General features: G+C 35.4%; 2 long non-coding RNA genes across 2 annotated transcripts; one reads left to right on the forward strand and one right to left on the reverse strand.

The window, feature by feature from the left end:
- Positions 1 to 41,334: 41,334 nt before the first annotated feature.
- Positions 41,335 to 44,245, reverse strand: LOC141400959 (uncharacterized). The gene is made up of 4 exons (XR_012412246.1): positions 44,153 to 44,245; positions 43,985 to 44,087; positions 43,854 to 43,932; positions 41,335 to 43,785 (listed from the first exon to the last, which is right to left on the reverse strand). It is a non-coding gene; the product is annotated as an uncharacterized lncRNA (long non-coding RNA).
- A 7,696-nt stretch (positions 44,246 to 51,941) lies between these two features.
- On the forward strand, positions 51,942 to 215,526 carry LOC141400803 (uncharacterized). The gene is made up of 3 exons (XR_012412199.1): positions 51,942 to 52,112; positions 82,631 to 82,766; positions 215,478 to 215,526. It is a non-coding gene; the product is annotated as an uncharacterized lncRNA (long non-coding RNA).
- Positions 215,527 to 288,358: the final 72,832 nt, after the last annotated feature.

A 288,358-nucleotide genomic window follows, 5' to 3' on the forward strand; every position in this document is an offset into this window, starting at 1 on the left:
AATTTCCACATTTTGTAGGCTTACGACCTCTTCCGACAGGGGCAAAACCGATAGTAAAACGCGACATAATACCATTTTCTTTACATCATACAACGTGTTTTGACTTGTACTATCATTCTGTAACAAAAACGCGATTACCCAAAATAGTGGACATACGAACTTCTCATGAGTAGCAGACGAATTGCTTCTAAGCACATTTTAATACTTCAGGTTTCAGACTATCGGATAGCAAAAAGAACCATTAATAAATTCTAATAACTCGTGACAATATGGTCCACAAAAAATCAACGATTTTCCTTTCCGTTTTTTTTTAATAATTTTTTAACGAAAAAATATACTTCAAAGATAACGGAACAACGGTTGTTTTCTATCACTTCATGCAACATTTTTAGGAAGTTTTGAAAACGAAAAAATTAGCATCGAGCTAACATGACATAAGGAGTTTTGTATGTTAGCTCGATTCAAAATCATCGTCCTAATAACACAATAACAAGTAAACAATTTAACATTTTTGTCAAAAAATATTGAATTTGCACCCACTGTGCCGTGGTAGCTGTAACGTGACCATTACATTTATTTATTTTCCTCAATAATATTTTAGTTTGCGGTCTACCCACCCCAATATATGCCCGACCTTAATGTACATCTTTCTATAAATACCGCTACTTATGAATTTACCTTCAGTCAATACATACCCGGACATCTTTATAAAATACTACCAGTTCATAACACTTACCTTAAAGCAATTATTTTACTTCAATGCCTATAAATTATACTTATTTCTTAAATGTGGGGAAGTAATTCTCATTCACTTCGCTTTGCCCCCCGAATAAGAACTCCAGGTTTTGACACCAGAAGTCGTGAAGTATCGGAGTTAACCGAAGATACACGAAGTTGACGTGTGGCAGTGTCCGCAGTCACCTGGTACCCAACATAAACGAAGCTTCCTGCGATTCGTTCGCTTCCGCGACTCGTTCGCTTCTCTTGTATACACTGCGATTCGTTCGCTTCCGCGATTTGTTCGCTTCCGCGACTCGTTCGCTTCTTTTTAATTCACTGCGATTCGTTCGCTTCCGCGACTCGTTCGCTTCCGCGATTCGTTCGCTTCCGCGTTTCGTTCGCTTCCGCGACTCGTTCGCTTCCCTCTAAATACGATCGTCTTCTCGTTCCAGGCATCAACCCGATGACATCAGCCCGAGTCCCTTCAACCCAACTACCACAGCCGAATCCAAAGCCGAGTATCATCAACTCGAAGACGTACCCTAAGCCGAGTATCATCAACCCGAAGACATCAGCCCGAGTCGCTTCCACACGACTACACTAAGCCGAGTATTATCAACCCGAGTCGCTTCAACACGACTACACCAAGCCGAATACCATCAACCCGGGTCGATTCAACACGACTACACCAAGCCGAGTAACATCAGCCCGAGTCGCTTCAACACGACTACACCAAGCCGAGTAACATCAACCCGAGTCGCTCCAACACGACTACACCAAGCCGAGTAACATCAACCCGAGTCGCTTCAACACGACTACACCAAGCCGAATACCATCAACCCGAGTCGATTCAACACGACCACATCAACCTAGAAGCCAAACAAGCCGAGTTATTGGGTGCGAGTACTACAGCCGAGCATCTACGAAACGACCGCTACTGCTGGGTACGATCAAGTAAACACCGGTCACCAGCGCTACAACTACAACTTTACCAACAACACTCTTTCTCGTGTCGCCCGAAGACGATTGACGAGCCCACAATAAGGTTCCACCCAGCTGAGACGAATAACCACCATACATAATTGCATATTTCACATAAGTATCCACATGTTAATCATTGATTAAGCACCAAAGGGTGATAATAAAGAATTGAATTATCATCACTCGTGTTTTCACTTAAGGTTTCGTGGGTCCTTGAGTTGACCCTGGCTGCGACTAAGCTCACCTCAGCCTTAGACAAAACCCTCGTTATAAATGGCGCCCGAGCAGGGACCCGACAAAGACACGAAAAGCGGAAAACCAAAACCTGCCGCCAGCCAAGATTTGTCGAGTCCAATGAAAAGCATGTTTGGAGAATCGGATGCGAATGACTCGTTGAGTCCCGAGTCGCTCAGCTGGGTATACTTACTGAAGCGCGAACAGCTAATACAACACTGTCAAAACGCAGGGATTGCGACCGAAGGCTATAAAGTGGAACATCTTCGGAAACAACTCTGCAAATATTTGAGGGAAAAGCGAACGCGTGCCTCGGCAGAGAATCTTCTTCGTGAGCTGGAGAAGGAGGTCATGTCTTCTGGAATAGAATTGCACTCAAGCACCTCAATCGAAGTCCCTAACCCACATAAACACACGGGCATGACCGACTTGGAAATCATGAATATTATCCATCGTTGGTCACTCAAGTTTTCAGGCGAACACGATCTCGTGGAGTTTCTCGAAAGATTTGAGGAGTTAGCCGATTGCCACAGTATACACTTTGATCGTCTCCTCCCTTCCCTACTCACCATCTTGGAAGGAAATGCTCTAAAATGGTACCGAGTCAAAAGAGCCGGCATCAAAACCTGGTCGCAGTTTCGAGAGGAAGCTGAGAGATTTTTCCTATCGAAGAGATATTTATCACAAATCGAGCATTCTTTTTACAACCGTCGCCAGCAAGCTAGGGAGAGAGCAAAAGACTACATTTTGGCGATGTTGACAACTTCCAGGCGACACCCGCAGTTACGGAAAACAAACAAAATAAAGGAATTGCCAAATATATATGTATGTTGGTGTGAACTGCAATGCATTATTCCATATTTAATATTTTGAGGTAAACTCTTCCACTGATCCGAAAAGTTCAGTTCAAAACATTGATCTCAATGTTTTAAAAGCTTTGAAAAAATGTGTTATTCAAATACATAAAAATGTATGATCATTGGGCTCGGGATTATGACGGACTGCTTTAATTAAGATATGCGACAAAATAAATTAATAAATAAATAAATTGGATTTTTTATGAATTTTGCAAAATGCGTGGTATTTGAACACATACATACATCATCACAATTAACATCAATGAATAGGCCAGATTTCCACTTTTCATAATCAATGCGCTAATAAAGCAAAATAGCTGTCAAGTATAAATTTTCTTTGCAAAATAAATGATTACATTTTAAAATAGAAATTATCAAATTTTTATGCAAAAGTTCGGTTCTTTTGCTCCGCCCAATATCATTCGATTATCGTCCAAAGTTTTAGGCTGCTTCTTTGCAATGTACCCCAACCGTAGATGACGTTTATCATTATATCTGAACTACATTAGCTGCAGTATTCATTCAAAATATAACTTTTCCTGTGGACTTACGACCTTTTCGTAATCAAATTTCCACATTTTGTAGGCTTACGACCTCTTCCGACAGGGGCAAAACCGATAGTAAAACGCGACATAATACCATTTTCTTTACATCATACAACGTGTTTTGACTTGTACTATCATTCTGTAACAAAAACGCGATTACCCAAAATAGTGGACATACGAACTTCTCATGAGTAGCAGACGAATTGCTTCTAAGCACATTTTAATACTTCAGGTTTCAGACTATCGGATAGCAAAAAGAACCATTAATAAATTCTAATAACTCGTGACAATATGGTCCACAAAAAATCAACGATTTTCCTTTCCGTTTTTTTTAATAAATTTTTAACGAAAAAATATACTTCAAAGATAACGGAACAACGGTTGTTTTCTATCACTTCATGCAACATTTTTAGGAAGTTTTGAAAACGAAAAAATTAGCATCGAGCTAACATGACATAAGGAGTTTTGTATGTTAGCTCGATTCAAAATCATCGTCCTAATAACACAATAACAAGTAAACAATTTAACATTTTTGTCAAAAAATATTGAATTTGCACCCACTGTGCCGTGGTAGCTGTAACGTGACCATTACATTTATTTATTTTCCTCAATAATATTTTAGTTTGCGGTCTACCCACCCCAATATATGCCCGACCTTAATGTACATCTTTCTATAAATACCGCTACTTATGAATTTACCTTCAGTCAATACATACCCGGACATCTTTATAAAATACTACCAGTTCATAACACTTACCTTAAAGCAATTATTTTACTTCAATGCCTATAAATTATACTTATTTCTTAAATGTGGGGAAGTAATTCTCATTCACTTCGCTTTGCCCCCCGAATAAGAACTCCAGGTTTTGACACCAGAAGTCGTGAAGTGTCGGAGTTAACCGAAGATACACGAAGTTGACGTGTGGCAGTGTCCGCAGTCACCTGGTACCCAACATAAACGAAGCTTCCTGCGATTCGTTCGCTTCCGCGACTCGTTCGCTTCTCTTGTATACACTGCGATTCGTTCGCTTCCGCGATTTGTTCGCTTCCGCGACTCGTTCGCTTCTTTTTAATTCACTGCGATTCGTTCGCTTCCGCGACTCGTTCGCTTCCGCGATTCGTTCGCTTCCGCGTTTCGTTCGCTTCCGCGACTCGTTCGCTTCCCTCTAAATACGATCGTCTTCTCGTTCCAGGCATCAACCCGATGACATCAGCCCGAGTCCCTTCAACCCAACTACCACAGCCGAATCCAAAGCCGAGTATCATCAACTCGAAGACGTACCCTAAGCCGAGTATCATCAACCCGAAGACATCAGCCCGAGTCGCTTCCACACGACTACACTAAGCCGAGTATTATCAACCCGAGTCGCTTCAACACGACTACACCAAGCCGAATACCATCAACCCGTTCAGTTCAAAACATTGATCTCAATGTTTTAAAAGCTTTGAAAAAATGTGTTATTCAAATACATAAAAATGTATGATCATTGGGCTCGGGATTATGACGGACTGCTTTAATTAAGATATGCGACAAAATAAATTAATAAATAAATAAATTGGATTTTTTATGAATTTTGCAAAATGCGTGGTATTTGAACACATACATACATCATCACAATTAACATCAATGAATAGGCCAGATTTCCACTTTTCATAATCAATGCGCTAATAAAGCAAAATAGCTGTCAAGTATAAATTTTCTTTGCAAAATAAATGATTACATTTTAAAATAGAAATTATCAAATTTTTATGCAAAAGTTCGGTTCTTTTGCTCCGCCCAATATCATTCGATTATCGTCCAAAGTTTTAGGCTGCTTCTTTGCAATGTACCCCAACCGTAGATGACGTTTATCATTATATCTGAACTACATTAGCTGCAGTATTCATTCAAAATATAACTTTTCCTGTGGACTTACGACCTTTTCGTAATCAAATTTCCACATTTTGTAGGCTTACGACCTCTTCCGACAGGGGCAAAACCGATAGTAAAACGCGACATAATACCATTTTCTTTACATCATACAACGTGTTTTGACTTGTACTATCATTCTGTAACAAAAACGCGATTACCCAAAATAGTGGACATACGAACTTCTCATGAGTAGCAGACGAATTGCTTCTAAGCACATTTTAATACTTCAGGTTTCAGACTATCGGATAGCAAAAAGAACCATTAATAAATTCTAATAACTCGTGACAATATGGTCCACAAAAAATCAACGATTTTCCTTTCCGTTTTTTTTAATAAATTTTTAACGAAAAAATATACTTCAAAGATAACGGAACAACGGTTGTTTTCTATCACTTCATGCAACATTTTTAGGAAGTTTTGAAAACGAAAAAATTAGCATCGAGCTAACATGACATAAGGAGTTTTGTATGTTAGCTCGATTCAAAATCATCGTCCTAATAACACAATAACAAGTAAACAATTTAACATTTTTGTCAAAAAATATTGAATTTGCACCCACTGTGCCGTGGTAGCTGTAACGTGACCATTACATTTATTTATTTTCCTCAATAATATTTTAGTTTGCGGTCTACCCACCCCAATATATGCCCGACCTTAATGTACATCTTTCTATAAATACCGCTACTTATGAATTTACCTTCAGTCAATACATACCCGGACATCTTTATAAAATACTACCAGTTCATAACACTTACCTTAAAGCAATTATTTTACTTCAATGCCTATAAATTATACTTATTTCTTAAATGTGGGGAAGTAATTCTCATTCACTTCGTTTTGCCCCCCGAATAAGAACTCCAGGTTTTGACACCAGAAGTCGTGAAGTGTCGGAGTTAACCGAAGATACACGAAGTTGACGTGTGGCAGTGTCCGCAGTCACCTGGTACCCAACATAAACGAAGCTTCCTGCGATTCGTTCGCTTCTCTTGTATACACTGCGATTCGTTCGCTTCCGCGATTTGTTCGCTTCCGCGACTCGTTCGCTTCTTTTTAATTCACTGCGATTCGTTCGCTTCCGCGACTCGTTCGCTTCCGCGATTCGTTCGCTTCCGCGTTTCGTTCGCTTCCGCGACTCGTTCGCTTCCCTCTAAATACGATCGTCTTCTCGTTCCAGGCATCAACCCGATGACATCAGCCCGAGTCCCTTCAACCCAACTACCACAGCCGAATCCAAAGCCGAGTATCATCAACTCGAAGACGTACCCTAAGCCGAGTATCATCAACCCGAAGACATCAGCCCGAGTCGCTTCCACACGACTACACTAAGCCGAGTATTATCAACCCGAGTCGCTTCAACACGACTACACCAAGCCGAATACCATCAACCCGGGTCGATTCAACACGACTACACCAAGCCGAGTAACATCAGCCCGAGTCGCTTCAACACGACTACACCAAGCCGAGTAACATCAACCCGAGTCGCTCCAACACGACTACACCAAGCCGAGTAACATCAACCCGAGTCGCTTCAACACGACTACACCAAGCCGAATACCATCAACCCGAGTCGATTCAACACGACCACATCAACCCAGAAGCCAAACAAGCCGAGTTATTGGGTGCGAGTACTACAGCCGAGCATCTACGAAACGACCGCTACTGCTGGGTACGATCAAGTAAACACCGGTCACCAGCGCTACAACTACAACTTTACCAACAACACTCTTTCTCGTGTCGCCCGAAGACGATTGACGAGCCCACAATAAGGTTCCACCCAGCTGAGACGAATAACCACCATACATAATTGCATATTTCACATAAGTATCCACATGTTAATCATTGATTAAGCACCAAAGGGTGATAATAAAGAATTGAATTATCATCACTCGTGTTTTCACTTAAGGTTTCGTGGGTCCTTGAGTTGACCCTGGCTGCGACTAAGCTCACCTCAGCCTTAGACAAAACCCTCGTTATAAATGGCGCCCGAGCAGGGACCCGACAAAGACACGAAAAGCGGAAAACCAAAACCTGCCGCCAGCCAAGATTTGTCGAGTCCAATGAAAAGCATGTTTGGAGAATCGGATGCGAATGACTCGTTGAGTCCCGAGTCGCTCAGCTGGGTATACTTACTGAAGCGCGAACAGCTAATACAACACTGTCAAAACGCAGGGATTGCGACCGAAGGCTATAAAGTGGAACATCTTCGGAAACAACTCTGCAAATATTTGAGGGAAAAGCGAACGCGTGCCTCGGCAGAGAATCTTCTTCGTGAGCTGGAGAAGGAGGTCATGTCTTCTGGAATAGAATTGCACTCAAGCACCTCAATCGAAGTCCCTAACCCACATAAACACACGGGCATGACCGACTTGGAAATCATGAATATTATCCATCGTTGGTCACTCAAGTTTTCAGGCGAACACGATCTCGTGGAGTTTCTCGAAAGATTTGAGGAGTTAGCCGATTGCCACAGTATACACTTTGATCGTCTCCTCCCTTCCCTACTCACCATCTTGGAAGGAAATGCTCTAAAATGGTACCGAGTCAAAAGAGCCGGCATCAAAACCTGGTCGCAGTTTCGAGAGGAAGCTGAGAGATTTTTCCTATCGAAGAGATATTTATCACAAATCGAGCATTCTTTTTACAACCGTCGCCAGCAAGCTAGGGAGAGAGCAAAAGACTACATTTTGGCGATGTTGACAACTTCCAGGCGACACCCGCAGTTACGGAAAACATGCCATCTAGATCGAATCTACGACGGCCTACGGCCCGAGTATAGGCATTATGTGCGGCGTCACGATTTTGCCACCCTAGATGAACTAATAGAACTAAGAGACGATTTTGAATTATTAAAACGAGATGAGGCTCGTTTGGAAAGACCTCACACTTCACACATGCTCCACGCCGCTGGTATGCCTTATTCTCGGGATACCCACTGTTGGCGGTGCAAACAGCCCGGTCATTTCCGATGGCAATGTAGAAGAAGGCCGCTATTATTCTGCTCACGCTGTGGGAAGGACGAAGTGCTCTCAAGGGAATGTGGCTGTAATAACGCAGAGTCATCGACAGTCAAGGCAGCAACCGATGGACGAATTTGTCGTTATTTCATCTCCGTGCTAGTCGAAGGTATCCGAGTTAACGCTCTCATCGATACAGGAGCGTCCATAAGCTACATTGATGCTGCCATGAGGAAGTCGCTACAGGCAAGGGGGGTACAACCCGGCACGGCTACGAGGATGATCCAGATGGCCGATCGAAGGATGACGAACTGCGAGGCGGATTTACGCTTAGGGGTAGAGTATCGGGGTATAACGACTTATCTCTCAGTGACGGTGGTACCGACGTTAGCCGAACCCCTCATCCTCGGTATGGATTTTCTAACAGCGCGGAATTGTCGTTTGATGTTGGATGGCGAGACCATACCCCGAGTAATCTGCGGGCCGTTCGTGGATGTCGTGCATACCATAACCTCCAGTGCATGTATGAACGAAGAGCAGAAGGCTGAGTTAGAAGCTTTACTCAATTACCACAAAGAAAAGTTTGCCAAAAGTCCCGGACTGTGTTCGGTAGCCACACATACCATCCGATTGAAACATCAAAATCCCATAAAACAGCGATACATGCCTCGTAACCCCGCCATGATGGCGATAGTCAACGAAGAGGTCGACAAGCTAATTCTGCAGGACAAGATAGAGCCGTCGCATAGTCCATACAGTTCACCAATCGTATTAGCACGGAAAAAGCAAGGAGGTTGGCGAATGTGTATCGACTACCGACAATTAAACGAAGCCAGTCTACTCGACGCGTACCCCCTACCCCATATTAATGCGCTACTAGATCAACTGAGAGAGGCGAAGTTCATATCCACGTTGGATCTAAAAAACGGCTACTGGCAAATCCCACTGGATGAGGCCTCCCGACCATGTACGGCGTTTACTGTTCCAGGCCGAGGTTTATTCCAGTGGAAGGTTATGCCCTTTGGATTGCATGCCGCCCCCGCCACTTTTCAGCGAACCCTAGATGGGATAATTGGAGCCGACCTTTATCCGTTGGTCTTCGTATATCTGGACGATATAATCGTTCTCGGAAGGGATTTTACCGAACACTTGAAAGCATTGGAAACCGTCTTCGTGAGGTTACAGGCAGCTGGAATGCAGTTGAATATCGAGAAATGTCAGTTCGTCCGAAAATCGATTAAGTACCTGGGTCACGTCGTAACAGCAGAGGGTATTAGAACCGACCCCGAGAAGGTGGAGGCAGTGCAGAACCTTCCCCCTCCTACGAATTTGACGGAATTGCGAAGGATTTTGGGCATGGCGTCTTGGTATAGACGATTTATTCCGAACTTCTCGAAGATCGTCCATCCTCTTAACCGACTCTTGAAGAAAACTGTACAGTGGGAATGGGGCCCGGTCGAAACAGAATCATTCGAACGATTGAAGCGAATACTTACCGAAGCTCCTGTCCTGAGATGTCCCGACTTCACTCGTCCTTTTTTCTTACAGACAGATGCCAGTTGCGAAGGGCTGGGGGTGGTTCTATTCCAACGACATTCGGAGCATGAATCGGTAATCGCATACGCTAGTCGGTCTCTATCAAACCCGGAAAAGAATTACACGACCACAGAGCAAGAATGCCTAGCAATCGTATGGGGAATAAGAAAGATGCGGCAATACCTAGAGGGGTATCATTTCACAGTCATAACTGACCATCACTCATTAAAATGGCTGCATACTTTGAAGAATCCATCGGGTCGATTAGCGAGATGGGCGTTGGAACTCCAACAATACGACTTTGAAATAGAGTACAGAAAAGGTAGTTTGAATGTCGTCGCCGATGCGCTCTCCCGGGCTCCTTTACCGAACATAGACGAGTGTTTCGCACTAACCACCGCCTCCAACGATTGGTACGAAAGAATGCTGAAAAGGGTTGCCCTCAAACCACAACGTTATCCCGATCTGCAAATCCTCGAGAACCGACTTTACAGGCATTTCCCCCGGAAGAATGCTTTCGATCCACGATCAGAGTGGAAACAATGCGTACCTGTGGAAATGCGCCCGGGAATTATACGTGACCACCACGACTCCATCCACGCTGGTCACCTCGGCATGTTCAAAACTCTAAGAAGACTTCAGGAGAATTACTACTGGCCTGGTATGTCCAGAGATGTACGTAGGTACATCCAATTGTGCGATACCTGTGCTAGGTATAAGGTGGAGCAGAAAGCTCCGTGTGGCTTGATGCACACAATGCAGTGCAGTGCACCCTGGGAAATCGTTTGCGCCGACTTTGTCGGACCGCTGCCAAGGTCAAAACTGGGAAACACCTCGTTATTGGTGATAATCGACAAATTCACCCGATGGGTGGAGCTGATACCAACGCGACGGGCCACTGCTCAGGATGTCGTGAAGGCTCTCAAAGAGAGAATCATTTATCGATTTGGCTGCCCGAAAGTATTCTTAACCGACAACGGGGTTCAGTTCACAAGTCGTATACTAACTAGCTTCCTCAACGAACACCACATTGAACATCGGAAAACTGCCTTCTATGCTCCACACGAGAACCCCACCGAGCGCACCAATCGAGTCGTGAAGACCATGATAGCACAAAATACTGGAGCGGACCACCGGCATTGGGATGTGCATCTACCTGAAATTTCCTTCGCCATTAACACTGCTGTGAACGAATCCACTAAGTACTCCCCTGCTGAAGTCATCTTTGGACATAACCCAGTCACTCCGAACACTTTGATGCTGCCCTCTGTTGACAAGCCAAAGAACAATGCAATGTACAAAGAGCTTTGGAAGGATGTCAAAGAGAACAACAAGAATGCGAGTCACAAACAACAACATTATTACAATCTACGGCGCAGAAACTGGACACCGAAAGTGGGGAGCACAGTGTGGGTGAGAGAGCGACAGTTATCTTCAGCCCTAGATAAATTCAATCAGAAACTCGCCCCCAAATTCTCTGGGCCGTACGAAGTCTCTTCTGTCATACACAACAATATCTTGGAAGTAAGGGACGAGAGAGGGAGAGTAAAAAGAGTAAATGTACAGGACTTAAAACCGTATAACTCCAGTAAACAAAACTAAAACAAATAAACAACTCAACCGAACTCAACACACGCGCACACCCACATGCTCATATGAGGACAAGTAAAAGAGTTTGCGTGGCTCACTACTGATTCTCAACTCGCTCATAAATAATCACTCAACTAGAAGAGTTTGCGTGGCTCACTACTATTCTCAACTCTCTCATAAACAATCACTCAATAAAAAAGAACCGTTACAAGTTTTCTTGAAGGATGAGCCGGATGGGAAAAGTTCATTCATCTTGTGACAGCTTTGTAAAAAGGATGGAACGTAAGGCTACCAGACCGCGAATCGTGACACCACCACAAGCTCCGGGACCATACAGGCCACCGATGGAAGCCCGGCCTCGGATTATTTCAGACCAGCTTCTGCCGCCGAGACAGGTGAGTTTCCGCCCAACTACTAATATGGGCCCGCCTCCGTTGGCACATTACCCTCGGCGGAACTCGTTGCATAACGTTCGGGCTGCAGCGCCACCGACTGCCCAGCCAAAGGATATGCCAATAATAGACGAGGCAGTCCAGGATCAGCCAGGCCATGACCACCCGAATACATCCACGACGGCAACCATCCCTGTCGCCAAGAGGCAACCGATCCAGGCTCCACCAAACCAGCCGACACAGAAACGCACTCGCACATGCCGAGTCCAAACGTCGACCTCAACAACAGCAGCTACCTCAGTCGGCAATCCCCAATCGGCTCCGGCGTCGGCACAGCAACAATCGTCGACAACTGCAGCGAGTACGAGCCGAAACCAACCAGTACGGGTGGTCTACGCCATAAATGAACAAGTTCCAAATGACGTAAGTGTCAACCAACCTGGAACTTCGGCAACAGCTCCTAACCCGGGCCCAAGGCAGCAGCAATCGTCGACAAATGCACAGCGTACGAGCCAAAACGAAGCAGTACAGGTGGTTTACGCCATAAACGAGCAGGTACAGGGTGGCGTAAGTATCAACCAACCCGGACTTTCGGCAGCACCATCCAGTGCCATCGCATTCGTGCAACCTGCGTCGGTTCCGTCAAATCGTCCCCAACCGGCTCAGCAGCAACACGCTGCGGCCTCATACAACGACCGTGGTCAACCAGAGCAGCTGCCTTACATACAATATTCTCATGCAGATCGCGAGCTACTGCGGTGGATGCAGTCGCTACACATCCAAAGCCCACGTGGTCGTCGACACCAAACGGTATTATATTATGCCAACAGACCAGCGGTGAAAGTCACCTTTTTAAATGCCGAGAGCGCTCGCCTGGTATGCCGAAACGTGGTCTGCACCGTCAATTTGATACCCCGTTCAACTCGCCCTCCCACTCGATATAATAATAAATCATAAGAATTTGAATTGCCATAACCTCAAGGCTGTAGGACAGCCAATGTTTCATTTGTTATTCCCTTTGTGCTGTATGACAGCCAATATTAGGTTTAAGATAATGCTGTAGGACAGCACTGGTTTTGCAAAAAAAAAAAAAAAAAAAAAAAAAAGTGTAGAAATAAGATTAAAAGCTGTAGGACAGCTAATGGTTAATGAATTAACGATATGTTTTGTAATCCTAATAATAAAAATAAATAAAAAAAATAAAAAAACACATGTTGACATGAGCTCTCCCTCCAGAGAGTAAAATAACACCTACACTTAGGTGGTGCGGGCCAAAGGCCAAAACTCCGTCAACAAATAAAGACACGTAGGGAAAAAAGGACACAGGAACCAAGCCAATTTTTTTTTTCGCGAAGTAAGGGGGGAATGTAACGTGACCATTACATTTATTTATTTTCCTCAATAATATTTTAGTTTGCGGTCTACCCACCCCAATATATGCCCCACCTTAATGTACATCTTTCTATAAATACCGCTACTTATGAATTTACCTTCAGTCAATACATACCCGGACATCTTTATAAAATACTACCAGTTCATAACACTTACCTTAATGCAATTATTTTACTTCAATGCCTATAAATTATACTTATTTCTTAAATGTGGGGAAGTAATTCTCATTCACTTCGCTTTGCCCCCCGAATAAGAACTCCAGGTTTTGACACAAGAAGTCGTGAAGTGTCGGAGTTAACCGAAGATACACGAAGTTGACGTGTGGCAGTGTCCGCAGTCACCTGGTACCCAACATAAACGAAGCTTCCTGCGATTCGTTCGCTTCCGCGACTCGTTCGCTTCTCTTGTATACACTGCGATTCGTTCGCTTCCGCGATTTGTTCGCTTCCGCGATTTGTTCGCTTCCGCGACTCCTTCGCTTCTTTTGTATTCACTGCGATTCGTTCGCTTCCGCGACTAGTTCGCTTCCGCGATTCGTTCGCTTCCGCGTTTCGTTCGCTTCCGCGACTCCTTCGCTTCCCTCTAAATACGATCGTCTTCTCGTTCCAGGCATCAACCCGATGACATCAGCCCGAGTCCCTTCAACCCGACTACCACAGCCGAATCCAAAGCCGAGTATCATCAACTCGAAGACGTACCCTAAGCCGAGTATCATCAACCCGAAGACATCAGCCCGAGTCGCTTCCACACGACTACACTAAGCCGAGTATTATCAACCCGAGTCGCTTCAACACGACTACACCAAGCCGAATACCATCAACCCGGGTCGATTCAACACGACTACACCAAGCCGAGTAACATCAGCCCGAGTCGCTTCAACACGACTACACCAAGCCGAGTAACATCAACCCGAGTCGCTCCAACACGACTACACCAAGCCGAGTAACATCAACCCGAGTCGCTTCAACACGATTACACCAAGCCGAATACCATCAACCCGAGTCGATTCAACACGACCACATCAACCCAGAAGCCAAACAAGCCGAGTTATTGGGTGCGAGTACTACAGCCGAGCATCTACGAAACGACCGCTACTGCTGGGTACGATCAAGTAAACACCGGTCACCAGCGCTACAACTACAACTTTACCAACAACACTCTTTCTCGTGTCGCCCGAAGACGATTGACGAGCCCACAATAAGGTTCCACCCAGCTGAGACGAATAACCACCATACATAATTGCATATTTCACATAAGTATCCACATGTTAATCATTGATTAAGCACCAAAGGGTGATAATAAAGAATTGAATTGTCATCACTCGTGTTTTCACTTAAGGTTTCGTGGGTCCTTGAGTTGACCCTGGCTGCGACTAAGCTCACCTCAGCCTTAGACAAAACCCTCGTTATATAGCATCGTAGTCAATTCTATGATTGCTTGATTTTAAGTTTTTATCGTCCTAAATATGATGTAATATGGCACAGTTTTTGCTTGTTTAATGTATGTAATGTAACCATACTTGTGCCACAGCTCGTAGTTTAATTCAATACGGAAACAATTTTTTTAAGTCAAGGCAAATGTGTAACTTTTAGATGATAATCGGATAGTATTCATTGACCATAACTTTTCTGTAAAAATATTTAAATTTAAGGATCCATATTGTAAATACTGGGGGACATTTTCCGTCAAATTTGCATATTTTTATGTATGTATGCATTTACACTAGGGTTATATCCAGGGCTGAAGAATCCAGCCATTTTTCCTTAGACTCCGACTCCGACTCCAGGCCATTTTTTTCACTACTCCGACTCCGGAGTCGACTCCGAGTGTAATTTCATATACCACTGAAAAATAATGTTATTTTCCCTAATACATGTTCCATATTGATTCTGCTGTATCTTACATCCAAAAGTAGCAAAAGGAACAGGTTGGAAAGTTTTAGTCGTTTTTGCCGAAATATATGTAAAGGTATATAAGCTCAGATTCTCATTATACCCTACACTACAATGTGGAAAGGGTATTATAAGTTTGTTTTGGTAAAAATTCATGTAACACCGCGAAATATTCGTCGGAGACCCAAAATGTGGTATACCAATCTTCATATCTCGACGAGATAAAGCGATTTTGAGATGTGTGTCCGTCCGTCCGTCTGTCCATTATAAATTGTAAACATGCTCCAGGCCGCAATTATGGACCGTTCGTCACGAAATTTTGTATGGAGGTCGGGTTCAGGCCAGAATAGATCCCTATTCTTATTGGTGATGATCGAGAAATATTTAGCGGGCGAAATGGACCAAAAACATAATTTTTATCTAATTTTGTAGCGGCTCTGTAGGTCGCAATAATAGTCCGATCAGCGCGAAATTTTAAACAAGGTAAGGGTATATGACGAAGAAAAAGCTTGCAATTTGAGATAATGCTCAGATAATATTTAGAGGGTTAAATGGACCACAACTTTTGTGTGAAAATTGTGAACATTTTTAACATACAGCTTATATCTTTATTCTTGGAAGACATATTCCGGGTAAGTAAGCTGTGCTTGGAAAATAAACTTTTGACCTTTCTATTGATGCCAATTGTGTTGGTGTACATGATAAGATAACAGAGTTGCAGCCTTATATATCCAATTATTTGTTTGTAGTGTAATAATAAACACGCTAGAGGTCGCAGTTATAACTCAATAGTCACGAAATTTTGCACGAGTTAAGACTTTAGGTCGAAGAAGATGCCTACTATTTTGGATGATGATCTGATATTATTTAGCGGGTCAAATGGACCATTACTTTTGTACGAAAAATAAAAACATTTTATATTTGGTTCATATTTTACTTTCTGGAGGGCATATACCGCCAAAGTAGCCTACATATGAAAAGATAACGACTGACCTTTCCACTGATACAAATTGCAATAATGGGTTTGGTAGATAACGGGTCTACTGCCTAATATAAAATGGGTTTTCTGTAGAGAACCAAATTTTACTGCCATGCTATAATTACCTCTATCATGACAGAGAAATTCCCAGTTTGTGCATTATTGCGAATTACGTGGATCCCAGGCGTATTAATTGTCCAATTGGATTTATTTATACATATCGCACCTGTTCAACAGAAAGGTAGTAACTAAAAATTTTAACATCTTTTTTAAGAAAATTAATTACCCTACCCTGCAAAAATCTGTCATTTCTTTCGTCAAAAATACCGGTATTTCACTTTTCATACTACTACTTATGTACCAACAGCTTTTGTCTCTACTGAAAAATAGTAAAGTTTGAGTTATTACCTTTTTGTTGAACATGTGCGATATATTGCAGCATGTGGTCGCTTCGCCACGTTTTTTTAATGTACTCGGTGTCGCTTCCGTTAAAGTTTTTTTGAAATATTAATTTTGGTGAAGGTGAAGGCACCCACTGACCTCCTCCTGGCGTATAATTTTGGGATTTATACATACAAAAATTTACCGCCAAGCCCGAACGGCGTGCCCTAACACACCACTTGTAGAGAAGTTTTTCATGGCTGAAATACTCAAGAAATGTCGTTAACATTAATATGAGGTATTTTGCCACCGTTGATCGATACCCCGGCCAGGTAACTTCAAATGGTGGGAAAATACCCCTCAGTAATGTTGGCGACATTTTCTGAGTATTTCAGTCATGTAAAACTTCTCTACAAGTGGTGGTTTAGGGCACTCCGTTCGGACTCGGCGATAAACTGTAGGTCCCCATATCAGGAATTATGAATCGGAGTGTACTCATTGATATGAGAGAAGTCTCCTTTGTCCATTGTAGGGTGTTTGTGGAACAATTATTATATTATTATTTAAGCTTGATGTGATAAGGTGGCAGAATCCACAAAGTTATTTCTTACAATAAATTTATTTGTTCCATAAATGAATTTTGATTTGCTGAAAGCTAATTTCCAGGGGTAGTGGTGTAGGGTATCACATGGTCGGCCCCGTCCGACTATAATCTTTGCTTACTTGTTTTAAAATTCGGTTGGATAAAACTTATGTGTTAAAAATAAATAACCTACCTTAAAGCTCTATATTGATTTCACAGATTGATGGTGGACGGCTAATGAAGGCAATGCCGATAATTTAACATGCAAGGAGAGGTCACTATGATGTAATTGAATTTCTCAGCATACATATACCATCAAAATTTTAACGCTTGTATAAGAGGTTCTGAAGTAGAAAAACTTTGTTCAAGAATGTGGAATATGACAACAAAATCTTCTTTGGATAGTTTAATGCAAATGACAAAACTTGTGAATTTATGCAAGTGCAATCTGGAACATAAGTAGCACATAAGCCCACACATTTTAAAAAATATGTGGAATTGTACCCGAAGGAGTGGAATGAAAAGTGTTTTCAAAATATTCCAGATTTATCGAGAACACCAGCCAACACATAGGCAGACCAGTAGGTCTTTTCATAGGAATTATGCTAATCTCTTCCTTGAAGTCTAGTATGTTTCCTCATAGAAGATCTTAGGACTTATGTAGAAAACATGTTGGACTTCATGTTGATGATCAGTAGGATTTCTCATAGAAGACCACAAGGTCTTTCATAGTAGGTCCTCTCATAGAAGATAAGACGAGAAGACCAGTGGACTTCTAACAGAAGACTTGCAGGACTTTTCTAAAAAACAAATAAGTCAAAACAAGTGAAGTGAAGGGGATGATCGTGTGATATCCAACACCGCTACTCCTGGACACTAACTTTAAACGAAATGTTTTGAATTTAAATTACATTAAGAAGTATATTTTCTTAAAGTTGCAATCCATATCCTGAAAAATCTGTAATTTCCCTTTCATATAAAAAATGTTTTCCTGTTAAAAATCACAATTATAATATTTAGACGTTATTCCAGAAGCGGAGTACAAATTTGGCGCTTAGTTTTCGGCTGCATCTCTGAGTTTTTCAGTTCCTTCAAAATATAATAAAGTTTTGGTCAATATAAGTTAAATTCGCAATTAAAAACCACATACAACATATACATTTTAGAAGGTTTTTGACATTACGACAATGTCTGGATCGTCGTCTACGAACGATTTGCAGCATTTCCTACAGTCAGGATATGTATATGTAACAAAATTACTACCAAATCCGTCTTATATAGTTGACTTTATCTATTAGGAATGTTCATTCATGTGGCTAAAATATTATGTAAAGTTTTCAAGCACTTAACTTTAGTAAAGATCCAAGAATTAGGCCGATAGTGTTTTTTTTTTCAATAAAATCCTTTAACAACTATAGCAAGAACATTGGCACCCTGTCATTTCTAATATGAAACTATCGTAATCTATTAAAATCGATGTCAAATGAATACTACTCAAGTTTTCTAACCAAAAGTCATCCTATGAAATGTTGTTGGAATTGGTATAATAAGAGATGGATTTTGGCCAAAACAAATTTTTAATACACTTTCCACATTATAGTGATATTGTAAAAAAGTGGGATGTAAAACCAATGTTTCAAAGTGTATGTAAGTTTTGCCATAAATGTGGCGGTATGTTAAGAAATCTATTCAGTTTGAACACTTAGGCAAAAGCTGCAATTATAATTATATTTTCATGGAACTTTAAAACTGTTTGCAAATATTATGTGGATCAATCGGATCAATTGGACCAAAAAATAATTATAATAAAGCCTTTGCTTTCTCAGAGTTTTCCTATGTAATTAATAAACGATTACCCAAATTTGTTAATGTTCATCTCTCTTTCATATAAAAATAAAATAAATTTTTTTTATAAATAAAAAAAAACAGAATTTCGCAGTCGAGCTTTTTTTCACGACTCCGACGCCGACTCCAGCAAAATTTGCTAGACTCCGACTCCGAAACCCTGGTTACAACTTTTTTGCATTTTTTGAAATATCAAAAAAACACCACATAGCCGAATAGAGCATGGACAAATATTAAGAAATGCATTATCACTTTTCCCCCACCGTCAAAAAAGTTTCCGCACCGATTGCATACAAAATTTTTATTGTAGTTTTTATACTCTCCACTGTAATATGGAGGGTATAATTAAATTTGTCATTCCGTTTGTAATGGATTGAAATATTGGTCGGAGACCATATTAGGTATATATATTCTTGATCAGCATAAAATTCTAAGTTGATATAACGATGTCCGTCTGTACATCCTTCTGTTGAAATCAATATACAGCTCGCAATTTTTAAGATAGTGCTTTGTAATTGGTATAGAAGTTTCTGTTACTACTAGGATGTTTGGTACTGAAAATGGTCTATATCGGTCCACGTTTTGATACAGGCCACTTAGAACGGTACCTTCCGCTTTTCGATATTTTGAAGGTTGTGGCCTCAATATGCTTTCGGTGTCACATTGAGCTGAAGTTTGGTATTAAGTTATTTTAAGGGTTTAACCTCATTGACAAACCGAAGTAGCTGACATTTGGTACTTAGTCTTCGTTGGAGGTGTAAAACTTTCCACCTAAAATCTGTCGGTATTAGGTTCAAGTTTTCATATAGACCCCATAGAACAGTGCTTCCGGATTTTCGGTATTTTAATTTGTCAGTATATGTCCTCATCTTCATATTGCCCCAGTAGAACTATACCTCCCGATTTTCGAAATGTATTTAAAAGATTTTGGCCTCAACATCCCACCGAAACGGCAGAAATTTGGTATTTAGTTTCGTTGGGGGTATGAAACTTTCCAAATTGAATTTTTCGGTATTGCTTCTCGTCTCCATAGAACTGCCCCTCCGATTTTCGGTGTTTTTAAAGTTTTAGCTACATTATTCAAACGGAATATCTGAAGTTTGGTATTTAGTCTTCGGTAATGGTACAAGAATTTTATACAGATACCAAACATTCTTTGCAAAAAATCAGACAGTATAGGTTCACGGTTTGGTGAAGCGTAGCCACCATTTAAGGTTTTTTGAAGATTTTAGTCACATTTTTCAACCGAATTTGTCGTTAATTAGATTTTGGTGTTACCAGAAGATAGAAAACTTACTCACAAACAAACTGTGTATTTACATATTTCCAGGTTTATGTCTAGCCGGTATTGCCCAATTCTGTGTATTTCGAAGGCTTTGTTTTCAAATTTTCGAACCGAGATCGCAATAATTTAATATTGTGTGTTGCCAAAGGATACAAAAGCCCAAATCGGAAAATTGTAAATATTGGTCCATGTTTTGAAAAGAGCAACAACGACGTCACATGACGACTCTTTTAAAGGGAGTATTTATTATCAGTTATAATACTCTGCTCCTTTCCATTCGTAAACGAGAGGAAACTAATTATGCCTTTTTTCATTTGTTATAGCCCTAATATGTGTGTATACTTATGTAGTATATATTTAAAAACAAGTAAGAACGACTTTAAGTTCGGAACTGTATTCAAGTAAATAGGCACAACTAATTTCCTTCCGTTTATGAAAATACTTAGCGCTTCCTCCACGTTCTAACTGATGAAGATCACTTTATGTTGATAATTTTGAGGTTTCCTACCCATTGATATTCCAAAATTCCAAGTTACATCAATTTCAGAAGTAAAATAAAACACAAGCAAAAAAAGTATCAGTCGGTTTTGCTGACAGTGATATACCCCTTTTTTGGACGTATGAACTTGCTGCTAAAAATATGGATTTGAATTAAAGCTTAAAAGTTTTACGGGGAGGTACCTTAAGGAATGGACCGACATAGTCCATTTTGGAAGTGGGTCTTATTTTGAGAGTCATTTCTCTCAAAAGATATCGCGCGCACCAGACTTTTCAGTTGGACCCCATATAATTTAGAGTTTTTGGACCTTATATCAGGAAATATGGATTTGTCCGAACATAAGCTAAGTTTGGCCAAAATTTTCGAGATCCAAAGTTTGGAGATATCGCGCGTATCATTTTAGCGAAAATTTTCGAACTTTTGTGTGGGAGGTACCGGAAGGAGTGGACCTACAAGCACTATCTTCGAATTTTATCTAATATTCAAAGTAATACTACGATATGCAAAGTTGTCGTGCGCATCAGCCACTACACATGTTGGCCGTAAGAGTTTTTTACAGCTTTCGGGTAATTTCTCAAGAAGTATTGACTACCACTCAAAATGCGTGTACCATCGTAATAGGGGCCTTGAGGTCCACTTGTTTCAAGAACAATCAAAACGATTCGAGAGGAGGTCCTAAACAGCACTTTCCGAAATTTTGTGTGGGAGGTACCCGAAGAAGTTGACATATATAGTCCATATTATATTCAGATTTATGTCTCGTAGAAATATTACGATGTGCAAAGTGTGGACCAAATCGGTCATTGCCTTTGAGAGTTATCGTGCGCACCATTGTAGCGAAAAGTATTACACTTTTGTGGTGGAGGTACCCAAAGGAGTGGACCGATATGATTTAGATTTAAATTTGGGCAAAATATTATAACCGCCAAATTGTGGACAGATTCGGTTTATACGTTCGAGCACTACATCCACTACACATGGTTTTTAAGCTTTCGGGCCATTTTCTCTGGAAGTTTGGACTTGCCCCTAAAAAGCTTGTACTGCCGTAAGAGGAGTAACAAGTTGTTACCACAAAAATCAAAACGATTCAAGAAGAGGTTTTAAACCGCACTTTTCCGGAATGTTGTGTTGGAGGTATCAGAAGGAGTGGACCGATAGAGTCCACATAATTTTTCCGAAAAAATTGAATATTTTTTCCGAAAATTTTAACGTTTGTGCGGGAGATACCCGTGGGAGTGGACCGATATAGCCCATCTTCGAACTTTAACTAAGTTTGTGCAAAATATTACGAAAGACAAATTTTGGACTAAATCGGTTAATCTGTTCGAAAGTTATCGTGCGCTCCAGCCAGCCAGACGGACGGACATAGCTAAATCAACTCCAAATTGTCTGAAACTGATTTCGTCCAAATATAATTTGGGTCCAAAACCATTATTTCGTGTATATATGTATATTTTGGGAATATCTCCGCTTCAATTGGGGGTATTCGAAAGGAAAGCCTGGCAATTAATGAGAAAATGGAGATGTCACAAATGTCGTTAACCCATTTTTTTAATTTTTTGAATTTTAATATCTAGGTTTGTTTGGGCGAGTATCTTTTATTTTTTATTTTTAGGGGTTATCACCAGTTGTAAAGCCCAATTAAAGCAATTTTTCATGATTTCTTCCAAGAAAACTATGAAACTTTTTCTAGTAGATGTTTTTTTCATATGATAGAGCGTATTTTAATCTACTTTCTGATTACGCAGTTTTGTGGCAATTGACCGTCTACCAAACCCTGTTTTTATTAAACCGTTTTGCGGTGCCAACTCTAGCTCGAAAAACTAATGAATCGATCGTCATATATTTTTGTATGCTTATTTAGAACATAAAGATCTAGTCCTTCATCGATCGATTTTTTTAAAAACATTATGTTTTACGGATATGGTGAGTCAAAAACTCAATATTTAAATTTTTGGCTTAGAAACTGACATTTTCTGGTCATAAAACGGACAATTTTTTTTAAATAAAATCGATCGATGAATGGCTAGTTTTTGATGTCGTCCATAAGCTCACAAAATTATATGGCAATCGGTTCATTAGCTTTTGAGCTAGATTTTGCACCGTTTTCAAAATGTCATTTCGAGAAAAACACGTTTCAAGTATCTATGCTACATACAAATCACAATGATTTTTTCCCTTCCAACACTACAATTTTGGAGTGTGTTCTATCTAGAAATAAATGTGCCAAATCATATCAAAATCGGTTCAGGTTCGGATATAGCTCCCAAATATATGTTCGGCATATTTGATGTATGTGATCCCCAAAACACGCTATATCTGTCCAATTTTGATGATATTTGGAATGTGTGACTGAATTTGGTCTAGAAATAAATGTGACAAATTATGTCGAAATCTTTTCAGATTTGGATATAGGTCCCACATATACTTTCGGTCGATTCAAGGTATTTGATGTACCAAACACGCTATATCTGTCCAATTATGATGAATTTTGGAATTTGGTCTAGAAATAAATGTACCCAAATAAAGGGTGATACATTTAGAGGTTTCTACTTTCTTTAAAGAAAAAAAAAAAAAACACATAAAAATCAAATTGAATGGGGAATGTTCATTATCATTTGAAAGAACATTCGACATTTATTTTTCGACATTTATTTTTTGCAGCTTATGTCTTACAAATATTGGCCGAGGCTACAACTCAGACGGTCCATCCGTTGAGTCCAATTTTCGATGACTCGTTCGAGCATTTCGAGTGGTAACTGGCGAATGGCACGTCTAATGTTTTCCCCCAAGACCGGAATCGAAGCGACATTATCCGCATAATATTTTGACTTTACATAACGGTGTAAAGTCTAACTGAGTGATATGAGACGATCTTAGTGGCCAATCGACTGGTCCAAAACGTGCTCACCGAAGTGTTCTTTCAATAAATCCATTGATTGATGTGATGTGTGGGAAGTGGCGACGTTTTGTTGAAACCAAATTTCGCCGAGATTACAAGCTTCCAGACATCAAAATTAGGCTCAAAACATACTCCCCACATAACGCGAATTTTCGTAATAAAGTCCAATTTTTAACGTTGTAGAGGCGCAAGCCTTTCCATGATAAAATTTCAAACAGTACTAAAAAAATAACATGAACTCGTGACACGACTCACGCGTGATCTGTGATTTTGTTAGATCAATCGTTACTTTGAAATCTGTCTAGATTTGAGTATAGCTCCCATATAAATTTTACATATTCACAGTGGTGTAATGTATCATATAGTCGGCCACGCCCGACTTTGGTTTTATACTTTAGTGTTTTGTATATAATATGTTTACATTTGAACATTCAAAATTATATTCTAAGCATCCGATGCCTAGGCATTAGGATACTCGATACTGTTGCGGCTATGAAAAGTTGATTTCCTAAATCTTCGTATTTGCAGAAAAAACCCTTTGAATAACAAAGTGATACAAAACAATGTGGACTAATACAAAATGAATTGTACGAATAATGTTTCCAATAAGAAGCCACAAGAGCTACTTGACGCGATACACACCACTTCCTTTGTCCAAAAAGTTAAATGGAATCACTAATAACACTTCATTTCCTAATTTTGCCCTTTGATTGCTTGCAGTCACTGGCAGAAATAGGATTACAGTGAAATTGCATGCATGAATGTAAGAAAGAAATCATGTATCCAGTTTGTGGGTCTATATCGCGATATACTTCCATACATACATATGTATGTACGTATGTGTATGCGTGCGTACCTTTGTGTTCATAAATGAGTGCATGAGTATGGGTAATGGTAATTTCCTATTTTGAAAATTGTTTTCAGCAATTCTCTCGTCTCTTCGTTTTCGTTTTTTTTTTCTTTGAACGGACGACGAACAAGCACAAAGTAATCAATTTTCAATCATAGTCAAGTTAAATATGAATAGACGAGAAAGAAGTGGAATCCAATTAAATGCACGTAAAGGCAACTACAAAAGTGCTCCACCAATAACACACACCATACCTCAACGTTCACAGTCATCATCATCGTCGTCGTCAACATATCGCAACACTGTTAACAACGAGCCTGGCTCGAACAGACATACGGCAATCTCATTAAAAGTGTTCTACTTTCTTGATGTTCTTTCTGGTTGTTATTGCTACTGTTGCTGCTACTTTGTTGAAATTATCCCCGAAAAAAGGCAATACAATATAACAGAAGGATATGGATGTGCATGTGAGTGGTTGAGCGGGTAATGTGGTGCGTGCATATTCTCACTTCCATTCTACAGTTTTTTTTTTCGTTTCGCTTTTTCAATGGTATAATATCATGCGTGCGTGTGTGTATGTGAGTGCATGTGAATAAAGCTGATATTTGTGTTGCTGTTGTTGTTCATATTCGTGATTACTTTTAAATTAGCTGATAACTCATACTTGAAGTGGCAATTTCGTTATGTTTTAACAAACTGCTTTTGCATATATTTCGGAATTACTTATTCTTCCACTGGATCCAGCCGACTACGTGCAAATTGCTCTCATATTACAACCACTTAAATGTTGTACGTGCCTTATATGTGGCAGCAAAAGCAACAACAAACTCTGTAATATAGCTACAGTGCATGAAATAAACGTAGGTTCATTATCCATCGCAGGTATGGGCTAATAAAAATTTTCAATTTTCTTCGTTTAAAATTGCCTAAGTGGTTCACATATTAAAAGGTTTTAAAATTATGATTTCTAATTTGTACAAAATTAAATTGTTTATTATATAAAAGTCAATACAATGAGAGAGCTTTAAAAGAAAACAATGAAAAACAAAAACCCAGAAAACCAATATTCTATCACATCAAACAAAATGTTTTTCCATTCCATTGAAAATGACAAAAGACGACAAAACCCCATAATATTGATGATGACCAAAAAAAAAAATTGCCTTACAACGATCTATAAATTTACTAGAGCACAGCGATTCGGAATTGCTTTTATCAGCCACAATTCTGTAACTTTTTAACGGATAGACATATTTTAATATTTTGTCATAATTCGACAAGTGGATCTCAAGCTTTTCTTTGACTACAAATTCCAAGAAAATGGAACATGTAGCAGAAGAATTTTATTGTTTTATTTTTTATATTTAAAAAAAAAAAATTTTTGTCTATTAGACTCTTTTTTATTTGAGATTAGATAAAATCTTACATATAAGAAAAAAAAACTCAGGAAAAAATGATTTTTCAGAATGTTTGCCATACAAAAACGCTACAGTAGCGATTTTCGCTGTTTAAGGTAGTGATTGTAGCGATTTTTACGCAACATTGATTTTTGTTATCACTTTTCAAGCAAGCGATAAATAGTATATTGTGCAGCGAGTGAAATATTCATACACAGTCTTACATAAGTATACGTACGCCCCATAAATGTACATAGTGTTCAAAAATACAGAAAAACAGGGGAATTGGGATGTTCTATTCAGGAAATGGATAAAAACATATATCTGCGATTTTTTAAATTTCTCTCTTTCTGTGTAACAGTTAATAATTTCTGCCGTTTTTACACATTTTCGTAGTGTTTTTGGTCTTAATAAGTAGAGATTTTTAACACAACTTTTCTGTAGCGATTTTTACCTCGAAACAGTTTGCATCCCTGGTCGTATAGTTCTTACATAATTTGTTGCCATAAACATAATATTAATATATTGCAATACATTTCTTACCTAACTCTATGTAATCCGTCAAAATATACAATCAGTTAGGTAAGACCAAAGTTGTAGAAAATTGCATATTAATTGTTCGTTTAAGACAACAAATTATGTAAGAACAATAAGGGTTTTTGCTCAAATCTCTTGCTATTCGTCTTCAAAATAATAATCCGTCATAATATTCATAGTTTATTTTCGATTTATAACAAATAAAAACTAAAATAAAAATTACCTACTACACAGAAAATATTTTGAGAATGTTTTGCATATTTTCGTTCGTGATGTAGTTTTTTCATACTATACAGGTACTTCACATAAGTCACATGTGCAGTTTCTTATATCCATCCGTATGCCACTATTTTTTCAAAAATATGTAAGATTTTCATGAGATGTAAAATCACATTCCTATTTTTTCTTAAACACCCATTATTTGCACTTACATTTCCTCCCTTGTTTGGCAAATGCTCTCAACTTTGATCTCTTTTTCTTTTGAATGGTCGCATCGTCTCACCATCACATTGACACTGTATCAACAATTGTTGGTTTAAACCACAACACAACAACCTGACTGAAATACAGCTAAACTCGGTTTTTCCTCCCCATGGGGATGGTGCACCATCCCTGCAAACATTTTCGATCGCCTACAAATAATTCGCGATTCTCCTGGGCGATTAATTTGTCGCAGGCGATATCGCCTAAAAATCTTCCGCGTATCACCAACCTAAAGTAAGTGTTTATGGAATGCGAATCGCGACCAAGATTCGCTGACGAATCATATGGAAAATCTTAAGATGAAGAAAATATAAAGAAAAAATTAAAGGAAATTTATTTTTCTTTCTTCTTTGTGTTTTTTTTTCATTTGTTGTCTTTGATTTTTACCCCTTTTGTTTTGTTTTATTTTCTGATTTGTTATAATTTTTATTATTCCTTATGTTGTGTGGTTGTACACTGAAAGAAAAAGCTACGTAATATGAATTAAATCCAACGTTGTATCAATGAAATTTGTCATTGATTTTGAGCCAACGCACAGTGTCCGATTTTCCAAAAATCTGGCCAAAAATCGGAAAAAAATTATCAATTTACACTAAAAAGGGTCAGATATTGTTTATAGGATCCCAGTGCGTGTAGTTATGAAAAAATATATACATTTCTTGTTTAATAAGTGGGTATAAAAGCAGGTCGAAGTGACCCTATTTGGAATTTAATTTTTTTTAATATTTAAGTTGTTTATAAATCTATGATAATATGCAAAATAAACAACGGTTTTTAAATATTTTCGTTTTGTAATTGTAATGAAAGGTATGTGAAACGTATTTGAGATGTTCAGTGTCGCCAATGAATTGTGCGTTCTTTAATAATTGATGTCCGTACTTGTTAATTTTTTTCAAGATCAATTTTCACAATAAATTATGAAAATAGTTGTGAGTAAGATCGAGTTGAGCCGCGTAATTTATCATTTCATAAAAAAGGAAGGGTTTTTATTTCAATTTCCATCGAAACATCCTGCACATATTTGCACTTTTCGTTTTTATGTGATATTTTGTCTTGCAGGTATATACAGATTTTCTTTCATTCAGAATGTCAGAATATAGTATAGGGTCACTTCTTGGCGTTTGGGTATAATTTAGGACCTATAGTAAAATTGTATGGCGAACAAGTTTCTACAATATTTTGATCTGATACATTCATATTTTATAGGAGATTTTAAAGATTTGTGGAAAAAGGGACCAAAAGGACCCCTTTTATGACTCGGACGAGGGTTAATTTTTTTAAGACAAATATTTCTTGAATTCTTGTCAGTAAAGTTGCCAAAGACATTATACACCTAAAGTGCAAGGATTCCAAGTGATCTTAACTCAAATATTTCCAAAACTGTAGAAATTGTGGAAGCTTGCACCCTATTTTAGTTTCTTGGTTTTTTGGCAAAATTGATACCGATAATTCCTTGGTATGTAATGCAAATAGAGATTTCATTTCTTTGGTGACTTATAGTGAAATTTAGCTGAGAAAATTTTTGTCTTTGACGCCATTCTTCTAAAATGACGCTTTGTATGAAAATTTTGCCAAAACTTTGATGAAGTACGACATTAACCCTAAAATGTTTTTCTAATTTCCATATTTCTGGAGTTAGGGTAAGATATAGAGTTTTGGTGTATTCTAGGACCTAGAGTAAAAATTGATGGCGAAAACATTTGTAGAATATTTTGATCCGATAAGATCACATTTTATATGAGGAGGTACCAAAAAGTCCCCTTAAATGAAGGCCTGAGGGTTAAATAATATCAAAAACGTAATCAGCGGCCCGAAAAACATAAGAACCAAAGGTTAGGTCAAAATCCATTCATTTTTAGAGTTTTGGCCAGGTTTTTCGGAAAATCGGACACTGTGCAACGTAGAGCTTCATTGAATAAATGAAAAAAGTTTCATTGAGTTTCATTGAAGTAAAATTAACGAAATTGTTCATTTATGCAGTGAAACTTTTTCATTAGTGCAATGAAACTCCTTCATTGGTGCAATGAAACTTCTTCATTGATGCAATGATACTTTTCCGTTAATGCAATGAAACTTTTTCATTAATGCAATGAAACTCCTTCATTGATGCAATGAAACTTTTTCATTAATGCAATGAAATACTTTCATTGTTGTATTGACACTTCTTCATTTATGCAATAAAGCCTTACGTTGGTTCAAAATCAATGACAAATTTCATTGATACAACGTAGGATTTCCTTCATGTTATGAAGTCATTTCATACTCACGTAATGAACAAAAATGAGGTCAATGCTAAATATGTTTATTTCATTTTATTGCAATTAGTTTTGACCATTAAAAAAGTTCAGTTTAAATTTAAGTTTTGCAACATAAATGACACTTAAAAGATAAATTTTGCGTAGATATTCAAGATAAACAAACTTCTAAATGCGATATTAAGAAAAAAGTCATAAAAATTGATGGACAGAATAATAAGTACATTTTGGAAATCATTAATTAATATTAGTATATTCAATTGTTTTAGGATAGATTGTAATTTAGGATGTTCATATTATTAATATTTGTTGCTTCCACCTTAATTTTGTATTCTTTTTGGAATATTGCTTAGAAGTTTGCTGTAATTTTCAAAAGTTATTTAATACCACATTTTTTGAATAAAATTCCAAATTTGATGTTTATTTTCGAACGATTGTGTACCAATGCGCTATTTTAAGTGTTCGCAAACGTTTACTATTGCATTCATGTCCGTTACTGCATAGGCGAGTCAAGTAACTTTATTATATTGTCCTGGAACCCATCCTTAACATATAGGGATGCATGTTTTGGACCGTAGTTCTGTTGAAAAATCCATATAAAAAGCAAATTTTCTTCTGTTTGTAGCAACAATGTGTTGACAAATATTTTTTTGTATTGGAAATGGGTCCCAGCATCTGTAATGCGATATATTGGATAAAGACCATACCAGGAAAAATAATCAGCCTCACACCATTAGGTGGCTACCTCCGTGTTTAATTGGATTTTTGTAACTACTGTATGAAATTCCTCTCCCTTGAGATTGAAATTAATCTTGCCGTAATTATTACCGAATAAATTTATTTTATTCATTTTTATTTCATTGCTCTAGAGGAATTTTCGCCAATTTTGTCCATGTACGTTTTTCCGGACCAACCCATATGATTGTTAGCTAAGGAAGACCTCGTGAACAAAATTGTTCCCCGAAACATTTGAACGCCTTTTGTTAATTATTCTGGTAATTTGGTGGCCCATAGTATTCTCCGAGCTATTCGGGTGAATATAACATTACCTACACGCAGAGAAAAAAATAAGATTGATCCAACAATATTCGAAGAGCAAAATATGTATTGTAAAGATATTGTTAAATTCCAAATGTAGTATTGTGATTCCAACAATTGGGCTTTGTTAAATCCAAAAATAGTTTTTGTCAACTGGATAATAGTTCTCTCTTTTCTTCGAAAATTTTTTCTCTTCTCTCGCTATTCGATGCCGTGTTGAAATATTTTTGTTCCAACAAAACCGAAAAATATTTTTTCTCTGTGTGTATGCCCAAGATGAGTTAAATAGGTCTTTAAAGCGAGAGCAACAATGGGTCTATCGATTGTTTATTGCTGCCTTGTTAGGCCTACACCGTGTTTCTTCACTTTCATTTTGGTTTCAATGTGTTTTAGAAAAAACCCACCGGCTTTTCCAGGGATTTGGCTATTATTGACAATTTTTTCCCTCAATTCTTAATTTTGACGCCAAACTCCTCTCTCCAGTGTAATACTGCTCATTTCGTCCCATCCATCAATTAATTTTTATTTTATTTTTGTCTAATATTATTAGCACAGTTAAATTACTAACCGACCTTTATTAAAATTTACTCGATTATTGGTAAATAACAAAAAATCCAAAATGTAGTTATTTTTTTGGCCAACCAAATTTTGAACTTTTAGAAAAAAGTGGCACAGAAACAAAATATTACCAATTTTTTGCGTTTTTATGCTTGTTGCATCATTGATTACGAATAGAAGTTTCAAAATGTAAAGCAGTTCACATCTTTTTTGAGAAAAAACTGATTGTGGAGCAAAAAACAAAAATAAACTACGATGTACTTATTATTTTGGCCATATGTGTATGTATATTTTTTAGTTCTTTTTCGAAATTCTCACTTTGACTGCAACTTAAACCGCGATAATGGCGCTATTTTGAAAAATATCATTTATATAAATAAATTTTGACATGTTCTTTTTTCAATGCCAACTAAAATATTATTATAATTAAAAGTTGCAAAATCGACTTTTTGCCTCAAAAACTGGGCAAATTACCTATAGTGGAATGGACCGACCATGTTCGAACCTGATCTAAGTCTCATAGAAATATTACGATGAGCAAAGTGTGGACCAAATCCGTTACTGCTCTCAGGAGGTATCGCGCGCACTAATTTTAAAGGAATGGACCGATATGTCTCATCTTCGACATTAAACTAAGTGGTATGGGGGACAGCGAATACAATTTGTTACAACATCATAATCTAAGTCTGATAGAATTTCACGGAAAGTATGAACCAAATCGATTAATCCCTTCAAGAGTTATAGTGCGCCCAAATTTTCCGAACATTTTCGAACTTTTGTGGTGGAGGTACCGGAAGGAGTGGACCTATATAACCCATCTTCGAACTAAAACTAAGTTTGGACAAAATATTACGAAAGCCAAATTTTGGATCGAATCGGTTGATCCTTTCGAAAGTTATCGTGCGCTCCAGCCACACTCAAGTTTTCAGCCATTTTGGCATCCATCTGTTCAGAATCCATTGAAAAGACAATTTAGTATACGAACTATGCCACCATGGCAAATATAATGTGGGGCACACACTTCTTTTGTGCAAAATTTGGGAGGATTAGAGAGTGCAATATAAAAAATCTAAGAAGGCAACCATTTAATAATTTGTTAAAGAAATGCTGGAGTCATCCCATAATGGACAAGGGAGACTTCTCTCATATCAATGAGTGCACCCCGATTCATATTAGCTCAATGATATGGGACCTACTGTTTATCGCCGAGTCCGAACGGCTTGTCTAAGACACCACTTTTGTAGAGAAGTTTTTCATGGCTGAAATACTCAGGAAATGTCGCCAACATTACTGAGGGGTATTTTGCCACCGTTGAAAAGTGTTTTGATGTTGCCTGGCCGGGGAGTCGAAACCACGATCTTATGTGTGCAAGGCGGATGTGCATACCATTGCACCACGGTGGCACCCTTTTTTATTTTTATTTGTTTATTCCTTAGTAACTTACAGAAAAATATCGTTTATTACCGAAATTATAAGCATTTTAATTTTACCGATGTGGCAGTCCTGGGGCTGGTTTCATGTTCTATGAAAATTTGAAATGAAAAATATTACCTTTATAAGGCCATGTTTATATTATAGCCTTTACAGCAATTTGAAACCCAGTGGGTTTGTTAAATCCGGTTATATATAAACGTACTATAATTTTTCATTTTACAGTTTTTTTCCTTTATGAATGTTTTCATTTCACATTTGCATAGAAACAGAATTGAGCGCATGCTCAGAACGTTGAAATGTTGCACCATAAATTCTCTATCGATTTTTGTTGAAACAGAAATAAGTGAATATTTTTGTAGACTTTTGGTTTAAATTGTGAATTGTTTAATCAGGCGCATTGTTTTTGAGGATATTCAAGTGCAAAAATAGATGAAAGGTCGAAAGAAACTTCCAAAAATAGTTCAGTCCCAATTTCTGTTAAATGGTGTTTTATTCTCTTTCGTGTGAAAAAACACCGTTTTGAATATGGAGATAATTATTAGTCGAGCAAAGAGAATTTAAATATAATATAAATATGAAAAGAACTCGGTATGATGAGTCAACTACAGCAGCACCGGGCACCATCACAATTAAAGGTTTAGTATTGTGTGCTCAACAGAACGAACCGAGCAAACCAAATGTCGGATGTCCGACACATCTGAACAATTTCGGAAGCAAAATCGTTCATATTTCATTCCGATTTCTATACGATCTTTCTTATGGGAAATTCGTTCAGATTCCGTTGCGATTTCGGAGAGTATGTCGGAAGTAAATTTTTCTTCCGATTTCGGTACGAATTCGGAGCGAAATGTCTGAAACAAATTCCCTTCGCACAACAACCACCTTTTGTATGTATCTAACGACAAGGGAATGGTTTCATTTTAGTTAGTTGTCGAAAAACAAAGTGGTTGGTTATAAAATTCGCATATACAATTTTTAAATATTTTAAATATAAATGCAATATATAATAATTCCAGCTAGTGCTGAAAGACTTAATATATTCGTTCACAAAGTTTATATTGTTCTACTATAACCACAAAATAATAACAACAGTCAAAATCATTAGAAACGTTTGAACTTAAAAACTTCCAATAAAAAAAAACATAACAAAAAAAAATTGATCAATAAAAAAGTCGTCAGAGAAAAATTTTTTTCCTTCGGTATTCATATGACATTATTCCGAAATCGTTCGGAAATCTTTACGAAGATTCCGAGGTTGCCTATGACTTTCCTACGACATTATTCCGAAATCGTTTAGAAATCTGTACGACAATTCGGAAAAAATTTTGCTTTCCGAATTTCCCAAGGATTTTCTTTCGATTTCGTTCAGAAATCTGACTGTTCGTTGCTCATGGTCATGAAAGGCCCTCTCAACCCAGCAAACCAAATGTCCGACACGTCTGAACAATTTCGGAAGCAAAATGGTTCAGATTTCGTTCCGATTTCTAAACGATTTTTCATAGAGGAACTAGTTCAGATTTTATACCGATTTTGTTCCGATATCGGTGCGAATGTCGGAAATAAGTTTCCTTCTGAATTTCTTAAGGATTTTCTTCAGATTTCGTTCGCAAAGCGGGACGAAATCTTTCCGATTTCGCTCCGACATTTCGTTCCGAAATTATGTCAACCACTTCATACAACTTTCGTTAAGATATCGTTACCATTTCGGATCCGACATCGGACGTAGCTTCCGAATTTTTTTCCAATTTCGTTACGATGTCGGTACGATTGGTTTGCTGGGAATTTACACTGATCTTTTAACAAATGTATTATGTTTATCTTATCTTCAGCCATGTAAAACTTCTCTATAATGTGGTGTCGTAAGACACGCCGTTCGGATTCGGCTATAAACAGTAGGTCCCATATCATTGAGCTAATATGAATCGGGGTGCACTCATTGATATGAGAGAAGTCTCCCCTGTCTCGTCTGGGATATTTGTGGAACAATTATTATTATTATTATTATGTTTATCTTATAACAAATCCGGCTCTAATACAATTATATTTTATAATGTTATTACCGCCACTGATAACCATTTTCCAATAAGGAGTTCATTAGTCGAACTCCGTTTTGTCAACAGATTTTGATTTACACAGATTTAATCCCAAATTCAATCATCTTTTAAAATAACGCTAACTACCTTTCTGTGACCTAGGATGTATGTATGTATAAATAAACAATCATTAGATGTATTTTTTTATTATTATACCCTCCACCATAGTATGGAGGGTATATTAAGTTTGTTTTTCCGTTTGTAACGCATTGAAATACTCATTTGCGACCCTATAAAGTATATATATTCTTTATCAGGGTAAAATTCTGAGTCGATCTGTGCACGTCCGTCCGTCCGTCCGTCCGTCCGTCTGTGGTAATCACTCTATCATCCACAAAAATGGAGATAGGACGCTGAAATTTTGGGAAAATGCGTCTTTTGTTTGCAGGCAGGTCAAGTTCGATGATGGGCTATATCGGTCCACGTTTTGGTATAGCCCCCATATAACGGTACCCCCCGATTTACGGTATTTTGACGTTTTTAGCTATATTTTCAGACCGATTTAGTTATAATTTCACATTTAGGGTGCTTAAGTGCCAATAAACTTATATAACAAAAGTTGTGGACATAGGTCCACGTTTTGGTATAGCCCCCATATAACGGTACCCCCCGATTTACGGTATTTTGACGCTTTTAGCTATATTTTCAGACCGATGTAGCTATAATGTGACATTTAGGGTTCTTAAGTGTCAATAAACTTATATAACAATAGTTGTGGACATAGGTCCACGTTTTGGTATAGCCCCCATATAACGGTACCCACCGATTTACGGTATTTAGACGTTTTTAGCTACATTTTCAGACCGATTTAGTTCTAATTTGACATTTAGGGCTCTTAAGCGTCACTAAACTTATATAACAAAACTTGTGGACATAGGTCCACGTTTTGCTATAGCCCCCATATAACGGTACCACCGATTTACGGTATTTTGACGTTTTTAGCTACATTTTCAGACCGATTTATCTATAATGTGACATTTAGGGTTATTAAGTGCCAATAAACTTATATAACAAAAGTTGTGGACATAGGTCCACGTTTTGGTATAGCCCCCATATAACGGTACCCCCCGATTTACGGTATTTTGACGTTTTTAGCTACATTTTCAGACCAATGTAGCTATAATTTGACATTTAGGGTTCTTAAGTGTCAATAAACTTATATAACAAAAGTTGTGGACATAGGTCCACGTTTTGGTATAGCCCCCATTTAACGGTACCCCCCGATTTACGGTATTTTGACGCTTTTAGCTATATTTTCAGACCGATGTAGCTATAATTTGACATTTAGGGTTCTTAAGTGTAAATAAACTTATATAACAAAAGTTGTGGACATAGGTCCACGTTTTGGTATAGCCCCCATATAACGGTACCCCTGATTTATGGCATTTCGACGTTTTTAGTTACATTTACAGACCGATTTAGCTATAAATTGACATTTAGGGTTCTTAAATGTCAATAAACTTATATAACTAGTGGGCATAGGTCCTTGTTTTAGAATAGTCCCCATATAACGTTACCGCCCGATTTCATGTATTTTGACGTTTAAATTCACATTTCTAGACCGAATTAGCTATAATTTGATATTTAGGGTTCCTAGTGACCAAAAAACTTGTATTCGAAATAATTATTAACGTAGGTCCATGTTTTGGTATAGCCCCATATAACGGTACCTCGGTAAAACGGATTTTCGGTATTTTGAGAATTTTACCTACAATTTTTAACCGAATTATCTGTAATTTGAACATTTGACATTTGAAATTCTTAGTGGTCACCACACCTCTCGACCAAAAATTGTCAAGAAAGGTCGATGTATTGATAAAGCTCCCAAATAAAAGTACCTCCCGATTTTCAGTAATTTGATGATTTTAACTACAATATTAAACCGAGCTAGCAGTAATTTGACATTTGAAGTTCTTAGTGGTCACAACACCTCTCCATAAAAGATTGTCAACATAGGTTCATGTTCGGATATAGCTCCCATATAACGGTTTCTCCCAATTTTCAGTAATTGGCAATTTTAGCTAAAATTTTTAACCGAACTGACTGTAATTTGACATTTGAAGGTTGTAGTGGTCACCACACATCTGCATCAACAATTTTCAACATAGCCCCAATAAAATGATACTTCTCGATTTTCGGTACTTTGGGGATTTTACTTAAAATGTTTAACCGAACGTAGGTCCATGTTTTGAGCCCCAAAACAAACCTCCCGATTTACCGTACCTTAGCTTTATATTTTGGACGAACTTTCTGTAATTTGAAATTTAAAAGAAAACAAAAATTGTTCATTTAAGTTCATATTTTCGTATAGCCCACATACCTCCGAACTAGCTGTTAATGACATTTGAAGTTCCCACGTTATGTACCGATTTTCGGTATTTTGAGGATTCTAGCTACAATTTTTAACCGAATTAGGAGTTATTTGACTTTAAAGGCTCCCATCAAAAACTGTCAACATAGGTCCATGTTTTATTATAACCCCTATATAACGGTACCTCCCAATTTCTAGCCCACCAAAAATTGTCAACATACATAGGGCCTACCATAAAAAAGGCCTACCGAATGAAGCATTTTATGTACATTATTTGACATTTTAACGTACCCACTTAAAGTTGAGGACAGGAATGAAAACTAATTATTCCATTTTAGTTCAGAATATTTTATGGTGGAGGGTATGAAAAGTTCGGCCCGGCCGAACTTAACGCTTTTTTACTTGTTATTTTTAATACTTCAGGATTTAACGGTCTTATTTTATTCATGCAGGCTGTAATTTGTATGTGTCCTCTGTATTTTAGAAGGTGTCACTTGCTGAAAAATGTATAGCAGTCACAAAAACACACGATTTGGAGACAATGACACAGGCAAGACAGCAAACAAACAAACAACAACAACAACTGGTACGGTAGTGCAGGCTTTTTTGTTTGGTCGAATTTAGATGCAATAAGTGGATTAACTGCTGCCACAGCACGCACAGAGTGCACAGAGTAGCTAAAAGTGGTATGGTCGCATCGTTAAGTGTGCAATGGCTGTAACGTTGTGCCTCTCTACCATTCGGTCGTCTTTATGTTTTTATTGCATTTGAAACGGTGTATTTTTGTGGATTGGATTTTTTTTCTGTGCAATTTACAGAGACAAGTCAACCACAATTCTACTGAAAATAGGGGATTTCGTGAATGCAATAAAAAAGTTTAAAAAGTCTACAGTTTTTTCAGACGATAAAGTCCCAAAAACCAGTGCCATTATAATCTTTTTTTTCGAAATTAAGGGTTTTTATGGGTTGGATTTGCTGGTAAACTGTGAGATAAAGTAAATGATGGCGTAAATCTTTGTTGAGCCTTATTAAAAGTTACTCAAATTTAACTGGTGTTACAGTAAGGTATGTCTTCCAAACGAAACTTATTTCAACTTGATTTAGAAAGGCGATAATGTGTCAGTCGTGGGTGTAAATGGATTTTGTTAAATACATATCAGCCTTATTGTAGTAAATTAACATATGTTGAAACTGTTGTATGAAGTATTGTAACTCGAAAAATTGTACTATACCATAACTTCCGAATGCATTCAAAATCAACTGTTTTAGTACGATTCGCCGAGGGATTTTTTTAAAACAATGATGCGCAAGGCAGCTTTGGCCATATAATTGTTAAAATAAGTAAAAATGGTTCGCCGTACCGAATTTTTATACCCTCCACCATAAAATATTCTGAATTAAAGTGGAATAATTAATTTTCTCCCCTGTCCATAATTTAAGGTCTATATATTTTATGACCATGGACCTATTTTGACAATTTTTGATGGAGAAGTTGTGCGACCACAATTGTATCTAACCTCTTCAAAACACTTAAAATCGGGAAACATGTTCCTATGTTGGCAATTTTTGGTGAAGAAGTTTTTTTGCCCAATGGGAACTGCTGTCAAATTACAGATATTTCGGTCAACAAATATAGCTAATATCTTAAAAACACGAAAAATTGGTAGGCGCCGTTATACGAGTATGGCGGCTATACCAATACATTGACCTATTTTGTCAATTTTTTGTGGATAGCTTTTGTGATAGAAAACATTATTTTTTCCGTAGACCGGCCATGTCACGGGTCACGTTTTGATATAGGCCCCATAGAACAGTACCTCCCGATTAATGGTATGTTCTAGGCTTTAGCCACATTATACCACAGAAATGGGTAAAATTGGGTAGATAGTCTTCGTTAGGGATATACAACATTCCTTCAGAGAATTGTTGGTATAGATCCACGTTTTAATATATCCCCTATAAAACGGTACCTCCTGTTTTTCGGTATTTTGTAGCATTTGACCACTATATTCTACCAAAATAACTGAAATGTTGGTATTTAGTATTTAATATGGGCATTAAATATCTAATAAGCCATAGCACGTCCAATTCCATCAATAATATCGGCTGATATTATTACGAGGGAAACTAGTGAAGTTTCTGGCCTAATAATGAAAACGCGATTCTTTATCATCAAATATGGTTTTATTATTTTTCAAAGTATTCTCTAGCATGATTTATACACTTTTTCATGCGCTCAAACCAATTATTGAAGCACTTTTTCCTCTCCGATTGAGACACCTCCAAAACGTTGTTTTTGAACGCTTCAACCGCATCTTATGGCGACGAAAATAGTTGGCCATACCTTTTTTTTGATGTACCGGAATCAAATGAAGTCGTTGGTTTCCAAGTCAGGGCTGCACGGCGGATGACCCATCAACTCCACGTTTTGTCCGGTCAAAAAGGCGCTGGTTTGAAGCGATGAGTGAAAGCTCACATTGTCATGGTGCTCACATTGTCATGTTCGTTTTTCGAAATTCTCAGGAAACTTTAGGCAAACAAATTGTAGTGTACCACTCAGAATTAAACGTCCTACGTTCTTCAAGCCGTATAGTAACCACATGGTCAGTTTTGCCGAAGAAACAGGCGAACATTTGATTCTATTGCTTCTTCTACGAACAATCTTCGTTGGATTGGCTCGCCTTCAAAGACTCCCACGATCGATTGCGGTTTTGTTTCGGGCTCAAGCGCTCCAAGATTCGTCGTCTGTGACGAACTTATAAACGTCGTTTGAAGCACCGCAATCGTATTTTTCACAATTTCTTTGCACAAATCGACAAGAGCCTTTTTTGAGCTATTGTCAAATTGTGCTGGGTCTAACGAGGAAACCCCTTTTTGGTTTGAAGCGATGAGTGAAAGCTCACTTTGTCATGGTGCTCGCATTGTCATGTTCGTTTTTCGAAATTCTCAGGAAACTTCAGGCAAACAAATTGTAGTGTACCACTCAGAATTAAACGTCCTACGTTCTTCAAGCTGTATAGTAGCCACATGGTCAGTTTTGCCGAAGAAACAGGCGAACATTTCATTCTATTGCTTCTTCTACGAACAATCTTCGTTGGATTGGCTCGCCTTCAAAGACTCCCACGTTCGATTGCGGTTTTGTTTCGGGCTCAAGCGCTCCAAGATTCGTCGTCTGTGACGAACTTATAAACGTCGTTTGAAGTACCGCAATCGTATTTTTCACAATTTCTTTGCACAAATCGACAAAAGCCTTTTTTGAGCGATTGTCAAATTGTGCTGGGTCTAACGAGGAAACCACTTTTTTGCGTCCAGGTGTTTATTAAAAATTCATTAAACCAGTTTTTCATAGTGCTGTAGGACAAACAAAGATTTAATTTGATTGATGCACTCTTGTCGCGATTATCCACGTCCGAAGTTGTAAAAAATGATCGGACGAAAATGTTAACAAGTAAATTCCATTTTTTGCAAAGTGATTTTTTCAAGTCACTGTAAACATCACAACACATGATCGTATGTGAAACTATCCTGAATTTGTTTAGGCTAAAAATTGTCGAGCTTCTAAACAAATGTCAAATGGCACTATGTGTTGCATGGTCCAGAAACTTGCCGTAAACATTTACTTAAATTTGTTACGATTTTTAGCTATTGCTTTGACTTCAGACCAACTAAGGTTCTCGTTAACAGATTTTATTTCCTTATTTATATTGCTACGCCAAGCCTCTGGGCGCCGTCTTCTACATCGAGCCACATGTGGGTTCCAGTCTAAGGCCTGTCTAGGTATGTTGTTTGGGAATTTCCGCAGTGTGTGTCCAACCCATCTCCATTTTTTGATAGCCAGATACACCATGTTTACGGGGTGTCATGGAATACCTCTCTTTGCTGGGCCGCCTATACTCTACCGGAGTAGTAATGGGATAGAATCCAAACCTGACGAACACCGGCCACGTCATCTATTGGTTTCGATAACGTGTAATTATAAGGAATAGTCAGTGTATTGCACCCTTAATATATTTACAATTTTGTTGGGTACAATCTTTCGGTGAAGAGCTTTGTGATTTAAGCAGTCGACGAAGACCAAATGTTGGGGTTGTTTGAATTCGACATTTGTTCAATAAGTAGTCGGAACGACGCAATATGGTTAACACAAGAAAATTGTGGTCTAAATACGGCTTGTGGCTTGCGAAGTGTGGGCTCGACTTTACCCGAAGTTCGGTCGAGTACGATCTGGCAGACAACTTTGATGGAATAACTTTCACCGAAGTGGTAGCGGTTTCATCTTCTTGGACAATTGATTAGAACCTCTGCATTTATTTAGTTTACAACCATTAAACACTGTTATCAATTAAGGTGTATGTTTGCATGGGTTCTACGAATGTAGCTCCGCGTTTTGGCATTGTTGACTCTCCTGCTCACGCTGCTCTTGAACCAAATTTAAATGGATGGTGCTTACACCTAGGAAGTTTTTGCGAATTCTGAAACTACAATGTTCATAGATGAGAAAAATCAAAATACAAAACAAAATCGCCGGAGCGCTTTTGAAAAAAAAATCGCGATTCAAATTGACATTTTTAAGGGTTTTTTAGGTTTTCACGATTTTGCTTGGAAACCGCAAGTCCTATGGAAATGGGACTAAGGAAAATGTTGTACACTGAAAGAAAAAGCTTCATAATATAAACGAAATCTAATGGTCCATCAATGAAATTTGTCATTGATTTTGAACCAACGTAGAGAAAACCTCTTCATTAATGCAATGAAACCTCTTCATTAATGCAATGAAATTCTTTCATTAATATAGTGAAATACTCTCATTAATACAATGAAATACTTTCCTTAATGCAATGAAATATTTTCATCATAGTAATGAAATACTTTCATTAATGCAATGAGGCCTTATGTATAAGTTAGATACTTTGTCCCACAACTTCCCCTGCTCGATCAATCACGGATGCTGATTGGCGCACTGGCATCTCCTCTACAATTCCCTCTGCGGATACCGTAGTGTGCGGATCGCCGCTGGGCATCGGTTGTTGTCGGTTTGCTCGCCTTGTTACACTTTGCTCTCACTGGAATAATTGTAATTGTATTAGTATATGACATGAGATCCTCTGCGATCACTAAGAACCTCTGCGTTCACTTGTCATTAGTCATTTGTCGAAGAATAACGTCTACGCGTTATAACAAAAAGGCCTCTGTCGCCACTATCACTGATTACAAAAGGTAATCTACTTTGTTGTACGAAAAGAATCATAAATAAACTTCCAGCATACCTATTATAATATTTAAATTGATACTGCTTGTGTTTTTATTTCTTTGGTTCTTTTCTCCCTCCACTGCTCAACATTCGGTAACCTGAGCTATCGTTGAACTATCGAAGAAACCTATGGATCACCCCTCCCTCACCTCAACATTTGTTGTTGCCCAACTAAACACCTTACGTTGGTCCAAGATCAATGATACATTCCATTGATGTAACGTACGATTTAATTTATGTTATGAAGTCACTTCATACTCACGCAATGAATAAAAATTAAGTCAATGCTAAATATGTTTAATTCATTTAATAATAATCAGTTTTACCATGGAGACAACACGTCACTATTAATTTCTCAGGTTTTAACTATATACAGTCTGTCGCAAAAATTAGTATACACTGTTGAAACCAAAATGTATTAGGGATAAATATCACTATAACTGATTGAAAACAACAAACAATTAGTTTTATTTGATAGACAAGAAAGTTGTCTTCCGTAATAACAATTAAAAGTGCGCAATATTTGCATACATTAGCAAATGTACGGTTCGAATCCCAAAAAGACCAAAATTTATGTCGCAAAAGTTAGTATACAACGGAGAATCCTCGTGGAACTGTGTAAAAAATTCTTGATATTTTTGAACAAAATGAAACTAAATCAGTACTTAAGATAATAAAGAGTATATTAATTGGTTTTAATGGCAGTTATAGTACTTATAGTGACAAGTCCAACGTACACTGGATCTTAAAATCCACAAAAATTGGTCATCTACAAATACAACAACTGTAGCGGCAAAATTCCGAGTGTTATGTCCTGTTTATGAATTCTAAAGCCATGAAATGCTCAGAAAAGCTCTAAAGTTTCAATTTGGGGTGATCTTGATCGAGTTTCGACTTGTCCTGTTTGAAAAAACGGACATTTCTTGAAGGAAATCCATTCTTTTGAGACTATTGCCCTTTTGAAACATGTAATAATCCTTAATCCTTACACATAAGGACTTTGCTTTTGAGTCCATTTTCTCACAAATGTTGCCCCTTTTCATATTCCCACCAAAAGTAAATAGTAGGAGAACCTCAAGGTCCGTTGTAAGCCCTACAGTTATACTGTCCTACCGGCCTTTCAGCAGTATCGGACATGCTTCTCGTATCCCTAGTGTATAATTTACTACTAATGTCTAATTAACTACTTCTAACTGATCCATTTAGTTGTATTTTGGTCCTAAGTGAAGCGAACACAGCTTTTCAGAACGTTTTTGCACAATCCATGCGTTATAACAGCAGAGAAAGCTCTGTATTAAAATTTTAAATTAGCTATCATATCCTTCTGTGGTGGTGGAGTAACACTGTAGAGCTTACACCAGAACTTGGGGTTCTCCTACTATTTATTTTTGGTGGGAATGTGGAAAGGGACATAATTTGTGAGAAAATTACCTCAAAAGGAAAGTCCTTTTGAGTAAGGATTAAGGATTATTACATGTTTCAAAAGGACAACGGCCTCAAACGTATGGGTTTCCTTCAAGAAATTCCCGTTTCTTCAAAAGGGACAAGTCGAAACTCGATCAAGATCACCCCATGTTGAAACTTTAGAGCCTTTCTGAGCATTTCATGGCTTTAAAATTCATAAACAAGACATAACATCCGGAATTTTGTCGCTACAGTTGTTATATTTGTAGATGACCAATTTTTGTGGATTTTACGATCCAGTGTACGTTGGACTTGTTACTATAAGTACTATAACTGCCATTAAAACCAATTAATATGCTCTTTATGATCTTAGGTACAGATTTAGTTTCATTTTGTTCAAAAATATCAAGAATTTTTTACACAGTTCCAGGAGGATTCTCCGTTGTATACTAACTTTTGCGACATAAATGTTGGTCTTTTTGGGATTCGAACCGTACATTTCCTAATGTATGCAAATATTGCGCACTTTTAATTGTTATTACGGAAGACAACCTTCTTGTCTATCAAATAAAACTAATTGTTGGTTGTTTTCAATAAGTTATAGTGATATTTATCCCTAATACAATTTGGTTTCAACGGTGTATACTAACTTTTGCGACAGACTGTACATTAATGATAGCATTGGTCGTTGACATCTGTAAGTAAAATTGAAAGAATAAACAATTTGTTAACAAAATAACTGGTTTTCTACACAGTGACTTACCTTTATATTTTCCCACTGAGTTATCCCCTGTGTACGTCCATGAGGTTGGGATACAACATACAAAATTCACATAAAACAACTGTACACATAAAAACTACATGAAAGAGTTTTCTTAAACACTTTATACCTACTTTCAACGAAGTTTTTGATCCTATTTTTCTTTCGTCGCTGGACACCAAACTCTGGCATTTTCTCCGTCATTCCACTCTTCTTTAGATTATCTATTGCTTGCATCTATTACAAAGAAAAAAAATAAATGAAAATTCGCTTAAATAAACAAATTAACACATAAAACTGACCAGAAATTGTTTGCACAATATTTACATACTTATTTTTCTAAGTTAAAAACACGAATCGTAAAATTTTTATTCATGCGCACTTGGCGGTGTTATAATGTCAACTAAAACAATGTTGTTGAAAAATTTGCGGATCAACTTAAGCCAGGGATTATTGTTGTGACAGAGAAGGGTTGTTTTGCCTAATCGTGTTTTCTGCTTGTTAAACGCACACACGAACATTCACACCACACAGTTGGAATTTATTTCATAGCAACAGTGAAATAAATAACAAAGAACAACTGAGAATAACATACAGAGGAATAAGTCATGATATACGATTAGAAAATATCAGCCAAACATATTTTATTGAGAATGAATATATTTATATCAAAGTCAATCGCTGGCAGTAAAGAATTTTTGTACAGTTACGCTGTTAGTGAAGCTGGTCCGCTAGGTTTTGTAAATATTCATGCATACATACATATGTATGTATGTATGTATATGATTCCATACACATATGTACGTATGTGGCAAATTTATAAATACCCAGCAAACTCAAATCGGAAGAAACATCAGAGTTCGGACCGAATTCGGTCCGAAAGTCGGATGAAACGTCCGAGTTCGGATCCGAAATCGGTCCGAACTCTGTCCGAAAGTCATATGGCGTGGTTGACGTGTTCTCTGACCGAAATTTGGATGAAAATCGGATGTTTTAGCCGACTTTCGGTCCTAATTCGGAAGTAAAATTTTATGAAATTCGAAAGTGTTTGTCGACTTTCGGACCGAATTTGGTCCGAAGTCAGATGAACTATCGTATGAACTTCTGATTTATTTACCAATATTCGTCCAGAATTTGTTTCTATTATTAAGAGATGTTGAAAATACACAGTTAATTCATGAAACATCCAAATCCTGTAAAAGTTTATCTATTATAAACATATTAAAGGTTTTAATATCATCTTATGCTGTGTTAAACTTGGTGGAAAAACAAACTGTGGAGAACAACAAATTCGTCAACACGATCTGTGAAATATGTAAAACAATTGTTATTAATATATGAAAAAATACATGTCTTCACATGCAAAAAAATTTGATACACATAAAAGTGTTCAGAAACTTAAATTTGGTCATATACAAATATAAAACATATGACTTTCCACGGAATAGTGTTGAAGTTTGACGAAGAAAATTTTTACTTTCATTACCTTAATAAAAATAAAGAAATATGCATGCAACCGATCACTATGAATAACATTTAAACACTATTATTCATCAACACGCATAACAAAAATAAACCAAATTTGTTCTCCGATACAGAAATTAAAACCCGAGTACGCAATTTTTCGTTCGAACTGCATCAACAATTACACTTTCTTTTCTCTCTGCTTATTTACACTTAATTTTGCCAAAGCAGCACAAGAGAAAATAGAAAAATTCCCTTCAGGGAGGGAGAGAGAGGACGGGAAAAGTTCGTCAGACTAGTCTGACAGAGTTCGGACCGAAGTCGGTCAGACGCGTCGGAAAAAACTTCCGACTTTGAGCAGACGCGTCGGACGTCCGACATTGTGTTTGCTGGGTACATATGTTTGTTCTGCTTATGATTGTGGAAAATTTAAAACATTTGTTTAATAAAAAAAAAAAATAATTAGAAGAAAATTGATAATGTAAGGGTGATAATATAGACAAGACTTCATTATAGCATTCCACAAAATAGTATTAGGGACTTCAAAAATGTTTCATTTATTTAATGGAACTGTTTCATTTATTTAATGAAACTATTTCATTAATTTTTGGAGCCAAACAAAAACATCAAATATATAAATTTTCCGCCATTTTCTTAAAAGATGTTTGTTTACTAGTTGTTTTAAGCACATACTTTTTAGCATAATTTCAATAATCACATATTTTTTTTAAAATTAAAGAAATAAAAAGTTTCACTACATCAATGAAATCCGTTTCGTTTATGCAATGAAACCAAAAATCATTAAATTTTAGTTTCTTATTGAGTCTTGTGTCCCACAAAGAAAATATCCTATTGAGTTTGGTGATGGTCGGATAATATTCAGGGGACGGAATAAGCAAACAACTTATGCGAATATCTCCGCTTCTAGTAGGAGTATTCCAAAAGAAAGCCATTCGTCATTCGTAGTCCGATTGAACCATGTTTTGCAAAGTGTTTTACTAAATGTTTATTTTACTTAATGATCAAAAAGTCATACTTCATTCCTCTAGAATTTTGTATAGGATAAAAGAGGAAGTATTCGACACTGGGACACTTATGTCAATACGATGATGGATGATGATAATTTTTCAGCTGCCAACGTTTGGTAAAAATATTATCGATAAATGCACAATTAACCTATTATTACTGTTTAAAAAAAAGGTTATAATTTACATGATAAAAAGTATTAGAGATTCTTCCCCAGTGAAGAATGCTCCACCTTCCGACCTACTCCTGTTATAAAATTTTTTCTGTCTGCCCGTTATTCGGAGATATACAGGTTTCGGTTTCGGCTATGGCCATTTTTTATTGAAAATCATCTTAAGACTATACAGCATGACTTACTGCTAATTAAATATATGTAGACATGTGACAATCGCCACCTTCTCCAGTACAAAATTAAGCTGCAGCTTAACTGCGAGCTGAAATCCGTCAATTTTAAAAGTAATATTTTTATAATTAATTATGTATGTAAGCCCCAAAATGTAAATTAAAAAAATGGGCATCGGAAATATACACACTTTTTAACTGTTTTTATACCCTCCACCATATTCTGTTGTAATCACTCTAGCGTCCGCAATAACTGAGATAGAACGCTATTTTTTGGCACCCAAATGTCTTATTTCCATAAGCAGATTGGCTATATCGACCCACTTTTTGGTATAACGGCACCTCCCGATATTCGATATTTTAATGGCTTTTTGACCGAACTACCTGTAATATAACATTTGAGGTTCCCAGTGATCACAAAACATCTCCATTAAATATTGTTAACTTAGTTCTATGTTCGGTATAGCACCCATATAATGGTACCTCCCGATTTTCGGTATTTTAAGAGTTTTAGCAACGTTTTTTACCGAACTACCTGTAATTTAACATTTGAGGTTCCCAGTGGTCACAAATATATCTCCACCAAAAATGGCTAACATAGGTCCATGTTTCGGTATAGCCCCCATATAACGGTACCTTCCGATTTTCGGTATTTTGAGGGTTTTAGCAACGTTTTTACCGAACTACCTGTAATTTAACATTTGAGGTTCCCAGTGGTCACAAAACATTTTCACCAAAAATTGTCAACAGAGTCCATGTTTTGGTATAGCCCCCATATAACGATACCTCCCGATTTTCATTGTTTTTCTGGATTTTAACTAAAATTTTTAAGTGAACTGGCTGTAATTTGTCTTTTGCGTTTTCCAGTGATCACAAGAATTAACCAACAAAAATAGGTCCATGTTTTGGTATAGCCTCCATATAACGGTACCCCCTCTATTATAGGTATTTTGAGAATTTAACCTATTTTAACTACTGCCGCACTACCTTTATTTGACATTTGAGCTTCCTAGCGTTCACAAATCTCCTCCACCAAAAATTGTCAACATGGATCCATGTTTTGGTATTACGGTACCGCACGATTTTCGTTATTTTGAGTATTTTAGATACAATATCTAACCAAATTTGCCGTAATTTGCCGTTTGAGGTTCATATCTGTCATAACACCTCTTCACTAAAATTTGTTGGTATAGCCCCCATATACCAATACGTCCCGATTTTAGGTGTTTAGAGAATTCTATCTATTTTTTGACCGAACTACCTGTTATTTTACATTTGACGTTCAACGTGGTCACAAAACTTCTCCAACAAAAATTGCCAATTGTCAGGAAGTTTACATGTGTTGACCCAACTATCTGTAATCTGACATTTGAGTTTCCAGTGGTCAAAATTTCTCCACCAAAAAATGTCAACACTTTGACATAGACCCCCATATAAAGGTGGCGCACGTTTGAAGAAGTTTTTTTATACATCTTCGGACCTTATATAGGCATTTGGGTTTCCGTGGTCACAAAATATCTCTATTTAAAATTGTGGACAGGAAAGAAAATTAAGTAATATAAATATTTGGTGGAGGGTATTAAAAATAGGACCCGGCTGAACTTAACGCTTTTTCACTTGTTAATGTCTGAATTAGTCTCAAAATGTCGGAAAAAGTGCATCAATTACGACAAAAACACCATTTTGACAGGTATTAATTCGAATTATCTATTTTGTAATTTGAGAATTCTAATGAAATTCGAATTATTTCATTTAGTTTTTGAATTTGTTTCTTTTGTAATTTCAATTATTTTATTCGTATTTCCAATTTTTTCCACTTTTAATTAGAATCTTTCTATATGGATTTTGAATGTTTTAAATTGAATTATTACATTTGATATACGAATTATTACCTTAGAAATTTTAATTATTCAATTTTTAATTCGAAACACTTTATTTGTAATTAGAAAAACCATATATAAAACCAATGCAACCAAACATTTTGTTTTTTGTTCCATTGAATTTCAAATGGAATAATTCAAATTACAAATGTGATAATTCGAATTTCAAATGAAAAAAATCAAATTACAAATGGAAAATTTCAAATTGTAAATGTAAAATTAAAATGAAAAATTCGAATTATAGATAAAATGAAATAGGAATTCTAAAATGAATTTCAAATGAAATAATCAAATTGCAACTGAAATTCTTCGAATTACATGCCAAAATGGTGTAGTCTTTCCTTTCCTTCACGAAAGATCCAGTCCTCCTTTAATAACGACTTTTGGGCTGTAACATTTTTTTGTTTTGCCTTAATTAATTCTCTTTCGAGGTGAGCTGTTATGACCTAAGAGGTACATTGAAAAATTAGGAACCCTCCGTAGCCCCCCAGACATTCAACCATTATGCTACGTCTCGCGGGTGGTTAGACAGATCATCAGGCATATTGGAATGTTATTTTAGTGGATGGACGAAACTAGCATTTATACCACAAACCTTTCGAAAATTGTATATTCGAATTATTAATTTATTTTAATTTTGGTCTGATAAAATTTTTTGAGCTACTTTAACAAATTAATACGTGTTTTCTCTAAAACAATTTTTATTTTTGGGAATTTCAAATGAAAACTAATATTCAAAAATATCAAGAATTTTTTTACACAGTTCCACAAGGGTTCTGCGGTGCATACTATCTTTTGCGATATAAATTTTGGATTTTTTGGGATTCGAACCTTACATTTTCTAATGAATGCAAATTTTGCGCACTTTTCATTGTCATCACCGAAGACTACATCGGTGTAGTCATCACCTAAGACTACATCAAAGAGACATCAAATAAAACTAATTGTTTGTTGTTTTCAATAAGTTATAGTGCTTTTTATCCCCAATACATTCTGATTTCAATGTTGCATACTAACTTTTGCGACAGACTGTATTTCAAGTAACAAGATTGTCCATATGGGAAAATATCTTCGGATACCTCCCCCGCAAAATATCAACATAAGTGCAGTTTAAGGGCTGTTCGAGGATCCATTTGACATTTTGACCAATGGTAACCTTTGCGGTATTGTTTACAGCGATATTCTATTTGTTTTCATACTTACTGACATAATGGTCCAAAAGCTTTAAATCTTATGGTGACCAACTAAAATGAGGTCCACTTCCAAAATGGACTATATCGGTCCATTCTTTCAGATATCTTCTCCACAAAAGTACAAAACTTTTATCGAAGTCGAATTTATGAGCACAGCATAAGCATCTATTCGAAACGCCCATAATCGTGATGTTGTATACCCATAATGCTTCTATATTTTTTTCGGAAAGATTATACGTCCAACAAAGGCCACAGTAATTCTGAAACTCTTTGATTGTACAATCTTTAGGTTATGTAGCCCGTATTCGACATGTCAACAGATAAAAATCTCAACTCATACAGGCTGAGGGTATAACTCTGTCGGCAAACCCGACTGATATTTTTTTACTTGTTTTCCAAACAAAAGTTATGAATTTTCATAAGTTGCCTCAGGTGTGCCAAAAGAAGTGATTAATCTTTGAGAATAGTCTTTGAAATGTTTTTAATGTTATCGGGTCCATAAACATCTACTTGTACAATTAAGGTAGAAATAAGTCGAACCATATTTTTGCAAAGCCCAAATATGTTTTTCTTAGTCTCGAACAGTGGCGAGTAGGATCCGGAGTCTATTAGTCGTAGGTTGTATCGCCCGACTTCTGATAAAAAGTAAAGTTTTGGTGTTTTTAGGACTTAAAATAATATTATTTTCTAACAATAGCTGGATATACAACCAATTTTGAAAAAAAGGAGCTGTAGACAATTTTTGATTGGAAATATTCGATACAATTTTAATCTGCACTCGCGGATTTGAATTATTTTTCTTTTTTGGGGTATTTATATCAATTAATTAATTATTGGTATACAAACTACATTAATTCCTGTTTTCACCTCACCAAACCATATAAAGATAGGTCCATTCCGTTGGCACCTACTTCAAAAGTGTCATTTCGAGAAACACGCGTTTGAAGTTTCCACGCTACATACAAATCACAATACATTGTTCCTTTCCAATGCTCATATCTCAGGCAATTTTGTTCCGACCGAAATTTTTTACGGCATACTCTATACTACCTGTACTTCAAAATTAGCCAATAATATTTTTTCGCTTTTTTGAAAGTGACAAGTAGAGGTAACCCCTTAATTGCAAACCGATTTGGCTGGTAACCTTATTTTTCAAGGCATTATTAAAAATTCTAAGACTGCTTTTTTCCACCTTTATTTGTATTTGTCCTTTTTTGTTGCACATTTGTATACAAATAAGGCCACTGTGATATGAAAGAAACCTATAAAATTAGGTGAAACTTTGTATGCCTGTTGTTTTCAAGGTCTACCACAATTTAATGATTATTTTATTGTTTTTGTCTGTCATAATATATGGTTTGTTCTTGCATTAAGCATTATTTGGAAAACAACAACAACATGCTTTAACACAGGTTGCTTCAAATACTTTAACCCTTATTTGGCAAAAATAAATACAAGTGGGACAGTGTGTGTAACATTAGTTAGCAATAGAAACAAACAATACCTGCAATAGGCCACCTAACTACCACTATGCGACTCTTTTAAAGATGAGCTAATAGCTAATTATGAATATTGGCTACTGTGTCTTATTTAACAGAAGTAACCGAAACTCATATTCGAACACACCATAAAATTTCTGTTCCTGAATCTACAAATTTTTCCTACGATAACAATTCTTCCTTTATGATACGATAGTAGCAATTAGGAAAATTTGTGTAAAAAAGCTTAGAATTCATCAAAACAGAAATACTGTTTCTACGTTGATAATATTTTTCGCTGGGATCAGAATCGTGTTTTTGATTCAATTCAAAGTTTAAAAATTTCAATCACGAATGTATGTATATAGGCTCCTAATGCGAACAAAAGGTTAAATATTATATACATTAGTTTCACAACAATAAAACATATTTTGTTGCCATTCTGGTCCATTTTCGTTTTCTTGATACTGTGAATGTTTTGTTAATTTTTTTGTTTACGGGCTGATTCGGGATCATTTGAGAAGACATGTATCTTATGTCATTAGGTAGAAGAATTATCGGGAAGCACAAAAAACAAAGAACACGATAGAACACAAAACAAAACGTAAAAACATTACGTAAGACACAGGTTGCATGTATCGGCATAATTATACCATTCAGGGAATGTTGAATGTAGGGTTTCATTAGTTTTGCAGTCTGGCTGGAGACATAGGCGGAGACAGTAAGCGATAGCAGAGGCTGAGACCTTGAGATGTCTAAAATGTCTGTCACGACATATCACTCTTGACATTGATGTTGTTTTCAACTTTTTTCAAACTGTTAATACATTGTTTTTTTTTCGAAGATTCCTTCAATAAACAAAGGAATATGCATCCGTAGGTAAGTTTTTATATGCGCATACATATACGCATACGTGTGTATGTTTATACATTACCCTGTAGGAAATGTCAATAGTGAATCTATACTGACTTACTACTGACATTGTCAACAGTACTACTGACAAGCTCATGTAATTTCCTATAGACATTTTGTATGAACGTGTCATTCGAAAGTCAGTAGTGACATTGGAACTATGTAGTATATCAGTAGTAAGTCAGTAGTTGCTGAGGGACAATGTGTTGACATTGGAGATAGTAAGTCAGTATAGACATTGGATGTAGTGAGTCAGTAGAGACATTGGAAGTAGTGAGTCTATAGAGACATTGGAGGTAGTGAGTCAATAGTTCCAGATTTTCACTACTAATTTTTTTGGCATATTTGGAACTTTTCATAGATTAAAAAGTTATATAGTACGTTTAATAAGGCGATGAACTTACACTTTTTAATTGTATATTTTATTAAAGAAAAAACATATAATGTTAGGTGTGTTCGTTTACTCAACAATTTGTACAAGTTCAGTAACTTCTTGCAATCGGCTAAGGTCTTTTGCATTGTACTGTAGAGTAAACGAACAACAGTAACAATTTGTACAAATTTTGAGTAAACGGACACACATATCGAAAATGCTCAATAAGTACAAATTGCGTATTATAGTATTTTTATCTTTATAAATGGTTAAGCCAAAGATTCAACATAAGCACAAAATTAGTAACTAAAGCCAACGTTTTCAAGGCTGGCTCAACATTTTAACACTTAAATAATAAAAAACGTTTCCAATTTATTTTCTTGGCCATAAGACTTGGAGCGACTTGTCTGCACAAAATATTTGTTCTTCTGTTGCACTTAACGTTTTATAATGCGATTCGCTGAATGTTGATATAACATCTGGGAATTGAAAATAATAAACATGTATAAATAAACATAAATAAGCTAAATTTCCTTAAATTTGCTTACCTATTACAGCTGTATAAACATTGGAAAAATCTCACAATCGATTTTTGCCAAATAATCCTTCAACATTGTAACTCATTATTATGTCGTGTTCAAATATCAGATATAAGTTGCGTTCAGCATTTCTAGCGAGACGGGCTCCACAATCTTCTCTAAAGGTTCCACAAAATGTTTTATTGTCGAAGTTTCACCACTAAAGTCAGCCACCTCAGAATTCGTATTTCGTTTGCTCATACTTGTTATTAAAATTATATACCTAAGTTTAATCACTCGTTAAATTCACAATATTTAATTGATTTTTTAAAAAAACACTTTTTTCACGAACCGCAAAATTATTTTACACCAAACAATTAAGAAAATGGAAAAATTCTAGAAGATGCTTCGTCACATGACCCCATGCTTCCTACAGGGTAGTTTCTCCAATTTGAGAGGGACCTGTTCAATAAAATAACTAATAAGAAAAGATGTTCATCATTATTTATTGCGTCATTATAAGAATTCTGTTTTCCACCACTTGCCAATGGTTGCAAAATGCGTAGGACAATATTAATGTTGGTGATTGCACAATGTTCATTTTTATACCCTCCACCATAGGATGGGGGTATATTAAGTTTGTCACTACGTTTGTAACTACTCGAAATAATCATTGTAGACCCCACAAAGTATATATATTCTTGATCAGCGTGCAATTCTACATCGATATAGCCATGTCCGTCCGTCTGTCCGTCTGTCTGTCTGTCCGTCTGTCCGTCTGTGGAAATCACTCTAGCGTCCGAACGGATTGACGTAGGTTGATGAAATTTTGGGAAAATATGTTATATTTACGTAGGACTTTTGGTATTGAAAGCGGGCTATGTAGGTCCACGCTTTCGTATAGCCCCCATACAAAATGACGCGTGACGCGTCGTCGTTTTAAGGAATTTTTAAGATATTTGGCCCATTTTACCACCGAATTGGTTGTAATTTGGTACTTTGTGTATCCAGAGGCCAAACAATATTCCTACCAAAGTTGGGTTATATAGGTCCACGTTTTGATATAGCCCCCATATAAGGCCCCATATAAAGTACGCGTCGTTTTAAGGAATATTTAAGATATTTGGCCCATTTTACCACCGAATTGGTTGTAATTTGGTACTTTGTGTCTCCAGAGGCCAGAAAATATTTCTACCAAAGTTGGGTTACATAGGTCCACGTTTTGGTATAGCCCCCATATAAGGCCCCATATAAAGTACGCGTCATTTTAACATATTTTGAATGTATTAGACCCATTTGACCACAGAATTGGTTGTAATTTGGTATTTTGTGTCTTCAGAGGCCAGAAAACATTCTTACCAAAGTTGGGTTATATAGGTCCACGTTTTGGTATAGTCCCCACATAAGACCCCTTATAAAGTACGCGTCATTTTAATATATTTTGAATGTATTAGACCCATTTGACCAAAGAATCGGTTGCAACTTTGTATTTTGTATTTCCAGAGGCTAAGAAACATTTCTACCATAAAATGTTTATATAGGTCCACGTGTTGATATAGCCCCCATAATACAAATTTCCCGATTTTCGATATTTTGAACGTTTTAGCCTCATTATCACACCGATATGGCTGAAATTTGGTATTTAGTCTTCTTTAGGCGTATAAAACTTTACCCCAGAAATTTGTAGGTATAGGTCCTTGCCATCATATAGCCCCCATAGAACGGTACCTTCCGAATTTCGGTATTTTGAAGGTAGTGGCCACATTAATCCACCGAAACGGCTGAAATTTGTGGTGGAGGGTATAAAAAGTTCGGCCCGACCGAACTTAACGCTTTTCTTACTTGTTTTATCTTCTTACAGATTTTCGAAGATGGATGATGAAATGCGAGGAATCCCATTTCTAAATTTTGGAAACCAATAGTGCATTTTTATATAACCGGAATTAATAAACCCACTGGGTTTCAAACGCCAATTCATTTGTGTATACGTCAAATAAATCCTCATTAAGAATGTTTACCCTGGAGAAGGCTATGATATAAACATGACCTAAGAAAGAGAAAATATTAGATAAAAATTTCGGTCGCCTTTGCCGACCCTCAGCCTCTTTGCCAGGCAACGTTTTAAACATTCATCTATGGATAGATCGAATACCGGCTACACAACCGAAATCTTATCGCTAAAAGATAGGTATTTAGAGGAATTTATTGACTTTTTTAGCATGCATTTGCCGACAGAAATATAGGGCTTTTTGTGGTCTCTATCATGACAATAGTGGACACTACGAATAAACCCATATGTTTTGCTAATAAATTTAATTTGAATTAACGGGAAATATTTTGAATAAATAAATAAATAAATAAATAAATAAATAAATAAATAAATAAATAAATAAATAAATAAATAAATAAATAAATAAATAAATAAATAAATAAATAAATAAATAAATAAATAAATAAATAAATAAATAAATAAATAAATAAATAAATAAATAAATAAATAAATAAATAAATAAATAAATAAATAAATAAATAAATAAATAAATAAATAAATAAATAAATAAATAAATAAATAAATAAATAAATAAATAAATAAATAAATAAATAAATAAATAAATAAATAAATAAATAAATAAATAAATAAATAAATAAATAAATAAATAAATAAATAAATAAATAAATAAATAAATAAATAAATAAATAAATAAATAAATAAATAAATAAATAAATAAATAAATAAATAAATAAATAAATAAATAAATAAATAAATAAATAAATAAATAAATAAATAAATAAATAAATAAATAAATAAATAAATAAATAAATAAATAAATAAATAAATAAATAAATAAATAAATAAAAATCAAATGTCGTTCGTTGGTTATGGCATCCGTTGAGAACGTCTGGACCGATTTGGATAATTCTTTCTGTAAAATATGCGCCATAACCCAACTTAGGTTTTTATGCAAAGAAAATTTGACCACCCGAACTTTTTTCAATTTTCAATTTTAATCTTTTCTACAAAAAATTCTGAACTGATTTTCCTGAAATTGTGATGGAATGTTCAGGGATGACCCCCGGTTAAAATAGGCTACAAATTTTGTTCAATTTCGGAGGACGATCGGTTCTCTCCTATTTCTTTGAAAATGCTATATTTTCAATAATTTCGAATGTATCGGTTTGGATATTTATTTAAGAGGCAATTGTGGTTGTGTCTCCGACCTTACCTAATTTTTTGGGACCCAACGGCTTGATCAAGCCCAGCCCGCGCACCTCATCGGACCTGTCATAACCACACCGTTAAACATGACAGATGTTCGATCATCTTTCTTGTCAGGGTTCCCTTTAACTGATTTTCACAATTTACTGCTAACGGCTCCAATGTTGCAGCACTTCATATGTTCTAGCCACTTTTTCCGCTTGTGTTCACCGAGTTACCTTAACTTCCATTGTCAATTCTCTGATTTTTGGGTCGCCAGGGTTTGTGCGCGAAGCACATCCCGCTCATTCGCTAATCCCGTAGCCTCTGTTATGAAATTGGGTCTTATTTAAGGTATTCGGCCAGCAGGAATATGACAAGCGGTTGCAGCAATGATGATGTCTCAGGAATTCCTCTCTGCTACCCAAACATCAGACGGATTAAGCAGTTCTCTGAAGCGTTGCAACGCGTTGGTTTGTGAATTCTCTGAATTCTTACCAATTGGCTTTCCCATGGTTAGGGAATGAACGGCGTTCAGAGGTTATGAAGTCGGGAGGTGATGATAGGCAGATGGTCCGACACAAGGTATATGACAGGTTGCCAAGTCACGTCATTCGTCAGACCAGGTGAGCTATCTATTTGCTCTATCTGCTATCTATTTCGCTTGGGTGCCACCGTGGTGCAATGGTATGCACACCCGCCTTGCATGCAGAAGGTCGTGGGTTCGATTCCCTGGCCAGGCAACATCAAAATTTTCAACGGTGGCAAAATATCCCTCAGTAATGTTGGCGACATTTCCTGAGTATTTCAGCCATGTAAAACTTCTCTATAAAGTGGAATCGGAAGACACGCCGTTCGGACTCGGCCATAAACAGTAGGTCCCATATCATTGAGCTAATATGAATCGGGGTGCACTCATTGATATGAGAGAAGTCTCCCCTGTCCCGTCTGGGATGTTTGTGGAACAATTATTATTAGTAGTATCTATTTGCTCAACCAGTGGCGCTTTGCTTCTCTGGTCACTCCCTACTAGAGGTGGGCGCGTATCTTGCCGTGAGTAGAGCGTGATCGTGCCTTCTCGAAAAACGTCGTGTTTGTGTGTGTCGTGCCAGAATATTTTGTTTTTTTTTTTTTTTGTTCGACACGATTATGCACGATTTGCACTAAGTGTCACGATCGTGCTAAATTTTCGGCTTTAAAAATTCTGCTTTAAAAGTCGTGTAAAGAGATCGTACTAAATACGAAAATTGAACACAAATGTCAAAAAGAATATAAAACCGACCAAGAAATACCCAAACTGAAGTCTTCGTATAATTATTTTCTTCGTTTTTGTAGCCTGATACTTTGGCCCCTTTAAAACATGACCAGATGGTCATCATGATCTAAAATGGTTAAAACAATTAACTAGGAAAGTTTTGGCCATAACCGAGCAACGAGTGAGAGATTTTTCTCCACATCTCAACTCAACAAAAGACGTACGAGGGGAACTAGAAAAGTTGCTGGCCAAGACATACGATCATGCGTTGTGCTGTCTACAGTGACTTGAAAAATGCGCTTTCCAAAAACAAAAAAAAATGGAATGGAAATTTCGACGTGAATAATTACGGCAAGAGTGCATCGGATCAGTATAAATCTTTGTATGTCGTTAAAGAACCATCTTATAGCACTATGACAAACTGGCTTAATGAGCTCATTAGTGGCCTACACTCGCCAAAAAAAGAAGGTAGTAAGGGTGGTCCAAAAACGACAGTTGTGCCAGAAAAAAATTAAGTCGTGCCTGAACGGATAATGTTATATACCGTGATATAGAGGCATCCATGGTCATTTATTCCACCAACTAACATTTGATATTGCATGAACCCTTGGCGGCAAAAAGGAGGTTTTCTCGTTGGATCCAGTGTTGATTGGTGCAAGAAATTGTGAAAAAATACGATCGGGGTGCTTCAAAAAACATTTATAAGATGGATCCAGGTGACGAATCATGAAACTATGCGTACGAGCCCGAAAAGCGTTCAAAAACCATGTTTTGGGGGGTATCTCCATCGGAGTGGAAAAAGTGCATCAACAATTGGTTTGAGCGCATGAAACAGTGTATAAATCATGCTGGAGACTACTTTAGAAAACAATTAAACTATTTTGACGGTAAATATTTGCGTTTTCATTGTTAGGCCATAAACTTTTCTAGTTCCCTTCGTACCAGAATTTTAAGTTCTAACTTGGACAAAATAATATTTTTAAATAAGAATATGAAAATATGTACTAGCTTATAGGTAATGTTTTGTAATATGTATGTATATTGTGGAAGTACGTATATATATTGTTTGAATAAATAAATGTAAAAATATACCAATATTTCTTTTTTTTATAAAAAGATTTCGTGCGCGAGTGCGCGTGATCGTGCCTTCTAGAAAAACGCCGTGATTGTGCTTAAACGTGCATAAAATTTTTGGCCCGTGTTTGTGCATGTTCGTGCCCAACTTTTTAAGCACGAGCCCACCTACACTCCTTACGGCTGAATGTCATAACTTATGATGCGCATTGAAATCTCCTAGGACCAGCCGGTTATCACTTTCCGTCAGTGGTCTAATGTCAGGAGAATAACGCGGATGTATGGATGTAGCTATTTTTTCTTTTTCCGAGAAGAGCCGACACCGATTCATCTTAGAGCCGTCTGGGTATACCTTGATGTTGTGACCCGTCAGTGGTGATCCGTTATTTCTTTCTTTCCCGATTGGAAATTTGACTTAAAAAGGGTGAGTCAATAGATCATATTGTATCAGACCGTATACCTGAAACAAGTGAATTGGCTTTGTGTGAAGTCTTAATACCGGACAGAGACTTGTGGATCGATGGAACCCTGGCGGAGATGCCAGCTGGAAGCTGTGGCTTTACAGATGGGGCTGTGCTAGGGGGAAGGACCAGGAAACGAGAATCTCCCTTCGACTGCCTGATCACAACACGATCCTACAGGCCGAAATCCGAGCTGTTTAAGAGTGTCTGAACTGGTTTAAGGCTAATACAAGGCCAACCACCGTAAACATCCTAACGGATAGTAAAGCAGCAATTAAAGCTATAACAAACAAGATAGTTAAATAAAAAACTGTCTTGCAATGTAAAAAGTCAATTAACTACTACTCTCAGCACGGTTGAGTTAACATTATATGGGTATCAGCACATGAGGGGATTAGGGGTAACGAGATAGCTAACTCCTTAGCAAAATATGCAAGGGAGCAAACTACAATAAATTTAGATAACGCTATGCCTTTTAAAGCTGCGCGTCTAGAGTTAAAGGTATGGACAAAGAATGCTCATATATCCCTCTGGGGGAACCCAGACGAAGACAAAACAAAGGAACTACTCTTGATTAGTAAAAAAGACATTAGTAGACTGACGGACATCCTTACGGCACACCTAGGGCTGCAAACGCATCTGCACAAAATAGGCTGTGCGGAAAGCAGCGAATGCAGAGCATGCGGAGAAGACGACGAGGCGTTGGAACGCTATATCTGTCATTGCCCAGTTTTCGCGACGCTGAGGAACCAATTTCTTGGTGACGATACTATACAAGAACTCAACCAAATTAGGGCAAGCGAGTTCAAAAACTTAAGAGATAATCCAAATCAATAATCTCTTCCAGGTTTCAAAATTTGAGCGCACAACAGGCCAAACCTGGCTTAAGTGTATGTCCATACGGACATGTGGCGATTTTTATATCGCCCCTCTTTTCAACTTAACATAACTTCAAAAGGCTGATCAAAGGTCATTGCAGGAGTGCAGTAATCAGCTATTATTGCTATTTCTCTCTGTGGTTTGTGAATGACGAAGGCATGCCTGTATGCTCTGCATCTGCACATTCATCTTTCTTTTCCACTGTTGGCCACCATAGTAGCACTCCATATGTGCGTATTGCTCCAATTATACTGGTGTACATTCATAATATTATCATAAAGGAACAATTTTTATCGTAGTAAAAATTTTTACATTTTTGCAGGTTCTGGGACAGTCATATTATTATAGGTTTAAGTACAAAGTTTCGAGACATTTTTGCGACAACGTTTGCTTTGTTCCAGGTTACGTTTCGATGACAAGGATAACGCCTAAACATTTGGAGTGATCTGGTATGTGTAGTTCTTGAACTCGTAATCGTATCGAGTGGGGTTGGCATATTTGGTTTTTGTAGTGAATAGGACAAATCGAAATATACAGGAGTCAGAATGACGTCCGAAAGTTCTACCAAACAGAGAAACATCAAACTGATGGCTTTGGTACAGGCAATCCTCCTGCAGAGATCAGCAAGGTAATTTGGTAACAGATACCCGACGATTGGAACCTGACCATCCTGATCCCTGTCCACAAGAAATGAGATAAGACTGTATGCCTACAAGATAGTGTCAGGGATACTGTGCGAACTATTAATGCCTATGGTCAACGAAATAATTGGGACATACCAATGCGGCTTTAGACCTGGCAAATCCACCATTGACCAGATATTTACCCTGCGGCACATCCTGGAGAAGACCGAAGAGATGCAGATCGAAACCTACCACATTTTTGTTGATTATAAAGCAGCCTTCGTCAGCCTCCTACGTTCAAAGGAATTCCAAGCCATGTCTGAATTTGGTATCCCTGCAAAGCTCATTCGACTTTGTAGAATGACATTAACTGATACTCGGTCTTCAGTTAAAATAGGAAAGAACGTTTCCGAAAAGTTTAGTAACATAAGAGGTTTCAGACAAGGAGACGCCTCTCGTGTGACTTTTTCAAAATTTTGTTGGAAAAGGTTATACGAGATGCGAAGGTCAAAAGAATTGGTACAATACACACAAACAGCCATATGTTACTTACCTATGCCGATGACATTGACATTATGGGTCGATCGATTAAGGAAGTAACTGATACCTTTGCAAAAGTCGAAAGGGAATCTGCTAAAGTGGGTCTAGTGGTAAACGCGGGAAGACCAAGTTGATGGTGTCGACGCGCCGTCCATAGAGATCGGACCAACTGTTGACGTTGGTTCCTATAATTTTGAGGTAGTAAAGGACTTCGTCTACCTCGGCACCGCCGTAAACACAACAAACAGCATCAGTTGTTAATTAAAAAGAAGAATTATATTGGCCAACAGATGCTACTTTGGCTTATGTAAGCAGTTTAAGGACAAAGCCACATCTCGTCAAACAAAACTAACGCATTACAAAACACTGATACTATCCGTGCTGATGTACGGTACTGAAGCCTGGGTACTTGCGCAAGCAGACAAGGCAGTGCCTGGTGTGTTTGCCAAAGATGGTAAAAATTTTTTGTCACTTTGTTCCATGTGATTTACAAAATTTTGCATCTGTGTCATAAGTGTGTGGAACAACTCAACAAAAAATCTATTTTTAAAACATTCCTACAACTTTTATATTTCAACAGATATTCCTCGAACTTTTGTCAAAGATGTTCTATTTACAATTACCAATATATCTAGTCAAAAATATAAATAATTTCTTCAGTCAGATCCAAACAGTTGTGGCGTAAACATTAAAATGCGATTATCTCAAAACGGGAAAATGGCGCATGGAACACTTAAGCATGACACCCACGATATGTGATTTGACAGTATGCTATTTCCCAGTGTAGCATTAATGACTCTACTCTGCAGTAAGGTGGACGGACATCCAACTATTGATGAAGTTATCTAGAGTTTGTTCTCTTACTCAAGCCCAGGTTAATTTTTCACTCACTTGGCCTTAGAAAATTATGCCAAGCATCTGAATATGTTTCGATATCGAGATGTATTCAGAGTAACTTCTGTTTGAAGTTATATGATAAGTGCATCACACTTTAGTTTATATAAATTTCTTTAATTTCCGCAGACAATACATTTCGTACCTATCATCGAAGAATATCTGTTTACTTTATATTGTCGAAATGATATTACCTATTCTTTAAGGAACACATGGTAAGATTGTTCCAAACCTTGAAATTGTCGAGGTAATAGTACATATTCATATTTAGGTTACACAAAATTGTCCACATTGAAAAAAAAAACACAATCGTTCTACCAGGTCTGACAAAATCACAATATCTTTACAACACACATAATTTGCACTTCAAATGTTGCGGTGGATGGATGAGCTTGTTAGCACCATTTGACAAATGGAACGCACATTCAACGGTGTAATTTTAGATACAGTCGAAATCGCTTATAACGTCGGTCAAGGGATTGTCCAGAAATGGACGCTATAAGCGACAGTCGTTATAAACGATATAATAGGTTAAATTATATTATGTATAGTGACTTTTGGGTATAAATACGTTGTTTTATTAAGTAAATAAAAAATTCAATTCAATTTTTTTACTTTTTATACCCTCCACCATAAGATGGGGGGTATATTAAGTTTGTCATTCCGTTTGAAACTACTCGAAATAATCATTATAGACCCCACAAACTATATATATTGTTGATCAGCGTGCAGTTCTACATCGATATAGACATGTCCGTCCGTCGGTGGAAATCACTCTAGCGTCCGAACGGTTTGAAGTAGGTGGATGAAATTTTGGTAGAATCTATTATATGTGATGCGTGACGCGTCGTCGTTTTAAGGAATTTTTAAGATATTTGTCCCATTTTACTAATGAATTGGTTGTAATTTTGCGTTTTGTGTCTCCAGAGGCTAAAAAACATTTCTACCAAAGTCTGTTTATATATGTCCACTTTTTGATATAGCCCCCATAGGACGATATCTCCCGATTTTCGGTATTTTAAATGTTTTAGCCTCATTATCACACCGAAATGGCTAAAATTTGGTATTTAGTCTTTGTTGGGGATATAAAACTTTCCCCCAGAAATTTGTAGATATAGGTCTACGCCTTCATATAGCCCCAATAGAACGGTTCCTCCCGATTTTCGGTGTTTTGAAGGTTGTGGCCTCAATATTCCTCAGAAATGGCTGATATCACTGTGCAACATTTTTAAGGTGATCTTGTGCAAACAATTCGAACTGAGGATTTTTTGAAAGTACAGTCTCAAACGACAAGAAACCCTTTTTGGGTTTTGTTGTGTCAGATACAGCTCGGATTTTATGGTCCCATCTAAACATGGTTAAATATTGAGTTTTTAAAGAAATTCGGGGCTATATCTCTGAAACTAATGCGAATCTTCTTCTGACCTCTGAAGCAAATTTGTAGATAAGGACAAGAATAAAATATTTGGGGAAATAATGAACTCGAAAAACTACATTTATTGGCTTCAATTAGAAAATATATGCAAAAATTCCAAAATTTTTATAAATTTCGCACTGTATCTCCAAAACCGTTAATTTTTTCTACATATTTTCTTTTGGAAAAATATTCCCTGGAATGTAATACACAACTCTTCAGAACATGTCATTGTTGTAAAATGCCTCTATGCCGTTGTTTTCTCTACATTTTTCAACGACGATTTAATAAAAATGTCAATAATGTAGTGAAATCCAAAATGCGAGAATAAACTGTTGGTGTGAACTGTGTTTGAAATACGTGCTGTAAAAGATATGATGCAAAATACCGCTGAAACAACATGAAGTAAGCATTTTAGAGTTTCAGATTGTTCTAAAGAATTGTTAAGAACTTTATTTGGAAGATTTTTGCAAAAGGTTACTTGGTTAAACTCCCAATAGTTTAGCCGATACTGACCAGAATTTCAGCAATTATGAAAAATTTTCAATATTTTATAGATTTTAATGCCCTAGATGGAATTTTTCTTATGTGGTTTTTCAAAAGATAAAGTTGAGGGCTACAATATTGCTAAAGACAGCAAGGCTAAATTCCTATTCGTTTCTGAGATAAAGGCCTGATAAATGCAAAAAAGTGTAGATTTAGCCCGGTTTAGATGAGGCCATAAAATCCGAACTGGATCTGACAGGACAAAACCCTACTAGGGTTTTTGTAGTCTAAATATGTACTTTCAAAAAATGCATACTAGAAGTTGTTTGCATTTTCAGTGTTGCATAGTGTATTTGGTATTTAGTCTCCGTTGGGGATATAAAACTTTCCCCCAGAAACTTGTCGGTACAGGTCCACGCCTTAGTATAGCCCCCATAGAACAGTAATTCCCTATATTTTGGTATTTTGAAGGTTATGACCTCAATATTCCACCGAAATGGCTTAAATTTGGTATCTAGTCTTCGTTGCGAGTATATAACTTCCCAGTGGAAATTTGTCGGTATAGGTACCGCCCAATTTTCGGTATTTTGAAGGTTTTAGCCTCATTATTCCATCGAAGTGGCTGAAATTTGGTACTTAGTGTTTTTCTGGGCTACAAAAATTTCCCTCAGAAATTTGTCGGTATACGTTCACGTTTTGATGTACCCCCATAGAACGGTGTATCCGAATTTTCGGTATATTGAAGATATTAGCCTTATTATAACACCGAAATGGCTGCAAGCTGGTACTTTGTCTTCGTTGAGGGTATAAAACTTTCCGCCTGAAATTTTTCGGTATTGGTCCATGTCTTCATATAACCCCCATAGAACGGTACCTCCCGATTTTCAGTATTTTGAAGGTTGCTGCTAAATATCACATCGAAATGACTGATATTTGGTAGTTAGTCTTCGTTCCCCACCGAAATAGCTGATATTTGGTATTAAGTTTTTGATTGGGGTATGAAACATTCCACCCGAAATGTGCCGGTATATGTCGACGTCCTCAAATAGCCCCCATAGGACCGTACCTCCCGATTTAAGGTATTTTGAAAGTTGTGGCCTCAATATACCACCGATATGACTGAAATTTAGTATTTAAACTGACATGAGTATATAAAATATTGTAGAAGAGAATTATCAGTAGAAGCCCTTTTCTTCAAATAACCCCCACAGAAGCGTAGCTCCCGATTTTCGGTATTTTGAAGGTTGTGTCATCAATATACCATCGAAACAGATGATATTTAATAGTCCGTTGGTGGTATAAAACTTCCCACCTCAAATTTTCCCGTATTGTCCCATGTTTCATATAGCCTCCATAAAAAGGTCCCTCCCAATTTTCGGTATTTTGAAAGTTTTAGCCACATAAATCAACGGGAATAACTGATATTTGATATTAAGTCTTCACTGGAGTTACGAAACTTTCCTCCAGAAATTTATCGTACAGGTCAACGTTTTATACAGCCTCCATAGAACGGCGCTCCCGATGTCCCAGAATATCCAGGCTTAGGTCTTGTCGGTATTGCCCAATTTATGTATTTCGCTCAATTCGGAAAATTGTAAATATTGGTCCATGTTTTGGAAAGAACAAAAATGTCGCCCCATATGAGCTGTTTTGGAGGGAGTATTACCAGTTGAGATATATGTACTACTCCTGTAATAAAACGAAATTAAACTAATTGTTCCTATTCACTTCAATACAGTTCGTGGTGGAGGGTATAAAAAGTTCGGCCTGGCCGGAACTTTACGCTTTTCATACTTGTTCATTCTATATACATACGTAGAATTGTCTTAAAAACAAAAGAATAAAAAATAACGACATTAAATTCATTCTTCAGCAGATATATTACGTTAATATATGATATGGTTCTATTTAAAATAGTCTGTTATTTTATTTTGGGCTTTTGAACTGCAAATTGTAACATCTTCTGAGTAAATAATTTTCTAACACTAACGGTAATTGAAATTCTGTTTCTGTATCGATCGATGGCAACTAATTCATCAATATCTTCTACGTGTTTAAGAAGATGAAGATAAATGTCTACAGAATCGTTCAAAGGACCATTAACGATCCCACACGATAAAAACAGTTAGCAATGACAGAAGACGTTACATTTTTCCAACAAGTGAGTCGTAATTCAGTTGTCCAACCCCGTCTTCGAACATGTTGTACATATGTTTGGTATTTTGTTGTTGTTTGAGTTTGAAAAAAATATACATTCAACAAAATATTGAGAGAAAATTTGAATTTTCGTATGGTTCGACGTTATAACCGATAGCAAAATTCTAATATTTCACAAAAAACCGACGTTACAACCGATATGACGTTATAATCGATATTTATTTGTGTGTAATATGAAGGGCAGAAATTCGGGACTTTTGGATTTCGTTGTTATAAGCGAAATGACATTATAAGCGATTTCGACTGTATTTCGTTATAGCTGTATCCATATTTTTACGTACCTACTTCTTCGATAAAAGGCGAACCCTTTTGCAGTCTCAAACTGCACGTCCACGAATTGTTCGTAAAAATGTTTTGTCATTTAGTGGTGATCAATCAAGCATTTTAATAAATTGATAATGTACTCGACATGAAAATGTTCGAGTAATACGAATCTACGTCTGTTGTCGACAAGGCACCATTATGCTTTCAACAAATTCTAAAATGTACTAACAACCCTTTTTGTTGATGCCCTAATAAATGTAAGAACATACTGTGAAAACATAGAAAAGGTATGAACGCCGCATGCCTGTAATGGTTCATGTGATGATTTTTTAAAATGATGAAAAGGACAAATTAAAAACCAAAATAACCATATCAAATTTGGTAACAATTCGTCTGGCCATGACTGGCTGCATCTCGTTCACTTACTATTCTAATTGATGATGTTTAAATGAAATGATATGACACATCATTTTATATTTGTGTGTAGGTACATATGTATGTTGGTCTCTGTAAGCCTTGGATCTGCCTATAAAATTTGTATTGTATTTTGTGGTTAGAAACAAATTATATTAGCCCTATGCAAAGGGGTTTAGTTGTAAATTTGCTCCGTGTATGCCTTTTAAGGATAGGGTTGGTTAGCAATATTTGTTACAAAAGGGTCTTACTTCTCTTCTTTTGGCAAGTAGACTGGAAAAAGAAATAAATCAAAATAATATGCTAGAATGCGTAACTGATGATATAAAATTAATGAAACATGGAACCATAAAAAAATTCTTTAAACATTAAAAGGATTCTCCAGTTACATGAAGAAATTAATAAATGCTGACTAATAATGATTTTTCAAATGTACAAATGGTCAGCTGATATTAGCAGACTGTTTTGCAAAGGAAATTTCATGGTCGAATGACGTGAATGATTTTGTACAGATGATTAGTTATCACCGATTGCAGACATTTGATTAACATTGGTGTTGTTACAAATTATGACAATTATGTTTCCATTTTCTACCTTCATTTTTATACCCTCCACCATAGTATGGAGGGTATATTAAGTTTGTCATTCCGTTTGTAACACATCGAACTAATCATTTGCGACCCTATAAAGTATATATATTCTTGATCAGGATAAAATTCTAAGACGATCTAGCCATGTCCATCTGTCCGTCTGGATATGGGCATAGGTCCATGTTTTGGTATAGTCCTCATATAACGGTACCTCCCGATTTTCGGTATTTTGAGAATTTTAGCCACAATTTTTAACCAAACTATCTGCAATTTGACATTTGAGGTTCTCAGTGGTCATAAAACATCTCCACGAAACATCGTCAACATAGGTCCATGTTTTGGTATAGCCCCCATATATCGGTAACTCCCGATTTTCGGTAGTTTGAGAATTTTAGCTACAAATTTTAACCGAACTAGCTGTAATTTGCCATTTAAGGTTCTCAGTGGTCATAAAACATCTCCACCAAACATCGTCAACATAGGTCCATGTTTTGGTATAGCCCCCATATAACGGTATCTCCCGATTTTCAGTATTTTGAGAATTTTAGCTGCAATTTTTAACCGAACTAGCTGTAATGATCCAAATCATAATGGCTTACAGGGTATCTTGCAAAAAAAAAAACGGCGCATCTGTCCTTCGGGGTTTTTAATATACACACACCAAGGGCTTTCATCTTCAAAAGGAATTATCTCTGCCCCAACATTTGTGTTCACAGTGTAGTTTAAGCAATAGTGGTAGGCAGTAGGAGTCTATCCATTGTCGAAAAGTTGTTCCACCTAAAATTGTAAAAGGACCCTAATTATTCCATTTTAATTAAGACTATTTTATGGTCCGGCCGAACTTAACGACTTTTTACTTGTTAAAGGTCGTATAGTACCTAACGATAGTTTGGAAATAAAATGAAATTATTTGTACGTTTTACGCTCCGAATTTGAGTTAAAAGATTGCTCGATATAGCTCAGCTCATTTGACTGTACTAGTTCGGCAACCTAGTTCATAATTCGCTATCTCCTTCAATTGGTTAGATGAAAATTGGTCACATGCTCGGAAGAGTTCAATAACATTTTCTTTCTTTTTTATGAAAACACGTGCAGACACACACCAATAAGGAACAAGTAAAATAAGTAAATAGTTAAGCTAGTAAATTTAGATGTTCTGGCTCAGGAAAATTTAAATTTTTTTTAGAATACAGTAAATGAACAAAGTCCAAACTGTCAGCATGTTTATATATGTCGATAAGAAAATGAATACGTATGAAATAATACCAACCACGGGTTTGTTTTTCAAATTTGTGTTTTTTTTTTTGGTTTTGACGCAAAAGCTAAGGAAATAATATTTCGGAAACTAAAGTTTGAATTTGTTTTATTCACATACATTTTCGTTTCGACATGCATAAGCAGATTGTGTGTTTAAGTTCGAACACGGATAATGTCGGTCCATACCTTCGGTGATCCTCTCCACAAAAGTTCCAAAAAGTTTCGTATTTTTATCCGAATTAGCTGTAATTTGACATTTTCAAAACTTCTGTCAACATACTCGTACATCCACGTTTGGTATGGCCCCCTTTTAACGGTACCTCCCCAATTTATGTATTTTGAAGATTTTTGTAAATTCGAACGGACCAAACTTTTTGTAGCCTCCACCACGAGTTGTATTGAAGTATAATGGAACATAATTTTTTTTTTCGTGCATCTATACCCACAACTATCTGTAGGCATGTTTTGCACCAGGCCAGCTCACAACGGTAAAATGTTTCACCATCAATTCTCTTTCGGTTTTTGTTGAAACAGAAACAAGTGTATATTTTTGTAAATTTTTTGTTTAACTTGTTAATTGTTTATGTACAAAAATGGATGAAACGTCGAAAGTTTAAAAAAACGTTATTTCATAATTTAACTGAAATTGTGTATTTTTATACCCTCCACCATAATATGGAGGGTATAATTAAATTTGTCATTCCGTTTGTAGCTCATCGAAATATTCGTCGGAGATCCTATAAAGTATGTATAATCTTGATCAGCATAAAATTCTAAAAGTCCTTATAACCATGGCCGCCTGTATGTCCGTACATCCTTCCCTCTGTTAAAATCAAGATACAGTTCGCAATTGTTAAGATAAAGGTTTGTAATTTGATATAGAAGTTTCTATTACTTCTAGAATATTTGGTATTGAAAATGGGTCATATCGGTCCACGCTTTGATCTAGCTCCATAGAAAGGAACCTCCATTATAAGACCGAAATTAGGTATTTAGTCTTCGTAGGTGGTATACAACTTTCCAACTGAAATTTGTCGGTATAGCTCCACGTCTTAAAATAGATAGAACGGTACCTGCCGATTGTTGATATTTTGAAGGTTGCGTCCTCAATATCCTACCAAAATGGCTGAAATTTGGTGGGGTGCAAACCTTTCCGCCTGAAATTTGTCGGTATAGGTCCACATCTATATGACCCCCATAGAACAGTACCCTCCGATTTTCGGTGTTTTGAAATTTTTAGCCACATTATTCAACCGGAATAACTGAAAGTTGGTATTTAGTCTTCGCCAAAGGTACAAGACATTATGCATGTACAAAACATCCCTTGCAAAAATCTGACGGTATAGGTTCACCTTTTGGTATAGTCCTCATATAAGCAAGCCACCATTTAAGGTGTTTTGAAGATTTTAGCCACATCTTACTACCGAATCGGTCGTTAATTGGATTATTGTGTTCTCAGAAGATAGAAAACTTACCCGCAAACAAACAGTCCATTTATATCCAAGTTTATGTCTAGCCAATATTGTCCAATTTTATGAATTTTGAAGAGTGTTTGTTCGAACCTAGATTGCTGTAATTTAATATTTTATGTTTCCAGGAGTTCAAAAGCTCAATTCGGAAAATTATAAATACTGATCCATGTTTTGGAAAGAAATATAATGACGCCCATTTGAGCTCTTTTGAAGGGGAAGAGGTTAGTACTTTCATAAACGAAAGGAAACAAATTGTTCTTATTCACTTCAATACAGTTCGTGATGGAGGGTATAAAAAGTTCGGCCCTGCCGTACTTAACGCCGTTATTTCTTGTTCTCTTTCGTGTGAAAAAACACTGTTTTGAGCAGCCAAGTTTTACACCCACTTCTAATACTAAATACCACTTAGAAATATCAACTTAGGATTTTATGCTGATCATACATACATATATTTTATAGATTCTCCTACAAATATGTTGATGTGTTGCAAACGGAATAACACACCGTTGCATACTACATATGACGTAATCCTGCAATAATATTATGGAAGTACACCAATATAATTACACCAGTACTCACATATGAAGTACTAGTATGGTGGTCAACAGTGGAAAAGAAAACTACACTGTATTCAAAGATCCGCAGAGGCAATCCAGACTTGTAGGACTGAAGCCATCAACATATTTATGTATGTATATTCTGCCAATAGATATACACATCAAATCAAGTGCGGCTTGTAATTCTGCAAGGCTACGAGCTCTGGGAATGTGGAGAGATAGAGCATACGGACACACCTGCGTTTTTCACAAACTATCCACAGAAATAGCATTTAATGTTGATTACTGCACTCCTACAATGACCTTTGATCAGCCATTATATTTCCAATGGTGGAGTCAGCTAGGGTGTCCTTTCAGAAGAAACAAACATAACTACCTCCACGAAGCTTCTGATGACTGAAGTGTTTTTCAGACGGAATTACGAGTACTGTAATGGACTTCTTCAGCATCATATATGAAGCTCAATTGGAATTTCTGTCGACAGTGAAGCGGCGTTCTCAGTTTAAAATCAACCACTGCCACATCAACGGTAGTCAAAGAATGTAAAACAAGTAGAAATCAGAGGGTTCGTGTGTTCAACTTGCACAACGAGGGAAATAAAATAAAGTAAAATAAATATAAAAGAAGTGTGATGAAATTAAAAAAAATCTCTACATCAACTGTTCTAAAAATAGAATTTTTTTCAACTTACTTTTTAACTTCTAGTGGCCACAGAATAACTAGTTATTTTAGTGGTCATAAAATAACTACAAACTGAGTGCGACATGCCCTTGTAAAAATAATGGGGAAGAAAGGGGGTTTGCGAGTAGTTACGGCTGCCAAAAATCCCTTACAAAACCCATGATTTTGGGAGGACTTTTTTTGCTGGGTGGTTAAATATTGAATTTTTAAAGAAATTCGGGGCTATATATCTGAAACCAATGCGAATCTTCTTCTAACCTCTGAAATAATGAACTCGAAAAACTATATTTATTGCCTGAAATTTCAAAATATATGCAGAAATTCGAGTCCGAACGGCGTGTCTAAAGACACCACTTGTAGAGAAGTATTATGTGGCTGAAATACTTAGGAAATGTCGCCAACATTACTGAGGGGTATTTTGCCACCGTTGAAAAGTGTTTGATATTGCCTGGCCGAGGAATCGAACCCACGACCTTCAGCGTGCAAGGCGGGTGTGCATACCATTGCACCACGGATGGAGACCTTTGGAGTACATATAGTTTTATTGGTGCAAAAATGGGTCATGTCGGTCAATTTTTTGGTATAGCTCTCTTGTAAGGATAAATCCCGATTTCCAGTTTTTTTACTAATATTGGTATTTTTAGTTCTAAGTGAATAGAAACCATCTATGACAAAAGTCATCAATATAGGTCCACGTTTTGGCATAGCCCTCTTATATAGCATTTCCAGATTAAATGAAACCTTTTCCAAATTAAATGAAACCTTTTCCAAATTAAACGAAACCTTTTCCAAATTAAATGAAACCTTTTTCAACGGAAATGAAACCTTTTCCAGATGAAATGAAACCTTTTCCAATTGAAATGAAACCTTTTCCATTTGAAATGAAACTTTTTCCAAATCAAATCAAACCTTTATATTTTATTATAAGAACTTGAAACTAATATTGATTTTTATTGTTTTAAATTAAAATGCTAACATAAATTGATGTAATTAAAACAAATTTAGTTATATATGTATGTTTTTCGTTAATAAACCTTACAGTAGTGTGATTTTGTAACTCATTTTTACCTTTACCGACAAAAATCGGTAAAATTAAATCGCAAAATTATTCATCGTTAACTTGCCGAAAAAAAAATTGTTAATTACCGAAATTATGGGCAATTTAATTTTAACGACTTTTGTCGGTAAGGACAACAATGTGTTACAGAATCTCACTACAGGTATCATTGTTTTTTTTTTCGACTCTTTTTGAGCTCTTATTTCATAATCTTAACTTTATTTTTATCAATAAACGAAAAACAAAAACTGAAATTCTTTATGGTTTTGTTAAAATCGATCTGGAAATGAGAAATATATCAATTGACTATGTTAACATAATAATTTTCTTACGTAGTCAGTCCCTTCAGTTTTCTGCTCGGGAAGCTTTCAATACAATGACCAATCTTCCTGATTTTTCTGTTGAATGCTGCGCTCTATCGCCTCAGTGAAGGATCGCAAAGTTCAGTTGTAGCGCAGCATTTTATTTTGAAAATAAATCCGTTGAACTTTGGGAATATGGCTGCAGGAATTTAAGTTGATATCTGTTTAATTCTAATAAAGTTCATATGTCATTCCTCTTACGAATTTACTGATTATCAATTATAAGAAACGAGTTTTCTAATTCTAAGTCTGGTGTAATCTTCCCCAAAATACCTTTTATAAATTGTTTGAATTTGTCTGCATTCACACTTAAACTTGAAATTATATTACGGTACACAAAACCCCCGATTTTATTTACTGCCATTAGAGTTACATATCGATCTTATAAAGTAGGCAGCACAATCTGAAGATTAAATCCACTATCTTCTATAAATATTAAATGTTCCCTTTGTTGAAGTATCCATTTTGGAAAATACCGAGCCTGTTTTTTTAACTCCGACGTTTTAGGCTCGTTCTATTTCGACTGAGGCTGTTTTTAAAATAATTTTCAAACAATAAAAATCAATATCAGTTTATTGTTCATTATAATAAAAAATAAAGGTTTCATTTAATTTGGAAAAAGTTTCATTTCAAATGGAAAAGGTTTCATTTCAATTGGAAAAGGTTTCATTTCAATTGGAAAGGGTTTCATTTCCGTTGGAAAAGGTTTCATTTAATTTGGAAAAGGTTTCGTTTAATTTGGAAAAGGTTTCATTTAATTTGGAAAAGGTTTCATTTAATCTGGAAATGCTATATATGTATCCCCTGAATCAGGGACGTACGCAGGGGGGGGGGGCACGGGGGGCCCGTGCCCCCCCCGAAATGGTTTGGTCGACTACAATTTTTTGAGCTACTTATCAAATTATTACCATTTATTCTATAAAATAATTTTTGTTTTTAAAATTTCAAATGATAACTGATATTGTTCTGAAGGTCCTGTACTGAAAATGTACTTTGTCATCAAGATGTCCAAGAAATATTAAAAATTTTTTTGTTTGAATACTCTTTTTAGTGTTTCGGAGTTCTGTAATAAATATAAAGGTCTTGAGGCTTTAAACTCATTTTGTATTCAAAATATTTACAAATTCAGTATTGTGCGGATTAAAAGTACATAAAATGAAATGTCTATTGGACAATATATACGACATATCAAGGGTTTTCCGTGGAGTATATCTCGAAAAGCATTTAGAAAATTGTTTTACTACCTTAATAAAAATGTTGTATTCCTATTTTATATCAACTTGTTGCTAAACAGTGTATTGTTGTGCATAATAAAGTGATAATATCTGCTATAAATAGCGTGACCATCTGAATTTTTTCCTATCAGTAACAAATTTGTAGCTGAAAACTACCGTAAATGAAATTAATGCTCAAACTTTCGTTATATGGTATTGTATTAAAATATGCTGTTATTTGTATTGTATATTACGGTGCTCTTGAACCAACTTTAAATGAAAGAAGAAAATCAAAAAACAAAAAATTGCATTTTTAGGGTTTGACGGTTTTGCTGGGAAACCACAAGCCCTATCAAAATGAAACTAAAGAAAATGTTATAGCAGTGAAAATTCTCTACAATATTGTTCTTATATGATATTTTCGTAGGTTTTACCATTTCTGAGATATAGAAGTTCATATTTAAACAATTCACTGACTGTATCGTCTCCTTATGAAACAATGTCAGGACTACAATTTCCCAACTTAAGCTTATATATCTGAAAAATGGTACAGCCGAGTAAAAAAGTTACGAATCCCCATCTTGTTAAGAATTTTCACAGCTATACGATTTTCTGTAGTCCCATTTCGACAAGACTTACTGTTTTGAAGCAAATCGTGAAAACCTAACAAAAAACCCTAAAAATGTGACCTGAACTTCTATATCTCAAAAATGGTGAATCCTATGAACAAATCAAACAAATTTTCAAAGTTACCACCTTTTTCTTTAGCCCCATTTCGATAGGAGTTGTGGTTTCCCAGCAAAATCGCGAAAACCTAAAATAAACCTAAAAATGCGAACTTATTTAGAATTACCTCCAGCGATTTTTTCTTGTTTTGGAATTTTTCTCATCTATGAACATTGCTGTTTCAGAATCCACAAAAACTTCCCAGTTGTAAGGTCCATTCAATTAACGTTGGTTCAAGAGCACCGTGATATTGAACCTGCAACCATTAGGCTTACGATAAAAATGTACCTCATCGAAATAATGTTCTTAGACTAATCATATGTTTGGACGAAACACGCGTCAAACAATTTGGAGTCGATTTATCCCAGTTTGTCCGTCTGTCTGGCTCGTGCCCATTATAACTCTCGAACAGATCAACAGATTTGGTCCAAATTTTGGATCTCGCAATATTTTGTCCAACCTTCCTTTGGACACCAGACTTCAAAATGTTTCCCTAAAATCTTGAGCAAAGTCCAATCCGATTTTCTCGAGACCTAGAGTAGGTTCGAATGTGGATTATATCGATTCACTCCTTCAGATACCTCCAACACAAAATTTCAATTTTCCGATTTGACCGAAACATCCTAAAATAACGTACATATTAAATTCTGAAACTTCTTCTCTATACAATTCATAGAAAAAAATTGGCTATCTCGCCCGTATTCGATCTGTCTATATATAAAACTCGCAACTCACACAGGCTGAGGGTATATCTCTGTAGGCAAACCCGATTGTTACTTTTTACTTGTTTTACAGAAAACAAAAGTTATGAATTTTTATAAGTTTGTCTCCGCTGTACCGACAGAAGTGATTGGTCGTTGGAAAGTTTTTAAGGTCATCGAGTCCATAAACATCTAGTCGTACAATTAAGATAGAAATGGAGAAATAGATGGAGTTTTTCGTCTTAAGCTATTTTTTCAGGATTTAGCTAAAATGTTGCCGATCTTTTTTGAGAGATATTTTTTCGACCATGTGTTTGCGTAGTCTCAAACAGTACTGCGAGTGGAATTCGGAGTCTATGAGTCGTAGATTGCAGAGCCCGGCTCCTGATATTTTTTTCTTTTATTAATGTAATTTTCTGAATTATTAGTTGGCTTTCACGGACTCTATCACTTCTGGTAAAATAGTAAAGTTTTGGTGTTTTTATGCACTTAAAGAATATTATTTTCTTACAATAATACAAAACTCGAATATAGAAAATGTTTCGAAAGCTATTCGCTGCGGGATTTAGAACCCAAAATGTCAAATAAGAGCTAATGTGGTTGAAAATTCTGGGATACACCGAAACGTACATATATATGGGTAATATTAATTTGAAAGATTTTTTAGTTATTGCTTCAGTTCTGTTGGAGAATTTGGTTAAAAACTTTTGTAAGGAAACTATGACGAACGTGGTCTGATATGGTTCATCCAAGGACTAATATATTATAATCAGTTCCAAATTTCAATCTTGTATCTAAAATATTGTGATCTCTCTTTTGAATGTATATACTTTGTGGCAATATTGAATATACATAAAATCAACTAAAACCCCTTTAAAATAGCTTTACGTAACGACACACAACATTTTTAATTTTCATGATTTTTGGTCAAGTTGGGCCCCCCCCGAAATGAAATCCTGCGTACGTCCCTGCCCTGAATTTAGATATTTCGAGGGTCTTGGTCATATTTTCCATTTGATTAGGCTCTAATTTGGCATATTTGTTTCCCAAGGAAGAAGAACACCCTTTGCAGAGAATTTTCAAAGTAGGTCCATGTTTCGGAGAAGCGTCCGTATAAAGGTACCTCCAGATTTTACCTATTGCGAGAGTTTTGACCACATTTTCCAACTTTGTTATTTTTGGCTCGACTCCGACTCCAGACGAGTTTTTTTCACGACTCCGGCTCCGACTCCGGGTCGACTCCGAGAGTGAATTCCTACGAGGGCGGTTCGGAAACTTCTTAGCCTATCAATGAAAGAGAATAGTTAGTTTTTCAAAAATATTTTTATTTTTCAATATAATTTCCTGAAACTTCAATACACTTAGTCCAACGCTTTTCTAGCAATTCTATCCCTTGATTAAAATAGTTTTCCTCAAGGTCTTCAAAATAGTGGTTTACAACTGTAATTGCATCTTCATTTGAGGTAAAACGCTTGCCAGCAAGGGATTTTTTTAGATTTGGGAACAAGTAAAAGTCACTGGGAGCTAAATCAGGAGAATAAGGTGGGTGGTCAAGCAACTCGTACTTTAATTCGTTGATTTTAGCCATTGTTAAAACACTCTTGTGCGCTGGTGCGTTGTCTTGATGAACAATTATTTTTTTGTGTTGTAAGCCAGGACGTTTTTCTCGAATTTGTACATTTAATTGATCCAAAAGGTTGCAATGGTACTGTGAATTTATTGTTTTACCCTAACTCAGAAGCGTAACCATCCGAATTTCATATATAGTTAATAAATTATGTGAAATTTACCAAACACAAACTGATAAAGGACAATGAAAATGTGACAATATCGATTTCTTGGATATGGGAAACCTACATATAATCGTCGGTAAAATTTTTTTTAAAAATTTCATATTGTTCTACTTTGAGTTCAAGAACAAAAAGGGCATTAAGAAACTGAGCTAGAAGGGCAGCATATTCGACAGAAAGGTTCCTCAATCTATTTAACAGAGAACATGTCATCTAAAAATGATGAAACAATACGAGTATCTCCAAACCGAGATTTCTATTTGCTCCATGACTGATGGGGGTCAATCAAAAACTTCATTATGTCATAACTCAGAAATTTCAGCTACGGGATCCTTTGGGGTTCTCAATTGGGGCTTTCGTTCCGAAAAGGAATTTTTCCACACCCAGATCTTGACTTCCATTTTGTCTCACAGGGTATTCAGTAAGATTTTCCATAGAGACCACAATGCCTTTAACAAAAGACAAGTATGACTTCTCATAAAAACAAGATGAGAATACCAAAAGGCCTTTGTGAGAAGACCAGTAAGACTTCTGACGAAAGAGGTTAAAGGTCCAATGTTAGTTCGATTGTCATAGAACTTTACTTTCGTTTGCAATAGGGTCGTTTAACTTAGTATAATATACCGTTTGCATATATGATTTCTTATACCTTTCTTTTAAAATAAATAATGATTATAAAAAATCTTGTTCCAAATTTAATGTTATATTTCTATAACGTGGAAAAAATTTTGCCCGGAGTCGGAGTCGAGTTATTTTTTTCGACTCAGACTCCGACTCCGACTCCAGCAAAATTGCTCGACTCCAACTCGTAGACTCCGACTCCGAAACCCTGGGTACAACACCAATTGTTTAGGAGTCGTACTTGTATGATATACAGGAAATGTAAGACAACATAATGACGAGAGTTTTAACAACTTTGTCGTGATTTCGAGTTTCCGACAACATCAAGCCTATTGTAAATAATAAACCTAGTATAGCTTTAAGCATAAAAGAAAATAAAAAGGTGTGTAAATAAAAACACAAACATCATCTTTATTGGATCGATGGAATGGGTTCAACTGCTGATGAAAACATTCGATCTTTCACTGCTTCTTTTGCATGGGTTCAAATGCTAATGAAAAGATCGGATCTTGCACGTCTTTGTTTGAACCAATGCAAAAGATGACATGAAATCACGTCGCATAGAACCCCTTCCTTCAAATTTTGCTGGGAAGCCAATGGGTGTTGCAAAACTAAAGAGAAGGCCTCGGATTTTGATAGAGACCTTTGAATTAAATATAGAATCATGGGTACAAAAATGGATCATATCGGTCCACTTTTTGGTATAGCCCCCATATAAGGGTATACCCACATAACACAACAACCCACGTACCTGACGGCCCATTAACATCTTTGTTTTCAATGGACGATAGCCGTAGATATCCCACGCATTTTGACAAACAATGATGACGGAATTCTGATGTAACACCGCTAAATATGTTTCGCAGACCCCCAATGTGGTATACCAAAATTCCCAGCAAAAAGCTTCCCTCCAGAGAGGCAGTTAAATCATATGAACAAGTGATTTGGGAGTGCATCAAATTATGCATTTTCACTCATTCTTTTTACAAGAGCATGACCCCGGAAAGAGGCACTCCATTAGCACTGCATTTTATTAACCCTTTGGCACTGCATTTTAACCGACCCTTTGGTACTGCATGCAGCAAGCATGTGTTTGATACAGGTATTCTATATTATTACATTAACACAAATTATGAAAATTGTCCTTTGAATTCAATCGCAACCATGCGTGTTTCCTCCGCTCTCCATTTAATCAAAGCTGAACTGTTTTTGTTTCATCTGCTAACTGAGTTCGTATATTGTCTTCGAATCACCAGTTAATATTTCTACATGTTCTCCAAAAGTACTCCATTACTCCACAAAAATTTTGCAAATAATATATTTTCCAAATTTTTGGAAATTTTTAAATGCTTTACTGTTTAATAGGGATCATCTAAACGAATTGCTTGTAGAGACCTCTAAGCAAGTGCCATTAAAATGTAACGAAGGAGTGCCTTTTTCACGACTCCGTTTGAACTGCATCCGGATGCTGTTAAAATGTGACAAATGTATGTGATTCTTTGGACTGCATCCAAATGCGGTTATAATGTGAGGAATTGGAGTGCTTTTTATTTACAACTCCATTTTAACTGCATCAAAACATGCCGTGGAAGAACTAGTGCACATTGCACTACTTCCAAGTTATTTTGCTGAGTTCATATCTCGACGACTACAGCCCACAATTCGGACCAGAATAGACCCCTATAGTTATTAGTGATGATCGCAAAATATTTAGGAGGTGAAATGGAACAAAACCAAATTTTTTACCCGATTTTTGTAGCGGTACTGAAGGTCGCAATTATAGTCCGGTTTACTATTTGAGATTATGACAAAGAAGAAGGTTGCAATTAAACATGATGATCAGATAATTTTAGCCGGTTAAATGGACCAAATCTTTTGTGTGAAAATTGGTAAAATTGTCAATATGTATCATATTTTTATTTTTACTTTTCCATTGATGTCAATTATATTGATGAACGTGATCAGACAACAGAGTTACAGCCTAGAATATACAAGGAAGCCAAAGTTTTTATCGTGTTTAGTGTCACCATAATCACGCAAATGGCTGGTTAATACTTCTGCTCCGAAATCCACTGGATTTCACGAAATCCTGAAATAGACCCCATTGTTTACACTTATTTTTTGTTGATTTCAAACATATCACAATAATAAAGGTAGATGCACACGTGCAGCTGATCAAATATAAATTTTCAAAACAAGTTTTCGCAAATTTAATTTGTCGGTAAAAATATACGAAAATATGTTATCGTTCAAGCATCGTAATTAGAAATTTTGATTGATTCCAGAACTGCAAGGATCAACAAATGTTTACTATTTTTTTAGATAACATAAAAGAACTATTGTTATAGTAGTAAAAAATTTTATATTCTTGCGGGTTCTGGAACATACATAAAGTTGTGTTCCAGAACACTACTTGCACTATTTTTCCACCGTTTTGTGCAAGAAATGCGTTGCCGTACTAAACTTGCACTTCTCTTTAAACTAAAATGGAGCAGAATAAAATGTTCTGCTATACAAATTTGGCCGAGTAGAAATTAGCAGCTTGTTTGCTGGCATCTGATTGGCTGATACGTTGATTTTGACATTTCTTCTAGAGTTTTTGCAATTTCTGCCATTTTTCAGTTCCCGCACTGTTTGCACATGTTTGTATAGGAAATTATTTTTTGATATTTCGCTCATTTGCTAATTTCACCATGAAAAAGGTACAGGAACACTATGAAAAATTAACATTGTAACAAAGTAATTTAATTTTTTTTACTTTGTTTACAAATTTTGAAAGAAAAAATTTTTTGTTGCAGCAATTCGTCATCTACCTTGTTTATTGTGATACGTGAAAAGTGCTGCAACTTTTGGTACTTTTTTAGGCTAAAACAGGGTTGTATATCATTAGTACTGTGATTTCGATGTTGATTTCGCTGAAATAACGAAATGAGATGATTTCATTTTTGTACGCAAAATCATGATAAATTTTGCTTGATATCGCGCGAAATCACGAAACGCCTACGAAATCACGAAACGAAGCCCAATGTAAACCAAGCATAAGGGTCGCAGGTATAGTTCAATACTGACAAAATTTGGCAAGAGGTAAGAATTTTGGTCAAGGAAAATGACAGTATTTATGGATAATGATCGTGTATATTTGTATGGGAAAAATATGCAAAATTTAATAATTTGGTCTGCATTTTACTTTCTGTGGCATATTCCGACAAATTACGGAAACAAAACTTGAAAACCAACTATTTACCTCTCATTTGCGCAAATAACGTCAATGTAGCGGTTAGAATACGAAATTGCAGTGTAACATATAAGTGGGTTGCTTTGACGTTTTGTTTGTAAAGAACTACATTTCTTCCATGCTACATGATAAGTAATTCCAGGTATTTTTTAAGTTGATGCAAATTACAACGCCGTACGGGGTCTTGAAGTTTTTGTGCTATCTTTGGTAAGAAGTAATGTAATACCTCGAAATATTGGCCTTTATTCATTGGTCGATAAAAATGTCTTTCGATATATTTTTTTTTTTTTTGCTTTTTAATACACAAAGGTCCGTCTGTCCATCATAAAATGTGGAAAATTACACCTAACTTGGATAGCAAAAATAATAAGAAATTCTATTAAATAGATTCCGTGGAAAACTGGTGATGCCCAAGGGTAGTGGGGTAGGGTATCAAATGATCGGCCCCGTCCTATTATAGCCCTTTCTTACTTGTTTGCATGTTCCATACAAATGCATGAATGTATGTTACACAGATGACAAAGGATAACGAAAATCTGGATTAAAATCGTAAAAAGAAGAGCTACCAGGTAGAAACAGCTTCTGGATTTGGAAAATAACTCGTTAATTTGAGTTATAAGCTGCAAAAATTCTAATACAGAAATAGTGTTGACTGTTTAACTAATCATGGATATTTTCACGTTCAATTTTAGTTTTGTACCCATTTCACTTTAGTTTGTTGAGACCTTAAGACTCTTTTGTTATTAAATTTTTTCCTACATCTGCTTTAGTAATCAACTGTTTCATCATCATTAGCGTATTGTTATCTTTTCATCATCAAAGTCATTAACTTTGCCACCGAAAACAAAAGGAGAAAAAACGCTAAAATAGCAAGTGATTCAAGCAAACTTAAAATACTTTTTCTCCTTATACCGTTGCCAACACAGTCAGTAGAGGGCATACCCCCAAAGAGACCATAACAAAACGCCTTGGATGCATCAGCAGCTGTTTCTTCAGTTTGTTATCGTCACTGGTGAAACAATCGCCATCGTCTTCATCCAAGTAGCTGTGCAAAAAGTTGGCGTTGATTTCTATTATTACTTTTTTGTTTCTGCATTTTGGACTTTTATTGTTGGTTGCTAGGTGCTTCGGGGTATTTTTTTATTTTCTTAGTGAGTTGTTTTGTTTCTCAAGTAGTCATAAAAAGAATGATAAGGTATTTGCCTTTTTGGTACACACTTTGTTGAATAAAAATGGAAGCAAGCGTATTTGATGTTGCAAACAAAATATGCGAACAACAAGTAACAATTTAATTCAGGAGAGCTAAGAGCTAGTCAGGTGCATCTATGTTAGAGCAGAAAGAAGAACCCCTTTGCTGAGGTTCCTAAGTTGGTCGAAGTTTACCTCACAAGGCTGGGATATCAATGTATCGTATCACTCATTCTTTCTTTCTCAAAAGGTGTTAAATTATTCTCGACTTTTTAATTAATGCACAGTCACTCAGAATATCTTTCGGACATTTTACACTTCGAAAACTTTTAACGCTTCCTATACCATTTTCTTTACACACTACAGGTACGGTCTATGAAGAAACAAGTTGACCAAGAGAATTTAATTTATCTATCGCATTCATAGATGGTCCGCATGTTTCCAACTGTCTCTTGCCGATACTTGTAGGGATATTAGATAATCAAAGTAACGACCCGTATTCCCCTGGACCAAAGATTGCCAACCCAGCGAGACCTGTATGGATCGGAAGTTTATACCGCAGGTGAGCAAAATTTGCCGGCAACTTTGTTCGCCACCCTCCTAAATCCTCCTAACCGATCCATCCTCTGGATTTGTTAAGTCTGCAATATACGTATTGCGGCCATTCCATCTCAGTTAGATGCTACGTTTGTAATAACTGGTGCCACCAGTGTCCCTGTAGGGGCTATTCGAAAGCATAGACATTCACAATTTAGTAGATACGTTTTTTCGACCACTTTCGAACCTTATGTTTTTAATTCGGTCTTAAAACGTATGTACAAACGATAAAATATCTGAAATCGGTACCATTATATGAGAGCTATACCAATATGTGAGCCTTGAACCTTAGTTGGCAAATAACATTCAGTATATATCCAACATCGATCAAAGCGTCAAAATATCTGAAGTCGTACGGTACAGTTATATGGGGGCTTTGATGTAGAAATTGTTTTGACCACTTATTTATTTAATTTATTTATTAGTCAATGGAATCCAATATCCTTACAGACTAAGATAACAATTCAAATAGCAAATATTTAAATAATAAGTTTTAAGTATATAAAATAGAATAAATGTGGTACATATAACTTTTAAAAACTTCCTTTGATGTGCTAAAGTCAATGATCGGTTTTGACTCCCTTTGGAGCTGATTGTTGATGAAATTCAAACTCAAAAATGTACGCGTTAATGGACCATTTCGGGCGTAATTAGTGCGGTGTAAAGGAACTTCAAAAATCTTCACAACACGGAGATTTCTAGGAGGAACAAATATTGGTATCATAGACAATAAATCTGGCGAATCGATGTTATTATTAAGCAGATCTAAAATAAAACATGCAGACTGTAACTTTCTACGGCATTCTAAACTTTGTAATCCCAACAATAAATATCTGGATCTATATGGCGGCAGTTCGATAGGAAACATTTTTTCAGGGCAAAATTTGGTAAATTTGTTTTGAATTCTTTCTATGCGTGAAATGTGAACATTGCATTGAGTATCCCAGACAATCGAAGCATACTCTAGTTTGGACCTAACAAATGAAGTATAAATTAATTTTGCGGTAATTGGATCAGAAAAATCTGCGCAATTTCTTCTAATAAACGCTAGAACTTTATAAGCCTCTGGAATGATATGGTCCATATGTGGAATGAAGGACAAGGTAGTATCAAAAATAATTCCAAGATCACGGATAGAACTTAGTTTTGTAAGAATGAAATTACCAATATTAAAAGATGTTTGGATGGGATTGAGCAGTCTATAATAAGACATGTGAAAACATTTTGTTAAATTCAAATGAAGCTTATTTGATTGACACCAAAGGTCCAAATAATTCAAATCAGTTTGTAGATTATAAACATCTTGCAATGAGTGTACTTTGCAGAAAAACTTTATATCATCTGCATATAACAGAAATTTGGAATTGATGAAACAGGATGCAATATCATTTATAAATAGATTAAAAAGTAGGGGACCAAGGATACTACACTGAGGCACACCCGAAGTTTGTAAGTAAGGTCTAGATACATAGCCTTCAATCTTCACCTTACAAACTCTGTCGCTAAGATAAGACGATATCCAATAGAGAAAATTTGAATGGAAGCCCAAGTTCGCAAGTTTTGCAAGTAATATACTATGTGATACTTTATCAAACGCTTTGCTTAGGTCTGTGTAAATGACTTCAACTTGACAACCAGATTCGAGAGCTGACAAACAAAAACTAGTAAAGTATGTTAAGTTAGTCGTTGTAGATCTCCCCGCAAAAATCCATGTTGTTGAGGGCATATTATGGTTTTGCATATAAAAATAGTTTTTTAAAGATGACATGTTCAAATACTTTGGAAACACGAGAAAGCTTTGAAATAGGCCTATAACAAGTAACGTCATCCTTTTTCCCACTTTTGTATACAGGGGTAATCGATGCTACCTTCCATTTGTCAACAAAAACACCTTCAGTTAGGGACAAACGGAATATATGAGTTAACGCAGATTTCAAACGAATATGTCGACAAATATATTAAATCTTCAAATCGGACGGTATCGGCTTATGAGGACTATTTCAAAACATGGGCCTAAGTCCACTTTTTTGTGGAGAAGTTTTCTGGCCACTAGGAACACTAAATCATATCCAATTTGGACAGAAATGTCGATCAAAACTTTAACATCTTTTTGGCAATTTTTTGATATTTTGAACTATAAATACCAAATTATAGACAAACTTCAAAGTATCTGAAATCGGATGGTATCGGTAAATGGGAACTAATTCAAAACCGTGTACCAATTTCCAAATTTTGTTGTTGAAATTACATCAAATTTGTCGACAACAACTTTGAAATCCACGAAATCGGGATGTACTGATATAAGGTTTCTATTCCAAATGTCTACCAATGTCCACAATTTTTGGTGGAGATTTCTGAACACTAGGAACGCAAAATACCAAATTACATCAAATTTGAGATGAAAATGTAGCTAAAAAGTCAAAGAATACTCTTAAAATCGTACCGTGTTGTTACGTGGACCTATATCTACAATTTTTAGTGGAGCAGTTTTTTGGCCACTTTGAACCCTCAGCATCAAACTACATCCAATTTGGCCCGAAAATGTCGATTAAATCTTCAAAATACCCGAAATCCGACGGTAACGTTATATGAGGACTATTCCAAAACGTGATCCGATATAGCATATCTTCGAATTTGAACCTACAAACAAAAAATCAATATATGCAAGCGCCATTTCTTAATTTGTTTGGATGCTAGAGCGTTTAACACATACGGTCAAATGGTCGGACATGCAATTATTGTGGCACAACTGATTTTTTTGTCTCTTTTATTAATACTTTTCATTGCCCTTCGATTTTCTGTAGTGCGATTTTTAACTCATTTTTTAAGTTACCGGAAAAAATCGGTAACACTAAAATGCAAAATTATGAGTGAAATGTTCAACTAACAAGTAAAAATATCAGTCGGCTTTGCAGACAGAGATATACCCTCAGTCTATGTAAATTGAAACTTTCATCTACGGACAGACAGAATGTTGTTAGGGTCTTTTCAGAATATTGTGGCCCTTTTTAGACATTTGAACTTACGGAGGAGGTCATCCAAGTACCACCTCAGTAACAATTTAGAACAGACAAAGTCCATCATAGAAGTAGATCTTATTTTAGGGAGTCTAATCTTTTCGATAGATATCGCGCACACTAGTCATTTCAGTTGGTCATCGTATAACTTTTGGACCAGTATGCCAGGAAGTATGGACATTTGACAAAATATGACGAAGGCCAAATTTTGGACCAAATCTGTTGATCAACTCGAGAGTTCTTGTGCTCTCCAGCCACTACATATGGTGCCATAGGAGTTTTTACACCTTTTCTCAAGAAGTATGGACTTTCCCCTGAAAAATGTTTATGCAGCGAAGTTGCTTCAACGAAAATCAAAGTTATTCGAGAGCAGGCTTTAAAGTGAACTTATCCGAAATTTTGTGTGGGTGCTACACGAAGGAGTGGACAAATATTCGAACCTGATATATATCTGGTATATATTAGGATGTGTAAAGTATGGACCAAATCGGTCACTCCCTTCAAGAGTTATCGTGCGCACAATTTTTTCGAACATTTTTGGATTTTTGTGTGAAGGAACCAGAAAGAATCTTATCTTGTGCTCCAACCACTACACACGGTGTCACAGGAGTTTTTAACACCCCCGCCGTACGGGGGCACAACAAAAATCAAAGCTATTCGAGAGCAGGTCCTAAACTGAACATTTCCGAAATTTTGTGTGGGAGATACCCATAGGAATCGACCGATTGAACCAATATTGGAACCTCATCCAAGCCTGGTAGAAATTTCATGATGTGCAAATGGACCAAATCGTATACCCGCTTCAACAGTTATCGTGCGAAAACCATTAATTCGATTAGGCACATTTTGCCCATATGAAAGTGTATATACCCTCGTTAGCATAAATGCTGAGGGTATAAAAACTGACATCATTGTTGCTATCGGTAGAACTTTACGACAACTGTTTGTTGGTCGCTATCTTGCTGATTAATATCGTTAGTTTACGAGTAATATTAATTAAATTAATTATAAGCAATTCCACTGATTTTTTTCGGTAACTCAAAAACTGAGTTACAGAATTGCGCTACTGATTGGTATACCAAAAAAGTTTAAATTTTAAATCTCTTTCTGTTTTCTCGCTCTCTGATGACATGTGTTATCAGATCCATCGCATGTGTTATCAGATCCATCGCTTTCTCATTTTTGTGACAATTAAGTTCTTGCCACAAGAGTTTCCAGAAAAGACCCGCTCCGTCGGCATTTAAAATCTGTTGAACTAAATGCCCTTCTTTTTCATTCAATAATGTCTTTGAGCTCAAACTTAAATTTTCTAAAGCTACTGAAACTGCACTGGCTGACACTACTCTTAGGAGGATAGGAGCGAGCTGGGCCGCCACCACCAACATCAGCCCAAAACCGAGGAGGTTGATAAAGAAGTTACCCTGGAATTTAACGGCCAATGTTTGTGCAAGATAATGGGAATGTTTGTGGTGTAGAACAATTTGATGGGATAGTTGATGTATTGAATGCAATAGCGGTCAGATTTGATAGACAAATCAACACGGAAACCTTGGAAGTAGATGACAACGACTAAGACGAGAATGGTGGAAAACAAATTCATCAAGTTGGACAATTTTTGACGGTAAAAGGCTTCACGCAATGCACGAACCTTATCGTTACTGGTGGCCATCAAGGGGAACAGGACAAAAACGGCACCTTCGAATTCAGTACCACGTCCAGTTGTAACGGTAATAGGTAATTTGCCCTGTTTTTGAGGCAAAAAGTCGATTTTGCAACTTTTAATAATAATAATTTTTTAGTTGGCATTGTAAAAAGAACATGTCAAAATTTATTAACATGAATGACATTTTTCAAAATAGCGCCATTATCGCGGTTTAAATTGCAGTCAAAGTGAGAATTTCGAAGAAGAACTAAAAAAATATATATTGTAAGGCATATTTCAATGTACTTAAAACCGCGGAAAAATAAACCAAATATAAATATATTTAAAATGGAATAGATTGGCAATTGCGAGAGGAATTTATTTCATATATAATATAGCTTAAAAATTTTGGGTAGCGACCAAAAAACACAAAATGTCAGAAATAAATATTTTATTTTTCTTAAACTCACTTCATATAGGCTTACACCAAATTGGCCGTGTTTGGCCGTTATTTTGCCACCTAGAACACATTACTGAAAGTCTTCTGCATTGGTATTACTAGGTTTCAAAACCCGATTTTGTCCGTTTTTTGATATTTATGAGATTTTCTTAGGTTACTTCTCAATAAAAAGTCTTAACATTGTGGAAGTTTGGTTTAAGGAAATAAATAATAAATATGAAAAATATAGTTGTTTATAATTTCGTTGCAAGTAAAATAAGTAATGGCGACAAATTGTTCGGTATATCCGTGGTTTTCTATAAACGGTGCGGCAGTAGTAAGCTTTATTTTATCTCTCTATCACATATTAATCATTGATACGTTTTAAAGGGATACTAAACTCGTCTTTATTAACGTACTAGCTGAACCCGGTGCGCTTCGCTACCCCTTTAGATTGATATGCATTTGAAATTTTACGGATTTTTTGAAATCAGAAAGAAATCAAATTATTTATTGTAATGCTTTAGGATATACAATGTTTTTTGTTTTTCCTTCAGGAGCGTAAACAAACAAATCGGCCGGTCTACCAACACGTGAAAATGCAACGTAGAGCTGACCATGAGAAAAGCAAGAACATGCTAAATTTAGGCCCCATACACGAAGAGTCTGTCCTTGGGATTTATTTATAGTCATTGCAAATGCTAAACGTACATGAAACTGCAATCTTTTAAAATTGGAGGGCGTTTCTGTTGCTATTAGAGGGATTCGAGGTAGCAGTACATCTGAACCTATATACTTCCCAGTAATAATCGTTGCCTCAATTAAATAGTTATGTAGTTTTTTTTTTTTTTCTGTTAACCTTGTACCATTGCAAAGGCGAGGTGGGTCTATGTTTCTTTATAAAATGATAGGAACACCAACTTTTAGCACTAAATTATGTGGTGGAAAGCCTGGAAGATCCAACGAATTTAGTAATTCAACTGGATAGTTAACCGTGTCGTCTTCAGTTGCCACAGTATCAATGGATTTGTACGTTCGTGCATTTCCTGAAATTCTATTGACTGAAATTCTTTCAATATAATTTACCAATTTGTTTTGTAGACCAATTTTCGCAACATATTCCAAATTTCATTGAAATTGGGCTTACATAGCGTGTTTGCATCATCAAATACATGAAATCGACCGAAAATATATGTGGGTGCTATATGTAAATCTGAACCGATTTTAATATAATTTGACAAATTTTTTTGTAGATTTCAATTGAAGTTGGACATACATAAGGTATATATTGCATAAAATACATGAAATCGGCCAAATCTGATCCGATTTCAATATAATTTGGCAAACTAATTTCTAGGATCAATTCCGTCAAAGATTCCAAATTTCGTCAAAATTAAACGGCGTGTTTGGTGTAGAAAATACATGAAATCGGCAAAAAATATATATGTTAGCTTTATCCCAATCTGAACCGATTTCAAAATAGTTTGGACCATTTATTTCTGCAATAAATTCCGTCACACATTCAAAATTTCATTGGAATTGGGCATACAAAACGTGTTTTATGCATCAAATGCATTAAATCTGCCGAAAATATATATCCAAATCTGATCCGATTTCAAATTACCTTGGCAAATTTATTTTTAGACTAAATTCCGTCACACATTCCAAATCTGAAGAATGTATCGATAATCGTTCGTTAGATATCAGCATACAAAGTCTACATTTTTTGGTGGTACCTCCGATCCTGAGGCTATACCTCCAGATCGAGGCGGAATTTTTAAGATTTATATAGCCTGTGAGACTTTCAGGCCATGTGGTAATATACTCTGAAAGTTTCAGGAAGATCGGTTCAGCGGTTTTTGAGTCCATAAACTTCACACAAACAAACAAACGTACAAACATTTTCCCCGTTTATAGATATAGAATACCGCACAAATTTCATTGAAATAAATATGGGAGCTATAGCCAAATCAACACCGATTTCAATACTTATTTCTACACCAAATTTAGATACACATTGGACATACATAGCGTGTTTGGGGCATCAAATACATGAAATCGGCCGAAAATATATATAGGAGCTATATCCAAATATGAACCGATTTCAATATAATTTGGCATACTCATTTCTACAACAAATTTAGTCACACATTCCAAATTTCATTGAAATTGGACATACATAGTGGGTTGGGTGCATCAAATACATGAAATCGGCCGAAAATATATATAGGAGCTATATCCAAATATGAACCGATTTCAATATAATTTGGCATACTCATTTCTACAACAAATTTAGTCACACATTCCAAATTTCATTGAAATTGGACATACATAGTGGGTTGGGTGCATCAAATACATGAAATCGGCCGAAAATATATATAGGAGCTATATCCAAATCTGAAACGATTTCAATATAATTCTGCATACTCATTTCTACAACAAATTTAGTCACACATTCCAAATTTCATTGAAATTGGACATACATAGTGGGTTGGGTGCATCAAATACATGAAATCGGCCGAAAATATAAATAGGAGCTATATCCAAATCTGAACCGATTTCAACATAATTTGGCATACTCATTTCTACAACAAATTTAGTCACACATTCCAAATTTCATTGAAATTGGACATACATAGTGGGTTGGGTGCATCAAATACATGAAATCGGCCGAAAATATATATAGGAACTATATCCAAATCTGAACCGATTTCAACATAATTTGGCATACTCATTTCTACAACAAATTTAGTCACACATTCCAAATTTCATTGAAATTGGACATACATAGTGGGTTGGGTGCATCAAATACATGAAATCGGCCGAAAATATATATAGGAGCTATATCCAAATCTGAAACGATTTCAATATAATTCTGCATACTCATTTCTACAACAAATTTAGTCACACATTCCAAGTTTCATTGAAATTGGACATATGTAGCGTGTTTGGTATATCAAATACTTGAAATAGGCCGAAAATATATATAGGAGCTATATCCAAATCTGAACCGATTTCAATATAATTTGGCATACTCATTTCTACAACAAATTTAGTCACACATTCCAAATTTCATTGAAATTGGACATACATAGTGGGTTGGGTGCATCAAATACATGAAATCGGCCGAAAATATATATAGGAGCTATATCCAAATCTGAACCGATTTCAACATAATTTGGCATACTCATTTCTACAACAAATTTAGTCACACATTCCAAATTTCATTGAAATTGGACATATGTAGCGTGTTTGGTATATCAAATACTTGAAATAGGCCGAAAATATATATAGGAGCTATATCCAAATCTGAACCGATTTCAATATAATTTGGCATACTAATTTCTACTACAAATTTAGTCGCACATTCCAAATTTCATTGAAATCGGACATATGTAGCGTGTTTGGTATATCAAATACTTGAAATCGGACGAAAATATATATGGGATCTATATCCAAATCTGAACCGATTTCGATATAGTTTGGTACATTTTGTTATAAGCCACGTTCCGTCACGCATTCCAAATTTCATGGAAATCGGACATATATAGCGTGTTTGGTACATCAAATACTTGAAATCGGACGAAAATATATATGGGAGCTATATCCAAATCTGGACCGATTTCGATATATTTTGGCACATTTATTTTTAGGCAAAAATCCATCACACGTTTCAAATTTGGAGTCTGTATCTGTAACCGTTCTATAGATACTTGCATACAAAGTTTAAATTTTTTTTTGGAGGTACCTCCGATTCTGATGCTATATCTCCGGATCAGAGCGGAATTTCGAAACTTTTTATAGCCTATGTTACTTTCAGGCGATGTAGTAATATACCCTGAAAATTTCAGCAAGATCGGTTCAGCGGTTTTTGAGTCTATAAATTTCAAACAAACAAACACACAAACAAACAAACATACAAACATTTTTCTATTTTATATATATAGATATTCAAAAAATATACAAAACTGTAGTAACAATTCGTTGGAAAATCTACTTGCGGGGACAAAATTTGTGTTACTTACTACCGTGATCGTTTTCATCAGTTTGTTGTGTATAAGAAAACTAATGAAAATGGCATTGGAAAAAATAGCTTTGTTCGTTATATACGTAGTTGCTTATAACCGTTGTTCCTTATATCCGAATTTATCTGTAAAAATCTTCGTTTTATCTCACTTTTACACATAAATAATTTAAAAAGTTAAAAAATCCTTTAATTCCGCTGTTATTAATTTTTGTCTCAAAAACAGGGCAAATTACCTATAGTGCGGTGGTGGGTGAAAAGGCCTCCCATTCAAATGTTGCTCAAATGTTGGTGGCGATGAAGAGAGAGATACCGGAACCCAAGCCATAACCAATTTTCAACAAAAGCAACACAATCAAACCGGCGGCAAATAATTGGTGGATGATCAACAAGCAAACACCAACACCATATTTTAAAACGGAAATATCGAAAAAATCGAATGGGGCCGATATCGATTGTTTGCCAGCTCTATAACAAGTGTCAAACTGAATTTAGGTATTTCAATATTGCAATACGTTGGTGGTAATACAAAACAAGTAAAAAAGCGTTAAGTTCGGCCGGGCCGAACTTTTCATACCCTCCACCATAAAATATTCTGAACTAACATGAAATAATTAGTTTTCATTCCTGTCCCCAACTTTAAGTGGGTACGTTAAAATGTCAGATAATTAACATAAAATGCTTCAATCGGGATGCCCTTTTTATGGTGCCTATGTATGTTGACAATTTTTGATGGAGAGGTGCTGTGACCACTAAGAACTTCAAATGTCAAATTACTTCTAGTTCGGTTTAATATTGTAGCTAAAATCATCAAATTACTGAAAATCGGGAGGTACCGTTATATGGGGGCTATATCAATACATCGACCTTTCTTGACAATTTTTGGTGGAGAGGTGTGGTGACCACTAGGAATTTCAAATGTCAAATGTTTAAAATACAGATAATTTGGTTAAAACTTGTAGGTAAAATTCTCAAAATATCAAAGATCGGGAGATACCGTTATATGGGGCTATACCAAAACATGTACCTATGTTCATAATTTTTTCGAATATAAGTTTTTTGGTCACTAAGAACCCTAAATATCAAATTATAGCTAATTCGGTCTAGAAATGTGACTTAAAACGTCAAAATACCTGAAATCATATTCTAAAAAGTGGACATATGTCCACTAGTTATATAAGTTTATTGACATTTAAAAACCCTAAATGTCAAATTATAGCTAAATCGGTCTGAAAATTTAGCTACAAACGTCAAAATACCGTAAATCGAAAGGTGCCGTTATATGGGGGCTATACCAAAACGTGGACCTATGTCCACAAGTTTTGATATATATGTTTATTGACATTTAAGAACCCTAAAGGTGGAGAGGTGTGGTGACCACTAAGAACTTCAAATATCAAATGTTCAAATTACAGCTAATTCGGTTAAAACTTGTAGGTAAAATTCTGAAAATACCGAAAATCGGGAGATACCGTTATATGGGGCTATACCAAAACATGGACCTATGTTCATAATTTTTTCGAATATAAGTTTTTTGGTCACTAAGAACCCTAAATATCAAATTATAGCTAATTCGGTCTAGAAATGTGACTTAAAACGTCAAAATACCTGAAATCAGGCGGTAACGTTATATGTTGGCTATTCCAAAACATGGACCTCTGTCCATGAACCGTAAATGTCAATTTATAGCTAAATCGGTCTGAAAATTTAGCTAAAAACGTCAAAATGCCGTAAATCGGGGGTACCATTATATGGGAGCTATACCAAAACGTGGACCCATATAGCCCATCATCGAACTTGACCTGCCTGCAAACAAAAGACGCATTTTCCCAAAATTTCAGGGAATTTTGGTGGAGAGGTGTGGTGACCACTAAGAACTTCAAATGTCAAATGTTCAAATTACAGCTAATTCGGTTAAAACTTGTAGGTAAAAAATTCAAAATACCGAAAATCGGGAGGTACCGTTATATGGGGCTATACCAAAACATGTACCTATGTTCATAATTTTTTCGAATATATGTTTTTTGGTCACTAAGAACCCTAAATATCAAATTATAGCTATTTCGGTATAGAAATGTGACTTAAAACGTCAAAATACCTGAAATCAGGCGGTAACGGAGAGGTGTGGTGACCACTAAGAACTTCAAATGTCAAATGTTCAAATTACAGCTAATTCGGTTAAAACTTGTAGGTAAAAAATTTAAAATACCGAAAATCGGGAGGTACCGTTATATGGGGCTATACCAAAACATGTATCTACTTGTATGTTCATAATTTTTCGAATATAAGTTTTTTGGTCACTAAGAACCCTAAATATCAAATTATAGCTAATTCGGTCTAGAAATGTGACTTAAAATGTCAAAATACCTCAAATCGGGCAGTAACGTTATATGGGAGCTATTCCAAAACATGGACCTATGTCCACTAGTTATATAAGTTTATTGACACTCAAGAACCCTAAATGTCAAATTATACCTACTTCGGTCTGAAAATGTAGCTAAAAACGTCAAAATACCATAAATCGGGGGGTACCGTTATATGGAGGCTATACCAAAACGTGGACCTATGTCCACAAGTTTTCTTATATAAGTTTATTGGCACTTAAGAACCCTAAATGTCAAATTATAGCTAAATCGGTCTGAAAAACGTCAAAATACCGTAAATCGGGGGTACCGTTATATGGGGGCTATACCAAAACGTGGACCGATATAGCCCATCATCGAACTTGACCTGCCTGCAAACAAAAGACGCACTTTCCCAAATTTTCAGCGTCATATCTCCATTTTTGTGGATCCTAGAGTGATTACCACAGACGGACGGACGGACGTGCACAGATCGACTCAGAATTTTACCCTGATCAAGAATATATATACTTTATAGGGTCGCAAATGAGTATTTCAATGCGTAACAAACGGAAAAACAAACTTAATATACCCTCCATACTATGGTGGAGGGTATAAAAATGGATAAAAATGTGTTGAAGTAAACAATTTTTTTTGTGTTCTTTCTTGATTTCTGGCCAAACCACTCCACATTCAGACCTGTGCTCAAAAAAAGAATTAAAGAATACCCTTTGGGCAACATTGTGCTAACCTATGATTTTTCGATATAAACACTACATCCCACAAAAATCAATGCTGACTTATTGAAGTTTTGATTTTGTCGTTTTTTTCTTGAATTGTTGCTATAATTAGAAGGCGCAACATAAACAATTTATACGATAGTGAATCTCGTAATTCCACGTTGTCGTATATAAAAAATGGAACAATACCGGAAAATTTCAGGTGGAAAGTTGTATACCACCAACGGACTATTAAATATCATCCGTTTCGATAGGATATTGATGACACAACCTTCAAAATACCGAAAATCGGGAAGTACGCTTCTATGGGAGTTATTTGAAGAAAATGGCGTATACTAATAATTCTCTTCTGCAATATTTTATATACCCATGGCAGTTTAAATACTAAATTTCAGTCAGACTAAATACAATTTCAGCCATTTTGGTGTGATAATGAGGCTGAAACCTTTAAAATACCGAAAATCGGGATTTATCGTCCTATGGGGGCTATATAAAAACGTGGACTTATATAAATATTTTATGGTAGAAATGTTTCTTAGCCTCTGGAAACACAAAATACAAAGTTACAACCGATTCTGTGGTCGAATGAGACTAATACATTCAAAAATTCTTAAAGTGAGGCGTACTATATATGGGGGCGATACCAAACCGTGGACCTATATAAATAAATTTTGGTAGAAATGTTTTTAGCCTCTGGAGACACAAAATACCAAATTACAACCAATTCCGTGGTAAAATGGAACAAATATCTTAAAAATTCCTTAAAACGACGACGCGTCACTTTGTATAGGCGCTATTCGAAAACGTGGACCTACATAGCCCGCTTTCATACATATAATAGATTTTACCAAAATTTCATCAACCTACTTCAATCGGACGTTAGAGTGATTTCCACAGACGGACGGACATGGCTATATCGATGTAGAATTGCACGCTGATTAAGAATATATAGTTTGTGGGGTCTACAATGATTATTTCGAGTAGTTACAAACGGAATGACAAACTTAATATACCCCCATCTTATGGAAACATCGCACATACGGGTAATATAGGCCAAAAGTTGATCAAAACTCAACATATAAAAATCGCGTTTTTAAAAACAAACTATTGGTAAACAGTCACTGACCCTTTTCCCCATTCGCTATGACCATCCGCAACTATCTGCGGTTAACCAATATAAAGGAGCAGCCGATTCAACTCAGCTATAATGAAAGCAAAAAAGTACAAGTTCAAATATTATAAAATGAAGTGAACATTGAAATAAAAATATTTTCGCGAAAATTTATAATTTTCAAGGTTTTTTGTTTTTGTACATTCTCCGTACAATATAAGCTTATAAAAGTTCAAAATTGTTTTTGCAGCTTCACTTTTTAATAATGGTGGTACGTCTCTTCCTTCATGCATATTTTTATGATAATTTTTAAGATAACTCAAATTTTAAAAGTGAAAAAGTGCATGATGCGAACGTTTGCGGACTATAATTACTTTTGGTGATTTATGCACTGAAGTCTCCATCATTAGATCCAATCATAATATATTGCGCATATTTGCGCCATTCTGAAAAAATCTCATTTTTATCGACTAAAACCATTGAAATATTTAAATATGGAAGTATTTATGAAAAATATTTACAAAATAGAAATATATGTTGGTTGCAGCGTTCGCCAAATCTACTTATTTTATTTGTACTCATGTGTATTAGAGCTTATAAAAATCGCCAAAGATAATTGTTTTTGCATCTTCACTATAAGTTTATTGTGATACATCCCGTCATTCATAGATATCATTTATGATAACTCAAATTTCAATGGTGAAATACTACATGATGCGAACGTTTGGGGACCAAAGTTACTTTTGATGTTTTATGCAAGATTCTGCAGATTATGCTGATTCAAAGATTATACGCCACGCATAGTTGCGCCATTCTGAAATAGTCATATTTTTCTCCACTGCAATCATGAAAACCTTTAAATTTGTTTCTGCAGTTAAATTGGAATAATTCATGTAAAACAATTTTAAAAAAATTACGAAAATATGTTGACAACGTTTGCCAACACTAATTTTTGATCTGTCTTATAGCCGGGGCTCTTATTTATCAGACTAAATCAAAACTTTTAATAAATGTTTGCGCCATTCGGAAAAATCACTGGTTTTTCTGAAGTAAAATTTAAATAATTTATGTAAAACAATTTTAAAAAAATTAAAGAAATATTTTGGCATCGTTTGCCAACACTTATTTTTGATCTGTCTTATAGCCGGGGCGGTTATTTAGTAATCGCAGTCGGTGCGGAAACTTTTTTCACCGAATCGATCTTAGAAACGCGTTTTCGTTATCAGTAGTTTTGTAGGTTTGTACCAATTTTCAGCTTGATTAGACCTATACTACGCTTTTAGTGCATTATTAACCTCATATCCGATGCTAATATATATGGGAGCTATATCCAAATCTGGACCGATTTTCATTATTTTCTACAAAAATAGTCCTTGGACCAAATATATGGTTTGTGCAAAATATTATATCAATCGGATTATAAATGAGGTTTTTAAGAGTTTTAATCAACTTTTAACATACATTACTTCTATGTGCATCGTTGAACGCTTCTCGTTAGTTGTGAAATAAAACACATACTCCTCAAAATTGAAATCACCAACGGGATATCGGCAGCTGGAATCAAACGATTATATAATGTAATAAATAGGTACATCCATATTTTAAATATATTCATGTATATGATATGAAATAGCCAAACATTACGTTACCTAGAGATTCCATGTATTTTGAAGTAAGCTCGTGATACAAAATCGATGCGTTTGCTTCTTTTTTGTCTGCATAGCTGACTGATACTTTCTTACTTGTTTATAGTGAAATTAATTATTAATTAACACTAACTTCAACATTAAAGATCTTAAAAATTACATTATGGATTTAAATGTTCTCATCGACTTGAACATTCTCGATAAAAAACCAGTAAGGAAAGGATCATATTCGGGCGGGGCCGACTATATGATACCCTAAACCACTGTGATATGAAAAATTTATTAGATATATATATCAATTTGAACGGATTTCTATATAATATGGTACACTTATTACTAGACAAAATTCCGTCACACATTCCAAATTTCATCACAATTGAACAGATATATGGGAAAATATATATGGGAGCTATATCTAAATCTGAACCGATTTCGATATAATTTGGCACACTTATTTCTTTCAAAATCGGACGTATATAGCGTGTTTGGTACAGCAAATACGTCAAATCGGCCGAAAATATGTATGGAAGCTATACCCAAATCTGAAGCGATTTCGATGTAATTTGCCACATTAATTTTTAGACCGAATTCAATCACACATTCCAAAATTCATCAAAATCAGACGTATATAGTGTGTTTGGTGCAGCAAATACGTCAAATCGGCCGAATATACATAGATATGGGAGCTATATCCAAATCTGAACCGATTTCGCTGTAATTTGGCGCATTTATTTATATACCGAATTCAGTCACACATTCCAAATTTCATCAAAATCGGACGTATGTAGCGTGTTTGGTGCAGCAAATACGTCAAATCGGCCGAAAATATATATGGGACCTATATCCAAATCTGAGCCGATTTTCACCACAAGCAATAGCGTTCTTCCTATGGACAGACAGACGGACGGACATGCATAGATCGACTAAGAAAGGGTCTATTTAGTTTCCTTTTGTATGTTACATACAAATGCACAGACATAATACCCCTTACCACAGTGTGGTGTAGGGTATAATTATATGAAAACACTTTCTATTTACTACGAAACCTAAAGATTAGATGGTTGCTGGTTATTGAATATGGCGAAAATAAAAGTTTTTAACTATGTTTGTAATATATTTAGTTCGCTAACATTTAATCGCATAAAATATTGTAAAATACATACATATATTTTTTTTCTGCATTATTTCTTCGGTGTTGTTTTTTTTTTTTCTCTGCAAGCAAAAAATTTCTTTACAAGTCATAAAAAGAACATTACAAGTAGTTAATTGCTGCAATGCGATACATTTCACATATTCATGGTCTTTCATGATATTTAATACAAGACAATGCCAGCCAGTCCAATTCCATGGAATACAATTTGTTCTGTCAGTTCATGTTGATGTTCGTTCATGCCAGCGCAAATGTTTCTTATTTCCTTAACTCCTCTTATTTGTTCGGAAGAGAGACCAGCCAGCCAGCAACCAACATCAGCTATTGACAGCATGCCAGGGCTAGGAATCGAGTAAGGGAGCTAGAGGCGGACTACTGTGGTTGTTTGTCTTGGCTGACTGAACATATCATTTCATTTATTGCTGTCAATAGGAAAGAACGACGAAATTGAGAGAAATAAATTGTCAATTAATTTAATTAATAGCGAAATGAGTTTACAATTAAATTTCATACGACAAGGGGGAAAAAAGCAGAAAAATAATAAAAAATGGAATTACAATTCATGTGAATGACAGAAACAGTAATGTTGTCAGAGCAAAATACCGGGTCTATTCGAAATAGTAGAGAAAAATGATATGTATATTTATATTGAAACATTTAAAGCAATTTGTAATTATGATTATATATTATAATTTTAATTCAACTCATCTAACCAAAAACGTTCTCATATTGTATGTCATGTGCCATTTTAATCGCCCCATCACCACTGTTCAATACAGCAATCGCTTATTTATCCGCAAGGAAAGAATATTTTATGACAACGGATTTCTCGTGAAGAAGTAATAAAGATTAATCACTCACAGTAGGAAAAACATGTCTATCATTGTCATTTTTAACATTAATTCCAGGGGTTATTAAAATGAAAAGTAATTAAAACATTAACTTGTTTCTGTTTTTTATGGGCACTTATTTGATGGAAACCCCTTGTTAAAGGGTATAAAGGCAAAAGCTGTTATTAAAGCAATAAATTTCCAAAAAACAATACCATGTGTACTTTTTTACTGATAAATTGTTCTTTGAACATAATATTGCTACAATTCGAAAAATAATATATGTATGTAAATAATGTCGTATTTTATAAAAATAACCTCAAATTACAAACTTTAATGTTGCTACCATGCGCGTCCGCCTGAGGTACTCTTGTGTTTAAGGTTCAACACAAAGAGAGGGTTGGCCTTTTTATTTTGCGCGTCCGCCTGAGGTACTCTTGTGTTTAAGGTTCAACACAAAGAGAGGGTTGGCCTTTTTATTTTAGATGGCGACTCCCATGCGTCAAGTTAGTTCATAAGTATTTACGATTTGGTGCTAAATACTAACGAAAACGAAACAATACCACAGATCCAATCCCTGAAGATGGTATTGAATGTATACCACCCGGCCAAGATGAGGTATATTTACACTGCAGCAAATCCTGGAGAAGACCCAAGGGATGAAGATAGACACCTACCACATTTTTGTCGATTATAAAGCACCCTTCGACTGTCCACTACGTTCAAAGGTCTTCGAAAAACATGGACCTATGTCCACAATTTTTAGTAGATAAAGTTTTTGCACCACATCGAACCTTAAATGCCAATTTAAAGTTAATACACTCTAAAAAAGTAGCTAAACCCGTCGAAATACCTGAAATCGGGGGTATCGTTTTTTTATACCTAAACGTGTACCTAAGTCCATAAGTGTTGGTGGAGACTTTCTTGATCTCTTGGGCCCTAAATGCCACATTATAGCTAATTCGGTTAGAAAATGTAATTAAAAACGTCTTCCAAAACGTGGACCTATGTCCATAATTTTTGGTGGAGAAGTTTCTTGATTACTGCGAACACAAAAATCCAAATTATAGATAATTCGGCGAAAAATTATAGATAATTCGGTCTTCTTCAAGCCATTAGCCTAAAGCTCATTGATACTATGGTAGGGAGGGTATACATATGTATGTTTGTTTTCCCACTGAAGACAAGGACGAACTGACCAAAGATATATTTTATGAGCGCTTAGAAGAAACATATGACCGTTGTCCTGCCCATGACATTAAAATTATTCTAGGCGATTTTAATGCCAAAATTGGAAAGGAAAATATCATTGGCTCAACAGTCGGAAAATTCAGTCTCCACAGTGAAACATCTTGCAATGGTATGAGGCTGATAGACTTCGCAGCGGCAAAAACATGGTAGTTAGCAGCACCAGATTTCAATATCTCGACATCCATAAGGCCACCTGGACGTCTCCAGATTAGAAATCAAGAAATCAAACTGATCACGTTGTGATAGATGGAAGACAATCATCGAGCGTGTTGGATGTGCGTTCGCTCCGAGGAGCAAACATAGACTCGGACCACAACCTTGTTGCAGCAAAGGTACGCACCCGGTTAAACGTAGCAAACAAAGTACGAACAGACACAACACGAAAGTTAGACATCGGTAAGCTGCAATCACAACAGATAGCCACAGCATATTCCACTCAACTAGCCCAATTGCTTAATCAAAGCACTCCTCATCCCGATAACATATCAGCGCAATGGCAAAGTATTGCCCACTCCATACAAACAGCCGCAAAATCCATACTTGGATACCAGGGAGCTCCACCAAGGAATCCATGGTATGATAAGGAGTGTCGTGCTGCTACCGAAGAGAAAAATTCGGCATATAGGGCTACTTTACAATCCGTAACAACGCGTAGCGCACGAGAGAGATATCGGGAGAAAAGGAGAGAGGAGAAACGTCCTTTCCGCAGGAAAAAGAGAGAGACGGAAAAGCAGGACAGTGAAAAAATCGAGATGTACAGGAACCAGAATAAAGTCCTGTAGAGACAAGCAGGGTAATTTGGTAACTGATACAGATGGTGGAAAGAACATTTTCACGCTGATGGCGTATATTCAGCAGCTAGTTAGCACCATCTGGCAAGAAGAACGAGTACCCGACGATTGGAACCTGAGTATCCTATTCCCCGTCCACAAGAGTCTACTCCCCATTGCCATAAGTCTACTCCCTATTGCCTACAAGATCGTGTCAGGGATATTGTGCGACTAAAGCATATGGTCAACGAGATAATTGGGCCATACCAATGCGGCTTTAGACCTGGCAAGTCCGCCATTGACCAGATATTTACCCTGCGGCAAATCCTGGAGAAGACCAAAGAGATGCAGATCAACACAGCAGCCTTCGACAGCCCGCTGAGTTCAAAGGTACTTCAAGCAATGTCTGAATTTGGTATCCCCGAAAAGTTCATTCGGCTTTGTAAAATTTCTTTAACTGAGACGAGATCCTCAGTTAAAATAGGAAAGAACCTCTCCGAAGAATTTTGTACCAAAAGAGGTTTCAGACAAGGAGACAGCCTTTCGTGTGATCTCTTCACCATCCTGCTGGAAAAGGTTATACGAGAGGCAAACGTCAAAAGAAGTGGAACAATCTACACCAATAGCCACATGTTACTTGCTTATGCTGATGATATAGACATCATGGGACGATCAGTAAAAGAAGTAACTGATACCTTTATAAAGGTCGAAGGAGAATCTGCTAAAGTGGGTCTTGCGGTGAACGGTGAGAAGACCAAGTTGATGACGTCGACGCGCAATTCGTTCATTGAGCTCGGACCAACTGTTGAAGCTGGTTCCTATAATTTTGAGGTAGTAAAAGACTTCGTATACCTCGGCACCGCCGTAAACACAACAAACGACATCAGTTGCGAAATAAAAAGAAAAATTGTATTGGCCAACAGATGCTACTTCGGTTTAAGTAAGCAGTTTAAAAACGAAACCACGTCTCGTCAAACAAAAATAACGCTCGAAAAAACACTAATACTACCCGTGCTGATGTATGGCTCCGAAGCCTGGGTACATGCGCAAACAGACATGGCAGTGTTTGGTGTGTTTGAGAGAAAAATTCTTTGAAAGATCTACGGACCAATCTGCGTTGACGGTGAATATCGACGTCGCATGAACCACGAGCTGTATCTGCTATACAACGACATGAATATAATTAAACGTATCGAGATGCAACGATTGCGTGGGCTAGGCCATATCATAAGAATGAGCGATGATGAACCCGCTAAACGGGCGTATAAATACGGACCGCTTGGCGGTGCACGCAGAATTGGCAGGCCAAGGAATAGATGGCGCAAACAAGTGGATGATGAGATGAAAAGGCGCGGTATTCCAGAGTGCGAAGCAACAAATAGAGAGGAATGGAGATCTTGTCTTAGTTCGGCCTATGGAACAAATGTTCTGTTATGGGCCAGCTAAGTAAGTAAGTAGACCTTCGGATTAGGTAATGCCGCACAATACTTTCGTTTCGTTTTGTTCAATAAAGATGCCAATAATTTGGGATAATGATTGTATCATTTTTAGCGGGAGAAATTGAACACAACTTTTGGTAGTTGTGTGATAGATGATAGCGGACGCACGCGGTTTTTGTATTATCAGGGTTTTAGGAAAAATAATTATGGTAGATATGTTTTGTGATATCTTCTTTACCTTTTGTCATATCAAAAACATATTTTACACCGTTAGAAGACAACCACTGAAGAATAGAAATCCCAATAATTTGCATGAGAAAAGTGATTACAAATGTCAATATATTCATATTATGAAGTATGTAAGGGATGGGGCGCCTACGCCATGATAGGAGTATAGTGGGTTAATGTCAGAATTTGTCATGTTTAATTAAAATTATTTATGCCATAAACATGCCACACTATACCGTGAAGTTAAAATCGGTTATTATGCTAAACGTATCTTATTTTAAAAATTAAATGCTAGAATTTGTTTCGTTTTGTGAATTTTGGAATCATTTTTGATTATTCAATAGAAAACATGTTCCTTTTTTGCATAATGTTGATATTTAAAGGAGAAGTATTGTAAATTACAGTTTTAGAATGAGTTGGTGAATATCCCATGTCGATGGCGAAGTTGCCCCATAGGTGGACTAAAATATGTCGCAATCATATGAAAACAATTTCGTTGAAAACTAGTGCCCAGGGGTAGGTGTAGGGTATCATATGGTTTCCTCGTCCGACTATATCCCTCTCTTGCTTGTTTTTTGTATATGTATGTGCATATTTTTACATATTTGCATAAAATGAATTCCAGAAGGTCTATAATTTGCCCCCATCGGATCGAATGGAGCATAATTATAGAACACATTTGCATAAATCGGGAATATGCAAGTTTGAACATGCAATATGAATTTTGCATATACAAACAAAATTTTGTGTGGGTTTTGCATATTTTAGCATACCCCATATATTTATACCCTCAGCCTTTAGGCTAAGGAGGGTATATACACTTTGATACGATGAAAATGTGCCTCATCGAAATAATGGTTTTAGACCCCAAGTATGTTTGGACGAAATGTGTTTCAGACAATTTGGAGTCGATCTAGCCATGTCCGTCCGTCTGTCTGTCTGTCTGTCCTGCTGGCTGGAGCGCACGATAACTCTCGAACGGATAAACCGATTCGGTTCAAATTTTGGCTTTCGTAATATTTTGCCCAAACTTAGTTTAAGTTCGAAGATGAGCTACATCGGTCCACCCCTTCCGGTACCTCCCCCACAAAAGTTCGAAAATGTTCGGAAAGTTTGTGCGCACGATAACTCTTGAAGGGAGTGACCGATTTGGTCCATACTTTGTACAGTGTAAACTTTCTACCAGAGTAATATGAGGTTCTAATATGGTCTCAATAGGTCCACTCCTTCGGGTACCTCCCACACAAAATTTCGGAAAAATTTAGTTTAGGGCCATCTCTCGAATCGCTTTGATTTTTGTTTTAGCAACTTGTATTCACTGCCCTCCATACGACGGTACAAGTTTCATCAGGGGCAAGTCCATACTTCCTGAAAAAATAGCATGAAAGTTGCAAAAAACCCCTATGACACCGTGTAAGGTGGTTGGAGCGCACGATAACTTTCGAACGGATCTGCCGATTCGGTCCAAAATATGGTCTTAGTAATATTTTGTCCAAACATAGTTTAAGTTTGAAGATAAGCCATATCGACCCAATTCTTCAGGTACCTCCCCCACAAAAGTTCAAAAATGTTCGGAAAAATTGTTCGTACGGTAACTCTTGAAGGGAGTGGTCGAATTGGTCTATACTTTACACATCCTAATATATCTACCAGATATAAATCAGGTTCAAATATGGACTATATTTGTCCACTCTATCCGGTACCTCCCACACAAAATTTCGGATAAGTTCACTTTATGACCTCATATCTAATCACTTTGATTTTTGTTGAAGCAACTTGCATTCGCTGCCTCATTTACGATGTTAAAAGTTTTTTTAGGGGCAAGTCCATACTTCTTGAGCAAACAGCCCGAAGAGTGTAAAAACCCCTTGTGGCACGATATGTTACCGCTGGAGATCCACTTCCATAACGGTCAATGTCGATCCATTCCTTTTAGTATCTCCTCCGCAAAACTTTTGATATTTAATCCTAATCAACATTTTTGTCTGATCAAACGCCCAAAATTTTTAAAAACCCCTAAATACATACGTATTTTAGGAAAAAATTGTTTCAATATACACATGCTGAGGGTATATCTCTGTCGGCAAAGCCGACTGATACTTTTTTACTTCTTTTATTGCATTTTAATTAGAATCAAAACAAGTAAGAACGGTGTTTAGTTCGGACAGTGCGAACTTGTTATATCCTCTACCACGAGTTGTTTTGAAGTAAAATTAAACAATTAAGGTAAGGTCACATTAGGCAAATATTTGCTCCAGCGACCGGCAGTGTGCGCTTACTGAGAGCAAGTGAGTGTAATTATTGCATTGGAATTTATGCTCACTTGCTCTCAGAAAGCGCTCACTGCCGTTCGGTGGAGCAAATATTTGTCTAATGTGACCTTACCTTTAGTTTCTTTCGTTTATGAAGAAGACTTATGGCCTGTTTCACTAAAACGATTCGAATACATATTCGTTCGAACAACTACCAAACTTGTGTTTTTTGAAAAATATTTGAGTGGTTGTTATTTTCAATTAAACAAACATTCTCTACAACAACAGGAAATTCGAACGAATTTGAATTCGAATCGTCTTAGAGAAACAGGCCATAAATACCAAATTTCATATATCAAAACGACTCAAAGAAGACTAAATACCAAATTTCCAAAATTTCGGTAAAACCTACAAAATACCGAAAATTTAGAGGTACGCTTCTATGGGGGATAGAAGAACCCGCGGACGTATACTGCTAATTCTCTTCTGGAATATTATATAACCCCATGGAAGACTAAATAACAAATTTCAGTCTTTCGGTGGGATATTGACGTCAAAACCTTCAGAATTACGATAATTGGGAGACAATTTTCTGGGAGAGGATTTTGTTCCCCCAACGAAGACCAAATACCAAATTTCAGCTTATTCCGGTGCGAGACTAAAACCTTCAAAATACCGAAAATCGGGAGGTACCGTTCTATGGGGGCTATATGAAGGCGTGAACCTTAACGGACAAATATTCTGGGGGAATGGTTATATCGACTTATTTTTACCCTGATCAATATATATATGTATCACCAATATTTTTGAAAATTTAACATAGCTGAGGCCAAGGTTTACCCTTTTAGAATACGCGACTTGTGATTCTATATTATACAAATTAAATATTTTTGGATAAAATGAAATGTTTTTTTTTTTCATTTGGGTGGAAGCTGTGGCTATATTTATGTTAAAAAATGGGTTGAAGCCACCATGTCTTTTTTTTTTTGTTTTCTCTCGATTTGTGAGTAAACCACACTTCTCTCGGTTTTCCTGTCAAAGTAAAAGTAGAAGCAAACTAAATAAGGATCATCTCACTAATGTATTACTTTTCAAAAATTGAACTGCTTCTACCATTAAATGATGCTGACATTTTGAAGCCATATTTACAGTGTTTTTTGACATTTTCTTCTAATTTCATTCCGCAAACAGGTTTTTCAAAAAATTATATATAGGATTGTAGTACTTGCGATTCCGAGTTATTTGATACGACTAATGTGAATGTCTGCACAGCTTCATAGAAATCTACATCCAAATGCGAAAATTTTGTGGGAACATTTTTGTAAAAAACATATTTTTCGGGCCTAATTTTTACACTTGTCATTCGATTTCCTCGTACTTGATTGCACATTTTAGTTTTTTACGTTCCGGATCTAATAAACCATTCCCCGTAAAAATCCATCTACTAAAACGCGAGTTACAAGAAAGTCCAAAGTAGAAAAATCACCTAAAATTGTTTTTGGAAATATCGCGTATTTTATCGCGTTTTCTGCGGTTCGTTTCCACTGTGATAAAACAACTAATACAGCATCTTCGTTTTAGCGGAAACAGAGATTTGAAAACTTCACTGATAAGGGAGCTACATTCATTTTATCCCAAAAAATAGTGTGTGGTGCTACATCCACGGTTCTTAATTGATCGCCTTCATGGTGGACATTGAAATCGGATGCGGACAAAAATTCTATGCACTTTGCGCAAATTAGCGATATTTTATAGGTATTTTGATGCTAAGATGCAGGTGATGCTACATCTTAGCCACCAAATTAAATTTCGAAAACTATATATTTAAATTAAAAGATACAGTATTGCTGTATATGAAAATCACATGCGGACAAACTGATTTTGATAATTATGCGATTTACACGTATTTTAAAATGCAAATAAATAAGAATGGGTTATTTGATCTCTATTTCCATTTCAGAAGCTTTGATATATATCCCCATCAACCCAATTAGCTTCCCTAATGGGAAAGCTTTAATATGAATGTCAATAAAGCAAAATCCGTCTATTTTGTTGGGAGATTTCAGCAAAATGAAGGAAGTATCCTATAAATTTTTACAATATTTTCTACTACATAATGCATGTGAACAATTATTTTTATACCCTATACCACAATGTGGAAAAGGGTATAATAAGTTTGTTTTCCCAAAAATTCATGTAACGCCGCGAAATATTCGTCGTAGACCCCTCATGTGGTATACCAAACTTCATATCTCGACGAGATAAAGCGATTTGGCGATGTGTGTCCGTCCGTCCGTCCGTCTGTCCGTCCATTAAAAATTGTAATCAAGCTAGAGGCCGCAATTATGGACCGATTGTCACGAAATTTAGTATGGAGGTCGGGTTTGGACCAGAATAGAACTGATTAGTTTTTGGCGATGATCGTGAAATGTTAAAGGGATGAAATGGACCAAAAACAAAATTTTTGCTCGATTTTGTAGCCGCTCTGTAGGTCGCAATAATAGTCCGATCGGCGCGAAATTTTAAACGTAGTTTTGGTTTGAGATGAAGAAGTAGCGTGCAAGTCAACGGTATGATCGGATAATATTTAGCGGGTTAAATTGATCAAAACTTTTGTGTGAAAATTGGTAAAATTTCTAATGCACATCTTATAACAGCTAGCCCGGAAAGCTAGTGCACAGGGATAGTGGTATAGGGTATCACATGGTCGGCCTCGTCCGACTATAGTCTGTTCTTACTTGTTTAAACAAAAAATTATTTTTATACCCTACACTACTATGTAGAAAGGGTATTATAAGTTTGTTTTGGGAAAAATTCATGTAACACCGCGAAATATTCGTCGGAGACCCCCAATGTGGTATACCAATCTTCATGTCTCGGCGAGATAAAGCGATTTTGAGTTGTGTGTCCGTCCGTCCGTGTGTCCGTCTGTCCATTATAAATTGTAATCAAACTCCAGGCCGCAATTATGGACCGATCGTCACGAAATTTGGTATGGAGGTCGGTTTCACATCAGAATAGATCGCTATTTTAATTGGTGATGATCGTGAAATATTTAGCGGGTGAAATGGACCAAAAACATAATTGTTATCCGATTTTGTAGTTGCTCTGTAGGTCGCAATAATAGTCCGATAGCCTCGAAATTTTAAATAAGATAAGAGTATATGACAAAGAAGAAGCTTGCGATTTGAGATGGCGATCAGATGATATTTAGAGGGTTAAATGGACCACAACTTTTGTGTGAAAATTGTGATTTTTTTTTTATAAACAGCTTTTATCTTTATTCCTGAAAGACACATTCCCCACTTGTGAGTTACATTTGGAAGACGATCTCTTGACCTTTCAGTTGATGTCAATTATGTTGATGTACGTGATCAGATAACATAGTTACAGCCTAATATATCCACTTTTTTGTTTGTATAGTTATCATAAACCCGCTAGAGGTCGCAATTATAGTTCAATAGTCACGAAATTTTGCACGTGGTAAGAGTTTAGGTAGAAGAAAATGCCTATAATTTTGAATGATGATCTGATATTATTTAGCGGGTGACATTGATCATTAATTTTGTATGAAAAATATTCAAATTTTTTTTGGGTCCATGTTTTAATTTCTGGAAGGCATATACCGGCAAAGTAGCCTACATATGGAATAATAACTACTGACCTTTCCCCTGATGCAAATTGCAATAATGTGTCTGCCAGATAACGGGAATACTGCCTAATATGTAATGGGGTTTCTGTAGAGAACCATAATTTCCTCACATGCTACCAATTGTCTTATATCATGACAGAGACATTTTCAGTTCCGTTCATCTGTCTCTCTTACTGTCTAGCTGGCTGGTGCGCACGATAACTCCCGAACAGATCTACCGATTGGAACCAAATTTTGCACTTCGTAATTTTTGCCCAAACTTAGTTTAATTTCGAATATGGGCAACATCGGTTCACTCCTTCAACATCTCTCCCACAAAAGTTCAAAATTTGTCTGAAAAATTGTGTGAACGATAATTGTCGAAGTGCGAACTCAATTTGGTCCAAACTTTCCATATATTAGTATTCCTTCCAGGTATAGATCCGGTAAGACTATATCATTCCACAACTTCAAGTATCTCCCACGCAATTTGGAAGGGTGAAATTTAAGAGTCCTATCGAATCGTTTTGATTTTCTTTAGCAGATTGTCCTTGCGGTCCCCTTTGCGATGGTACAATTGCAGTGGCAAGTCCATACCTCCAGAGATTATGGCCGAAAAGGTCCAAGAAACCCTGAAAAACAAGCAAGAAACCTAACTAAAATGGCAAATCCGTAAGATAATTCTCAAGGGGATTTTCTGATGGGTCCCAACTTTGCACATCCTATTATTTCATCCAGTCATGTATCAGGTTGGAATATGGACTATATCGATCCCGTTCTTCGAGTATCTCCTACACAAAATTTGGGAAAAGTGCAATTTAAGGACCAGTTTCGGATCTATTTGAATTTTTTGAAGAAGGTTCCTTTCACGGTACCTATTGCAGCGGTACAATTTTTCCGGAGTAAGTCCATAATTCCTGAGATAATGGTCCAAAATTTCCAAAAAATAATTCTCAAACTTTTTCAAAAATCAGAAGTTAGATTTGGTAAAGCCTTACATTACGATACCTACAAAATATATATTTTTTATACGGCATAATTATTGTGTTTGCTTCTTTTTTGGTCAGATGCTGAGGGTATATCACCGTTAGCGGAGCTGACTTATAAGTACTATCTTACTTAGTGTGTAATTGAATATGAATAATTTTGGGATTTGAATTTCTATTCATTATTATTTGTTATTTCTATCGGTATAAAATATGTATATAACCACAATGAACTATTTTCGAAATGCCCTGAAAATCACCATTACCAAGCATATGTGAGGACGATAGATCTTCAATAAACCCACAATCAATGTGAATTTTCCAATTTGTTTAGAAATGTATAATTTAAAAAATTGTTCCACAAAATCCCAGTAGGGACAAGGGAGGGAATGAATTCATGTTATGTCATTGATATGTGACGTATTTTTATCGCCGAATCCGAAAGGCGTGTACAAGATGCCACTTGTAGAGAAGTTTTTCATGGCTGAAATAATCAGGAAATATCGGCAGCATTACAAAGGGGTACTATGCCACCGTTGATAATTTGATGTGGCCAGGCCTGGGAATCATACCCGGACATTCAGCGTGCAATGCGGTTGCACATAGCTAATTCCTACAGGTTGTGGTGTAGGGTATCACATGGTCGGCTCCGTCCGACTATAGCCTTTGCTTACTTGTTTCAAACAAAAAATAATTTTTTTGACCAAAATATGTGCTTATTTTGGCTGTAACATCGAAACTATAACACCAATCTGTATGATTGTAGTCTCATTTGATTCGCCGTGAAGTTTTGATCCACAACAAATGTTTATGTAATTTTATGACCACAAAATGGGACTTAATTTTGAAAAAATTGACTAATATTCAATAATTTATCAATTTTATGTACATTCCGCGAATTCTGTGTAACATTTTGCAGGTATTATGCAATCTACTCGCTTAAGTCACTTCGAGAGAATTTTTTTGTAACAATTGTGCTCATTAAAATAATTAGCGTTTTCATAATATTTTCTTTCTTAAAAAACGAAATAAAAGCGCCATATCTTTTGTCCGCAACAACCAAACATTGGCTCGCGACCAGATTCATACTGGGAATTTTTTTCTTAACCTACATATCAAAAATCCTTGATGTAGCGCGAAAAAAATTTATCATTTTTTTCTGAAATGGAATATGAAATAATAGACAATATTCGTGATATATAAAATTGAAATTTGTTTGTGCCTTATAGACTCGAAAACCGCTGAACAGATCTTACTGAATTTTTTTGGGTACATTGCTACTTGGCCTGGAATGAAAATAGGCTATATCATTTTTTGAAATTTCGCGTTGATCTGGAGATATAGCATCAAAACCGAAGGTACCTCCAAAAAATTTAGATTTTGTATGCAAATATCTTTAGAACTATTACAGATACAATCTCAAAATTTTGTATGTATGACGGAATTTGATGTAGAAATAAATTTACCAAATTATATTCAAATCGGTTCAGAATTGGATATACATAGCTACCAGATACATATATTTTCGGCCGATTTCCTTATTTTTTGTACCAAACATGCTATTTATGTCCAATTCCAATGAAATTTGGAATGTGTGACGGAACGTGGTCTGGAAATAAACGTGCCAAATTATATCAATATCGGTTCAGATTTGGATGTAGCTCCCATATATATTTTCGCCCGATTTTCCGCATTTGATGCACCAAATACGCTATATATGTCCAAATTCGCTGAAAGTTGGTATGTGTGACGGAACTTGGTCTGGAAATAAACGTGCCAAATTATATCAAAATCGGCTCGGATTTGGATATAGCTCCCATACACATATATTTTCGGCCGACTTCCTTATTTTATGTCCCAAACACGCTATATATGTCCAATTTCGCTGAAATTTAGAATGTGTGATGGATATTGGCCTAGAAATATGTGTACCAAATTATATTGAAATCGGTTCAGATTTAGATATAGCTCCCATATATATATATATATATATATATATATATATATATATATACATATATATATATATATATATATATATATATATATATATATATATATATATATATATATATATATATTCGGCCGATTTTCCGCATTTGATGCACCAAACACGATATATATGTCCAAATTCGCTGAAACTTGGAACGTGTTACAGAACTTGGTCTAGAAACGAATGTGCCAAATTATATCGAAATCGGTTCAGATTTGGATATAGCTCCCATATATATTTTCGGCCGATTTTCCGCATTTGATGCACCACACACGCTATATATGTCCTAATTCGCTGAAATTTGGAACGTGTTACAGAACTGGTCTAGAAAAAATGTGCCAAATTATATCGAAATCGGTTCAGATTTGGATATAGCTCCCATATATATTTTCGGTCGATTTTCCGCATTTGATGCACCAAACAAGCCATATATGTATGTCTAATTTCGCTGAAATTTGGAATGTGTTACTGAACTTGGTCTAGAAATAAATGTGCCAAATTATATCGAAATCGGTTCAGATTTGGATATATGTAGCTCCAATATATATTTTCGGCCGATTTCCTGTATTTTATGCACCAAACTCGCTATATATGTCCAATTTTGCTGAAATTTGGAATGCGTAACGGGATTTGGTCTAGACATGAATGTGCCAAATTATATCGAAATCGGTTCAGATTTAGATATTGCTCCTATATATATTTTCGGCAGATTTTCTGTATTTGATGCATCAAACACGCTATATGTGTCCAATGTAGCTGAAATTTGGGATGTCTGACGGAATTTGTTCCAAAAATAAATGTGCCAATTTATATCGAGACCGGTTCAGATTTGGACACACTATATATGCCCAATTTCACTGAAATTTGGAAAGCGTGACGGAATTCGTTCTAGAAATAAATGGGGCAAGTTATATCGAAATCTGGAATGTGAGACGGGATTTGGTCTAAAAATAAATTTGACGAATTATATCGAGATCGGTTCATATAGGAATATAGCTCCCATATATATTTTCGGTCGATTTCATGTTTTTGTTAGGTATGTTCAATTTCAATGAAATTTTGAAGACTTAGCAGTCAGTAGAAGTCATCATTATTTACACAAGTACTTATAGTTGGGAAGGAATTGACCAAGGCTACAGCTATTAAGAATCATATCTTTGAGAGACTTCTAAAGATTTATGTTTTATTATGATATATCTAAATCATTAGGAATACTTATAGGCAGAAAGGCTTTCGCAGGAGTGTTACCTCCTGAAACATACAAAAATACCATAGTAGCTCAAAAACAGCCCTGAATGGGTAGAGAACGCCTTTATATCTCCTATATTTATACATTAAAATATTAAAAAAGCATTCCATTATATTTTACCTAAGTCGGGGTAGCAAAGCGCACCGGGTTCAGCTAGTTTCAAATAAAAAAGGATATATTTTTCCCGCTACATCAAAGATTTTTGGTATAGAGGTTAAGAAAAAATTCCCCAGTACGAATCTGCTCGCGAGCCAATTTTTGGTTGTTGTGGACAAAAGTTATGGCGGTTTTATTTCGGCTCTTAAGAAACAAAATATTATAAAAAGGCTAATTATTTTAATGAGCACAATTTTTACTATAAACATCTCTCGAAGTGACTTCAGCGAGTAGATTCCATAATACATGTTAAATGTTACTCAGAATTCGCGAAATGTACATAAAATTGACAAATTATTGAATATAAGTCGAGTTTTTTCAAAATAAAGGTCCATTTACCGGTCATAAAATTACATAAAAATGTGTTGTGTATCAAAACTTCACGGCTAATCAAATGAGGCTAAAATCATACAGATTGGTATTATAGTTTCGATGTTACAACAAAAAAAAGCATATATTTTCGTCAAAAAAAAATTGTTTGAAAAAATATTCTTTCACATGCATTATGTAAAAGAAAATATAGGAAAAATCTATAGGAATACTTCCTTAATTTTGCTTATATCTCCCTCTTTATAGACATTTATATTAAAGCTTTCCCATTGAGGAAGATAATTGAGTTGCTGAGGATATATCTTAAGGCTTCTGAAATGGAAATAGAGGTCAAATAACCCTTTTATAACCCTAAATCGCCTAATTATCAAAATCATTTTGTCCGCATTTGATTTTCATGTACAGCAAGACCATATCTTTTAAGTTGTATATATTTTTCTACATTTAATTTGGAGGCAATGATTTAGCATCGACTGCATTTTAGCATTAAAAAACCTATAAAATATCGCTAATTTGCGCAAAGTGCATACAATTTTTGTCCGCATCCGATTTCAGTGTTCACCGTCAAAATCTATATCGATATATATCTATTTCAAGGCGATCAATCAAGAACCGTGGATATATCATCACACCCCATTTTTGGGATAACATGAAAATGAATTCCCTTATCAGTGAAGTTTTCAAATCTCTGTTTCCGCTAAAGCGAAGATGCTGCACTAGTTTTTTCATTGCAGTTGAAACGACCCGCAGAAAACGCGATAAAATACGCGATATTTTCAAAAACAATTTTATGTGATTTTCTTACCTCGGAATTTCTCGTATCTCGTGTTTTAGTAGAAGGATTTTAACAAGTGATGATTTATTAGACCCGGACAGTAAATCTCTAAAATTTGCGTACTTAATTGCAAATTTTAGAGATTTACTGTCCGGGTCTAATAAATCGAATGACAATTTTAAAAATTAGACCCAAAAAATATGATTTTTAGAAAATTGTTCGCACAAAATTTTTTTATTTGGATACAGATTTCTGTAAAGCTGTGTAGGCTACATTCACGACATATATATCAAACAACTACAATCCTATATATGATTTTTTTAAAAACCTGTTTGCGGAATGAAATTAGAATAAAATTTCAAAAAACACTGAAAATCTGGCTTCACAATGTCGGCATCATTTCATGGTAGAAACAGATAAAATTTTGAAAAACATGCATCAGTGAGATTTTCCTTATTTAGTTGGCTTCTACTTTTACTTTGACAGGAAAATCGTGAGAAGTGTGGTTTACTCACAAATCGAGAGAAAACAATAAACAAAAAAGACAAGTTGGCTTCAAGCCATTTTTTGACATAAAAATAGCCACAGCTTCCACGCAAATTTTCTTTAAGGCCAATATTTTTTGCCACGTCCCAAAACATTTCATTTTGTCCACAAATATTTAATTTGTATAATATACAATCACAAGTCGCGTATTCTAAAAGGGTAAACCTTGGCTTCAACTATGTTAAATTTTCAAAAATATTGGTGATTTACAAAAGTACTGACCTATAAAGATAAATAAAGAATGTTTTACCATCTGTATACAGTAACGGATATGCATCACAAGGCTTCCATTCATCTCGGCCTTTTCAACATTTTATCACAGAAAAACAAAAATGCTTTCATTTATTTCTTATTAAACTGACGTATGCAAAAATTCTTTCCTTAGATACTTATCGTAAATTTTATTGAAAAAATTCAGTTAAACAGGCGAAATATTACTTTATTTATCCATTAATTTCGTCTTCAAAAATGGCTTGGGCAATGCAAATAAAAAAGAATTTCTGAATGAAAAATTCCCTCCAATTATTAGCATAAACAAATGGTTTGCAAATAAAAAAAGAAAAATACGCGAATACAGAACACAGATATTCAACAATCTGACTCGAACACAAAATTTGTTTTCTGGTTTCAGTGAGGTTAACAATTATTTGGTATCTGAAAAAAAAACAACATTAAAGAGGCAAAATTTGACCATTCCATCAAAACAAAATTAATGACTATTCTTTAATTCTTCCATGCATTCAGTGGGCATACACATATTTTGCTCAAGTGTTTATTCCAAGTTGATGGTTGCTGGGTTGGCTGGATGAATGGACGACTTTGGTTTCAGACAATTGAATGAAAATCGATTTGTTTATGTGCCATGGAAAATACATACTTTATTTTTAATTTAATTAATTGTCGATGAAAGCAGTGTTGGCTAGTGCCGCTGCTACTGGTAATTTTCTGTTTTGCTTCCGTCAATCAGATTGAAAAAATGGCCCCTAGCAAAAATTCGAACAAAAACCAAACATCGACAAATATGTGGCATCATGTGTGCGCTTAGTTGTTATTTATTATTTTGGAAAACATTCTGCATATTTTTAAATGGAATGATTTGTATTAATGCGCCTGATGCCATTTCGAATGGTCGTAAATAACTTTAGTGAATTATAAGAAAATAAATTAATATTTAGGCAATTAATTAATTGGCTGGAAAATGTAATTAATTAGTAAGGCAATTCTATGGCCAGACACTAGTTGACATTTAAATGCCAGCCATTAAGTTTATTAGGGTATACTTAGCCACGATATGGGCTCCAAGAAAAATAAAATGCTCAGCCATAAACGTATGAGAGTTTGAGAAATCGTTTAAATAAGTAGTGTTTAAATAAATATTTAGTATAGTATTAGGTAATTATACGATTGGAGAAAGCATATTGGTATTGATTTCAGCTCAGTTCAGACATCAATCATATCTGTAAACACACACCTTCCACCATAGAGTTGGGCAATCTAGTTCTGAGTTCAAAAAAGTATGAGTGACGTCATACAAACTAACATATGAAAATACGTAACGACCGGTGTCCATTGATTGTGATCTAGATCTTTCAATTGAACTAGATTGTCACAACTCCAATGGAGGATATTATTAGGTTTGTTTTCCCCTTTGTAACATATAGAAATTAATATTTGCCACAATAAATATATTTTTGATTACCCCAAGGTCCTCAATCTGCATAGACATGTCTGTCCGAGTTTGGTAATCACTCTAACGTAAATATAAATTGAGGTAGGACGCACAGATTCTTAAGTTTTTATAGCCTCCACTAATGTAACGTATTGAAATAAAGTATATATTCTTGACCAGGATCGAATTCTGAGTCGAACTATGGATATCCGTCCAAATCTGCTCTAATTTGATGCTTAAGGTTACCAATGAACAAAAAGCTTCTCCATCAGAAATTGTGGATATACAAATCGCTCATTTACTCAAAGAGTGACACATTTCAAAAATTCACTTTCGAGAAAAACCCGTTTTAAGTTGGCGAATGAAATTCGACTTCCCCTCAAACATATTGTTGCACAAAAACTAGAATAACTACTTGGACCTTATTTCGCAAACAGCGAGCCAGATATCAGTGCTAAATTTCTGTGTAAGATCAAGCATGATTTGAAGTGTTTTAGTGCTTCATAAACTCCAAAAACTTTTGTGTTGAATTATGCGAAACTCGTAGTAAATGAGCTGTAACTCGACGAGTTTTAGAGATGTCAGTATGAAAGTTTGACACAAGATAAAATAAAATTCATAGAAAAAATAGAAATTGCTAACTCAGAAAACGTATTTTTTGAGTTATGCCACTCTTTGAGTAAATGAGCGATGTGTAGGTCTACGTTTTGGGTTTCAAGTACTTTTAAGTTTTTAAATACATTTTCTGACCAAAGTGGTTGTAATTGTGTATTTAGGGTTCCTATTTGTAAAATCAGTTGTAAAAATACTACGTGTTGATGTAGGTCCACGTTTTGGTATAACTCCCATATTACGATATCACCCAATTTCCGGTATTTTGAAGTCTTTTTCGACATGTTTTAACAGAATTAGATATCATTTGGTATTTAGGGGCCCCAGTGATCAAACTGCTTATCTACCGATTTCGGATATTTCCATGTTTTTATCTACATTTTTTGTGTAAAGTGCCTGTGCTTTGGCATTTAGGGTTTCCATCACAAATTATGGACATATGTACATTGGTACTCGTAATACGTCTGAAGAGAACAGCCTGATTAGTTTTAGAATGTCTTCGAACTGTGAGCATGTACTTGCCAATTCGTCAGCGATTTTGTTTCCCTCGATATCACAATATCAGGTTACTCAGCAAAATAGTGTTTGTCGTGGAACCCATGCAGGTTGAATGGAAACAAGTAAAAAAGCATTAAGTTCGGCCGGGCCGAACTTTTCATACCCTCCACCATAAAATATTCATTCCTGTCCCCAACTTTAAGTGAGTACGTTAAAATGTCAGATAATGACCATTTTTGGTGGGCTAGAAATTGGGAGATACTGTTATATAGGGGTTATAATAAAACATGGGCCTATGTTGACAGTTTTTGATGGGAGCCTTTAATGTCAAATAACTCCTAATTCGGTTAAAAAATTTAGCTAGAATCCTCAAAATATCGAAAATCGGTACATAACGTGGTAACTTCAAATGTCATTAACAGCTAGTTCAGAGGTATCTGGGCTATACGAAAATATGAACTTAAATGAACAATTTTTGTTGCAGAATTTTTGATGACTTTTAAATTTCAAATTACAGAAAGTTCGTCCAAAAAAAATAAAGCTAAGGTACGGAAAATCGGGAGGTTTGTTTTGGGGCTATACAAAAACATGGACCTACGTTCGGTTAAACATTTTAAGTAAAATCCTCAAAGTGCCGAAAATCGGGAAGTATCGTTATATTGAGGCTATGTTGAAAATTGTTGATGCAGATGTGTGGTGACCACTACAACCTTCAAATGTCAAATTACAGTTAGTTCTGTTAAAAATTGTAGCTAAAAATGCCAAATTACTGAAAATTGGGAGGTACCGTTACATGGGAGCAATATCCGAACATGGACCTATGTTGACAATTTTTGATGGAGAGGTGTTGTGACCACTAAGAACTTCAAATGTCAAATTACTGCTAGTTCGGTTTAATATTGTAGCTAAAATCATCAAATTACTGAAAATCGGGAGGTACCGTTATATGGGGGCTTTCTTGACAATTTTTGGTGGAGAGGTGTGATGACCACTAAGAATTTCAAATGTTAAATGTTCAAATTACAGATAATTCGGTTAAAACTTGTTGGTAAAATTCTCAAAATACCTAAAATCGGGCGGTAACGTTATATGGGGGCTATTCCAAAACATGGACCTATGTCCACTAGTTATATAAGTTTATTGACATTTAAGAACCCTAAATGTCAATTGATAGCTAAATCGGTCTGAAAATGTAGATAAAAACGTAAAAATGCCGTAAATCGGGGGTACTGTTATATGGGGGCTATACCAAAACGAGGACCTATGTCCACAAGTTTTGTCACATAAGTTTATTGACATTTAAGAACTTCAAATGTCAAATTATAGCTTCATCGGTCTGAAAATGTAACTAAAAACGTCAAAATACCGTAAATCGGGGGTACCGTTATATGGGGGCTATACCAAACCGCGGATCTATGTCCACAAGTTTTGTTAAATAAGTTTAATGACACTTAAGAACCCTAAATGTCAAAATATAGCTAAGTCGGTCTGAAAATGTAGCTAAAACCGTCAAAATACCGTAAATCGGGGGGTACCGTTATATGGGGGCTATACCAAAACGTGGAGCTATGTCCACAAGTTTTGTCACATAAGTTTATTGACATTTAAGAACCCTAAGCGTTAAATTATAGCTACATCGGTCTGATAATGTAGCTAAAAACGTCAAAATACCGTATATCGGGGGGTACCGTTATATGGGGACTATACCAAAACATGGACCTATGTCCACAACTTTTTTTATATATGTTTATTGATACTTAAGAACCCTAAATGTCAAATTATAGCTAAATCGGTCTAAAAATGTAGCTAAAAACGTCAAAATACCGCAAATCGGGGGGTACCGTTATATGGGGGCCTATACCAAACCGTGGACCTATGTCCACAAGTTTTGTGATATATGTTTATTAACACTTAAGAACACTAAATGTCAAATTATAGCCAAATCGGTCTGAAAATGTAGCTAAAACCGTCAAAATACCGTAAATCGGGGGGTACCGTTATATGGGGGCTATACCAAAACGTGGACATATGTCCAGAACTTTTGTTATATAAGTTTATTGACATTTAAGAACCCTAAATGTCAAATTATAGCTACATCGGTCTGAAAATGTAGCTAAAAACGTCAAAATACCGCACATTCGGGGGGTACCGTTATATGGGGGCTATACCAAAACGTGGACCTATGTCCACAACTTTTGTTATATAAGTTTATTGATACTTAAGAACCCTAAATGTCAAATTATAGCTAAATCGGTCTAAAATTGTAGCTAAAAACGTCAAAATACCGCAAATCGGTGGGTACCGTTATATGGGGGCTATACCAAAACGTAGACCTATGTCCTCAAGTTTTGTTATATAAGTTTACTGACACTTAAGAACCCTAAATGTCAAATTATAGCCAAATCGGTCTGAAAATGTAGCTAAAAAAATCAAAATACCGTAAATCGGGGGGTACCGTTATATGGGGGCTATACCAAAACGTGGACCGATATAGCCCATCATCGAACTTGACCTGCCTGCAAACAAAAGACGCACTTTCCCAAAATTTCAGCGTCCTATCTCCATTTTTGTGGATGCTAGAGTGATTACCACAGACGGACGGACGGACGGACGGACGGACGTGCTCAGATCGACTTAGAATTTTACCCTGATCAAGAATATATATACTTTATAGGGTCGCAAATGAGTATTTCAATGCGTTACAAACGGAAAAACAAACTTAATATACCCTCCATACTATGGTGGAGGGTATAAAAAAGCTCATTAATGCAAAAAGCACATTGCATTTGAAAAATCAAAGTTCGATGGCAAGCGTGGTCTCTTAATTACTCTAACTCTTGCGCCAGACATTGAAAATATTACATGAAAATTTTTTAACTTTTAGGAGAGAGAGGATTTGAAGGAGCTCCCTTTCTCCCTTCTTACCCATAAACTCAAAACATTTTCATGAAAATGTTCATAGTCTGGCACAAGAGTAACTTCGGTATAAGTATAAGTTTCGTAGGATTGCCAGAGAAGCCATTCAATAGGAGATATATCTAATGAGCTTAGCAGCGTAACCGGTCTCATAATTTGGTGGTTGTGTGGGTTTTAATCTTCGGCTTTCCTTTTTCGATCATTAAGCTCAACTCCAACGAGAAAAATTAGTTAAGAATAACATTAAATGATCTTCCTAACAATAACTTTGGTATAAGGATAAGTTTCGAAGCATTGCCAACGAAGCCATTCCATAGTTGATATACCCAGCAAAATTTATTTGAAGTTGTTCTATGTGAAGTAGTGATTGAATAGCTTTTTTAGAAGCAGTCCACGCAGAGTCATGAAAAATGCATTCCGTTGTTCACATTTTGACAATGTCCGATTTGAATCCATTTCATAAAATTTTCACATTTTAGCAATGTTTACATTTATAATAACTTTTTGCAAATAAAATTCTTAAGAACAAAAGAAACAATTTATTTTATGGTATTTTAATTACTCAGCAAAATGTTTGTATCCAAAAAGATAATCATGGGTGCAAGGAATATCAGACTGCATCTTTGTTTGTAGCCAAAAAAATAGTTGAATCATGAGTGCAAGCAACTATGTCTTTTTACGTAAAAGAAGTCATGATTTTTACAAGGACATGGTGCAGCTAGAATGCAATCAAATTTAAATGACTATGCAAGAAGCATTTTAAGATGTTTTTGGGCATTTTTGAGTAATAAAAGCTAACTTTCTAGAATAAAAGTATTTGATTTTGCACTCAGTCGCTTTTTATAATGATTTATTTTAGATATCCCATTGTTTTATATTCATTATATTTTATTATATTTCGATCGAACTATTATCAAAATACTGTTTTTTCAAACAGAAATGTTCTAAAAAACATGAGTTTTGTAGTAATTTGAACGAATTTTAATTCGAATCGTCCTAGAGAAACAGGCCATAAATATTAATTAAAAGTTACCACAACTCTTTTAAATAATTTTTCCAAATGGCCCTGAGGTCTCAAATCGGAAGCAGTCCACGCTTAATAGATGTTAACTTCTCCTATATCCTCGCTTGCGAATCAATTTTTAAATGAATCGAAAAATCAATTCAAAATACTTTCCATGGAATGTATATTTATTCACTACAAAGAACTAATGCAAAATGTGTGCTTAAGAAGCAAAATAGACAGTATTCTCACTGCACCATACCTTTGTAAAAAGCATGACTTCTTTCACGTAAAAAGATGTAGTCCGAAATCACTTGCACTCATGATTCAACTACTTCTTTGGCTACAAACATTTTGCTGGGTATCTGATGAGCTGCTTAATTAACAGCGAAGCCGGTTACATAATAATTTAGGGGTTGTGTGGGTTCGAATCATCGGCTTTTTATTTCCACTTGCAAAAAATCTTTGATCATTAACCTCAACTCTAACGAGAAAATATATAAACAATTAAAAAAGCGAAACTATGAGTCTATTCTGCTTCCTTTTGCATGTTACAAACTAATGCACAAAGACATAATATCCCTTACCAAAGTGTGGTGTAGGGTATAAAAATATGTTCTATTTTTAGAACAGTTGAGTTTTATTTTGAGTGTTTAATTTCAACACACTCCAGATTTTTATTTTGTTCTCTGCTGGATCTGAATATACGAACTTCTGATTTGCAGCCCATCAAACTACACACTGTACGAACATTAAGGCTGGTTTAAACGAGGGGTGACCAAGAAGGAAACTGCAAAAATGTGAATGTGTTTAGAAAATGCAAGTATTGCAAATGTATTAGTAAATTGTTCTCTTTGTTACGCTCTTTCTTGACGATCGCATTGTATGTGTGTAAATTACCGAAAAACTTCGGCATCACCGTGTGTTGCGTGGGTAAGTCGGGTTTAAAAATTTCCACGTAATTTTGCTAAAAATTTATTCCGGCAGTATGTGTTGAATACACACAACTCTCGGTATTGTAGCCAGACACAGAGGCTCTGTGCCACCGTACTCATTACCTAGTTATAATATAAGTAAGTAGCTTTATCTTAAAAAAAATAACCCATTTCTTCAACTTACTGGTAATGTAGAAAGTAGCATGTTTACATGAATTTGTAATGGGTTATTCGGCTTATATGGCTTCCAAATGTTTGCTAGGTGGAGTTGTTGTTCAATTTATATAAATGCCGGATACTAAGCTCTTCTCAATATAGACCGAAACCGGTACCCTCCTTCATCTGTCCAATTATTTCTCTCTGGTAGATAGATTTTCGACGTGCTAATGTTTGGGATTGATTCGATATACATTGGTTACGAAAATGTATATATTTATTACATTGTTTTCCCCTTTCGCAGCATTACAATTAACCGCATAAATTAGCCGCTCTTTCGAGCTCAATGGAGAAATCTACTCCGTATTTCTTTAAGTAATCACATTCGCCTAGTTCGGATTGTGGGAGAGAATATTCTTTGTTTCCCACACTCCTTCTTAAAAGATGACATTCAAGGCCGTCTCTGGTGTGCTTCTGACAGCCCCAGAAATGAGCATTGACGCTACTTGTTGCACATTTTCTACCTTAGCCAGTTATGCCCATATTGGGACGCTTTCCACTAGAGGTGGGCGCGTGTCGTGCCGTGAGTAGTGCGTGTTCGTGCCTTCTGGAAAATCGCCGTGTTTGTGCGTGTCGTGCCGGAATCAATTTTTGTCCGTGCGTGATCGTGATTTTTTTAAGGCACGATTTTGCACGACACAACCACCCTGCACTATGTGTCACGATCGTGCTAAAATTTTGGGCTCCCTTTAGAAGTCGTGCAAGAGGCCATACTAAACACAAAAATCGGACAAGAATATAAAACCGACCAAAAAATTCACCAACTGTAGTTTACCTAAAATTATTTGCTTCGTTTTTGTAGTCTGGTACTTTTTGTCGTTTTGTTATGGAGAGGCCAGAACAAAGAGATGATGATTGTTTGCCATTTGTTTTGTTCATGAGAGAGAAGCAAATACAAAAACAACTCAGCGGGTCAACACAATATACTGTCTTTGAAAATCTGTTGTTTATCTTACTAAATTTGATATTGAAGACAAGTTAGGAAATTCTGTATTTGGAACCGACAATGGTTCCAACGTTGTTTCGGAGTTTAAAAGATTTAAACGTATACCTTGCGCTTGCCACAATTTGAACTTAGTTATGGATGATGTTCTTGAAAAACATCTCCTTCCCGAATTGGGAAAACTGATCAACTGCTCAAAAAAGCTTGTAAGATATTTTAAACTCTCGGAGCTAAACAACAAATTGTCGAAAACGTTAAAACAAAATATAAGAACACGTTGGAATTCAACATATATTATGCTTGAGAGCATATACCAAGTCCAGAATGAGATTAAGAGTATTTTGCTAGAAAAGAACAAGTCGGATCGTATATCTGACTTAAAGCTAGAACCTCTATTGGGTTTTCTCAAAATATGCAAAAAGTGTTCCGAAAAATTAAGCTCGGAAAAATACCCTACTATGCACATTTTGCCATTTGGTTTGAAATACTTTTGAAAGTTTGCTCAATTGATACCATTGACTCTCAATTTACAGTTACTTGATATACTAAGTGATGACATAGAGTGTTCTAAGTATGAGCAAGAAATTATAATGCCACATTTACACGAATTTTCGGAGTTTCTGGATCCAAATTTGGAAAAAGGACGAAAAATGGACTAGTCTCTAATTGATAAAGAAATTGGTACATATTTAGCGAGTGCCGTATTAGCCAGACTGATGTTTTAAACTTTTGGAAAGAGTATAATGTAAAATTTTTAAAACAATTAGCCAGGAAAATTTGGGTATAGTTAGCTCAGCAAGAGCGAGAGATTGTTTCCACATCTGGAAAAAATGTTTTTAAATAAGAATATGTAAATATTAGTTTATAAGTAATTTTGCAATATGTATATTTTAGAAGTATACATATACGAATATTTTTCTCTTCTTCTTAAAATTCTAAGTCGATATAACCATGTCCGTCTGTTGAAATTAAGATACAGCTCGCAATTTTTGAGATAGCGCTTTGTAATTTGTTATAGAAGTTTCTATTACTACTAGGATGTTTGGTATTGCAAATGGGCTATATCGGTCCACGTTTTGATATAGCCCCCATAGAACGCAACAACCCGATTTTCGGTATTTTTAAGGTTTTAGCCTCATTATCACTCCGAAATGGCGAAAGGAAACTAAATGTTTCATTTTACTTCCACACAACTCGTGGTGGAGGGTATAACAAGTTCGGCCCGGCCGAACTTAACGCCGTTCTTATTTGTTTTTTTTTTGTAATTTCGTGCGTGTGTGTGCGTGTTCGTGCCTTAATAGGTTAAAAACACTGTAAAAATAGGACAGGTAGGACAGACAGAATATACAGTCGAACTTCTCTATAACGTAGAACTTGGGGACCGAAGAATTACTACGTTATAGAGAAAATTCGTTATAGCGAAACCAAGGCAAAATCACAAACAAACGTTTGTGAATGAAAAAACGTGAAATAAAAAGTGATGTTCTTTCGTTTTTGATTTTGACACTTTGCTTTATCAAAGTCTTCACAATTTATAAAAGAATAAAAAATATGATCGGGAACATTATTTCGAGACTCCCAAAAATATGTAATTCATAGTTAAAGTATCGCAATATACATTAGCATGGTCTTCAATTATAACATCTTCAGTAATATTTTTGTACATATTGATACCCTATTTATGTAATAGAAATATTATTTTCTTAAGTTGTGCTTCTATAGTTGTACTAAGAAAACCAGCAGTTTTAAAATAATGGTCAGTTGTTTCCCTTTATGTGTCTAATTTCCGAACAACTTGGCACCTATTTTGATGCAATTTTCATTCTAAAAGCGCTGATAAATCTCTTCTCCTTTTTAGTGTGCACTTCAATAAAAATAGCGTTATGAATGTGTTTTGTTTTTCATTTATTGTGTAAACATCAATGGGATAAAGATTGACAAAAATTATTTATAGAGAACTAGCTGAACCCGGTGCGCTTCGCTACCCCTTTAGATTGATATGCATTTGAAATTTTACGGATTTTTTGAAATCAGAAAGAAATCAAATTATTTATTGTAATGCTTTAGGATATACAATGTTTTTTGTTTTTCCTTCAGGAGCGTAAACAAACAAATCGGCCGGTCTACCAACACGTGAAAATGCAACGTAGAGCTGACCATGAGAAAAGCAAGAACATGCTAAATTTAGGCCCCATACACGAAGAGTCTGTCCTTGGGATTTATTTATAGTCATTGCAAATGCTAAACGTACATGAAACTGCAATCTTTTAAAATTGGAGGGCGTTTCTGTTGCTATTAGAGGGATTCGAGGTAGCAGTACATCTGAACCTATATACTTCCCAGTAATAATCGTTGCCTCAATTAAATAGTTATGTAGTTTTTTTTTTTTCTGTTAACCTTGTACCATTGCAAAGGCGAGGTGGGTCTATGTTTCTTTATAAAATGATAGGAACACCAACTTTTAGCACTAAATTATGTGGTGGAAAGCCTGGAAGATCCAACGAATTTAGTAATTCAACTGGATAGTTAACCGTGTCGTCTTCAGTTGCCACAGTATCAATGGATTTGTACGTTCGTGCATTTCCTGAAATTCTATTGACTGAAATTCTTTCAATATAATTTACCAATTTGTTTTGTAGACCAATTTTCGCAACATATTCCAAATTTCATTGAAATTGGGCTTACATAGCGTGTTTGCATCATCAAATACATGAAATCGACCGAAAATATATGTGGGTGCTATATGTAAATCTGAACCGATTTTAATATAATTTGACAAATTTTTTTGTAGATTTCAATTGAAGTTGGACATACATAAGGTATATATTGCATAAAATACATGAAATCGGCCAAATCTGATCCGATTTCAATATAATTTGGCAAACTAATTTCTAGGATCAATTCCGTCAAAGATTCCAAATTTCGTCAAAATTAAACGGCGTGTTTGGTGTAGAAAATACATGAAATCGGCAAAAAATATATATGTTAGCTTTATCCCAATCTGAACCGATTTCAAAATAGTTTGGACCATTTATTTCTGCAATAAATTCCGTCACACATTCAAAATTTCATTGGAATTGGGCATACAAAACGTGTTTTATGCATCAAATGCATTAAATCTGCCGAAAATATATATCCAAATCTGATCCGATTTCAAATTACCTTGGCAAATTTATTTTTAGACTAAATTCCGTCACACATTCCAAATCTGAAGAATGTATCGATAATCGTTCGTTAGATATCAGCATACAAAGTCTACATTTTTTGGTGGTACCTCCGATCCTGAGGCTATACCTCCAGATCGAGGCGGAATTTTTAAGATTTATATAGCCTGTGAGACTTTCAGGCCATGTGGTAATATACTCTGAAAGTTTCAGGAAGATCGGTTCAGCGGTTTTTGAGTCCATAAACTTCACACAAACAAACAAACGTACAAACATTTTCCCCGTTTATAGATATAGAATACCGCACAAATTTCATTGAAATAAATATGGGAGCTATAGCCAAATCAACACCGATTTCAATACTTATTTCTACACCAAATTTAGATACACATTGGACATACATAGCGTGTTTGGGGCATCAAATACATGAAATCGGCCGAAAATATATATAGGAGCTATATCCAAATATGAACCGATTTCAATATAATTTGGCATACTCATTTCTACAACAAATTTAGTCACACATTCCAAATTTCATTGAAATTGGACATACATAGTGGGTTGGGTGCATCAAATACATGAAATCGGCCGAAAATATATATAGGAGCTATATCCAAATATGAACCGATTTCAATATAATTTGGCATACTCATTTCTACAACAAATTTAGTCACACATTCCAAATTTCATTGAAATTGGACATACATAGTGGGTTGGGTGCATCAAATACATGAAATCGGCCGAAAATATATATAGGAGCTATATCCAAATCTGAAACGATTTCAATATAATTCTGCATACTCATTTCTACAACAAATTTAGTCACACATTCCAAATTTCATTGAAATTGGACATACATAGTGGGTTGGGTGCATCAAATACATGAAATCGGCCGAAAATATAAATAGGAGCTATATCCAAATCTGAACCGATTTCAACATAATTTGGCATACTCATTTCTACAACAAATTTAGTCACACATTCCAAATTTCATTGAAATTGGACATACATAGTGGGTTGGGTGCATCAAATACATGAAATCGGCCGAAAATATATATAGGAACTATATCCAAATCTGAACCGATTTCAACATAATTTGGCATACTCATTTCTACAACAAATTTAGTCACACATTCCAAATTTCATTGAAATTGGACATACATAGTGGGTTGGGTGCATCAAATACATGAAATCGGCCGAAAATATATATAGGAGCTATATCCAAATCTGAAACGATTTCAATATAATTCTGCATACTCATTTCTACAACAAATTTAGTCACACATTCCAAGTTTCATTGAAATTGGACATATGTAGCGTGTTTGGTATATCAAATACTTGAAATAGGCCGAAAATATATATAGGAGCTATATCCAAATCTGAACCGATTTCAATATAATTTGGCATACTCATTTCTACAACAAATTTAGTCACACATTCCAAATTTCATTGAAATTGGACATACATAGTGGGTTGGGTGCATCAAATACATGAAATCGGCCGAAAATATATATAGGAGCTATATCCAAATCTGAACCGATTTCAACATAATTTGGCATACTCATTTCTACAACAAATTTAGTCACACATTCCAAATTTCATTGAAATTGGACATATGTAGCGTGTTTGGTATATCAAATACTTGAAATAGGCCGAAAATATATATAGGAGCTATATCCAAATCTGAACCGATTTCAATATAATTTGGCATACTAATTTCTACTACAAATTTAGTCGCACATTCCAAATTTCATTGAAATCGGACATATGTAGCGTGTTTGGTATATCAAATACTTGAAATCGGACGAAAATATATATGGGATCTATATCCAAATCTGAACCGATTTCGATATAGTTTGGTACATTTTGTTATAAGCCACGTTCCGTCACGCATTCCAAATTTCATGGAAATCGGACATATATAGCGTGTTTGGTACATCAAATACTTGAAATCGGACGAAAATATATATGGGAGCTATATCCAAATCTGGACCGATTTCGATATATTTTGGCACATTTATTTTTAGGCAAAAATCCATCACACGTTTCAAATTTGGAGTCTGTATCTGTAACCGTTCTATAGATACTTGCATACAAAGTTTAAATTTTTTTTTGGAGGTACCTCCGATTCTGATGCTATATCTCCGGATCAGAGCGGAATTTCGAAACTTTTTATAGCCTATGTTACTTTCAGGCGATGTAGTAATATACCCTGAAAATTTCAGCAAGATCGGTTCAGCGGTTTTTGAGTCTATAAATTTCAAACAAACAAACACACAAACAAACAAACATACAAACATTTTTCTATTTTATATATATAGATTGCTGGTATTGGAACAGAGTACATAAATATTTATAGCAAAAATAATATTTTAAACAAATTCAACCTACTGAGGGAATGGTATGCGAGCAAAGCCAACTAAAAAATTATTTTGTTTCTGTTTTTATAAAATTCCGTAAAAGTTTAAAACCAACAAACTATACACTGTGCACACTGTGCTCTTGAACCAACATTAAATGAAAGGAGCATACACCTGGGAAGTTCTTGTTCATAGAAAAAAAAACAAAAAATCGCCGGAGCGCTTTTTAAATAAATCGCGGTCAAATTCACATTTTTAGGGTTTTTTAGGATTGCAGGATTTAGCTTGGTAACCCCAAGCACAGTTGCATTATTTTTGATATTGACGCAACAGTAAACTAGAAAATAATTGAATTTATCTTACTTACTTAGATGGCTTTTATACTTCACAGAACGTCTTGTTCCATAAGCCAAACTAAGAATACATTTCCAATCACACCGTCTTTCTGCTTTACTTCTCCAACATCAACTTCTTCAACTTGGTTTTTCCTTCGGAGTTTTGGCCTTCTCTTGGGGCATATACCGTCGAGTGGCTCGTATTCATATGCCTTTCTGGCGGGGGAATCTTTATCCATCCTGCTAATATGGCCCAGTCAACGCAACCGTTGTAGCTCCATACGTTTTACTATATCGATGTCGGTTGCCTGGTATAGCTCGTGCTTTGTACGACGCACAGTGTTGCAGCAGTGGACAAAAATCGAAAAATGTCATGTTAACTTTTATATATGTTTACGTTTCTTTATTACAGTAAACTAGGGTTTTGGGTATGGAAATCCGCACCGCAGTCGGACAACAAGCCCAGCTGATTGTTATGTTTGCTGTCAAAAACATTACTGCGATTTAAAATACAAAGAACCTTAAATCACAATCATGTAAAATCTATTATGTTTGTTGTCAAAAGTTGTTAACAGAACTCTGAATGGCCGACCTTCTGTAGGCCTTGGAATTAATGAATAAACTATGCCCGTCACTTTTATACCATAGAATCAGAATTCGATTAGATTTTACAGAATCAATAAATTACAAATATTTGGAAATAACTTTAATGTACAAAAGTGTTTTCAGGGAAAAAGTTATTAGAGCCGCACCAAAAACATGGACTATAACGACAAATTTTTATTCTGTTTTATTTAAGTGCCAAAGAATATTTTATATTTTAAAATCCCTCAGCCATTGGGCTAAAAAGGGCTTGCTGGCTGGTGCACACTATAACTTTCGAACGAAGCCACCGATCAGGTCAACAATTTGGCATTCGAGATTTTTTTCAAACTTAGTTTAAGTTCGAAGATGGACCATATCAGATACGACGAATCTAAAAGAATTTTGTCGATATGTGGATCTATAACGAAGTTATAGCTCTTTAAATATGAAAAATATTTCCCAGGTAACCTAAAGCGATGATAATATGAAAATTAGACGACCACTAAAATCATTATTTCTAAAAATTTTGTTGATAATATTAAAAGTTTTGGATGGGGATTTGATGGGTGCGCTATAAATATACAATTTTAGTACAATAAGTTGGCATCAACGGGACATGGGCAAAGTACCATTATCAAGAATTAAAAATTTAAATTTGATAAAAAAATATAACTTCTTAATATTTCGTAGAGTATATCTTTTGACATCACTTCCGAAGCGAAATATGCAAAATCAGTCTGTCCATCCCTGCAACCTTCTGAGATATATCGATTGAGATTTGGATATAGCCTCCATATATATCTTTTCCCGATTTTGCTACAACCCGTTCAATTTTAATCGAGTAGCCTTCAAATGTAATATCCCAGCAAAAATTTGGATCCGGTAGTCATAACGTAACCCTTCACAAAGTAATGTAAACAAGCTGGGTAAGAAAGGGGATTTGAGAGTAGTTACGGCTGCCAAAAATCCCTTACGAAACCCATGATTTTGGGAAGAATTTTTTTGCTGGGATGTGTTATTTTCTTAAGGTGAGATTACAGTCAGCTCTTAGCTTAATTTTCCTGCTTAGCTTATTTCTTCACTAGGCCGCTTATTTCACATCGAAGCGTAAAATTCATGGGCGCTATAAACATAATTATTTGAATATATGAAATAAAATTAAATTTTTGAACTGTTCGTAAATAATTAGTACCGAACATAAAAATTACAGCCAAACTCTATTTTTCATATTGAACACGTGTTTATATCAAATTGAATGTCGAAGCGAAATGTCAAAAATGAAGCCAGGCGAAGAACTCAAAAGTTCAACAAATTTTCAACTTTGTGGCCTCGCTTCGTTGTGTTCTGTCCTATTGAAAACAGTACAATTTCACTTTTGCGCTTTGAAGCGAGGCGGAAAATAAGCAACAAAAATCCATTGTGTTCTCGCCTTTAGTCCTCTGAACCGTTGTCCTAGGTTGATGAATTTTTGCACAAGTACTTATGAGGGCACAGGAATGAAAAGTATGAAAAATATCAATTAGGGCGAAAATATATATGAGAGCTATACCCAAATCTAAACCGATTTTTGTCAAAATCGGTGAAACCGAAAAAGGGTATATTTTTACAAAATGTAAGGATTTATAGCAAACTTAATGAATGATATATATGGAGGCTATATCCAAATCTGTACCGCTGTTTGCGAAATCGAATCAAAATCGGTAAAACAGGGACCTGAGGAAGCACCCCATGTTAAATTTGAAGGCTATTCATCAAAAATTGAGCGATTAATAGAAAAACCGGGGAAAGATATATATCGGAGCTATATCCAAATCTGAACCGATTTTTGCGAAAATCGGCGAAACTACTCAGGGGCCTAAGAAAGTATCACATATAAAATTAGAAGGCTATTCGATTAAAATTGACTGAGTTCTAGATCTAAAACTATGCCTAAGAAAATAACACACATTAAATTTAAAGGCAATTCGATCAAAATTTAACGAGTTGAAACAAAATCGGGAAAGATATATCTGGCGGCTGCATCCAAATCTGAACCGATATGGACCAAAGTTGATATTTTTCATGCCCTCATAAGTACTTGTGCAAAAATAAAAAACCTAGGTCAACGCCTTCTATTTTTGTCCACTTTTGTATGGAAGCGGCAACACTGTGTGACGTCGGCATTCACCGCCAACGCGTATTTGTCCATAAATTTTTCGAAGAGTTTTTCTCTCAAACACACCAAGTTCAGCCTCATCTGCTTTCCAAGTACAAATGCTTCAGAACCATACATAAGTACGGTAAGAATGTTAGTCGATCTATCTTTCGTGTGTCTTCTCCAGTATTTGGCGCTGTGTGAATATTTGGTCAATTATTGATTTATCATGTCTAAAATCGCATTGGTGTGACCCGATTTTTTTATTGACCATAGGTTTTAGACGTTCACACAGTATGGTCGACAGACCTTCGTATGCGACGAGTAGAAGACATATATGTATATTAGGGATATAACTTTTTGCATTTTTTTGCAAATATCAAAAATACCACCACATAGCCGTGTAGAGCATGAAAAAATATTATGAAATAAGGTGTAATTTTTTCCCTATCGCGAAAAAAGTTTCCGCACCAAATGCATTGAAGTTCAGTAATGCATTTTTTAATTTTATGTGTTATAACAACATATTTGCTTTTCAATAAAATTTTTATTTTTTTGTAATCTAATTTAAAATCATTATCAAACCGTTCTGGACCAATTTGTTCTCAAATCGCGCCATTTCGGAGCATTTTAGGAACTTTTGACACTATTGCAATTTTTGGTTTATCTTTATAAACTCGTGAATTTTATGTTTATATTTATTGTACCTATCGGAAAAGAGAATATGGTGTCATTTGCAACAAATTCGCGAAAGTTACAGACCGTTTTGATGACTTTGCCTGTGAGAATTGTATTTATTTTCTATAAATATTTTTTCAAACAAAGCAAATTTAAAATTTTAAGTAGAAAAAATATCACGGTTGGTACGGAAACTTTTTTCACCGAATCGATCTTAGAAACGCGTTTTCATTATTAGGACAAAATTCCCCACATGGTACTGGTGTTGTATTTTTGTAGAAACCAAAAACGATTCTCACAGGCAAAGTCAACAAAAACAACCTGTAACTTTCGCGTTGCAAATGACCCCATATTCTCTTGACCGTTAGCTACAAAAAATATAAACATAAAATTCACGAGTTTATAAAGAAAAACCAAAAATTGCGATAGCGTCAAAAGTTCCTAATATGCTCCGAAATGGCTCGATTTGAGAACAAATTGGTCAAGAACGGTTTGATAATGATTTTAAATTAGATTACAAAAAAATAAAAAATTTAATGAAAAGCAAATATGTTGTTATAACAGATAAAATTATAAAATGCATTACTGAACTTCAATGCATTTGGTGCGGAAACTTTTTTCGCGATAGAGAAAAATTTACACCGTATTTCATAATAGTTTTCCATGCTCTACACGGCTATGTGGTGGTATTTTTTGGTTATAGCCCTAATGTATATGCCTCTGTAATTTGCACACACCGTTTTGTCTCCTTTCTTGTGTACGGGATATAGTAGGCTTAAGTTCCAATTGTTGGGTATGCTTTCTTCCTGCCATCATTTCGCTACCGGTAACAGTTCGGCGTGTAGTCTATCATCTCCTGCTGCTTTATTGCGACGTTTTCGATAGCTTCTGGGATATCTTCATAGCCGCACATATAGTATGAAATAGCTTCATGAAATGCTTCTTCCAGATCCTCAGTTCGCTATCTGTATCAGTTACTAGATTCCCTTCATCATCTTTGCAGGATAATGTGCCGGCACCTACCTTTCAGTCTGTAAAACATGACACTCTGGTAAAATTTACGGACTTCAATCAGACTCCTGAACCACTCGAGTTTCTCACGCTAACGTTTTACTTGCTCTTTCTATTTTCTCCTGAAAATACGCTTCTCTCCTTTTTTCCCGATTTTTTCCCTCGCACTTCGTGTTGCTACTGAATGAGGCGTTGCTCTGTATACCGCGTTATTTTCTTCAGTAGCCTTACAACGCCCATAATCGTACCATAGATTTTTAGGTGGTTGTTTTTGGTAGCAAATATAGATTTTGCGGCAGTCTGAAGCGAGCGGGCTATTCTTTGTGACGGCGCTTCCATTGTATCGGGACAAAGAGTGCCGGATTCAGTTGAGCGAAGTAAGCTTGTGCTATCTGTTGTATTTGCAGCTTCTCGACATCCATATCCCGTGCTGTGCTAGAACGCACTGGAGCGCTACATTACGACGAGTGTGTACCTTGGCTGCTACAAGGAAATGGTCCGAATCGATGTTCGCTCCTCGAATCGATCGGACATCTAACACACTGGACAAGTGTCTTCCGTCTATCACAACATAATCAATCTGGGGCCTAATTACGGCATTCGATTCGATCGAGTATTTTCTCGTGAATGAAAAAATCGAAATATGTAAACCTATGCGTTCTTCAAACTACATTACAAACGTAGATGGTAAAAAATGTGATTATTTTCAAACAGAAACTAAATAAAATATAATTAAAAAAAATGAAGTAACAGTGTTTTATTTATAAATGCACTTAAAAGTAGAAAATAATTTTTCATGATGGAATCTCTCAAATAAAAAGCTTGCATTTGAATTAGAAATTGTGACAATATTGAAGGGCAAGCGTTTTATTTGAGAGATTCCATCATGAAAAATTATTTTCTACTTTTAAGTGCATTTATAAATAAAACACTGTTACTTAATTTTTTTAAATTATATTTTATTTTTAACTTTTTAGTAAATACATTTTTTTGACCACTGAGAACAAAATTATTGTCAAATGCCTGAAATCATGTAGTACCGTTATATAAGGGCTATAACAAAATATATAAGATAAAATCCTTAAGACACTTGAAATCGGGTGGTACCGCTATATGGGGGCTATACCAAAACCTGGACCTATGTCCATAATTTTAATGGGCACGTTTCTGTACCATTGGAAACCCTAGTTGTCAAGAACAGCCAATGCGGGCTTAAAATGACGATAAAATACCTTAAATCGAGTGGTACCGCTGGATGGGAGCTACAGGAAAAAATGGACCCATATTGATTTTGGTTTCATATTCATGTATTGTCATCCAAATCTGAAAAGTGTACAAAGTTTTAGTTCGATTGGTCAACTACAACTGTGTGAAAAATGAGTTACCAGATTTGAAAAGCATGTAAAATTGAGCACTGTACAACACTGTAAAAATGGACCAATATTGGTTTTGATTTCATATTCATGTATTGCCATCCAAATCTGAAAAGTTTGCAAAGTTTTAGTTCGATTGGTCAACTGCAACTGTGTAAAAAATGATTTACCAGATTTGAAAAGCAAAATACCGGAAATCGGGTGGTACCGTTATATGGGGGCTATAGGAAAAAATTGACCCATATTGATTTTGGTTTCATATTCACGTATTGTCATCTAAATCTGAAAAGTGTGCAAAGTTTTATTTCGATTGGTCAACTGCAACCGTTATAAAAATCAGTTACCAGATTTGAAAAGGGGGTTAAGTTAGACACCGTAAAAACACTGTAAGACTGGACCAATATTGGTTTTGATTTCATATTCATGTATTGTCATCCAAATCTGAAATGTGTGCAAATTTTAAGTTCGATTGGTCAACTGCAACTGTGTGACAAATTAGTTACCAGATTTGAAAAGCAAATTAGATAAAACACTGTAAAACAGTGTAAAAATGGACCAATTTTGGCTTTTCGTGTATTGGCATCCAAATCTGAAAAGTGTGCAAAGTTTTAGTTCGATTGGTCAACTGCAACCGTGTTAAAAATGAGTTGCCAGATTTGAACTAAACACACACCAAAGCAAGTTAAATAAAACACTGTAATAACAATAATAAAAACAAAAATTGTTAATGAAAAATGTAAATATTTGTTGAAATCGTTGAATAATACTTTAGGTAATAATTTCGGAATGAAGTTGTGCTAGAAAAATGTACGAAATGATTTATTATTGTAAAACTTTCTGAAAATGTTGTAACAAATTGCTAAAGCTTCTACCTTAGTAAATGTACGGTTGGTGGCGCGAATAGGTTTCCATAGTTCGATTTTTTCATTCACGAGCAAATACTCGATCGAATCGAATGTCGTAATTAGGCCCCTGGTTTCTTGTTTTAGCATCTAGGGATATATACTATGTGTATTTCGGGGTACTGCTCACTACCATATATTTAGCCGCTGCAAAATAGATCAGCCTCATTCCGTTATCGGATGTTACCTTTAATTTGGACTTTTCTAATTTTTTAAAACCTAATTTACTTTTTAATTGGAGATGTTCGTACAATGAAGAAAATTTTTATTACATGAATAATGTTATAAAGATATACATATGTATGTGTGTATGTATGTAGATATATGCATGAATATACATTTATTTAATCAATCTCTATGACAATTTGTTAAGTGTATATGTATGTAGGTATGTATAAACATAATCCCTGTGCTGGTAGTTTGTGGTTCCAAATGAATTTGTATACACTAACAAACGTCTGTTTGTATAAATGCGATATTTACATTAACGTACATACATTTCGCTACTTTTTCCTTTTGACAAATTATGTGACTTTGACGTATTTAATGAGCGATACTCACATAAATACATACATACAAAAATGAATGGTTTCCTTACATTCCCAAGTGTAACCAATCTACAAATGTTCTCAAAGTGAATGTCGACGGCGGCATTACATGCCAGTTTGTCTAGCGAAAAAATGTGATTATCTTTGTCGGTACCAATTCCTCTACAGGTAAATTGAGTTGGCGTTGATGGTTCTACGTGAGGCGTGTTGTCATTGCCGTAGTCGTCGTTGTTGTTGGATACATTCGTTCATTTCTCTTTGGTTGCCAAGGGTTATGAAATGTTTATGCAGCCATAGTAATCACTCATACGATGCGGTGTGGTAACCCGTCTCTATAAACCCATCAAATAAACCAACCTATGGTATTTTCTTTGTTTTGTTGCTTGCACCTTATGAAATGTGAAAGAACCAAAAGAAGAGGAAGAAGAAGAAAAAGAAGAATGAAATGACATTTTGTATAGTTTTTTATTATATGTACAACTAACATGCGAATATTTTACAAGGGCAAGAGTTAGGTCTCTCATGGGACTTTGTTATCTTAGGCATTAGTAGTTCATGACCTTTAGGTTTGAATAAGATATCAGTGCATCAGCATACAATTAAACAAATATTGAGCTTTTTTATTTGGGAAACTAGAAACTGCAATAAAAAAACACTGTAACAAAAAAATCCATGACAAATTGACCTCGTAGCTTACTCGAAGTCTAAGAATTTCCTACACTGAAATAACATATATTTGGAAACTAAGTTTTCCAAAAATCTTGACCATCCATTAGTATTGTTCATGAGTGTATTAATGTTCAAATATGGCAATGTAGGGAATACGAGATATCAAATCATGTTTCCAAACGTTTGAAAAATTGTAAAAATCTAAAAGTCACTTTTTAGTCTCATGCGCACACATATGTCCGTTTCCGTGGTACCACTTAAAGGGCTACCTTTAACACTCGCTAAACGTATGAAATAGACCTCAGCCTATGACAATTATAGACTTCAAAGTAAGTCAACATTTTCGTTTGTGTAGAGGCGCTTTCGAAACTTTCGTGTCTCCTATCTCCAGAAGCATGGGCATGTCCCTGAAAAATACAGAATTACAATTGGGACGTATCCCATGTGATAAATACATCAACTGCATATGAGCGCAAAATGTTGATCGATTTTGGGAGAAGTGAGAAAAAAGAATGTATTAAGTTCGGCCGGGCCGAAAGTTTTATACCCTGTACCATGAAATATTATGAAGTAGAATGAAATAATGCTAGCCACAATTTTAGGTGGAGAAGTTTCTTGATCAGTGGTAACCCCAAATACCAAGTAATAGATAATTCGGTCCGAAAACTTAACAATACTTGAAACTGTCAAATTACAGCCAGTTTAGACCGAAGCTATTGATTCAAACACAATTAGCGCTGGAGAAGATTGTTGTAGCCACTGAAAAAAGTAGATAATATCTTAAAATACTTGAAGTCGTGCCGTACCGTTATATGGGGCTATTCCACAATGTGGACTTAATTCCACAATTTCTGGTAAAGAAGGAATCTTAAATGCCAAATTACAGCTAATTGGTCTGCAAATGTAGCTAAAAATCCGCAAAATACCCAAACGGAAGGTACCGTTATATCGGGCTGTAGCAAAAAATTAACCTATGCTGACAATTGTTGGTGGACAAGTTTTGTGACGACTGTCAATTGTAAATTACAAGTTGTTCGGTCAAAAAATGTAGACTGCATGGAACCTCAAATCTCAAACTACAGGTAGTTCAGTCAAAAAATGTAGTTAAACCCCTCAAAATAACAAAAATGGGTTGGTACGGTTTAATGGGGGCTATATCACAACATAGACCGATAATGAAAATTGTGTGACTACTGAGAATCTCAACTGACAAATTGTAGGTAATATAATAATAACACTATGCAACACTGAAAATGCAAACAACTTCTAGTATGCATTTTTGGAAAGTACATATGTATTTAGACTACAAAAACCCTAGTAGGGTTTTGTCCTGTCAGATCCAGTTCGGATTTAATGGCCTCATCTAAACAGGGCTAAATCTACACTTTTTTGCATTTATCAGGCCTTTATCTCAGAAACGAATAGGAATTTGGCCTTGCTGTCTTTAGCAATATTGTGGCCCTAAACTAGTAAAACTTATCTTTTGAAAAAAACAACATAAGAAAAACTCCATCTAGGGCATCAAAATCTATTAAATATAGAAAATTGTACATAATTGCTAAAATTCTGGTCAGTATCGGCTAAATTATTGGAGTTGAACCAAGTAACCTTTTGCAAAAATCTTCCAAATAAAGTTCTTAACAATTCCTTAGAACATTCTGAAACTCTAAAATGCTTACTTCATGTTGTTTCAGCGATATTTTGCATCATATCTTTTACAACACGTATTTCAAACACAGTTCACACCAACAGTTTATTCTCGCATTTCGGATTTCACTACATTATTGACATTTTTATTAAATCGTCGTTGAAAAATGTACTGAAAACAATGGCATAGAGGCATTTCACAACATAGGCATGTTCTGATGAGTTGTGTATTACATTCTAGGGAATATTTTTCCAAGAGAAAATATTCAGAAAAATTAACGGTTTTGGAGATACAGAGCGAAATGTATAAAAATTGTGGAATTTTTGCATATATTTTGAAATTTGAGGCAATAAATGTAGTTTTTCGAGCTCATTATTTCTCCAACTATTTTATTCTTGTCCTTATCCACAAATTTGCTTCAAAGGTCAGAAGAAGATTCGCATTGGTTTCAGAGATATAGCACCGAATTTCTTTAAAAACTCAATATTTAACCATGTTTAGATGGGGCCATACAATCCGAGCTGGATCTGACACAACAAAACCCAACTATGGTTTCTTGTCGTTTGGGTCTGTACTTTTAAAAAACCCTCAGTTCGAATTGTTTGCACAAGATCACCTTAAAAATTGTACCACAAACATTGTACCACAAACATCCCAGATGGGGCAAGGGGACTTCTCTCATATCAATGAGTGCATCCCGATTCACATTAGCTGAATGATGTGGAACCTACAGTTTATCTTAAGACACCACTTGTAGGACAGTTTTACATGGCTGAAATACTCAGGAAATGTCGCCAGCATTACTGAGGGGTATTTCGCCACAGTTGAAAAATGCTTAATGTTTTTTGGCCAGGGAATTGAACCCATGACCTTCAGCGTGCAAGGCGGGTATGCATACCATTGCACCACGATGGCACACCAATTTGCAGGTACTTCAGTCAAAAATGTAGTTAAATTATCAACTCGGCAGGTAACGTGGAGAATAATTGTGACTACTGAGAATCTCAAATGTCAAATTATAGCTAGTTCGGTTAAAATTGTAGCTAAAATCCTCAAAATACCGAAAATCCGGAGGTACCGTTATATGAGGGCTTGACCTAAATGTTGACCTATGTATGTTGACAATTTTGGCTGAAGAAGTGTTGTGACCGTCAAATTACAGTTAGTTCCGATAAAAATTACACATAAAACCCTCAAAACTCCGATAATCGGGATGTACCGTTATACGGGACTATACCTAAACATAGACCTATGTTGACAGTTTTTTGTGAAGAAGTGTTGTAACCCCTGAGAACCTTAAATGTCATATTACAGCTACTTCGTTTAAAAATTGTAGGTGAATACCGAAAATTGATAGGTACCGTTCTATGGAGGCTGTGCCTAGACATGGAGGTATGCTGACAATTTTGGGTGCAGAAGTGTTGTGACTGTTAGGAACCTCAAATGTGAAATTACAGCTGGTTCGGTTAAAAAATGTAGAAACAAGTAAGCAAAGGCTATAGTCGGACGGGCCGACCATGTGATACCTAACAACACAACCTCTAGGAATTAGCTATGTGCAACCGCCTTGGACGCTGAATGTCCGGGTTCGATTCCCAAGCCTGGCCACATCAAATTTTCAAAGGTGGAAAAATACCCCTTTGTAATGTTTCCTGAGTATTTCAGCCATGAAAAACGTCTCTACAAGTGGCAACTTAGGACACGCCGTTCGGAATCGGAGATAAAAACAAGGTCACATATCAAGAACATAATATGAATCCATTGATATAAGAGAAGCCTCCCTTGTCCCTCCCTTTTACCAATATCTCAGGAAGTATGGACTTACCCCGGAAAAATTGTGCCGTTGCAAAAGGCACCGTGAAAAGAACCTCCTTCAAAAAATTCAAATAGATCCGATACGAGTCCTCAAACTGCACTTTTCCCAATTTTTGTGTGGGAGGTACTCAAAGGGCGGGACTGGCATAATCCATATTCCAAACTGATACATGACTGGATGAAATTATACGGTGTGCAAAGTTTGGAAAAATCAGAAAATCCCGTTGAGAGTTACATGCGGTTTTGCCATTTTATTTAGGTTTCTTGTTTGTTTTTCATGGTTTCTTAGAGCTTTTTGGCCATAATCTCAGGAAGTATGGACTTGCTATTGTAATTGTACCATAGTAAAGGAGAGCGCAAGGACAATCTGCTAAAAAAATTCAAATCGATTCGAGAGGACCTTAAAATTTCATTTTTCCGAATTTTGTGTGGGACGTACCCGAAGGTGTGGACCGATATAGTCTTACCCGATCTATCAGTCCATTATTCACTTCAATTCTTCTTTCACACAATTTTTAGAAAAAATTTTGAAATTTTGAAGTTTGGGCAAAATATTACGAAGTATAAAATTTGGTTCGAATCGGTAGATCCGTTCGAGAGTGCGCACCAGCCAGCTAGACAGTAAGAGTGACAGATGAACGGACAGTAAGAATCGACTCCAAATTGGCTGAAACGAATTTCGTCCAAACATACTTAGGGTCTAAAACCATTCTTTCGGTGAGACACATCTTTGGTCGTATTTTGTATGTATTCCCTTTACTGTAGATCCTTAGATATAAAATTGGTGGCGGGGTCCCCTCGCTGCAATACTTTCATAGAACATCCAGTTGGATAACTGAACTGAAAATTTCTCTGTCATGATAGAGATAATTTGTAGCATGGGAAGAAATTGTGGTTCTCTACACAAAACCCATTATATATTAGGCAGTAAAATTTAATTTAGGCAATAAATTTATGAGCCAAAAATAAGATTTGTATATTTTTCATACAAAAGTAATGGTCTATGTCACCCGCTAAATAATATCAGTTCATCATGCAAAATTATAGGCATATTCTTCTACCTAAACTCTTACCTCGTACAAAATTTCGCGACTATTGAGCTATGATTGCGACCTCTAGCGTGTTTATGATTACACTACAAACAAAGAACTGGATATATTAGGCTGTAACTCTCTTATATGATCACGTACATCAACATAATTGACATCAATCGAAAGGTCAAGAAAAAAGTTTTCACAATTTTCACACGAAATTTGTTGTCCATTTAACCCATCTCAAATTGCAAGCATCTTCTTTGTCATATAATCTTACATTATTTAAAATTTCGTTGATCCGACTATTATTGCGACCGCTACAAAATTGGATAAATAATATGTTTTTGGTCCATTTCAACCGCTAAATATTTCACGATCATCACCAATAAAAATAGGGATCTATACTGGTCTGAACCCGACCTCCATACAAAATTTCGTGACGATCGGTCCATAATTGCGGCCTGGAGTTTGATTACAATTTATAATGGACAGACGGACGGACACACATCTCAAAATTGCTTAATCTCGTCGAGATATGAAGATTGGTATACCACATTGGGGGTCTCCGACGAATATTTCGCGGTGTTACACGAATTTTTCCCAAAACAAACATATAATAACCATTCCACATAGTGGTGTAGGGTATAAAAATCCCCAAAATTGATTGTAACAGACAGATAGACGGGCATGGTGATCAAGAATAAAGATACTTCATAGGGTCGCAAATGATTATTTCAATGCTTAACAAACGGAAAAACGAACTTAATACACCCCCACTATTGTTGGAGGGAAAAAATGAAGCTAACCAAACGGATCAAACGCGGATTAAGCGAATTAAAGCATGCTTCCTGATTTGTTATAAAAACCCATTTTGATTGGATTTAGGTTTGTTTGAAAACTTCGAAGCTCTTATCTCGGGATGTATATTACCACAGACCTAATTATCGCATTATATGTGATTAATAAGGTTTCTTTATCTGCACCTAAAATGCAGCAGACTAGGGACTTGAGGACCCTATCCCTACTTCTGTAGTGCGATTCTCAAACTCATTTTTTAAGTTACCGACAAAAATTTCAACATTAAAACGCAAAATTATGAATGAAATGTTCAAATAAAAGTTGACAGCATTTTTCTATCGGTAAAATTTTAATACTTCTTTTTTGGGACTAACTTGCCAAAAAATATAGTTAATTGCTGTTATTATAAGTATTTGAATTTTACTAATATTTGTCGGTAACACAAAAAAGAATTAGAGAATCGCACTATTGAGTTTGTTTCAGATATCTGTTACATGTGCAGTTGGCTTAAACATGCTACAGAAAGGAGATGACCACAAGAACCTAGAGCTGGCAAACCATCGATATTCCCAACATTAGATATTTTCGATATAATATTTTAAAATATCGATTGCTATCGATATTATCGTTAAGTTATCAACACCATTAATTTGGAGATGAAAATGGCGGAAATGTCAATGCTTTTCTTGACATTTTGCCCAAGTAGTTCACAGAAATGCAAAGGAGAATAAACAATTGCTTTTATTTTATAAAAATATTAAAAAAAGATGCATTTTACTTTTCCGAAAAATTTGTACGTGTAACTACGGACTTACTTTCTCACACACACAACACCGAAAAGCAGCGAAATTTCTATTTATTTCAATGAATTTAAGGTTGCGGATTTTTGTTCCGATAATATCGATAGGCAAAACTATCTATCGATATTTAATTTTTAAAAAATAATCGATTTTATCGATAGTGTCATCGATTTTTTGCCAGCTCTACAAGAACCCGCTGCCATGGGATTGAGGGTAGTTTGGTGGGTAGATAGTAGTCCGAATTATTTAATTTTCCGCAGTCCATGTGTGCGGTAGATTCAGTCACGGATAATTGCATATTCCTCTCGCGGAAAATAGATTTGAGATTCATTAAATAAGTGTTAAAACTTTAAGAAATATAATCAAGAATGGGACCGTACAATCATTCACATACAGTGGCATCGATTGGTTTCAATGTGAAAATGTAGTTCGTTCCATCCAAAAGCTATCACAAGGATCCCTGGGGCTTCCATCAATGTTTGGTGTTTTTTATAATTTAAAAAAAAATTGTGCATTTAAATGATCCCTCATCTAAATTTTGGTCAATTTTATAGGTAGAGGCAAAATATTTTTTTTATTACATAATGTCGGCATGCTTATGACCAGAGAACCATATTTTGTTGCCTTAAAAATGCCTCATAACTCATTCTCCAAATAGGATTTTCAGCCTAATGACTCATCCAAACTGGTTAAAATAAGAAATTTAAGGAGAAATCCACATTCAGAATGGGGCGGTAGTTTCAGAGTATTGCTCGGAATTTGTCTGGGGTTACTAAAAATATAATTTTTGTTATTAAGAGCCAAATAAATATTATTTTTTTGCTGCATTAACGGAAAATAAAGGACTTGTGGTGGTGTAAAGCATGAAATGAGTTGAATACACTATAAACTAATTCTTGTACAAAAATGTGAATCAGTTAACCTAAAAGTTGATTTTTCTACTAATGTCCCTAATTGGCTGGCCAGGCTAATATGGACCATTTTTAGAAAAGCAGGATGTCCTTTCCTCACATATGGGGAATCTCAGAATGTTTTGACATCAGTCGATAGTGCTTCTACAATACCTTATATAGAAAACTTTTTTCATTAAAACCTTCACATTTCTAAATGAAATCGAGTAATCATTAAACTAAATTTATTGTCACTAATTAGCTGGTCGCCACTGTAGGTAACGAGGAGAAATCAGAATACAGGAAAGGCCTTAGGAAACAGCCTGTTTGTGGAGGGTATATCAACTTTATCATCAAAGTCTTAGACCATACAGCTCGCAATATTTGAAACATACCTTTAGAATTTTTTACTATTACTCCTAGAATGTTTGGCATAAAAATATTAATCATAAAGCTTAATAGTGTCAGTGGAGGCATCTGAAAGAATGGATGGACATAGCCAATTTTGGAAATGATCAAATTTGCGAGTGATTTTTTCGGTAGATATCGCGCCTAGTCGTCTTAGAATTTAGACTTTTTGGACCATTATATCAGAAATCATGGACTTGCCTACGAAAAACATAATATCGCTGTTAATAGGACCACTAGAAGAGCCTTTGGTAAAAGTTCAAAAGTTTTCTCGAGCAGTCTGCACTTAACAAACACTTAACACTGATATGGGCACTCCTTTTACTTAAACTAAGTTTGGACAAAATATTACGTATATGAGATATTGCGTGTACCATTTTAGCGACAAATTTTGAACTTTAAATACCATCAATAAATATCATCTTCGAACTTTGTCTAAGATATGCATACATTTTACGATATGTAAAGTTTGGAACAACCCATTATCCGGTTGTTGAGTGCTCCAGCACTTACACATTATGGCCGTAGGGGGTTTTACGGCTTTAGTGTCATTTTCTCTGGACGTATGGACTTGTCCCTGAAAAAAGCTTGAACTGTTTGGAGTGGGACCGGAGAACAACCTGTTACAACAAAAATCAAAACGAATCAATAGGAGGTTGTAAACTGCATTTTATTCGAACCCTATCTATATCTGGTAGAAATATTACGATGTACAAACTATGGACCAAGTCGTGAGTTATCGTAAGCACTATTACAGCGAACAATTTTCAACCTTTGTGGAGGAGATACAAAAAATTTTGGTTCATTAAATCGGTAAATATTATCTAATCACAATCTCAAATTTCAATATAGTCTTGACTTATTTAAAATTTAGGCGCAATCGGAATAATATTACGAACTTCAAAATTAGATAAAAATTATGTTTTTGGTCCATTTAACCCGCTAAATATTTTACCATCATTAACAAAGACAAAAGTTGTATATTCTGGTCCGAATACAACATCCATACAAAATTTCGTGACAATCGCTTCGTAACGGACAGACGAATTGCTTTATCTCGTCGAGATTTAAATATTGGGGGGTCCAGGACGGATATTTCGCGGTGATGAATTTTGCCAAAACCAATTTATAATACCCTATAGAGCTGCATTAAAAATCGTTGAATTGAAAATGTAATAATAAAATATTGCGTATTTCTCGTTTATAAGTATGTATATTGTATCATATTCGATCAAATAAGTAAAGGGTTGTAATAAATTTGTTACGCTTATTTGCTTTTTATGAATATTTCAAAGCTAAAAGTCTTTCCTTTACCTCTGCTTTAAAGTGTACAAATAGGCATACACACATTTAACATATTAATCTTCTGTAGTTATATATTTTTACCTTTTTCTATAAATAGTAGAAAATTCACCTTAAATATGTTTGCCTAGAAAAAAAATGATTGTGTACCGATGTATACTAGCAAATGTTGTCCATAAAGCCACAAACTTACATAAATAAGCTGGATTGTCTGTTTTGATGAGCGGTGCCAATATGTCTGCCTAAGCAAATTTGCACCATCAGCTGTTGATGTACCCCAACGACAAAATGAAATTGAAAAAATATTTTGCTAGCAAAGGGGAACCTTTTGTAACGTTAAAGTATAAAAAAAAACTATGAAAGGCGATAAAAGCAAAAAGCCTGAAAAAGTGATTATAAAAGATAAAATATACAAACTATATGTACATACACGCCAGTATTCACACTCACACATATTGTAGCATGTATAAAAATATCTGCATGCATAATAGGCTGTTGCGAGGATCATTTCAAAATTACTCTATAGCCTATAGCACACAGTTCTTATTATAGTTAAATATTTTACAAAACTTTATTTCCTCCTCTCTATACAGAACAGACAGAAATTTGTTTTTTTCCCTAACCAACATGTTGATATATGTATGTATGTATGTTATTCAAGTATTGATTGTAGTTGTTTTGCGACATATATTTAATATATAGGAAAACCATGTCAATCTTTGTTGCAGGTTTTTACTTTTTTAACCTTCGTTTACACAGATAAATGGAAAATCTAGGTAGAAAAGAACGCTATACAATGACCCAGGGTATTACATGTTTGCGCATATGAAAATAAAACAAGTAAGAAAGTATCAGTCAGTTGTGCTGACGGAGATATATCCTCAGCCTATGAAAAAAGAAGCAATTACAATAACAATATGCAACACTGAAAATGCAAACAACTTCTAGTATGCATTTTTTGAAAGTACATATTTAGACTATAAAAACCCTAGTAGGGTTTTGTCCTGTCAGATTCAGTTCGGATTTTATGGCCTCATCTAAACCGGGCTAAATCTACACTTTTTTGCATTTATCAGGCCTTTATCTCAGAAACGAATAGGAATTTGGCTTTGCCGTCTTTAGCATTTATTTTATGGTGATTGTAGCCCTAAACTAGTAAAACTTATCTTTTGAAAAAACCACATAAGAAAAACTCCATCTAGGGCATCAAAATCTATAAAGTATAGAAAATTTTACATAATTGCTGAAATTCTGGTCAGTATCGGCTAAACGATTGGGAGTTGAACCAAGTAACCTTTTGCAAAAATCTTCCAAATAAAGTTCTCAACAATTCTTTAGAATATTCTGAAACTCTAAAATGCCTTCTTCATGTTGTTTCAGCGGTATTTTGCATCATACCTTTTACAACACGTATTTCAAACACAGTTCACACCAACAGTTTATTCTCGCATTTTGGATTTCACTACATTATTGACATTTTTATTAAATCGTCGTTGAAAAATGTAGAGAAAACAACGGCATAGAGGCATTTTACAACAATGACATGTTCTGAAGAGTTGTGTATTAAATTCCAGGGAATATTTTTCCAAAAGAAAATATTCAGAAAAAATTAACGGTTTTGGAGATACGGTGCGAAATGTATAAAAATTGTGGGCTTTTTGCATATATTTTCAAATTTGAGGCAATAAATGTAGTTTTTCGAGTTCATTATTTCTCCAAATATTTTATTCTTGTCCTTATCTACAAATTTGCTTCAGATGTCAGAAGAAGATTCGCATTGGTTTCAGAGAATTTCTTTAAAAACTCAGTATTTAACCATGTATAGATGGGGCCATAAAATCCGAGCTGGATCTGACACAACAAAACCAAACTAGGGTTTCTTGTCATTTGGGTCTGTACTTTCAAAAAATCCTCAGTTCGAATTGTTTGCACAAGATCACCTTAAAAATGTTACACAGTGTAATTGTGCCGTATATACAATCAATTGATTTTGTATCTCGAGTTTGCTTCAGCATATGCTGAATCTGTAGGTACTGTAATGTGGGGCTGTACCAAATCATTGCCACACATCAAAAATGGCCCATATTTTATGGCCCATCTGCGAACTTAAGTTTGGGCGAAATATTACGATGTGCAAAATTTTGTTCGAATCGGTTGATCCAGGCAGACAGACAGGCGGATGAGCTGACATGGCTAAATCGACTCCAAATTGTCTGAAACGAATTTCGTCCAAAATTAGGGCCACCCGGTCCAACCACTAGCTACGTCTTTGTGTAGAGGGTATAATTAAATTTATCGTTTCGTGTGTAACACATCGAAATATTCGTCTGCGACCCTATAAGGTACAGTCGAACCCCGGTTATCCGGGAATCGATTTCCCGTAAACCTCCATTATCTGGGAAAGGAAAACACGAAATTTTTTGTTCATTTTACACCGATTAACCGGGAAAATCTTTATGATCTGGTATTTTAATTCATTCGACCAAATTTCAATGGACAAAAACAATGCAAAAATTAATGATTTTAGAATAGATTCAATCTTTTGAACTTAATATTAAATTCATAATTGCTCTTATTTCTAAATATTCGCAGGAACGCATATTTCTTCATTATTCGATTATCCGTAATGCCTCCGGTCCCGACCATTACGGATAATCGAGGATGGACTGTATATATATTCTTGATCAGCATAAAATTCTAAGTCGATATGACCACGTCCGTCCGTCTGCCTGTTGAAATCAAGATACAGTTCGCAATATTTAAAATTGAGCTCTATAATTTGGTACAGAAATTTCGATTACTCTTAGGATGTTTAATATTGAAAATAGGCTATCTCGGTTCACGTTTAGATATAGCACCCATTTACAAAACCCCCTACTAACCTCTTATTTTTACAAGGGAATGTCGCGCGAAATAAGTAGTTATTTGTAGCCACTTACATTAGTAGTTAAATAAGTAGTAACTAAATGTCGTGACTACTTATCTAACTTGTTATATATGTGGCCAAAATATAACTACTCACTTTTGCGCGACATGCCCTTGTTAAAATAAAGGGCAGTATGGTGGTTAATGTTGTTATTAGTCTTCTTTGGGGCTACAAAACTTCCTCTCAGTCCTCCTGTCCAATCACCTATTCAGGGAAGAAATCTCAACCGGCTCGTACAATAAACAGTTAGCTTATTTTCGTGCAGTTGCTAAGAGATTTTATAATAAAGCTAGGAAGACGAAACTAAATACTGACTGGAATGCCCACAAGGTTAATTTCTATAAGTAAACGAGGGAAAAATATAGGAAGTTAATCAGCTAGGTTTCGCAATATACTATCCAAGTGGAGCGATGGTTCGTGGACTAACCCTAATCTAGAGACTCTCGATCTGCCGTCAGAGATTCACTTCCCCAGTTGCGCGGACTTTAATGATATCTTGCCCACAGCAGCTGAGACTTTTAAGGCCTGCCGACGTTTCGCGCACATACCCAGATGTTCGTTCGTACGCGTGGCACCGTGTGTAGTGTGTTCGGCTACAAATCAGGAGTTCGCATGACAAAATCCAGCAGGGAGCGAAATAAATGAAAATAAAAATATGAAGTGTGTTGAAATTGAAAGCAAATTCCACCTCAAATGTTCTAAAAAAAGAACGTGTGTTTGTTTAGCTCATTTTTCAACTTCTAGTGGCCATAGAATAACCAGTTATTCTAGTGGCTATAGAAACACCACTTATTCAGACCGGCATGTCCTTGGTAAAACAATGGATTAGAAGGGGGTTTTGTAAGTAGTTACGACTACCAAAAATTACTATACCAACCCATTATTTATTAGGGATTTTTTGCTGGGTACTGTCTCCGGAATTAAAATACCTTGGTACAATTCTGTGCCACAATTCTGTAACATTGAAAAAGAATAATGAGGAGCGGGCGAAAAAGTCTTATTACACTCTACTCCTGCAAGATTTCTATTGGGAAAAGTTGGGGCTTAGACCACAAGTCATGCACTAATTGTATTTAACCGTGGTTTTGTCCATATTAACTTACGGTGGACTTGCCTGGTAGCAAGCACTTTGGAATAAAGCAATTATGTCCAAAATTTTATGTGTGCAAAGGGATGCGTCAATTCTGATTACTGGAGCAATTAAAATCACACCTCATGCCGTCTTGAACGCTATACTGGATCTCCAACCTTTGGACATTTTAATCCAGTTTCATGCAGCAAACTCCATTCTACGGACGTAATAATGTCTATAAATTAACTGATTAGAGGATGGTTCTTTAGGTTTGACTCTTTATTCATTATCTTTCCTAGTGGTGTCACATGGGAGGTCTTCTGGAACTTGGATGCATGACATCCAAAGCAATGTGGCCTGTGATCTCTCATCATATTACAATCTCCTCCGCTCACTTGATAAGTTAGAGATGAACATTACTGTAAACTTATTGCGGGTCACTGTATATACATTACAGTCTCGATAGTCCGGACACTCGTTCATCCGGACAACGTGGTAATCCGGACACTAGGATTTTTTACATCCGGATATCAATATTTTTCCTGTCTTGAGCATTAGATTCTTATTTACACTGCATCCCGGTTATTTATTTACCTCTCTGGATAACTACCTTTCCCGTTTATTTGCCTAGCAACCTAAATCCCCAAAGTTTTTTCACATAAATGAGTTCAAACTGTCCTGGTTAACTACTTTTCTATAAGTACCCAATTCGGATATTTGCCCTCAAATATTTTCCCAAAAAGGAACATTTAATAACAATTTTATCGGTTTATTGCCCGCACTGCTTTATTTCTGAGATAATCAATTTCGGTGACTACTTGAATTGTGATGAAGATGTCCAGTGCTATTTTATGCTCACTGATTACTAAATTTCTTATTGGTTAAACAAGTGAGCCAAGGCTATAGTCGGGTCGGGGCCGACTATGTGATACCCTACACCACTACCCCTGTTCATAAGCTCTTGACTAATAAAATTCAAACTATTAAAATTGGGATAGCTTAGCGCCTTTGCTCTGAATGTCTTCATTAACACAGGTCAATTTTTTGAAACGCATTTAAGTGCATCGACAGTACAACCCAAATAAAAAATGGAAAAGTGGGATGTATGCCAACCATCAATAGGCTTCTTTCTCTGTTAGACCCCCATCAACCCCCAAAATTTCGTGAGGATCCGATCAAAATTTCGTAGTGTGATTGCACAAAAATGGAAAAAGGGATGCATTACCGACTATTGCGATATAACTGTTGTTTGACCACCTATGACAACCTACTTCACATCGTTGTAAAGGTGATATTTTCTACTTTCCTTGCCAGGTTTTGCTTTCGATATACCTCCTACAGAAGGGAGATATTAACTCTGAAATAAAACGTTGGTCTTTTTTCCAAATATTTTTTTTCACATTCCGACCCCTGAATAATATCCGACCATTATCAAAAGTCAAAAGGTTTTTTCCTTTGTGGGACCCCCAGTAACACCCAAAATTTCGTGACGATCCAATTAAAATTGCGACCTGTAGCGTGATTTCCAAAAAAGTGGAAAAATGGGATGTATTACCGACTATTGCGATATCTCCGTTATTTGGATACCTACGCCAACCTGCTTTACATCATTGTAATGATGGGATTTTTACTTTCATTGTCAGACTTTGCTTTTGGAAGGTCCCGAACCAAAGCTGTGATATTCGTCATTATTATTAAAATCGCAAAAATGAAAAGTTGTGTTCTATTAGCGGCTTTTGCGATATCTTCGTTGTTTGACCACCTACGACAACCTACTTTCATTAGCAGGTTTTGCTTTTGATATACCCCTTTTAGAAGCGGAGATATTCGCTTTGAAATAAAATGTTGACTTTTTCTCCAAATAAGTTTTTTGCCAATTCCGACCCCTGAATATTATCCGACCATCACCAAAATCAATAGGCTTCTTTCTCTGTAGGATCCCCATTAGCCCCCAAAATTTCGTGACGATCCGATCAAAATTGCGACCTGTAGCGTGATATCTCCGTTATGTGGCCACCTACGCCAACCTACTTTGCATCACTGTAAAGATGGGATTTTCTACTTTCATGGTCAGACTTTGTTTTTGGAAGATCCCCAACCGAAGTTGTGATATTCGTCATTAGTATTAAAATCGCAAAAATAAAAAGTTGGGTTCTATTAGCGGCTATTGCGATATATTCGTTGTTTGATCACCTACGAGAACCTACTTTACATCATTAGAAAGGCGATATTTTCTACTTTCATGGCCAGGTTCTGCTTTTGGTATACCCCGTATAGAAGCTGAGATATTGTCTTTTTATCCACATAAGTTTTTTGCCCACTCCGACCCCTAAATATTATCCGACCATCACCAAAATCAATAGGCTTCTTCCCCTCCGGGACCCCCATCAACATCCAAAATTTCGTGACGATCCGATCAAAATTGCGACCTGTAGCGTGATTACAAGGTTTAGATGGACAGACGGACGGACGGACGGACACACATAGCCAGATCGACTCAGCTCGTCGAGACATTCATTTTGGTATATATAAGTTTGGGTCTACGACCATTATTTCGATGCGTTACAAACTTTTTGGCCAAAACCAACTTATAATACCCTCCCCACATAGTGGTGTAGGGTATAATAATATAACTTACATATTTTTAGACTTGAAATGAACTATTCTACTATACACAGTTTTGTTTTTTTTTTTTTTTTTTTTTTGGCGATTATGTTCTTATTGTTGTCATTTTTTGTAAGGTTTAGATGAGATTTTTCTTACTACCCACATGAGGTAGCTATGCGGGATTTTTATACCCTCCACCATAGGATGGGGGTATATTAAGTTTGTCACTACGTTTGTAACTACTCGAAATAATCATTGTAGACCCCACAAAGTATATATATTCTTGATCAGCGTGCAATTCTACATCGATATAGCCATGTCCGTCCGTCTGTCTGTCTGTCCGTCTGTCCGTCTGTGGAAATCACTCTAGCGTCCGAACGGATTGACGTAGGTTGATGAAATTTTGGGAAAATATGTTATATTTACGTAGGACTTTTGGTATTGAAAGCGGGCTATGTAGGTCCACGCTTTCGTATAGCCCCCATACAAAATGACGCGTGACGCGTCGTCTTTTTAAGGAATTTTTAAGATATTTGGCCCATTTTACCACCGAATTTGTTGTAATTTGGTACTTTGTGTCTCCAGAGGCCAAAAAATATTTCTACCAAAGTTGGGTTATATAGGTCCACGTTTTGGTATAGCCCCCATATAAGGCCCCATATAAAGTACGCGTCATTTTAATATATTTTGAATGTATTAGACCCATTTGACCACAGAATTGGTTGTAATTTGGTATTTTGTGTCTTCAGAGGCCAGAAAACATTCCTACCAAAGTTGGGTTATATAGGTCCACGTTTTGGTATAGTCCCCACATAAGACCCCTTATAAAGTACGCGTCATTTTAATATATTTTGAATGTATTAGACCCATTTGACCAAAGAATCGGTTGTAACTTTGTATTTTGTGTTTCCAGAGGCTAAGAAACATTTCCACCGTAAAATGTTTATATAGGTCCACGTGTTGATATAGCCCCCGATTTTCGATATTTTGAACGTTTTAGCCTCATTATCACACCGATATGGCTGAAATTTGGTATTTAGTCGTCTTTAGGCGTATAAAACTTTCCCCCAGAAATTTGTAGGTATAGGTCCACGCCATCATATAGCCCCCATAGAACGGTACCTTCCGAATTTCGGTATTTTTAAGGTTGTGGCCACATTAATCCACCGAAATGGCTGAAATTTGTGGTGGAGGGTATAAAAAGTTCGGCCCTACCGAACTTAACGCTTTTCTTACTTGTTTTAACTGGCTTTCTCGCACAACTACCTCATTTTTTTATTAGAGGTAGTTAACCGTGGTGCAGTACATTTAATTGACGTTTTCGTTCTTAGCAATATCAACTGGTGTAAAAATATAATAAAAAGTTTATAAATATAAGTTTTCGATATGGACTACAAAGTCCTTGAAAAAAATATGGAAAAAATAAACCAATTGTAGAGAAGTTTTACGACAATACTAAGAAAATGTCACCTAAATTACGCAGGAGGAATATAATAAGTAAATTTGGTCAGGAATGCGGCTCCCAGTCTTAAAATGGTCGCAACACGTACTTAAAATTAATTCGTTTACCCTAGATGTCAGGTTATTATCTAGTAAATTTTCGTTATTAATGATTTTACCTTACAAAATTATATGTTTTTATTACTACTCGGTAATCCGGACAATTCGATAATTCGGACACAGCCGAAACATGTGGTGTCCGGATTATCGAGATTATACGTATATTACAAATTTTCCGAATTTGGCTGACCGTGGGTATCACTGCGACCCGAAATTACTCTTACTCTCAAATAGAGTAACGGATTTAATGCAAACTTTGCACATCTTAAAAGTTTTTTCAAAAACGTAGCTCAGATTTTTATATGAATTTTCAAAAATGTTTGCAAAAGTGGACGTTAAAGTTTTGCCTAGGATCGTTTTAAAATTTTGACAGCAGATAGATCTGGATGCCCTCATTATATTTTTCGGGAGCATGTTATTACTCAATGAGATAATTACAGTAAGTCTGTACCAAATCTACAGCCACCAACTAAAATGGCTAGGGTGCAAGATGAACATCGCAGGATGTAAACGCTTTGGACCAAACTTTGTACATCTCTATATTTTTTTCCAGCCATAGATCAGAATTGAGTATGAAGTGCTTAGTTGCCTAGGGGATCACACGGCCTTCCCGACTAAAGACTTATAATACGTTCTTGGATTTATTTCTTGACTATACTCGAATTAAGGAGTCAAATAAATATTGGCACATTCGACAGATTTTGAATAGAATAGGATTTACTTAATTTTTCCATTTTTGTACCTTAAAGTAATTAAATTATTACAGAAACGACACAGTATTATGCACATATATCTTTTACCACAGAGAAGAATGGAACAAGTCCGATTTTGAAAAAAGTTGGAGAAAGCCTAAGATATGAACTCTTAAACAAAGAAAAAAAAATTAAAATAAATTCGTCAGTTCAAAAGTAAAAGAATATTGATTGGTAAAACTACATATTCTGAATCACGATTTTACGTGTTGATGTTAATAAGACACTCTTTATAGAGTAGTTTTACATGGGTGAAATGAATATCAATATTTTATATTAAACTTAGTCTTTCTAATAAGATGAGCTATAAAACTACCATACTTTTTGCGTTCCGAAATGATACATTTGAGAAATAGAAATTTTCATATCCATCAAAAACAAGTCTACTTTAACAATGCACCTCGTATTTAGTCGTTTCGTTCGTTATTTATAGAGAAATAGATATTTGAGACAAAAGTGCATCGCTGTTGGGGCATGTTATCGCATAAAACCAGCTAGTGCTAACATCCCTTTATATGTAGTATGTATGTCTATATGTTCGAAAGTCTGCATACAAGTGAGTGCGTACCCACCCATGTGTAAATATGTATGCATGGGTGTTCATTTGAGATACTATGTGTGCTTTTTCCTTCTTTTCATATTTATGAAAGTTTTCTTTTATTTGCCTTTAAACGCTTAGATGATAGATATATTTGTTGACATTAATAGGTTTAGGTTAGACATACTTACATAGCTCCGTACAAAGAAACCCTTTCACCAGTTCATGCCTTGAATCCAACTAACAATAGAAACATCGTTTAACGTCGAACGCACATTAATTAACCCAAGGGGAACGTTGTTTTGTGATCGTCCATAACATAATTCTTTTCTCTTTAAAAAGAAGAATGCACAATCAAAGGCGGGTGTACAGATTCTTTTTGTACGAAAAGTGCAATGTGCTATATATTCAGAGGTTTTATAGATTTAATGAAGATACAGAGATATTTATATTTATATACGCGAGATATTTAAACCATACAGAGGTTTTTGCAATAATTAAGATAGTAATTCTTACATATTTTAAAAATATTTATTTGGAATATATTTTTGGTTTTTCTACTGTCTGATTTTTGTCAGAATGCTAAATCGCTGCTAGTGGCTAGATCACAAATTGTGCCCCTTTTTCCTCTAAAAATAAATAGTAGGAGAATCTCAACTTCCGTTTTGTGCCCTACAGTTATACTGACCTACCCCCTTTAGCAGTATATGTCATGCTTCTCGTGTTCCTAGTGTCTAATGTACTACTAATGTCTAATGGACTACTTTTAACTGATCTATTTAGTTGTGTTTTGGTCCTAAGTGAAGCGAACTCAGCTTTTCTGAAGATTTTTGCACAATCGATGCGATTTAAAATTCTTGAAAGCAATGTATTAAAATTTTTAAAGAACTATCATTTCCTACTGTGGTGGTGGAGTAACACTGTGGGGCTTATAACGGAACTCGAGGTTCTCCTTCCATTTATTTTTGGTAGGAATATGAAAAAGGGGCGCTATTTGTGAGAATATAAACTCAAAAGGAAAATCCTTAGGTGTAAATATTATTAGATGTTACAAGAGGACAATGACCCACGGCAGAACTGTCCTTCCGGGTTCATCACAATATCTTCATCGAAATTCATCGCCAAAAAGAATTTTTCACCCCCTAGCCTTTGATCTTCATATTTGCGCGTACTGATATTTTTCCTTAAAAACGGTTTAAGAAAACGGTTTTTTGTTCTAAAACTGCAACTAGCAATGTTTTCATAAGCGAATTAATTTAATTTGATTGACAACTCTGTAAGCCTTTTAATGGTATACATATTAGTTTAATCTGTTACTTAAAACCGGTTCAAAAATCGGTTTTAATGTCGGAATATCCGGTTCAAAAACTGAGATAACCGGATGTATCCTCCAAGAAAATTTGTTATTAACGTGTTCTTCATTACAAGAGCTGTTTGTGGTAAATATTTCAGAAGCACCCCAGATGTCTACATAAGCAATAACCAATTGTTATGTCTACATACCTATGTATACATAACCAATAACGAATATACAGAAAAACAAAACATAGTTTAGTTCTGAACCAAGTCCGAATAAATGTCAAAAATGACAATGAAAACGGGACAAAATCGATTAGTTGTTAAAGAGAACCGAACCTAAAATCTTCTGAGCAACATTTTTGTAGAATATTTGGATGCTGAAAAATCTCATCTTGTGGTACTTTCACAACGGTTCAAGAAATAAAGGACGAAAAGGACATGAAAGGCATTGAGTTAGAAGAATGAAATGTTCTACAAAAAAATCGCCAATCGATTTGACTGAAGACATGTCACCTCAAAACGAAGCTACAATAACGCCAAACAGAGATATGGAGCTATTTTCCCAAGTATTATAGGGAAAAAATCAAAAACTTCATCGCGCGATATCTCAGAAACTTGACCTATGGCGAAAATTTCCTTTTGGGTTCTTAGTATACTCATCAAGGGCTTTCATCTCCAAAAGAAATTTTCCACCCCCCAAAAATGCTGCTGCACAGTGTTATTAGCTTTAGAACACAATGCACAGCTTAATGCTCAAAGAGAAAGTTAAAGAATACAAGTATGCTTCGTACGTATATTTTTTTTCGAATTTTCACCTTACTCGCGTCAAAAGGATGCTAAAATTTTTAAGCAAAAACAAACAGGTGGTTTTGGAATTTTTGCTCTAATCCGGACGCGCAACTAGATTTGTCTAAAAGCTTATTATGTGATTGTAGTACTCGCGAATTTGCTTTTTTGATGTATAAGTCGAGCATGTAGTCTTCATAGGATCGCAGAAATCTTCGCTCAAAGTCAACATTTTTGTGCGTAAATTTTTCTAAAACCTATTTTTTTGGTTCAAATTTTACAACTGTCTTACGATTTCCGTGGAAACCCAGTTAGTTTTTTTGCGTTCTAAATCTAATAAGCCGCAACGCGTCAAAATCTGTCCACTAGATCGGCGGATATGATACCCCTAAAATTTCGAAAATTTGCAAAAAATTGTTTTGAAAATATAGCGTAGTCAAATTTTTGAAGATATAACACATATAAAAAAGTGGGCGTGGCCGGGTCTTAAAGCCACAAATAAGTCTCTCGGGTCGGAGACACAACCACCATTGTCTATCGAATTAATTTTCAAACCACGCTCCGCCGAAATTCCACAGAATATATAGTTTATTTTCACCAAGCACCAGGGTACATATATGCAGCCTACTTTCACTGGGATTATCCCGGTACATTCCCTGAAATTTGTAGGAAAATCGGCTCAGAAGTTTCAGAGATAGAAATTGGCGTGGTCGGGTCTTAAGGTCCCAAAATGAGTACCTAGGGTCGGAGAGTCGAAGGGTGGAAGTTCGAAACAGGGTGGTTCGTTGCAGAGTGGTTCGATATGTAAAAGTTCGGAGCGGGGTGGATGGTAGGGTGTGGTTCGGAGGGTGGAAATTCCGAGCGGGGTGGATCAAAGGGTGGAAGTTCAAGTCCGCAGCAGGGTGGAAGGTCGAAGCAGGGTGGATCGGAAGGTGGAAGTTCGGGGCGGGGTGGTTCGGAGGGTGGATGTTCGGAGCGGGGTGGTACGGAGAGTGCAAGTCCGCAGCAGGGTGGTTCGGAACGGGATGGTTCAGAGGGTGGTTGTTCGGAAGAATTACTCCAATCACTCGTTTCATTTTTGCTAAAATAGCGGTTTTATTAAATCAGACATAGTGGAGGTACCAAACCCCCCCGATTGCATTTGAAAAACGAAAAGTTCTAGGACAGAGAAGCCATTACATAGTCGATACGTCTGAAGATCTGCTTTACCACCAGTGAAACCAGGTAACGCAATTTGGTGACTATGTGGGTTCGAGTCCTTGGCTTTCCTTTTTCACTTGCAAATAATTTCCGATCATCAAGCTTAACTCTAAACGAGAAAATTAATAAAAAAGCACTTATGCTTACAAAAAATATGTAAAAAAATACAACAGCATCCCGACATTGTGAGAAATAAAATGAAGCCAATGGCGTGAAGGTCGGAGCTATAATATTCATGTTATTTGCAAAAATGCGAAGAAAATATCAGGAAAAAATAAAAATTATATTACTCTAATTTTGTTGCTTTATGATTTTAAAGGAAAAGTTGAAGAAAAAATGTTAGAGTTCTTTCTCTTTTTCGTCAAAATTTCGTGCAATAATCAATATATTCCGTTGCAACCAATTTTTGCTTTATAGTTTACCTATTGACGAAAGTGTTTAGATCATTATATTAAATCACAAGGACTTCGTATTGTGGCATAAAGTTAAAGTAAATATTACACATCGATGTAGCATCGCACTCAATTTTTAGGAAACATCTATTATATCTCTGGATTCGCGATAGTTTTTAAATATCTGTTTCCGCAAATTTTAAACACGCGTATCGATCTATTTATTTACATTTTTCAAAACTTCTAAACCGATTTCCATGTAATTTTCAGATGATGTACAGGGATGGCCCTTGGTGGAAAAATGCTATAAATTTTGTTAAATTTCGGAAGTGCTGGTTATATCCTGCGTGCTATTTTTTAAATGCGCTATATATGTAATATGTACAAACCATAAGACCCGACCACCCCTACTTTCTTAAATATGCTACAAATCAATGGAAATACCAGATGTTATGCATAGCGAAGCTTTGGTCTTATTGGAAAGCAAGTATTTAGATTAGAAGGCAACATATCGATAGCTATAGCTTCATCAGGTATATAAGATTTACATTATAAGAAGGTGGAAGGACGACACAGTTGGCCCTTAAGCCACTGAGCATTCATGTAAATGAAGGGCACATATGCAATATTAAATATAAGTTATCACCTGGAACGAATTTACAATGGCACATAATAATTTAAGAAGCAATTCACCTTTAGATTTCAGACAAACACTTCCAGTTATACTATTCCAGCAGATGAAATAAATGCATGCCTCAAGTCATCAGCTTTTTGGCGGTATGTTAAAATTACATATCGACACAAACAAATCTGAAGATTTTTTATATATAATCATTTGCAGATCCCGACTAATTGGCAATGCAATAAAAATACAATCGCTGACTTAAGGTAACATAAAACTGCTTCAAGGGCCAGCAACGCGGACCGGGTCGTCTAGTTAGTATATATACACCACTCACCATACTTATACTTATGCATATAGGTGAGGACTAAACTTAAACCAGTTTTTTAGAGGGTCTAGGTAAAAATGTAAAGTAACAAAATTCCAAACTACATCCAATTCGGTTGGTAGCTATGGCTAAAACCTTTTCTTCATTTGCCTATCCGTATTCGGATGTTAGCGATCCATTCGGTAGGAAAATTTAACTCAATCAAAATATATATACTTTCTTTTCATGTGATATTCGAAATTTGGTAAGACTATGCGAAAGATCAAAAGGAAATTGGAAATTTTCTGTATTTGATCTCTTTAATAATTATATAACTATATTATGATTTCTGGCACAATAGTATGTTTACAGCAACCAAATATTTTATGCACCCCACTATTATTATCTCCCAAAATGTGACTCCTATTACTATATTATTTCTCTGTATGTGTTATTCTCTTACGAATCGGAAGTCGAAGTTCAATTCAGGAAATCGTTAATTCTCTTCGATAAATTTCCGTTTCCAATGTGTACGAGTTTTGTCAGAGATTCTATTTTAAAAATGTTGACTTGTTCCATCCATTAAACTCCGTATATTTTTAAAATCCCTTCTGTCCCTTTGTATGAGTTTTCAAATATATGTATATACATACGTTTATACATTAACATGTCTGAAAGATCAAAATATGTCACTGAGAATTATTTTAAAGTTTAATTTTTTTCTCTGCAATAAAATAATTTATACATTCGAGATTCGAGTAAACAAGCTGTTTGTGAATGACATACCAAATCCATAGATATTGACAATGACAACCACATCAATAACAAATGCAAATAAGATATTGGCGACAACGACATGTTCTCCTCGATACTATTACAAGTAACGTATATAATAAGTGCATGCAAATAGTGAACAGTGAATTCATGAGTAAAAAAATGGAAAAAAGGTATTAAAAAGAAATTTGACACTACCATGGAAAGTGAAATTAGTAACACATTATATAGTATGTATGCCCAAAGTTCAACGGTTTTTTTTTAACTTTGGGCTTATTTTGATAGCCCATAGGAGTCTCAGTCCAACTGACTGAAAGTTGATGTTTTACATCTTAAACCTGCAAAAGAAAAATTATTAAATTTGTTCACCAATAATAACAACTCAGTATTTTAGAAGCCCATACCCAATATTCAAAAAACCAAATACTTTAACAAATATTGGTACTGTGGCAATTAAAAAATGTATGCTACATGGATCCAAGGCAACCCTATAAGCGAGAATAACAAAGAAAACGTTGTTAACTCTGTTTTCTATGCGTCAAAAATATTCGGTTTTTATAACTTTTGTTAAATATTTTGGCAAAAACAGGTCGTTATCGAACTTTTTCTGCAATATTAGTATACATTTTAATAATTGTGAACAGCATCTTTGTTCCTGTGTGCAAAACTATTATATTTTATAGCAAATTATTAGGAAAAGCGCTATTCTAGAAAAGAGAAAACTGTTTATATTTCATTATAAATACCTTCAAAACTTGATGTACGTCAGAAACTTGGTGAAATGGAGTTAGTTTTGAATGCCTAATCAGGAAAATCAGTATACCACCAAGTTTCCTGCCTTTCTGCGTACTCCAACACAAAAAGTACAAAGGAGCTTCTAGGTGACATGTATTTTTCAATATCTTGTAATGTGTTCCAAGGCCATGAAAGGCTTTATCCTTACAATTTTTTGCAATGTAAGTGCATATTTTATACAGTGGTGTGAAAAATAATAAGGACACTTCAATCCATAACCAAGATTACATTGAAACTGCCTAAAAAAGTGGAAATTACATTAGTTTATAAAATTTATTGTTTTATTAAAATGTTAAGAAAAGTATTATAAAAATATTTTGATTGCTTGTAACCATATTTTATTTATCTTTTATATTTTATGCGAATTGTCGTAGTTTGGTGTGTGAAAAATAATAAGGACACTTCATGACATATTTTAATAAGGACCAAACTTGAAAGAAATTAATGCAGGTTTTTACTAAATAATGGTAGATAAAGTGTTTCAGTGTCATTAATACTTTGTAGACGATACTTTGTTTTCTAAAACGGAAGCGCAACGTCTGGGCATCGAGTCGACCAAATTTTGGCACTTCTCTACTGGTATCGCGTCCTACGCAGCCTGTATAAGTTGCCAAAGGTCGCCATAATTTGATGGACACTTTCCCCTGCTTGATTTTTTAACATCATTCCACAACATTTTTCAATTGGGTTCAAATCAAGGGATTGTATGGGCCATTCTAAAAACTTAACTTAATTATCCTGGAACACCTTTTTTTCATTTTGCCGTCATTTTTGGGTCATTAACCTTGCTGAAGACTCATTTGAGAGGCACACCCCCTTCAGCATACGGAAGAATTATATTTTTCAAAATTTCTATGTAATCTGGTGATTTCAAAAACACTTTAAATACTGTATAGAGACCCCACAGCATAGTAAGAAAATGAGCCCCACACCATGCTGTTACCTCTGCCATATTTAGCCGCCTTCAGAGTATATTTTGGGTTATATTATTGATTTTTTAGGTCTTCTACCTTGATGAACTCTTCTATCCGAACACAAAAAGTAACTTTGGTTTCATCGGACCAATGAATGGTACGCAATTTTGTTTTAGACCAAGCGATGTGATTTCTAGCAATCTGTATTATTTGTTGAATATTTTTGTACCCTACACCACTGCGTGGGAAGGGTAATATTTTTCGATTAAATTGATACTTTTCTGACACTATGAGCTCTAATGTGGACACCAAAGATGGTTTTACGAGTTGTTGATTCGTCAAAATTAATATTTAAGTCATTTTTTATTTGTAAGGATGTGGTAAAAGGATCTTTTTTACTCATCGGATAACGCGTCTTATTATTACAGGTGTCATTTTTGGCGTTCTGCAACGAGTTTCTTTTTTGAAGTCCACTTAACTGCATTCTCTACCATTGTTTTGAAAACCCCAAGCTTTTCCTGTAATTTTTTTATATGAATTTTTTTCTTTATGTAAACATTTAGTGATTTCTCGAGTAGCGTGATAACAGCTCGTATTTTTACACATATAAAAAAAAAACTAAAAAATATGGGTAGATTTAACATTTAATGAATAGAAATTAATTCATTTTAAACATGTACTTACAGGAAGGCATCACAAGAAATAATATCAAATTATTTTCACTAAAACGAAAAACTGTCCTTATTATTTTTCACAGCAGAAATCGCGTATTTTACGAAAAATATTTGTTTTGTATAAAAAGGAGACAGAAAGAAACCAAAATTTTAACGAAATTTCTTATTGCAATACATGTACATTTTCAAAAACAAATTTCCATCGCCAATTCTTCCATTTTACACATTTTTTGAGCGATCAAAGGTAGTGATCGTCACTGTCCTTATTATTTTTCACACCACTGTATCTTCTACCTTCTCTACCACTCCTTGGTTTTGGCTGGCTTATGTGTTTCACGGAATTTATTATTTCTATATTTTCGTCACTTTTGCATATTATTTCAACTATATTCGACTAAATATTCAAAATAAGCAAAATCTGCTTTTATTTCTGCTGTTTTTATAATGAAATATAGCCAGGATAGCGTTTTTCCTTAGCCCTAAATTTTATTAATTTGCTATAAAATATAATATTTTTGCACACAGGAACAAATCTTCTGTTCGCAGTTATTAAAAGCTTTGTTCCTTTACTTTTTTAATGGTAAGAGTGGTAAAAGAGAGAAGTGTCAAAATTGAAAAGTAAAGGAACGGAAAAATGGTAGATCTGGTAGCAATGTCAAAAAGAAACAAAAAGGTTCAATTTTCGTCTTTTATTTCACAGTTTTTAATTTAGTTTTGTCAGCGTTCGACTTTTTCTTCTGTTTTTCATCCATTTTTTCTTCATTGAGAAATAATCGTCAAACAAAAGTCGAAAAATCAGCCTGTGGTAGAAGAGAAAGGCATATGTGCTTTCTTTCCTCTCTCATTCACTTAAAAATTGCTGCCAGTTTTACCACTTTTTGGGGTTAAGGAACGCTTTGCAGGTTAAAAATGGTAACCTCAGGTAAGTAAAGGAACACAGCTAAAATGTATATTAATATTGCAGAAAAAGTTCGATGTTGACCGGTTTTTTACCAAAATATTTAAGAAAAGTTACAAAAACCTAATATTTTTGACGCATAGAAAACAGGGTTAACAACGTTTTCATTGTTATTCTACCTTATAGGGTTGCCATGGATCCATGTTACATAAATTTTTTAATTGCCACAGGACCAAAATTTTTTTAAGTATTTGGTTTTTTGGTATGGACTTCTGAAGTACTGAGGTGTTATTATTGGTAAAAAAGAAAACCGAATATTTTTGACACTCATTTGACATTTTTAAAACACTTGTTTATATCAAACAATTTCTCGTACATACATTTTTATTTACAAATGCTTTATTCAAATGCGAAATGCTGTTTCAACAATATTATGCAAATGTAACATGATTTTCAGTTTTAATTAATTTTAATTATAAGCAATAAAATTAATTTGTTTTACAGGCTTATTGACACAAGTCGAAAACAGAAACAACAACAACATTGAAAATTACTCAAGTAGCATACACAGCATATTTAAAATTGCAAACGTCTGAAGTATACATAAATCAGCAGCATTTGTTGATGCAGATCAAGAAGCCACAGACTCCAAACAAATCGGTGGCTGCCAGAGCTAACATATTTTAGAATAACACAAATAAGTTTTTTTCATTAGTTTAATTAATTGAGCTATCATGAACGAAAGAGTCGAACACATAAAAATAAAATAATAATGATATAATAAGTTTTGTATTCAGCATATCCCATAGAAAACTTCAATAATTTCTTTTTGTTTTTGGTTTTTGGTTTTATTTTGAATTTTAATTTTTCTTTTTCTAGACTTTTAAGAGATTTCTTTTTTACATTTTTTATTTGAGTTTTTCTTTAATGTTAACAGAATTTAATTTAAGTCCTTAAGTTAGCTGTAAGAAAATATGAAAAGAAAATAGCATTAAGAAAATTAAAGACATTCGAACTTTTCTATAACGTAGCAGTTGGGGACGAATCACTACGTTATAGAGAAAATTAATTTTAATTTGGCGTACATATGTACATATGTACACGAGGAAAAATTAAACAAACGTGTGCATATGAATAAATAGAAACCGAAGTTTTGGTTGACACTGAAATAATAAGTGATTTCATTTGATTATGATTTTTGCCACTTATCTTTTATCCCAAAGTCTTCACAATGAGCAATGGAAGAAGCAAATGTGATCAAGAATGATGTTATAACTTTAAGCGATGAAAAAATGCAGGCATTTCATTAACTTCCCGTTCTTCCTCCGATTCATTATTCTCCGAATCAAAATAGAAAATTTTTAAACATACTGTTCTCTATTAGCGTAAGCTAACATTTTTACCTTTAGAAGTTACTTTCTTTAATAACAGCGCTTTGAAGTTTTGGTTCTTTTTTAGTGTGCACTTCAACAAAATGGGGAGTTGATCAATCAGTTTTGTTTCTCATTTTCCACTTAAGCCTTAAACGCAGTTCGAAAAGTATTCCTTATATGAAGTTCATTATAAGGAGGTTTAAAATGGGTAGACAAAAATTGTGTTTTCAATTTTTATGAATAAATAGAAACCGAATTTTTGGTTGACACTGAAATAATAAGTGATTTCATTTGATTATGATTATTCCTTATATGAAGTTCATTATAAGGAGGTTTAAAATGGGTAGACAAAATTTGTGTTTTCAATTTTTATTCGTTGTAGAGAAAAATTCGTTATAGAGGAGTTCGACTGTAATAAAATTAATCCAATTGTTGCACTTACCGTCGAATAAAAGCGTCTCCAACTACTTCTTATGAAAAACCGTCGAAGAAAATCTCTAAAAATAAATAGAAAAGCTATATAATTTGAAAACAACTAATTTATAAGTGGAAAAAGGTTGACATACTCAGGACAGTTTGTCGTACGATCATGTTATGTGTTGTTTACAGTGACTTAAAAAAATCACTTTGCAAAAAAAATGGAATTTACTTGTGAACATTTTCGTCTATGAATTTTTCACAATTTTCGAAGTGGATAATCACCGCAAGAGTGTATCGATCAAATTAAATCTTTGTATGTTGATAACGGACCATCCTATAGGACTATGAAAAACTGGTTTAATGAATTCAACCGTGGATGGCACTCGCCAAAAAAACAAGGGTCGCCCAGAATCGGTGGTTGTGCCAGGAAAAAAATGCCGTGCATGAACGGATAATGCAAGATCGCCATGTTAAATACCGTGATATAGAGGCATCCGTGGGCATTTCTTCCACCAAGTAACATTTGATATTGCATAAACACATGGTCGCAAAAATGGTTTTTTCTCGTTAGATCCAGGAAGACTGGACAATCGCTCCTTTGAATTGGTTCAAACAAATTGTGCATGAAATCGATCGCGATACTTCAAACGACGTTTATAAGATCGTCACAGACGACGAATCTAACACCTATGCTTTGGAGGCTGAAACAAAGCAGGAATCGGCCGCTTGGGTCTTCGAAAGCGAGCCAAATCAAACGAAAGTTGTTGATGTAAAAAGCACTTCGAAGCAAAAGGTTGCCAGTTTCTTCAGAAAACCTGACCGTCTAGCGGCTATACGGCTTGAGAAATATAGGAGGTTAATTCTGAGTGGTACACTATAATTTGTTAGCCTGAAGTATCCTGAGAAATTGGAAAAACGAACAAGAGAAGACAAATCATTGTGTATCATGACAATGTGGGCTCTCACACCAACGCCTGTTTGACCGGACAAAACGTGGAATTGATGGGTCATCCGCCGTACAGACTTGACTGAGGATCCAAGACTTCATTTGAATCCAGAATATTAAGAAACAAGTAAAAAAGCGTTAAGTTCGGACGGGCCGAACTTTTCATACCCTCCACCATAAAATATTCTGAATTAAAATGGAATAATTAGTTTTCATTCTTGTCCCCAACTTTAAGTGGGTACGTTAAAATGTCAGATAATGTACATAAAATGCTTCATTCGGGAGGCCCTTTTTTATGGTGCCTATATCTAAATATGTACATATGTTGACAATTTTTGGTGGGCTAGAAATTGGGAGGTACCGTTATATAGGGGTTATAATACAACATGGACCTATTTTGACAGTTTTTGCTATAAGCCTTTAATGTCAAATAACTCCTAATTCGGTTAAAAATTGTAGCTAGAATCCTCAAAATACCGAAAATCGGTACATAACGTGGGAACTTCAAATGTAATTAACAGCTAGTTCGGAGGTATGTGGGCTATACGAAAATGTGAACTTAAATGAAGAATTTTTGTTGCAGAGTTTTTGTTGGCTTTAAAATTTCAAATTACGGAAAGTTCGTCCAAAAATAAAGCTAAGGTACGGAAAATCGGGAGGTTTGTTTTGGGGCTATACCAAAACATGGACCTACGTTCGGTTAAAAATTTTAAGTAAAATATTGGGGCTATGTTGAAAATTGTTAATGCAGATGTGTGGTGACCACTACAACCTTCAAATTTCAAATTACAGTTAGCTAAAATTGCCAAATTACTGAAAATTGGGAGGTACCGTTATATGGGAGCTATATCCGAACATGAACCTATGTTGACAATTTTTGATGGAGAGGTGTTGTGACCACTAAGAACTTCAAATGTCAAATTACTGCTAGTTCGGTTTAATATTGTAGGTAAAATTATCAAATTACTGAAAATCGGGAGGTACTTTTATATGGGGGCTTTATCAATACATCGACCTTTCTTGACAATTTTTGGTGGAGAGGTGTGGTGACCACTAAGAACTTCAAATGTCAAATGTTCAAATTACAGATAATTCAGTTAAAACTTGTAAACATGGACCTATGTTCATAATTTTTTCGAATAGAAGTTTTTTGGTCACTAAGAACCCTAAATATCAAATTATAGCTAATTCGGTCTAGAAATGTGACTTAAAACGTCAAAATACCTGAAATCGGCCGGTAACGTTAAATGGGGGCTATTCCAAAACATAGACCTATGTCCACTAGTTTTGTTGTATAAGTTTATTGACACTTAAAAACCCTAAGTGTCAATTTATAGCTAAATCGGTCTGAAAATGTAGCTAAAAACGTCAAAACACCGTAAATCGGGGGTACCGTTATATGGGGGATATACCAAAACGTGGACCTATGTACACAACTTTTGTCATATAAGTTTATTGACACTTAAGAACCCTAAATGTCACATTATAGGTAAATCGGTCTGAAAATGTAGCTAAAAACGTCAAAATACCGTAAATCGGGGGGTACCGTTATATGGGGGCTATACCAAAACGTGGACCTATGTCTAAAATTTTTGTTATATAAGTTTACTGACACTTAAGAACCCTAAATGTCAAATTATAGCTATATCGGTCTGAAAATGTAGCTAAAACATCAAAACACAGTAAATCGGGGGGCACCGTTATATGGGGGCTATACCAAAACGGGGACCTATGTCCACAACTTTTGTTATATAAGTTTATTGACACTTAGGAACCCTAAATGTTAAATTATAGCTACATCGGACTGAAAATGTAGCTAAAAACGTCAAAATACCGTAAATTGGGGGGTACCGTTATATGGGGGCTATACCAAAACGTGGACCTATGTCCACAACTTTTGTTATATAAGTTTATTGATACTTAAGAACCCTAAATGTCAAGTTATAGCTAAATCGGGCTGAAAATGTAGCTAAAAACGTCAAAATACCGCAAATCGGGGGGTACCGTTATATGGGGGCTATACCAAAACGTGGACCTATGTCCACAAGTTTTGTTATATATGTTTATTGACACTTAAGAACCCTAAATGTCAAATTATAGTTAAATCGGTCTGAAAATGTAGCTGAAAACGTCAAAATACCGTAAATCGGGGGGTACCGTTATATGGGGGCTATACCAAAACGTGGACCGATATATCCCATCTTCGAACTTGATCTTCCGACGGCTAAAATAATGGTATTCCCCAATTTTCAGCGAAATCGGTCAACAAATGCGACCTGTATGTTGCGAACGGACGGACGGACGGACGGACGGACATGCATAAATCGACTCAGAAAGTGATTCTATGTATATCCCTAGAAGGAACTGTGGGTCTATCTCGCTTCCTTTTGTATGTTACATACAAATGCACTAACACATAATACCCCTTACCACATAGTGGTGTAGGGTATAAAAAGGCGGGGTCAACGATTTTCGTAGCCAGTATTTGCTGTAAAAGCGTTCAAAAACCATGTTTTGGAGGTGTATCATTCGGGGTGGAAAAAGCGACTCAGCAATTGGTTTGAGCACACGAAAAAGCATATAAATCATGTTGGAGACTACTTTAGAAAACAACAAAACTATGTTTGATGTTAAATATTCGCACTTTCATTGTTAGGCCAGATAGTTATAGTTCAGCCCTCGTATGTATATGAAAAATGTATTGATTTAAATACCAATATTAAATGTGATTTCTTCTTTGTGCAATAAAATAATTCCATTCACCTTTTTGATTCAATTATAAAACTTTCAATTATAAAATGTATTGGCCATTTAATTTACTAAAACCCACAATTTCTTTAAGAATACACAAATCTCTTATTTGTTCACACACTTTACCGTCTTTACTCAACGATTGCATTTAGAAAACTGAAAAACAAAAGAACAAAAACAATTAATACCATTTTTTCTTTTCCTCTTCGCTTCCTTTCGCTTTTGCGTCTTCTGTTACACCATACACACAACGACATAATAATGTCAATTCCATAGCGCAAACGTCAAATAAATCCTCATGAAGTGGGCTAACCAGGCAAAAACTCTAATGTAACCGTATAAAACAGATGCCTAATTACGACATTCGATTCGGTCGAGTATTTGCTCGTGAATGAAAAAATCGAACTATGAAAACCTATGTGTTCTTCAGAGAACATTAGAAAGTAATTGGTAAAAATGTGTTTATTTTTAAACAAAAATTAAAAAACAAAATTATTAATGAAAAAATTTAAATATTTTTTGAAATCGTTGAATAACACTATGCCTCACGAAAATTATTAACCATATTTTGACACTTCAGCGTGATAGAAGACCAAAAATAAGAAGACAAGTGTACCGGCGTTTTTTTGAATCAAACGAACAATTAGTAAAATATTCCTTAGATCTTAGTAAACAACTCTCCAGAACATACGAACTCTGTAGAAACGGTTCTTAATGGCCAAAATAGATAAACAAATGCGATTTTTATCCTCTTTTCTCGGTTTCGGCTCTATAGATACTAAACCATTCAAAAAAGAAAGAAAACAATAAACAACAATAATGTAGCAAAGATATCTTTCTGGAACATTCGTAATGTCTATGAACGGTTCTTAAATGTGAAAATAGCCAAACATTTTTGAAATATTATATTTTTAAACTTTTTTCTCCTATTCTGGTCCACAGATACCGAACCGCCCAAAAATTAAGGATACAGTCAACTACAAAAATGTACCTATGATTTCAATAGACAAAATGATCCCTTTTGACATCAAAGCCTCAGGTCTCTGTGGGAGAATAACCGCGAAAGTTGAAGTGATAGGTAAAAACCCCGGACACGTGTCTTCTTATTTTTGGTCTTCTATCACGCTGTGGTGTCAGAATGTGGTTAATAAACCATGACTCAAAAAATGACACACAGTGTAATACTTTGGGTAATAATTTCGGAATGAAGTTGTGCTAGAAAAAGTACAAAATGATTTATTTTTGTAAAACTAAGTAAATGTATGGTTGGTGGCGCGAATAGGTTTTCATAGTTCGATTTTTTCATTCACGAGCAAATACTCGATTTCCGCAGCCGCGAGAGCCCTGTTTTTACTCTCTTCGACAAAAGTCCTCTCTCCACCCATAAAAAATTTGTTCTATCATAAAAAATATATTGGTACCCAAACAAATAAAATTGAGATATATTACAACATGTTGCAAACATATATTTGTTTAGACCCAAACAAATTATGTTTGGATCCAAACATATATTTATTTGCAACCAATCCCAAACATAAATTTGTTTGGATCCTAACATATTTCTAACAAATATTTTTCTGCGTGTACTTCCCTTAAATCGAAGGTGAACATTTGTAAATCGGTCAACTTATATATACCCAATCATGTCATCCGCAAATAATATAAAACTCGTATTTTTTGACAGAAAATAAAATTGGATTCACAATATCGAAACAAATATATTTTTTGTTTGTTGTTATGTTGTTTGAAATACACATTTGAACTCATAAGTGATGCGATTCTGAATCAGAAAAAATCGGTAGAAACTAAAACTCAAAATGTTATATGAAAAGTTTAAATATTAGTTAACATTATATTGTTGTTTAACGAAAACTTTATTTTCACCGTTAACTCCGCCGAAGCCTCTCCCAAGCCCTGTTGAAAAAGCAGGAGAAATTTTGTTGCGAGCCTATAGGCTCATATCCGGGACGAGCGACATATACCATATCAGGTAGTGATCTCCTACCGTAAGAGGGATCTTCATGGTTTGTAATAGTGTACCAATTGTATCTCATGGATATTCATCAAACGTATGCTTATACGTAGGTTTCATGCCGCTACAACTACAAGACGGACGTTTCGCTGATACCGTAGACCTCCAAAAATGTCAAAGCCAAAAGAAAGAAATTGATATTGTTACAGCCGGTCCTTTCGCCTGCGACGTATGCATCAGTAACGAAGAAGGTTAGTGAAAAGATCACTACTGGAGTAGAGTTGGCATTACTATTGGTTTGGTCGTTTTCAAGATAATGAGGTAAATATAAGGATAATTCACGAATATTAAAGGTCGATATGTAATTGTTGTTGCTGTCGACCATGTATATAATATAAACTGGTTATATAATGGCGATAGTATCGATATTACGAATATCGATAGTTTACAGCTCTATGCCGGAAAGACCAAAATCTCTCCAGTCAGTGTAAATCCTTCGAAACCATGTACGCTACGAAGGCCAGCAAGAATAATGCGAAGCTCAGCTATTCGCAGATACAATTCTCGCCTAGTCGAAAACATTAGAGGTGCTCCAGGACTAGAGCAACGTAAGGCTCGACTTGGCAGCTCTATACAAGGGAGTCAAAGTAATTAGCTGCTAGAAAAAGAAATCAGTAGATATAATATCAGATAGTTTTGGAGAATTGGCTCGCTTTGGGAAGGCTGCAAACTGGCAGCTAAACCTGTTACTGAAATACCATATCGGATGATAAGCAGCAAGAGCTAAGCTTTGTGCAGATTAATCTGCATCATTGCAAAACTGCTGCTGCTGAACTCTTGAAAACCTTCTCGACCTTAGACATCGACATCGTACTAGACTAGGCATCTTATTTGTAAGCGGCAAGACCTACACTAAGTTGTCCGCATCGAAAGGGGATGTATAGTTGCTAAAAAGAACCATCATTTAATTATTCTACTTAACTTCAGTAGAGTTGACATCACAACGGTACGGATCTCCATGACATACGAAATTACATTTTGAAGTTGATTTGTGTATGTCCGTTCGTTCGCAGCGTACAGGTCGCATCTATTGTCAATACGGATAAAAACTGTGTTTTAGTTTTTAGTTTCTCAGAGTTAATTCGTAAGATTTTTTATAACACTAAGACCTTTGTGTTTTTTAAGTTAGTACCCATTTTCACTGTGCGTCGTTAGTTTTCCGATGTTCCTTGTAGACACTTTGCCTTGTTTCACTTTGATTCACAGTTTTTTGGAACCTATTAACGACGTATAGCGACCACTAGGGGTATAACTCAGTTAGCTTCCGTATGGTATTTCCAATGACCTGCATTAGTGGTTGTCTTGGATGCGAATTGCGTTGAAGTGTTTATTTATCACAGCGTTTTCCTTTTCTTTCTTTTCAAAAGTAAAATTTTCATTCAAACTTAAACTATTTTTTAAGAAACTCTCTGTGACGTGTTCCATTATGGAACATGTTCTAAATGTGTTTAAAAAATTACGATCAATTACACTATGCAACACTGAAAATGCAAACAACTTCTAGTATGCATTTTTTGAAAGTACATATTTAGACTACAAAAATCCTAGTAGGGTTTTGTCCTGTCAGATCCAGTTCGGATTTTATGGCCTCATCTAAACCGGGCTAAATCTACACTTTTTTGCATTTATCAGGCCTTTACCTCAGAAACGAATAGAAATTTGGCCTTGCTGTCTTTAGCAATATTGTAGCCCTAAAATAGTAGAACTTTTTGAAAAAACAACATAAGAAAAACTCCATCTATAAAATATAGAAAATTTTACATAATTGCTGAAATTCTGGTCAGTATCGGCTAAACTATTGGGATTTGAACCAAGTAACCTTTTGCAAAAATCTTCCAAATAAAGTTCTCAACAATTCTTTAGAACACTCTTAAACTCTAAAATGCTTACTTCATGTTGTTTCAGTGGTATTTTGCATCATATCTTCTACAACACGTATTTCAAACACAGTTCACACTAACATTTTGTTTTTTTATTTATTGAAACATTTTGTAAAGTAAGCCTGAAGGCCAATTAGTTTTACAATATTCATAAGAAGAGTTCCTACTCCATTTTATTCTCGCATTTCGGATTTCACATTTCGGATTGACATTTTTATTAAATCGTCATTGAATAATGTACTGAAAACAACGGCATAGAGGCATTTTGCAACAATGACATGTTCTGTGTAATACATTCCAGGGAAAATTTTTCAAAAAGAAAATATTCAGAAAAAGTTAACGGTTTTGGAGATACGGTGCGAAATGTATAAAAATTGTGGAATTTTTGCATGCATTTTGAAATTTGAGGAAATAAATGTAGTTTTTCGAGTTCATTATTTCTTCAAATATTTTATTCTTGTCCTTATCTACATATTTGCGTCAGAGGTCAGAAGAAGATTCGCATTGGTTTCAGAAATATAGCCCCCAATTTCTTTTAAAGCTCAATATTTAACCATGTTTAGATGGGACCATAAAATCCGAGCTGGATCTGACACAACAAAACCCAACTAGGGTTTCATGTCTTTGGGTCTGTACTTTCAAAAAATCCTCAGTTCGAATTGTTTGCACAAGATCACCTTAAAAATGTTGCACAGTGTTATCAATTATATTTTCAACAACTCATTCTTAAGATAATTATTTTTCCATGTGTGAATAAAACGCAATAATAAGTAACTTCCCGGCACCAGAATAAAATAAATCCCGGTATTCGGGATTTGAAAAATCACGAAAAAAAATCCGGTTTTCGGGATCGCCATCCATAGTTGTAATAGGGACCGTGAAGACAACCTCCTGCAAAAAAATTTCAAAATAGATCCGGGACGAGTCCTCAAACTGCATTTTCCTAAATTTTGTGTGGGATGTACCCGACATCCGGGAGCGATATAGTCCATATACCAACCTGATACATGGCTGGACGAAATAACGTCCAACGTTTGGACCAATCAGAAAATTCCTGCAAGAGTTATCTTGCGGATTTGCCATTTTAGTTGGTGCCGTGAGGGTTTCGTGAAGCTTTTAGACCATTATCTCAGGAAGGGGGCCACTAGGAAAATGCTGAAAAATTTCGAAACGATCCGAGAGGAGCTCTTAAACTTCACTTTTTTCGAATTTTTTGTGGGAGGTACCCGAATGAGTGGGCCGATATAGTCCATATTCGAACCCGATGTATATCTGGAACAAATAATACGATGTGCAAAGGAATGGCCCATCTTCGAAATTAAACTAAGTTTTCGTAAATGTAACGAAGTTCAAAATTTTGAACCAAAAGCTATTGATGGTCTCCAAGAAAACCCAATTTGGTATATCAATCCCCTGAATATTTTTTTTCAAGTTTTGTATCATAATGTTATTTGTTTCCTCCGCTAAAAAGTTTCTCATGACAAAGTGTTTACAGACCGTCCAAACTTAACGCTTCATGACCATGGTTTATTTTTATACCCTCCACCATAAGATGGAGGTTAACATATCGAAGTCAAATTTCAATCGCCAACTTAAAAAGCGTGTTTATTGAAAATGGATTGTTTGAGATATTTCACTCTTTGAGTAAATTAACGATATGTACATTTAAAATGAGCATATTTGGTATTTTGAATCCCTCACCCACATTATATAACCAAAACGGCTAAAATATGCTTCCTTGTGGGGCCTTAAATATTCCTGCTGACAATTGACGGTGTAAGACCACGTTGTGATATATCCCCCCATAAAACTGTACCTCCCGATGTTTGGGAATTGTAAAGGTTTCAGTCACATCCTCTACAAGTGTCGTTTTAAAATACGATTTTCGGACTCAGTGATAAACAGTAGATCCCATATCATTGAGCTAATATGAATCGGGTTGCACCCACTGACACTCACGGCCCGGTCGAACTTATCGCCGTTTTTTATACCATCCACCATAATATTGGGGGTATATTAAGTTTGTCATTTCGTTTGTAACCACTGGAAATAATTTAAGACCCTACAAAATATATATATTCTTGATCAGCGTGCAATTCTATATCGATATAGCCATGTCCGTCCGTCTGTGGAAATCACTCTAGCGTCCGAACGGATTGAAGTAAGTGGATGAAATTTGAAATGGTAAAATCTATTGTATGAACATAGGACTTTTGGTAGTTTTTATTTCAGTTTTATCTTTATAGTTCATAAGCCCCAGCGCCACAAGGCTTTGTAGAGGCACTACTGACAACCATTGTTATAATATTTTTTATTTGCAATATCTTACAATTTATAATATATATGGGGATTTCTTAGTGAAATCGGACACTTATTCAAGATGAGGTTTTTGATTTCCTTTATTTTTTGCTGTGGTGATGCTGCTCATTATCAAAAAATTTTAGTATATTTTCGGATTTTTTTGAGTAACGGTTCCAGAGATATCGCGCCTTGAAAAAGTCAAATTCTCTCAAAACTACATGCAAAGAAATACTCATAACTTCTTTAATGTTGGTCCAATTCGAAAAAATCTATTTTTGTATGCTTTGCTGTTTTATCAGGTATTATATAAAAATAGCAAAAAATTTGCACAGTCGGTTTGGATGCTATTTTGGCGATTTAATATTTAAATGCAATTTTTAAAGATGTTCGAACCCTTCGATTTTCTTTAAATTTCTTTGTATTAAACTACGTTCAATTACAAAAATTTAAAGGCCTATGTGGTAATGGGGTTCGGACGATTACTATTTTTTCTGAATTTTTAAAATTTTGCAATAAAATTTTTCCTTAAAACCTTCGTCCAAAATTTGTATTTCCTGTATTTTTGAAGCCAAGAGTACATATTTATCATTGTATATTATATATTTATCATAAAAAATCGAAAAATGACGCAGTTTTTAAGATGTTTGAGATAAATTCATAAATATAAAATCAAAACAAACATTTTATATGAAACTTTAAATTTTTTTAATAAAATAATAAATTTTGCACAAAGGTATAAAGGGAAAATTGAATTGACAAATTTTAAAAAATTCCGAAAACATAGTAATTGTCCGAACCTCATTACCACATAGGACTGAACATTTTTGTAATTGAACGTAGTTTAATACAAACAAATTTAAGGAAAATCGAAGGGGTCGAACATCTTTAAAAATTGATTTTAAATATTAAATCGCGAAAAGAGCATCCAAGCCCCCTGTGCAATTTTTTTGCCATTTTTTATATAATAGCTGATAAAACAACAAAACATACCAAAAAAGATTTTTTCAAATTGAACAAGTATTAAAAAAGTTATGCGTATTTCTTTGCATGTAGTTTTTACAGAATTTGACTTTTTCAAGGCGCGATATCTCTGGAACCGTTAGCCAAAAAAATCTGAAAATATACTAAAATGTTTTGCTAATGAGCAGCATCACCACAGCAAAAAATAAAGGAAATCAAAAACCTCATCTTGAAAAAGTGTCCGATTTCACTCAGAAATCCCCATATGTGTATATTTAGATTTTTAATGAATGAGATTGAGATTATCAAATTTGAAAAATAAAACATAAAATTCATTAAATTTACGTCAGAAGTGTGTAAATATTAGATAACAGGTAGTTTTTTAATTTGTCTTTAAAAGACGAGATTCTTTGTATATTCCTTAAAACCAACGGTAATTTATTAAACTCGATTGGTCCAGCAAAACCAATTTTTGTTTTGTAATTTCAATACGACACCTAGCGGTATGTAACAATGTAGATTGCCGCGTATTTCTCCCAGTCTCCAATATATCGCAGTTTTTTAATGAGAATATTATGATCTACGAGATCAAATGCTTTTGTGAAGTCGTAAAACGCCCCAGAAACTCCTTTAAATCCGGCGTCGATTCCATTGCATTCCATGATATTGAAAACAGCTTCATCAGTACCAGAAGCTTTCCTAAAACCAAATTGATCAATGAACAAAATGTTATTCTCATCAACGTACGAAGTAATTTGCTCAGATATAAGTTTTTCAAAAACTTTATCTACTACGGATAATATTGCAACAGGCCTAAAATCTTGCAAACATCTAGAATTTGGATTCTTCGGCACAGGTATTATTTTTTGCACTTTTAAAATATCTGAATATTTCCCGGCTCTAATCATATGATTAAAAATTTTCAATAGAATATAAGCTACTAGCAAAATGACCGCTACTTCGTATGCGGAAAGGATATAAAAAACAAATAAACAATATTTAATATGGAAATGGCGAACACTGAAAACTTTTGGTTTACTAATACCAATTTTAAACTATATTAAATTTTATTTATGTACGGTTCGTAACACTTTAGCTCACCCTTGCACATCCACAGCGACCCACATTTTTTGAGCATTTAAATTAAGGGCTTTCTGTCCCCAGAAGGTAAAACACTCTTGTAAACAAATACACCCAAGACCAATTTAGTACCATTTAGTACATTTTGTAGATTTATGGTAGGCATTTCCAAAACCATTTCAGCCATCAGTGACCCTCATCCCAAATGTCAGAATTTGTACGCATTTCAAAAAAACTCCTTATATTATCGTTCATGCAATAACAAAATGGTAACAAATTTAGTATTTTTTCGTAGACCTTAACCTTAGAATTACTTTATTATATCAACCATTTATTCCAACTTACTTATAAATTTACGAATTTCCGAAACCTGCCCCTAAAATTTCAAAAATTCCTGCTAACCCCTTTACACAATAACAAATTATATCAAATTCTGTACCGTTTAGTACTTTTCATAGCATGCATTTCCAAAACCATCTCCATATCTTAACCCCACATACCAATAGTGACTTTTTGAAAAAAAATAATAGAATTCCAGGTCTGTTCCTACACACTATACTAAATTTAGACCGCTTAGGTACTATTCGTCAAGTTATGGTACGTATTTCTTAAAACACGTTCATATACCAATGCCACACACTAATACTCACCCAACTCCAAAAAATAAAATTCCAGGTCTGCCCTACACCCAACAGCAAATTGAGTACCATTTAGTAATTTTTTTGTACTTATGGTACGTATTTCGAGAACCACATATCTCAACACTACACATACATTAATACAAAATAATAACAGTAATCTTTATTCCAAATCTCAGGCTTTCAGCTGTATGCGTTCAATTGTACCAAATTGTACTAGACTTAGTACCATTTAGTACTCTTCGTACCTATATTTTCAGTATCCATAAGTACGAATTTAAAAAACTACCCCAATCCTACACCCCAACAGTAATTGTAATTGCAAGATTGCTGCTCTATCCGATCACCCAAATCCAAATTGTACCATATTTAGTACACGTATGTACTAATTTTCAAAACATCCTCAATCCTATACACTAAAAGTAATCATAATTCTAAATATCAAGATTCCTGCTCAATCCGTTGAACCAAACTTAATTGTACCAAATTTAGTACTTTTCGTACCCATAAGTACGAATTTTGTTTTTTCAAAATAGTCTGGCTAGCTCGAAGTATAAAGGTAAGCAAAGAAAAAAGTTCAATGAGAAGTTTTTCCTTGGCAACCTCATACAACTCCGACGAAACTGTCTGCGAAAACAATTCAAACCTCTTCCACTTGTATGTGTCGTCGAGTTTCGACGAATGCACACACCAAAATTTGGTTGGTCTGCTTTACAGCAAAAACAACACACGTCGTGCCAGTGTCTTCAATTTGAAGCATTGTGGCGCAGAACTTTCGTCGGAGTTGTATGAGGTTGCCAAGGAAAAACTTCTCATTGAACTTTTTTCTTTGCTTACCTTTATACTTCGAGCTGACGATTGATGTTTGGGTATAAAAAGATTCTTGTTGAAGAAGTTATTGAAAAATAACTTCGGTGGAGAATATCCACAAACAAGAAACAAGGGAACTGATGAGATCCAGTGGCGTGGATCGAAACTATAGTATTCCCTGCCTTACCCCTTGGCGAGCAATGCCAAATCTTTTCCACTAATAAAATAGTTGTTTTAAAATATTAAAACAACAACAATGGGATTAAGCCAGACTATTTTGAAAAAACAAAATTGCAAACGCTATCCCAATAAAAAAACGCCACAATGCTTCAAATTGAAGACACTGGCACAACGTGTGTTGTTTTTGCTGTAAAGCAGACCAACCAAATTTTGGTGTGTGCATTCGTCGAAACTCGACGACACATACAAGTGGAAGAGGTTTGAATTGTTTTCGCAGACACTTTCGTCGGAGTTGTATGAGGTTGCCAAGGAAAAACTTCTCATTGAACTTTTTTCTTTGCTTACCTTTATACTTCGAGCTGGCGATTGATGTTTGGGTATAAAAAGATTCTTGTTGAAGAAGTTATTGGAAAATAACTTCGGTGGAACAAGGGAACTGATGAGGTCCAGTGGCGTGGATCGAAACTATAGTATTCCCTGCCTTACCCCTTGGCGAGCAATGCCAAATCTTTTCCACTAATAAAATAGTTGTTTTAAAATATTAAAACAACAACAATGGGATTAAACCAGACTATTTTGAAAAAACAAAATTGCAAACGCTATCCCAATAAAAAAACGCCACAATGCTTCAAATTGAAGACACTGGCACGACGTGTGTTGTTTTTGCTGTAAAGCAGACCAACCAGATTTTGGTGTGTGCATTCGTCGAAACTCGACGACACATACAAGTGGAAGAGGTTTGAATTGTTTTCGCAGACACTTTCGTCGGAGTTGTATGAGGTTGCCAAGGAAAAACTTCTCATTGAACTTTTTTCTTTGCTTACCTTTATACTTCGAGCTGACGATTGATGTTTGGGTATAAAAAGATTCTTGTTGAAGAAGTTATTGAAAAATAACTTCGGTGGAGAATATCCACAAACAAGAAACAAGGGAACTGATGAGATCCAGTGGCGTGGATCGAAACTATAGTATTCCCTGCCTTACCCCTTGGCGAGCAATGCCAAATCTTTTCCACTAATAAAATAGTTGTTTTAAAATATTAAAACAACAACAATGGGATTAAGCCAGACTATTATGAAAAAACAAAATTGCAAACGCTATCCCAATAAAAAAACGCCACAATGCTTCAAATTGAAGACACTGGCACGACGTGTGTTGTTTTTGCTGTAAAGCAGACCAACCAGATTTTGGCGTGTGCATTCGTCGAAACTCGACGACACATACAAGTGGAAGAGGTTTGAATTGTTTTCGCAGACACTTTCGTCGGAGTTGTATGAGGTTGCCAAGGAAAAACTTCTCATTGAACTTTTTTCTTTGCTTACCTTTATACTTCGAGCTGACGATTGATGTTTGGGTATAAAAAGATTCTTGTTGAAGAAGTTATTGAAAAATAACTTCGGTGGAGAATATCCACAAACAAGAAACAAGGGAACTGATGAGATCCAGTGGCGTGGATCGAAACTATAGTATTCCCTGCCTTAAACCTTGGCGAGCAATGCCAAATCTTTTCCACTAATAAAATAGTTGTTTTAAAATATTAAAACAACAACAATGGGATTAAGCCAGACTATTTTGAAAAAAACTAAATTGCAAACGCTATCCCAATAAAAAAACGCCACAATGCTTCAAATTGAAGACACTGGCACGACGTGTGTTGTTTTTGCTGTAAAGCAGACCAACCAAATTTTGGTGTGTGCATTCGTCGAAACTCGACCACACATACAAGTGGAAGAGGTTTGAATTGTTTTCGCAGACACTTTCGTCGGAGTTGTATGAGGTGGCCAAGGAAAAACTTCTCATTGAACTTTTTCCTTTGCTTACCTTTATACTTCGAGCTGACGATTGATGTTTGGGTATAAAAAGATTCTTGTTGAAGAAGTTATTGAAAAATAACTTCGGTGGAGAATATCCACAAACAAGAAACAAGGGAACTGATGAGATCCAGTGGCGTGGATCGAAACTATAGTATTCCCTGCCTTACCCCTTGGCGAGCAATGCCAAATCTTTTCCACTAATAAAATAGTTGTTTTAAAATATTAAAACAACAACAATGGGATTAAGCCAGACTATTTTGAAAAAACAAAATTGCAAACGCTATCCCAATAAAAAAACGCCACAATGCTTCAAATAAGTACGAATATCCAAACCTTCTTCAATCCTACACTCCAACAGTAGTCTTAATTTCTAATCCCAGGATTGCAGCTCTATCCGTTCACCCAAACCCAAATTGTACCAAATTTAGTACATTTCTTACCATAAGTTCGAATTTCCAAACCTACCTCAATCCCACACACCAATAGCAATGTTAGTTCCAATTTCCGAATTCCAGCTCCGTCCGTTCTCCCTAATCCCAATTGTACCAAATTTAGTACCATTTAGTACTTTCCGTACCCATAAGTACCTCAATCGTACAGTCCAACAGTAATTTTAATTCCAAATTTCGTGATTCCAGCTCTATCCCTTCACCCAAATCCAAATTGTACCAAATTTAGTACCATTTAGTACCCTTCATACCCATAAGTACGAATTTCCAAAACTACCTCAATCACACACCCCAATAGCAATCTTAATTCCAAATTTAAGGATTCCAGCTCGATCCGTTCACCCAAATCCAAATTGTACCAAATTTAGTACCATTTAGTACCCTCCATACCCATAAGTACGAATTTCCGAAACTACCTACATCCCACACCCCAATAGCAATTTAAAGTCCAAATTTTAGGATTCCAGCTCTAACCGTTCACCCAAATCAAATTGTAAAAATTTAGTACTTTTTGTACACGTAAGTACGAATTTCCAAAACTACCTCAATCCTATTCTCCAACATTAGTCTTAGTTTCATATTTCAAGATTCCAGTTCTATCAGTTCACCCAAATCCAAGTTGTACTAAATTTTATACCATTTAGTACTTTTCGTACACATAAGTATGACTTTCCAAAACTACCATATCATACGCTCCAACAGAAATCTTAATTCCAAATTTTAGGTTTCCAGCTCTATACGTTTACCAAAATCCAACTTGTACTAAATTTGGTACCAGTTAGTAGTTTTCGTATACATAAGTACGAATTTCCAAAACCATTTCCTTAGATCAATACCACTTCCCAAGTCTGATTCCCATACCAAATATCAATATTCTAACTATAGCCGTTCAAAATATACAATTGGCACTAAATTTTATAACTTTTAGTACTTTTCGTACACTTATAGGTCGAAATTCCTTTGGTACATCTTTCTAACTCTCCACCAGTGACCCTCATTCCAAATTTCAGAGTTCTAGCTCTTCCCGTTTGCCTAATACAAAGGGTACCATATTTAGTACCTTTTTGTACTTTTCGTACCCTTCCCGTTCGAATTTCCAGAAACCGAGCCATACCAACAGCAACCTACACTCAAAATTTCAAGCTTCTAGCTTCAGCCGTTTCGTCTGGGCGATGATCTGCCAGTCACTCACTCACTTATCACTAAGCTCTTTTATATAATAAGATTTCCGATTTTCTTATACACAGCATCTTAGGTTTTATTTCATCCGCCCCGCAGCTCTTATTTTGATCTAACGCATCAGCTAAGCAAAATTCATTTTCTTCAAAAGCTAATGTACCGTATGTATTGATATCATCATTGCCATTTCGTTGCATATCGTTACGCAGTTCTGCCACTGAATGTTTGAAATAAGTGTATTGAAAAGGGCTATCTGGTTCGACGTTTTGGTATAGCCCCCGTATAACGCCGCACATATACTAGTATGCGTCATTTTAAGATATGTTTCATATATTAGTCCCGTTTAACCACAGAATCGGTTCTAATTTGGTATTCTGTTTCTCCAGAGGCTACAAAACATTTCTACCAAAAAATGTTTATGCAGGTCCCCGTTTTGGTAAAACCCCCTTAGGACGGTATCTTCCGATTTTCAGTATTTTGAAGGTTTTTACTGTATTATCCTTGCAAAATGGCTGAAATTTGGTATTTAGTCCTCCTTTGGGCTACAAAACATTCTCCCAGAAATTTGTCGGTAAAAAAGAAAGCTAAATCACGATTTTCGGTATTTCGTTTTAGCCTTGGTATCATACCGAAGTGGTTGGTTTCGCGATTACAAAACACTCGGCCAGATATTTATCGGTATCTGCTCACGTTTTGATATAGCCACCGTAAAACGATACCTCCCGAGTTTCGATATTTTGAAGGTTTTAGCGTCATTATTACACTGAAATGACTGAAGTTTGGTACTTAATCTTTAATCTTCATTGGAGGTACAAAAATTTCCAATTTAAATTTGTCGGTATAGGTCACGCCTTTATTTAGCCCCATAGAACATTATCTCCCGATTTTCTGTATTTTGAAGGTGGTGGCCTCAATATTCCACCGAAATGGCAGAAATTTGGCCCTTAGTCTTCGTTGAAGGTATAAAACTTTTCACCTGAAATTTGTCGGTATAGGTCTTCATATTATTGTGAAGTTTGTGTCCTCAATATCCCCACCGTATTGCCCAACTTAATGTATTTCACTAAATTCGGAAAATTGTAAATATTGGTCCATGTTTTGGAAATAACAACGATGACGCCACTTATGAGCTGTTTTGAAGGGAGTATGTATTATCAGTTGCGATATATGTATTACTCCTGCAATAAGTGGAAGAGTTTAATACTTTCGTAAACGTTCCTACACTTCAATACAGTTCGTGGTGAAGGGTATAGTAAGTTCCGTCCGGCCGAACTTAACGCCGTTCTTACTTGTGCTACAATTGTATTCATTGCGGCGTATACGTTATGAACAATTTCATACGCAACAAAGGACGATACAAGTTATTCAAATCTTTTTCAAAATGAGCTACATATAAGCAAAATAAATCACATGTGATCTCAGAGATCTCTTCTCTTGAAACACACACAATTGAACCAATGGAAATAACATGCACTCCACCATAACAGCTACCTCATGTATGACAAAGAAAATATGATAACTATCCCCATTCTAAATCTGGAAAATTTGTTTCGAAAATATAACAATATGACTAATGTTGAAAAAAGTCTATAAATATCCTCGATAAAATGTGCACCACAAGAAGTAACACGATTTTATTAAAACTTAAGATGTTGGCTGTAAATAAATGTTGAACAAAAAACTTTCCAATGTAAATTCGTGTTTTTATGTTTCAATTCAATTTCAAAAATTGCACATTAAATGCCAATGATCATAATTTTCATTGTAATTATTTGCATACACATTTTTATGGCATTTTATTTATATTCATATATAACCTGAAGTTGTAGAGTGGGACAGGTTGTGTATAACGCAAAAAAAATTGGCTTTATTTTTGATGGTAATGCCTGGCAGTATTGTTTATTACAATTTACTTTGCAGTAGTTTATTATTATGTTAATTTGAGTTTCGCTCTTGTTGTAGTTTGTGTTTTTTGTGGCAGTTTGTTTGCTTGCATTTGAGAAGAGTTTTATTTTATTTCAGTTATTTGCTCTGTTGTTGTTATTGTTAGCTGTTCGTGCATTTTGTAAATTTATGATCACATGCGTATAATTTAAATTAAAAAACATGAAAAAACTTATATACGCTTTTTGCAATAAAAATGAGAAATGTTTGTTGTTGTTGCCTTTTGTTCTTTCTCTGTGTTCAGTGTTTGTTAATTGTAATTATTTTAATTCGAATTTTTTTCGGTCTCCACCTCCTTTTTTGCATCATCGTCACCACAATGAATGCAATTAAATGCATTTAATAATAAACCAAGCAACGAGTCATGAATTGTATTCTCCATTGGACGAAGTGGAGATCCGTTGGAGTGTAGGTTATTTTGTGTTGCTGCAATTATGCAAATGAGGATAAATGCGCCACATGTGCTATATTTTATTTGAAGTGGTAAAAGCAATTATTCACAGCAGCTAGGATGTACAATATGGGTGGATGAGAGGAAGGAAAGTGGAAATTCGTAGGGACGCTATTATTAGAAATGCAAGAAGTTAAGTGGAAAGTTAACACTTAACATCCGTTTTTTGATACCTTTAATTTTAGAAATTGAATTCAGGAAGAGAATGATTTTCGTATACTGTTCACAGCTATAATAGATGCAATGGGCCACAAGGATATTCCAACAACTCTAATTACTCTCATATTACGTATATTTTGTTGATGTGAAAAGAATTCTAAATGCTATGGTAGATATTTTGTTTTTGTCGCTTTGTCACGGCCCTACATAACAGTTAATTTTTTGTTACATTTTATGTTAGGCCTTTTTGTTCTCAGGGGTAAAAACCTTCTTGTAAAACATTAGTGGCATAGATCTACGGTTTCAAATGTACTTTGTAAAATGTTCAGAAAAAAAAACAATTTTGTTAAAAAGATACATTTGACTTTTTTATTTCAGTGCATTATTTAGAAACCGCCTTCGCATTAAGCAGCAAGCAAAGCAATAGTACACTATTCAGTACAATTTTTAAAATCCATGGTATTACATGTAGAAACATTTCATACATTTTAAAGGCGTACTCGTATTTTCATATACATTCTGATCCAATCTCAATAGCGATTCTCATAAAAAAATTCATTTATAGGTTCAGTCAATAACAGTTCTTCAATATATAGTATTATTTAGTACTTCTAGTACACTTATTGTACCTCCATCTGTTGCAGTGAACCTGAAAAATAAATAAAATGTCAGGATTCCACTTCTATCCCTTAGTCCAATACCGAATTTATTGCACTTTTCGCACACCAATTATATAATTCCAGCTTAACCCAACACTAAATTTAGTACCATTTTGTTATTTTCGTTTTTAAAACACCAACTCAATAATTCAGTCCTTAGTGACCTCCACACATAATTATAGAATTTGTATACATTTGAAAAACTCCTCATCTAAACACCAACATAGACTAGCTATATCCCTTTATGCAACATCAAAACCGTACCGAATTTAGTACTTATAATTGCCCAGCAAAAAAGCCCTCCCAAAATCATGGGTTTTGTAAGGGATTTTTGGCAGCCGTAACTAATCTCAAACCCCCTTTCTTCCTCATTATTTTGACAAGGGCATGTCGCACTCAGTTTCTAGTTATTTTATGACCACTAGAATAACTAGTTATTCTGTGGCCACTAGAAGTTGAAAAGTAACGTGAAAATAAATCTATTTTTAGAACAGTTAATGTAGAGAATTTATTTTTAATTTCATCACACTTCTTACTTTTATTTTACTTTACTTTATTTCGCTGTCTACCCGAATTGAACCCACGAACCCTCTGATTTCTAGCCAAAGACTCTACACACTATGCAAGGCAAACGAACATTAAGGGTTGCTTAAGAACTTAAATGTGCAATGCACATGTGCACCACAAACTGTTATTTTTTATTTAAAAAAAAAACTGGCGTGCCGACGGTGAGCGTTGAACACACAACCCTAGGATTTATAGTCGGACACACACACTGTACCACCGTCCTCATTACTTAGTGAGGAGTAAAGTAAGTAGGTTTACCTTGTAAATTTTTTAAGAAGTAACCCATTACTTTTCAGATTACTTGTAATGCGAAAAGAAGCTTGTTTAGATTACTTTGTAATGGGTTACGTAATGACTAACGGATTCGAATTTTTGATGGGAGGTATAAGTTTCACAAATTAAGTCCCTATTTATCTCCTCTCTAAACGCCAACTGCTTAGCTATCCTAAAAGCGAATTTCACAATTTCAACCATCCACAACTAAATCTCAACCCTACACACCAACAGCGCATATAATACCAAATTTCAGAATTCCACCTCTATTCATACACCAAATTTAGTACTATATAATAATTTTCGTACGAAAGTACGAATTTCAATAACTATCTCAATCGTCCACGCCAATAGTAATCTTAATTCTATATTTCAGGATTTTGCCTTAATGCTTTAACCAAATCTAAATTGTATCGCATTTAGAACTTTTCGTACCCATAAGTACAAATTTCCACAACTACCTGTATCCTCCACTCCAACAGTAATCTTAATTCCGAATTTCAGGATTCCTCCTCTATCCTTTCACCCATATCCAAATTGTACCAAATTTAGTACCATTTAGTACTTTTCGTACACATAAGTACGAATTTCCAAAACCATCCTCACATCTCAATCCTACTCTTCAACAGTAATCTTGATTCCAAATTTCAAGTTTACAGCTCTATCCGTTCACCCAAATCCAAATTGTACAAAATTTATTACCATTTAGTACTTTTTGTATAGATGAGAACGAATTTTCAAAACCATTTACTTTTATACACACCACTTCCCAACCTTGATTTCCATACCAAATTCCATGATTCTAACTTTAAAATATACAATTGGTACTAAATTTAATAACTTTTAATACTTTTCTTACACTTTTAGGTCGAGTTTCCAAAAACCTTTGGTACACCTTTACAATTCTCTATCAGTGACCCTCATTACAAATTTCAGAATTCTAGCTCCTCCCGTTTGCTTAATACAAAGGGTACCATATTTGGTACCTTTTAGTACTTTTCGTGCCCTTCTAGTTCGAATATCCGAGAATATCCCAGCCTTATTTCACCCCTATACTCTAGCTTCGGCCGTTTCGATGATGATGATCTGTCAGTCACTTACTCACTCAGTAATCACTAAGCTCTTTTATATATAGACTAGCAAAATGCCCGCTACTTCGTATGCGGAAAGGGAATAATATACAAATAAACAATGATGAAAATGAAAATGGTGGACACTGAAAATTTTTATGTACTATTTTAATTGATATTTAATTTAAGTACTGTTGGTATACCTTTAGTTACCAGACAATACCTTATCGCATCCCTAAACATCAAAAGCGACCCACATTTTAATTCAGCCCACGTTTCATTTGAACGGCACGGGTATTTTGAAGATCCACATTTTCCAACCGAAGTAGTTGTAATTTATGAATTTGTGATATCAAAATATAGAAAACCTTTAGTCCAAAAAATTTTTTGAGAGATTTTAATTTAGGCTTTTTTGTTCTCAGGGGGAAAAAACCTTCCTGTAAGACAATAGTCGTTTTTTACGTTTTCAAATGTACCTTCTAAAAAGTTCAGTATAAAAAACCAGTTAGGAAAGGATCAAAGTCGGGTGGGGCCGACTATATGATACCCTACATCACCACGACTTCAATATAATTTGGCGAAATCTTTTCTAGACCAAATTGAGTCACATTTTCCAAATTTCATCAGAATATCTATCCAATTTTTTTTTTTTTGGTGCGTCAACTACAAAAATCGTACGAACATATATGGGAGCTATGTATATCCAAATCTGAAAATTGAAAATTGAATTGAAAATACTTTGGCCAACTTATTTCTAGTCCAACTTCTGTTATACATTTAAATTTTTATGAAAATTGGACATTAATAGCGAAATTGGAGTACAAAATACCTAAAATCGGCCGAAAATGTATATGGGAGCTATAACCAAATCTGCACCGTTTTTAATATAATTTTGCAAACTTTTTTCTACGCCAAATTCCGTCATATATTCCAAATTTCATTAAAATTGGACACACGTACTGTCATTGGTGCACCAAATAGCTCAAATCGGCCGAAAATATATATGGAGGCTATATCCAAATCAGAACTGATTTCAATACAATTTGACAATTGCATCAAAATCGGACAGAATTTGCGTGTTTGGTGCACCAAATACCAGACAGACGGAAATGCGTAAATCGACTTAGAAAGTTATTCTATGTATACCCTTAAAAGGAACTATGGGTCTATCTATTTTCATTTTGCATGTTACAAACTAATGCACAAAGACATAATACCCTTTAGCACAGTGTGGAGTAGGATATAAAACAAACAACATAAGTAGGAATTTTCAAACTACCTCTATCCTACACTCAAAAAGTAATCTTAATTAAAAATTTCAGGATTCCAGCTCTATCCGTTCACCCAAATCTAAATTCTACCAAATGTAGTACCACTTAGTACTCTCCGTATCCATAAGTACGAATTACCACAGCCAACTCAATCTATTTCCTTTTGCATGTTGCAAACTAATGCACAAAGACATAATACCCTTTAGCACAGTGTGGAGTAGGATATAAAACAAACAACATAAGTAGGAATTTCCAAACTACCTCTATCCTATACTCAAAAAGTAATCTTAATTCAAAATTTCAGGATTCCACCTCTATCCGTTCACCCAAATATAAATTCTACCAAATGTAGTACCACTTAGTACTCTCCGTATCCATAAGTACGAATTACCACAGCCAACTCAATCCTACACTTTAACAGTAATCTTACTTCCAAATTTCAGGATTCCAGCTCTATTCGTTCACCCAAATCCAAGTTGTACCAAATTTAGTGCCATTTAAAACTTTTCGTACCCATAAGTATGAATTTCGACAGCTACCTCAATCCTACACTCCAACAGTACTCTTTCTTCCAAATTTTAGGAATCCAGCTCTATCTGTTCGCTCAAATCCAAATTGTTACAAAATTTAATACCATTTAGTACTTTTCGTACCCAGAAATACGAATTTCAAAAACTCCCTCAATCCTACACTCCAAAAGTAATCTTAATTCCAAATTTCAGGATTCCAGTTCTATCCGCTTAGCCAAATCTAAATTGTACCAAATTTAGTACTTTCCGTACCCATAAGTACGAATTTCTACAGCTACCTCAATCCTACACTCCAACAGTAATCACACTTCCCCATTTCAGGATTTCAGCTTTATCCGTCCACCCAAATCTACGAATTTCCACACCACCACAAAATTCAAGTTTCCAGCTCTATCCGTTCACCCAAATCCAAATTGTACAAAATTTAGTACCATTTAGTACTTTTCGTACACATCAGTACGAATTTCCTAAACTATCCCCATTACTCAATTGTACACTTCAATAGCAATCCTTATTACAAATTTTAGGTTTCCAGTTCTTCGGTGCACTCTAGTCCAAATCGTCCTAAATTTAGTACCATTTAGTACTTTTAATACACATAAGTACGAATTTCTAAAACTACCTAAATTCTTTACTCCAACAGTAATTTTATTTACAAATTTTTGGATCCCAGTCCTTTCCGTTCACACAAATCCTAATTGTTTAGTACATTTCCTACCCAAAAGTATGAATATCCAAACCTACTTCAATCCCGTACTGCAACAGTAATCCTAATTCTAAATTTCAAGAGCTTTATCCGTTCACACAAATTCAAATTGTACTAAATAAAATATTTTTTCTTTATATGAGAATAAAAACCGCTATAAATTTTGCGCGCATCGTCCAATTTTGTGAACGCGAACAGATTTGAAACCAGAATTTTTTCTTAACCTCTATGCCAAAAATTGTAGATGTGCTCGCAAAATTTTTTTTTAATTTTTTTCAAATGGAATTGCAAAGGATTTTTGATTTTCGCCATATATAAATAGATAATCGAAACCTATAATCGTAATAGTTATTCCCAGAAACTAATTTCATTATACCACCAGCATTTATGCTAACGAGGGTATATACACTTTCATACGGGTTAAATGTGTCTCATGGAAATAATGGTTTAAGACCCAAAGTATGTTTGGACGAAATCCGTTTCAGACAATTTGGAGTCGAGTTAGCAATGTCCGTCCCTCTGTCTGTCTGGCTGGTGCGCACGATAACTCTCGAACGGATCAACCGATTCGAACCAAATTTCGTTTATCGTAATATTTTGCCTTTTGCCTAAGTTCGAAGATGGGCCATATTGGTCCACTCCTTCCGGTACCTCCCCCACAAGAGTTCGAAAATGTTCGGAAAATGTATTCCCACGATAACTTTTGAAGGGAGTAACCGATTTGGTCCATACTTTGCACATCGTGAAATTTCTACTGGACTTAATTGGGGTTCCAATGTGGACTCAATCGGTCCACTCTTTCGGGTACCTTCCACATAAAATTTCGGAAAAGTTCAGTTTAAGACCAGCTAACGAATCGCTTTGATTTTTGTTGTAACCACTTGTATTCACTGCCCTCCGTACGACGGTACAAGTTTCATCAGGGGCAAGCCCATACTTACGGACAAAATAGCCTGAAAGGTGCAAAAAAAACCCCTATGACACCGTGTGTAGTTGTTGGAGCCCATGATAACTATCGAACGGATCTGCCGTTTCGGTCCAACATTTGACCTTCGCAATATTTTGTCCAAACTTGGTTTATGTTCGAAGATATGCCATATCGGTCCACGCCTTTAGGTACCTACCCCACAAAAGATCGAAAATGCGCGGAAAAATTGTGCGTACGATAACTCTTGAAGGGAGTGACCGTTTTGGTCCATACCTTACACATTCTAATACATATAGTTGAATATTGACTATATTTGTCCACTCCTTGACAACCAACTGTTTGCCTCTTCTTTGATTCTAATTATATCAATGTAGAATACGAAACTACTGTCTAATATAAAAGTGTGTTGCATTTTTTTGTTGTTCATGCTAAAAATTTTTGGAAATATGACAGAAGAGTTTTCAAATCATGATAGGGAAATTCCAAGTTTTTTTTTAAGTTGATGCAAATAACAAAGCCGTACGGGGTCTTGAAGTTTTTGTGCTACCTTTGGTAAGAAGTAATGTAATACCTCGGAATATTGGTCGTTTATTCATTGGTCGATAATAATCGCTATTTCTATCGATATTTTTTTGCTTTTTAATACAAGAAGGTCTGGCTGTCCATTATAAAATAAGGAAAGTTACACCTAAATTTTCCGATAATGACGGTGTATTTATGTGCAATATTTCTGAGATGTTATCATGTATATCAACATATGTATGTATCATCGAACGGCAAAAATATTATGCAATAATATTAAATAGATTCCGTGGAAAACTGGTGATGCCCAAGGCTAGTGGGGTAGGGTATCACATGGTAGGCCCCGTTCGACTATAACCCTCTCTTACTTGTTTTCCAATTTTTATCTGCAGCAATGCCATAAATAAAATTGTGTGATTTTTTTAAAGTATTCAAAATATCAAAAACATTTAACGTTAACATTAACGACTAGATAAATATTCAGAATATACTTGGCTACTAATACAGAACATTAAACAGTCTCCATTGTTTCATTTATATCATAACAACAATAATAATAAATATTTATGCAAAATATTCAACAATTTGGCACTTGAGCAACGGAAACTAATTTTAGAAATTCGTTGAAATTTCACAGAAGTCATAAAAAGTTAGCGTAATCTACAATTGTTCATGCATACAAATTGAAATGTATTTGTGAATCAGTGCATTGACTGGAATATCTTTGTTTAATAGGGTGACTGGTAAAATATGCATTTAAACAATCACCAATTCAAATTCTTGCAATTTTTAATGAGATGTTAATAAAATATGGAACGCTCTCCACAATTTTTTATGGAAAGGAAAAATGTGACAAAAAGAATATGAAATGTTCTGAATACATATGGAATAATTAGTTTTCTTTCTGTTACGAATGTACCAATGTCCACATTATTAGGTGGTAGACGTTTTTTAACCAAATACATACCTAATTTAAGCTAATTCGGTCAGCTAAAAACTTGAAAATACCTGACATCGGGTGGTAACATTATATGTTTGGGGCCTATATCATAACTTGGACATGTGTCTGCAATTTTGTTGTAGAAGTTTTTCACCACTGGAAGACATAATGGACAAATGTTAGTGAAAACCTAAAATCTAAATCTATGCTAACAACTTGAAAATATCTGAAATCGGGCGGTACCGTTTTATGGGACCATCCATACCAAACCTTGGACCTATGTTCGCAATTTGTGGTGGAGTACTACCTACTACTAGGAACCCAACATCGTAAATTTCACCCAATTTATACCGAAAATGTAGATAACCTCCAAATACATGAAATTGGGAGGTACCGTTATGCTATGTCTACCACTTTAGGTGAAGATTTCACATAAGAGATAATATATATCAAATCTTCAGAATAACTGAAATCGGCGGGTACCGTTATATGGCATATATACTAAAACATGGACACACGCCCAATATTTTTACTGGAGAAGGTTTTTGACCACTATGAAGCAGCCAGTTCGGTTAAAAATTTTAGCTAAAATCTTCAAAATACCGAAAATCGTGAGGATCCCTTATATGGGGGCTATACCAAAACATGGACCTTGTTGACGATTTTTGGTGGAGAAGTTTCGTGACCACTGGGAACCTCAAATGTTAATTTACAGCTAGTTCGGTTAAAGATTGTTGCTAAAATTCTTAAAATGTCGAAAATTGGGAGGTACTGTTATATGGGGGCTATATCAAAACTCCGACCTATGTGGACGATTTTTTGGTAGAGAAGTTTCGTGACCACAGAGAACTCCAAATGTCATATTACAACTAGTTCGGTTAAAAATTGTAACTACAATCCTCAAAATACCGAGAACGGGAGTTACCGCTGTATGGGGGGTATACCAAAACATGGACCAATGTAGACGATTTTCAATCGAAAACTTTCATGGCCACTGAGAACCTCAAATGTCAAACAGCTAGTTCGGATAAAAATTGTAGCTAAAATCCTCAAAACACCGAAAATCTGGAGGTACTGTTATATGTACCAAAACATGGACCTATGACCATACATTTTGGAATATAAGCTTTTTGATCGCTAGGAACCTTAAATGTCAAATTATATCCAAGTCGGTTTTAAAATGTGACTAAAATGTCAAAACACCTGAAATCGGGTGGTACCGACTTGACCTGCCAGCAAACAAAGGACGCACCTTCCCAAAATTTCTGCATTTTTGTGGATGCTAGAGTGATTACCACAGACGGACGGACGGACAGTAATGATTCGACTCAGAATTTTACCCTGATTAAGAATATATATATTGGGTCGCATATGATTATTTCAATGCGTTACAAACGGATAAACAAACTTAGTATACCTCCATACTATGGTTAATGGTATAAATGTGGCGCAAGCCGTGTGGGAAAATTTAAATATGTATTTTTAGAAACTTGGATGGCGAAGCTGTTTTTTTGGAAACAACTTAGAAGTAACAACTTTAAGCCCCAGCCGATGGCTGGTCATCTAGAAAACCTTTAATGTGATACCCATATCCTGGGAATCAGAGCAGAACAATCGGTTCTACTCTAGGGTTTTATTCAAATATTTGGATTATATATCCGGATAACCGATTTTTTATACATGTTAGCCCTTTATCAAGTTGGCATTTATCAAAGCCTTCGTTGTCGATGTAGACAGTGAATAAATACATATTTTCGGATAGTTGCTCTCGATGTTGTATAATACTTCTTGTACTCTAGTCAGTTTGACGTATTTTTATACCCATCACCATATACAGTGGTGGCCAATATATTTGCAACAAAATTTCACGTTTTAGAAATGTTTATTTAAAATATTTTTTGAAAGTCAAATTAAGTATTTTTTTTTTTCAATTATTTATAGTTCTTTGCTTCAAATATAAAAAATAATAAGATTTTAGCTACAATTTTTAACCGAACTACCCGTTATGTGACATTTGAGGTGCTCATGGGTCACAACATTTCTTCAACATAAATTGTTAACATAAGCCCATGTTTAGGTATAGCCCAGCATAATGGTACAGCCGCATTTTCGCTATTTTCAGGGTTTAAGCTACATTTTTTTACTTAACTACCCATAACTTGACATTTAAGAATTCCCGAAATCACGAAACTTTTACACCAAAAATTGTGAACATAAGTCCATGTTGGTTTTAGCTACTTTTTTGACTGAACTACCAGTAATTTGACATTTGAAGTTCCCTGCAGTCACGAAACTTATTCACCATACATTGTCAACATAGATTCATGTTAAGGTGTAGCCCCCGTATTACGGTAACTTCTGTTTTTTGTTATTTTGAGGGTTTAGCTACATCTTTTGACGGAAATATCCGTAATTTGACAATTGAAGTTCCTGCAGTCACGAAATTTCTCCAAAAAAATGTCAACATGGGTCCACGTGTTGGCATACGACGGAACCTCCCGATTTGCGGTATTTTGCGGGCTTTAGCTAACTTTTTTTAATATCCGTAATGCGACATTTGAGGTTCCTTGCAGTCACGAAACTTCACCGCCACAAATGGTCGACATAGCTCCATTTTTTGGTATAGCACCCAAATAACGGTACCTCCCGATTTTAGGTAATTTCAGTAATTTATCTATATTTGTTGACCGAACTACCTGTAATTTGACATTTAATTTCCCAGTGGTTACAAAAATTCTCAAAAAAATATTGTTAACATAAGTCAACGTTTTGTTATAGCCCTATAAAACGGTAGCACGGATTTCAAGTTTTTATACCCTACACCAAACTATGTAGGGTATAATTAAATTTGTCATTCCGTTTGTAACACATCGACATATTCGTCGGAGACCCTAGACATTTTTAGGATGTAGCTTTGTAATTTGATATAGAAGTTTATATTCCTCCTATAATGTTTGGTATTGAAAACGGGCTATATCGGTCCACGTTTTGATACAGCCCCCATATAACGGTACCTCCCGATTTTCGGTATGTGAAGATTGTGACCTCAATTTTCCACCGGCTGAAATTTGGTGTTTAGTCTTCTTTGGGGGTATACAACTTTCCACATGCAATTTTTCGGTATTGCTCCACGTCTTCATATAGCCCACGTAGAACTGCCCCTCCCAACTTCCGCTTTTTTTAAGATTTTGGCTCCAATATCCCACCGAAATGATTTAAAATTGGTATTTAGTCTTCGTTGGGGCATAAAACTTTTCACCAGAAGTTTATCGGTATAGGTCAAAGTTTTATACAGCCTCCATAGAACGGTGCTTCTGATTTCGTTGTTTTTAAAGTTTTAGCCAAAGTTTAAAGTTGTAAATATTGGTCAATGTTTTTGAGAGAACAACGATAGTGCCACATATGAGCTCTTTTCCGGGAATATCATCAGTTATGATATTCTGCTTTTGCGAGGAATAAGAGGAAGAGGTTAGTACTTTTATAAACGAAAAGAAACAAATTGGTTCTATTCACTTCAATACAGTTCGTGGTGGAGGGTATAAAAAGTACGGCCCGGCCGAACTTGACGTCGTTCTGTTTACGGGGTTTTCCATGGTTAAAAAAATTGTTTTACTAAAAGGTTAAAAATTAAAGGTAATTAGAAAATTAAGCTACAGTGTTTTGTTTATAAATGCACCTAAATTTAGAGAATATTTTTCCGCTTAGCATCAAATAGTATATTCTTCTTCATGATGAAATCTTCAAAAAAACGTTTGCATTTAAATTAAAAAACGACAAGCGTTTTATTTGGGAGATTCTATCATGAAGAAGAATATACTATTTGATGCTAAGCGAAAAATCATTTTCTAGCTTTAAGTGCTTTTATAAATAAAATACTGTAACTTAATTTTTTAAATTACTTTTTATTTTGACTTTAACTATCAAGCGTTCCCATAAAACCTAATATTTTAGTAAAATCCATCGAAGAGGGAATACATATTAATGTTTATTTACAAAAATCTATAAAGATAACTTCATTAGATTTCTAGGTCGACTTTTCACCGCAAACCGCTTTAATAAAAACCAATGACAGTAATTGGTTATCAGGCTGTTTCAATTCTTAAGGTTATTCAAATAAACGAAACAAAGTTCGCAATAAATGGTAAATCGTCTTAAGAACTGAAACAACTCTGTGGTAAGCTATTATTGTGTTTATTTTTTGTAGATTATTTATCCTAAAGGATTAATTCAAGTAATTGCGAAATACTAATATTTCAATAAATAAATATTTAAAACAAAATGCATTTAATTTATTGAAAATAAAAAGGTCGAAAAATCAGAAATTATAATATAACATACATAATCCTTGCATACATAAACAGAACAAGACTTATAATTTATTTAGTATTTCAATATTACGCCTCCTTGTCTCTTTACAAATATAGTATTTATGAGCGGGAATTCCTGGGATTAAAAAATATTTCACAATCCGAGATAAACCCCTAGAAATTATTCTTCAAAAACTAAATTTTGGTTGTTTTTCGTTCGCATATTTTTTGTTCGCATATACATAAACAGGCTGTGAATTTTAAAATCTTTGAAACAAAATGTATTGTTATGTAATTTTTGTGTATATTTCGCAAAAAAATTTGATAGCAATATTGAAAATTAAAAATATTGAAAATAACAAATTCAACTGATTTTCTCTTACATCATACTTAATACAAACGAAGGCGTCTAATATACTTGATAAAAAGTCAATAAATGAGGTAAAACAAAAAAGAGTTTGTAGTTTTAATTTGAGAAATATTCTGATATTCTGAAATTTGCTTCTATATATGTATTGCCCTTCTATTTATAACTAATTTAATTTCAACACAGCACAGTAGATGGCAAAAACAATCAATTGTCCCCTGCTGACTTAAGAATGTTTCTATTGTAAATTTTAAACTTTGAACACTCTAATGCATGTGAATATAGTTGTCATTTTTAGTATTATCCTGTTTTACATTGCTGTACATATTTGCATTGTTATTGTTGTCAAGATATTTGATATGTTTTATATGCTTATGACATGGAACATTTTCACACAATAGTCATATCATCGAAATCTACAACAATGCTGTTGTTTATCATGCTAAAATAGAAAACAAGAAAAAAAACAAAAAAAAAAACAAACATATCACAAAATTTTATTAAAACATGTACCAGGATGTGGTGATTTGTTAGACTCGGCGAATAATAAAATCCCTTACAAATGTGTGACATAGAAAATAAACAAATTAAAACATTTAGAAAAGGCTATTGTCGATACGGGGCCGACTATGTGATACCGTACACCATTACCTCTGTGCGTAATCGTTTTACTCGACATTTCTTTTAGGGAGATACGAAAGTTTTCACCTATCTGGATTTTATACCAAATGGCTTAAGGCGAACTGAACCAAAATATTTAATATTTAATTTTATATTTGACTACTATCGACATCACCAACATCAATACGCTTCTATTTCTGTGAGAAAATTTCGTGATGATCCGATCCGAGCCTGTAGTGTGATTGCATAAAAAGTGGAATAAAGGGATGTATTACCGACTATTGCGATATCTCCGTTATTTGGCCACCTACGGTAACCTACTTTGCATAATTTTAAAGATGGGATTTTCTACTTTCTTAGTCAGGCTTTGCTTTTAGATGGTCCCCAACCAAAGGTGCGATATTCGTCATTATTATTAAAATCGCAAAAATGAAAAGTTTGTTTCTATAAGCGACTATTGCGATATCTTCGTTGTTTGATCACCTACGACAACCTACGTTACATCGTTGTAAAGGTGATATTTTCTACTTTCATTGCTTTTGCTTTTTATATACCCCTTATAGACTCTGAGATATTTGCTTTGGAATAAAATGTTGACTTTTTCTCTAAATAAATTTTTTGCTCATTCCGACCACTAAATATTATCCGACCATCACCAAAATCAATAGGCTCCTTCGTCTGTGAGACCTTCATTAACCCTCGAAATTTCGTGACGATCCGATCAAAATTGCGACCTGTAGAGTGATTTCCAAAAAAATGGAAAAATGGTGATTTCCAAAAAAATATTGCGATATCTCCGTTAGTTGATCACCTACGCCGACCAATTTTGCATCATTGTAAATATGGGATCTTCTACTTTAATACTCAGGCTTTGCTTTAGGAAAGTCTCCAATCAAAGCTGTGATATTCGTTATTATAATTAAAATCGTAAAAATGAAAAGTTGGGGTTTATTTGCGACTATTGTGATATCTTCGTTGTTTGATCACCTACGAGAACCTACTTTACATCATTAGAAAGGTGATATTTTCTACTTTCATCGTTTTGCTTTTGGTATATAGCTTATAGAAGCTGAGATATTCGCTGTGGAAAAAACGTTGTCTTTTTATCCAAATAAGTTCTTTGCCCATTCCGACCCCTAAATATTATCCGACCATCACCAAAATCAATAGGCTTCTTCTGTGAGACCCCCATTAACCCTCAAAATTTCGTGACGATCGTGATGATTACAAGATTTAGATGGACAGACGGATGGACACACATAGCCAGATCGACTCAGCTCGTCGAACCATTCATTTTTGGTATATATAAGTATGGGTCTACGACCATTATTTCGATGCGTTACAAACTTTTTGGCCAAAACCAACTTATAATACCCTCCCCACATAATGGTGTAGGGTATAAAAATTTAGTATATAGAATGAATGAACACATCACAATTTTAAAGGAATAAACTACAACAGCATGTCATATTGTTTTACATATGTTCGTTTTCCTGCTTAATTAGCCTCAGGCTCTATCTCCAGGTCTAGGAAAGTGACTGCTTCGATTGGTTGTACCGCAAAACTACTGGAGTTGGTTTGACAGGGCAGTTAAAAAGCGGCAGTGTGTCGTGCTGGCCTGTACCGCACCGCATGCTGCGCAGATGTTTTTCATTGCGTCATCGATCCTTTCCCTATAGGAATTTAGACTGCTGCACCACCCTTAACGAAGTTGAACCAAAACAATTTTGATTTGACTTGGCAGCTGACGTTCTTCAGCTGTGATAAATGCGGGATGTTCTCCGAGGACTGCAATCACACGATAGTTCTTTATGGCATCTGCGACCGCATTAGCGTGAATGGCATCCAAATCGTTGAACATCTCCCTCTTTCTAGATCATGAAAATCCCTTCATGAAATACATGTGTGATCGATTCCCATCCACCATATGGTGATTGGGATGACTCTCACGGTCACACCCGAGCAAGTACTGCAACGAGAGCATGTCATTGTGTTGCCCTACTGAAGGAATCTTCAACTCCTCATGTAGATTTTTGGTCCATTAATTGCGGTTCTGAAGGCGGTGTTCTGACAGTTTTGAACACTTTTCTATTGCGTTGCACTTATGTTCGCTTACCACAACAAACCTATCGCGTTATATGTGGTCAATAAAATTTTTTTCTGCACTTTAAGTTCTGGGCCTAGGGACTTGAGTACCTTGTTGCTACATCATAGGTTATGGCAGATAGCTGGGCACGCGTTGACGACATGAACATGCCTTCGAATATTGCCCCTACAATCTTGGGGTAGTTAGTGCTTTTAATTCTGATACCGTCGACCGGAACATTGAACTCTGTGGACATCTCCCTGAAATCTTCAAAATACTGAAAAATCGGAAGGTGCCGTTATATGGGTTCAATATCAAAACGTGGACCTATGTCCTTAATATTCATCGGAAAGTTTTTTTTTGTCAACAGAGAACCGACTTTTTTTACAACCTCATAACCCTATATCATAGCGTCATGAGTTTCTACATAAGATCAAAAATTTGGGAGGCCCATGTCTTTACTTCATACATTACCGAGTAATGAGCGCTCATTACTCTCTGCATTATCAGGCAGAACATAAATAAAGCCTTACACATAAGTACTTACTTTACTCATTACTTAGTACGTACTAAGTAGTAGGAAGTACCTCCTTCCTATTTACTGAACAAAGTCATTACTTGCTAATGACTTTTTTTGCTGGGTATGGTTTAGTGGACTTTTTTGCTCAGTACAATCCCATGAATTAGAAAGCGGCACGCCCACTAAGGTCTTCAAGTCGCCTCGGCCCACAGTGGTTCCGCTCATTGACCAAAAATAAAAAACTGAATGTAAAATTTCTGGTACAATATGTGGCAAGTCTGACAGCTATCTGGTTAAAAATAGCTCCAAAAGTCGGAACATTTGCTAATATTTACAACTTACGTGCAAGTAAATATATTCAAAATCTCGCGAAACTAATACGAACTGCAAAATATTATAACAGATTTTTTAACAGATAGTGGTTTAAAGTGTTGTCGAATTTCAGTTAGCTGTATGTTTTCTTAGTGCATTTTTATGCCAATTCGACTATAAAGTTGTAGTCATGATGGCCACCATTGCCCACCTCGGAACAATATTCAAATGTAGGTTGTGGGTTTAAGATTATACAGTATTAATATGAGCTGCCATCTAGTGCCAGACTTTAAATGGTGGGTCGCAGGATTAAACTGCCCCAGAATGTGGTTTCTATGAATATATTAGGGTATAACTCTATTATCTGACGACGTACATTAACATATTTTGCACCAATGGAAAGGTCAAGAATTCTTCTTCCATATATGACTTACTTAGGTGGTACATATCTTACTAGATGCACGCTACAAAAACCTTGTTAAACATTTTACCAATTTTCAGACAAAAACATTGGCATATTCAACTAATTTGGCTTTTTGTTCTTTAGCATATTGTTTTGTTTTCCCATGTCATTTTTTGCATCATAAGACATCCAGAGGAGAACTATTTTTGGCCACTTTCTTTATACACGTGCATTCACTTTGCGGCCTAACCTACAATACCAAATTTCAGCCATCTCGGTTGCGATATTGATGTCACAACATTCAAAATAACGAAAATCGGGATGTAGCCTTCTATGGGGGCTATATCTAAACACCTATACTAAATTATAAAGCTCTGTCTTAACAAGTAAGAACGGGGTTAAGTTCGGCCCGGCTGAACTTGTTATACCCTCCACCACGAGTTGTATTGAACAATTAGTTTCCTTTTGTTTATGAAGAAGATTAAATACCAAATACCAGCCATTTCGGTGGAATATTGAGGCCACAACCTTCGAAATACCGAAAACTGAGATATTCCGTTCAATGGGCTATATGAAGGCGTGGAGCTATACCGACATATTTAGAAAGGAAAGTTGAATACCCCCAACGAAGACTAAATACACAATTTCTAACATTTCGATGGGTTATTGTGGCCATAACCTTGAAAATACGGAAAATCTGGAGGTACCGCTTTATGGGGGCTACATTAAGGCGTGGGCGTGTACCGACATATTTCTGGGGGCAACGTTTTATAGGAAAGCGTAAACCTATACCGACAAATTTCATATGGAACGTTAAAATCCCCAAATGAAGACCAAATACCACATTTCAGTCATTTCTCTGGAATAGTGAGGCCACAATCTTCAAAATACCGAAATTCGGGAGGCACCGTTCTATGGGGGAACGAATAAATACGAAATGTTAGCCATTTCTGGAGGATATTGAGGCCACAACCTTCAAAACACCGAAAATCGGGACGTACGTCTTATGAGGGCTATATGAACGCGTGGACCTATATCGAGAGATTTCATATGAAACGTTTAATACACTAAATGAAGAACAAATACGAAATTTCAGTAATTTCGGTAGACTATTGTGGCCACAACCTTCAAAATACCGAAATTCGGGAGGTACCGTTCTATGGGGGAAAGCGTGGACCTATAACGACAAACTTCTGGGGGAGAGTTTTGTACCCCCAAGGAAGACTAAGTACCAAATGTCAGTCATTTCGGTGTGATAATGAGGCTTAAACCTTGCCAAAAATCCGGTGGTACCATTCTATGGGGTCTACATCAAAACGTGGACGATATAGCCCATTTGCAATACCAAACACCCTAGGAGTAGTAGAAACTTCTATACCAAATTACAAAGGTCTATCTTAAAAATTGCAAGATGTATCTTGATTTCAACAGACGGACGGACAGACGGACATGGTTATATCGACTTAGAATTGTACCTCCAAACATGACTTAGTTCCTACCTTTTCGGAGTTCGAGAGTGACTTAACCGTTGCCCACAATTCGCTTATTCCGTCTCCAATGTTGCACCTCTTCAGATTACTTAGCCACTTGTTCAGCGTTGCCGACAGTTTTTGATCGAAAATCGTCAATTAAATTTGCAAAATCGTTTGGTTATGACTTTTTACGACTTCATATATTTTGTTGAGCTTTTATCCAAGATTAGATAAAATCTTATATATAATGTGATTCACGCACGAACTAATTTCAAAATTTTTATTTATCAGCATTTTCAGTCCCGCAGCACGAAAAAATTTTTGAGAAAAACGTCATAATGCAGTGGGTACACATTGCCAGTTTTGGGGTAGTTTACACTAGTTATCAATATCATATGTACCGAAATAAAAACATTTCATATCTACACACACAGACAGTGTGAAGACCAGCCAAATTCGTGAGTTCTGTAGAATTAATGGACATATGGAAAATCCCCAATATTGCACACATTGGCGACTGTATAAGAATGGAAGTTTTCAGCACATATGACATTAATGGCTAGTGTAAACTATCTCTTAACTCAATTATAGCCCGCTTGACTGTACTCGTACATTCTGGTGGTTAGATAGTCGGAAATCGGTTAAAACTGACTGAGCAGTTTTGAATGACAGTTTTAAAGAAGACATTATCAGGAAGTTAAGAAAGTAGGACTCCATGGTAGAACAATATAAGATAACAGCAATACCCAGCTGACTGAAGTGGGATATATCTTATTGTCAAATTCCATACGACATTTAATATATTTATTTCTATTTCGATGTAGATTAGGGATATATATTTTTTTTTAAGAAAGCAAATATATCATTCCAAAAAAAATTGTTTCCCAAGTCCGAACGACGAGCCGCACACTAAAACACCGCTTATAGAGGCGCTACAGCATTTGTTAATATGTGTGGTATTTTGTTAAATTTAAAAAAATAAAGCCATAATAAACATGCGCTTCTTTGATTTCAAAAATAAAAGATTGAAGCAGCTTCTCCTTTCCTTTCAAAGAACTGTATTTAAGTATTGGAAATATTACAACTTTTGAATTGGGAATTAAAGAGTGGCCAATAGACTTCCTTTGTATGAAGAAAGCTTACATAAAATGTTTATACATGAATTACCGTTATTTCGCTTCTTCATTGGAGTCTATCTAAAAATTGCAGCAAATTGTAGGTTCGGTCATTTGCTACATGAAATTATTATGCAAAAATTACATCAGACAAAATCGGATTCTTTCAGTTTTTACGAAAAATGTTTACCAATTCACTTTATTTGACTGCCTCGGATTATTTTTGTTATTACATTGTCGAAAACCCAAAAAAGCTCCAATCTGAAATAACATTGCCGACAGTTTTTGCCACTATTTTGGTAGGAGTTGATACTGTTGTTATATGTATGAAAATTCCAAAACCGTAGTATAAACATGATTAAAGTTTTAACTAACTGTATTTCAAATTCAAATCAACTATGTGCCAACTCCAGACAGGTTATTAAAGAGGGAATATTAAAAACAAAGAACCGTTATATAGGGGCTACATCCAAATCTGAAGATTTTTGTTTAAAAAATGAACAGGAACCTTTGAAAATATAGCATCCTAAATTTTAAGACTATTTGAATAAAATTGACTGAGTTATAGCAAAATCGGAGAATGATAATAGTCCCTATTCAAAATCTATAATAATTGTTCCACAAACATGCCACTCGGGACAAGGGAGACTTCTCTCATATCAATGAGTGCACCTCGATTCATATTAGCTCAATGATATGGGACCTACAGTTTATGGCCGAGTCCGAACGGCGCACAGTGCGAAATATGAGCACTTTAGTGGAACTTTACTAATAACTTTTAATGTAAAGGACGTAGGTTACCAAAATTTTGCAAACATGTTTCTTATGTATGTGGGCAGAATGGGGCTCAATATGGGCCAGATAGACCCGCGGTTTCCAGTAGCCCCCATATAACGGTGTCGCTACTTTTTACGTATAAAATGCATTTTTCAATCGATTTTGCTGCAAATTTATATACCGTGGTTTTAGTGGATAGAAAACTTCTCTACAAAATATTATCACGATAGCATCGCGATTTCGTATATCCCCCCATCGAAATATTTTGAATGTTTAACATTTTCCATTTATAAGCGCAACTTGACATTTAATGTTTTCAGTAGCAGAAAACATCCAAACAAATATTATCCACATATATCCCCGACTTGCTATTGCCCCCAAATAATAGGTCCCCCAATTTAAGGTATATTTTAGGTGTTAGATTATTATTGCCAACTAGGTTAGTTTATTTTATATTTTGTATACAGTGAATAGAAAATGTTATAATAAAGCAATTTGCAACATGCTTTGGACCTAACCGTCCCTATTTGGAGCATCTACATGCATTAAAAATAATAATTAGAAAAACATATACTTTAGATATTATATTGTCATTAAAGTAAAATACATTTTGTTTCCCTTGTACTAAATGAAACTATTTTGTCTTAGGGTGATATTGTAACACTGTTTTGCAAATTAGTCCAACATTTCTAAGACATCTGGTGTAATTTCACTATGTTTTGTTTTTGGTGTTTTATGAAGCTTTGCAATGCATGGATCCGATGAAATAAGTAGCCGATTTAATAGGTCCGTATTTGTGTCAATTCTTGAAGTTTTCCTGGTAAAAAGTTCACGATATTTTCTGCTGTTTTTGTTCCTTGCTTCCTGGGCTTCTTTAGACAATTCTCCGATTGGAAGAACGCAGAAGTCTATAATCGATTTTCCATGGTAAAGAACTTTATGCACAGTCACAGGCATCGGGTACCAGAAACAGTCTTTCAAATATAAATCTAGTGTTTCTTTAGCATATTTTTCAAACTTTTCAGAATTAATTTTATGACCACTATTTATGCATTCTAATATTACATGAAAATGCTGGATCAATTTCAAATTCACTCCAGTAATTTCGGAAGATTTTTCGGCATTTCTAAAAAAATTTCTCGCTGTATTGCCATTGTTTGTGTTTCCGGTATGCTGTCTTGGAATATCTACAAGCAAGCCAAGATTCTCTTTAAACTTTTGTTGAACATATTTTTTTCTTTCTGCAACTTTCTTTTTATTTTCTGTTCCGCCATATCTTAATATCCTGTTTATATGATATATGTAATACGCATTCAAAGAATCTTATCCAAGCATGGAGGGGTGATAATCCAAGGGATAAATAGGATTAATTTAATTTTTTTTTTTAGATATTTTGCAGATTCTTTTCATATCCTTTGGTGTAGCACTACATAAGTAGCATGTCTGTGAGGATGTACAAGATGATACAGCATTTATAACTTTACCGTCAATCATGCAAAGTATCATATTAGCTGTAACTTCAAATTGTTTACCATCTAAAAATATGGGAGTCGGAATAAGTTGATTTATTTGATCTTTCACAGTGTTTACTTCTGCGGAAATTACACCGACTGTTTCCTTTGCAAAAATGAACTTGATAAGACGACAGTAGCGTGTAGATGAGGGTGCAGGGTTTTTCCATATTTCTAAGATGCTTTCTCCATTATCACTTATGACGCACAATCGAATTGGTACCATTGATATACTAAACATACTGTCATCAGAACTTTGTATGTCTGTAAACTTTTGCCGATAACTCACCTGCTCAGCTCCATCACAACCCCATTTCAAGATAATATTTAATTTTTCAAAACTTGATAGGGAACTTAGATTCCCTTCTAGTCCTGAACAGTGTCTTGTTACAGTATGGTTTACAAGCGACTGAACCGATACTTCAGCTGAAACTTTTGTTACAGTAATGTCCATACGATAGCATAACCGCTTTGCCTCCCTTACTAAATAATACGGTGGATACAAAGTGCAACAGTGATTTTCAGCTTGATCTCTAACAGTGTTATATTGGTTTGATGATAAGTTGGCATCGATGAGTAGCGCCAGAGCCTCGTCTGGTGTTCATTTTGGTGAACATTTTGATGAAGATTTCCTAGTCTTTTTTATTGAGCTGCCCCTTTCTGGAGAAGCAAATGCTAGCTCCCTTACTAAAGCTGCAGAGTTTCGTTTTCCTGATTGGTATAGGCTTGTAGAAGTTTCTGTAGCTAACTCCTCGTAGCTAGTTTTATTTTTAAATTCTTTTATTTTTTTAAATTCTTTTATAGGTTTGCATTCATTTGTACTACTAAGAAATCCATCATTTACCGCCTTCGAGAATTTAACGTTACATCCAAGCCATTTTATTGCTAAAACAAGTAAGAAAAGCGTTAAGTTCGGTCGGGCCGAACTTTTTATACCCTCCACCACAAATTTCAGCCATTTCGGTGGATTAATGTGGCCACAACCTTCAAAATACCGAAATTCGGAAGGTACCGTTCTATGGGGGCTATATGATGGCGTGGACCTATACCTACAAATTTCTGGGGGAAAGTTTTATACGCCTAAAGAAGAGTAAATACCAAATTTCAGCCATATCGGTGTGATAATGAGGCTAAAACGTTCAAAACATCGAAAATCGGGAGATATTGTATTATGGGGGCTATATCAACACGTGGACCTATATACACATGTTATGGTAGAAATGTTTCTTAGCCTCTGGAAACACAAAATACAAAGTTACAACCGATTCTTTGGTCAAATGGGTCTAATACAATCAAAATATATTAAAATGACGCGTACTTTATAAGGGGTCTTATGTGGGGACTATACCAAAACGTGGACCTATATAACCCAACTTTGGTAGGAATGTTTTCTGGCCTCTGAAGACACAAAATACCAAATTACAACCAATTCTGTGGTCAAATGGGTCTAATACATTCAAAATATATTAAAATGACGCGTACTTTATATGGGGCCTTATATGGGGGCTATACCAAAACGTGGACCTATATAACCCAACTTTGGTAGGAATATTTTTTGGCCTCTGGAGACACAAAATACCAAATTACAACCAATTCGGTGGTAAAATGGGCCAAATATCTTAAAAATTCCTTAAAACGACGACGCGTCACGCGTCATTTTGTATGGGGGCTATACGAAAGCGTGGACCTACATAGCCCGCTTTCAATACCAAAAGTCCTACATAAATATAACATATTTTCCCAAAATTTCATCAAACTACGTCAATCCGTTCGGACGCTAGAGTGATTTCCACAGACGGACAGACGGACAGACGGACAGACGGACGGACATGGCTATATCGATGTAGAATTACACGCTGATCAAGAATATATATACTTTGTGGGGTCTACAATGATTATTTCGAGTAGTTACAAACGTAGTGACAAACTTAATATACCCCCATCCTATGGTGGAGGGTATAAAAAACTCAAATTTCGACCACATTTCTTCCATTTTGTCTTTATAGTATCAATTACAACAGCAAGAGTAGTTTTTAAACTACTAAGAGCATCATTTGTTAGAACTGGCGAAACCATTTTTTCTACAACAAAACCAACAATAGAGCTTCCAATGTCGGTTCTTCTGTCCACTTTTGAAAAATACTGTTATATGATATTTTCGGGGTCATACTGAAAATCATCGCATATTACTAAGAATCGCAAATAATCGCAGCTAATTTTTTAAATTTCCAATAGAGGAAGTTCCTACCTTTCAAATGATATAAATTTTAGTACGCTGGTCCACGCTGGGTATAAAGAAATCTTCCAAAGAATATATATATCTTTTTCTCAAGAACTTATTAAAAAGCAATTTTTTTGCGGTAGAATAACACAAAAACTAAATCATATTTTGCAATTCTGTAAACACCAAAAAATCACAATTTTCTCCAAAATACAACAAGAACGAAAAGTCATAGCCTACTGGATTACCATTTGTTACTATCGCTTTATTAACTTAAGTAAATCTATGTGCTATTTATAAATAAAAATAATAATAAATAAAAAGCTCAACTTTTACGTTCATTTCTGGTTGTTTTGCGGGAAAAATTGCAAAACTAAGTATGAGGTATTTATGGTGGGATACTTACCTATGGATTTTCATATGAATATCATGATTTGTACGTACTTCAAAATTTGAGTAAAGTTCCACTAAAGTGCTCATATTTCGCACTGTGCGGCGTGCCCTAAGACACCACTTGTAGAGAAGTTTTACATGGCTGAAATACTCAGGAAAGTCGCCAACATTACTGAGGGGTATTTTTCCATCGTTGAATATTTTTGTTGCCTGTCCGGGGAATCGAACCCACGACCTTCTGCTTGCAAGGCGGGTTTGTATACCATTGCACCACGGTGGCACCAAAATCTATACCTATATCAAAATCTGAACCGATTTTTTTTCAAACTAGTTAAAAGGGGTTTCAATTAAAATAGACCGTTTTATTGGAAAATCGGGAAAGATATATATGGAGGCTATATCTAAATTTGAAAAATCGATAAATATGACCAGGTGCTTAAGAAAATATCACACATTTAATTTCAAGGCTATTCAATTAATATTGAACGAGTTATAGCAAAATGGGGGAATGTTATATATGGGGACTATAACCAAATCTGAACCGATATGAACCAAAGTTGGAATTTTAAATTCTTATGCCCTCTATTTTTTGTCCACGTTTACAAAGAAGCGGCACCACTGTTCGCCGCGGCCATGGTATTCTTACTCATAAAGTTCACTATTTTCCAGATGCCACCTAGGAGTCCTTTGAAAAATGCTGAATTTCCACAGATTGGAACAACGAAGACTGGTGTTAAGTGCTTCGTGTGTGGGTGCTGTTGGAGGGTTAGTCGGGGAGTCTCGTATTCTGATGACGATTACTTACTGGTCTCTGTCGTATGCACTCAAATTGAGCAACGCCTGAGATGCACCCACTTCTCCTCTAATAATGCTTTCACGGAAGTTTGACAGTGGAGGATGCGGATATGGCAAATCTAACGCATTCAAATTGGTCCTGGATTTCCTTATAATGTCATTTCCTACTGCTTTGTGGCGTGGCAATAAACCACATTTTCCGTTCGGAAAATATGTACTCAACAAGGGATTTCGCCTTAAAAAGAAATTTATCACCATGCCTTGACCTCAATTTTGTGTCACAGTTTAATTAAACTTCTTTGATTCTTGGCAGCTATGGTGATTTCTTATATCGATCTTATACGATTTCCAGATAAAACGTTTCTTTGGTTATCTGCACTAATTTCAACCGGACACAGCAAAATTGTTTGTCTTACTTGCCCAACTTGCCACAAAACGTGGATTAATGTTAAAAGGTCAGGAGCTGCTTCTAATCCATTTGCTGGCGAACCCAGTTAGAACGTTATACCGGGTCGTGGAAAAAAGTTCTTAACAATATAAAAAATAAATATTTTAAACGGCAATAGGAAGTCTAAAACCATAAATATATAATATACATAAATATATATATATTTTGCTCGTGTGGATGTCACATTTATCACATACAAACGCGAGATATGCATATATTGCCATGTAGCGCCATTGTTATCATATTGCAACAGAAAAAAATTAACAAATTCGAATCCAGCTTTTAATAAAATATGTTTACCGCTGAAAAGTTTAAATATTAGTTTATAACATGAACGTGAACGAAATAAATTTTACTTAACATACGACAACAAGCAATATCGCCATATTCAGAGATGTTCATGCGATGTAAATAATTGCTAATACGTTCGCGAATAAACAGCTAATACATTTAACCTGGTATATACCTATACACTTCTTTATACGCGGCAGGCATTTGGAGGAGTGAATATTAATAGAATCATGTTCCGGTTGTACATGACAAAAACAAAAACGTATGTATGTATGTATGTAGGTGCAGTCTAATACCGCTAAGTCAGGAGATGTTGTGGTCATCTGGTAAATTTAGTAGCTTAGCCGATGCAATAAATATTTTTATTAAACAAGTTTTTGCAATCATAAAGCAATATAAAACGTGCGAAAATATAATCCGTAATACTAAAAAGGTCATACCACTAGAGACTTTGGTTATTTTAAATATAATAAATTGCAGAATAGTTAATTTCACTGCACTGAAAATATAAACCCATAGCATGCAAAACAGAACATGACCATGTAGAAAGTATTATTTACATCGAATTTATGGTGTAAAATTAGTTTTACGTCTTAAAAAAAGGAAATCTTTTACGAGGGGAACTAGAAAAGTTTCTGCCGCTATTTTACATTTCCATTGGAAAGGACATTTTGACATACGACCATGTGTAGTGGTGTTTACAGCGACTTGAAAAATTACTTTGCAAATAAATGGAATTTACTTGTGAGCATTCCCGTTCGAGCTTTTTTCACAACTTTCGACATGGATAATCACGACAGGAGTGCGCTGATGAAGTTAAATCTTTGTATGTCGATAAAGGATCATCCTATAACACTATTAAAAACTGGTTTAATGAATTCAAACAATTGTGAATAAATGCGATCATGGTGCTTCATACGACGTTTATATGGCCGTCACAGACGAATTTTGGATCTATGCGTATGAGTCCGAAACAAAACAGCAATCCACTGTACGGGTCTTCAATAATTGGTTTGAGCGCATGAAAAATGTATATATCATGCTGGAGGATAAAAAAAAAAACATTTTTGATGAAAAATATTCATAATCTAGTTCTCCTCGTATTACTTTTTCAAGTGGTATGGCTAATTGAGTAGGTAAAAGTATAATAACAACATAAAAAGGCTGATATTCTATTTAATGAAAAGTTCACCATTCAATTATGAACAAAATTGATTTCGGTCACCCTGGCTTATAATACCAGATAGCTAAAGATCAATTGAACCATAATAAGTATAGTAACTTCTTCCAAGCCAATGTATGTTAGCTTGATGCCTTTTGTAAAGTGGGGTACACACGATCAGTTTTGACTGTCAGTTTTGCTCAAATAATCGGTTGCTTGCCAGTGTGGCCGTTGATTTTTGTCAGTCATCAGGCAACCACACAATAGTTTGTGGTTGCTGGGCAGTTTGACACTTATCGATAGTCAAAACTGATCGTGTGTACCCCGCTTTACACGCTTAATATTAGACCACATTTGACAACATTATTAGTACTGATTTAAAACTGTGCTGATTTTCTTTGACCAGAAGATTACATCATTTGAATACAGCTAATAGAAGCAACAATAGATAAGCGTCTTTTTCAGTAAATCTGATATTTGACCATTAACACCAATTTATTTGTTATTGATTTAAGTATTGATTAAATAGATTTACGATATAAAAATAAAACTTGCAAATAGGACATATGGAAATCTATACATATTTTTTAATATCTGTAATATTTGGTCACTTTCAGTAACATAATTGACACTAATTTTACGCTTAACCGGCCTTCATTAATAGTTGTCACATTAAATAATTGTCCCAATTATTATTTATCATAAAAAAATTACGAAAAAAAAAATTAAACAAAATAGTTAAAGTTAGCGTCTACTGCGATACATCTGTTTTTTATTAAAATATAGGAATAAACAATCTAAAATAAATAAAAATCAAATGTCGTTCGTGTGTAACGGCATCAGTTGAGAACAGCTGGACCGAATTGGATAATTCTTTTTTTTTTTGAAATGTTCCTCATAACCCAACTTAGGCTTTTATGCAAAGAAAATCTTTTCTACAAAAATTACTGGACTGATTTTTCTGAAATTGTCAGGGAATGTACAGAGATAGACCCCGATGAAACAGATTACATATTTTGTTGAATTTCGGAAGGGGCTGGGTACTTCCCCTATACCCTATTTCTTTAAAATGCTAGATCTATTTAAAAAATTAAATGTCGTTCGTTGGTAATGACATCAGTTGAGAACGGCTGGACCGATTTGGATAATTCTTTTTTTGTCCAACTTATTTTTTTATGACCAAGACCACTTTTACGCCCACTTGTTTAAATTTTAATCTTTTCTAAAAAACTCCTACACAAATTTTCCTGAATTTTTCATGGAATGTACAGGGATGTCCCCCGGTGAAAATAGGCTATAAATTTAGTACCGGAAGGGCGGGAAACTTCCCCTATACCCTATTTCTAAAAAATGCTATATTTAAAATAATTGCGAATGTATCGGTTTGGAAATTAATTTGCGAGATAATTGTGGTTGTGTCTCCGACCTTACCTACTTTTTAGGACCCAAAGACTTGACTACGCCCACTTTTTAAAATATGCTACATTTCCATTTTTTGACTGAACTACCCGTTTTTTGATATTTGATGCGCCCAGTGGTTAGGAAACATCTCCACTAAAAAATGTCAACATATGTCTATGTTTTGGTATAGCCCTCATATAACGGTACCTCCAGATTTTCGATATTTTGAGGATTAAACCACATATTTTGACTGAACTACCTGTTATTGGACATTTGAGGTTCCCAGTGGTCAGTAAATTTCTCCACCAAAAATTGTCAATATTAGGTCCATGTTTTGGAATAGCCTCCATATAACGGTACCTCCCGATTCTAGGTATATATATAAAAGGTGTTAGTTACTCACTTATAATTCAAGAACGGCTGAACAGATTTTAATATCGCAAAAAATCCGGTAAAATTTGAAATAATAATTTATGTTTTTGCATTTCTTTTATTAAATTTTTCAGGGAAAAATTTGAGTATATGAACTTGGGTTATAACTTTTTGCACTTTTTTGCAAATATCAAAAATACCACCACATAGCCGTGTGGAGCATGAAAAACTATTATGAAATAAGGTGTAATTTTTTCTCTATCGCGAAAAGGTTTCCGCGCCAAATGCATTGACGTTCAGTAATGCATTTTTTAATTTTATTTGTCATAATGACATATACGCTTTTTATTAAAATTTTTATTTTTTTAATCTTTTTTCACCGAATCTATCTTAGAAACGCAGGACAAAATTCCCCACACGGTACTGGTGTGGTATTTTTTTGGTTATAGCCCTAATATGCACACAAATATTTTATGCTTCAGTTTTGTCATTATTTGAAAGTTAAAAAATATTGTTGGCGTTTTTTATTGTTGGACTGCAGAATTTTACATCTTTGTGTTTATTTCAGCTTTAGTCCATATTTTGTTGTAATTCAATTGTTTGAATAACAACAAAATATTTTAAAGTGGATATGAAATTGATTAGTTGCGGGCGAAGGGTAGGGAATACTATAGTTTCAGTTGTCACCAAACAACTTCATCAGTTCCCTTTTTCGCCGACTCTGTATCGATAAACAGGTCAATAAAGCCATCTAGCAAATTAAATAAAATGAGAATTTTGCTGTATGGCCCTAAAGCTGTTTACCCTACAATTTGAGTCGAACTAAAGAATTTCATATCCACCACTGTTTTTATGTCGTCTTTGCTTCGCAAAGAATACGAACATAGGAGTGTTGCTTCAATAAGCGGGGGCAAAATTCTCATTTTATTTAATTTGCTAGATGGCTTTATTGACCTGTTTATCGATACAGAGTCGGCGAAAAAGGGAACTGATGAAGTTGTTTGGTGACAACTGAAACTATAGTATTCCCTACCCTTCGCCCGCAACTAATCAATTTCATATCCACTTTAAAATATTTTGTTGTTATTCAAACAATTGAATTACAACAAAATATGGACTAAAGCTGAAATAAACACAAAGATGTTAAAAAATATTTTATGTACAACAATCTATTTAATGTGCATTGAAATAATTTAAAAGAAATTAAAAATATACAAATTGCTAAAGAATATTAGTGGTTTAGGCTAATACAACGAGTTTTGGTGGTTTATTGGGAAACTAAAATTATGTTGGTCTCAATTTCATATGTTGTAACCATAAGTAATAACAAAATTGTCTTTTATGTTGTTCCATATTCCAGTCCCGCGAGAGAGAAACGATCAAGATTTACAAGATTTTGTGGAAAAACTGGACCAACAATTTTCTGAGTAAAAGGTTTGCGAAGAACAAATACAAAATTGTTGGCGGATTTAACCATACAAATACAGAATATCGGGCAATCTCATTTTATTTATCGAAACGTGGAGCTTTGCCGAAAAATTTATGCAACAAAGGTTTGTACCTCCACAAAAGAACAAGTAAAAAGCTATTTCAAAACATGGAACGATATAATCTATCTTCGATACCATAAGTCCTAGGAGTTACATAGTTTTTAAGTCTTATAATGTTCTTTTATGCTGATTATGAATATGTAGGGTTATGGTATTTAGTGCAAACATAAAAAATACCACCACTTAGAGCATGTAAAATTATTGAGAAATTTGGAGTCACATTTCCTCTGTGTTAAAAAAAGTTCCCGCACCGATTGCATGAAAGTTTTCCATTGCTGTTAATATAACCTATTTTTATACGGGCCCATTCTACATAAGTCAAAACTAAATTTTTAACTAACAGCGCTTACTTTAATTTAATTAACTTAAATATACCTCACATTTTTTTCCAAATTAAACTCAAATATTTATTCAGACGAAAATATCATAAGACCTTTAAAAATCGTTTTCGGGGAGGCAATTTTCACTGAAATTGCCTTAAATACGCGCTTTTATTATTAGGACAAATTTCCCCACATAATACTGATGTGTTGTTTTCTAGCCTAAAATTCTTTTTGTTTCGGTGGTGTACATTTCAGTAATCGTACAGTTTTTCGTATTTTTGCATTGAAAAGTTTGTGGTTTTGTTTTGTTTTGAGAGCGAAACGATTCAGAGAAACTGAAAAGTTTGTGGTTTTGTGTGATTGGTACGAGAATCATTTTGTTTGTTTGCGTTCATTGCAAATTACTCAAAACACCTGTTAGTACTTCAAACATTATACGTCGTCCTAATACGTCAGATCAAGGAATTAACTGCTATGTGCATTTGACCTCTGCAACGTGATAGCGCGATTGCTATCATAATGAATGTTTGAACTCAATATTTGAATACTCAATTTCAATATCCGTTCGCGAGACAAAGTTCGCCGGGTCCACTAGTAAAACTATAATTATAAAGCACTAGCAACAAAGGCTATCGGCTTACATATGCTTTTTATCTTTTTTCGACTACCGGTAAGTGGTTAAATATGTACTTAAAAAACAGGAAGTAATTCCTTCCTATGACATCCCCATGTAAAAACAATGAATTTTACGGTCAATTTGTAAGTAGTTACTACTGCTAAAATTGACTGATTAAAGTCATTACTTTGTAATGACTTATTTTCAGGAATGGAACTTACAGTTCACTAAACAGTTCCAATGGCCCACCTCTTTTGTATGAACAAACTGCGTATACGTAAAATAACACGTTAGATTTTATGACGTTACTCATACGTTTTTGGAACTAGTACAGTGAACTAGGAACTAGATTACCCAACTCTAGTCCATATATGAAAATGAGGTGAAGATGATTATTAGTTAACGATGATGATACACGGTGTGCCTTAACCAAATTTAAATGCAAGGTGCTTACACCTGGGAAGTTTTTGCAGATTCTGAAACTACAATGCTCATAGATGAGAAATATTATCGCCGGAGGGATTTTCAAATAAATCGCGATTTAAGTTCACATTTTTAGGGGTTCTTCAGGTTTTCACGATTTTGCTTGGAAACCGCGAGTCCTATGTAAATGGGCCTAAAGAAAATGTTGTAGCTGTGAAAATTCTCCACAAGATTGATTTTTCTGATATTTTCGTAGGTTTTACCGTTTTTGAGATATAGAAGTTCAAATTGAGACAATGCACTGACTGTATCACCCCTTTATAAAACAATATCATGAAGGGTGCGCCTTAACTAACTTTTAATGAAAAACGCTTACACAGGGGACGTTTTTGTGAATTCTGAAACAGCAATGTTCATAGATGAGAAAAATCCCAAAACAAGAAAAAATTGCTGTAGGGATTTTTAAATAAATCGCGGTCAAAATTTACAATTTTTGGTGTTTTTTATGTTTTCAGGATTTTGCTTGGAAACCGCAAGTCCTATCGGAATGGGACTAAAAAAATGTTGTAGCTATGAAAATTCTCTACAAGACTGATCTTTAGGTTTTTTTCGTAGGTTTTTCCATTTTTGAGATATAGAGGTTCAGTTCAAATTTTTAGGTTTTTATCTTAAGTCTTCAAAATTTTGCTTGAAAACCGCAAGTCATGATAAAATGGGACTAAAGAAAATTTTGTAGCTGTAAACATTTTCTACAAGATTGGCTAATTTAGTTTTTCTTCGGTTGTACCATTTTTGAGATATATACGTTTAAGTTGGGAAATTGCAGTCATAACATTGTTTTAAAGGGGACTTGTCCCAATTTGAACTTCTATATCTCAAAAACGTTAACACCTACGAAAATATCATAGAATCTGCAAAAACTTCCCAGGTGTAAGCACCTTCCATTTAAAATTAGTTAAGGTGCACCGTGGATAGAGTGTTGATAGTTGTTTCTCGATGAATTACAGATGAGGAAGGATGTAGTGTGGAGGTGATGATGAGGTTTATTGTTTTGCTCGTTGGTTTAGAGGCAAATGTGATGACAAGTATGTCGTTCTTCATAGAGGTGTTAAAAATCCTCAATTTTCTCAAATGCCTTCCTTGTGCAGAGCAGCCTAGCCACGTCTGAGATGAGGATTTTTTTAAGATGACCTTCCACTAGCATCCAATGACAGTAGCTGATGATTTCTGTTGATGATTTGTAGTCGAATTTCTTCTGGAACAATATGTCGAGCAGCATTGTCAACTAGCTTCGGGTTAGACGAACACGGATGCTACAAAGAGCTTAGCTTCGCGCCATCTTTGCTCGCCTTCGCAGACGTACAAGGCTTCTAAGAAGATGCACCTCCAGAAGTGATCTTCTCATGAGTAGTGTCTGCTTCCTCGCAACCGGAGGCTGTTCCTAGGACGACTTTACTCCCTTCAAAACTACTGGTCGTTATTTTAGATTGGTCGACTGAGGACTGCGGCCTTTGAAGCAGCTGACGCTGCCACAGTTGACGAGCAGGCGGAGCTCGCGTTCGCACCTGAGTCGAATGGTTTAATTTTGCTCATGACCTGAATCACTCCTATCACCCTTTTGCGGTGCTCAGGAGTTGAGATCGCTGAGGAGGCAATTGAAATCTAATCAGAAGACCTGCATACCTTTTTTCTACTTCTTCTCAGCCTTTTTTGAAAGCTGGTGCCATTTTAGACGAAAAAGTATTCCCTTCAAGTTGGGGTTTTCTCCCGTCATCAACTTTTTTGGGGTGTCGATGGGGTTTCTCCAACTCTTGACGTAGGAATTTCGCTGACACGGAGATCCTTGCTAGTTTCGTGAGGATAGTCCTTTCGGACATCCTCACGGACTTGAGCTTAGATCGTATCAAATGAAATTTCCTACGCTGATGGTGTTGGGAATTTTTTTCGCATACTAATTGACTGTCCTTTGATATGGTTTGTTATCTTTAGCTTCTTAGACTTTGGCATGTTTGGAGATTTGCAGTGTCAGGGCATCAACCGTCTTTCCTCCTCCTCCTGTGCTTCTTGCCTGAGAAAAAAAATGTTTGTTGGATTTGTCCGACAATAAAGTTTTGCTCCCGGATTGGGTATCAGTATAATGACTAGAGGTAGGGACATGCATCACTGTCGTGTCCATGTCATCCTTTTCCGCCAGCGATAAATTCTCCCAAATATCATCAGGAATGCACTCCTGAGAGTTAGGGGGATACTCCTCAACTAGGTTGAGGAATAAGAGACTATGTCTGTTTAGACCGTCATTTATATGGTCCAGTTCACGAGCGTCGTCCCCGCCCTTAGTTATAGCCTGCTTCTCTGAAACACCAGAGATTGACGACAGTATTGAGGGATTCGTTGTCAGCCCTTATTAGTGATGGTTAAGAATAGTGAGGTTGATGCACATGTAGGAGTGAAGACTGAGGGTGCCAAGGCATCCACACCTACATCAGTCGAAGTTCGTATATCCATGAGTCATTGATTGGTGGAGGGACTGAACTACACCGCGCCATAGCCTCCTTACCATCGCAAGAACTTGACAACTATGCCTAATGCTCGTTGGGTCGCCCAGGTATCAACGAAGCTCCGTTCAAATACAGTTGGTACGCTAACTGAAAACCTTTAAAACACCGATAGGCATGTGTTCGCTTAACACCCCGGTGTTAGGGGATCTCATTTAGGGCAGGAGATTACTACGTGATTCTATGTCGCCCGTCCAGAGATACATTGTGGAATACATCAATTCACCTCGTAGGTTCGAGACAATCCCTCTTCCTTCTTCAACAGGGCTTGGGACCGGCTTCGGCACCAGCTATCCACTGAGGGCATTGAAATCCCAACCTCATGTCAGTCAGGAATACATTTCGTTTCCTTATACATGTTAGACACAAATGCTCACAGCCAGATGAGTTTTTTAGATGATGTGTGCTTTGAAAAATAATGATATTGACCAATAATGACATTTGACAATTCTTGTAAATCTTGGTGAGTGTGTCTGTGTGCGTGTTAATTTTCTTAAACGTCCACCATGCTTGTAGTTTAAAATTTGGAATTGGGCGCAGACAGCAAAGGTCAAAGCAAAAGAAGAAAAATAAAATACAAAGGATAAAGCTGGCTCTTAAATGATAAATGGAGCAAAAAAAAAAGTTTTCACAAAAAATTTTAAAAATTAAAATGTATTTCTGTATTCTGAATAGAGAAGGCACTTTAAAAACAATACTTAAGTATTTGGGGCACTAATTCTTCAAAAAAATACAAGGACGGAAAATATTGTAATATGAGAAGAGTTACATATGTTATAGCCAGTCAAATGAGAAAATACGTAATATTTTTAATTCGTTTGCATCAATATAACAACTTTCTTTGAGCTTCCAAAGAAGTCTAGAAATTACCTCCTTTGCTTAATATGCGTATAAAATAAAAATAACTATAAAATTAACACTAATAATTATTAGTATAATGAATTATAAAGAATTAAAATATTTCTAGAAAAACAATTATTTTTTTAATTTCATAAGCGTTTCATGCGAATAAATAACATATGTTACTTTTTGCCTTTCAAATTGTTTGTTGATCTTGATTTTGATTTCATTCTGGGCGATTTCAATGAAAAATAATTATTATAAATTGTTGTTGTTTGTTATTGTTGCTGTTGTTGATTTGGTTCTGTGCAAATAATTCCCATTTGCCGACTAAAGCGGTTGCTTGGCTGACTGACTATTCGGTTGATATAACGGCGACAAGCTGTCTGTAGTGATTGCGGTTGAATCATTATTGTGTCGGTCCCATTACCTTTGATTATGTCACGGTCCATACACGTACCGTTTATACCCCTTGCACAACGTTTCAATGCTATGGGGATTTTTGTGCTAGCTATCTAGCTAGCAACAGTACCTGGTGCATTGCACTTATTTCAATTCATTTGGCTTCAGCTTATTTTGCTATTTTTTGTGTGCATACCTTCATCTTCCCGTCCGCCCGAGAAGATTTCTATTGACGTAATATTACATGCATTGCAATTATCCATTTCGGTAGAATAGGTTTGCACAGTGAATTGCAGTATTTTTAAATGAAACTAAAGAAAAGTGTTTTATATGTGCCGGTATGAAGTGAACTTTCAACGTATTACCGCGGTATAAGAGATTTTAAGCCATCGTGGAACGAAGGCTATATTAATGTTGTAGATGAAGTCTTTTTTGTTTGAAACTTTTTGAATAATAATTTATATTCAACTATGGATGAAAATATTTATGATTTCCCAGCAAACAAGAACAAGATAAAGAGGGCTACAGTAGATCGTGGCCGACCATGTGATGCCCTACACCACTTCGCCTGGTCATTAGTTTTCCGCGGAATTTATTTCTATGATTGCGAAGTCTCCCTTGTTCCTTCGGGGAAGTTGTGGAAATATATGTGTGTATGTATGATTGCGACACGTTATATACAATTTTGGCTACAATACATACATACATATTTCTTCAAAAAATTAAAAATTTGTATAAAGAAAGAAAAGATACCAAACGCATTTAGAAGTAGCTTTTGGTGACATTATCCGATTCGATCACTATTTCGAGTTATTACATCACTTCTAATCAAAGTTAGCATAAAAACTGCAAAACCCCGTACAGCATAGTAAATTGCATCAATTAAAAAAAAAATTGGAATTCCTCTATCATAATTCTAACTCTTTTCTATCATGGTTGCGAAATTTTGTAGCGAAATTTAGAGAAAAAAAGAAGTTCAAATTTGGACAATGGATTGACTGTAAGGCCTCCTTATAAAACAATGTTATACACAGTGCATCTTAACTAACTTTAAATGAAAACCGCTTACACCAGGGAAGTTTTTGCAAATTTTAAATCAGCTATGTTTATAGATGAGATAAATCCATAAACAAGAAAAAATCGCTGGATGGGTTTTTTAATAAATAACGATCAAAGTTCACAATTTTAGGTTTTTTTAGGTTTTCACGATTTTGCTTGGAGGCCGCAAGTCTAACTGAAATGGGACTAAAGAAAATGTTTTAGCAGCGAAAATGCTGTACATGATTGGTTGATTGATATTTTCCTAGGTTTTACTATTTTTGAGATATAGAGGTTCAGATCAAACTTTCAAATTTTTTTCATAGGTCTTCAGGATTTAGCTTGAAAACTGCAAATCGTTTCGAAATGGGACTAAAGAATATGTTGTTGCTGTACAAATTCTCTACAAGACTGGCTTTCGTAATTTTTTCCTAGATTGTACCGTTTTTGAGATATATAAGTTTAAGTTGGGAAATTGCAGTCATGACATTGTTTTATAAGGAGGTGATACATTCAATCCATTGTCCTAATTTGAGCTTCTATATCTCAATAACGGTGAGAACTACGAAGATATAATAAGAAACAATCTTTTAGAGAATTTTCATAGCTACAACATTTTCTTTAGTCCCATTTCGTAAGGACTTGCGGTTTCCAAGTAAAATCGTGAAAACCTAAAAAACCCTTAAAAATGTCAACTTGAATCGCGATTTATTTAAAATAAAAAGCGCTCCGGCGATTTTTTTAGTTTTTTGATTTTTCTCATCTATAAACATTGTAGTTTCAGAATCCTCTAAAACTTCCCAGGTGTAAGTACCTTCCATTAGAATTTGATTCAAGAGCACCGTGTAGGTCTTTATAAACAATCCAAAACTATAAAGGAAAACACACTTATATGCGCCTTAACCAACTTTAATTGGAAGCTGTTTACAACTAGCTACAGCAGCTAATCCCATTTCAATAAGACCTGCGGTTTTCAAGCAAAATCGTGAAAACCTCAAAAATCCTAAAAATGTGAACTTTGATCGCAATTACATTAAAAACGCTCCGGCGTTTTTGTTGTTTTTTTATTTTTCTCATCTATGAGCATTGTAATTTCAGAATCCGCAAAAACATCCCAGTTGTAAGTATCTTCCATTTAAAATTGGTTCAGGCGCACCGTGATGTTAGACAGTAGTTCCCTTATCTATCTGATATAATTTGCATCAAGTGAGAGACCAATAGTTTCAGTTTTCAAGTTAAGTTTTCGTAAGTTGTCCGAATATGCCACCAGAATTTAAATTGCTGATTAAAAATTAAATTTGGATATTTTTCCCACAAACGTTATGGACAATTTTACACGCTAAATACTATCCGATCATTGTCAACAATTATTGGCACTATCCTTGACAAAAACTATTACCTTGTGCAAACATTTGTCAGTTTTGGACTATAACAGCGACCTCTAGCGTGATTAAGGTTACACCACCCACAATTAAAAGTGAGGCATCCCTGTATATAATACGCTATAACTCTGTTGTCTGACCACGTACATCATCATAATTAGCCACTATGGAAAGGTCAGGCGTTCGTCTTCTAAATATAAATTACATGGGTTTAACATTTCATTTACCAATTTTCGTCTCTGTCGTAAGCGCAAACCGTACATAAAATTTCGCGCCGATCAGACTACCATTGCGACCTACAGAGCCGCTACAAAATAAATATTGCACGATAGACCTCTGTACAAAATTTCGTGAAGATTGGTCCATAGTTGCGGCCTGTAGCGTGGTTACAATTTTTAATGGACGGACTGACGGACACACATCTCAAAACGAGATATGAATTTTGGTATACCACATGAGGGGTCTACGACGAATATTTCGCGGTGTTACATAATTTTTTCGAAAAACGAACTCATAATACTCTTTTCACATTGTGGTGTAGGGTATAATAATGGATTTTCATAGTACTCATGGATAGTCGTAACTACTTACAAAACCCCCTACTAACCCATTATTTTAACAAAGGCATGTCGCACTGGATAATTAGTTATTTTATAACCACTAGAATAACTAGTTATTCTATGGCTACTAAAAGTTGAAAAATAAGCTAAAAAAATATGTTCTATTAAAAACATTTATTTTCAATTTCAAGATACTTCATAATTTTATTTTGTTTTGCTCTCTACGGGATTTGATGATGAGATCTTCTGATTTGTAGCCGAACACGCTACACACTAGGTCATGCGTTCGAACATTGAGTGTTGTAAAAACGCTTACATGTGCACCACCAACTTTTCTTTGTTTTTTTTTTTTCAAAATACTCGGCCGACGGTGTGCTTTGAACATACAACTCTCCGCTCTGTGTCACCGTACTCATAACTTAGAGATAGTTTACACTATCTATCAATGTCATATAACACGAAACAAAAACATTCCATATCTACCCACGCAGGCAATGTGGAGACGTAATTTTATTACAATTTTGCTGGTGTGAACGCACAAAGTAAATGGCGTAAGGAAAATCACCAATATTGCACATATTAGCGACTATATAATGATGGAAAATTTTATGTCATATGACATTTACATATAGTGTAAACTACCCATTTGTAAGGAGTAATGTAAGTAGTTATTTTTGTTTACATTACTTTGTAATGGGTTGCATAATGACTTCTTCTTCTTCTTTATTTGCTTATTCGATTTTCGAATATTAGCGATCATACAATTACATAGTTTCTATTTTCATTAGATGTTATTTATGATTTGACTAAAGAGTTCTCTATTTCGTGATGTGTTGATAAGGTGGTCTGCGTTATGATATCCGGTCCATTGCTGTATGCTCTTGAGCCAGGTTGTTTCTTTTCTACCTCTGGAATTTCTACCTTCTATATTTGCTAGGAGAATTAATTGGAGTTGTTTATATTTGGGATTCCTCATAATGTGTCCTAGGTATGCACTCTTTTGCTTTTTAATATGCGTTGTAAGTTCTCGGGTCCGGTTCATTCTTCTGAGAACCTCTTCGTTCGATATGTGAGCTGTCCAGGGTATTTTTAGTATTCTTCTGTAAACCCATATCTCAAATGCCTCGAGTCTTTTAATGTCTACAGCTTTAATGGTCCAAATTTCAACTGTATATAGCAATACTGACCAAATATAATTTTTAACGAATCTTGTCTTCGTTTCAATGTTTATGTTATGGCTTGTTAACACTTTTTTATATTTGGAAAACGCGTCCTTTGCCATCTCTATTCGGCATTTAATTTCTTTGCTGTTGTCCCATTCCCATGATGGGCTATATCGGTCCACGTTTTGGTATAGCCCCCATATAACGGTACCCCCCGATTTACGGTATTTTGCCGTTTTTAGCTACATTTTCAGACCGATTTAGATATAATTTGACATTTAGGGCTCCTGTGTGTCAATAAACTTATATAACAAAAGTTGTGGACATAGGTCTACGTTTTGGTATAGCCCCCATATAACGGTACCCCCCGATTTAAGGTATTTTGCCGTTCTTAGCTACATTTTCCGACCGATTTAGCTATAATTTGACATTTAGGGCTCTTGCGTGTCAATAAACTTATATAACAAAAGTTGTGGACATAGGTCTACGTTTTGGTATAGCCCCCATATAACGGTACCCCCCGATTTACGGTATTTTACCGTTTTTAGCTACATTTTCAGACCGATGTAGGGTTCTTAAGTGTCAATAAACTTATATAACAAAAGTTGTGGACATAGGTCTACGTTTTGGTATAGCCCCCATATAACGGTACCCCCCGATTTACGGTATTTTTACGTTTATAGCTACATTTTCAGACCGATTTAGCTATAATTTGACATTTAGGGCTCTTGTGTGTCAATAAACTTATATAACAAAAGTTGTGGACATAGGTCTACGTTTTGGTATAGCCCCCATATAACGGTACCCCCCGATTTACGGTATTTTTACGTTTTTAGCTACATTTTCAGACCGATTTAGCTATAATTTGACATTTAGGGCTCTTGCGTGTCAATAAACTTATATAACAAAAGTTGTGGACATAGGTCCACGTTTTGGTATAGCCCCCATATAACGGTACCCCCCGATTTACGGTATTTTGCCGTTCTTAGCTACATTTTCAGACCGGTTTAGCTATAATTTGACATTTAGGGTTCTTAAGTGTCAATAAACTTATATAACAAAAGTTGTGGACATAGGTCCACGTTTTGGTATAGCCCCCATATAACGGTACCCCCCGATTTACGGTATTTTTACGTTTTTAGCTACATTTTCAGACCGATTTATCTATAATTTGACATTTAGGGTTTTTAAGTGTCAAAAAACTTATATAACAAAAGTTGTGGCATAGGTCCACGTTTTGGTATAGCCCCCATATAACGGTACCCCCCGATTTACGGTATTTTGACGTTTTTAGTTACATTTTCAGACCGATTTTGCTATAGATTGACATTTAGGTTTCTTAAGTGTCAATAAGCTTATATAACAAAAGTTGTAGACATAGGTCCACGTTTTGGTATAGCTCCCATATAACGGTACCTCGGCATAACGAATTTCGGTATCCCCATATAACGGATTTTCGGTATTTTGAGAATTTTACCTACAAGTTTTAACCGAATAAACTGTAATTTGAACATTTGACATTTGAAATTCTTAGTGGTCAGCACACTTCTCCACCAAAAATTGTCAAGAAAGGTCGATGTATTTATAAAGCTCCCATATAAAATTACCTCCCAATTTTCAGTAATTTGATGATTTTAGCTACAATATTAAACCGAACTAGCAGTAATTGGACATTTGAAGTCACAACACCTCTCCATTGTCAACATAGGTCCATGTTCGGCTATAGCTCCCATATAACGGTACCTTCCAATTTTCAGTAATTGGCAATTTTAGCTACAATTTTCAACCGAACTAACTGTAATTTGACATTTGAAGGTTGTAGTGGTCACCACACATCTGCATCAACAATTTTCAATATTTTACTTAAAATGTTTAACCGAACGTAGGTCCATGTTTTTGTATAGCCCCAAAACAAACCTCCCGATTTTCCGTACCTTAGCCTTATTTTTGGACGAACTTTCTGTAATTTGAAATTTAAAATCCAACAAAAATTCTGCAACAAAAATTGTTCATTTACGTTCATATTTTCGTATAGGCCACATACCTCCGACCTAGCTGTTAATGACATTTGAAGCTCCCACGTTATGTACCGATTTTTGTATTTTAAGGATTCTAGCTACAATTTTTAACCGAATTAGGAGTTATTTGACATTAAAGGCTCCCATCAAAAACTGTCAACATAGGTCCATGTTTTATTATAACCCCTATATAACGGTACCTCCCAATTTCTAGCCCACCAAAAATTATCAACATACATAGTTAGATATAGGCACCATAAAAAGGGCCTCCCGAATGAAGCATTTTATGTAAATGATCTGACATTTTAACGTACCCACTTAAAGTTGGGGACAGGAATGAAAACTAATTATTCCATTTTAGTTCAGAATATTTTATGGTGGAGGGTATGAAAAGTTCGGCCCGGCCGAACTTAACGCTTTTTTACTTGTTAAAGATGTGTCCGTGTGCGAATTCTTTCTACTAATCACCATGAACTTAGTCTTTTGGATATTAATTTTTAGCCCATATTTTTCGCTATATTCAGTGAGTCTGTTCATAAGACTTTGTAGTCCCGACATAGTATCAGCCAGAATAGTGGTGTCGTCGGCGTATCGGATGTTGTTCATATATTTATTTCTGATTTTTATACCTTCTTGAATATTTAAAAATGCTTCTTGAAATATTTTTTCAGAGTATATATTGAATAGTAGTGGAGATAAGACACATCCTTGTCGAACTCCTTTGGATATCATTATTTCTTCTGTTGTATCTCCGTTTACATCAATTTGGGCAGTTTGATGCCAGTATAAACTTTTTATGCATCTTATTTCTTTGTCTTCTATTCCAATAGACTTGATTATTTCGATCAGCTTATCGTGTTGTACCGTGTCAAAGGCTTTTTCGTAGTCGATGAAGCATATGAATACGTCCTTCTGAACTTCCCGACATTTTTGTATAAGAACTTGGATACAAAACAAAGCTTCTCGTGTGCCTTTTCCTTCCTTAAATCCGAATTGTGTATCTCCCATTGATTTTTCGCATTTTCCATATATCCTATTATGAATTATTTTAAGGAATATCTTTAATGTATGACTCATAAGGCTTATGAATCTATAGTCACTGCATCGTTTGGCATGGCTCTTCTTCGGTATTGCTATAAACGTGGACGTCAGCCAGTCTTGTGGAAATTGTCCTGTGTCATATATATGGTTGAAAAGTTTGGTAAATAGTTGTAGATTGTTTCCATCAATGAGTTTTAATATTTCTGAAGGTATCTCGTCAGGCCCAGTTGCTTTTTTGTCCCTCAAAGGTTTAATGGCCCATTCTACTTCAGAATCCGTTATGCTCGTTCCAGACAATATCTGCGTGGATTGATTTTCGTAGCATGATCTTTTATCATCAGTAAAGAGCTTTTGTATATAGTCTTTCCAAATTATTTTTTTTTTCTCGCTAATTTCAGTCGCATAATGACTAACGGATACAAATTTTTGCTGGGTTTGTATACAATTCAATCTCATCTATTCCTGATGGTCAGTAACGGAGGAACTCCGTATATACTTTTCTTATTAAAATAATAAAAGTATAATTAATCGAATTTATTTTATATTAAAAAAATGAAAAAATTATTTAATATTAAAAATAATGCGGTGTACAAATGGGGAAGTGACTCAAATTTAAAACTCTTTTACTCAGAGTTTAACATGAAATAAAATAATCTGAAAACACTGAAATATTTATTTCTTTGAAAATACTGTGCACTTTTATCTCTTTGAAAAAAAAAGCAAATTGGAAAAACATGTTGATGTTCGTGTACATTTCTAGATACACCGAACAAGCAATTTAGTGTTTTATAATTGCCAGTGATTAGATCATTTTTTCTCTAATCTGTCTTTTGTGTACTCTGTTGCCAGTTTGAATCTTTTGTTTTCTCTGAACTGACAACTTTTCAATTTTAGCAAAATTTCACAGTTTATTATTTATAATGGGTTGAGATCATGGAATGTAGTTCCTCCCTTTCTACACCCAGAGGTTATACACACTGTTGTTGTATTATTCCTAATTCAAATCAATTGACAGCAATTAGTTGTGTTTCATCTAATGCCGACAGGCATGCTCTATGGCAGATTATTATTAATTTCTATTGAAATTTCATGTGAAATATTTAATCTTTGTTAATTTAGTCATGAAATTATAGGGTCGAGTAATCAAGACAGTTATATGTAAACGTTGAAGTAAGTCATAAAGTACGGTCAGGCCGAACCTTCTATACCGTTCGCCATTGGGTAAAACATACAATATGTTGAAAATGTCAAATTTAATATGAACAAGTAAAAAAGCGTTAAGTTCGGCCGGGCCGAATTTTTTATACCCTCCACCATGAAATATTAATAATAAATATGAAATAATGAGTGTTTTTTCTACTAAAGTATAAATGTCCACAATTTTATGCGGTCCGCTAAATGATACCTAGAATCTGGAGGTATCGTTATTTGTTATTTATGGGGGCTACACCACAACCTAGGCTCAGGTCCACAATTTTGGCGGACAATAGGCAATAATTCGAAATACCGCAACTCGGGTGGTACTGTTATATGGGAGCTATTCCAAAACATGCACCTATGTCCACAATTTTGTATAACCACTTAGATGCCTAAATGCCATATTGCAGCTAATTCGGTCGGAAAATTTAGCTAAAACTTCAAAATATATCTATCTTGTCAAAATTTCAGCATCCTATTTCTATTTTTGTGGATGCTAGATTGATTAAAACAGACGGACATGCAAGGAGCGACTCAGAATTATACCCTGTTCAAGAATATATGGGGATTCTGAGTGAAATTGGACACTCTTTCAAGATGAGATTTTTGATTTCGTTTATTTTTTTGCTGTGGGGATGCTGCTCATCGGCAAAACATTTTAGTATACTTTCAGATATTTTTGACTTAAGGTATATCTGGAACCTCCCGCCTTGAAAAGTCGAATTCTATAAAAACTATATGCAAAGAAATACTCATAAATTCTTTAATATTGATCCAAATAGGGAAAAATCTTTTTTTGTATTTTTATCAGCTACCTAATAAAAAATATAAAAAAATTGCACAGTGGGCTTCGATGAAATTTTCGCGATTTAATATTTAATATCTATTTTTATCAATGATTGTACTCTTAGATTTTCTTGAAATTTTGTTGTATTAAATTACGATTAATTACAAAAATTTTAAGTCCTATTTGGTAGTGGGATTCAAATACTTGAATACAACAAAATATGGACTCAAGCTGAAATAAACACAAAGATGTAAAATTCTGCAGTCCAACAATAAAAAACGCCAACAACAATAATAGGCATCAGCACGGCCTTGTTCATCAATGCGTAATGCAAAAACAACAACTTTCTCGTTGTTTTACCCCCGCTTATTGAAGCAACATTCCTATGTTCGTATTCTTTGCAAAGCAAAGACGACATAAAAACAGTGGTGGATATGAAATTCTTTAGTTCGACTCAAATTCTAGGGTAATCAGTTTTAGGGCCATAAAGCAAATTTCTCATTTTGTTTAATTTGCTGGATGGGCTTATTGACCTGTTTATCGATACAGAGTCGGCGGAAAAGGGAACTGATGAAGTTGTTTAGTGACAACTGAAACTATAGTATTCCCTACCCTCCGCCCGCAACTAATTAATTTCATATCCACTGTAAAACATTTTGTTGTTATTCAAATACTTGAATACAACAAAATATGGACTCAAGCTGAAATAAACACAAAGATGGGATTCGAAAAACCATTATTTTTTTCTTAACTTTTTAAAATTTTTAATACAATTTTCCATTGTAATTTTTCCAATGTGAAGCATTTGTTATTTTACCTAAAGATTGAAAAATTGTTTAACATTTATTTTGTTGTTTTATTTAGGAACTTATCTTAAACATCGTAATTACGGAGTTATTTTTCGATTTTAAAATTGTAACACCCGGACAATAAACTAAACTAATGATCAAATAACTACCGCTCGGGAATTATATAACTGGGCACCCGAGCCAAATAATCTACCAAATAGTAAAGTGATATTTTCGTCAGAAGGTGATTATTTAAATACGAAAGCGGATTTGAATATGAACAATGCAATAGTTAAACCATTTGCGGGCACAAACTACCTTCATTCAGTAATACCCGCTAATGCTGGTACAATGATTGCTAAATCATCCTTAAAATCGCAAAATGAAGAAGTTTTTAATATGTTTAAGATAAATTGCTAAATAAAACAACAAAGCAAATGCAAATAAAAACAGCGCATTATTAATTTATTTATTTATTTATTTTTTTTTTTTTTTTGGTAAAATAACATATTTCGCACAGTGGTATATACTTCAAACTTTATTGACAAATTTTAAAAAATTTAAAAAAAACAGTAGTTATTCGAATCCCACTACCAGGACTTAAAATTTTTGTAATTATTACTAGTTTAATACAAAAAAATCGAAGAGTACAAAAATTGATCTGGAATATTAAGCCCGCTGTGCAACATTTTTGCTAATTGACATTAGATACCTGATAAAACAACATAAAATAAAATTCGACTTTTTCAAGGCGCCACATATCTGGAACCTTTATTAAAAACAAATCCGAATATACACTAAAATGTTTTGCTGATAAACAGCATCACTACAGCGATAAGTAAAGGAAATCAAAAACCTCATTTCGAAAAAGTGTCCGATTGCCCCATATATACTTTATAGCGTATCAACTTGTGTGGTGGGTATTGGGATCTTCAGGATTCCTATACAACCTTCTGCAAAAAAATTCAAGTAAATCCGAGACGAGTCCTCAAACTTCACTTTTCTCAATTTTGTGTGAGATGTACCAGAACGACTGGCCTGATATTGTCCATATTTCAGCCTGATGAATGACTGGATGAAATAATACAATGTGCAAATTGTGGACCAATCGGAAACTCCCTGCGTGAGTGCCGTCAGATGTTGAACAGACTGCGGGACGTGGATAAATTGACTACAAGTTGTCTCAAACAGATTTCTTCCAAACATACTTGGGGACTAAGACCATTATTTCGATCAGGGTGTCGGAGTCGGAGTCTAGCAAATGTTGCTGGAGTCGGAGTCGTGAAAAAACCTCGACTACGACTCGGGGCAAAATTCTTTTTTTTTTCTAATTTTATCAGAAGAATTTTTATTTAGTTTTTATATGGTAGAAAGGTGAACATTAATAAATTTTGGGAATCGTTTATTCATTTTATAAAAAAAAAACTATGAGAAAACATGTAAGCAAAGGCTTTATTATAATTATTTTTTGATCCACATAATTTTTGCAAACAAATGTAAGGTTCCATGATAATATAATTATATATAATTGCACCTTTTCGAGAGTGTTCAAGCTGAATCGATTTCTTAAAATACCATCACATTTATGGCAAAACTTATATACACTTTGGAAAACTGGTTTTAGATCCCACTTACTTACACTATAATGTGGAAAGTGTATTCCAAATTTGTTTTGACCAAAATGCATGTAACACTACGAAATATTAGCCCTAGACCCCCTTTTGGTATAACAGTCTTCATATATCGACAAAATGAAACGATCAAGCTTTGTGTGCCAGCTCGTCTGTCCAGTCCATCTGTCCATTAATATTTTAATCAAACTCCAGGCAAACTTAAAGACCGACTGCCACGAAATTTTGTATGAAGGTGAGGTTCCGATAAGAATACAAACAAAGACAGTAACTCACACTGAGACTGAACCACCTTCGTTAGCAAAAATATTTTAAATGCTTAATATTTCTAAGTTTGTTATTTGTTATTATCAATATCATTACAGGACACATTTCACAGAGTTTATAGTCAAAGTGAACCAATTTAATGAAAGGTCAACTTTGTTACTATTGAACATTTCATAGACCTACTTTGGTAAGAAAACTCTAGTATTATCCACATGGAATCGATTTTATGATATAAGTTGCATATTAGAATTGACAGGGTGTCAATGTTCTTGCTTTTGTTGTTAAAGGTTTTCATTGAAAGAAGAAAACACTACCGGCCTACTTTACATAATATTTTCGTCACATGACTGAGAATAGAGAAAGTCAACCATATAAGAGGGATTTCGTAGTAATTTTGTTACGTTTACATGTCCTGACTGCCGAAAATGATCCAGTCATTGCCATAATATCTATTTCACTTATTATATATGGTCTAAGGATGCGTTTAGAGGATATAGATGGTATAAAAATAAAAAACAAGTAAAAAAGCGTTAAGTTCGGCCGGGCCGAACTTTTCATACCCTCCCTGAAACTTTTCATACCCTGAACTAAAATGGAATAATTAGTTTTCATTCCTGTCCCCAACTTTAAGTGGGTACGTTAAAATGTCAGATCATTTACATAAAATGCTTCATTCGGGAGGCCCTTTTTATGGTGGCTATATCTATGTATGTTGACAATTCTTGGTGGGCGAGAAATTGGGAGGTACCGTTATATAGGGCTTATAATAAAACATGGACCTATGTTGACAGTTTTTGATGGGTGTCTTTAATGTCAAATAACTCCTAATTCGGTTAAAAATTTTAGCTAAAATCCTCAAAATACCGAAAATCTGTACATAACGTGGGGACTTCAAATGTCATTAACAGCTAGTTCGGAGGTATATGGGCTATACGAAAATAGGAACTTAAATGATCAATTTTTAATGCAAAATTTTTGTTGGCTTTTAAATGTCAAATTGCAGAAAGTTCGTCCAATAAATAAAGCTAAGGTACGGAAAATCGCGAGGTTTGTTTTGGGTCTATACCAAAACATGGACCTACGTTCGGTTAAACATTTAAGTAAAATCCTCAAAGTACCGAAAATCGGGAAGTATAGTTATATTGGGGCTATGTTGAAAATTGTTGATGTAGATGTGTGGTGACCACTACCAAATTCAAATGTCAAATTACAGTTAGTTCGGTTAAAAATTGTGGCTAAAATTGCCAAATTACTGAAAATTGGGAGCTATATCCGAACATGGACCTATGTTGACAATTTTTGATGGAGAGGTGTTGTGACTACTAAGAACTTCAAATATCAAATTACTGCTAGTTCGGTTTAATATTGCAGCCAAAATCATCAAATTACTGAAAATCGGGAGGTACTTTTATATGGGGGCTTTATCAATACATCGACCTTTCTTGACAATTTTTGGTGGAGAGGTGTGGTGACCACTAAGAATTTCAAATGTTCAAATTAGAGATAATTCGGTTAAAACTTGTAGGTAAAATTCTCAAAATACCGAAAATCGGGAGGTACCGTTATATAGGGCTATACCAAAACATGGGCCTATGTTCATAATTTTTTCGAATATAAGTTTTTTGGTCACTAAGAACCCTAAATATCAAATTATAGCTAATTCGGTTTAGAAATGTGACTTAAATCGTCAAAATACCTGAAATCGGGCGGTAACGTTATATGGGGGCTATTCCAAAACATGGACCTATGTCCACTAGTTATATAAATTTATTATAGCTAAAAACGTCAAAATGCCGTAAATCGGGGGTACCGTTATATGGGGCTATACCAAAACGGGGACCTATGTCCACAACTTTTGTTATATAATTTTATTTACACTTAAGAACCCTTAATGTCAAATAATAGCTAAATCGGTCTGAAAATGTAGCTAAAAACGTGAAAATACCGTAAATCGGGGGGCACCGTTATATGGAGGCTATACCAAAACGTGGACCGATATAGCCCATCATGGAACTTGACCTGCCTGCAAACAAAAGACGCATTTTCCCAAAATTTCAGACAATTTTGGTGGAGAGGTGAGGTGACCACTAAGAACTTAAAATGTCAAATGTTCAAATTACAGCTAATTCTGTTAAAACCTGTAGGTAAAAATCTCAAAATACCGAAAATCGGGAGGTACCGTTATATGGGGCTATACCAAAACATGTACCTATGTTCATATTTTTTTCGAATATACGTTTTTTAGTCACTAAGAACCCTAAATATCAAATTATAGCTAATTCGGTCTAGAAATGTGACTTTAAACGTCAAAATACCTGAAATCGGGCGGTAACGTTGTATGGGGGCTATTCCAAAACATGGACCTATGTCCACTAGTTTTGTTATTGACACTTAAAAACCCTAAATGTCAATTTATAGCTCAATCGGTCTGAAAATGTAGCTAAAAACGTCAAAATACCGTAAATCGGGGGGTACCGTTAAATGGGGGCTATACCAAAACGTGGACCTATGTCCAAAAGTTTTGTTATATAAGTTTATTGACACATAAGAACACTAAATGTCAAATTATAGCTAAATCGGTATGGAAATGTAGCTAAAAACGTCAAAATACCGTAAATCGGGGGGTACCGTTATATGGGGGCTATACCAAAACGTGGACCTATGTCCAAAAGTTTTGTTATATAAGTTTATTGACACTTAAGAGCCCTAAATGTCAACTTATAGCTAAATCGGTCTGAACATGTAGCTAAAAACGTCAAAATACCGTAAATCGGGGGGTACCGTTATATGGGGGCTATACCAAAATGTGGACCTATGTCCACAACTTTTGTTATATAAGTTTACTGACACTTAAGAACCCTAATTGTCAAATTATAGCTACATCGGCCTGAAAATTTAGCTAAAAACGTCAAAATACCGTAAATCGGGGGGTACCGATATATGGGGGCTATACCAAAACGTGGACCTATGTCCACAGCTTTTGTTATATAAGTTTACTGATACTTAAGATCCCTAAAAGTCAAATTATAGCTAAATCGGTCTGAAAATGTAGCTAAAAACGGCAAAATACCGTAAATCGGGGGTACCGTTATATGGGGGCTACACAAAACGTGGACCGATATAGCCCATCATCGAACTTGACCTGCCTGCAAACAAAAGACGCATTTTCCCAAAATTTCAGCGTTCTATCTCCATTTTTGTGGATGCTAGAGTGATTACCACAGACGGACGGACGGACATGCACATATCGACTCAGAATTTTATCCTGATCAAGAATATATATACTTTATAGGGTCGCAAATGCGTATTTCAATGCGTTACAAACGGAAAAACAAACTTAATATACCCTCCATACTATGGTGGAGGGTATAAAAAACCTTCTAAAATGTGTAAAATGGTTTTTAATTGCAAATTGAATCCATATTGACCAAAACTTTATTACATTTTGAGGAAACTGAAAAACACGGAGATCCAGTGTACAGGAACAAGAGTGGTAGGTTTGGGTGATGATGAGACACTGCTTTTTATTTTTAACATTTCCACTTACTAGCTAATTTACAAATTATTTCTATAAATAATTCTTATCTCTAGACTCCTCATTAACCAAACCAATGATCAGAACAATATCTATGATAAACCTGGAATTTTTAGATCAAATTCTCCTTTCCACTTTTTCGGGTACAATTACACAAAACTTCAAAAAATGTGGGCTTATTTTAGGTAGTACAAACTGACTCATTTTCGAGATACCGACAATTGTCGGTAAAATTAAAATGCTTATAATTTCGGTAAGGGCCGATGTTTTTCGGTAAGATAGCGACGAATAAAAAGCAGTCGTAAAGTTCTACCGATATCAAGAGTGTTTTCAACTTTAATTTGAACTTTTCATTCTTAATTTTACGTTTTAATTTTACCGATTTTTGTCGTTAACTCAAAAAATGAGTTAGAGAATCGCACTACAGCCCCCTACTCAGTGACTTTTTAACAACTTTGTTTGTTTGTTTGTTTATTTTACAAAAATTTCGTTTGTTTGTTTTGTAGTTGTTACAAAAACAAAAGAAATTGTAACAACTTTTCAATCGATAAAAGTTACAGAATTCTTATACTGAAGTTACAGCATAGGCTGTAACTTTTTAACGACAGTCGATATTGATATTTTTTCGAGAAACTCATTTTAACAACATAATTAACAACCTTTGTATTCTGTAAACAAATTTTAACAACTTTTGTTAAAAATGTCGTTATAAAAACAACACCAAAATAGTCGTTACATTCGAAATTGAAAGCTTTTGAAAGTTTACAGACAATTTGTCTACATTTTTACAGAATAGCACAATCATTACAATTCAAAGAAAATGTCGTTCTCATATCTCATATTTGGGAACAAATCCTGCCTACTTCAGAACCTCTTATACAAGTGTTAACATTGTGATGAAATATGCAGAGAAATGCTTGCACGTTAAATTATCGACATTGCCTTCATTCGCCGTTCACCTTGACAAGGATGATATATTAATTTCAATTTCATGTTATTATCTTGATTTTTTTATGTTTATTGTCAAAAGTAGTCCAAGTGGCCTACCTTGTATAGGCCTTGGTTACGTACGAGTACTGCTTTAGTCTGAGGACTAGGAAGGAGTTGGGTTAGAAGGACAATGAAAACGTGTCAAGATCGATTTGATGTCTGTGAGAACCGCAACTAACATATTCTGAGAAACATGTTTGTAGAATATTTGGATGTTGAAATTCTTATCTTGTTGTACTTCAAGAAAACGGCCAGTACATAGAAGGAATTAAAGGGGAAAATGTGTAAAAACAGGTTTGCATTTTCTTTTAAGACATTTAATCTCAAAACGAAACCAAACATAGGTATAAAGATATTCTCTCAAGCATTATCGAGGGACAACAGAAAACACATCACGGCAAAACTCAAAATCTTTACATTTGACAAGATTTTCCTTTTGGGTATTTAATATATTCACCAGGACTTCCATTCCTGTTTAAAGCCATATAAATCAAAGAATTTGGATAATTTGTAAAAAGCTACAGATTCATTACATTGTGAATTAACGGAATTCGTATGTGTATCTTGTGTTAATTTTGCATTTAAAGATACAAATTCGCCCAATAGCGTTGAAAGGAGGCCTTGGAAAATGTGAAGGAGTCTATAGATAAGGAATGTAGATGATATACAGACCGATTATGAATTTCTCCTTGTATGTTAAATTACACTGTGACACAAAATGGAACTCAAAGTCTGAGGGGTGGAAAATTTCTTTTGGAGATGAAAGCCCTTGATGAGTATACCAAGAACCCAAAAGGAAATTTTCGCCATAGGTCAAGTTTCTGAGATATCGCGCGATGAAGTTTTTGATTTTTTTTTCCTATAATACTTGGGAAAATAGCTCCATATCTCTGTTTGTCGTTGTTGTAGCTTTGTTTTGAGGGGACACGTCTTCAGTGAAATCGATTGGCGAATCTTTTTGTAGAACATTTTAATACCTTTCATGCCTGACCTACGGCAGAACTGTCCTTCCGGGTTCAGCACAATATCTTCATCGACATTCATCGCCAAAAAGAATTGTTCAACCCCCAGCCTTTGATCTCCATATTTGCGCGTACTGATATTTTTCCTTAAAAACGGTTTAAGAAAACGGGTTTTTTGTTCTAGAACTGCAACTTACAAAGTTTTCATAAGCGAATTAACTTAATTTGATTGGCAACTCTTTAAACTTTTTAATGGTATACATATAAGTTTAATCGGTTACTTAAACCCGGTTCAAAAATAGGTTTTAATGTCGGAATATCCGGTTCAAAAATTTAGATAACCGGATCTATCCTCCAAGAAAATTTGTTATTAACGTGTTCCCTATTACAAGATCTATTTGTGGTAAATATTTCAGAAGCACCCCAGATGTCTACATAAGCAATAACCAATTGTTATGTCTACATACCTGTACATAACAAATAACGAATATACATAAAAACAAAACATAGTTTAGTTGTGAACCAAGTCCGAATAAATGTCAAAAATGGCAATGAAAACGGAACAAAATCGATTAGTTGTCAAAGAGAACCGTACCTAGAATCTTCAGAGCAACATTTTTGTAGAATATTTGGATGCTGAAAAATCGCATCTTGTGGTACTTTCACTACGGTTCAAGATATAAAGGACGAAAAGGACACGAAAGGCATCGAGTTAGAAGAATGAAATGTTCTACAAAAAGATTCGCCAATCGATTTCACTGAAGACATGTCCCCTCAAAACAAAGCTACAACAACGACAAACAGAGATATGGAGCTATTTTCCCAAGTCTTATAGGGAAAAAATCAAAAACTTCATCGCGCGATATCTCAGAAACTTGACTATGGCGAAAATTTCCTTTTGGTTTCTTGGTATACTCATCAAGGGCTTTCATCTCCAAAAGAAATTTTCCACCCCCCAAAAATGCTGCTGCACAGTGTTATCGATATTTCCTTCACTCACCGTCCACCTTGACAAGTATGATATATTAATTTCAATCTCATATCCCTCTGTCTTTGAAATCAATTGTTTCTGTTGCTACTTTTCGATGTAAGATATAGCAAAATTAATATGGAACATGCATTACAAAATACCTTAGGGAAAACAACATATAAGCATATGAGTATATGGTACAAATATAGGAAAAAGTTAAAAATGGTGCACGTCATGAAAAAAACTTGACTGGTGCCGGAGTAAAAGAAACTCGACTCCGAAGCCCTGATTTCGATAAGCACATTTCTAGTCGTATAAGACTTTAAATACCAAAACATAAACCAAGATCAACAATGGAAGCGAAGGGTGCATTTTGTGGCTGATTCGGTTGAAAATATGAATAAATCGTCGTAAATAAATTAAATGGAGATTTTCATAGTTTCCAATTTGTGGAATTTTACTTTCATGGCGGTACAGAACAAAAAATTTCAAATAACACAGCTTATGTTACCCAGAAAATTCCTCTTGTGATGGAATAAAAATTTTAATTTCTCCGTATAGATAAAACACAATTTTATTGAAATCTGATCAACTGCACGTATGAGTCTTGCTATTGTCTTATTTTTTTTTTAATATCGTGTAATTTTTCTATTAACTTAAAAAATGCCATACACTACTGATAGAAACAGTTGTGTCTTTTTAGCTATACGTTTTTTCATGCATTCGAATACCCGCCCCCTATAATTAAGTATTTAAAATTAATTGACAAATGAATAATAGCAGATTTTTTCATTTTAATAGATAAAACCAATGAAATAAATTTCAAACGAATAGATGAGAACAACGATTATCGGACGAACAATGAAAAATGGTCCAACAAATCAGATCGTCAGAGCAAATGTTCATATGTCTATTGATTACGTGATATATGACTCGTAAAAGTACATTGTGTGATAATTGTCGTTGTGAGGCAGCGGTCATAAATTCACATTAAACGTATCTCCATCGTGTACATTGTACATATTTTCCATTATTAATTGCAATCCATTAAATTGCACACAATAACATGTGTATTACCAACCTTTATAGCGTTTACCATATTAGTCAGCAAAATACTGCAGTAATCCATAACTATTTAAACGAAATATGTAAAGTCAAAGAAAATATGCCAAAAATATTTTGAGCAAATCTAATTTAGAAACAAAAACTGCTATGAAGATCCATAATGTCAAATTCATGCAAAATGAAGTGGAATATTCCAAATCCTTCCTATCACTTACCTGGTCCGCTGTCAAAAGTAATGGAAATCTTGTATATTTGCGATATAATACAAAATTTTTTTGAGCTGTTTGTTCTTCATGCTCTGACCTGAAAAACAATAAACTGACCAAATATACACATTTTAATTTTTGTAAAATTTTTGATTTGAATAGTTTTGTCAAATTTTCTATTTCAATCAAATTCCTTTCATTTCAACCATGCTTCCGAATTAATGCCATAGAAGGTAACGATAAAATATTCTTCCCGTAGCTTAAATAAATACATATGTTGTACATATGTATATATTCTTAAAATATGTGTACTATTTGTTATTTATTTTTGATTAAAAAATAGGTTTTGACAGCAAATGAAGACCTGGGGGCTCAATTCTGTTTCTATGAAAAAAGAAACAAAACAAAAATTAAAAAGAAACAAAAATGGAAATACACTCAAAAATTTCTGAGGGAAAGTTTTGTAGCCCCAACCCAGCAAAAATTTGGATCCGGTAGTCATTACGTAACTCATTACAAAGTTATGTAAACAAGCTACTTTTCCCATCACTAGTAATCAGAAAAATGATTGGTTATTTCTTAAAAATTTTACAAGGCAAACCTACTTACTTTCCTCGTTTCTAAGTGATGAGTACGTTGGCACAGACCGTGTGTGTCCGACTATAAATCCTAGGGTTGTGTGTTCAACGCTCACCGTCGGCACGCGAATTTTTGTTAATAAAAAATAACAGTTGGTAGTGAAAATGTGCACTGCACACATAAATGTTTTAACAACCCTTAATGTTCGTGTGCGTGGGCCGATATTGCCAATTTTTAATACCAAACATCCTAGAAGTAAAGAAACTTCTATACCAAATTTGGAGCTCTATCTTTAATATTAGGAGCTGTATCTTGATTTCAACAGACAGACATGATTATATCAACTTAAAAATCTATGCTGTCTATATCAGCAAAAATGTCTAAAATTGTCTTTTTCATTTCAAAAAAATCAAAAAAAAAATGTTGATACTACATCTATGATTTTTTTAACATAGATTAAGAAAAAAATCGTCATTCCAAATCTGTTTTCGTTACCAACTTTGATCATTGCGCGCAAAAGATATGAACGTTTTAATTTTGCTAATTAGAAAAAATTCTAAAAAAATCGCGGCTTAATATAGTTAGCTGTTATATCCTATTATTATATTATAATATATACTTTTCAGAGTCTCCGACCCTGTGTGTTTCGATATGTTATAAACGGAATGACAAATTCAATTATACACTCCATAATGTGGTGGAGGGTAGATAAAGGAACTACTGTCCAACTTCACGGGGCGCCTGGACCAACTTTATATAGAAGGTGCTTACACCTAGAATGTTTTTGCGGGTTCTGAAACTAAAATGTTCATAGATGAGAAAAATAAAATATCACCGAAGCGCTTTTTAAATTAATCGCGACCAAAGTTCACATTTTTATGGTTTCTAGGTTTTTTGCAACGAAGCCGCAAGTCCTATTGAAATAGGATTAGAGCAAATGTTGTCTACAAGAGTGACCTTTATGAAATTTTCGTAGGTATTGCCATTTTTGAGATATAGAAGTTCAAATTGGGACAATGGACTGACTGTATCACCTCCTTGTAAAACAATGTCATGTACGTGCGGCCTAACAAACTTTAAATAAAAACCGCTTACACTTTCGAAACTTTTGCAGATTCTAAAACAGAAATATTCGTAGGGGAAAATCCAAAAACAAGAAAAAATCGCTGGAGGGGGTTTTAAATAAATCGCGGTCTAAGTTCGCATTTTTAGGGTTTTTTTAGGTTTTTAGGATTTTGCATGGAAACCGCAAGCCCTATCGAAATGGGACTAAAGTCGCACACATGGTCGGCCCCGTCCGGCTATAGCCCTTTTTTACTTGTTTTTTTTTTTTTAATATTAGTATTTTTATTCACGCCCTTCTTGCACGCTGAATGTCGTGGGTTTCATTCCCCGGCCAGGCAACATCAAACATTTTTCAGCGGTGGCAAAATACCCCTCAGTAATGTTGACGACATTTCAGTAATGTTGGCGATATTTCCTGAGTATTTCAGCCATGTAAAACTTCTCTACAAAGTGGTGTCTTAAGACTCGCCGTTCGGACTCGGCGATAAACAGTAGGTCCCATATCATTGAGCTAATATGAATCGGGGTGCACTCATTGATATGAGAGAAGTCTCCCCTGCCCCTTCAGGGATGTTTGTGGAACAATTATTATATTATATTTTTAAAAATATGCTTACCAAATTTTCTTAAATTAATCTTTTTTCGCTTAATGCGTATTGGGAGCTTTCCATGTTCCTGTTTTATATACATATTTATTTGACACAAATTATTTGTACTGGTACGGTGGTCGATATCTAACCTATACTTTGTTTACTGACTCGCCCATAACTGATTTAGAATGTACTGCCAATTCAATTCATAAAAACTCAATAATTCAGTAACATACATATGTATGTATGTACAAAAATTTTTCCACATTACTAACGCTCAACTTTTTTCATTCTATAATATGACACTAAAGAGTTGAAAGGGCGGGGCAACAACGATGGTAGCTGTACGAATTTCATTGAATTCTCAAAGGAACTCAATCATCATTACCCGCATCAATATCTATCGACGACCATAAACACATCATATCGACACAAATATAGTTTGTGTATAATGAATGCATGTATGTATTTATAGGATACCAGTAAATATGAAATAATGAAGCCGACATCCAGATATGTATATTTTAAATACATGTATGCGGTATATGGGAGCTTCCATTTAATATCCAGTCAGTTTAACGTTACAATCTGATAATCGGTACTTTGAAGATTTTAGCCACATTATTCAAACGAAATGGGTAAATTGTGAGACTTAGGTTAGGTTAGGTTGAAAAGAGGGGTGATTCAAGATCACCACATGTCCTTTAAAAGAAAGGGCATACACTGAAGCCAGAAGAGGCCTGTTGTGCGCTCTAATTTTATGTGTCCTGGAAGTTGTTAGTTTAGGAGTTCCGTCCCATTGACGTAGTCCCTCAAGTTTTTGAACCCGATGTCCTTGATATGATCGAGTCCTGTAATTATGTCGTTTCCCATTAGCTGAGTTCTCAAGTTTGTGAAAGCCTGACAGTGGCAGAGATAGTGTTCCAACTTTTCGTTGTCCTCGCCACATACCCTGCATTCACTATTCTCTGCACAGCCTATCCTGTGCAGATGCGCTTGTAGTCCTAGATGCCCTGTGAGGACACCGATCAGTCTACTGATATCCTTTTTACTCATCACTAGGAGGTCACTTGTTTTGTCCTGGTCTGGGTTTCCCCATAGGATTTTTGTAGTTTTTCCCTTTTCCTGGTTATTCCATAGGGATACATGAGCATTCTTTGCCCAAGCTTTTAGTTCAATACGCGCCGCCTTTAAAGGTTTGGCATTGTCTAGACTAACTGTAGGTAGCTCCCTGGCTTGTTTTGCTAAGGAGTTTGCTACTTCGTTTCCCGTAATCCCTATGTGTCCTGGTACCCATATAATGTTTACCGAGCCATAATGGGAATAGTCGTTAATTGCATTTTTACACTCCAAGACAGTTTTCGATATTGTTGCCTTACTTGTTATAGCTCTAATTGCTGCTTTACTATCCGTAAGGATGTTAACTGTGAGTGGCCTTGTATTTGTTTAAAACCAATTCAGACATTCTGTGATCGCTCGGATTTCGGCCTGGAGGATCGTGTTATGATCCGGCAGACGAAGGGAGATCCTCGCTTCCGTGTCTACGATTTAAAGACCCAGTCCCGTTCTCCCCCCTAACACAGCCCCGTCCGTAAACCCGCAGCTTCCAGCGGGAATCTGTGCAAGGGTTCCATCGATCCACATATCTCTGTCCGGTATTAGAACTTCACACAGAGCTACTTCACTTGATTCTGGTATCCGGTCCGATACTATTTGATTTATAGATTCACCCGTTGTGAACCGTAATATGCATTGGTGGTATGTTTGGTGGTCTCTTTCGATCCACTCGCTCATCGCTTTCAGTCTTATAGCCGCGATGGCTGCTTCATACCTTACATGTATTTCTATCGGGTGGACAAATAGAATTGTATCTAAAGCCCTAGTTGGTGTAGTCCTCATCGCCCCGCTAATGCCTAGGCAACACATTCTTTGGACTTTTTGAAATGTTTCCACATTGTACTTTTTGTCCATAGCTGTCCACCATACAACAGATGCATAAGTAAGAATCGGTCTTATTACGCTTCTGTATAGCCAGTGTATCATTCTAGGATTAAAACCCCTATAGCCTATAGCCCTTCTACAAGTTGACCAACACCTGTGTGCTTTGGCAGCCCTTTCCTGGATATGGTCTTTCCATTTGAGTTTCCTATCTAGGATTACCCCCAGATATTTAACTGTTGGAGATATAGTTAATGTCTTATTCAGGAAAACTGGTTCCTCTACGGAGCCCAATTTCGTTTGTGAGACTTAGTCTCCCTTGTTGTAGGTCGATACCTCCCGATTTCGGTATTTTAATTTTAGCCATATTTTTCAACAGAACAAAATTTGGTCTCTAGTCTCCCTTGTGGGTCTAAAATATTCATGCTGAGAATTCGGTATAGGTCCACTTTTAATACCCTCCACCATAGGTCCACGTCTTCACATAGCCCCCATATAACGGTACCTCCCGATTAACGGTATTTTGAAGGTTTTGAGGGTATAAAACTTTCCACATGAAAAATGTTGGAATAGATCAACGTCTCTATATAGCCCCCATAGATTGATGCCTCGCGATTTGTGGTAGTTTGAAGGTTCTGGCCTCAATATCCCACCGAAGTGGTTGAAATTTGGTGTTTAGCCGCTTTTGGGACCACTAAACATTTCCCTCTAAATTTGTCAGTACAGATCCACGTTGCGATATAGGTCCCATAGAACGGCACCGCCTAATTTTCGGAATTTTCAAAGTTTAAGCCTAATTATCACACCGAAATTGCTGAAATTTTGAATTTAGTTTCCCTAGGACTACAAAACTTCCCCTCAGAAATTTTTTCAGTGTAGGCCCACGTTAGTATATAACCCCCATAGAACAGTACCGCACACTTTTCCGTATTTTCAAGGTATTGGCCTCATTATAAAACCGAAATGGATGAAAATTTGTATTTAGCCTTCTTTGGGGCCATAAAACCTCTTCCAAAAATTGTTGATATAGGCCACATGTTTTAATATAGGCCACATAGAACTGTACCGTCCCATTTTCGGTATTTTCAAGGTTTTAAACTCACTATAACACTAAAACTAAAACTTCCCCTCAGAAATTTTTTCAGTGTAGGCCCACGTTAGTATATAACCCCCATAGAACAGTACCGCACACTTTTCCGTATTTTCAAGGTATTGGCCTCATTATAAAACCGAAATGGATGAAAATTTGTATTTAGCCTTCTTTGGGGCCATAAAACCTCTTCCAAAAATTGTTGATATAGGCCACATGTTTTAATATAGGCCACATAGAACTGTACCGTCCCATTTTCGGTATTTTCAAGGTTATAAACTCACTATAACACCTATTTGACCCCACCGTATGCAGTAGTAAATACGTCCGCATTGCACTATCTGCTAAGCAACGATATCAGTATAGACGAACGTATGGAGATGCGTTGGCTAGGCCATATCATAAAAATGAGAGATGGTGAACCAGCTAAAAGGCGTATAAATACGTGCCACATTGCAGTGCAAGCGGAATTGGCAGGCCTAAGCTTAGATCGAGCAAACAAGTGGATGAAGAGATGACAAGTAAAAAAGTATCAGTCGGCTTTGCCGACAGAGATATACCCTCAGCCTATGTCTGGGGTCTTTTCAGAATTTTGTGGCCCTTTTTGGACATTTGAAGTTGCCGACAAAAATGTTGATCAGGACTAAAGTTAAGAAGTGTTGCGGAGGAGGTACTTGAACCATCGGTATACATTTATAAGCGATCTTCGAACAGCACTTAGGCACAAACGTTGAACTATTGTTGGAGAGGTACCCTAAGAAGTGTACCTATACGGGCCATTTTAGAAGTTAAACTAAATATTAGGAGATCCAAAGTTTGGACCAAATTGGTTGAGCGGTTCGGGAGTTATTGTGCTCTCCTGCCACTACATATGGTGCCATAGGTGTTTTTTACCCCTTTCGGGAAGTTTGGATATGCCTCTGAAAAAAACTTTTACCGCCGTAATTGAGGAAGCAAAATGATGCGAGAGCAGGTCTTAAAGGGAACTTATCCGAAATTTTGTGTGGGAGGTATCCGAAGGAGTGATAAATATAAATATAGTAGGATGTGTAAAGTATGGACCTAATATGTCACTCCCTTCAAGAGTTATCGTGGCGACAGTTTTCCGAAAATGTTTGAACTTTTTTGAGGAAGGTACCTAAAGGAGTGGACCGATACGGCTCATATTCGAACTTAAACTTAGTTTGAACAAAATATTACGAGGGCCAAATTTTGGACCGAATCGCCAAATCCGTTTGAGAGTTATCTTGCGCTCCAACCACTGTACACTGTGTCACAGGGGCTTTTTGCAACTATCAGGCTATTTTCGCCGGAAGTATGGACCTGCCCCTGATGAAACTTGTACCGTCGTATGGGGGCAGTGAATAAAAATTGCTACAGCAAAAATCAAAGCGATTCGAGAGCAGCTCCTAAACTGAACTTTTCCGAAATTTTGTGTGGAACGTACCCGAAGGAGTGGACAGATTGAGTCCATATTAAAACTTCATCTAAGTCTGGTAAAAAATTCACGATGTGCAAAGTATGGACCAAATCGGTTACTCCCTTCAAAAGTTATCGTGCGCACAAATTTTCGGAACATTTTCCAACTTTTATGCGGGAGGTACCGGAAGAAGTAGACCGATATAACGCATCTTCGCACTTAAACTAAGTTTGTGCAAAATATTGCGAAAGCGAAATTTTGGACCGAATCGGTTGATCCGTTCGAGAGTTATCTGAAACGGATTTCGTCCAAATATACTTGGGGTCTAAACCCATTATTTAAATAAGGCACATTTTGCCCGTATGAAAGTGTATATACCCTCGTTAGCCTAAATGCTAAGGGTATAAAAAGGCGCGGTATTCCAGAAAGCGAAGCAACAAACGGAGAGAATTGGAGATCTTTTCTTAGTTCGGCTTATGGAACAAATGTTCTGTAATGGGACATCTAAGTAAGTAAATTGAAAGAAAGCTATATTTTTCGGTTAGAACATTTCACTTCTCCTAGAAATAAGCCTTGGCGAGGCGGAAGAGCTGGTACTTTACTAAACGAAACTAATTCTTCAATTTAACCCGTGGTGGGGTATAAAAGTTCGGCGCAAGCAGAACTTAACGCCGCTCTTACATGCACGACAACTTTCTGACATATAGGCCAGAGTAGGTCTATAGACAATACTGCGTGTTGCCAGCGCCATTTGCATTTTTCTGGAAAGTTTGACCGTTTTTTAGCCAAAACAAACTCAGGACAGTTTGTTGTTTACATTGCACTATAGGCCCAATGGCAGGTTTCTGAGGCAAAAAGTCTGTTTTTGAAGTCATATATTTGGATAAAATAGTAACGGGATTAAATTCTTAACACTTTGAGCCACTTAAGAACAAAATCATTTCAACCTGACAATGCTTAATGACAACATACCGGACTGTCTAAGATATTGCATCTTACATTATAAAATTTTATAAAAATCTATCAAACGAAGAATAAATTTGTTTCGCTCGACAATTAAAAACCGCTAACATAATAAACAGTTTTTTTAATGGATAACACGTGTAAGGGTATGTAAATTAATATTCTGATTAAGAATTAAAAAAGTTAGATTTGGTAAGGAATATTTGATGTAGACTTGTGGTGAATTTTTTGTGTAATTTATATTGTAGTCTATATTAGTGAGTACTATATGCGTAGAAAATTTTATCCACGTATGGATCCGTAAACTTATAGAAAAACAATTACAGATAGCGTGACACTTAAAAATTTGGATATTTTTAAGTACTGGGATGGGCTGGGAGTGGGACTTGTCAATATGACACAAGGCGCGAAATTTTATAGTTATATTAATCGAGTTATACCAAGCATTGAAATCTTTTATGTTCAAGATCTCTTAATTTAGTAATTGGGACTACAAAAACCTACTAAATTTAAAAACCTTGACCTGTAATTATAAAGTATTCAAACATTGAACGCGATCGCGGTATCCTACTTCCAAATCATCAATTAATGATAGAGGCCACAATTACTATTGTATTGTATTCTAATATGTCAAATGATCTCTGAGATTTCGCGTTTGGCTAAATCCCGTTGGGGGGGAGGTCCCCCGCCCCCTCCATTTTTCGGTATAAAAACTGCCTTACGATCTATTCTAAGACCTAAAGAATCTACAGTCAACATTTTATCAAATTCGGTCCAGCCATTTCGGAGGATTTATATTTCGAACATCCTGGCAGACCTGAATAATTTTCTTTATATGTGTAGATATATATACCTAAACCGATCAGAACCAATTTTTCTGGACGTGATTCTTAATTGATCAGGATGTACCATATCAAATTTTAAAGTCATCGGATGCAAATTTTGACCTTAGTGCAGCTTAAATATAAAATCGGTTGAAACATATATACGACAGCTATATCTAAATCTAAACCGATTATTCCCAATTCTGCAGATATATTTTTATGCTCACTATAAACACCAGGATGAAATTTGAAAGGTCCAGCAGCTGCCAGTGACTTTTTGCCTCAAAAACCTGTCATTAGGCCCATTGGGTTGGAAAAATTTTTTTGCAAGAAAAATGAAATTTACTTGTGAACATTTTCGTTCGATTATTTTTTACAATTTTCGATGTAGATAATCCCTACACTCTTGCCGATCAAATTGTATCTTTATATGGCGATAAAGCGCCGTTCCATAGCACCATGAAAAACAGGTTTAATGAATTCAATAAAAGCCGACACACGCCAAAAAACGAAGGTAGAGAGGATCGTCCAAAAACGGCCGTTGTGCCAGAAAAAATTAGACTTTGCTTGAAAGGATAATGCAAGATCGCCATGTTATATACCATAAGATAGAGGTATCCTTGGGCATTTCATCCACCAACTAACATTTTATATTGCAATAACACCTGGCCGCAAAAATGTATTTTCCTCGTTAAATCCAGCAAACAAAACAAAGCTTTTGTGGATTGGTGCAAAGAAATTGCGAATAAAAACGATAGCGGTGCTTCAAACGACGTTTATGCGATTGCTACATACGAATCTTGGATCTCGAAACAAAAAAGGAATTTACCGTATGAGTCTTTGAAAGCGAGTCAAATCCAACGAAAGTTGTTCAGGGAAGAAGCACTTCGATGTCGCCTATTTCTTCGGCAAAGCTGACGGTTAGGACGGTTAATTCTGAGTGGTACACTCCAATTTGTTTGCCTGAAATCTAATGAGAAAAATAAGGCGTACACCACAGACCTGGAAAAAAATAATAGACACCGTAAAGTATGTATGAAGGGGTTGCATATCAAGCAGAGGCGTTGGCAACATCCGGAATTTAGAGGTTTATTTGGACATTTTAAAAAAGGATCAAGAAATTTGCGTTTGTTGACCCTAAAAATTCAAACAAGTTGCAATATAAATACTACCACGACAACGACTCTAAGTATAAATCTTATTTGTGTAGGAATTGGCTGTAATGCAACTGCACCAAAGTTATCGACACCCCAGCCCAAAGTCCAGTTAGAAAAATTCGGGATTAGGTCGCCCAATAATAAAATACACTAAAGAAAAATGGCAGCAAAAATACCATTGGAACATGACATTCCGAACATTCATATCTGAGAGGTTTACAAGCTGTTACTGATTCCCGAGTTGAGCACACGAAATATTAGAAACATATTTTCCAGAAATACCACGAAAGACTGAAAAGTTGTGAATTTTGCTATTATTTAATTGAGAGTACAAATAATGAATTGTTCTCCTTTTTGTTAATTTTAAGAATATTTTTAGTAAAATAAACTACTTTTTCATTTCGTTTTACTAATAAAAATGTGTAAGAATTTATCTGTTAACAAATAAGTTAATAATGTTATTCATTTATACCAATAAAGTCTTGTTTTATAAAAATTTTGCAATAATTTAGTTTCTGACATATCGACGCCTCCAAACAATAGTATGCTAAGTCGACTAAGCATGTTTTTAAGTTCTTTACATTTTTATATTTAACGTCCTTTAACTTAAATTCTGTCAAATTTTGGTAATAATCGGACAACCCGAACAAAAGTTATAAGCAAATATTTACTTGGAATAGTACTGAAGGCCAAAGAAATTTCCAAACTTTTAGAAATTGTCCTGCAAAACTCACTGTTCAGAATTAGCAAACTATTATTTGGAGGTGTCGAACGTCCTTTAACTTAAATTCTGTCAAATTTTGGTAATGATCGGTCAATCCGAACAGAAGTTATAAACAAATATTGACTTAGCATAGTACTGATGTTCAAAAAAATTTCCACACTTTGAGAGCTTCTCCTGCAAAACTCACTTTTTAGACTTAGCATACTATTATTTGGAGGTGTCGATATATGCACAAAACGTTTTTCTCAACATTCTTTTCAGGGTTGGCGAATCATTACTCTGTACTCTGGGTGTGAAATAGTTATTGCGAAGAACATATACCACTTCATCAAAATTAGTATTAAGTATACCATATTTGAAACAGCAACCGATACTGAACCCTAGTAAACTATTTATGTATTACATGGGTGGGCGATCCACAGTCAATCATATGCACATGTATTTATGAATGTTTGTTTTTATGAACATTAGACAGTCCCAAAAAAGTTTTTTTTTTAATTGAAATGCAAAATTTCCTTAAAATCGGCTTTAGGTTGGACATAGCTTCTATATGTAAATATATGTAGCTGATTTTCTTACATTGTGCCCTATCAAGCTATATCGTTCTTCGGCCACAGCGATAAAAAATTGTTCATCAATAGAACAATAAATGCTTCATTTGGGGCAGTCTAATACACATATATCAGTGAAGGAGATCCACACTATTCCCTGTGGAGAACATATATATTGAAATATACATACATATGTACATAAGTATGAGTGTCTGTGTATGTATTAAGTACAACCAATATAATTCTTTTTAGTCGGTTTGCTCTGTAATACACCAATGGAAAATGGGATGTTGATAGCGCTGTTGATGATGATAATGATGATGCCCCAATTCAATTCACAATCTTTTATAGCGATAACGATACAATGTTGTTGGTAGATACCATATTAATGGTAACGTTTGATGTGGATTTCACATCAACATCGTGTAAATATTGATGATGCTCCATAAATTCATTTACAGTAATTATGGGTTTTTATCTTTTATAATTTTAACGGGTCAGCACTTTGTATCGCAAATGCGTAAGCGGCTTTTTTGTGTGTATGCCTTTTGATTATTGCATTTCGATATGCATCGTTTGATTTCTTTAATACATGCGAGCTTTCATTTAATGGATGCTAATTTTGGTAATAAAAAAATTAAAAATAAAATTCAGCGAATAGTAACATTAAATATTTTATGATGTTATTGCACTTTGTTTAACACCCTACCATGGCGAAGAATTGCTAGTTTGAAAGCACATGCAGTTTACATTGGTATTAATTAGATCGATGGTGATTAAACTTTTTTTTATTATTTCAGCTAAGCCTAACCATAGGACCAAACTAATACAGGTAAAATACATATGGAATCCCGCAACCTTGAGGAGGGTAGAACTAACACTATAAAAGACCCTTTTGGATTTGGACCTAGCAACCTTTAACAAATGAAATAACGTTTAGAAAACTAATAAAAAATGGACTGGGTGCGAAAATTATTAAGTGTATATGCACGAAAGATGTCAACATTCTAAGGGAGGTTTTCGTAAAGTCATTCGAAGAATGATCAGCCAAGCGCCGACAATTTTTTTGCGAGAAAACTTAAAATTTTATATGAAAATTATATTTTTGACACTTTTTAAGCATTTTTTTAATAAATAACCTTTTTCTCTAAAACGTGTATTCTTACATGCCAATCCCTTGGTTTTTGATTGAGAAACTACTCTTACTAAACTCCTTACAAATCCCTGACTTTATATGAATGTAACATTTATGATAAAATTTTTATCACATATTTAAATTTTTCATCAAATGTCGAAAATTTCAAATAAGTCGACTTTTGAATTGCTTGCGGTTTAGGCCAATTGCGCGGAAATGCATAGGCCAAACGAAGCTTTATAAATATAGAATGACAGATAACAGACAACACTAGCTGTGTCTTTTTACTAAGTAAAAACAAGTAAAATTTACTTGTTCAGTAAGATTTACTCAGTAACTTGTTTTCAGAGAGTAAGAACAATTATACGGAAAAAGAGTGAAAAGTAAAAAGATAAAAGTCGATTACCAAACCAATTACATCGATTACATTGGCGCCAATGTATGAATGAAAAACTAAATCTAAATTTTAATTTTAAGTAAAATAAATAAGAAATTGTTACTAGATTAATAAAATAATCATTAAATATAGCTGTATCGAATTATTTGCAGTATTTTTCCACAAATATCTTATAAACATTGAACCTCTGACCATTAACAGGTGATTGAAAATCAGCCGATCGACTTTGCTAAATGTTGCTGGGAAAAATTCTTCTAGCAACCTTTACCAAGTTCTCAACAAACGACTGTCAAAATTGTTCTCTCATTTCGCTCTCCTTTACTGAACTTTTGTGTAAAAAGACAGCATTTAGTAACATTTCGTAATAATTATTACAAATTATCGCTTAAAAAGATGCAATAACAAAATGCAAAAAAATCCAAAAAATTGCGAAAATATCCGAATATTGACGTAAAATATTTTTAAGCATGTTTTGTGGCGTTTAAACGTTTAAAAGCCTGACAGGAGGTGAGGACAGTATTTATCCTCAAACAAGATCAGTGGATACCGCATTACATGAGCTTGAAAACACATTGAGAACGCTTTCTACAATAAGGTGCATACACTGTTCCGTCGTACCGAACTTTTTATACCCTCTACCATAAAATATTCTGAGATAAAAAGGAATAGTTATCTAAAATGTCTTCAATCAGGCTGTACCTTTATATAGGTCTATATCCAAGTGGGGACCTATCTTGACAATTTTTTGGTGGAGAAATTTTGTAATCACTGGGAGCTTCAAATGTCGAATTAAAGATAGTTCGGTCAACAAATGTAGCTGAACTCATCATAATACCTTAAATCGGGAAGTATCTATTTACAATTTTTGGTAGAGATGTGTTATAACCGCTAGGAATCTAAATGGTAAATTGCAGCTAGTTCGATTAAACATTGTAGCTGAAATACCCAAAATAGCGAAAATTGGGAGGTGCCGGGCTATACCAAAACGTTGACATATTGTGACAGTTTTTGGAAAAGATGTTTTGTGACCACTGAAACCTCAATTGGTAACTTACAGGTAGTTCAATCAAAAAATTTAGCTACAACCTTCAAAATATTGAAAATACAAAATTACAACAGACGGACATGGATATATCGACTCAGATTTTTATCCTGATCAAGAATATATATGGAGATTTCTGAGTGAAGACGGACACTTTTTCAAAATAAGGTTTTTTATTTCCTTTATTTTTGTTGTGGTGATACTGCTTATCAGCAAAACATTTCAGTACATTTTTAGATTTTCTTGACTAAGAAAAAATTCGAATTCTGTAGAAACTATATGTAAAGAAATATTCATAACTTCTTTAATATTGGTCCAATCAGAAACTCAGAAATTCCCATATACTTTATAAGGAAGCAAATGCACATTTCAATGCGGTGGCGGATATAAAAAAGATAATGGGAGCCATCGTGGTGCGGTGTAATCCTTACCATCAAAAAGCCTGCGGTTCAATTCCTGACCAGAATATCAAAATTTTCGTCGGTGGCAAATCCCCTCAGTGCAGCTGTGTTTTCAGCTGTGAAAAACTTCTCTACAATTGGTGTCGTAAGACACGACGTTCGGACTGGATGACAAAAAGTAAGTCCCATACCATCGTGGTAATATCAATCGGTGTGCACTCATTGATATATGATAAGTATCCTTTGTACTTCGCGAAGGCTGTGGGAACGTATGTATCAAAGTCTGGGATCTCGTTCTACCCAGTAGCCGGTGTGTTCTTGTGTACAACAGCAACTTATCTGCATATTCACATTATCGACGCCACTGTCAGCTCATCTTGACATAATAGATTTAACCTCACAGTAAACCACAATATGTCCCACAGTATATTTTACAGATCCTTTCTGCAATCAAGGACAACTTAGGAAATAGGTCACTTTATTCACTGGTTCTGTAAGGCTGGTTTTAAGTAATTTAACTAATTCTGCTGCTTCCCTGATTTCAAGAAGTTCGGTTTGAAAGACGCCACAGCTGTTTCGTTGAGAGCGTTATGGACAGATTCAAACTTTACGTTATTGAATGGCTGATAGGCTGAGAAATCAGAAAGTATGGATTTGCCCCCGAAAACAATTAAACCACTGAAATAGGGACAACAAAGATTCCAAAAGTTTCAAAACAATCTGAGAATTTATCTTAAGCTGCATTTTTGCAAAAAAAAATTAGTGGAAGTTTCCAGAAATAGTGGACCGGACTAGTCCATATTCAGAACTGATCGATTTCTGGGATAATTACTATGATGTGCAAAGGATGGATCAAACAGGTTAATCTTTTCGAAAGTTATCCACATCAACGCCGAATTTAGAAAAAAGAATGTTTTTTTTCCTTTATTCATTCCACTTGGGAACATAGGGCATTTACAAGAAAATTCCATTCTATTCTATTGTTACAAATACATTTAACTTCTTCCCACGACTTGTTCATTCTTTTTAATTCCATGGAAACTGTTCTGCGCCAAGTGTTCTTCGGCCGACCTGGACGTCTACTGCCTTGGGGGTTCCAGTCTAAGGCAATTCTAGAAATGCTGTCGGGACTTTTTCGCAGGGTGTGGCCTATCCACTTCCACTTTCTTCTTGTGATCTGGCGTTTAATGGGTTCTTCATTAGTTTTATTCCATAGTTCTACATTGGGAGTTTTATTTGGCCAAAAGATGCCGCAAATTCTTCTTAAGCATTTGTTAATGAATGCTTGTAGTCTGTTGATAGTTGAATTTGAAATCAGCCAGGTTTCGCTCCCATATAACAATATAGATTTTACGCACGCGTTAAATATGCGCAGTTTTGTTTGTAGGGAAAGATGTTGTGACCTCCATGTTTTGTTAAGTCGACCAAACGCAGATCTAGCTTTATTTAGCCTACTGTTGACGTCTTCTTCTACTCCTCCGTCAATTTCCATGAAACATCCTAAGTAGCAGAATGATTTCACATATTGTAGTGGCTCGTTGTTTATTTTTATTTGGTTGTCCATTGAATAATTCAAGCGCATTGCATGCGTCTTTTTTGTGTTTATTTCGAGGCCAACCTCTTTTGCTCGAAGAACAAGTTCATTTACTTTCTCCTGCATATCGTTGAACTTATGCGACATGAGGCAAATATCGTCTGCAAAGTCCAGGTCCTCTAGATGACGATGAAGTGTCCAAATGATTCCTCTTTTCATCGAAGAAATCTTCTCCATGATATCGTCGAGAACGACCGCAAAGAGCAGTGGGGATAAGGGACAACCTTGTTTCACCCCGGCGTTGGTTGTGAAAGGCTCGCTTATTGTGTTGCCGTGCTTGACTTGTAATGTTGCGTTGTTATACATTGCCTTTATGATGTTTATAATCTTCGTCGGCACCCGTTTTTTTTGCAAAGCGGACCAAATTGCACTTCGTTTAATAGAATCGAATGCTTTTCGAAAATCTATAAAAACGAGATAAAGTGGAGTTCGCCATTCTATAGACTGCTCTATTATTACACGCAGGGTGTTTGTATGATCAACGCAGCTACGATGTGGGCGGAACCCGGCCTGTTCATCACGTAATGTTCCTTCAATAGGCTGCAATCTTTCGTTTATAATGATTGCAATTATTTTGTAGACAGTGTTAAGTAGGGTGATTCCCCGCCAGTTGTCACATTGTTTTACATCACCTTTCTTTGGCAGTTTAATTATAATGCCTTTCGTCCATGCGCATGGTAGCCTTTCATTGGACCATGCCTCGTTTATGTGGGTGTGTAAAATTTTTGCCGATGTTGTAGGGTCCACTTGTAATAATTCGGGTGGTATGGCATCTTCTCCTGGCGCCTTGTTCCTTTTCAATTTATTAATTGCTGTTGCAATTTCTGATATTGTGGGGGGATTTGTGATAATGGAATCGTCTGGCATTTGATTTCCATAGTTTTGCTGGTGGTTAGGCTCGTAATCGTCACCGTCCATGTTGCTTATGTCTTCGAAGTGCTGCTTCCATCGTTTCGTTTGCTCTTCGACATTTGTTAGGAGCTTGCCGTTCGTGTCTCTTATTGCTTGTATACGGGTTTGTGAGTTATTTGAAAGGCGCTTTATTATTTTGTGGAGTTCTCTCATATTGTTTGATCCTGCTGCTGCTTCCGCTTCTTTGGCCATTGCTTCTGCGAAATTCCTTTTGTCATTTCGCGCCGATCGTTTTACCTTTTTCGCGACGTCTTTATATCATTCCTTGCTTTGTACATCTCCTAAAGCCTGTTGTTTTAGACATTTCCGTTCCTGGATTAGATTCCAGGTGTAGTCTGATATCCAATCCTTCCGTTCTGACTTCTTGGTGTATCCAACATGGGTTTTTGCTATACTTCTAAGCATGTTGCATGTATCTTCCCATGATGACACGTTGTTTGGGAGTATATGTGTGCTTAGACTGTTTGCAACTTCTATGCGCTTTTCCTCCGTCTTCAGCATATGTGTATTGAATCGCCATTGCGAATGTTGGGTATTGTTGTCACGTACACTTTTAAGTTTGATTTTGAGCGTTGCCACTACGAGCTCGTGGTCGCTATCAATATCGGCACTACGTTTGGTGCGCACATCTACGAGGGAACCTCTCCATTTTCTGCGGATGCATATATGGTCAATTTGATTTTGTGTATTGCCATCTGGAGATGTCCATGTGTATTTGTGTATCCGTTTATGTGGGAATATAGAGCCACCTATTACCAGCTGCGCTGCCTGGCAGAGTTCCACAAACCGTTCGCCACTGTCATTCATAATACCCATGCCGTGTTTTCGCATGATGTGAGATAGCCCTTCGTTTCCACAACCGATTTTAGCGTTGAAGTCGCCAAGTATGATCAGTATGTCTCTATTGGCAATTCCGTTTATGGTGGCAGTTAATTGTTCGTAGAAAGAGTCTTTCACTGCCTCCTCTGCTTCTTCGGTTGGTGCATAACATTGTATGATGGTAACAATTTTTTTGATGTGGGTATAGAACCGCGCTGTGATTATTCTGTCGTTTACAGGGTGATACGTGTAGAGGGATTTTTGCATATTTTTGGAGATAATGAAGCCTACTCCGCTTTCGCTTTTATCATCCTTACCACTGTAAATTACAGTATTTCCATTGGAAGATATTAGGTCGCCATTGCCACGCCATCGCATTTCGCTAATGCCTAGAATTTGTATTTTGAGTTCACTCATTTGTTTTTCTACTTGTGCAAGCCGTGATGATTCTCTTAATGTCCTTACGTTCCATTGTGCTATTCTTATCCGTTTCCGAGTGCCAAATGTTGTCATCGAGTTTGGGGTAATTTTTTGTTCATTTCTTGTATATGTTTCAGTAATCAGTTTTATTTCGGGCAAGCGGATGATTGGTCCACTGTGTCCTATGATGGTATTGGGGCTGCCAATTTGAAGCCACCATCCTGGCTTTTAATGTGGACGTTTCCTCGCAGTTCCTTTGCCGCTTTGTTCAGTATTTGAAACACGCCTCCAGTTTGTGGTGTATGCCGCCGTTCCGATCCACCTGATCTCCACCGGTATACACTACGTAGTCAGCTGCTGCCCTGAGTACGACTTGTTGGTCCACGGGAGGTATTTTATTCCCTCCTACTCTTCGGTTGAACCGACGAGCATTCCCCCATCCGCCACCCGGGGGACGCGCCCGATGGGGGTTTCAAGTTCCCCGCACGGGAGAAAAAAGAATGTATGTAGCTTATATTACTTTCAAATTACCCTGTAGTATATTTTGAAAATTTCAAGAAATCTGAGTCCATTATGGAAAAACCGATCACATTTTTATTTTGAGAACAAAATACTCTAAAATTTTGAAATTTTACAATATTACAATTTATGTTTTTATGTATTTACATATTATGTACATATCTGTATGTTTTTATTATTTGCATAAACTGGTTTAAAGACAATTTGATGTCTTTATTCTTTGCATTTTTTTTTTCGTTTTCAGCTAGTTGGCTGGCTTGTTATTGCGAGTATTAGTGTAATTGCAACATTTTCACTAAATATTTCTTGGCGAGATTGTCTTTGTTTTCCATTGGCTAGCATGTTAATGTTTAGCATTTCAACATTTTGTAGTTCATGAACGTACAACGAACTTTTTTCCTCATTTGTTTGTTAAGGTTTGTATTCAGTCTATGTTATGCATTGACACTATGAGATTACAAATATAAAAAAAAAAAACAAAAAAATAAGTAAGAACGGCGTTTAGTTCGGCCGGGCCGAAATTGTTATACCCTCCACAACGAACTGTATTAAACAAAATATGAACAATTAGTAACGACTAATCTCTTCCTCTACGTTAAGACTAATTCTTTAAAAGAGAATATTATCTCAATTGACAATAATCAATTAATACTCATAATTTTCTGTGCGAATATACATATCTCACATGGGCCGTCATCGCACACTGGTCCCAACCTGCGACAAAAATCGAAAAATCGATATTGGCAAATCTCTGCGACAATTCAGCAAATTGTCTCTAAACATATCATATTTTAATATTACAGCACTGTTTTTGTAATTTATAGCGGTATTTAACAAAACAGAAGAAGTAGACATTCACGTATGATCTCATAAAAATTTTAAAAACACCAGTAAGGTTGTGACTTCTTACAAGGCAAGTAACTAAAAATTGAAAGGATAAAATTAGTTTTTCGAAATGGAAGTTTTAGTACAAGGTCTTCTAATTACTTTTACATAAAAATTTGTACATATTATTCGCATAAAATGGGCTGGAAATCACATGTTTTATAATACTTTTTTGTGGATTTTTTTCCATGTCCTAAAAATTTAAGTTGAGTTTTACTAACTTCGCCATCCTTCGTCACTGTCCAAATTTTTTGAAGAATGTTCGAAATAGTGTTAAGTTTACAAAAAAATTGGTTCCAGCTGCATATATTTGCATTTCCGTGTGTGACATTAAAATACTGACGATGCCTCTGGTCGTTTCAGTGAATATTCCGCATTACTGTATTCTCAGTTTCTTCTTTGTTTTATGTTTTAATGGTTTGTTTTGATTTTTTTTCTTTAAAGATTTAGACATTTTTGTTTTGGAATCTACTTATGAGTGTATTTTTACATTTGTATATTTTTGATATATGTATGTGTGATGCTACATTTAATATGAAAAACAAGTAACTTTATTAGAAATACATGAAATATTCTGACCTCAAATGGAATAATTTGTTTCCTTTCCTCACCACTATGCCACCAGTCGGAGATGTTTTTTGACCACTAAGAACTCCAAATAGCAAATTACAACCAATTCGAACCGAAAATGTAGATAAAAACCTCAAAATAACTGAAATAGGTAGATACCGTAATATGAGGGCTATACCGAAACCTGGAGCACAATTTTTGGCGCAGAAGGTTTTTGATCACTGAAAACTCCAAATGGCAAATTACAATCAAAATACCGAAATACATAAACATACGGTTTTTGAGAAAGTAACGGGTAAAACTGATAAAGGACAATGAAAACGTAACAATATGGATTTCTTGGATATGGGAAACCTACATACAATTTTCGATGGAACATTTTTGTCAAAAAATTTCATTTTGTTTTACTTCTTGAGTTCAAGAACAAAAAGGACATCGAAGGAACTGAGGTAGAAGGACAGCATATTCGACAGAAAGGTTCCTCTTTCTATTTAACTGACAACATGACATCTAACAATGATGAAACAATATCTCGAAACAGAGATAAAAAGCTATTTTCTCAATGATTGATGGAAATTTCAGCTATGGGATCCTTTGGGGTTTTCAATTGGGGGTTTCATCCCGAAAAGGAATTTTTCCACCCCAGATCTTGAATTCCATTTTGTGTCACAAGGTATTCAGTAAGATTTCCCATAGAGACCACAATGTCTTTAATAGAAGACAAGGATAACTTCTCATAAAAACAAGATGAGAATACCAATATAATTTTGCGAGAATACCAGCAAGACTTCTGACGAAAGAAGTTAAAGGTCCAATCTTAATTCGATTGTCATAGAACTTTACTTTTGTTTGCAAAAATGTAAAAAATCAACTGGATCAACAAAATAGGGATGAATAGACTACACTTTAAAGGATAGTAAATATCCTGTGAATTTTCCTTTAACTCCGTTTAAAAAAATAATAATTTAAAAAAAAAATTCTTGTTCCAAATTTAATGTTATATTTCTATAACGTGGAAAAAATTTTGCCCGGAGTCGGAGTCGAGTTATTTTTTTCGACTCAGACTCCGACTCCGACTCCAGCAAAATTGCTCGACTCCGACTCGTAGACTCCGACTCGTAGACTCCGACTCGTAGACTCCGACTCCGAAACCCTGCTTCAAACTAATTGCAAAAACTTGTTTTTATATTAAAATGCATAATAAAAAACTCAAATGTTAATTTTCTTTAATTTTTTAAATAACTAAAATAATTGAACAATATATTGGATGACGCACGCCATCTTTTGTACGATCTGCACTCTTCCACTACTTTACGTGTGTTGCATCTGTCTCCAAAGTGATTTTGTTTATTTTGTCGAATACCTTGTTTTGGCTAGGTTTACGACGTTTCCGACGTATGTAATATACAAAATGTATGTAATATACGTCATAATTTCCTAAAGACCATCTATGGTTTCAACAAAAGCCGAAAGAGCATTGAATGTAAAAATGTACACGTTGCGAGCAGAGCTACATTTGAATGTGGAGTTAATCGAATTGTGCACTGAAAAAAAATTGCACATTATTCAGTGGTCAAAAAAAAACTTGTTATTTAAAGGTGCTCATCTTTATTATTCAGGAAAGATACGAGCCCTTCTTCTTCTTTATTTGCACATCCGATGTTCGGATATATGCGATTATACAATATTTTTACAATTTTAAGTGATAAAGTGAATATTTTAGAACATTTCATATTAATTGAAGATCTCGAGCCCTAACCACAATTAATTCGTACACAGAGCATATTTCAACAATGTGTTATTAAAGTATGTATATTAGGGTGACCAAAAAAACAATTTTTTTTTATTTTGGAGCTCTTACCTCCCTAAATTTGTTTCCATTTGATCCAAAAACCTTATATATGAAATTTTACGGCGGTCGGTTAACTTTAACCCGTGACAACAGAGCGATCTTTGTTTCTATTGTAATTTGTATGGAGCTATAGGTACATTTTCACGAAAATTCTCTAAAGGCCGCAATTATGGTCCAATCGACGAAAAAATTCGACCAGTTCATTATTGTGGCTAAAAAACAATTTCTACAAAAATTTGTGACGATCGGTTAACGATAACCCGTGCCCTCTGGTCGCTCTTTATTTTCCACAGTATTTTGTTAGGGGCCAAAGGCGAATTTTCAGAAAATCGATCTGCAGGCCACAATTATTTTCGAATCGATGAAAAAAATTTACCATATCATTATTGTGGCTAAAAAACCAATCCTACAAAAAATTATGAAAATCTATTCTCTTTAGGTATATATACGATGTTAATTAAGTTTAATGTTAAATAGTGAAAAACAAGTAAGCAAAGGCTATAGTCGGACAGGGCCGACCATACGATACCCTACACCACTACCCTGCGAGTTAGCTTTCAGCAAATCAAAGTTTCTTTTAGACAAATAAGCTCATTGTAAGAAATAAATTTTTGGAGTCTGGAACCTTATCACATTAAGTTTAAATAACAATATAATAATTGTTCCACAAACATCACAGAAGGGACAGGGCGTGCACTACGAAGGGACAGGGCGTGCACTACAGCAATAGTATGGGGCCTACTGTTTATCGCCGAGTCCGAAAGGTATGTCTTAAAACACCACCTGCAGAGAAGTTGTACAGGATTGAAATACTCAGAAAATGTCGCCAACTTTACTGAGGGGTATTTTGCCATCGTTGGAAATTTGATGTTTGCTGGCCGGGAATCGAACGCCCGACCTTCAGCGTGCAAGGCGGGTGTGCAAACAATTGTACCATGGTGGCACCAATAAGTAATTTTAGAACGGACATTTAGTCTGGACCTAATTTTTTGCATATTTTGACAGATTTGCTAAACAATATGCAAGACTTTGTGCCCTAAATATCCCATCGAATTGGCTGAACGTTTGTATTAAGTATTCGTTCATCACAATTTTCGACCTGAAATTTATCGGTATAGGTCCAGGTCTTTATATAGCTCCCCTAGAACCGTACCTCCCGATACCCGGTATTTTGAAGGTTGTGGCCTCAATATCAAACTGAAATGGCTGACATTTTGTATTCAGTCTTCGTTGGAGATAAAAAACTTTCCACCTGAAATTTGTCGTTATATGTCCACGTCTTAATATAAATAGCTCCCATAACCAGAACCTACGCTTTTCTGTACTTTGAAGGTTATGGTCTCAATATCCCTCCGAATTGGCTAAAATTTGGTATTAAGTCTTCATTGGGGGTATTAAACTTTCCATCTGAAATTTGTCGGTATAGGTCTAGGCGTTCATATACATAGCTCCCATACAACGAAAGCTCCCCATTTTCGACATTTTGAAGATTGTGGCTCTGGTTACAGATTTCTCTATTTTATTGACTTGTCTGAAGTGAATTTCAAACAGAAAAATGTACACATAAATATTTTAGAAGATATTATTGAAATATATATAGCATACAAAAATATGTTAAATGCAGAAATTTTCCATATGCAAAAATAATATTTGCATATGGTAATATTCAAAAAAGTTTTGCAATCATTGAAGTTGAGGTTTACCATTTAATAAGTCGCGAACTGTTAATATATTTTATAAAATATGAATATATTTATATTAATTGAAGTGTTTTAGCCACGATCTCATAATATGGACCATAACAAATAATTTTCGTGGAAGCTGCGTTGGTGGTAATATTAAAAAATAGGTAAAAATGTGTTGAAGTTTACAAGTTTTTTTGTGTTCTTTCTTGATTTCTGGTCAAACCACGGAAAATTCAGACATAAGCTCAAAGAAAGAATTGAAGAATACCCCTTGGGCAACATGGTTCTAATGTATGACTTCTCGATATATACACTGCATCCCCCTAAAATCGATGCTGACATTTTGAAGTTTTGAAAACTGGGTTTTTCGAATTTTTCTTATAAATAGTGGGTGCAACTAGATAATAATCCATACTAGTTTATAGGATTGTAGAACTCGCGATTCCACGTCGTTCGATGTATATTTCATGAGTGTGCTCCGTACAGCTTCCTAGTAATAGGAGTCCAAAGGCTAAAATTTGGTGCGTAAATTTTCTGAAAAAACCTATTTTTTGGCTTCAAAATTTACAACTGTCGTACAGGTACCCCTGAACCCCGCGTGATTTTAGTTTTTTTACGTGCCGGATCTAATGAGCTCTTCCGCGGTCGAATCCATCCACTAAAACGCCGGATATAGATACCTTGAAAGTAGGAAAATCTGCAAAAATATATTTTGACAATTCCGCGAATTGAACCGCGATTTTCTTTGATTATTTTTGCATAAATGTAATCCTTTATACGCGATTATAGTATTTGCCAAAAAGGTGTGTCACAAATTACAAAGATTCGGGAGTAATATCCCTATTTATCCCAAAATAGAATGCGGTGGCACATCCGCAGTTCTTGACAAATCTGTCTACAATAATTTATATTGACGTATTTTTAATAGGGGGCCATTGAAATCGGATGCACCTTATAATCATATGCATATCGCGTAATTTTTGCCCACTTGAAGGTTTTTTGAATAGTAAGATGCAACTGATGGCACACTTTGGCCGCTGAATGAAACATGGGAAAATCCATTCATATTGATAGACATGGACTCCCTGTATCCGAAAAGCACATGCACCTCAACCGATTTAAACCAATTCGCGAATTATTCGGTTTTTAACTTCTATGTTTTTTCTTTGATTGTAATTTAAATATTACTCTCTACTTCTTATTTCTATTGCTTATCACAGAAAGCAAATATACTTGCACGATGACTAATTACTTTTCTCGTAGAAGTTTAAGCAAAATACTTCAGGATTTGAATCGAAATTTAGCGAAATAATAGAATAACTCCCAACATTTATTTTTCAAATTTTTCGTATTTTACCAAAAATATATTTTTGAAATAATTTCCAACAATAAGTTTCCGTTCTTTGTTGTTGCTGTAATATGCAAGTTATAAACGCGATCTTTATAATTTTGGTCTCACATTTTTCTACGCGTTGTCTAGATTCTGTACGTATTTTTAAATTATTTTTTTAGAGATTTTTTGGACTCTGATTTAGAATAAATAAAATTTATTCCAAGATTTCTTCAATATTTTTTGATTTTCCGCGAAAATAAAAATAAATTTAGCAACTATTTTAGCATCTACGGATAGATATCAAATGCTGCTAACGATTCATATATACATGTTCATATTACAACACAATAGGAATTTTTAAATATTTTTTCTTTACAAGAGAGTAAAACCGCATATAACTTTTGAGTGCAGCATCCAATTTTGTGAACGCGAACAGATTTGAAACCACGATTTTTTTCGTAACCCATGTACCAAAAATGGCGGATGTGCTCGCCAAAAAAGTTTTTAATTTTTTTCTATGTAATTGCAAAGGAAATTTGAAATTTACCATATGCATAATTTATGCATTTCGCATATTTTTGCATATGTGATATATTTGGAATTTATTTAGAAGCCAAAAATATGCAAATTTTACAAAAATAGGTGTTGCATAAAATTCCTCTGTCTACATATAATTGAGCTGGTATTAATCGGGGTGCTCTCATTGATATGAGAGAAGGCTCCCTTGTCCCTACTGGGATGTTTGTGGAACAATTATATACAGTACATTTTAAGAAATATTTTTAATTTTAAAATTGGCGTTGTTTAGCAATTACTACTACATCTTTAAATTTTGAACAATTGGACAGGTAATATGATAGGGTTCCACACAATTTGTAAGAACTGGGAATTTGTCTGTCATGATAGAGAAAATTTGTAGCATGGGAGGAAGATGTGGTTCTTTTCACAAAACTCATTATATCTTAGGTAGTAGGTCCGTTACCAAGCACACATATTATTGCAATTTTCATTAGAGGAAAGATCGGTAGTTAATTTTTCATATAAAGGCGACTTTGCCGGTATATGGCCCCCAGGGATTCAAATATGGATCAAAAACAAAATGTTTTTATTTAGCATACAAAAATAATGGTCCATTGCACCCGCTAAATAATATCAGATTATCATCAAAAATTGTAGGCATCTTCTTCGACCTAAACCCCTACCTCGTGCAAAATTTCGTGACTATTGATCTATAATTGCGACCTCTAGTATGCTTTTGATTACATTACAAGCAAAACACTGGACATATTAGGATGTAACTCTGTTATCTGACCACATTAATCAACATAATTGGCATTAATTGAAAGGGCAAGAGTTGTCCTTCTAAATATTATTTATGTGGGCGGAATGTGTGGTCCAGGAATAAAGATATTACCGGTATATTAAAAATTTTCACAATTTTCACACAAAAGTTGTGGTCCATTTTACCCTCTATACATCATCCGATCACCATCTCAAATTGCAAGCTTCTTCTTTGTCATATAATCTTACATTATTTAAAATTTCGAGACGATCGGACTATAATTGCGACATACAGAGCCGCTACAAAATCGGATAAAAATTTTGTTTTTGGTCCATTTCACCCGCTTAATATTTCTCGATCATCACCAATAAGAATAGGGATCTATTCTGATCTGAACCCGACCTCCATACAAAATTTCGTGACGATCGGTCCATAATTGCGGCCTGGAGCGTGTTTACAATTTATAATGGACGGACGGACAGACACACATCTCAAAATCGCTTTATCTCGTCGAGATATGAAGATTGGTATACCACATTGGGGGTCTCCGACGAATATTTCGCGGTGTTACATGAATTTTTACCAAAACAAACTTATAATACCCTTTTCCACTTTGTGGTATAGGGTATAAATACCTGGTGTACGAATTAATTGTGGTTAGGGCTCGTATTATAATCTTAAGTAAATATGGCTATATCAAAGGCTTTGGCACTAAAATCGAAAATTTTTCAAAAAGTGGAGTTAGTCGAAGTGTGCACTGAGCGGCACATTTATAACACTATGCATGTAATACAATTTAAAAAAAATATGTTGAAAATAAAATAAAATGAAAATGATTCTCCGTTTTGAGTAAAGATCGAAAGGTCGATTTTTGAGTTCTATGTTAAAATCAAAAGATCGATTTCTAAGTAAAAATCAAAAGATCGATTTTTGAGTTCTAAGAAAGAATCAAAAGATCGAAAGATCGATTTTTGAGTTCTAAGTAAAAATCAAAAGATCGAAAGATCGAAAGAATTGTCGACTTTTGCATGGTAATACGTATCCCTAGTCAATATTACTCCTAATTTCCTATCTTTATAAGTTATCACAGTAAGCAGTTAAATTTTCGCGATGGTGAACTATATTTCTTCATGAAGTTTTAGCAGTATACATTAATTACACTGTGCTACAGTGAAAATTTGCAGGGGTTCTAATGCATAAATTCGGTTTTGTGGGAGTCCACAGAAGACGAAAATACCTTTGGTTTCTTTGGGTCACTTCGGTTTTTTATTTTATTACGGTAAATGTAGTGAAAAATGGGCTTTCTTGGATTTTTAAATTTAAACGGAAATTACTTCTTTTTTCCACAACCGATTTGCACAGTGTGCAATGCACACACTGTTTTTCATTATAAAGGGGAGGGTAATGCTTTTCGAACAAGCCATAGATTTTTAAAATTGGTCAACAAATGGCTAATTAATAGTGGTTTAAGTGTGACAAAAACGCATTAAAAACAGTAAAATGTTTTTCCTTGTGCTCTAGGCTGCGTAAATGATACCTAACAGTACAATTATTTACAGTTAGCAAGTAGGAAATTTAGTTGGCTTTCCAAAATGGCAAAAAGCTACAAAATCCATTGAAAAATGAATGCGTTATGGTATTTTTTGTGTTTCAACTTTTCGGTTTTTTTTTTTTCATATTTTCCTTTATAAAACATTGATACCTTGTGCGTAATTGTTAAGCAGGATAATCACAATTAGAATCATACATGCTAAGATACCCATCTTTTATAAAGGAAAATATGAAAAAAACCAAAAAGTTGAAAGACAAAAAATGCCATAACGCATTCATTTTTCAACTGATTTCGTTGGATTTTCCCATTTTGAAAAGCCAACTAAATTTCCTACTTGATAACAGTAAATAATTGTACTGTAAGGTGTCGTTTACGCAGCCTAGAGCACAAGGAAAAACATTTTACTGTTTTTTAATGCGTTTTTGTCACACTTAAACCACTATTACTTAGCCATTTGTTAACCGATTTTAAAAACTTATGGCTTGTTCGAAAGGCATTACTCTCCCCTTTATAATGAAACGCAGTGAGTGGAAATCGGTTGTGGAAAAAAGAAGTAATGTCCGTTTAAATTTGAAAATCCAAGAAAGCCCATTTTTCACTACATTTACAGTTATAAAATCAAAACCCGAAGTGACCCAAAGAAACCAAAGGTATTTTCGTCTTCTATGGACTCCCACAAAACCGAATTTGTGCATCAGAAATCCTGCTAAAAAAATATTGTCCACTTTTGTAGTGTTATTGTATGGGATTTTAGCCAAACATTTGGAGAACTCCCAAATATTTTTCTTAATTTTTCTAATCTAACCAACACATATATTTGATATAATATTACAATATACCAGTTGTAGAGGAGTTTTAGATGATAAAAGTAATCAGCAAAATTCATCTAAATTACACTGGAGGTAAAATTGGAAACTGGGGAAGCTGCTTCCAGTCTTAAAATGGGCGCAGCCCTTAATATTAGCTTAATATGAATTTGTTTAGCTTACATATATGTCAGGTTATTATATAGTAAAAGTCCATTATTAATTATTTAAACGTACAAAATTATATGTTTTTGTTATTACTCGGTAATCCGGACAATTCGATAATCCGAACACCGCCGGAACATGTGGTGTCCGGATTATCGAGATTATACTGCATATTCTTGATCAGGGTAAAATTCTAAGTCGATATAAGCATATCCATCTGTCCGTCCGTCTGTTGAAATCAAAAAACAGCTCGGAATTTTTAAGATTGAGCTTTGTAATTTAGTACAGAAGTTTCTATTACTCCTAGGATGTTTGGTATTGCAAATGGACTATATCGGTCCACGTTTTGATATAGCCCCATAGAACGGTACCTCCCGAATTTCGGTATTTTGAAGATTGTGGCCTCAATATTAATTTTACATGGTTGAAATTTGGTATTTAGTCTTCGTTAGTCGTATAAAACTTTCCCCCCGATATTTGTAACTATAGGTCCACGCCTTCATATAGCGCCCATAGAACGGTACTTCACGAATTTCGGTATTTTGAAAGTTAGCCACATTTCTTACCGAAATTGCTGGAATTTGGTATTTAGTCTTCTTCATAAACGAAAGGAAACTATATATCAGTTTTACTTCAATACAACTCGTGGTGGAGGATATAACGAGTTCGGCCGGGCCGAACTTAACGCCATTTTTACTTGTTAATTTTGGTTTCATATTTTTTACGCGTTGTCTAGACTCTTTACGTGTTTTTAATTTATTTTTTTAGGGGTTTATACGGACTCTGAGGTAGTATAATTTAGATTTCTCTCAGATTTTTTTTTTAATTTCCGCGAAAATAAAAAAAAATTAGAAATTATGATGGATCTACGGATGAATTACAAATGCTGTTACTGATATGTACATATATTTTCTCAATACAACAAATAAGAGATTTTAAAAAATTTTTCTTTATAAGAGAATAAAAACAGCTATAATTTTTGCGCGCATCTGCCAATACTGTGAACGCGGACAGTTTTGAAACCAGAATGTTTTCCTTAACCTCTATAACAAAAATCGTAGATGTGCTCGCAAAAATTTTTAATTTTTGCAACTGAAGTTGTAAAGGAAATTTGGTATTTATGATATATATCAAGCTTTTTGTAGAAAATTAACTTATGTTGAAACTGAGGTATGGGGTATTGTAACTCGCGATCAGTTTTACTATACCATAACTTTTGACCGCATTTCGGCAAAATAAACTGTTTTAGCCCGATTCACCGAGGGGTTTCTTAAAATAATAATTTGAGCGGAAGCTGTGGTCGTACTAATGTAAAAAAATCGGAAAAAATCGTTGAAATAAACGAGTTTCATTATGTTATTTTCCAATTAGTGGTTTTACAACACAATGTAGAGCTTATTGCTCAAAGGAGAAGTTAAAGAGCACACTTCAGAGTTGAAGTTTCGATTGTATGATTTTTTAATATATCCACTGTATCTACCTCAAACGGATGCTGACATTTTGAAACCTGAAAAATGGGGTTTTTTGAATTTTTGCTCTAATCGGGACGCGCAGATGGATTTCCCTAAAAGCTTATTATTTGATTGTAGTACTCGCGATTTCGCATTTTTTAATGTATAACGTGAGGGTGTAGCCCTCACAGGATCACAGTAATCTGCGCCTAAACACGAAATTTTTGTGCGTAAATTTTTCTCAAAAACCTATTTTTTTGGTTTAAAATTTACAAACGTCATTCGATTTCCGTGGAAACCCGCGTAAATTTAGTTTTTTTACGTTCTGAATTTAACAAGCCACGACGCGTAAAAATCCACCCACTAGATCGGCGGATATGATACCCCTCAAATTTCGAAAATTTGCAAAAAATTAGTTTGAAAATATCGCATATTAAAACGCGTTTTGGATGTGTCAGTTCTACTTAAATAAATAGATCGATACGCGTGTTTAAACTGAGCGAAAACAGATATTTAAAAACTCTCGTAAATCCAGAGATATAATAGATTTTTTCTAAAAATTGAGTGCGATGCTACATCCACGGTTCTTGATGGATCGCGTTGAAACGGCATAGAATGATGTATTTTTTAAAGGTGATTATTGAAATCGGATGCGCATAAAATGTAAATGAACTTCGCGGAAATTATGACCATTTTACAGTATTTTGCACCCTAATATGCAGCAGATGCTACATCGTGGCCGCCAAATAGAATTTGACAAACTGTACATCAAATAAAAGGGATTGATTCGCTGTGTTGGAAAATCGGATGCGCATCATGTCATTTTCATAACTACGCGGTTTATATGCGTCTTAAATGTTGTAATATTCAATATAATATTATTTTAACGTTATGCCACAATTGGAATTCCTTGTGATTTAATATAAGGTTCTAATAATATTATCCAATAGGAAAACTATAAGCGACAAATTTGTTACAACGGAATATCATCATTATTTCGTGAAATTTTGACAAAAATGCCGAAGAACTCAAACATTTTTTCTCCAACTTTTCCTATAAAATCCTAAAAAAATAAAATTAGAATAATACGATTTTAATTTTTTCGTAATATTTTCTTCGTATTTTTGCAAATAACATGAATACTATAGCTCCAGCCTTCACAACTTAGGTTTCATTTTATTCCTCAAAATGTCTGGATGCTGTTATAATTTTTTTTATATATTTTTCGTAACTATGAGCGCTATTGTTTCAAAAATATGTTTGTAAATACGTGAAATTATTTAACAAATTTTATTTTTCGCGAATCCATTGAGACTTCGCGATTATTTTTTGCATCATCGCAAAGTTTACGAATTCAGTTAACGATAATAGGATATAACAGCTAACTATATTAAGCCGCGATTTTTTTAGAATTTTTTCTAATTATCATAATTAAAACGGTCATATCTTTTGCGCGCATCGATCAAAGTTAGTAACGAAAACAGATTTGGAATGCTGATTTTTTTCTTAATTTATGTACCAAAAATCATTGATGTAGTATCAACAAATTTTTTTGATTTTTTTGAAATGGAAAAGACAATTTTATACATTTTTCCTGATATGGATAGTTTTTTTTTTGCGAGTAAATTTTCTATTATCTGGAAGAACAAAATTTCAATTCGCAATCAATTCGGTAGGAAAATGTGAGTAAAATCTTCAAACCGTGGGCGTATATTGTCTGATTTTTTCCAAGAGGTATTTTGTATAATGGCTAAGCCTGTGTTTCTCTAAGACGATTCGAATTCAAATTCGTTCGAACTACTACAAAACTCCTGTTGTTGTAGAAAATGTTTGTTTGATTGAAAACAAAAATGAATCAAATATTTAAAAAAAAAAACAGAAGTTTGATAGTAATTCGATCGAATTTTAATTCGAATCGGCTTAGAGAAACAGGCCATTAAACTTTCAAAATATCGAAAACAGGTGATTACCTTTCTATGGGCTAAGTTTTATACACCAACGAAGGCTAAATATAAAATATCAGCCATTTCGGTGGGATAATGAGGCCACAACATTCAAAATATCGAAAATCGGGAGGTTCGGCCATATGAAGACGTGGACTTGTACCGACAATTTATACCAACCGCGAATACTATGTTCAACAAACTTCAAAATACCGAAAATCGGGAGGTACCGTTCTATGGGGTCTATATGAAGACGTGGACCTATAACGACAAGTTTCAGGTAAAAAGTTGTATACCACCAAAGATGATTAGATACTAAATTTCAGGCATTTTGATGGAAAATTGAGGCTAAAACCTTGAAAATACAAAAATCGGGAGGCACCGCTCTATGGGGGCTATATGCAGACGTAAATCTAGACGAAGATTGAATTCATAATTTCAGCCATTTCGGTGGGATATTGAGGCCACAACCTTCCAAATACCGAAATCGGGAGGTACCGTTCTATAGGGGCTATATGAAGACGTGGATATATATTGACAAATTTAAGATGAAATATTTTATAACATTAACGAACACTACATGCCAAATTTCAACCATTACGGTAGGATATCGAGGCCACAACCTTCATAACACCGAAAATCGGGAGGTACCATTCTATGGAGTCTATATGAAGACGTGAACCTATACCGACAAACTTCAAGTGGAAAGTTTTATACTCCCATGGAAAACCAAATACAAAATTTCAGCCATTTCGGTGGGATATTGAGGCCACAATTTTCGAAATATCGTCCTAAGAGGGCTATGTAAAGACGACCTATACCGAAAAATGTCAGCGGGAAAATATTTAACTCACGAAGAAGATGTGGACCAAAACATACAAATTTCATATGAAAAGTTTTATAACCCCAACGAAGGCTTAATGCCAAATTTTAGACATTTCGGTCGGATATAGAGCCCGTAACCTTCAAACTACCGACAATCGAAAGGTACCGTTCTATGATGGCTATATGAAGACGTGGACCTATTTCGACAAATTTCAGCTGAAACGTTTTATAATCCCTTGCGAAGACTAATTACCAAATTTTAGCCATTTCGGCCACAATCTTCAACATACCGAAAATCGGAAGGTACCGTTATATGGGTGCTATGTGAAGACGACCTATACCGAAACATTTCTGCGGGAAAGTACATATATACCCAACGAAGACTAAATGCCAATTTTCATTCATTTCGATGTGATAAGGAGGCTAAAACCTTTAAATTACCGAAAATCGGGAGGTACCGTTCTATGGCGGCTAAATCAAAACGTGGACCGATATAGCCCATTTTCAATACCAAACTTCTATACCAAATTAGAAAGCTCAATATTAAAAATTGCGTCTATCTATCTTGATTTCAACAGACAGGCGGAATGACGACTTAGAATTTTATGCTGATCAAGAATATATACACTTTATAGGGTCTCCGAGGAATATTTCGACGTGTAACAAAAAGATTGACAGGTGTCGTGACATAACTCCCAACGGACATAACACCCAAAAATTTTGGAGCTTATGTCCGCAAACAAATGCGGACATAACTCCCAAAATCATTATGGAAGTTATGTCCGTTGGGAGTCATGCCACGACACCCCCGACCACCCCTTAAAATTAATTAATTGTTTTTTTAAATACACTGTCGTAGATATTTTTCATTTCATAAAACAATCTATTGAATGATTTTTAAGCAAATTAAGTATGTAGTAGCCAATAAAAATCAACATTTCATCAAAACTTTGCCAGCCGGATGGGTATATATTTTTTGTTTTTAGTAGCCATTAAGATGAATGGATATGAGGCTTATGAAGCTAATTGGTAATGTGTCGGGAAGTGGAAAAGCGCTGAGTAAAATACTAAAAAGAAAATCGTGCGATTTTTACAAAAATATTTGCTCATTTTAAGAAAATGTAAAGTTATTTAAAAATATGTTAAAATTTGTATTTAATTTAATTACCATTTTTAAATAGAGACAGTGCAGCAGGCAAAATTTTTTTGAACAAAATCGTGCGATTTTTTATAAAAATATTTTCACTATTTAAGAAAATAAAAAAGTGTTTGTAAAAACATGCAAATACTTTCTGAAAAACTAAAATCGCCGCAGGCGAAAATATTTATGAAAAAATTGCGCGATTTTTTACAAAAATATTTTCACTATTTAAGAAACAAAGTTTTTGTAAAAATATGTTAAATTTGAATGCTATTCATCAAAAATTGAGCAAATTATAGCAAAATCGGGTAAAGATATATATAGGAGCTATATCCAAATCCGAACCGAGTTTTGCTAAAATCGGTGAAACTACTCAGGAGCCTAAGAAAATATCACATATTAAATTTGAAGGCTATTCGTTTAAAATTGACCGAGTTATAGCAAAATCGGGGAAAGATATATATAGGGACTATATCTAAATCTGAACCGATTGTTGTAAGAATCGGTGTAGCTACTCAGGGGCCTAAGAAAATAACACATACTAAATTTGAAGGCTATTCGATCAAAATTGATCGAGTTGTAGCAAAATCGGGAAAAGATATATATGGGGACTATATAAAATCTGAACCGATATATCTCAGAAGGTTGCAGGGATGGGCAGAATGTGTTTGCACATTTTGATTTGGAAGAGATGTCCAATTAACGGAAAACAGGAGCCAAGGTGGTAATCAAAAGATGTGCTCTACTAAATATTAAGAATTTTGATTTTTTTTATCAAATTTAAATTTTGATTTCTTGATAACGGTACATTGCCCATATGCAGTTAATGCCATCCAAAACTTTTAGTATTATCAACAAATTTTTCAGAAAATGTTATTTTAAATGTCGTCTAATTTTCATATGATTATGACCTTAGATAACCTGGGAAATAATTTTCATATTTAAGGAGCTATAACTTCATTATGGATGCACATATCGACAAAATTCTTTCAGATTCCTTGTATCGGATGTGTTTACTGTAAGAAAAAACGTAAACATATGTAAAAGTTAACATCACATTTTTTGATTTTTGTCCACGCGGCAGCACTGTGCGGCGCAGGCGAAAATTTTTAAGAAAATAAAAAGTTTATTAAAAATTTAGAAAACGAAAATAGCCGCAGTCGAAAATATTTTTGAAAAAAATCCCGCGATTTTTACAAAAATATTTCACATTTAAAAAATTCATATTTTTTGTAGAATTAAGAAAAAATTATATTTACATGTCTATATTAAAAAAATAATAATGAATATGAATACAAAATGTCTTCGTCGAATACGATACTTTGGTAAAACTCCGAACTGATACTGACATAATTTCAAAAATTAAGCAAAAAATAATTCTGTTATTAAAAAAATCATTGGAAGTTATGTCCGCGTTTTTTTGTGGGAGTTATGTCCGTGAAGCATAGGGGACATAACGCCCAAAATCATTTTGGGAGTTATGTCCGGGCACCAGAATAACAAATGACCCTCCATGATATGGTGTAATTTAATTATGGATGTAAAGTCCAAACTACGGCGCCCTTTAAAAACTTTTATACCCCTAGTACCACCAAATTAGAACTAATTCGCTCTGAATTTGTGGCTAAACACTTTCAAATACCTCAAATCTGGCGATACCGCTATATGGGGGTTATAACAAATCACGGACCAAAATTAATCATTTTTGGCAGAAAAGTGTGGACAAAAACATGAAAATACCTCAAATCGGGCGGTAACGTTGTATGGGTGCAATACCAAATCATTGACCTATGCTCATAATTTTTGCTAGATAAGTTCTCCAACTTCTAGGAAACCCATATTTTGCTGTATTTGTTCCCGATCAGGGTCGAACACAAAGAGAACAGGTAATAATGTTAATATGTTAGAAAAACCAACAAAACTTCATAACTTCAGCATATTCAATGATCACACAATGTTTTAAAACGATTGGGAATGGACAATTTAGCGCAGGCTAAGATTAGAAAGTCCTTCTTACATCCTGAAGGAGTCGGAGAAAGGAGAATGATAGTCACCCTTCAGGTTAATAGAGAACTTTAGAGACGGATATTACAGTTATGGCTTTAAAGGATACGACATTTTCTGTAAATATTAATACATATTTAGATTTCTCCAACTAATGTCCATTTGATACAATTACCAAAATATAGTGTGATGGTTTTTAATGAAAACTTCACTTTAAAAATTATAAGTGTACGAGTATGTCTTTTTTTCGTTGCTGTTCAAACACATTAAATGTTATTGAGCAAACAATTGCTTCAACAGAAGGCATTGCACTCAGCAGTGAATTGTGTGACGGACACTTTTTGCTGTAGCCGGGTCTAGTCGACGATATTACGGCTATGTATGCACATACATACATATATTGATTGCAAAGCCAATGCGAATGTACTTTATGCAGGCCAAGCTGTCAAACCTTCCTCGGCTTGTATTGCAGTCGTTTGCCAAACAAACAGCAACGGCAACAAACTTGATGACGGCCCGTTTCTTGAACATAACAAAAAATCAACAAATGCAAACAGCAAAAGCAATTATGATGCACAGTGGTTCTATGGGATACTAGGTTCGATTAGGTTGGAAACGCGGCCATCTAATAGTGTAGGTTACTGCTTCATTCATAGACCGTTGGTCCATTGTGTTCCTCCTGGATAAGTCAGATGATGATGAGAGAGTTTTTATCGTTATTGCTTGATTGATTAAAGTTGGAGAAGAAGAAGCTTCCAGAGTATTGGCGTGCTGTTGATCGATGGTTAGTGCTTGAAATAAATATAAGGAATTAAATGTATTAGTTATGCTGTTATGTGCTAGTAAAAATTAATATGGATTATAAGATCTACATATGTTTGATAGAAAGGTCAGAGTACACTGAAAGAAAAGGCTACGTAATATGAATGAAATCCTACGTTGTATCAAGGAAATTTGTCGTTGATTTTGAGCCAACGTAGAGCTTAATTAAATAAATGAAAAAATTTTCATTGAGTTTCATTGAAGTAAAATTAACGAAATTGTTCATTCATGCAATGAAACTTCTTCATTGATGCAATGAAAGTCCTTCATTGATGCAATGAAACTTTTCATTAATGCAATGAAATACTTTCATTGTTGTAATGGCACTTCTTCATTTATGCAATGAAACTTTTTCGTTAATGCAATGAAACTCCTTCATTCATGCAATGAAACTTCCTCATTGATGCAATGAAACTTTTCCGTTAATGCAATGAAATAGTTTCATTGTTATAATGACACTTCTTCATTTATGCATTGAAGCCTTACGTTGGTTCAAAATCAATGACAAATTTCATTGATACAACGTAGGATTTCATTCATGTTATGAAGTCATTTCATACTCACGTAATGAACAAAAATGAAATCAAATATGTTTATTTCATTTTATGCAATTAGTTTTGACCATTAATACAGCAAGTCATATTTAATACCTCAGGTATTAAGCACATTAATGATAGTATTGGGCGTTGTCATCTGTAAGTAAAATTGAAACAATAAACAAATTGCTAACAAATTGACTGGTTTTCTAAACAATAACTTACCTCCAACTTTTGCCGCTGAGTCATCCCCTGTATACGTCCACTATGTTAGGATACAGCATTTTTTTCTTAAGGGAGTAGTGCTTCATTGGTCACGGACAGTCTCCGTAATTCCACTGATCATTGGATTTTCTATTTTTTATCTCCATTTCAACTATAAATGAAAATTAAAAAAGTAAATAAACGAACACATAAAAACTACAAAAAATAATTTAACCAATATTTGAATTTTCATTTCACATTATTAAACACTTCATACTTACTTTCAGCGAAGTTAATTATCCTTTTGAGCGTTGTCATCTGTAAGCAAAATTGAAAACCATAAAACAAATTTTAGTAATTTATCTAGTTTTCTTTCTAAACATTATTTTACCTTGAACTTTCGCCGTTGGACAGAAAACTATACAACATTTTCTTTTTCTAAGTAAGAGATGCTTCGTTGGCCAATGGTAACAGTTTCTCCGCCATTCCACTCATCTTTAGATTTTCTATTGAATGCTTCCTTTAAAAGAAAAATATAAATGAAAATTCAATTAAAAGAACAACTGAATACCTAAAAAATAATATTTACATTTTCCTTTCATGTCAAACACATCACAGTTTTTAAAGTTGAAAACACCAGACATAAAATAACTTTTTTTCATCCACACTTGACTGCGGTTTAACGCAAACTAAAACAATGTTCTTGAACATTGTTTGATGTAACTAAGAAAGCGGTGATTGTTTGCCAACACGTGTTTTTTCTGCTTGTTAAATACTCACACACAACCACAAATGGAATTCAACGAACGACAATACAAACAATAACAAAAAACTGAGAAGAGCATTCTTTTTAATGTGGATGAATATTTATGTATACCAACGCCAATCAGCGACAGTAGCGAATTTTTGTACAGTTGACGTTTCTGCTAGTTTTGGCAAATATTCATGCATACACATTTATGTATGTATGTGATTCTATTCATATGTATGTAGCCAATAAATGTGTTCTTTTTATGATTGTCAAAAATTTAATTTAATAAAGACAAAATAATTAGAAGACAAATTTTATAACTTAATAGATTTACAAGGAATACAAAACGCAAAAAGGAAATTCAAAAATGTTTCATTTCTTTAATGAAACTTTTTCATTTATCTAATGAAGCTCTTTCATTTATTTAATGAAACTGTTTCATTCATTTTTAAAGCAAAGCAAACACATCGAATATATACATTTTTCGCAATTTTTTTAAAAATATGTTTGCGTACTAGTGTTTTCAGCCCATTCTACTTAGTTTGAATTCAAAACATACATATTTTTCTTAAATTTATAGAAATTAAAAGTTTCATTGCATCAATGAAATCCGTTTCGTTCATACAATGAAACCAAAAATCATTGAATTTTTAATAACGTAAAGTTTCATTGCATAAATGAAACATTTCATTATATTAATGGAACGTTTCATATCATCAATGAAACCCGTTCATTCATACAACGAAGCATTTTTCTTTCAGTGTAGCGATCTCATATTTTCCACTAGTTGGTTTATTCTTGTTTACAACAAGGGTCACCTACAAAGTAGATATTCAATAGTCTCTATTTCTTCTGCATTTTCACATAACCTACAGTAATCTATGGCACAGTATTCCCAATTTGATTAGAGATCACATACCATATTGCTTTGGACGTCCTGCATCCAGGTTCGAAGTCCCACCTGCGACGTGCCTTAACAATGTCGAAGCCTTGATAACATAAAGAGCAGCTTGTATAGTTACCGGTAACGTTAGGTTGATTTCAAGTCCTTTCCTTTCCAGGAATCTCTGCCTGAAAGACGCTACAGTACTGTCTTTCTCCATCTCGGATCCATCTGTATTACTGCCTGACCGTCCAAACGAGTTTTACCTACAGCTAAAACGTATGAGTAACGTCATACAAACTTACCTGTGATATTACGTATACGCAGTTTGTTTATACAAACGACCGGTGTCCATTGAACTAGATAGTGAACTAGGCTGTTCAATATAGTTCAATCGGTATAACTCTACAAATGCCCCTACCTTGAATAATTACGGATAGTGAGTCAAACCTGGGGCCTAATTACGTGCTTCGATTCGATCGAGTATTTGCTCGCGAAAAAGATTTCGACACGATAAAAAAACGGCATGACGAGATTCGATCGAAATCGTTGATCGAATGTTTCGAGAGTAACCGGTTATCGAACTATGAAAACCTATGTGTACTTTAGGGAATATTATGAAGGTAGATGTAAAAAAGGAGTTTGTTTGAAAGCAAGAAATAAAAAACAAAATTATTAATGAAAAATGTAAATATTTGTGGAATTTGATGATCAATACATTGAATAATAATTTAGGAATATAGTTGTGCTAAGAAAATAAGAAAATTATTAATCTTTTTGACATTGTTGCAATAGATTGCTAATACATCTACCTTAATAATCCTCTCTCAAAATAAATGAGAGAGAGTTTGGTGGGTGTTTTGCATTAGCCTCTCTGAGAGAATATTTCCTTTGGTAAACAACGGATAAAGGCAATTAATATTAAATATTTTTTTCAGTTTTGCAGAAATGCTTATTTTTCAACTTATTTTTTTAACGACTGCAAACACTAAATTTTCGTTAATGATTGCATGCCTTTTAATTCTAAATTTATCACAATTTCTAAAAACGACTGCAAAGGACTTTTCCCAATTTCTCTTGTTATATTGTGTAAAAAAATGCTGCCAATTATTTACTAACATCGTTTTTCTTCTATAAAACGACAACAAACAACAATTTTTACATTTTAAACAAAATGACAAATCTTTCATTTTATTTGTTTACGATAGGCAATTTGGTCTCGAAAATTTACTGGCAAATTTATGCTCAATTACTCGATAATTTTACTCGATAACGAATGTTGTCATCCCAACTTTGAGTACTCAGGTCGAAACAACTCGATATCGAATCACATAATTAGGCCCCTGAAATCTATTTGTGTCGATCAATTCAAGCTAACTATTAATTAAGTTGATGTAAGCGTGCTGAGGTCTACCGATCTTTTTGGTATATAAAGGAAGAAAGATTATGTGGTAAATAGACTTTGGTGTGACTCGGTTTTTCTTTCTTGAGGATTGTATTGGCCGGGTATGCACGAGAAACACAGGTAGGCATTAGCATTGGCTCAGCTACATTTGAATCATTTCATCTCCTACTGAAGTCTTGAGAGAATAGTTATTCTGCATATCAGCAGTTTATTCTCACCGAGGAAGTGAACATCTGTCAGCAGATCGAGAGACTCTAGTCTAGATTTAGTCCAAAACCCGTCGCTTGACCCTTTGTACCTATGGTTTGGGAAACTTGAGTAGTATCTAACGTAACTTTCATTAACTTCCTCTATAAACAAGAGGTGGCAAAGTTTCAATAGTGGATAAAAAATGTCTTGAAATATATCTTGTAGGCACCTTGTAAGATCTCCTAGCTATTCCACCAAACCGGTAACAATTTCTTCCCACGATAGTTGATTGGCAGGAGTCCCCATAGCAAATCAGGAGAGTATTGGTTAGGGAATCCATAACTCCCTCGACGTACTCGATTTTGTGAAAGCCATTGTTTGCGGACTCCTGAGATTTCTGTAGGAACTCAGTATTATTTCAGAGAGATTTTAGATGGTATTGTCCTGTGATTTTCGGACACTTTTATCTGTTTTGAAAAGTTGGCCATGTCGTCTGACATAGGTAATTACGAACCCCGCGATGTCGCGTTCTTCGATACCGGATTAACCCGTTCGCCAGACATAACCATCGTGTCACCTGGTTTGAAAATGGCGTCACTTCGCAACCCGTCGTTTCTCTTAGGTCAGACCATCTTCTCATAATCGTCTCCATCAGCAGACCGTCCGATTTCATCACTACTGAACGCCGCTCATTCACCAATCATGGGAAAACCAATTAGCCTCGTTTCAGAGAGTCCAGTAATCGCCGCTACAGAGATCTACCCAACCCCTCTGATGTTCGGATAACAGAAAGGACATCATCACTACTGCAGCCGATCGCCATATACCTGCTAGTCGAATACCCGAAATAAGACCAAATTTTCCCAGCAGAGACGACGGGATTACCATATGACCGAGATGGGCCAGCCCCAGTGACCGCGGAATCAAGAAACCGACACTAGAGGTTAATAGGTTGGTTGGTGAACATAAGCGGAATAAGTGGCTAAATTATCTGAAGAGTTGCAAAATTGGAGTTGGTTAAGTCACCCTCGAACACTAGAGAGAAGCGAGATAGGTAGTTTGACGACGTTACACTGACTGACCCGAAGAGGAGCTCAAGGTTATTTTAATAAAGTGACATCTAGCACCTCGGTAGTGACAGCGCGAAGAGAAGAGTAGTAAGTCAGATCAGATCTCTTCCTCGAGGGTGGGGTGGTCCTGCTAGAAGCCAGGCAAAGATCCTACAGACCAATTTCGCTTTTGTCGCCCGTAGCAAAGACCCTTGAGGCTTTAATCTTCCCCAGCGTCAGATACAGCTACCCAGTTGGCGATCATCATCATCAAGCAGCACAACAGGACAACAGCGCAGCACGCCATCTTGTGATAGAACAGTGATGGTGGCTCGACTTCTCAAAAGCCGTTGATACTGTCAAGCATTCCACGCTAATTGAGGATATCGAGCAGACTATCTTGTGGTCAAGTTTGAAATATTGGATAAGCAATTACATATACGTGTGGACGCCAGTCGTGCGTGGAATTCAGGAACAAGAATTCCAAGCCCCAGAGATGGACAAGGTGGGGTAATATTTCCAGAACTGTTTAACCTCTACCTCTCCTGTATTCCATCCCTCCACTGAGATCGTAAAGTATGCAGATAATTATGCAATCTTAAGGTAGAAACACAATGACTTTTGCTGCTTGCTTCAATTTGATGTAAATGAACAAAGGCCAAGTACTACCTAATACAAATGCGATATTCGATTTCTGTATTAATTTACAGAAATTCAGGCTTGGATAAGCATAAATTTCTCATTGTGTTCTCACCTTTAGTCACTTGTGAAGGGTTAATCTCCTAGTTGACTCATCTTACCTCCTTTTGGTAGCAAACTACTCACATTCGAGAGCTTGTTCATCATCCGCGCATGCCTCAGCTATCTGCCACAAGCTGAGATGTAGGAACATGGTTCTCAAGTCCCTAGATGGCAGCATTGGGTTGCGCATAAAGAAACCTTGTTGACCACACATAACGCGATAGGTCGGTATGTGGTAAGCTACGCGGCGCCAGTGTGGTCCGCGAATATAAGTGCAATGCGATGGTAAATATTCAAACAGTCAGAATGCCGGACTGAGAACCACAACATGAGGAGACAAAGACCCTACCATTACAGCAACACAATGACATGATTTCGTTGCAGTACTTGCTTGGGTGTTACCGTGATCCAACGCAGGCATGTACGGAGGGATTTTCATGATCTAGAAAGAGAGAAACAACGTTACCTCTAGAACCTTTAGATGACCAAGCATATCAAGCAGTTTTGAATAGCATTAACACAGATGAAGTCGCAGATGCCACAAACAAATATCGTGTGAATGCGGTCATCGGAGAACATCCCACATCTATCACAGCTGAGGAGAGTCAGCGGTCACGACGAACTACGCTCGGGATGACAAAGCAGTTTAAATTCCTATAGGGCAAGGATCGATGACACCGTGCAAGACATCTACCCAGCATGCCTAACAGGCATGCACGACACTCTGCACATTTCCAACTGCCCTGCCAAACCTACTCAACTAGCTCCACTAACTTTGCTTCTACAACCCATCGAAGCAGCCACATTCCTAGAAGTGAAGATAGACCATACTTCAACTTCTACCTACACCAATCGATTTGACACATATGTATGTACATATCTTTAAATGTTTTAAGTTTTTTTCGGCATTGTCGAAGTCGCAGCTTTTACACAATAAACCACTGTTCAGCGCTTTTATGACTGTTTGGTAACCATCAATTTTTATGTAGTTTTGTTGATCTTTTTGTTTTTTCTTTGTATTTTTTGGAGTGGGGGTATCTATCTATATTCGAATGCAATTCGTTCGTTGTTACTATTTCTAGTTCTCTCCTGCTGCTGTCTTTAATGTCTGTATTCTAGCGTAGTTTTGTGCCTAGAATACATTATTAATGTTTGCAGTTTTATTTCGTTTGGTTTCTATGCGGGAGGCACGTACATGGTATCTTGAGCAAACGGCCTGGTTGGCTGGCTAGCTGCATGCAATACTACTAGAATGTTCTGTTTCCAGAAGCAGGTGACAATTATTTGCGAAATGCCACTAAAAAAGAGATTATCATTTTTATCGACCGGGCGGAACTGTTGTAGTAAGTCGAAAGTAGCTTAGCTAGCATATGAAAAACGTATTAAGGTTTATTTGGTGCAAATTAAATTGGATATACATATGTATGTATGTGTTTTGTCAAGAGCACTCTCTATCTACTTAATAAAGTCAATAGTTGTTGTTATGAAAATTGCATGTATTTTTAATTTCTATATTGTACATTATGGATTAAACTGAATTTGTTGTATATAGTTGCACCCTCAATTATATATAAAGGCGATCTGATATAACACCTATCGGTAATAATAAGTGTATGAGTTTTGAGAAATTACGAAACACACAAACTTCAAAACAAATTTCTAAAATATCTAAAATATTATTAAAAGTGCGTTTCTGAGAGAATTTAAAGCCCAGTCAAAATAGACATGCGTATAAGGGAGAAATAGCAAAAATTACATTACAAAAAACCGCGTAAATACATTGTGAGGCGAAACGGTTAAAATAACCACATTCCATAAGCTTTCGAAAGATATCTATTTTCAGTAATCGGTTCAAAAGAACCGGGTCTAACCCGGTTTTTAAATCTGAAGGCACATCCGGTTACCGGTCAAAAAAACTTCACCACTAAGAATTATGGACATTTGGTGCGAAATAATAATAGGTTCAGACCATTATTGGGGATTTACACTTACAAATTTGAGGAAAACTTTTACTTTTACATTGTCAATATCCAACGAGTAATTTAGTTCAGAAGTTGTCGCCTAATTATTACCAAAATGCAGATTAATTCAACACTTTAAACAATTTTCAAGAAACACATTATTAACAGGGAAGAGAGGTAAAGGCGTTAAGTTCGGCCAGGTTGAACTTTTTATACCCTTCACCAGGAGTTGTATTGAAGTAAAATGGAACAATTAGTTTCGGTTCGTTTATGAAAAAAGACAAAATGCAAAATTTCAGCAAGTTCGGTAAAACAATGTGGCTAATCTTCAACATACCAAAATTCGGGAGGTACCGTTCCATGGGGGCTATATCAAAACGTCGATCTATACCTATAAATTTCTGGCGGAAAGTTTTTAGACTCAAAGAAGACTAAATACCAAATTTCCGTTATTTCCGCAAAAACCTTTCAAACACTGAAAATCAAGAGGTACGATTCTATGGGGGATATATAACCCCATAGAAGACTAAATAACAAATTTCAGTTTTTCGGTGGGATATTAACGGTACAACCTTCAGAATTACGAAAATCGGGAGGTACCCTTATATGAGGACTATATCGATATGGCTTTTACCTCCAACAAAGACTAAATACCAAATGTCAGCCAATTCGGCCGCAACCTTCAAAACACCGAAAATCGAGAGGTACCGTTCTATGGGGGCTATATGAAGGCGTGGACCTACACCGACAAATTTCAGGGAGAAAGCTTTATGCCCCCAACGAAGACTAAGTAGTACCAAATTTCAACCATTTCGGTACGATAATGAGGCTAAAACCTTCAAAATACCGAAAATCAGGCGGTACCGTTCTTTGGGGCTATACTTGGAATAGCGTGGACCTGTACTTACAAGTTTCCGTGGGAAAGTTTTATAAACCCAACGAAGACTAAATATCAAATTCCAGCCATTTTTAAGGAATATTGGGGGCCACAATCTTCAAAACACCGAAAATCGGGAGGTACGTTCTATGGGTGCTACATGAAGACGTGGATCTATAACGAAAAATTTTATATGGAATGTTTAATACTCCCAAATGAAGAACAAATACAACATTTCAGCCATTTCGGTGTACTATCGTGGCCACAACCATAAAAAGACCGAAAATCGTGAGGTACCGTTCTATGGGGGCTATATGAAGGCGTGTACCTATACCGACAAATTTCTGGGAGAAAGTTGTATACCCCCAATAAAGACAAAGTACCAAATTTCAGCAATTTCGGTGTGATAATGAGGCTAAAACCTTCAAAATACCGGTAAACGGTTGGTAGCGTTTTATGGGGGCTATATCAAAACGCAAACATCCTAGGAGTAATATACCAAATTACAAAGCTCTGTCTTAAAAATTGCGCGCTGTATCTTGATTTCAGCAGACGGACAGACGAACATGGTTATATCGACTTAGAATTTTACCCCGATCAAGAATATATATCACGAATATTGTCAATTATTTTATACTAGCTGAACCTTTATAATTTTTAATATTTTACCGTATAAATATAGGATATATGAAGGCGTTCTCTACCTATTCAGGGCTGTTATGGAGCTACTATGGTATTTTGTATGTTTCAGGAGGTAACACTCCTCCTAAAGCCTTTTCAACTATAAGTATTCCTACGTAGGTTATATACTCTTAACCTTTTTTCTACAGATTGGATTTAGATCCACCTGAGTGAATTCAATTAAGAATAGAACCAGGTTTGAGAACCTTAAGTTTGAGGATAGTTTTAATTTACTTTATACAAGGGAATTATTTTTTCCAGAAGCCTCACAAAGATATGAAGTCTCTCAATGATATGATATTTAATAGCTGTAGCCATGGTCAATTCCTTCCCAACTATAAGTACTTGTGTATAAAATGATGACTTCTACTGACTTCTAAGTCACTTCAAAATTTCATTGAAATTGGACATACGTAACATAAATATGAAATATTATATTGGGAGCTATATTCCGATATGAACCGATCTCGATATAATTTGACACATTTATTTTTGGACCAAATCCCGTCTCACATTCCAAATTTCATTGAAATTGAACATACAGAGCGTGTCTGTTGCATAAAATACATGAAATTAGCCGAAAATATATATAGGAGCTATATCAGAATCTGAACCGATTTCGATATTATTTGGTTAATTTATGTCTAGACCAAATTCAAGCACACATTCAAAATTTCATTGAAATTGGACATACGCAGCGTGTTGAGTGCATCAAATACAGGAAATCGGCCGAAAATATATATAGGAGCTATATCCAAATCTGAGCCGATTTCGATATAATTTGGCAGATTTATATCTAGACCAAATTCCATCACACATTCCAAATGTTATTGAAATTGGACATAAATAGCGTGTTCGGAGCATTAAATATTGGAATCGGCCGAAAATATATATAGGAGCTGTATTCAAATCTGAACCGATCTCGATATAATTTAGCACATTTATGTCTAAACCAAATTCCGTTACACCTTCCAAATTTCAGCGAAATTGGACATACATAGCGTGTTTGGTGCATCAAATGTGGAAAATCGGCCGAAAATATATATGGGAGCTATATCCAAATCTGAACCGATTTCGATATAATTTAGCACATTTATTTCTAGACCAAGTTCTGTAATACATTCCAAATTTCAGCGTATTTGGACATATATAGCGTGTTTGGTGCATCAAATGCGGAAAATCGGCCGAAAATATATATACGAGCTACATCCAAATCTGAACCGATTACTTTGGCACATGTATTTCTAGACCAAGTTCAGTCACACGTTCCAAATTTTATTGAAATTGGATATAAATTGCGTGTTTGGTGCCTCACATACATGAAATCGGCAGAAAATATATATGGGAGCTATATCCAAATCTGAGCCGATTTCGATATAAATTGGCACATATATTTCTAGGTCAATATCCATCACACATTCTAAATTTCAGCGAAATTGGACATATATAGCGCCGAAAATATATGTGTATGGGAGCTATATCCAAATCTGAACCGAGTTTGATATAATTTGGCACGTTTATTTCCAGACCAAGTTCTATCACACATTCCAAATTTCATTGAAATTGTACATAAATAGCATGTTTGGTACATAAAATAAGGAAATCGGCCGAAAATATATGTATGTGGGAGCTATATCCAAATCCAAACCGATTTGAATATAATTTGGTAAATTTATTTATACATCAAATTCCGTCACACATACAAAATTTGGAGATTGTATCTGTAATAGTTCTAAAGATATTTGTATACAAAATCTAAATTTTTTGGAGGTACCTCCGGTTTTAATGCTATATCTCCAGATCAACGCGAAATTTCAAAAAAAGATATAGCCTATTTTCATTCCAGGCCATGTAGCAATGTACCCTAAAAATTTCAGTAAAATCTGTTCAGCGGTTTTCGAGTCTATAAAGAGTCTACAAACAAACCAACGTACAAACAAATTTCAATTTTATATATAGATTCCATTTCAAAAAAAAAAGGTTAAATTTTTTTCACGCTGCATCAAAGATCTTTGGTACATAGGTTAAGAAAAAATTCCCCAGTACGAATCTGCTGGCGAGCCAATTTTTGATTGTTGCGGACAAAAGTTATGGCGGTTTTATTTCATCTTTTAAGAAAAAATATTATAAAAACGCTAATTCTTTTTGTTAGCACAATTGTTACTAAAAAGTTCTCTCGAAGTGATTTCAACGAGTAGA

The sequence above is a fragment of the Musca autumnalis genome, unplaced genomic scaffold, assembly GCF_047663935.1.
Source record: "Musca autumnalis isolate F117 unplaced genomic scaffold, ASM4766393v1 scaffold_4, whole genome shotgun sequence".
Lineage (NCBI taxonomy): Eukaryota > Metazoa > Arthropoda > Insecta > Diptera > Muscidae > Musca > Musca autumnalis.